We start from the raw sequence: 288,358 nt of genomic DNA on the forward strand, positions 1-288,358 counted from the left end.
GACCACACTGAAAATTAAAACTCACCTCCTCTCCACGCTTCCTGGGTTGCCGTGGCGCTAATTTCCACACCTCATATCCCCCCTCCGCATTTGGAAAGGCTGTCTGTTTATTTTAATGTTTACAAATGGTGGTTTAGGAGATCAATGGGTGGGAAAAACGCTAGAAGTCTGAGCGGTGCGCTTATTGGTTTGGGTCAGAAATGCAATTGAGAAGAGAAAAAAAAAATCACAAAACGAAAGGAAGGAAAAAAAACACCTCGACGAAACTGATTATCATAAATCCCCCCTTGTGTTTAGTAGCTGCAGTGGCGGAGATTGTCGAGATAAGCAATTTGAATTTACAAGGCATTGACGATCCAGGAAAACAGAAGGTGCACTTTGGAACTAAAAATGAACCGAGGATGAGGTCATGCTTCTGAAAAAAAAAAAAATTACAGGCTGACATCACTGGCAGCCAATCACGGCGTGCGCCTCAGGGGCAGGGTGACGTCATACGCAGATTAAAGGGAAAAGGCCGCTTCTCGGAGCGACGGCGAGCTTCTTAAAGAGAAACACCTGCTTGGTTTCGCGCCGGGCCCACGCTTGACTGCGCGCACGCGTTCGCCGGGCACGGCTCGTCTCGTTTAGAAAAAGCAAAAAAAACAGGCCTTTTAGGCGGCGAGATGTTAATTGGAAACAGGAGATGCGATAAAAGCGGCGGAGAACGTCACAAGCCGATCATGGAAACATTGACAACCCACCTTGGAACTTGTAGGTGTACAGTTTGCGGTAGTACTAAATAGGGGTGGGAAAGGTGGGAGAGCATTAACACTGAAATAGAGCGACTTGTGGTTTTACTCCATACAAACACGCACACTTTTCATGAACATCAAATAAAGTTCTGTCTATCAATCACAGTGCACCGCTGGTTTGACTTTGTGTCAAATGATCAGTTGCCCACGGAGTCCCAAAGGAGACACATTATCTGCACTGTGATGGACCGTCAGCTACGGCACTATGGCCATGTGTGATTCCCTGAGGGTGGTCCAGCTCGCTGGATCCTCAATATTGAAGACCCGAGTGGTTGGACCAGGCCAAGGGAATGCCCATGTAACACCTGGTTGTGGCAGATAGAGGGTTATTTCTGGGGGGTTGCCAACCAAGATCCCGAGCTGTTTCGTTGTGTGGTGGGTGCAGCAATGTGTTGTACCAGTGTATGCTGCCCAACCTGTCTTGACCTGACGTATCAATTATATAGCGCAGCGTTTCTCAACCTTTAAGTATTTGCGATCCGAGTTTTCATAACAGATTTAATTGCGCCCCCTAACATTTTTTTGAAATGTAGATTCATATTTTGTTATACCTACTTAACTTTTATCAACATTTATCTAACTCTATATTTATTGTTCTAGTATCAGAATGTAGTTTAATTTAATTTGTTTTGGTTTCAACAGATTATTTTTCATATTTTTGATTCTTGTTTTCTTTTTTACACATCTTCGCGCCCCCCTTTTTGTTACTTCGCGACCCCCAAGCGGGGGCTGACCCACAGGTTGAGAACCACTGATATAGCACCTATATCAATGAGAGGTGTTCAGGGGTCATCACAGGGCCATCTTAACGTATGGGCACACTGGGCACTGGCAAGGGGCCCACAATGCTTCTGATGTCTATGTATGTTTCTGTTTTGCTGTCCAAACAGGGGCCCCAATGCACTACTTTGCTTGAGGGTCTATGATGCTGTTAAGATGGCCCAGTGAATGGATAAGAGGGCACATTGATATTTGTACTGAGTAGTATTTGATGTACGGACCTCATTCAGAAAAGCTCTCTCTATCTCTCTCTTTTTCTCTGTCTCTTTCCTTTTGATCTGATCCAAAAAATGATTGGTCTTGTATTTCAGTATGTTGTAATATAGCGGCCGAATGTTGTACATTGGGTGTTACCATCATCAGGCTCATTTTCATCTTTTTGATTTCAAAAAGCTAAATATCACATAGCAACTGCAGTGGGCTGGCGCCCTGCCTGAGGTTTGTTTCCTGCCTTGCGCCCTGTGTTGGCTGGGATTGGCTCCAGCAGACCCCCGTGACCCTGTAGTTAGGATATAGCGGGTTGGATAATGGATAGATGGATGGATTACATAGTAACATACTCTCTGATGCCTAGCTGGCGGCTTGAGGAGGCAGTTGGCCACACACCCGGTACGCTGCTGTGGGTGCTGCAGAATTTTGGACTCTCTTCATGATGATTTTCCAGGCTTTATGGCCCAGGGCGATGGTCCTGGCCTGGTTCAGGTCGAGTTGTCGGGTCTTCAGATTTTCCTCCACATGTTTGGTCCATGTTTTTGTTGGGCGCATTCATTGTGCAGTGAATGGAGAGAGTATGTGTGTGTGGTAATAATAATAATAAAAACTAGCTGTCCCTTGCAGCTCCACCTGTGTAGTAGTGAAACAGGACAAACTTTAAAAATCAATAAAAAAAATTTAATTTTTATTGAGAAGAATTTATATTGACTGCGGTGGGTTGGCACCCTGCCCAGGATTGGTTCCTGCCTTGTGCCCTGTGTTGGCTGGGATTGGCTCCAGCAGACCCCCGTGACCCTGTGTTCGGATTCGGCGGGTTAGAAAATGGATGGATGGATGGAATTTATATTGACAGCTTTTGTATCCAAGTGCCTCTTGATATACAATATTTTGGTTTTGGAGAATGTATCTGTGATCTCTTTGCCAAAAATGTAAAACGCTGGTAAGGTATCTCTGGCCAAGCAGAAGGCAGGTAGATAGATAGATAGATAGATTAAAGGCACTATATAATAGATAGATAGATAGATAGACAGATAGATTAAAGGCACTATATAATAGATAGATAGATAGATACTTTATTAATCCCAAGGTACGCTCCAACGTCAAACATTGCCACTGTATCTGATTGTGTTCACCTCTGACGGTCCCCCACATGGGAGGAAGAGCACATGGCCGTAATATCTGCCAATGAGCAGGTACCCTCTAAAACACATGTAGCTCTGATCTCTCTCTTAATAATGTCAAACGTTACTCTTTAACAATCTCTAGATGATAATGTGTGCTGAACAAACAGGTATCGCTAGCTAAGTAGAGATGAGGTGTGCTCCAACATGTGGCGTGAGGTAGAGTGACTCGAACGGTGGCTGGCACATGAGTGACGAGGATGGCCTCGCCCAGGTCCCTACTCCTGAGGTCCTGCTTCCCTCTCCCCTTGGCCTGCACTATCTCTCTCGGATTCACGCAAATAAATCGGTGCCACAACCAAACTATACTATGCGCAAAATCAACCAGAATGTTCAAGCAAATTATAGAAAAAAAATGGCCTAAATCCTTTAAGTAGTTCTCTCGTGGAAAGCAGACAGACATGTTGGATTTTATATATATAGAGAGAGATAATAATAATAACCACATGCGCAGAAGGTTGTGAAACCCTTTCATATCAACAATCTATATTACAACATGAAAAGAAATGATTAAACATGGCAGTTACTTCAGTAGGTCAATCAGATGACATATTGAATTCGACTCTAAAGAGAACGATTATAACAGTACCAAGAAATGGTACTATGGCAGTGTAAGAATAGGAACGGAAAACAGTGCATTGCCTTCAAGAACTGTTTGTGTCAAGAAATAACCCACTGATAGGAGCAGGCAGTTGCCGGATCCCGAAATAGAGATGACGTTGTACAAAACCCCCTTCGACAGAGAAGATACTGTTGTTCATTTTATAACAAAGGCTTAGGAAACAACCGTCGCAGTATAACGAAAATAGCAAGGTGTAAGGGAGGCCGCAGGCAGCGTGGGGAAGGGTTTAGAAGAGGACGAATAGGAATCGAGAAATGCCGTGTCGGCTGCATGTGGGCGGGACCGGTTTTGAAGAGGAAGGAACACGGCAGTCCGAAGGAGGAATAGGAATCGAGAAAAGCGGCGTGGGGGTGTATGGGAGGCCGCATGCAGCATGGGGAAGGGTTTGGAAGAGGACGAATAGGAATCGAGAAATGCCGTGTCAGCTGCGTGTGGGCGGGACCAGTTTTGAAGTGGAAGCAGGACGAACCAGATGAGAAATATATATATAAGAGATGTTGGAATATAGCAGCTGAATGTTGTGCATTGGGTGTTACCTTCGTTAGGCTCACTTTCATGTTTTTGATTTCAAAAAGCTAAATATCATATAGCAACATACTCTCTGATCCCTAGCTGGCGGCTGGAGGAGGCGGTTAGCCACACACCCGGTATGCTGCTGTGGGTGCTGCAGGATTTCAGACTCTCTTCATGATGCTTTTCCATGCTTTATGGCCCAGGGCGACAGTCCTGGCCTGGTTCAGGTTGAGTTGTTAGGTCTTCAGATCTTCCTCCACTTGTTCGCTCCACCACAGTCCCTTGTATCCGCCACTGGGTGGATCACTGTCTCCAGAGGAGTCTGTGTGGTGGCCTGTTTGTGCCCATTCTGCACATGTGGCCGAACCACCTCAGACTTCACTGCTGGGTTTGCCTGTAAGGGATGTTCAGTAAATTATCTCAGGGTGGACTTGAAATCACAAAATAACACTACTTTCAAGTATCTAAGATCTCAACTGGACATAGGAGAAGGTCTCGTGGAAGATTCTAAGAGCTGAATTTACACTGTGTGGATGACATGGTCCAATCCAATGTGTTGTCTAGCTTGGAGTGCTGCAAGTGACAAAGCGATAGATAGATGGATGGATGGATACCTATTTTATTAATCCCATCACAGAAATCCAGTAGCTCAAACACATCAGTAAAAATTGTTAAAAAGTATTATAAAAACAAGGAGAACAAACATGAATAAACAGTAAAAAGTACAAATGGGTCAGTTGTTATGGAGTGGTAATATAGACAGGTGACCAGATCATGAATTACTCGTTATGAAATCTCACAGTAGTAGGAACAAATGATTTTGTAAAGTGTTCTGTTCTACGGTGCAGTGAGAGAAGACGACTGCTACGTTTATTTCCCCGACCTGCTAAAATGTCGTGGAGAGGGTGACTACTATGGTCAAGGATGGTTCTGTACCTTATTCCCCATCCACCTTTACACCACAATTTCCAACAAGTCCACAGTCCTGCCCGGCACCAAGCCAGCCTTCTTCACCAGCTTGTCCAACCTGTCAAGGTTCTTATCTGCCATACTGTCTCCCCAACGAATGGCAGCGAAAAAAAGGACCCTGGCAATGGCTGTCCGATAGATAAATGGCAGCAACTCGCTACATACGGGAGACATTCAAAAAGTTTCTGTACTTTTATATTTTCCTTAGAGTTGGTGAAGGTGGGAGGAGTCATAATTGATTGTGTCTGAGAGAGTCATGTGACTAGTTCTGTCTGGAAGGTGACTTTTGTAGATTATGCAGAAAAGTGATGTCATTTGTTTTTGAAATTCTTAATAATTATAGTTAAAGTGTTGAAACGTCCCTCGTATGTGGAAAGATCTGAGACTTATAAGGAAAAAGAGCCTGCACTGCCCCTACCAGTAGAGGACATCTGTGTTCACAGACCAGTCCAGTCACTCATCAAGGTGGACATCTACAGATCTTTATCAATCTGCACAACCTCAATGTCTTCCCCTCAGATGTTAACAGCCTAAATGGTGAACTCAGACCTTCCGAAATTTACAATTATCTCTTTGGAGCAAACACTTTTTATGATGGAAATTACAATAGATATTGCGGTGGACGGCTGGCTGCTCAACCTGACCGGGACGCCCAAAACTGGAGGTTTAGGAAGGCAGCTACTGTGGGACACTGCCTCCCCCAAGACGCCAGATGGCGAGTTTCCTGCAGCATAGCGGTAACCCGGATTGCCACAGTGCATATTGGAATCTGTAGTTCGGCATCACAGCCCTGCTGGGTACTGTGGGTGCCGCCAGGAGACACTGCAGGAAGATCTGGGTATTTGTATTTCCCATTTAGCCCAGAAGTACTCCCAAGTCATGGGGTTGGAAGCCCCAAAGTACTTCCGGGCTGAAGAAAACCTCAAGTCCTCCATCTGACCCGGAAGTGCTGGCTAGTCACGGGGACGGAAGAAAGAAGCACTTCTGGATCAAAGACTATATAAAGGACTACTGAAGACCCAGCATGCGAGCCGGAGTTGGGAGGTAGAAGGACAGAGCTTGCTGGAAGGAGAGGAGGAGAGATTTGTGCTGATTATTGTTGTTTTGCCTGTGTATGGTGGCGGAGGTGCTTTTGGGCACTATTTCAAGAAGAAAGAGAATTAAAGACCTTCTTGGTGATTTTACCCTGTGTTCAGTGTGTCTGTCTGTTGGGTTGAAAGGGGCAACAGCGACCCCTAGTGTCTTACAATAGACATTCAGTAAAAACTCGGTTTTCTGTCACTCGATTAACCGTCAGTCTCTGTTAAACGTCAGCGCAAAAAAAAAAAAAATTTAAAGAGCTTTATGTTTACTTGTGACATTTACCCCTACGTATTTGAACTGATCTGTGATGATTATAGGGAAGGTGTCCAATCTAATATTGTGTGCTGGAGAGTTCACTGGAAAGAGCAGGGCTGGATTAAGGTGGGTGCTATGGATGCTGCAGCATTAGGCCCATTCCTGAAATAGGCCCAGATGAAAACAGACGAGAATTTTCCAGAAGCTGAACAGTTTTCCTTTGCTATATTAACCTCAAAATAATTCTTAGAATGAAATTTGGAGTCCGACTATCGGGTGCCTATACACAACGTTACTTAATATACAATTACTATTGTTCTTTGCACTGTGACGTAACTATAGCGTTGTTGTGTTTATTGATAACCGAAGATTTCAAGTTAATGCTATCAATTTATGTTAAACAGTTTACTTAGTAATTTAGCTGCGTTTTTTGCAATATCTTGGGGATTCTTGTCACTTTATTATTGTTCGGTAAGTGCCACGTAGTAAATTTTTCACCTAGAAAGTTAGTTGTACAGTAAAAATCGATGGCTATTTAAATGGTTACCTATAAAGGTAAAACTAAAAGCCAGCCCGCGGGGCCTGGCATGGATGTTTAGAATTTTTAAAATTCTCGACAGGATTCTGGTCTATTATGAAATTTAAATCGTGGACAAATTTTTACCCTCAAGAGCCTGAACTGAGTCACTTTGTACCCAATGTCTCTGCAAATTCAATTTTTCTTACTCTGTTTCGTAAGAGAATTGCAAAATTTTGTGTATTTCATTGTTAGGTTTTCTGCATTAAGTGCACTTTTCAGACAATTTCTATTGAATGTTGATGTTACATAGTTTGATGTTAATCTCAAGTTGTTACGATACTACGTCGTTATTACTATTCATGTTCAATAAAGGCTGGCTGGTTGCGTCGCAAGCAATTAAAGCTCCTTGGTCGCTCTGAGTGCGCATGTACAGTAAGTGTCGAATGCACATGCACCAATGCGAGAAAAAATAAGCCTTTTTTGCGCTGCAGCATCAGTCCCAATTTCGTCTTAATCCGCCCCTGGGAAAGAGCACATTTTTACTCAAATTAATTTTGAGACCGGAAATCTTGTGAAATTCTGTTAGTAGTGTTAGAACTGCAGGCACAGTATTTTGTGGGTCTGATATATACAGTACCATATCATCTGCATTTAGAGAAACTTTCTGTTCCAGTCCTTCTCTGATAATCCCCGTTATCTCACAAGCATTTCGACAGTGAACTGCCAGTGGCTCAATGGCGATTGCAAAAAGCTGTGGTGACAAGGGGCATCCTTGTCTAGTACCACGATCTAGTTTGAGGTACTCTGAAATAATGTTGTTAATACAAACTGTGCTTCTGGATTGTTATACAGCACTTTAATCCATGCACGTACATTTGGGCCAAACCCAAATTTTTTCCAAAATGGTAAAAAGGTCAAAATTTTTTTTATATATATATATATAAAACTGTTAGTGCCCTACTACTACCGTGCGGTACGCTGTGAGCTCTGCACATCGGAATGACTGTCCCTTCTGCTAGCGCATAATGTTCTTCCCCAGCTCTACGTGTCAGGCCTCATTTTGAAAATCAGTGTTAGTTACGTACATTAAAATTTAATAGTGTTTCACAGCTTTTCTCTTTTGTTATGGTTAATCTACTATACACTGTTAAGACCAATAATCGTAATGTGCGGTGTTGGAATTTTCACAAAAAATGAAATTATTAAACATTTCAGAAACGACAGAAGTGCTTCAAGTATTGCTTCAATTGACAGAGTAGGCAGAATGACAATGAACGATGAAAAGCGTGATGCCGACAGAATTGAAAAACATGTTGAAAATGGAAACCACTGACGGTAATGTTATTCTGTATTAATATTAATGTTCTTCTGCGCTGTAATTTTCTTTTAAAATTCTGTTACATTATGTTTTGGTAAGAAATGATGGGCTGCGCGGGAGCACAATGGGTTTCCGTTCTGTAAAGGATGGACACGCCTCTCAGGAGATGAGTGACAGAAGACAGGAAGGTGCGGTGGAAAAAGGTTTTGAGTAGGGAGTCAGGAGACAATCGACAGGAGTGTTTACGGGATAGAGAGGGACAAAACATGAGTGGCACGAGGTAAAGTGATTGGCAGGGAAAGCATTATTTTATTGTTTTGGAGATGGGCTTCATAACCCAGATAACGGAGCAGAAGACAGGGCACCGTTTGTTACGGAATGAAGACTCCAAGTAAAATGTAGAGAACTCCAGTAGATAGATAGATAGATAGATAGATAGATAGATAGATATGAAAGGCACTATATAATAGATAGATAGATAGATAGATAGATAGATAGATAGATAGATAGATAGATAGATAGATAGATAGATAGATAGATAGATAGATAGATAGATAGATAGATAGATAGATACTTTATTAATCCCAAGGGGAAATTCACATAATCCAGCAGCAGTATACTGATACAAAGAAAAGAAAGTGGTAGAAGTGATCAGTGAAATAGAGAAGAATAAAGATAAAAAGGTAAAAAGATAAAGTCATATACGGAGCTGCCAGTACCTCTATGTTGTATTTTCTTATCACAATGGTTGTTACAATATCACTTGAATGAACACATTTTGTTAATACTATATTATATTTTGTTAATATGGTTTGTTTTGTAAATAATTATGACTGTGCGGCAAACTAATCTGTTGTATATCATTTTTAAAGTTGCTGTTCTGTTATCTGTCTTTTCTCTTATCCTTCACGGCCTCGGTCCTGACCCCTGATGGATAACCAAGGTTTTACTGCATTATGGGAATCACATACAAGGACCCCAAACAATGTAATACAGGACAAACTAGCAGTGATGCCAATCAGCTTCAATGGCACAGGCACATATTGAAAATCCGGCTCAGTGGTGTCCATAGCATTAGCAACCTCAATGGAAAAAGACCAAGATGGAGGCTGAAGACACAGTAGTGCAACAAGTTGGAAATGAAGGAAGTCCACCTAAAAGAGTGGTAAATGGAAGGCACTAAGTCAAAAAGTGAACGCTTTAGCCTGAGGGGGTCGCAGTGGCTTCAATCACTTTCTTAATGGGTAACCAGTTACTGCTGCTCATTTAGCATAATGAATATACTGTAATTATGATTGACTTGCTTTATTGTTTTTGGTTTTTTTTTCCTTAGTCAAACAGGGGTCTGCTCCAGAATGAGAGATTAGTTAATCCTAAATCTCAGAACGAATCCCAGCTCAGTTTAGTGTGATTTTGCACCAGTGGATTAGCTGGTTCCAGATTTTAATCAGCTCAGGCAATCCCCGATACACTGATCCAGATTAATGTGCATTCCCAGCAAAATTCACAAGCCCTTATGAGTGGAGCACTGAATGGTTGATTCCACAATGGGACTGCAAGTGTGAGATATCAAAGGGACAATCTTCATGCCAGCAAAACAAGATGCGTCGGTGGCAGTGCATGAAGATTATCTGTACGTCCGGGAAAAGAGGAGTAACAGCAGCCACATCGGCCAAGGAAAGTTACAGGGTATGGAGGAATATCACTGAAGGAGTGAATGCATTAAACAGTTAATCGGTGAAGCCCGTGCAAAGTCTGGGTGGTAAAGTTTTGCATTGTGCAAAATGTCCCTTTACTGTACTAGAAACATTATATGCCCTGGGTGGCACGGTGGCGCAGTGGGTAGCGCTGATACTTCACAGTTAGGAGACCTGGGTTCACTTCCTGGATCCTCCCTGCGTGGAGTTTGCATTTTCTCCCCGTGTCTGCGTGGGTTTCCCCAGGTATTCTGGTTTCCTCCCACAGTCGAAAGACATGCAGGTTAGGTGCATTGGCGATCCTAAATTGTCCCTAGTGTGTGCTTGGTGTGTGGGTGTGTGTGTGTGCCCTGCGGTGGGCTGGCGCCCTGCCCGGGGTTTGTTTCCTGCCGTGCGCCCTGTGTTGGCTGGGATTGGCTCCAGTGGACCCCCGTGACCCTGTAGTTAGGATATAGTGGGCTGGATAATGGATGGATGGATTATATGAACTCAAGTAAGCATCACATTCCAGCCATTTTTGCAATGTTGATGATATAAAAAAAGTCTATGACCCATGGCGGTAAGTGTTCAGCATACAAGATGTTGTTCTAGTCGTCATACTTTGAGGGATGTGGGATGTTCTCCTGCCTGCACTAAAGACTGTACTGACCGGTGATGGCATCCAAAAGGAAGGAAAGGTTCATTTAACTTCATGTACAAATGTGCAAAGAGAAGACTCACAGTGCCCACTCTTTGAATGGTAGTTCAAACGTGAGACCCCAGATATTTGGCGTGTGATCCTCCAGGAGGCCTACCACTCCCCCAATCCCCGACACTGACAGGCTGAGACACAAGTTCAAAAGAGCACACCTTTATTCTTCAGTGGGGAAGCGTCTGTTTCTTGCTCCAAAATTCACAACACAGTACCCAGCACCAGATATAAATAAACACAGTCTTTTCTTCTTCTGTCTCCCTCTCCCTACTTTGCCTCATCTCCTCTCTTTTCCTCCTCACAAGCATTGTCCTCTACCACCCGACTCTGGCTCCCAGATTGGTGGTGGGACGGTTCCCTTTATAACGCACCCGGAAGTGCTCCAGGTGCTTCTCGACCTTCTTTTGGCTGCACTTCTGGGTGTGGCGGAAAAGGTTCCTCCAAGGACCCAGCAGCACCTGCAGCACCCCCTGGTGGTGTCCATAGAGCCCAACAGGGCTGCTCCAAGCTACCAGTCCCAACATGCCCTGTGGGGATCCGTGGGGCTGCCCTCTAGTGTCTTGAGGGAGGTAAAGACCTGAATACAGTCTCTCTCTCTGTCCTTCCACCCAGGCAGCACCCCGGCCAGGTAATCCTCCTGGCCATCCGTCACAGGCCTCGGCATTTGTAATTATGTGCGTGTCGTTTCATATTATCTTAAGATTGGAGATGAGGGCACATTGATATTTGTACCGAGTATTTGATATTCAGACATCATTCAGAAAAAGTCATCAGCCAAATAAACTACAATACAATGCAGAAGTCACATTGTTGCCTTATTCCATTACAAAAATCGAATCTGCATTAATAAGAATGTCAGGTATACAGTAGGCACCCGCTGAGGAGGCGTGTCTTTTAAGGGTGAGGGACGCCGCAGAGGGGATGAAGGTGGGCAGCTTGTTCCACCAGCACATCTATCATCAGTTATTATTGCTCAGAAGTGCCACAGGTGTTTAAATCCGATTGCCCTAACTGTGACTCTGTGGAATTCCTCTTTGACTGTGGTTATTTATCTCTGTTTCGGGAACACAGTCCCTGTGTGTTGTAGGCGTAAACATGCATGCAGGTGCCACTTCTAAGTTAGGTACACTATTCCAATCGTTTTGCTGATATGTGTGATATTTCCAATCTAATATATAAAGCAAAGTCGATGTGTGTGTGTGTGTTTGTTTGTCCACCATACAAATCTGCACCGGGTGTCCGATCGCCAACAAACTGGGCATGGGGCTCCTTTGTGACCAGGAGGAGGTCATGGGGTATGTTTGGTTGGGAAAATGTTCATGGTGAAGGGCAGGGCAACTTTTCACCTTCGGCACACGTCATCATACTTATCATCGACAAGATGGCCGCACGCTGCAACAAACCTTCACGGTGGCGCCATCTAGCGGCATGTTTGATCCCTGTGCATCGCTCTTTACCCATGTTTCTATAAATTGGCAAGACATGCCAAAAGTGTCTAAGTATGAGAAGGCCGACTGCTTTGATCAGGTGAAGGGGGACTGCCGTATATATATAAAAAGTGAACGACCCAGAAAACGTGACCGGCTGACACACCCGCATTTCCGCACATCACACTCCCACACGCACTGATAGTGCTATAGTTCATTTGCCAACGTCCATTATATGGCAGCACGTTTGAACAGAGACTCACCTTTAAAAGACACCATTCTTCCCCTGCCATTTTCTCCACACGCAGCACCAGTTGTATGTCACTTCTCTCTGTAGTTACCATCACCAACATCCATTAGATGGCATCACGGTTCAACACAAACGCTCCTTAGAAACACAGCACCCCTCCTCGCCATTTTTTCCAGTACGGTTTCAGTGCTACTCTTTCTCACTGGCTTTCCGTATTTGTGGTGCTATTTCACTTTCTGACTCAGAGTACGATTTCAGTGTTGCTCTTTCTGACTGACTGGTGCTATTTGTTTGCTTTCCGACATATTGTAAATAATGTAAATTCATCTCACTGAAGTGCGTATTCCGTACGTAATACCATGTAACACAATATAATTGTCCTGCTTTTCATGAAAATACCCATACTACTGAAAAAAAGACGTAGAATTGGAAGGTCCACTTCAGATGCCAGAAAAAAAGTCTATTTCAAGGGCGTCTCAAACACCACAGCAGACACAATCCAAAGTGGAGGAACTTACAATAAAATGTCAATCAGAAAACTGTTTCTTCTATTTCTATATTCTGTTTCTTTCATTTGGGAAATTCACGGGTTATAGATTCCTGGGCAACGCCGGGTACTCCTGCTAGTATTGAATAAAAACACTGCCCTAAGGATGAGGAGGAGGAGGAGGCTGGGAGCTCGCGCTGATGGCACATTGTCACACCCACCACACAACGAACCACCTGGGGGGTGACACTTCAGTACCACACTGAACAGTGTGAGGTTTTTTTTACGGTGGCTGAGTGCCAATCCTGTTGCCAATCCCCTGTAAGTTGGAGGACCTTCTTGCAGGGCTGGATGCAAATTTACGTCATACGCAGGACGGAGCAATTGCAGGCTAGGGTCCTTGCACAGGGGCCCAATGGAGTAGAGCTACTTCTGACGTTTATGGGATTCATACTGGCAACCGTCTGCAGATCAACCAAAAAACAAAACAAAAAAAATTGAAAATGTCCATGATATGCATCAATGTGAACTCCAAGCCACAATGTTCTAACTCTGAACATGTCACGTTTTTAGAAGGTCGCTCAGACATATTAAAGCTTCAGATGTGCACTACCGGTCAAATGTTTTAGAACATCTCGGTTTTTCCAGTTTTTATTCCAATTTATTCAGTTGAAATGCAATGAATGACCTAAAATGGTGAAAAGGTGAGCAGTAAATTGTCATAGGTTTACATTTAAAGTTTAGGTTTGCAAAAACTGTCATTATCCAACCCGCTACATCCTAACACAGTGTCATGGGGGCCTGCTGGAACCAATCCCAACCAGCACAGGGTGCAAGGCAGGAACAAACCCCAGGAAGGGCGCCAGCCCACCACAGGGCACATACACACCCACAAACCAAGCACACACTAGGGACAATTTAGGATCACCAATCCACCTAACCTACATGTCTTTGGACTGTGGGAGGAAACCCACGCAGACACGGGGAGAACATGCAGGATCCACGCAGGGAGGAGTCGGGAAGCAATCCCAGGTCTCCTTACTGCGAGGCACTGAAAAAGGGAAGTTTTTGAATATTACAAATGGGCCTTCTTGAGCGAACAACTAATAGGTTGCAACCTACAGAAGTTCTGCAGCAATTAAAGTAAATGAAGCATTGCAAGTTGAAGCAAACAATTTGCGCAGGTGTCCCAACTTCTGTTGATTACTTAAAAACCCCTCTGTGTGTCTTAAAGGAGAGCTGGAACAGACTGTGTTACTACAACTCTCTGAAGTATGACTTGGACAATATTCCAGTGATAATGGCAAGACAAAGGCAATTAACAAATGAATTGAGGCCGAGTGTTACTACCATTAGAAGTGACAGATGGTTTGGGGTTGTAAGCACAGTCACTGTACTGATCCGTAATGGTGAAGAACCAGTCAGAAGGCAGTGGTCTCGATTTACCAGGCAATCTATGTCCCCACTCTCACCTATGGTCATGAGTTTTGAGTAATGACTGAAAGAATGAGATCACAGGTACAAGTGGCTGGAATGAGCTTTCTCTGCAGGATGGCTGGGCTCTCCCTTAGAGGCTGGGTGGCAAGTTCAGACGTTCAGGAGTGGCTCAGAGTCAAGCTGCTGACCCTCCGCATCGAGAGGAGCCAATTGAGGTGGTTTGGGCATTTGATACAGGTGGAGGTTTTATGGGCACCAGCCAGGAAAAACCCAGGGCTCACTGGGAAGATTATATCTCTCAGAGGGACTGGGAATGCTTTGGGATCCCACAGCATGAGATGGCAAGTGTTGCTGGGGATAAGGAACGTTTAGGCCTCACTACTAAGAATGTTACCCCTGAAACCTGGCTGAATAAGCGGTGAAAAGTTTAATGAACAAATGAATGTCACAGTCATTTCCAAAACTGTTTGTTTTTTTCTGAGATTACCATTACCACTCACTCGACCCTCTGCAGTTCGCATACCAGTAGAAGGTGGGAGCGGAGGATGCCATCATCTATATGCTACACCGATCCCTCTCCCACTTGGACAGAGGCAGTGGTGCTGTAAGAATTATGTTTCTGGACTTCTCTAGCACCTTCAACACTATCCAACCTCTGCTCCTTAGAGACAAGCTGACTGAGATGGGAGTAGACTCACACCTGGTGACATTGATCGTGGACTATCTTACAGACAGACCTCAGTATGTGCGTCTTGGGAACTGCAGGTCTGACATTGTGGTCAGCAGCACAGGAGCGCCGCAGGGGACTGGACTTTCTCCGGTTCTGTTCAGCCAACATACATCAGACTTCCAATACGACTCGGAGTCCTGCCACGTGCAAAAGTTCGCTGAAGACACTGTTATGGTGGGCTGCATCAGGAGTGGGCAGGAGGAGTATAGGAACCTAATCAAGGACTTTGTTAAATGGTGCGACTCAAACCACCTACACCTAAACACCAGAAAAACCAAGGAGCTGGTGGTAGATTTTAGGAGGACCAGGCCCCTCATTGACCCCGTGATCATCAGAGGTGACTGTGGGCAGAGGGTACAGACCTATAAATACCTGGGAGTGCAGCTGGATGATAAATTGGACTGGACTGCCAATACTGATGATCTGTGCAAGAGAGGACAGAGCCGACTATACTTCATTAGAAGGCCGCCATCCTTCAACATCTGCAATGAGATGCTGCAGATGTTCTATCAGACGGTTGTGGCGAGTGCCCTCTTCTACGTGGTGGTGTGCTGGGGAGGCAGCATAAAGAAGAGGGACACCTCACACCTGGACAAACTGGTGAGGAAGGCAGGCTCTGTTGTAGGCACAGAGCTGGACAGTTTGACACCCGTGGCAGAGCGACGGGCGCTAAGCAGACTCCTGTCAATCATGGAGAATCCACTGCATCCACTGAACAGGATCATCTCCAGACAGAGGAGCAGCTTCAGAGACAGACTGCTGTCACCATCCTGCTCCACTGACAGACTGAGGAGACCCCACACTATGTGACTCTTCAATTCCACCCGGGGGGTAAACGTTAACATTATACAAAGTTATTGTCTGTTTTACCTTCATTGTTATCACTCTTTAATTTAATATTGTTTGTTAAGTATGTTGCTGCTGGAGTATTTGAATTTCCTCTTGGGATTAATAAAATATCTATCTATCTATCTATCTATCTATCTATCTATCTATCTATCTATCTATCTATCTATCTATCTATCTATCTATCTATCTATCTATCTATCTATCTATCTATCTATCTATCTATCTAAATATTTTGAGAAATATAGCCAGTCACTATTTTTCAGGCCTTCATTTTATTTTTATTTTCAAATATTTTATTGAGAGAGATATTGTATGAAACAAACAGCTGCAAAATGGGATCTAAGTTAGCCTGTCCATCTTTTTGGTTTGCTTGGCATCTCATTTTTGTTTGCCTGCTTGTAAAAAAAGACATAAAACAATTAAAATGGAAATCAAGTAAAATCAAAGCAGCATAGTGTGTTCCATTATCATAAGTGATGGGTTAATAATGGGGAATGTGGTTGGAATGAAAACCTGCAGGAACTGAGTTTGACAAACCTGCCCTAAGCCAACCACAGGTATGGCAGGCCACCGTCAACACCTTTTCTTCCCCATAAAAGCACATAAATCATCCTGCCAGGCCAAAAGTCTTGTATTCTTGTGGGTTTCTCTTTCCTTTTTCTCACCCTTTGAGGACCTGTGCCCATCCAGTTTCACCCTGTTACCATTCTTTACATCTTGGTGATCTCTTTTTTTTTATAAACGCTGCCCAAAGACAAGTTAAAATGACATAATATTCTCAAATTTCTAAATCGGAACCATGATGGCTTGGTGTGTGGAGTATGGGCCCATTTGCCAACATCAGAACAAATTTCCAATTGCCAATCAACCTGACAGGCATACATTTGGGGATGTGGGAGAAAAACTGGAATACCTGAAAGAGAATCTGCTTAGATATGAAGAGAACGTGCCAACTCAACGCCAACAATGGCCAGTGTGATGGATGGTGATCTCAGCCGAGATGGGGCATGGTTTCCTAACTCTAGGAAGGGCCAGCCCCACAATGGCACAAGAAACAGCATGAAGATCATCCTGTCTCAGCCAGAAGATACCAGTGTGACAGTGTGTACACTGGAATCCTGGCAGAGTTGAGATTCCCAACTGGGAGGCCAGTATAGTGGGAGACAACCTGGCAGAATTGCATGCTCACCCAGCAAACTAGGTGTCAACCATCCTGGACGATACTGGTGCGGGCACCCGTGAGGCACGCTGGGAACTGTAGTCCCATAGGACAGCCTTGTCATATTTTGGGGTGCCACCAGGAAGAGCTGCAGGGATTCATAATCCCTACGTTTTGGGACTTTCGAATGACCCAGAAGTACTTCCGTTGGGTTATGCCCTGGCCCTGGCATTGGAAGACCTCCCAGGTCCAAGATAAATGGAGCCACTGAATCTCATCCTGGTGAGTTGGAGTCGAGTGTGGAGGACGGACAAAGCTCACCTGGGAGGAGTGGAGGAAAAGCAAGAGAGGGAAAAGAATTTGGATTTGCATTGGTGTTTATTTAAGAAGACTTTTGTAAGGTAATCTTATATATAAGCGTCTATGTGTGGAAGTGTGTGTTTGTCCGCCCGGAAGTGAGAGGTGGAGTCGGGTTAAGGGCTCCTCCTGCAAGAATACACAAGTAAAGCCAGTACGTCGGCAAAGCGAAAACTCTGAAGAAAGAGTCAACTCACTTAGCCGCTAATACAGAAGCGAGGCGAGCACGTTGGCAAAACGAAACCTCCGAAGAATAAGTCACTCGCTTAGCGGCTAATACACAAGTGAGGCGAGCACTTTGGCAAAACAGTATCGCTTTTATTTTTCCTCCCACCTCTAATGCACAAGCAAAGCGAGCACATCGGCAAAATTAATCCTCCTAGGAGAGAGATGCCCAGAGAAATTTCTTTCAATTACCTGGCATCTCTAAATTTTAATTTTTTCTGATGATTTCTATAGCTTCTTGGACCCCGGCTTTTACAGCACAGGCTTACACAGCTAGTTTATAATAACAAACCTTACATTTGCCCGTGTGGTTTTTTCTGGGGTGTGGGATACTGCAACGCCTCCTGGTGGTTACACTAGTTAAAGATTGTAAACCTAAGATAGTGGATGAAGATACCTACCGTCTTCTTAAAATATTTTTATATTTGGGATATTTAGAAGTGAAGTTTTCAGGATCACAACAGCCAGTTTCAGCGTTTGTGCCCAAAAGTTTTGAGAATGACACAAATACTAATTTTAACAGAGTTTGCTGCCTCAGTTTTTATGATGGCAATTTGCATCGACTCCACAATGTTCTGAAGAGTGATCAGATGAACTGTGGTTAATTACAAAGTCCCTCTTTACCATGAAAATGAACTTCATCCCAACCAATCCATTTCCATTGCATGTCAGCCCTGCCAAAAGGGCCATCGTTGCTTTGCACAAAAGGGCTTCACAGGCGAGGCTATTGCTGCTAGTAAGACTGCACCCAAATCAACCATTTATTAGATCATCAAGAACTTCAAGGAGAGAGGTTCACTTGTTGTGAGGAAAGCTTCAGGGTGCCCAAGAAATTCCAGCAAGCACCAGGAGCGTTGATTCAGCTGTGGGCACCACCAGGGCAGAGCTTACTCAGGAATGGCAGCTGGCAGATGGGAGTAAGGTGAAGACTTTTGGACGATGGCCTGGTGGGTGTCAAAAATGGAAGCAAAGAAGCCAAGGAAAAATCAGGGACAGACTGATATTCAGGGATTGGACCGCTGAGGACTGTTGGGGTCAAGTCATTTTCTCTTTTGAATCCCATTTCTGATTGTTTGGGGCATTCAGAAAAAGAAAAGGTGAGCAGTGCCACCATCAGTCCTGTGTCAGGTCAACAGTAAAGCATCCTGAGACCATTCATGTCACGTGGGGTTGCTTCTCAGCCAAGGCAGTGCAGAGCTCACTCACAATTTGGCCTAAGAACACAGCCCTGAATAAAGAATTGGACCAAAACATCCTCTGAGAGCAACTTCTCACAGCCATCCAAGAACAGTTTGGTGACCAGCAATGCATGATGGAGCACTGGGCCATAAGATAAAAGTGAGAACTGAGTGGCTCGGGGAACAAAACATCGACATTTGGGGTCCATGGCGGAAACTCCCCAGACCTTAATCTCATTGAAAACGTGTGGTCAATCTTCAAGAGGCGGGTGGGCAAACAAAAACCACCAATTCTGACAAACTCCAAGCATTGATTAATGGAGAATGGGCTGCCATCAGTCAGGATTGGGTCCAGAAGTTGCCTGACAGCCTGCCAGGGTGACTTGCAGAGGCCTTGAAAAGAAAAAGGGCCAACACTGCAAATAAAAAGGGGCACAGTGGTGGCTCTGAGGCTCGGGATCTGCACTGGCAATCGGAAGGGATAAAAGGGTCTCTGCTCTGTTGGGCCCTTGAGTAAGACCCTTAACCTGCAATTGCTGTGCGCTTTGAGTAGTGAGAAAAGTGCTGTATAAATGCAAAGAATTATTATTATCAAATATTGACTAAACTTGCATAAACTTAATGTCATTGTCAATAAAAGCCTTTGAAACATAAAATGCTTGTAATTCTACTTCAGTATGCCATAGAAACATCTGACTCAAAGATCTCAAAACACTGAAGCAGCAAACTTTGTGAAAACCAACACTTGTGTCATTCTCAAAACCTTTGGCCATAACTGCATGTCATGTCAGTCAAGGAGAGAAGCTGAAGTGTTTGGATGTTTGGGAATGCAGCTGTCAACTTCTGGACATTTTAGAGATCCATTATCCAACCCGCTATTTCCTAACCAACCCGCTATTTCCTAACTACAGGGTCACGGGGGTCTGCTGGAGCCAATCCCAGCCAACACAGGGCGCAAGGCAGGAAACAAACCCCAAGCAGGGCGCCAGCCCACCACAGGACACACACACACTCACACACCAAGCACACACTAGGGACAATTTAGGATCGCCAATCCACCTAACCTGCATGTTTTTGGACTGTGGGAGGAAACTGACGCAGACACGGGGAGAACAAGCAAACTCCACGTAGAGAAGCGAACCCAGGTCTCCTAACTGCGAGGCAGCAGCGCTACCCACTGTGCCACCGTGCTGCCCATTTTAGAGATCTGATTCAAAAATATAATAATAATAATAATCATGGTGTAACCTTTGGCAGCTTTGAGTTGTCTCGGAGGACCCCCAAATAGAAAGTGACAAATGTCAAAAACCCTCCTAGGCAAATGACCTTCAGATTTCAAAAGCTCTGCGTCCTAATCAAATATTCACTGACCGAACTGTGAGGCTTGTGTGTCATCCAGAGGTGTGACGGCTCGACACCTCCAGGAACATCCAGGATTAAATCAAGCAAAACGTCAATAACATGGACGCCTGTCTTCTTTGCTGATTCATTCAGAATATTGTGATTCAAGGGCAAACACTCTTAAAGCAACACAATTCATTTTATTTATTTATTTTTTGATTTTCTTTTGCAGCTGCTTGTTGCAGAGACATTTGAATCCAAAGTTTGTAAAGAAAATGATAATAAACCTGATGTATTTCTTTCTGCAAGCAACATACCAATGTTGTTGTTATAATTAAACCAATTATATGTTTAATATAATAAAAATAAGGGCAGAATTCTTCCCAATAGAACCGAATTGTGTATTTTGCATGTTTAAACAGTGCCCCCTTATGGCAGTCTATAGAAAAAAACAAATAGTTGGCTTTTGAAGGAACATTTATGTGAACAACTCTTAAAACTCAAGGTGTCAGAGGGGTCCTCCAGAGCGATGCCATAGGGGACCCATTTTTGGTTCCCAAAAGGACGCATCCACACGCAGGTTCCAGAAAGAAGTTTTTATTTAATTAGATCTATAACTGAGCCCTTTCTTATCTGCAATGGTGATGGACAGGTTGAGAGACGAGATTAGACAGGAGTCCCCGTGGGCTGTGATGTTTGCTGATGACATTGTGATCTGTAGCGAGAGTAGGGAGCAGATTGAGGAGACCCTGGAGAGGTGGAGATATGAGAGGAGAGGAATGAAGGAGAGTAGGACCACCAAGACAGAATACGTGTGTGTAAATGAGAGGAAGGTCAGTGGAATGGTGAGGATGAGGGAGTAGAGTTGGCGAAGGTGGATGAGTTGGGATCAACAGTACAGAGTAACGGGGATTGTGGATGAAAGGCGAAGAAGAGAATGCAGGAAGGGTGAAATGGGTGGAGAAGAGTGACAGGAGTGATTTGTGACAGACGGGTATCAGCAAGAGTGAAAGGGAAGGTCTACAGGACGGTAGGGAGACCAGCTATGTTATATGGGGCTGGAGACAGTGGCACTGACCAGGAAGCAGGAGACAGAGCTGGAGGTGGCAGAGTTAAAGATGTTAAGATTTGCATTGGGTGTGATGAGGATGGACAGGATTAGAAATGAGGACATTAGAGGGTCAGCTCAAGTTGGACGGTTGGGAGACAAAGTCAGAGAGGCGAGATTGCGTTGGTTTGGACATGTGCAGAGGAGAGATGCTGGGTATATTGGGACAAGGATGTTAAGGATGGAGCTGCCAGGTAAGAGGAGAAGAGGAAGATCTAAGAGAGGTTTATGGATGTGGTGAGAGAAGACATGCAGGTGATGGGTGATGACGAGGACAGGAAGATATGGAAACAGATGATCCACTGTGGCAACCCCTAACGGGAGCAGCTGAAAGAAGAAGAAGATCCATAACTAGCTCCATGGAATCAATAAAAGTTAGGAGATAGAAACTTGTGAGACTTTTAATCACAAAATTAATGATATTAGAAATAATATAGTACATCTCCCAATACTGATCCTCTTAAACCCCGGTGCTCCATTTTAAACAAATTGAATTCTTTCATCAGGACAGATTTGCCCGATTTATATAAAATATTTTTTCAACTTCACCCAATACCAACAATTTTTTTCAAAGAAGTATCGGGCATGCTAATTGATAGTATTCTTGACATAGTAAACTCGTCATTAGATACGGGGGTCTTCCCAGACTGTCTTAAGACAACTGTAATTAAACCTCTGCTCAAGTAAAATAATCTCGACTTCTCTGCTTTTGAAAATGTTTGGCCTATTTCTAACCTGCCTTTCTCAAGTAAAATCCTAGACTAGGCAGTCATTACACAGCTAAATGATCGCTTGAATAAATATTCTGTTTTTGACAAGTTTCAGTCAGGCTTTAGAACAAATCAGAGTACAGAAACTTCACTTGTTAAAATAGTAAATGACTTGCAGGTCAATGCAGACAGAGGCCGTTTATCTGTTCTCATCCTCTTAGATCTGAGTGCTGCATTTGATACCATTGATCACAACATTCTTAGAAATCGCCTTAGTCAATGGGTGGGCCTCTCTGGCAGGGTCTTAAATTGGTTTGAGTCTTACCTGACAGGCAGAAAATTCTTTGTTAGTTGTGGTGATTATACTTCAAAGACCCCTGATATTCTATATGGTGTACCACAAGGCTCTTTTCTGGGCCTGCTGCTGTTCTTGATCTCCATGCTTCCATCAGGTCAGATTATTTTGGGGCATAACGTGAGATACCACCGCTATGCTGACGACACACAACTGTATTTAACAATAGCGCCTGATGACCCCGACTCTCTTGCTTCACTGACCCCCCAATGTCTTACTTGTGTTTCTGAATGGACGAGTAGTCATTTTCTCAAACTAAATAAGGAGAAAACAGAAACCTTAGTGATTGTCAAAAATGGATATAATAAGGGTATTAGAAATAAACTTGATCCATCAGGTTTAAAAGTCAAGATGGTGGTAAAGAATTCAGGGGTAACTATTGACTCTGACCTGAATTTTAAATCACATATTAATCAGATCACTAGGACAGCATTTTTTCGATTAAGGAATATCACAAAGACCTCTTATAACACTGAAAGATGCTGAGAAATGAGTTCACGCTTTGTTTTCAGTCGTCTAGATTACTGTAACGCACTCCTCTCAGGACCACCTAAGAAAAGACATTAATCGATTACAATGCAGCTGCTAGAATATTTACTAGGAAAAGAAAATCTGAGCACATCTCCCCAGTTTTAATGTCACTACATTGACTTTAAAATACTGCTTATGGGGCGGCACGGTGGTGCAGTGGTAGCGCTTCAGTAAGGAGAACTGGGTTTGCTTCCCGGGTCCTCCCTGCGTGGAGTTTGCATCTTCTCCCCGTGTCTGCGTGGGTTTCCTCCTACAGTCCAAAGACATGCAGGTTACATGCATTGGCAATCCGAAATTGTCCCTAGTGTGTGCTTGGTGTACGTGTGTGTGTGCCCTGTGGTGAGCTGGCGCCCTGCCCAGGGTTTCTTTCCTGCGTTGCGCCCGGTGTTGGCTGGGATTGGCTCCAGCAGACCCCCGTGACCCTGTGTTAGGATATAGCGGGTTGGATAATGGATGGATGGATGGATACTGCTTATGGTTTACAAAGCTTTAAATAATCTACTCCATCTTATATTTCAGAATGCCTTTCACCTTACACTCCAAATCTTAACCTTAAATCTTCTAATGAGGGTCTGCTTAGAATTCCAAGAGCTAAACTTAAAAGAAGTGGTGATGCGGCCTTCTGCTGCTATGCACCTAAAACCTGGAATAGCTGACTGATTTGCCAGGCTAATGCGATGGAGCACTTGAAACAACTGCTAAAATCCCGTTATTGTAACATGGCTTTCTCTAGCTCATTCTAGTGTAACCCTGCTATTCTGGATATGCATTGAATTCTTATTTTTTTGTGGCTTTGAAACCCCTACTTTCTCTGCTGTTCTTTTTCTGGTTCTCTGTGGTGGTGATCTGCGCCACCACCACCTGATCAGGGCACCATGCAGTCCCTAAATTGATGGATTCAAGGCCAGAGGTCCACATGACCATCTTCATCTAATTCCTCCACATGAAACCTGAATACCATGAGGACTGATTGAGATCATTGATGTTAGGTGGGTACTGGGTGGTCTCGTGGCCTCGGAACCCCTGCAGATTTTGTTTTTTGTTTTTTCTCCATCCCTCTGGAGTTTTTTGTTTGTTTTTTCTGTCCTCCCGGCCATTAGACCTTACTTTATCCTTTGTTACTTAGCATTACCTGATTTTATTTTTATACTTTTTCTTTTTTTCTTTCTTCATCTTGTAGAGCACTTTGAGTTACATCATTTGTATGATTTGCTCTAGACATAAATGTTGTTGCTGTAATAGATTCACAGAGAGAATCAGAGACACTTGGAATAGGCAACCAAGTAGTGTGGTAGACAGTAAGACTTTAGGGATTTTCAAAACTCAACTTGATGTTATTTTAGAAGAATGAAGTGGGCTTTGTTGGGCTGAATGGCCTGTTCTCGTCTCGATTGTTCTAATGTTCTAATTTGGAAAATCACAATGGATTCCTGGTTGTAAAAGAGCTCTTGCTGCCAGGGCCGTCGTAACAGCATTATAGGCCCCTGGGCAAAGCAGTGCGCTGGCTGGAGGGAGAGATCAAAAAAACTGACACTCGGTAGAGGGCTGAGCAGTCCCGAGTGAGGACTACTTGTCGCAGAAGGTATTGGGAGTCGTGGAGGCTTAGGAGGCTGTTCCCTAGTGTGAACACCCTGGCCGTTGGGTAACCCAAGTCTCTGTCCGGCGAGAGGTATAAATAGCCAGGGGATGGAAAGCTACCAGACCAGTTTGGAAGGTCAGCTGCACCTGCGATGACAGAGCGACTCCCCTGCTGCAAGGCCCTTATGGGATGAGTAGGGGAGCCGCCAGTTAGAAGGTGAAGGCATCAGATTTTTTTTAAAGGATAGCTTCCTGACTTTGTTTAAACCTTGTTTTAAAGGGTATTGTTTTTTATTTTTAACCTTCACTTTGCCCCTGATTTTATGTATTATTTATTTATTGACTGTTTGTTAGAACACTGCACTATTGTTTTGAACACTTTTTGGTTTTGACTGTTTTTTAAAAAAGCACTTTTGCACTTTGCACCTTCCCCTTGCTTCGTTTGGTGTCGTCTTAGTCCAGCTCATCCGGTTACATTACCGACGGTGTCTGGTTGAAGAGGCTCCCTGAAGAGAGATAGATAGATAGATAGATAGATAGATAGATAGATAGATAGATAGATAGATAGATAGATAGATAGATAGATAGATAGATAGATAGATAGATAGATAGGAAAGGCACTATATAACAGATAGATAGATAGATAGATAGATAGATAGATAGATAGATAGATAGATAGATAGATAGATAGATAGATAGATAGATAGGAAAGGCACTATATAACAGATAGATAGATAGATACATAGATAGATAGATAGATAGATAGATAGATAGATAGATACTTTATTAAAGTATCTATTAAAGTATTAAAGTATTAAAGCGTCAAAGTCTAAGTAGGACACACTGGGATAAGCTTTTAAATGTGGAGACAGTTGATGAGCAGTGGAACAGGTTTAAAAATGTTTTACATGTAATGCAGGACAGATACATACCTAAATTTGGAATTAATAGGAAACTAAAACAAAACTCCATGGTGGATTAATAAAGATTTAAAAAAGAAGTTGCAAAGGAAAAATCTGCTGTATAAGGCATATAAGACTAATGACTGCAAAGAGAATTGTAGCGCATATGAGAACATGAGGGCAACCATTAAGAAGGATATCAGGGAGGCTAAAAGACAGTTGGAGAGGAATATAGCAGATAAGGAAGAAGAAGACCTTAAGAGATTCTTTCAGTATTTTAGTAGTAAAAGAACAATTAAGGAGGAGGTCAAGTTCATCAGGAATAGTAAAGGGGAATTAAAAGATACAGACAATGAAATATCAGATGCCCTAAACTTACATTTTTCTGAGGTGTTTACAAGTGAGCAAGTGGATAACCTCAGAGTGGTAACAGGGACTACTAAGGAGGTACTGAGGGATTTGGAAATTGCAGAGGGAGAAGTGCTGCTGAGATTAAATAAGATGAAATCAAACAAATCACCAGGACCAGATAATATTTATCCTCGTGTTCTTAAGGAGGCTAGTGAGTACAGATAGAAACCCTTGACACATATTTTTAGGAAGTCACTGTGCACTGGAGAGATTCCAAAGGACTGGAAAATGGCAAATATAATCCCATTATATAAAAAGGGTGACAGGGCAGATCCAAGCAACTGTAGGCCAGTAAGCTTAACATGCATCACAGGAAAATGAATGGAAGGAATTATTAAGGATAAGATTGAACAACACATGGCAAGGACAGGAGTTATTCTGAATAGTCAGCATGGGCTCAGAAGAGGGAGGTCGTGTTTTACTAACATGCTTATGATATTATTTATCTGGACTTTCAGAAAGCATTTGATGAGGTGCCACATGAGAGGTTGGGCATCAAGTTAAAAGAAGTGGGAGTTCAGGGTGATGTTTTTAGATGGGTGCAGAATTGGCTCAAACACAGGAAGCAGAGGGTGATGGTGTGAGGAACCTCATCAGAACTGGCCGATGTTAAGAGTGGTGACCAGCAGGGGGCAGTGTTAGGGCCGCTGCTATTTTTAATATATATAAATGATTTAGATAGGAATATAAGTAACAAGCTGGTTAAGTTTGCAGATGATACCAAGATAGGTGGATTAGCAGATAATTTGGAATCCGTTATATCATTACAGAAGGACTTGGATAGCAGACAGGCTTGGGCAGATTTGTGGCAGATGAAATTTAATGTCAGTAAATGTAAAGAATTACACATAAGAAGTAAAAATGTTAGGTTTGAATACACAATGGGCGGTCGGAAAAAATCAAGAGTACATCTTATGAGAAGGATTTAGGAGTCATAGTGGACTCTAAGCTATCGACTTCCGGACAGTGTTCAGAAGCCATTAAGAAGGCTAACAGAATGTCAGGTTATATAGCGCCTTGATGTGTGGAGTACAAGTCACAGGAGGTTCTGCTCAACCTTTATAACACACTGGTGAGGCCTCATCTGGAGTACTGTGTGCAGTTTTGGGCTCCAGGCTACAAAAAGGACAGAGCAGCACAAGAAAAGGTCCATAGAAGAGCGACTAGGCTGATTCCAGGTCTACAGGGGATGAGTTAGGAGGAAAGATTAAAAGAGCTGGGCCTTTACAGTTTAAGCAAAAGAAGATTAAGAGGTGACATGATTGAAGTGTTTAAAATTATGAAGGGAATTAGTCCAGTGGATCAAGACTTGTATTTTAAAATGAGTTCATCAAGAACATGGGGACACAGTTGGAAACTTGTTAAGGGTAAATTTCACACAAACATTAGGAAGTTTATCTTTACACAAAGAACGATAGACACTTGGAATAAGTTACCAAGTAGTGTGGTAGACAGTAAGATGTTAGGGACTTTCAAAACTCGACTTGATGTTTTCTTGGAGGAAACAAGTGGATAGGACTGGCGAGCTTTGTTGGGCTGAATGGCCTGTTCTCATCTAGAGTGTTCGAATGTTCTAATCCCAAGGGGAAATTCCCATACTCCAGCAGCAGTACACTGATAAAAAAAAATACTAAATTAAAGAGTGATAACAATGCAGGTATAACAGACAATAACTTTGTATAATGTTAACATTTACCCCCCCCAAGGTGGAATTGAAGAGTCGCATAGTGTGGGGGAGGAACGATCTCCTCAGTCTGTCAGTGGAGCAGGATGGTGACAGCAGTCTGTCGCTGAAGCTGCTCCTCTGTCTGGAGATGATCCTGTTCAGATGATGCAATGGATTCTCCATGATTGACAGGAGTCTGCTCAGCGCCCATCGCTCTGCCACAGAGGTCAAACTGTCCAGCTCTGTGCCTACAATGGAGGCTGCCTTCCTCACTAGTTTGTCTGGGCATGAGGCGTCCCTCTTCTTTATACTGCCTCCCCAGCACACCATCGCGTAGAAGAGGGCGCTCGCCACAACCGTCTGATTGAACATCTGCAGCATCTTATTGCAGATGTTGAAGGACGCCAGCCTTCTAAGGAAGTATAGTCGGCTCTGTCCTCTCTTGCTCAGAACATCAGTATTGGCAGTCCAGTCCAATTTATCATCCTGCTGCACTCCCAGGTATTTATAGGTCTGCACCCTCTGCACAGTCACCTCTGATGATCACGGGGTCCATGAGGTGCCTGAGCCTCCTAAGATCCACCACCAGCTCCATGGTTTTGCTGGTGTTCAGTTGTAGGTGGTTTGAGTCGCATCATTTAACAAAGTCCTTGATTAGGTTCCTATACTCCTCCTCCTGCCCACTCCTGATGCAGCCCACCATAGCAGTGTCATCAGTGAACTTTTCCACGTGGCAGGACTCTGTGTTCCTCTAAACATTAACAGTTACCACCTGGCATTGTAGCAGTTCTGAGGGTCTCATGTACCCTTTAACGTCAAAGGTTAAGCCCTGACATATTGGCAGGTCTGAGGGTCTCATATGCCTCTAAACATTAACAGTTACCACCTAACATTGCAGCAGTTCTGAGGGTCTCACTCACCCCTTAACGTCAAAGGTTAAACTCTGACATAGTGGCAGCTCTGAGGGTCTCATGTACCCCTGCACCTAAACAGTTTCCACCTGACACAGTGGCAGCACAGAAGGTCTTATATACAGTACCTCTAAACATTAATGGTTACCACCTGACATTGTTGCAGTTCTGAGGGTCTCACGCACCCCTTAACGTCAAAGGTTAAACTCTGACATAGTGGCAGCTCCGAGGGTCTCATATACCTCTAAATGTCAGCAGTTACAACCTGAGATTGTGGCCGCTCTGAGTGTCTTTTGCAACCCTAAATGTAAGCTGGCTACCACCTGACGTGGTGTCAGCTCTGAGGGTCCCATGCACATGACATCTGCTCCTCTCTTTTCTTATCTTATTCCCAGTTACTGAGAAGTTGTATGTTCTTATATTTCTCTTCTGCACAGTTTTTACTTGACTGCCAGCTCGTTGCTGGTCACAGTTCACATCTGCTGTTGTCGGCCCCTTCCTCCAGTTCCAGTGTTTGCCGTAGGAGCCCCCCCAGTACTCTGACTGGTTGAAGAGTGTACAGTTGACTCACTTTCTGAATTCTACCTTGTTAGTGAAGACTTGCTGCCTCCTAGTGGCTCCTGAAGGACAGCCTGCCTTTTGGTAGTGTGGCCTTTAATGACACACCAAGAGCAGCTGCATAACCAAAAAACATTTTAGTTATGTTAATACGGAAGAAGGAACTGAAGTAGTTTTCAGTGGATTATGATGGTGCAAAGGCCGTTTATGTGTCCCTGAGGGCTAGGAAAGTGTTTGCTAACTATGCTGGACTGATTATTGTGGCTAAACATGTGACGTCAGGTGTGGGGCAACAGTGCCAGCCAACAGGTCTCCGTGCCTCAAGCTATAAAAGATAGAAAAGGACAAACAAGGCTGAAGAAGATGGCCACAAATTAGCAACCTTCTTCTTCTTTCAGCTGCTCCTGTTTAGGGCTCACACAATGGATCACCCGTTTCCATTTATCCCTATCTTTTACATCACTTTCTGCAACACCGACTGCCTTTATGTCCTCCCACACCACATCCATAATCCTCCTCGTTGGCCTTCTTATTTTCCTCTTGCCTGGCGGTTCCATCCTCAACAGTCTTTTCCCGATGTACCCCTCATGTCTCCTCTGGATATGCCCAAAGATTCTCAATTTAGTCTCTGATGCTTGATCACCAAGCTGTCGTACCTGTGTTGTCCCTCTAATATACTCATTCCTAATGCTGTCTACCTTCATTATTCAGAGTGAAAATTAAAATCTTGATCAATCTGTTATGGATGTTATATTTCTTCTCTGCATCTTTGATTTGGAACCGGTTTATGCCAGAGGCCCTTCCTGACGCAACCCTACCCAACTTACCTAGGACTAAGACACGACTGACTTGAGTGGCTCTGGTTGCTGGGTAGGTCACAAACTCGCAATAAGTAGATAAAATATATCATTGTGAGGATGCAAGGAGTAGAGTTGGCGAAGGTGGATGAGTTTAAATACTTGGGATAAACAGTACAGAGTAATGGGGATTGTGGAAGAGAAGTGAAACTCGAGGTGTCAGAGGGGTCCTCCAGAGTGATGCCATAGGGGACTTATTTTTGGTTCCCAAAAGGACTCATCCACACGAAGGTTCCAGAAAGAAGTTTTTATTTATTTAGATCTATAACTGAGCCCTTTCTTATCTGCAATGGTGATGGACAGGTTGGCAGAGGAGATTAAACAGGAGTCCCCATGGACTGTAAAAAAAACAAGGAGCTGGTGGTGGATTTTAGGAGGCCCAGGCCCCTCATGGACCCTGTGATCATCAGAGGAGACTGTGCAGAGGGTGCAGACCTATAAATACCTGGGAGTGCAGCTGGATGAAAAACTGGACTGGACTGCCAATACTGATGCTCTATGTAAGAAAGGTCAGAGCAGACTATACTTTCTGAGAAGGTTGGCATCCTTCAACATTTGCAGTAAGATGCTGCAGATGTTCTACCAGACGGTTGTGGCGAGTGCCCTCTTCTACGCGGTGGTGTGCTGGGGTGGCAGCATAAAGATGAAAGACGCCTCACGCCTGGACAAACTTGTTAAGAAGGCAGGCTCTATTGTAGGAGTAAAGTTGGACAGTTTAACATCTGTGGCAGAGCGACGGGCATTAAGCAAACTCCTGTCAATCATGAAGAATCCACTGCATCCACTGAACAGGATCATCTCCAGACAGAGGAGTAGCTTCAGTGACAGACTGTGGTCACCGTCCTGCTTCGCTGACAGACTGAGGAGATCGTTCCTCCGCCACACTATGCGACTCTTCAATTCCACCCGGGGGAGTAAATGCTAATATTACTCAAAGTTATTGTCTGCTTTTTTTATTTTTATTTTTTTTTAATTTTTCATTTTTATTACAATTTAATTTAATATATATATATATATATATATATATATATATATATATATATTTTTTTTTTTTGTATCAGTATACTGCTGCTGGATTATGTGAATCTCCCTTGGGATTAATAATGTATCTATCTATCTATCTATCTATCTATTATATAGTGCCTTTTATATCTATCTATCTATCTATCTATCTATCTATCTATCTATCTATCTATCTATCTATCTATCTATCTATCTATTATATAGTGCCTTTTATATCTATCTATCTATCTATCTATTATATAGTGCCTTACACATCTATCTATCTATCTATCTATCTATCTATCTATCTATCTATCTATCTATCTAATGTTTGCTGATGACATTGTGATCTGTAGAGAGAGTAGGGAGCAGGTTGAGGAGACCCTGGAGAGAAGGAGATATGAGAGAAGAGGAATGAAGGTCAGTAGGACCACCAAGACAGAATACATGTGTGTAAATGAGAGGAAGGTCAGTGGAATGGTGAGGATGAGGGAGTAGAGTTGAGTTGAAATACTTGAGACAGTACAGAGTAACGGGGATTGTAAAAGAGGGGTGAAGAAGAGAGTGCAGGCAGGGTGGAATGGGTGGAGAAGAGAGTCAGGAGTGATTTGTGACAGACGGGTATCAGCAAGAGTGAAAGGGAAGGTCTACAGGACGGTAGTGAGACCAGCTGTGTTATATGGGCTGGAGACGGTGGCACTGACCAGGAAGCAGGAGACAGAGCTGGAGGTGGCAGAGTTAAAGATGTTAAGATTTGCACTGGGTGTGACGAGGATGGAAAGGATTAGGAATGAGGACATTAGAGGGTCAGCTCAAATTGGACGGTTTGGAGAAAAAGTCAGTGAGGCGAGATTGCGATGGCATGGGCATGTACAGAGGAGAGATGCTGGGTATATTGGGAGAAGGATGCTAAGGATAGAGCTGGCAGGGAAGAGGAAAAGAGGAAGGACTAAGAGGAGGTTTATGGATGCTCTGAGAGAGGACATGCAGGTGATGGGTGTAACAGAACAAGATGACGAGGACAGAAAGATATGGAAGAAGATGATCTGCTGTGGCAACCCCTAACGGGAGGAGCCAAAACAAGAAGAAGATGATGAAGAAGAAGAATAAGAAGATTGTACATCCCAAGTTTCATACTCCGGGGCAGTGATTGGCCATGTCACAGCACATTTTTGCTTTGCTGCCTACTCCACCATAACCTGTCATCTATGAGGGAGGAGTGAAAGTTTTAGAGTCGTCAAAAATTTTCGATCTCCAGTTTTCGATGGATCTCGATGTTTTAGGGTCCCCTGATATTGAAAACACTGTTTTCTCAATGATGGGCATGTGTCTGTCTGTTTGTGTGTCACAGTTTCTTGAGGACGGTCTAGTGCAGGGGTGTCGAACTCCAATCCTGGTGGGCCGCAGTGGCTGCAGGTTTTCATTCTAACCATCTTCTTCATTAGTGACCAGTTTTTTGCTGCTAATTAACTTCTTTTGCCTTAGTTTTAATTAACTTGACTCCGCCCCCTTAGTTGTCTCTTTTTCTTTAATTGGCGGCCAAACAATAATGAGACACAAAACAAGCTGCCACATGACCAGCTCACCTGTGCCCCTCACACAATATCTGAAAATAAAGAAAGGTGACGGTGCCAGTAAGGTTGATCTCTCAGGTCACCAAAACATTTTGACTTTGTTCTTAGAAGAAACAGAATAATCAACACTTTTGGAAATGTCTGCTGTGGCAGAATGAGAGCAGCAACAAGCCATGGAATTAAATAACGGGTTTAATTAACAGCAAGAATTGGCTTCTCATTAAGAGATTGGTTGGAGTTTGAAATCCCAGTTTAGCTGGTCATCTGTTGGCTTGTTTCACGGCTCATTTCTGTTTGGCTGTTAGAATGAAAACCTTCAGCTACTGAGTCCCTCCAGGACCAGAGTTCGACATCCCTGGTCTAGAGCTAAAATGGCTGGACAGAAAACTACCAAACTTGAAACTTTAGCCTGTTAGGAGATGACCATGTGCTGATTAATTTTTGAGCCAAACTGTGCAAGAGAAAGAGGCGCTCTAGAGAAACCGTCAAATACCGCAATTCTGCAATGAATTCTGAATTCATCTCATCAATTGTTATCGTAATGACATATTGTATGATCTGAAAGATCAACGTCAGAGCGGTAAATAATTATTGAAATATTCTAGAATAGTTCGTGTAACTTGGTTCCTAGGGCCCAAAGCCTACTGACACTCATGTCCAAATATTTTCGAAGTAGAGCTTTTAGCTGGCATATACCCGTGGCGTCCATACCTATCCGATCTATCTGAGCAGATGCCTTTCAGTTTTAACTTCCTTGCACATAGTAATGCACCATCCATCCATCCATTATCCAACCCGCTATATCTTAAGTACAGGGTCATGGGGGTCTGCTGGAGCCAATCCCAGCCAACACAGGGCACAAGGCAGGAAAAACACCCTGGGCAGGGCGCCAGCCCACCGCAGGGCACACACACCCACACACATCAAGCACAAACTAGGGACAATTTAGAATCGCCAATGCACCTAACCTGCATGTCTATGCCTATCTATCATATAGTGCCTTTCACTATCTATTATATAGTGTTCTATCTATCTATCTATCTATCTATCTATCTATCTATCTATCTATCTATCTATCTATCTATCTATCTATCTATCTATCTATCATATAGTGCCTTTCACATCTATCTATCTATCTATCTATCTATCTATCTATCTATCTATCTATCTATCATATAGTGCCTTTCACATCTATCTATCTATCTATCTATCTATCTATCTATCTATCTATCTATCTATCTATCTATCTATGTATGTAAATAAAAGTGAAAATAAAAAAATAATAACATCAATCCTGGCTAATTTTGTCTAGGGTTGAGTCCTTGTGCCCAGTGCTCATGACATCTTCTCCCCTCCACTTATTACTTATAATTAAACATGTTCAAGAAGTGAATAGGCTATAATAATAATAATAATAATAATAATAATAATAATAATAATTGTAATGCTGAGGGGCTGAGAACATTGCACAAGTGCTGATGTCTTTCTCCTTGGTCTGACAGTTCCATCCTGCACAGCACTTTGTTTCAGGAAGTGTTTGGGCACCAACAGAACTGACCAGAAAGCCATGATTAGCATGTACCTAAATACTATAATGTACAACGTCTTCCATAGCAGGCGTGTTAGCAGCTGGTTTTGTGAAGGTTCCCAATTAACTTGTTTGCTTTAATTAAGAACAGACATTAACTCAGCTCCAAGCTGGATGTTCCTTCTGCCCAGCCGCTGTTTTATGGGTGCACGCCCATTTTGCAGTGTGGTTTGGCGGCTTGAAATGACACCACAGAGTCACGGGATAGCCAGACAGTGTACTGCGTAAAGTGGAAGAATACGCTCTTTCGGGTGGACCGTTTCTTATTAAAGGCACTATATACAAACTAATAACTTATTTTGCTTCTGTTCAAAAATGACCTACATTTTATTTTTCGCAATCAATTCAGAGTTCTTTTTAGCTCTTATTTGTCTTTTTTTCCCCCTTTTGTACATTTACAGCTATTACATGAAGTCTTTGCACTGTGAATCATCCTCGAGCAGTGATACTTATAGCAAGAAACTTTGAGTAAGCATCGAGAGAGCATCTGGAGGGTCCTCCATCACTTTGGCATCCCTATGAAGATGAGTTATGTTCTACAGAGACATCACCTGCGTGGTGGGTAACTCCACAGAGCTGCTCCATCTGGTCTGGAATTCAATAATGTGATAATAATGTTATGTTGGCTTTTCTTTTCACCCTTACCTTTGACTGGGTGATCAGCAGCACACGGGATGACCTAACCTCGCAGACAACCTTGCAGAGATCATCTAGATTGGTTTACCAAGTCCATTGGTCTCTCTCTCTATATATACATTGTGATATATGGCCGGCCAATACCCCCAAGCCGCCAGATGGAGTCCTCCCTGCAACATGAAGGTGCCCTGAATTCCAGCAGGGCATCATGGACCTTGGAGTTTTACTTCACAGAGAATGCTGCAAAGAAGAAAAGGGAGTTATATTTTCCATATAGCCCGAAAGTACTCCCTAGTCACAGGGACAGAAGAAACAAAGTACTTCCAGGCTGAAGAAAAGAAGGAGTTTTCATCTGACCTGGAAGTGCTGGGAAATCACATGGATTGAGGGATAGAAGCACGTCCGGGTCAAGAAATATAAAAGAACTCTGGGAAACCCCAGCAGACTGAGCTGATTGGATTGGAGGATTGTTTATTGTTTACTACTGTGATTATTGATTTGTTATTGAGTATAGTGGAGGTGGAGGTGCTTTGTGCACATTATTATAATAATAAATACATCATTGGGACTTTTTACCTGGTGTCTGACGTGTGGCCTGAGGGTTCAGGGGACAATAGTGCCCCCTATCTGTCACAACATATATCTATATATTGTGACGTCTGCAGTAGGGGGGTGTGGTCACTCTTCAGAAACCCCCTCTTAAACAGTTTTTCAATGGGAAACAAACCCACTCTTTCAGCTCCACTTTGCGGGATCAGCTGCAGGCTTGCTGGCTCCTCACGCGGGGCACCAAACATTTAAAAGACCAAGCCGCAGCTATCCTGAGGTCTCTCACTCTTCTGTTACTCTTTCCCCAGACTCCTTCTGCTCCAGCCACTGCTTCCGAGCCGCTGTACCCTCTTGATGAAGAAGACGTTGTGTTCCATTGAGCAGGAGTTGGGCCGATGCGTCAAGTTTGACAGTTGTTCCTTGTGAGGCCGGATCACCTCTGAAAGAGACTTGTGTTTATATCTGCCTGAACAGCAATAGAGTTTTGACTCCTTGGAAAACCTTTGGTACTCTTCTGTGTGACTTTGTGATCCAAACTTGACACGATATATATATATATGGAGGGTGGAGGCAGTAAGTAAGGACCAGCAGAACCAAAGAAAATTTAGTGCAATCATCCAAAAATGAGCATGCAGTGACATAACTGAGAACAGGTGTAATATCTGCCTCTTTAGCCTCAATGGTTTTTCTAAATACCGTATATACTCCCTGAGACGCAGCAAACCTTCTGGCAATGGCAGGTATTGATGTGCCATCATGGAGAAGTTGGACTACCTATGCAACCAAACTCTGTAGGGTCTCAGGTACTGTCTCATGTTACCAGTAGTGACACTGACCATAGCCAAATACAAAACTAGTGGAAAAATGTCAGTGGCCTTCACCTGTTAAACCATTCCTGTTTTGGGGGTCGTCTCATTGTTGCCCCTCTGGTGCACCTGTTGTTAACTTCATGAACACCAAAGCAGCTGAAACTGATTAACAACTCCCTCTGCTACTTAACTGACCAGATCAATAGCCCAGACGTGTCATTGACTTCATGCTGTACTCTCAGTACAAAGGGTTCCTTTAATTTTTTCAGTAGTATATTAGAACACTGAAAGAAACTTGCAGAGCTTAATGAAATTGGTGTAATGCACATTTCTTGCACAAGAGGGAGCTAGTTTTCAAACATTATACAGTGTGTTAACATTTTAAAACAAGTACAACAGGTTATACAACTTAATGTGTAATCAGCTAATTACAACAAAAAACATCTTTCCCACAAACAGAGCATTTTCCCCACCACAAAACTACCTAAAAGTTCATTGCTTTATATCTTATTTAATAAAAAAAAATAGGAGAGTTAGAAAGATTAGAGGTACCTTGGAGACAAACCCCTTATATTTGGTGGTGAAAAGAAAAAAAGGCAAAATGTACTGCAGGTCTTTTCAGACAGTTGTCTCCTGACCAACTTGACTCTCACTCCAGGGCAAGATGGGACGCTGTCGCTAACGGCATCCTCTTCTTTCTCCACCACCATCGGTAGACGGCCAGTGATGATATACACAACTGGATGTGACATCACTAACAAAGTCCCGCCCCTTCCCAGTGATGATTCAGAAAGGTGGCCGCTTCTTTGAGACCAGGAGCAGAAAGAGTAAGTCAGAGTAGAAAAAAACATGGGAGGATGAAGTTATTTTACAGTTGTTTGTGTTTGTTGGACTTTACTTTCAATTAAATGAGATTATTTCAATGGTACCCCAACTTTTTCACAGCTCCCAACTGCCCCTTTCTGCCAGTCACTATATATATATATACATTCACCTAAAGGATTATTAGGAACACCTGTTCAATTTCTCATTAATGCAATTATCTAATCAACCAATCACATGGCAGTTGCTTCAATGCATTTAGGGGTGTGGTCCTGGTCAAGACAATCTCCTGAACTCCAAACTGAATGTCAGAATGGGAAAGAAAGGGGATTTAAGCAATTTTGAGCGTGGCATGGTTGTTGGTGCCAGACGCGCCGGTCTGAGTATTTCACAATCTGCTCAGTTACTGGGATTTTCACGCACAACCATTTCTAGGGTTTACAAAGAATGGTGTGAAAAGGGAAAAACATCCAGTATGCGGCAGTCCTGAGGGCGAAAATGCCTTGTTGATGCTAGAGGTCAGAGGAGAATGGGCCGACTGATTCAAGCTGATAGAAGAGCAACTTTGACTGAAATAACCACTCGTTACAACCGAGGTATGCAGCAAAGCATTTGTGAAGCCACAACACGCACAACCTTGAGGCGGATGGGCTACAACAGCAGAAGACCCCACCGGGTACCACTCATCTCCACTACAAATAGGAAAAAGAGGCTACAATTTGCACGAGCTCACCAAAATTGGACAGTTGAAGACTGGAAAAATGTTGCCTGGTCTGATGAGTCTCGATTTCTGTTGAGACATTCAAATGGTAGAGTCAGAATTTGGCGTAAACAGAATGAGAACATGGATCCATCATGCCTTGTTACCACTGTGCAGGCTGGTGGTGGTGGTGTAATGGTGTTGGGGATGTTTTCTTGGCACACTTTAGGCCCCTTAGTGCCAATTGGGCATCGTTTAAATGCCACGGGCTACCTGAGCATTGTTTCTGACCATGTCCATCCCTTCATGACCACCATGTGCCCATCCTCTGATGGCTACTTCCAGCAGGATAATGCACCATGTCACAAAGCTCGAATCATTTCAAATTGGTTTCTTGAACATGACAATGAGTTCACTGTACTAAAATGGCCCCCACAGTCACCAGATCTCAACCCAATACAGCATCTTTGGGATGTGGTGGAACGGGAGCTTCGTGCCCTGGATGTGCATCCCACAAATCTCCATCAACTTCAAGATGCTATCCTATCAATATGGGCCAGCATTTCTAAAGAATGCTTTCAGCACCTTGTTGAATCAATGCCACGTAGAATTAAGGCAGTTCTGAAGGCGAAAGGGGGTCAAACACCGTATTAGTATGGCGTTCCTAATAATCCTTTAGGTGAGTGTATAGTCACAATAACAACCATCAAGCATTGAGAAGATGAGAAGGTTTGGGGCAACCACCTGTATAATTGTTCCCGGCTGCAAAACTGATTCAAAAAGCAAGACATGTTCATACAACTGAGTCCAAAACAGAACTGATTTTCTGGAGACAAGATGGCAGCTTTAAAGGCCAGTAAAGGAAGTGATGTCATCAATACCTGAACCGGAAGTGACGTCATTGGCTGCCCCAGAGCCGGGCAGGATTTCCCTAGAATGGTCTGCAAAAGATCGAGAGGGAAAATTAGTGCACTTCGCCACGCCCTGGTCTGGCATGGAATCACATGTATTCAAGCCCTTTAGTTTTCTCCTAAACACACGTGTGTGACAATATATATATATACATATATATATAGTGTGGAGTAAGCCCCGGACACAGACAGGTAGACATGTTCTTAATCACCACCACACGTTTATTTACAACTATTTACAATTAATAAAGTGCCACAGAACCCCCCAAGACTCCCCAAAGTCCAGGCCTCACACTGCCTCTTTGCTTCAGGCCGCCTCCTTGTCTCCTCCAGAGACCTACCTTGTCCTTCTTTCTCTCCCGACTCCTTTTATAGCCACCCAGATGTGCTCCAGGTGTCCTCCGGTAACCTTCCGCCGACACGCCCCTGTGTGGCAGAAGCACCGGCTGTGCACCCAGAAGCACTCCGGGTGTCCCCGATCCTCTTCCCCCCAGCATTTCCGGGTGTGGCGGAAGTACTGAGGTCCAGGGCTCCCTAGGCGTTGGGGTGCTCCCTAGCGGTGACCACAGGCCCGTACAGGGTTGAGCTTCCAAGCTCTCTCTATACATGGTCCCCAAAGCAACCAGGGAGGCCGCCCCCTCGTGGTCTGGAGGAGGCGCAAGCCTTCCACCGGTCCTCCTGGGCGTCCCGGCTGGGTAGCAGCCCCAGCCACTCGAAATTTTGTTTGCCGAAATTTTGCATCTGTTCATGACCACATGCTCTGGTGGTGAACAAAAACACTGGCAGCCAGTCTCCCTACGCGCGTTCGTAAGCGCCAATGATCTCCCATTCTCCGTTTCAAATTTTCTTTTGTTTGCGTATACAGGGCCTAACAAAGCAGCTGATGTTGCAAAAGGAGTTACAATGTTAACCAGGCAGAGGCCTCAAGTGCTGGAAGAGGTGGAAAAACAATTGCTAATGTGGTTGAGCGAGAAGCAACTGGCAGGGGATAGCATAAGCGAGTCGATCATATGCGAGAAAGCCAGGAAGATTCATGGTGATTTGCTGAAAAAAGAACGTGAGGAATTTAAAGCCAATAGAGGATGGTTTGAAAAGTTTCGCAAAAGAAGTGGCATTGAATTTTTTTTCCCTGTGCTTAAAACTCATAGAAAGTGTTTACAGCGAGCGGTTCATGACAGTCTAGCGCTAACTCTTACAATGTTAGTTTTCTCTGTTGTTCAAGGTTTTCTCGGTGTTATTCAATGTTTTTACATTTAGTTTACTATTACACTGTGCATTCTATGGTATAATTAACTATTTTTGTGCTTAAAAAATATATATTTACATACAGTTTGTACGGTCTGGAACGGATTAATTGTATTTACATACAGTCTTATGGGGAAATTACGTTTGGGTCGCGTCCAAATTGGGTCGTGTCCAGAGTTTTGGACCAAATTACGGTCGTGACCAGAGGTACCACTGTACATACTGTATCTGCACACCTTTGTCTTCTCTCTCTTTGTCTCTGTATCTGTGTCTCTGCTTGTCTTCTGCCTCCATCAAGCTTCATCCCTCTTCCTCCCGACTCTGGATCCTGGAGCAGTGGCAGCTGGCCTCTTTTATGTAATTCTCGGGAGTACTACCAGTGTCCCGTAGGCTTGGTTCAGTAGCACTTTTGGGAGAAGTGGAAGCCAGATGAAACAGGGCTCTGAAGTCCCTGCAGCACCACCTGATGACACCTCTGGAACTCAACAGAGTTAAGCCACCAAACTGTGGCGATCTGGGGTGCTGTAGCAATTGCCAATTAGCAATCCTGGGGCAGGGGAGTTAATGTCCTGAGCACGCCTTTTCCCCTGGTCTTTCCATTACGAAGGCATCCTGGCTGGGCAAGGGTGCCAGCTGTCCAACACAACTTCCGAACCTGAAGGACATCAGTGGAAATTAAGGAAGAAATGCATTTAAAACTGAAGGGAGGAAACTCTTCTTTACATAAAGAGTTCTGGGACACTGGGACAAACTACTGAGACATGGGGTTGAAGCAGAGACCTGAACAACCTTTAAGATGAATCTGGATGAAGACATTGAGACAGTGTAGCTATTAGCTAAACAGATGGGTTTGATGGACTGAATGGTCTCCTCTCGTTTGTCAGATTTCTCATGTACTTTGTTCTTCTACTCTACACATCATGGCGCTATATAACCTGACATTCTGTTAGCCTTCCTCAGAAGGGCGCTTTATAATCTTAGATGCTATGAGCCTTCTCAATGTCTTCTGAACTCCATTATGTTCAGACACTGTCACTGTCACTTCAGTCGTATCACCTCTTAATCTCTGTTTTCTTAAACTGGAAATGTCCAGCTGCCTCTGTGTTCCCTCAGACCTTTCAGACCTCTCAGTGTCGTTGCTCTTCTCTGGACTCTTCCTAGCACTGCTTTGTCTTTTTTGTAATAAGGAGGCCAAAACTGCACACCGTATTCCTGATGTCTTCTTATGGCGTCACCTGACCCCCACATCAGGTGCCATGTATCCTGACATTCTGTTAGCCCCCTCCTGTCCACTCCGGTGTCTTGTGGATAGCAGGTTTCAGGAGATGCCAGCCCTGCCATTTGCTTTTTAAAGGCTGGCACACCATGCTTCAGTTCACTCACTAGGCTTTTCTTACAGTTCCAGGACCGATCCTTGCCTCGTACCCAGTGCCTCCATCCTGCACCTATGGCGTTATTTCAGTGCCACTATTCTGAGCGCACGTAAAAAAATATTGCAAGTGCAAGTGTTGCATTTTGAGGAGAAATTTATTTTGAGCGAACAAAATTCATTGCTGCGTGCAAAAAATGTATTTCAGTGTTTGCACTTATCCATATACACACACACAATAGCACCCCTCTCGCTCAGTTTTTCATTTGCGCTTGCTGCAATGTGTTGCTAGCTCACAACATTCTCTGCTGCAAGCGCTCAACTCTCTGTACACCGTTATAAGTGTGCCACAAAACCAACCAATCACAGACTTGGTTTCAAAAATTCTGATTGGCTCTTACGGTCTCCAATCAGCTCGCTAGCTGCTGCATTCCGGAAACAGTCCGAAATGTAGCTAAATCCAGCTAAACTCAATTAAACCCCAATTTGCGGATAATATCTTTAATTATTTTATTTTAAAATATATTATTTGTTAAGACTATCGTTGGTGTAGTATAATGTAGTTGCATTATACAACCATGCCAACTGACTCTCCAAATTATATTTGAGTAGCTCTCTTTTATGTCGTCGAATACTGAACAGCAGCTGATTGAAAACCGTAAGAGCCAATCAGAATTTTTGAAACCAAGTCTGTGATTGGTTGGTTTTGTGGCACACTTATAACGGTGTACAGAGAGTTGAGCGCTCGCAGCAGAGAATGTTGTGAGCTTAGCAACACATTGCGAGCAAGCGCAAATGAAAAAACTGAGCGAGAGGAGGTGTTATTGTGTGTGTGTATATGGATAAGCGCAAACACTGAAATACATTTTTTGCACGCAGCTTTGAATTTTGTTCACTCAAATTCAGCTTTTGTACGCTCAAAATAAATTTCTCTTCAAAATGCAACACTTGCACTTGCAATCTTTTTTTACGTGCGCTCAATATTTTTTTACGTGTGCTCAGAATAGTGGCACTGAAATAACGCCATATGCACCCCTGAATTGGGGGTCTGAAAATGTTAGTCTACTATGAAACACTTGCCTTCTTAATGCTTCTTCTGCCCCAAAGCCCTGAGAGACTGGAACACTCAGCTATGGCTTCCTGTTGTCTTGTAGTTTATCAGTCCACAGGAAATGCCTGAAATTCCCAAAGAATAAAAACGTGTTGATAAGCACGTTTAGCTGATTTCTTTTTTTCTCCACATTTTTTGCATTTATTATTTTTTTTATAATCTTACTTTGCAACAATGCTCACTCTGAAAAATCCATCTCTCTTCCAAACTGATTTATCCAGTTCAAGGTTCTGCAGTTTTGGTGGTTATCCAGGCAGAAACCAGAAGTGGGTGCTAGTCCTCCATGTGGCTCACTTAAATGGCCTGCATGTCTTTGAGATGTGCGAAGAACACCAGACATGCTCAACATGTTCCTTCACCTCCCAACCATGAGGCTGGCAAGTCCTTTTATAGCGTCCTACCCAGAAGTATTTCTGTTCCTCCGCCCACGTGGTCTGTAAGCAATACCTGGTTAGGCGAAAACCCCATGCCACATGAGCTCCTCTCTTTTTATAGCACCCTCTGGCGGCACTCATGGTACTCAACAGGGCTGAGATAAAGAACTCCAAGTCCCACAGTGCCCTGTGGGAATTCGGGGTACCACTGCGATCCAGGGGGGCTGCCATCTAGTGTTCTGGGGGAAGCAGTGCTCGAAAGAGGTGGTCTTCCTCCATCCTTCCACTTCTTGGGTGGGAGGAACACCAAACATGAAAACTCCATGCCAATGGTGTCTGGGCAGGAAGTTTTGGGCAGCGGAATTAACCTCTATGGCACCTCACAGTGAAAGCTAGCATTATTATTATTATTATTATTATTATTTGGCTGGCACCTTTATCCAAGTTGTCTTACAATACCTGAGATACAACAGGTTACATTTCTTTTGTTTTTTTTCCCAATTGGAATAAGGGCAGGTGAAGTGACTCGCTCAGGGTCACACAGTGTCAGTAGGGGGATTTAAAGCCAAAATCTCAGGGCCTGAAGCCACAATTTGGCTTATTACAGTGCCCTTCATAATTTTTGGGGGCCAAGACCCATTTTCTCTTGATTTGCCCCTCTGCTCCAGAGTTTACCATTACACATCACACACTTCAGAAGTGATTAAAGTGCACTTCACTGACTTTGATTTAAGGGGATTTGCAGACATTTCGGTCCGCCCATGTCAGGGGGCCATAATGTTTGGCGTCACAGGTGTTTGTGATTCCTCAGGTAGGTTTCATGGCTTGATAAGATACCTCGGCTTGTTTCTACCCTTTGGAGTCTGTAGTTGCCATTGTTCACCATGAGGACAAGAGCTGTGCTAATGAAAGTCAAAGAAGCCATCATGAGGCCGAAAAACAAGAATCAAACCATTGGAGACGTTAGTAAGACCTTAGGATGACCAAAATCAACTGTCTGGAATGACATGAAGAAGAAAGAACACACTGGTGACCTCAGGAATCACACAGCGGTTGCTAGGCCAAGGAAGACCACCATTGCTGATGACAGAAGAATCCTGACTCTGGTACAGAAAAAGCCCCCAATGCCTGTCTGACAGATCAGAAACAGACTTCAGGGGGCCGATGTGTGTGTCAGAGATGACTATCAACAGAAGACTTCATGAACAGAAACACAGAGGACACACTGCAATATGAAAACCTCAAAAACAGGATGGCCAGGTTACAGTTTGTGACCGAAAAGCGCCAGCAGAATTCTGGGTCAAGGTCCTGTGGACAAACGAGACAAAGATGAACCTGATCAGAGTGACAGCGAGGGCAAAGTGTGGAGACCAAAAGAAACTGCCTGAGATCCAAAGCAGATCAGCTCATCTGTTAAACATGGTGGTGCTGGGGATGTTATGGCTTGAGCATGTATGGCCGCCACAGGTCCTGACCTGGCACACTTGTCTTCATTGATGATGTAACTGCTGACGGCAGTGGCACAATGAATTCTGTGGTGTACAAAAACATCTGATCTGCTCAAATTTCCAGTAAATGTCATTGGTCAGAGCTTCATCCTACAATAAGATGATGGTCTCAAACAGACTGCTGAGGCAACATGGGAATTTATCAAAGCTAAAAAATGGAAAAATCTTGAATGGCCAAGCCAGTCACCCAATTTCAATTCAATTGAGCAGGCTTTCTATATGCTGAAGCAAAAACTGAAGTGGACAACCCCACCATAAAGAAGCAGGATCTGATGATGGCCGCATGAGAGGCTTGACAGAGCAGCACAAGAGAAGACCCTCAGCACCTGCTGATGTCTATGAATCGCAGACTTCAAGCAGTCAGTGCATGCGAGTGGTACGTGACGAAGAACTGAATATGACGACCTGCCATTGCTGTGATGCCCTCACAGAATGGTGCCCTGAAATAGGGGGGCCATGTAGAAGAAGTGCTGTGTGACCAAAATATCTGCAAATCCCCTTAAATCAAAGTCTGCAGTGTGCACTTGGATGTCTGAAATGTTTGATTTGTAATTTTAAACTGTGGAGCAGAGGATTAAATCAAGTGTCTGTCCTCAAACATCATGGTGGGCACTGTAGATGCATATGCCACGCGGAATTTTGCTCTAAAGTTAAGCATTTTCTATACATTTTAAAAAAGTGTTTTGCCCGCACAGGTGCTTTACAATGGAGGCTAATGGGGCATGGGGCACCACCGGAAAATAAAATTTTAAAAACTCACTGAATATTTTCAAGGTAGTTGTCGAGTACTGATCTGCACCTTGCGGTTGCATGCACAATGTGAAATTGTTTATACCTGTCACTTTTGAACAAAAAGAATGAACACCAATTTCATAAGATGTAGCCATTTTAAAAAGAAGCCCAGCATTTGTCTTCCTCCACAATGACCTTTCACCTTTCAGGGGGTGTGGTTTCCTCTCGATAGACCAAATCGCAGTAAAAATTTCATACCAAACAATTGGTTTTGTTTTGATTTATTTCCGTATTTTTGTGAAAACTCACACAAGCGAATAGAAAATGAATCCAGGAATCTTCTTATATAATACGCTAGCGTGGCTGTTCGTTTGTCTGTCCAGGATTTTAAATCGCCTGTCGCTCGCAAACCGTTTGACGTATTGACCTGAAATTTGATACACGTATACTACATGACGTCTACTGTCTGCTTTTGGGTGATGATTTACCTCCAAGGTTATTCCTCTTTTTATTTTTATTTTATTTTATTGTAGAAACAACTCTCGGCAGCGATCAGCATGGTGGCCGTGCTCATGCGCATATGTACGGACGCCGTTCTCATCCCTACCACTTTTGCCATCACTTCCTCTACTTCTTCATATCTTAAATCATTCTTGAGGCAGATTGAAGACTTAAGTGCCAGCTTAAGTGAAAAATTAAGGAAAAAGTACTAAGTAATTGCAATACAAACACTGACTTAATCAGTTTTAAAGCGAAAAGATGACGACGAAAGAAGAGAAGAAGCGGGCGGAAAAAACAATCTGCTCAGGAAGCAGCAAGCGCATCAACCTCTGAGCAAATGAATGTTAAATGTACAGAGAAAGAGGATGAAAACTAGGAATACTCGAGTCAAGTGTATTCACTGCATGTTATCGTGCAGTACGTTGTTATTGGTATCCCATAAAATGTTTATTTCCAGATCCCTTTTGTAGTCACAACTATGCGTCCAAAACACAGAAGACATGTTTTCTTATATTGAAACTTCTGGTAACTTTTAAGGTTTCTATTTTTCAGTGGGGCTCTGTAGTTTTGAATTTCGTGGTTTTTAAAATTTTCGCCTTGTATTTTGTTTGTCTCTTTGTATTTTGATTTTTTTTTAAATATTTAGGATTAAAGTATTGTAAAATCAGATTCTTTAAGATATTTAATGAAATAAATTAGCCATTTGAAGTTTTGTTTGTGGCTTATTTTGCCTTTCCGCTCTCAGGTGAATCGTGACGGCACCTTGTTGTTAGAGTCAGTACAGACAGTTATGGCAAGCTTGCTTCTGGGTGGGCAGAGTAGATTAACATTAAACTCAGAATTTCTCGATGTCGACCTTCACTATTTTTTTTTTTTTTATAGCAGAATAGCACTGATATTAAACAGCTAAGCGCAGCACTCGTCTTGGATTCCTCCCCCATGCCACCCGGGTAAACATGCAGCCTGAGGTTGTGCAAAAAGCAGCAAACTATTGATCTGCGTGACTCACCAACAGGACCTCTGACCACCGTGAGCTCTCTCGTACAGCGAGGGCGCAAGGTGCAAGGCGCTAGAGATTTCAACCTACGCCTACGCACACAAGTCAAACCTGCTCCGGTTATGCTTGAATTATAATAACCAAGAAATCAAAAAACTTTATAAAGTACGCGCCACTTTGCTATACTCTCTGTACTTCTAGAAAAATCAGTGGAGCTTCCATAAAACACCTCCACTACAATGGGAAAGAGTTGAGGTCATTTTAGAGCTCCATGAACCATCAGGACCCGAGGAAAGCAGGATAAACACCCTGACGCTCTCATCATCGTGGAGGGACTTTGTTTCTACTACGCATGGTGTCTATGCTCTCTGCTCCATGTCCATCTCCTCCCTTCACTCCATCATTGCTTCTTCCTTGAGGACGGACGTAGGAACTCAATTTTTCTCTGTTTGTCTCCTTCTCGTTGTTATACTACGTTTTTCTTGATGTCACTATATCTGGACAATACTGTTATGAGTTTTATTCACATGTGCATGTTAAATTTGGCACACAGGGGCGCAGCAGTTAGAATTGCTAGCCAAGCATTGGATTAGATAGCCAAAGACAACTGGAGGCTTGCATAGTCAGCTTAAACACAGAATTGGGTATTTCTGTCCTCTGTCAGCACAAAATCTTCTTTCCTTATTGGGAGAATGAGAACCGGGCATATAAGCACTATGATATTTCTGTATTTTGTGGAGGAGGAATCCAGCCCTTGTTTGGAGACAGAGAAGATCAGCAAGTTGAAGAAGAACAGTATAAAGGCTTGGACAGCAGCCAGACCCTTCGAGGCTGTGTCGACAAAGTTTGAAAAACCTCCCAGCGTGGGGACGAAAAATGGCAGGCTGTGTTGATCCAGATTCCCACCTGGATAAAAAGTCTGTACATTTGCCTCCCGTCTGTAACCGCGTTAACCGTCAGTAAATGTAAGCTAAAAGATATTTTTTCTCGTGTGATTCTTGTACCGCCATAATCACGATGGGAGGGATATCGCCTTTTCTGGTATATTACGATATTGTTTAGTTATTTAATATGCCACAATTTCAAAAGAACACATTTCCAAGAGAGCTAATGCCTCTTCAGGAAACACTCGTCTTGTAGTGTTAGTGACCTTTATTACCTCATTATTCTCATTGAAAGTGTCCCCTCTAACAGTTACACTATCCCCCAGAATTTCCTCCTTCCCCACGGAAGGACCACTTCTTGGTGCAAAGCACAATATCTGTGATGAACCTCGTTCATAAATTGTACGGACCTCTTCATATTTCTGGCATGCCGGCTGGAAAGCAAAATAGATCTCTCACTCTTAACTCTTTATTTTTTTTTGTTGCGTCAAATTCCTTTTTGTTACCGAGATTGTGAAAAACATAAATTTATCAAAATGTTTTTTCAGCAGCACTCTTATTGTCACTTTCCTCCGACAGGGTAGAATCCAAGTCATCAACGATACCCGGCACATCCCTGTCAGAGGATTTCTTTTGACAGTGGATGCCGGCATTTGACGCCATGCTGTAATGAAAATGAATGGTGTTTCATCTTTATCTCACGGTCCTTGCTGCCATCTAGTGGATAAAGCTATATAATACATTTTAGATGATTTTTCTTGGCGGTTAGCCTTCAATTCTTTACTGAAAGTGTTAATTTAGCGTCTCTGGGGTGGGCATCTTTTTAATTTTTAATTGGTAACACTTTACATTAAGTATCCATAATTACACTGTAACTACTATGTAATTACCTGTTGTCACAGATGTCTGGGGTTCTTGCCTGCCTGGGATGCCAGGAGGGACCGGACAGAGACATTAAAAGCTTCCGGGTCAGGAGGACACAACCGCCCTGGAGCAGGAGAGGACCACGGGAGAGGAGGAGAGATATTCCAACTCGTTGGGACCCGTGGCCACCGCCAGGTGGCGCCTTAAGCCTCCTAGAGCCCGGGAGAACTTTACTTCCGCCACACTTGGCAAGATGGCGGAGGAACCTGCCAGGGACGCCTGGAGTGCTTCCGGGGCAAAGGGCAGCACTTCCGCCACACAAGGAAGTGCTGCCGGAAGTTCGTCACCAGCCACCTGGAGCACATCCGGGTGGGAATAAAAGGTGCCGCCTCCTTGTACTCGGGGAGCTAGAGTCAGGAGAGGGGGCAGGACAAAGCTCCCAGGAGGAGATTGGCGGCCAAGGACAGAGATTTAAAGTCAAATTGTGGTGATTATTGATGTGTGCATTGTGTGGTGTTTTGGGACTGTGTTTATTTATGGAAAATAAACGTGGGATTTTTATAAAGATGTGGTCTCCGACTGGTGGTGTCCGGGCAAGTCTTACACAGTATAAGTGCAGTGTAACTATGAGTTGTTACTCCGTACTTACTGTGTAATACAAAGTAACATTATAGTTAATTACTCAGTTGTCATTGTTATTCCACAGTTTATATAATTACAATGTAACAATTTATCACTGGTCCAAAAACAAGTGTACTTACATAGTTACATTGTATCTGTACTTTCAAAATGCCATAAAAGCAGGATATGTAACTACAACTATGTAACAGATGTTCCATAGTCTGGGCAATTGTAATGGAGAATTGCACTGATAACTAACTGCATAGGTTTTCAATGATATTTCTAAATGCTGAAAATGCCTTTGCAAAATGTTTAACGCTTTTTCCCAAAATCTAGAGGGGCACCTCCTTGACATGTTTTGCTTAAACAAATATTTGTCAGCATTCTTGTAGTTTTGTTACACTATTTATTGTTGAATTTTTTGGGCTATTATTATACCCATCCCTAACATAATACTGCCAAACTTGCATCACTCAATCAAGGTACACAGGGCTGCAGAGCCATTCCAAGCATCACCGGGCACAAGGCAGGAAATGGCCCAGGATGCGGAGCCATCCCATTACATGGCCCACTGGCAAACATACCAGCACTCATGCTCTCACACATGTGGCCACATAACCCAACCTACATGTCCCTGGGATGTGGCAGTAAAACCCATGAAGAAGACATAAGGACACATGGGTAGAACGTACAGATTTTACACACATATCCATCCATCCATTATTCAAGCCGCTATATCCTAACACAGGGTCACGGGGGTCTGCTGGAGCCTCCAGACAGAATTCTATCTCAGGGTAATGGATCTGTGAGGCAAAAGCTTTAACTTGTAGCGGGGCTACACAGCAATAGCATTTTCAATGTTTGTACTGAGTGCGTTTTGTTTCCATCGTCCCGTTTGCTGTCTATCATGTGTGTATCAGTGAATGTCATCCCTATAAGTACAGAGGGGACGAATGATAGAGGGAGACCGTAGCCCCTAGATGAAAAGCACCTGTTCACAATTAATCAAGTACAGCCAGCTCACTACTATATAACCAGTCAGGAGGTAACAGAGTGGGGATAAGGGGAAAGATGGAGATCACAATTCATTACCACGAACCACCAGTACCTTTCTATATCACGCTTTGGGATCCTGTTTGTTTTTCATTCTGCTGGACTTAAATCGATTCAATCATCGCCAGAGACCCTGGGGTTGAACTTCATTGTCCACCATCCGCCGAGGATTCACGGTGAGGTTGTTTCATATTTTTTGGGGAAATTCAAACAAATCACTTATCTGTCGAACAGTCATCGATATTGAGGACAGTTTTATACTCGGACTCAAATTCACGATCATTGGCATTTCCGTATCCATTTATCTTTATTCGTGTTTGTTATATGTTACTGGGACAAGGGAGGGTTTTGTTATTGTATATATGGTGTTGTCATGTTGTTAATTTGGTGGAGAGATATACATGTTTATATATACAGTATATATATATTGTCACACACTTGTGCATTGGAGGCAGTTGAAGGGCTTAGAGATGACTGATAATACATCTGCCCCTGTACACTGACGCTCTTTCTAAGTTCCCTGCAGGTCTTTCCCGGGAAATCCCACCAGGAGCCACCACCTCGACATGGGACACATCACTTCCGGTCCCGGCCCCGAGGACGACATCACTTCTGGTCCCGGGCCCGAGGATGACATCACTTCCGGCCCCGGCCCCGAGAACGACGTCACTTCTCCCAACGTCCTATAAAGCCTCACACCTTTTCCCTGGGAGCCAGTTCTGTTTTGGACTCTGTCGTGTAAACTTGACTTTATCATAAATCGTTTGCTTTTGCAGCCAGGATACCGAATTAAACGGGTGGCTGCCCCAACCCTTGCCATGTCTCTTGTCTCTTCTTCTCACAGTGGCGTAGCCGGCAGGATGATGTCCCTGAAGAACCCGGGACAGGATCCTAAAACAAACCAGGTAGGAAAGTACTGGGGCCGAGTTTCTGAGCGGGGAGTGCGTTGGGGAGTCGGGATGGACCCGGTGCAGGCTCCGCTCCACGAGGGCAACCCTGGGCTGAAGCCCTATCTGGTGGAGAGGATGGAAGGGACCCACAGGCGTGGGCTGGTTTCTGGGGAGGACACAAAAGGGGCTAATTATGCTCTCCTGGGCAGGAGCGCCGAGCCGCCCATCGGGACCAAGGTCCCTGATAACGATGGTCTTTCCCCAGGCCAGCAGGTGAAGGAATTGCAATCCTGGGAGTTTAACCCAAATAAAGGGCTCTCAGAACAGGCTATGGCTCTCTGGCAGCAGGTGGGTCTGTGGCTACGGCCATTTGAATCGACCCCTCTACAAATTATGCAGCAGGTTGCCTGTTTTTTGCTGTTGCAGCACCTACCCCAGGACTTTGCCCAGCCGGCCTGGGATGACTTCCATTCCATGCAGGAGCTCTTACAACTCCTAAAGACCCCAAGACTGGCTTTGAAACATGGGAGGGCAGAACAGCCCCTTAGTAGAATACACAGGAGCTATGTCCCAGTGAGGAAGTTCCTACTACGCACTCCTGTTCCGAAGTCGCCGCACCGCCTGGCCTGTGACCTGTCGGGGAACAAGGCAGACTGTAGGGGGATGCGGCAGTGTAGTTTGTGTGCCCTTAGCAACCCCCTGGCGGATAACCATACGGTGGAGCTTCTCATTAACGGACATAAGGTGACAGTCCTGTTTGACTCTGGCAGTAATGTGTCTGTCATTGCTTGCCGTTTTGTTCTGCCGCAACAGTGGATTAAAAGAATGTATACACGGAGACGTCCGCATGTATAAATCCGCCCAGTGTTACGTATGTCTCGAAGGGACCCTTAAAAGACTCACCATGGCGGTTCACCCGGATCTTCTGTTTCCAGTAATCCTAGGGCGGGACTGGTCTGAAAGTAACAGCGGTAGACTAGTGAGCATTCCCGGAAAAGCTTTGGGCCTAGTTATAGGTGAGAAAGACTCGTCTCAAGCTGCCTCCACGCCGTGTAATCAGCCAACAGGGAGTGGGGCGGAGGGCCAAGAGAGTGACGCAGACACTCCCGCACCGTTGAGGGCTGCTACGTCATCTACCAGCGCCCTGGCAGCGCGGGAGGAGTCTCCGCCCCTTGAGGTCAGACCGGACCCACTCTCTGAGTTGCACTTTCAGTTTAGAGCGACGCCGGCTTCTTTCAAGAGAGAACAGTGGAATGACGACTCTCTGAAACACGCAAAGAATGCAGTAGTTCTCGTCAACGGCCAACGCACCCATCAGCCCATACCACAGGGACCTCGCTTCGTCATTGAAAATGACTTGTTATATAGGGTCGCCGAGCATGAGGGGAAGGACCGGAAGTTGCTGCTAGTCCCACAAACCTACCGGCGGCAAGTCTGCGAGTTAGCACACTCCCACCTTCTTGGGGGCCATCTCGGCTCCGACAAAACACTAGAGCGAATCAAGCTCCGTTTTTTTTGGCCGGGGATTCATGTGGAGGTTCGCCACTTTTGCATTTCCTGTCTGGAGTGTCAACTACGGCAAATTCCCAGAAGGGACCGTGCTCTTCTTGTCCCCCTCCCCCTGATTGATGTCCCTTTTGACCAGATTGGGGTCGACATAGTAGGACCCTTAGAACCCTCAGCCCGAGGACATAAATATATACTCGTTCTCGTGGATTATGCGACCCGATACCCTGAGGCCATTCCATTGCGCTCGGCTACTTCTAAAATAATGGCACGGGAACTAGTAGGAGTCTTTGCGCGAGTAGGCGTCCCTAGAGAAGTTCTAACGGACCAAGGGATGCCTTTTACCTCGGAAACGTTCAAGGAGACTGCCAAGTTACTGAAGATAAAACATTTAAAAACCGCTGTGTATCATCCTCAAACCGATGGGTTAGTAGAGAGATTCAATCAAACCAAATCAAGCAGATGCTACGTAAGGTGGTCAGCGAGGATGGGAGGAATTGGGATCAACGCCTCCCCCTCGTCCTCTTTGCCAATCAGGAAGTTCCCCAAGCCTCTACGGGCTTCTCTCCGTTTGGGTTGTTATATCGACGATAGCCCCGGGGTATATTAGGTATTTTAAAAAAGGGCTGGGAAGGAGAGGCACTTCCCTCAACAAATATTCTGGAATATATCGCCCAGTTGCAATCAGACCCATTCTAAATACAATACAATGCAATACAGTTTATTTTTGTATATCCCAAAATCACACAGGAAGTGCCGCAATGGGCTTTAACAGGCCCTGCCTCTTGACAGCCCCCCAGCCTTGACTCTCTGAGAAGACAAGGAAAAACTCCCAAAAACCTTGTAGGGAAAATGGAAGAAACCTCGGGAAAGGCAGTTCAAAGAGAGACCCCTTTCCAGGTAGGTTGGGCATGCAGTGGGTGTCAAAAGAAGGGGGTCAATACAATACAATACACAGAACAGAACAAATCCTTAATACAGCATAATAATAAAAAATTTTAGAAGCATGGAGCAGAATTTAACAGTTGATGATATCACATAATAAGATTTGGATATTTTTAGAGTCCTGGAGACCTCATCCATCAAGCTGCCTCCCCATTTGGCCATTCCACGGCTGAAACGTTGCTCGGCCAGCCAATCCAATGAAAGGACCCCTTTTTCCCATGATTCCTGTGATCCTCCATCAGAGATGACTTTACCACAGGCAGGCAAACAACTTGTCAGGTAGGCCGTGGCACCAATTGCCACATTTGAGTACCGAGAACAGAAACAGAATAGGTGAGGGATAGTAACAAATTATAACAATCATGTTACTTATGTTTTACTGCTAATGACTGACAACAGAGATGCAGTCTGTACAGTTAATCAGCAGCTCTAGTCAGGGTGTGCTAAACTGAAGTAGTGAGTCTTCAGCCGAGATTCCAATTTGCATGGACAAAAATAGGTCATGTGACCTCAATGTCATGTTATGAGCAAAGGAAACAGTATTAGAACATTAGAACAATCTGGATGAGAACAGGCCATTCAGCCCAACAAAGCTCGCCAGCCCTATCTGCTTAATTCTCCTAAAATAACATCAAGTCAAGTTTTGAGGGTCTCTAAAGTCCTCCTGTCCACCACACTGCTTGGTCACTTATTCCAGGTGTCTGTGGTTCTCTGTGTGAAGAAAAACTTCCTAATGTTTGTGTTAAATTTACCCTTAGAACATGCGTCCCCCATGCAGTGGCATAGCTAGAGTTCATGCCGTTTGTGGCGGGGCTTCAATTTGCCGCCCTCCAGCATATTTGAATATGTTAACCTATTTAATTAGAAAATTAAAATGTCGTATAGAGAAAAATTAAGATACATTTTGAATAGATTTATTCATATATATATAGAGAAACAGCAATAAGTTTTCACATATAATTATTTATAAGCATCAACTAGGCAAGAATATAGTATAGAGCACTAATAAGCCGTGTGCAGATTATTAGTTTAATATAATTACGTGGCGAAAACCGGAACCAGTGTAGATAGGTGATAGGTGATAGGTGGGGATGTTTTCTATGCAGAGCAGGAATGCATTCGGATTGATAACGAAATTAAATTATAAATTGTAAATTAGTTGTTTATCCTCCTAGAAATTATTATAGGTGTAACGTTTATGTTTATTTTTGTTATTGTCTCATAAATTTCAACTGCTGTATCTGATGCCGTCACAGAAGGACAGTCTGAAAATTATTTTTGAAGCATTTGTGGGTAAAAATCTGAGAGTTTTTGTTTTTTTTATTCATGATTGATATTTTTTCCTAATGCTGCTGCTTACACACAAATTGTACTGAGCCTTTTGGCCAATAATGGCGCCCCCAAAATGTGCCGCCCGGAGCGGACCGCCACCTCCGCCCGCCCCTAGCTATGCCACTGCCCTCATGTTCTTGATGAACTGATTTTAAAGTCACAGTCTCGATCCACTGGACTAATTACTCCCCACCACAGAAAACCGGATAAAGAACATCATTATTGCTGGATCCTCTTCTATGACCTCAAAATAAAGGCAAAGGGTGGACCTAGCAACAGTGATGTAATGGTGGTCCTGCCTCCTTTGGGTCCAACCACGAAACACAAGAAATGGCATCAACTTTAAACATACAGCACACAAATAATAAATGATAAGCAGATACAACAGAAATGACGCAAAACACTAAAAATAATAATGCTTGAATAACAAAAACTATAATAAACCAGAAATACAACCCATGGAAAACCCCCTGGCTGAAACACCCATTGTGATTTTACAAATTAGAACATTAGAACAATCTGGACGACAACAGGCCATTCAGCTCAACAAAATTCACCAGTCCTGTCCACTTAATTCTTCAAAAATAACATCAAGGCAAGTTTTGAAGGTCCCTAAAGTCCTCCTGTCTACCACACTACTTGTTCACTTACAGTGCATCTGGAAAGTATTCACAGCACATCACTTTTTCCACATTTTGTTATGTCACAGCCTTATTCCAAAATGGATTAAATAAATTTTTTTCCTCAGAATTCTACACACAACACCCCATAATGACAACATGAAAAAAGTTTACTTGAGGTTTTTTCAAATTTATTAAAAATAAAAAAACTGAGAAATCCCATGTACATAAGTATTCACAGCCTTTGCTCAATACTTTGTTGATGCACCTTTGGCAGCAATTACAGCCTCAAGTCTTTGTGAATATTATGCCACAAGCTTGGCACACCTATCCTTGGCCAGTTTCGCCCATTCCTCTTTGCAGCATCTCTCAAGCTCCATCAGGTTGGATGGGAAGCGTCGGTGCACAGCCATTTTAAGATCTCTCCAGAGATGTTCAATCGGATTCAAGTCTGGGCCCTGGCTGGGCCACTCAAGGACATTCACAGAGTTGTCGTGAAGCCACTCCTTTTATATCTTGGCTGTGTGCTTAGGGTTGTTGTCCTGCTGAAAGATGAACCGCCCCAGTCTGAGGTCAAGAGCGCTCTGGAGCAGGTTTTCATCCAGGATATCTCTGTACATTGCTGCAGTCATCTTTCCCTTTATCCTGACTAGTCTCCCAGTTCCTGCCGCTGAAAAACATCCCCACAGCATGATGCTGCCACCACCATGCTTCACTGTAGGGATGGTATTGGCCTGGTGATGAATTCAATCTTTGTCTCATCAGACCAGAGAATTTTGTTTCTCATGGTCTGAGAGTCCTTCAGGTGCCTTTTGGCAAACTCCAGGCGGGCTGCCATGTGACTTTTACTAAGGAGTGGCTTCTGTCTGGCCACTCTACCATACAGGCCTGATTGGTGGATTGCTGCAGAGATGTTTGTACTTCTGGAAGGTTCTCCTCTCTCCACACAGGACCTCTGGAGCTCTGACCATCGGGTTCTTGGTCACCTCCCTGACTAAGGCCCTTCTCCCCCGACTGCTCAGTTTAGATGGCCGGCCAGCTCTAGGAAGAGTTCTGGTGGTTTCGAACTTCTTCCACTTATGGATGATGGAGGCCACTGTGCTCATTGGGACCTTCAAAGCAGCAGAAATGTTTCTGTAACTTTCCCCAGATTTGTGCCTCGAGACAATCCTCTCTCGGAGGTCTACAGACAATTCCTTTGACTTCATGCTTGGTTTGTGCTCTGACATGAACTGTTAACTGTGGGACCTTCTATAGACAGGTGTGTGCCTTTCCAAATCATGTCACATCAACTGAATTGACCACAGGTGGACTCCAATGAAGCTGAAGAAACATCTCAAGGATGATCAGGGGAAACAGGAGGCACCTGAGCTCAGTTTTGAGCTTCATGGCAAAGGCTGTGAATACTTCTGTACATGTGAGTTCTCAATTTTTTTATTTTTAATAAATTTGCAAAAACCTCAAATAAACTTTTTTCACGTTGTCATTATGGGGTGTTGTGTGTAGAATTCTGAGGAAAAAAATGAATTTAATCCATTTTGGAATAAGGCTGCAACATAACAAAATGTGGAAAAAGTGATGCGCTGTGAATACTTTCCGGATGCACTCTATCTGTCATTTACATAGTGCCTTTCATATCTATCTATCAAATAATTATATAGTGCCTTTCATATCTATCTATCTATCTATCTATCTATCTATCTATCTATCTATCTATCTATCTATCTGTCTGTCTGTCTGTCTGTCTGTCTGTCTGTTATATAGTGCCTTTCATATCTGTCTATCTATCTATTTACATGGTAGGTGTGGTTGTTACACCTACCCATGAAGATCAATGGCACCAAGTTCTTCTGACCGCACCGACTGTATAGCGTGCTCAGGATGAAGGGTCAGAGTTGTGATCTACAGAGTCTGAATTGAGATATTTTAGAGTTTAGGTGTGATGTGCCTAATGGCTGCCACTGTCTGTGGCCATGCCAGCCAGCTTGTGGCAGCTATAAATGTATGCTCACACACACACACACACACAAAATACATAATACTGTATTGTTATCTACAGAAATACATACTGTACACATGTGCATATACTATATAAACACACTGTGATTGGTGTATCGATGTTACACACATGCACATGCACACGCAATACATGAGTCAGTGTGTTTAGAGGTACATAAACAGGTCCAGTAACTAATAACAAACAAATTTGACTTCCGCTGCTGGACACAATTCCAGTTCTTCACTTTGTATCCAATCTACCACTCCCGTGGCCTATGGTCTATCCCAGCATATACTTGGGTAACCCCCTCAAATGCCATCGTTGATGTATGACATAACCATTGACATTAAGAATGGCATACACAGAGGTAAGACAGTGGGTTCCTTTTCATTCCCTTATTTTCTCATATCTGCAGTCAGAACTAAGGGACGGATTGTAGAGTCAGCTTCCAACTCTCGCTTAGCCCACTTCCGTGATGATCCCGGATAGATGTCCTTGGAATACATTCAGAGAGTAGTGAAGGGACCATCCATCCATTGCATGAACCAGACTAGAAGTCCTATTAACTCAGCAATTAATTTCAGGGAATTTCCAAATTTCTTGGAGTTTTGTGGAATATGAGTTTTGGGATCTGGATTTCACTCATGAATCCATCTTAATTTTGCCTCACCTTCAGTGAAATGAAATAGCACGCCTTGCTGTGGCTCCTACAGTTTCTGGCATCTATGTTTTTTGGTTCATTTTACTGAATATCTCAGTTGATGGCACCAGCCAGCTTTACCTCATGGAAGAGTTTGATGAATCCAATCTTACTGTCTGAATGAAGGAATCAGAAACTCAAAATCTGATTCCATTATGTTGAGAAGGTTTAAATGGCAGGGAATTGTCTCCTCAAATATGGTCATGTCTGGCACTCTTTAGTTAAGGTGATCTACAAGGTTAGATAGATAGATAGATAGATAGATATGAAAGGCACTATAATAGATAGATAGATAGATAGATAGATAGATAGATAGATAGATAGATAGATACTTTATTAATTCCAAGGGGAAATTCACAGGTTGGACTCCATATGTCGTTGATGTTCACAAAGCCGAGAAATAAATTCAGTCAATGGGTTGAACAAAACTGATGTTCTTGTCACCAGTGACCTGCAGTCCCAGAAGCAGCACTCTGTCGAAGTGAGATCCAAGGTTGGATTTCTTGTGGTATTTTAACTAGTGACTGAGTAGATGTGCGCACAAATCAAAAAATGGCTCAGACAAACAAGATGCTGCTGATATCACCTTGAAGTTTACTATTTTCAGATCTAGCGCTCTTTTGGATCGTGGATTCACAAAGTTGTATCTTCTTGCTGTCTGAGAAGCAAGGAGGTATCTGACCAATGCCGGATTTCAGTTTAAGTGCGAATCAAGTAATAAAGGGCATAAGTGGAAATGAAAGGGAAGGGACTGAAGCCAGGAAGCACTTCTTTACACAAAGAGATGCGGGACTCTGGAACAAACTACTGAGACATGGAGTTGAAGCAGAGACCTGGACAACTGTTAAGAAGGATCTGGGTGACATAATGGTATGGCTTAGCTATTAGCTTAACAAATGAGCTTGATGAACTGAATGGCCTCCTCTTGTTTGTCAAATCTCTTATGTTTCTTCAATGCCCAAAATTTGGGACTGGGACTGACAACAGTGATTGTGCTGGCATAGCCGGATGTTTACATTTGAAGAATCTGTAAGATTTTCAGATCGTGACTCACACAATTGGGTTCCACGTGTGCTTATCTGCTTACTTGAGTGTTAAAAAAAATCCAGGATGTAATGTATTGACACAAAAAAATGGAACTGATTTGGGTGAAACTGGTGGTATCAATACAGGCAGTAGAGTCGGCAGTACAGTATTCTCAATTGGTGGTCAATAAGGTTGGTTTCCATGTTTTTTTGTGCAGTTGGCATAGAAGCGAGTGTCTGAAAACCTGAAATTCAATTCAGAAATTCAGTTGAGGGAATACAGGTGTAGGTTTGGAGTTAGTGAAAGGTTGGGCTTCACTGATTATTTTCCTGGTTACACAGCACGGAAAAATAGTCCAGCCTGTTGAAAAAATTTCATTTGGCAGGACAAAGCTGGCTATGTCAGTATACTTTGAAGCTTGATCAGTGCTGGTTATGCCCAAAAATTATAATTGGGTAAAATAAAACAGATGGTGTTAATGTAGATGGTAGCTTGCATTCTCAAAATCAGTAATGGACTGGAAAGGCGATCCTTAAAGTTGCAGTTCATTGTCAGTTCTCACGCATGAAATATAATAATAATAATTCTTTGCATTTATATAGCGTTTTTCTCACTACTCAAAGCACTCAGCAATTGCAGGTTAAGGGCTTTGCTGAAGGGCCCAACAGAGCAGAGTTTCTATTGGCATTTACGGGATTCGAACCGGCAACCTTCCAACTGCCAGTGCAGATCCCTAGCCTCAGAGCCACCACTCCTCCATAGAGCAAAAGTTAGACCTCTTATAACATTGCAAGATGGTGAGAAATGAGTTCACGCAATTGTTTTTAGTTGGCTAGATTACTATAACACACTCCTCTCAGGACCACCCAAAAAAGACATCAATCAATTGCAACGAGTGCAGAATGCGGCTGCTAGAATCCTAACTAGGAAAAGAAAATCCAAGCACATCACCCCAGTCTTAGCGTCACTACACTGGTTACCCGTGTCATTTAGAATTGACCTTAAAATACTGCTTATGGTTTACAAAGCCTTAAATAATCTGCTCCATCTTATATATCAGAATGTCTGACACGTTACACTCCAAATCGTAACCTTAGATTTTCAAATCAGTGTATTCTTATTATTATTTATTACTTAAAAGAAATGGTGAGGTGGCGTTCTGCTATTACAGTATGCACCTAAAATCTGGAATAGCTGACTGATAGAAAACTCATTATTTTAACATGGCTTTCTCAGAGCTTCATTTTAGTGTAACCCTAATACTTCGTATATGCATTTAATTATCATTACCATTCCTGGTGGCTCTGTAATCCATACTCACCCCTACTTTCTCTGTTGTTCTTTTTCCAGTTTTCTGAGGTGCTGATCTGCGCCTCCACCACCTGATCAATGCACCGTGATGTCCCTACATTGATGGATTAAAGGCCAGAGGTCCACATGACCACCATCATCAAGTTCTTCCATGTGAATCTTGACCACAATGAGGACTGACTGAGGTTATTTATATGAGGTAGAATGCCTAGAGGGGGCTGGGTGGTCTTGTGGCCTCAGAACCCCTGCAGATTTTATTTTTTTTTGTCCAGCCGTCTGGAGTTGTTTTGTTTTTTCTGTCCTCCCTGGCCAGCGGACCTTACTTACTTTTAGTCTGTGTTCCCTAATTTTATTTTCTTATTTATTTTGCCTTTTTTCTCTTTCTTCATTATGTAAAGCACTTTTAGCTGCATCATTTGAATGAAAATGTGCTCTAGTAATAAATGTTGTTGTTGCATCTGATGGTAATTTCCTGCCAGAACACAGGATGGCGCTGTTTACTAACACTTTATCTGTTCCTCCCCTTACAGACCAGATGATTGACAGCCCGCTGATGTCACTTCCGGCAGGCACGTTGCCAGGAGGGTGACAAACGGGACTCTGGTCCGGGGCACTAACAGAAGGGGGCCCCTTCACGCTTGATTTTTTTATGCTGATGTTGTGCGGGTAGATATATGTTCGGACAATTATTCAAGTTACATGTAATAGAAAAGTTAAATCATTTAGCTTACAACAATACAAGTGAGTGTTTTAATAGCCGCACGCTCCACGCAAGTAGATATCGTGCTGGTGTCGTGTGAAGCGCGCTTGTCAAAGGGGGCCGGCAGCGGCACGCTTCTCAAAGACAAAGGAGAGCGACACGCCCTTGAGCTTGACGTTGAGTAGTATGTTTGTTGTACAGGGTACGAGGATAATGGATTGACTTCGCCGCTGTAATTGAATACTTCCGTTTCACACACACAGGCGCTGTTCTGTCTCAGACAACAGTGATATTGTGGTGCACTATCGTGGGTGTTGACGTGTATGGTGTAGCAAAAGTCCGTCTCCGTAGTTTGATAATTCATTCGCGTGGGTGTTTATTGATGCTTTTAAAACAGTGACGAGTGTGCGTTGGTTTTGTGTGTATCACTAAAGATTCTGGATCACCCGGAAGTTTGATACAGCAAGTTACCATACTGATTGTACACCATGTAGATAACCCTAACCGTTAGTGTATATTAAAATGTTCAGATGTTACTCCTATTCGTTGCATTGGTATCATTGTACCGTTACACGTTAGATAATACATAGGCCTATCTCATTAATGTATTGTTTCAATTCCGCTACGAGCTTCCATTAGCACTGGCTTTCCTTCTCGCAGTCAAACTTTGATGTGCGAGAAGACTTAACTCATCAAGTATGGCTGTCGGATAAACTACATTTTGATCATTTTGTATACGTATTTGAAGGTTTTGGCATGTGGGGACCCGGGGGAAGGCAGAGGGGCCCACACGTACCCAGTTGTCTGGGGCCCAAATATTTCTGGCAGCGGGCCTGCTTCCGGTGTCTCTCCTCCTGGACACCTGCCTTTTCCTGCCTGGCCTGTACTTAACCGGAAGTGTCGCCATCATGGATCAGTCACTCTGAGACTTGTGCCTGTGAAGACGACTTTGTGATACAGTGAGTCCGCAGCTCTGAATGAATGACCAGTTTTTGTTAAATAATCCATTGGCTCCGTGGGTGCACTCGTGCAGCTGCAGGTGGATAGGTGAGGTAATCGGGGGGAGTCGCACCTGCACGTGAGGGTGGGATCTTTCGCAATTGCTTCATCGGCTTCCTGTGGAGCGTGATGGAGGCGCTGCGCCCACGGAGCCGTATCAGTACAAGCTGGCACAGGAGATGGAAGGGATGAAAGCGAGAGAGAGAAAGGCTTGCAAAATGAGAGAGTAGCACTGGGACAGAGAAGGAGGATGAGCCAGCTGGCTAGAGAAAGAGAGAAGGCAGCGCGGTTAGGGTTCCCGCGATGGAATGAGGGATCGGTGCTCTAGGGATGGATCATACCCAATGACTGTACCGAGGAGTGGGTGCGATCAAGTGTGCGTCCTCTCCAGTGATCCAAGGGACGACTCCGTGGGTGTGAAGGATGATGAGAGGACAACTCACCCCGAGCAGTCTGGTAGACGCAGAGGGAGGCAGCCAAGATGCGGGTCGGAATTGAGAGGACCACGGCTGCTGAAATCTCTCCAGCTGAACAAGCAATTGGTGAGCCTAAGGACCTGGAAGGAGTCGGGCACGACTGGTATGACCCAATGACTGTTGCTGGTTTTTAGTCTCGTTTTAGTCTGATTTTAGACATTTGGATTTTTCATTGTTTTTATGGATTATTTATTGGATGGGAGACGCATAACATTGGATTCCATGCGTTTGTGCAACTGACATATACATGGAAAACATCCGGAAATGTCAGAAAATGTGATTTATTTTAGTTAGCTGGTTGTATCCTCAGTGGTGGGCTGGCACCCTGCCCGCGGTTTGTTTCCTGCCTTGCGCCCTGTGTTGGCCTTGATTGGCTCCAGCAGACCCCCATGACCCTGTAGTTAGGATATGGCGGGTTGGATAATGGATGGATGGATGGATGGATGGACAACTGCCATGTCCTGCTAGCAACTAGGTGTAAGCAATCATATTAAAAGTTTTCTGATTATGTAATGAAATTCCTTTTTTCCCTTTCCTCCCTGTGTGGAGTTTGCATGTTCTCCTCCGGGTGCTCCGGTTTCCTCCCACAGTCCAAAGACATACAGGTTAGGTGCATTGGTGATTCTAAATTGGGCTTGGTGTGTGTGTGCCCTGCCCGGGATTTGTTCCTGCCTTGCGCCCTGTGTTGACTGGGATTGGCTCCAACAGACCCCCGTGACCCTGTAGTTAGGATATAGCGGGTTACAGAATGACTGACTGACTGCTTACCCTGAGGTTATAGGGTTACTCAGCAGACACTCATGTTGACAAGTGCAGTAAAAGAGGAAACCTGGGGGTTTCTTCCATTTGTCATGCGATGTTGTATTCACTCTCGATGCTCTGTCATTGTCTGAACCATTTTATTGCCCGTCTTTTTATTGAGCTACTGTATCTAGTCTATGAGAGAGACATGCGAGTATGGTCTTTGGCTGCATTTAAAAGCTTCACTGTAGAATACCACTTGGGGTTAAGGCTCAATACATTTTAATCACTTCTCATGTATTTTTACAGTTGTGCAAAATGCAAGTTAAGTGACACGTGTTTAGTGCATACAGGACCATAGATTGAGTAAGAGATGGGGGTCTGGGTCCTTAGCCACTACACCACACTGCCTGAACTACTGGCTGGTTGACAGGAATTACCAGGCTGTAAAGTGAGTGGGGTTTGGTTCTGCAGCAGAATCTGCCTGGGTTTTTTTTTCATGCTTTTCCTATACTCATCCCTTCCTTCTGTGTGTTGGCATATAAACACCTCTTTTGATATATGGCACCCTTCACATTTGTTTAGGTCTCAGATAATCCCTTTGGCACCATTTCTTTTGATTGTGATGCAGTTATATGTCACATTATGCCTCGCAGTTAGGAGACCTGGGTTCGCTTCCAGGATCCTCCCTGCGTGGAGTTTGCATGTTCTCCCCGTGTCTGCCTGGGTTTCCTCCCACAGACATGCAGGTCAGGTGCATTGGCGATCCTCAATTGTGCTTGGTGTGTGTGGGCTGGCACCCTGCCAGGGTTTGTTTCCTGCCTTGCGCCCTGTGTTGGCTGGGATTGGCTCCCCATGACTCTGTAGTTAGGATATAGCAGGTTGGGGGATGGATGGATTCCTTTTTTTGAGAAGTGACCTCATCAATGAATCTATACTAATAAAAGGCAAAGCCCTCACTGACTGACTCACTCATCACTAATTCTCTAACTTTCCGTGTAGGTAGAAGGCTGAAATTAGGGTTAGGGTTAGGGTTGAAATTTGAGAGGCTCATTCCTTACAGCTTACTTACAAAAATTAAGCAGGTTTCATTTCGAAATTCTACGCGTAATGGTCATACTGGTCGACAACGTCCGCCATGTTGAACTTTCTTATTCATGGCTCCATCTTCACGAAATTTGGTAGGCGGCTTCCCTGCGCTAACCGAAACCGATGTACATACTTATTTCGGTTGTATGATGCCAATGTCGGTCGCCATATTGAACTTTCCAACAGTCTTTGTTACTTATGGGCCCATCTTTAAGAAATTTGGTACGCGGGTTCCCAACGCTAACGGAATCCTACTTACGTACATTTATACGCCCATAGCCTGCAGCTCGGTCACCGTGTGAGGCGGCGTTGGGTCCCCCATCCCAACGCCTCGCACGTTGTTGGCTGCCTGCCTATATATGGTCGTCCGCCGCTACGGTCTCTTCATTCCCTTCCTTGCTTCGCCACGGATTCACGCCTCCCTGCTGATAACTACAGCCTTTTTATTTAATCCACGGCTTGTCCGCTGTTTTATTGTTCATTTATTACGATTATAGTTATTGTGTAGGTATTTTAGACTTACTTTAGTACCCATTTCCTTTATTGTTCCAACCGTACCCCCCATTAACATGTCTATCGAGGTGATCACCACCGATCTGTCACTTACCGAGTGGTTTCCATACGCCTGCCTTTTCCATTCTCTGTGCTACATATTAGCGCAGAGGACACTTTTATTCTTTGTAACATGTGGCTAACATGTAATGCACTTGTTACCTCTTTGGAGGTTTAGAAAAAGAATAACGATTGACGCTTTCTCCTGCCTGTGTTTTATTGCTTAAATCGGGGCATTCCAGTGTTGTTGTCTGTATTCAGAATTTTCTGCCACACCCGGCACCTGATGCTTGCTGGGAGAGGCTACAGCTGCCTTGCGAGTCTACTCAGGATAAGCAGGTTTGAAAATGGATGGAGAGATGGATTGAACAGAAGTCTACCAGGTTGGATTCAATGTTATAATTTTTTTTTGCCATTTACACAGTAAAGAGAAACATTTGGATACGTTAAAGAGAAACGAGAAAATGAGTCACATGAACCCGGCGGCATTGACATTGTCAGAATTGCTATTCTTCCGGAACCAGGGTTCCCATAGTTGTATTCCATGTACTTTTTTATTTTTTTGATGTGTACACAGCTGGAAAGTCCCATCAGTGCTGGGTGTGTCCAAAAAATAATAAGTCAGGTGACGCAGGTTTGTGTTGTCGCAACCAATCAGCCCGCATTCTCCGAATCATCGTCGCTCTGGAATGGAAGTCTCCAAGGTTGTGTGTGTTCCACGTGTGTGGTTTAGACACACAAATTGGACCCCCGATCTGGTGAGACTGGCTTTGTCCATGCAGTCTGCACCTTTGCACCTTTTAGAATTAGTTCTGTTTTGGAATGAAGATCCAGAAAGTTGTATTCCTTGTGTTGTCTGATGTTTACATCCAAGTCTGAATCCGAAAATCAGAACTGGTGTCAGTACGATCGGAGAATCTTCACAAAGTTGAGTTCCTTGTGTTTTTTTCTTTTTTTGTTGCATCCCCAAAAAAGACGGAATCTGATTGGGTGAAACTAGTTATGTCAATAAAGTCTGCAGTCCAATCAGTGGCCACAAATTGCAACAGGATTGGTTGGGGTTGGGGCTGGCATTGGGGGACCCCTGAGTGAGCCAGGTAGCCCACTGATAATACGTTTGGGATGGCATTCACAATGAAAGGCGCTACATAAAACAACATTTGTTGCTTTTTCTACATATTTTTTTTTTTTACTTTCTTGGATGTTACAAATTGGCAGCATGGCCTGCCCGGAGCTGCAAAGCCTCTGGAGTGTGCAGCATGAGGGAAGCAGACAGACAAACACAGAGTAAGGCCATTGTGTGCAAGTCGACCGAGTTCAGGCGGAAATGCAGATGACGCAGCTTTAAAGAAATTCTCAAAATGACAGCAAGTGTCCTCCTCGACCCGACCGTCACCTTCCTGTCACGGACCGCCTTTGCTCGCATAATCACATCCATGCAGTGCGGTCTTCTTGGAGTCCGGAGGGCAGGAGGGTCTCGAATGAAATCCTCCACCAACAAAAAAAAAAAGGATCTTTTATTTATTTATTTATTTATGAATCTGTTGTTCTTCTTAAAGTTTGGTTGTTTTTTTGCCTTGACTGGGGGGGCATCATTTGTGCACCTCCAAAGCAGGTCTTTATCTCTGTCACTGTTCCTTGTCTACACCTCATTTTGATAAAGCGGATTTATTTTTTTTCAATTAAATCAGAAGGGAGTGTGAAACAAAAAGAAAAAGAAATAGAAAAAGACAGCATCGATTCTCATCTGTGTCATCTAGCGTGATGGAGGACTCTCGTCTCTTAGAGAAAGCCATCTGGTGACCCTCTTGCTGTCCACCTCACTTGTCATGAGAGTGTAAAACGAAGACGATGAGAAGCTTTGGGACCCACACCCCCGGTCAAGTCTCTGTCGATGACTCCCGTTCACCAAGAAGCCAGCTGCGTTTGAGTCCTTTTCCCAGAAATCCCTTTGGCTGTAGAAGAAGGCGGCTGCCCTGCTGCTTCTTATTCCTCTACTTGGCAAGACAGCTGCTTTTCATACAGGCTGAGGACGTGGTGGACAAACTGGTATTGTTCGCAGGTCTGGATCATCCCTCCTCTGGAAAAGACAAAGAGAAGGCTTCACTTTAACAGGGATGATTAGCTGCCTGCGCTCTTAGTCAGGACAGAATCCATGATGGCCGTCTGTGTGCACCTCAGCAGTGCCCAATTGACTATTCGGTACCTAACCCATGCGGCTGAGATCCTCCCCCGGCTTTATGATCTGTGCCCTAGTCAACCGCCTAATTTGCCTTAATTGGGGTGCTGGCCTTGCGCCTCAGGAACGTTCCCTGACCTCCACCCAGCTCCACTACTACCTTCTGGCTCCTTGTGCTCCTCATTTACATTGCATTGGCACGCTGCACCTGTCAGCTGATTTACCAGAATGATGACAACTTTATTCAAAGACCTCCCGACTGTCACTGCCTGTCGTTTATTCTCTGATACAACAAAAAGCACCAAGGCAGGAAGGCGCAGTCTTACCGGTCCAAGCGCAGCTGGCAGGTTGTCTTTAGGATATCCACGACACCTTCGTTCTTGAGCTGCTTACAGCAAATTGAGGTGGCAATGAAGCAGCCAGTCCGTCCAATTCCTGCACTGTAAAGATAAAGACAAGTTGATAGTTCAGGAGAACTCACAACAGAGCTGCCTGGAACCAATAGCTTTTGTGGACGACCCTGAGCCTTTGAACCCTGTAAATATTCATCTGTTTGTCTTTTATTTCAATTTTTTATTATCTAGTATCTTTTCCACCTTAATGAAAGAATAAGTGTCTGTGTGTCTGTCTGGTTCCTAGTCTCTGCCATTCCAACAAATTGGTTATCACTAACCTTTGTAGCAATAAAATGCACTGCATTTGTCATTTCAGCAGATGGAACATCACAAACATTAACACTGCTTTTAAGAATCCCATACCAAATAGCACATAACAGTGACATAAGTACTGCATTTGTCATTTCAACAGATGGAGCATCACAAACATACATAGTAATGTATTTTATTACTGCAAACATTAACACTGCTTTTAGGAATCCCATACAAAACAGGATATAACCTAGACATATGCATTGCATCTATCTATCTATCTATCTATCTATCTATCTATCTATCTATCTATCTATCTATCTATCTATCTATCTATCTATCATAGAGTGCCTTTCATCTATCTATCTATCTATCTACCATATAGTGCCTTTCACATCTATCTATCTATCTATCTATCTATCTATCTATCTATCTATCTATCTATCTATCTATCTATCTATAGTGCCTTTCATCTATCTATCTATCTACCATATAGTGCCTTTCACATCTATCTATCTATCTATCTATCTATCTATCTATCTATCTATCTATCTATCTATCTATCTATCTATCTATCTATCTATCTATCTATCTATCTATCTATCTATTGTGAAGCCCTGGGTGTGTACAACCACCCTAAGCCGACACAGACGAGCAGGACACAAGTTTCTCCACACAGTACACCTTTATTTACAGGTTTTTTCGCTCCCCACACGAGCACAATGTCCACAACACCAAGCACAGTCTTTTTCGCTTCCAGTCCTTTTTGCCTCCACTCCTCCTCATAGGCTTTGTTCTTCTTCCTCCCGACTCCAGATGCCCAACAATCTTCTTCCGGCAGAACTTCCTGATGTGCTGCCAAACAGGACCCTGTAAACGCCCAGGCACCCCCCGGGTGGTGGCCACAGGCCCCAGCAGGGTTGAGCTTCCATGCTCCAAACCCCTGGCCCCACTGTAAGCCAAAGGGGCTGACCTTTATCGGTCCGGGGAAGACAATATCTACACTTAAACCCTCCTCCCGGTCCTTCTGTGCCGAAGGCATCCCGACCTGGTAAGTGCCCTGGCAGTCGGCCACACTGGTATTAAGCTTTGTAGGTCTTTATTTAAACTATCAGCCTTATTTTGTTACAGTTTTACCAAGGTAGTTCCATAAATAAATACATTTCATTTATGTTACAGAAATAAATTGAGTAATCTGACGACAGAAATCAATGAGATTGAAGGAAAAATATCCTTAAATATTTACCGATGATTCCTAATTACCACATCTTCTCTAAGATATGCAAATTATGCAGTCAATCGATGCACAACCTCATTGAGTTTTTCCAGCGAGAGACGGCTTATGGAGGACATGTGTAATGTGCCAAGATTGAATGTCATAGATGGTGGTGAATAACGGAGAGCGATATTTGTGGCGCAGTGGGTAGCGCTGCTACCTCCCAGTAAGGAGACCTGGGTTTGCTTCCCGGGTCCTCCCTGCGTGGAGTTTGCATCTTCTCCCCGTGTCTGCGTGGGTTTCCTCTCACAGTCCAAAGACATGCAGGTTAGCTGCATTGGCGATCCTAAACTGTGCTTGGTGTGTGGGTGTGTGTGCCCTGCGGTGGGCTGGTGTCCTGCTCGGGGTTTGTTTCCTGCCTTGCGCACTGTGCTGGCTGGGATTGGCTCCAGCATACCCCTGTGACCCTTTGTTAGGATATAGCGGATTGGAAGATGGCTGACTGACTGATATTTGCACAGCATCAACGTAAGTTTCAGTGGTTAGAATTTGGATTAAAACAGCCTTGATTGGATGCAGTCTTGCTGCCTTTTTTCATTTTATTTTGCTGCATCTTTGTGTCCTATGTTATGCCAGTTTGAGGATTATTATTATTATCTGTTTTTTTGCCCCCAAGTAAAGTTTGGAAGACCACCCGTAATAGTGGTGGCTTGTGTAGGTCATTGGACGTTAATACTAAACAACATGATTAGAGTAATGGGAATCAGACAGTCGTCCTGAGTCTGAATGTCACCATATGTCATATGTCACAGTTTTACTGCCCCAATTCACCCAGTGCTGGCCCCGAGTAGGAGTTCAGTCAAAAGAAGAATCTTGTTGGTAAGAAAAGCCACAACCAGACGTGGCCCACGGGACTGAACCCTGAGAGGCACTGGTCCAGCTCATAAGGGGTCTCGGACTAACACCACTGACCCCGGGGGGGCTTACTTGAGGATCACAGGGGGTTGCTTTTGGGCATTCCTAGTGTTCTCCTTTGTATTAAAAAAAAGAATAATAAGCTTTTCAGGAATTATTCATGTTGTAAATGTCCATTTTCTCTCTTCTGCCCTGGTGCCCACCCGGACTCAAAGATATTGAACCTGAACGTTTACAGCCAAAGGGGACCCTGGGGTGAGCTGTTGAGGAGCAGCGAGCACGAGACGAGAGATGAGTCACCCTGCTCCTCAAGTGCTTTCTCTTCTCCTCTGTAATGTTCTCCTCATTAGACACTTGAGTTCTTTTTCCAGAGGCAAGGTTGGCACAACCCAGGTGGCTGAGGAACAGCTCTGTTCTCTGCCAGGATCTTTGTGACGCCAAAGGCGAAAATCATAATGAACACAGAGAATGGAAATGTGAAATGCGGCTACATAATATTAACATCTCCCAAAGGCTGACCAAAATAGAACAAGCAGGTAAAATCGGGGCCATCAACCGCAGAAGCAGAAGCAGCAGCATGTGCGCCAATTCAGGGGGGCCGCAGGAATACAGGAGCATCTGGACTGTGGAGTTTTCGTGTTTCCACAATGGAATCCAATGACCAGCTGTCACCTCCTCGAGTGTCGATGTTACGTCTGGTGATGGAATGGCAACCAACACCGAACAGGGCAAGGATGCTGCTGCCCCTTCAATTATCATGCAGCGAAAACGTATAAAATACGTAGAGTGGCATACAAAAGTATTCAGTCATCCTAATTTTCTCCATACTAAAAGATTTGCCCGCATATTTATCCATTCCGAATTTCTAATGTGAACTCTTATGCAGTAACAAAACATTTCCAAAATCCAAAGAAATCATTTTCTGTAGATATTTAACTGAAGAAGAAACAACAGTTTGTCACGAGCGAAACTCTCGTGGTGTTTAAATCCAGGAAGGAGTACGATACACTCAGCGACCACTTTATTAGGTACGCCTGGATAGTTCTGGGTTGGACCCCCCTTTTGCCCCTAGAACTGATGTACAGTAATTCTTCATGGCATGGATTCGCCAAGGTGCTGGAAACATTCCTCAGGGATTGTGGTCCATATTGACGTGATAGCATCACAGTTGCTGCAGATCTGTTGTCTACACATCCACAATGTGAATCTCCCGTTCCACCACATCCCAAAGGTGCTTTACTGGATTGAGATCTGGTGACTGTGGGGGCCATTCGAGTCCAGTGAACTCATCATCATGTTCAAGAAACCAGTTTGAGATGATCTGAGCTTTGTGACATGGCGCGTTACACTGCTGAAAGTAGCCGTCAGAAGATGGGGACACTGCGGTCACAAAGGGATGGACGAGATCAGCAACAACACTCAGGTAGGCTGTGACATTTAAATGATGCTCAGTTGGCACTAAGGGGCCCAAAATGTGCCAGGAAAATACCCCCCACACTATTACACCACCACCAGTAGCCTGAATCGGTGATACAAGGCAGGATGGATCCCTGCTATTATGTTGTTGATGCCAAATTCTGATCCTACTATCCGAATGTCACAGCAGAGAAATCGAGACTCATCAGACCAGGCAACGTTTTTCCAATCTTCTGTTGTCCAATTTTGGTGAGCTTGTGAGAATTGAAGTGCCATTTTCCTGTCCGGTGTGGTCTGCTGCTGTAGCCCACCTGCTTCAAGGTTTGACGTGTTGTGTGTTCATAGATGCTCTACTGCACACTTCGGTTGTAACGAGTGCTTATTTGAGTTCCTGTTGCCTTTCTATCAGTTCAGATCAGTATGGTCATTCTCCACTGACCTGTGGCATCAACAAGGCTTTTTCACCCAGGCAACTGATGCTCACTGGATATTTTTCCTTTTCTGGGCCATTCTCTGTAAACCCTAGAGATGGTTGTGCATAAAAATCAGCAATTCCTGAAATACTCAGACCAGCCCGTCTGGCACTAACATCCATGCCACGTTCAAAGTCACTTCAGTCACCTTTCTTCCCCATTCTGATGCTCGGTTTGAACTTCAGCAGGTCATCTTGTCAATGTCTACACGCTGAAATGCATTGAGTTGCTGCCATTTGATTGGCCGATTAGATAATTGTGTTGTGTCTAATAAAGTGGCCAGTGAGTGCAGGCCTCTATTAATATCTTTGCTCATAATATTTTCCAACTGGGATCTTATAAATAACATATGCGATAATGCAACAGTTGATACAATGAAAGAAATAATAATGCATTATGATATTGCAATAAACTCGATAACATTTTACTATAATGTATTCACTTTCCCAGTACTATGTACAGCGAACCCTCGTTTATCGCGGTAATCCGTTCCAGACTCTACCGTGATAAATGAATTTTCACGAAGTAGGATTCTTTACTTATAAATTGAATATTTTCGCAGTTAGAGTATAGAAAACCTGTTTATGACCTTCTAAATACGTTATTTTAACATTATTAGTGCCCTCTAGACATGAAATAACACCCTTTAGTCACCATTACACTCGTATTACCCAATATATTAGACAAAATAAGAGAAAATAAGACATATTAGACGTCACAAATATCATATTACTAGGCGCCTTTTAAGGCGACCGACTTTTATCTTCAATTTTTGTGTGTTCCATGTGTACATCAGGCATGCAAGTGTAGAGAATGAGAACATCAAAGTGTCCATTCATAACATCTCCCCTCAAGTGCCTGTCCAAAGTCGTACAATGTCAGCCCGAATCTGTACCGCTAAAGACGGAGTTTCATGCACTAAACAAGCTATAGATGAGAATAAGCAAGCACCATCTCCCCTGATATTTACTACGCGGTGAGGCATTTGTACTCCATCAACATTAATTATTTCCAGAGACATAATTTTGTCTATTTTTCCAGCGCATCACGCACAAAAGCAAGGGAACGATGTGAACCCAGGTCTCCTAACTGTGAAGTAGCAGCGCTACCCACTGCGCCACCGTGCAGCCCATACACTTTCTTTTTTTCTTAAATCTTCTCACTTCCTCCAATCTCTCATCAGTTTCTCAGACACCGAATTTTGTTGCAGCAACGCAGTCACCAATTTCTTTTGCCACTTCAACGACGTTTAATTTAAAACCAGCTTCATATTTTCTTCTGATCGAACGCTCCATCGTAGATAAGGGATGCTCTTACGATAAAGGTGTATAAGGATGTGAGATCCTGCCGTGTGCTCCGTGGTTACTCTCTCATGTGGGCGTTAGCATATCGTTATCTCTTGGACCAATAGCGTGAGGTTTCCGCATTCGACTTATACAACCGACATTATAAAATACCGGAAATGATACTGTAAAATCAAGCCCCGACTTATCCGTGGGAGAACTTAAACACGAGTATATACGGTAATTGAATTCATTGATGTACAGAACAAAAATTATGAAAACATTGTAACTGTGCAAATACTTTTGGACTTGACTGCATATATATATATATATATATATATATATATATATATATATATATATATATATATATATATATATATATATATAGTCAGGGATGCCAGGGGCAACGACCCGGGTGGGACGCCGTGCGGGACCGGATTTGGGTCTGCGCCCACCCTGGATCATGTGGGGGCCGCCTTCCTGATTGCTTTGGGGGCCACGGGTTAAAGGCATGGAAGCCCCACCCTGCAGGGGCCCGTGGTCAACGTCAGGAGGCGCCCCAATGCCTTGGGGACCCTGGACCTCAGCACTTCCGCCACACCAGGAAGTGCTGGGGGGAAGATTAGGAAGGACACCCGGAGAGCTGCAGGGAAAACAGCCGGCACTTCCGCCACGTTGGGGCGTGGCCAACGAGGGAATGCCGGGAGCCACCTGGAGCTCATCCGTGACAGCATAAAAGGGGCCGTCTCCCTTCATTCGAGGCTAGAGTCGGGTGGAAGAAGGACAAGGCACGAGAGAGGTGTGGAGGCGGCCCAAGAAGAAGGCATTTGTGAGGCCAGGACTGACTGTTGGGGTTTGTGCACATTGAATTGGGTCTGAGTGACCAATATATTATTGTAAATATTGTAAATAAACACGTGTGGTGGTTGAAGAACAACATGTCTGCCTGTCTGTGTCCAGGTCAAGTCCACAATATATATATATATATATATATATATATATATATATGCTAAGTCTCGTCTCACGGGACGTGAGTTCGTGATATTTTTGAGTTCATAATTTAAAAACAGAATAAGAATCTGGAAATTTAATAACATCACATTAAAGTTCACCTGGATGCGGCAAACAGAGGGTCATTTCCGGAGGGTGTCTGCTTTTTGTCAAACAGGATCCCAAGCTGCTTTGTTGTGTGGTGGGTGTGGTAACTCACTGTACCAGTGCATGCTCCCCAACCTGATCTGACCTGACTTTGGATAGAAGTGTCAGTCAGAATAATACTTACCTGCAGTGAACAATGACAGGACCGTGGCCCTCTGTCCGTTGGCACGCCTCTTCGACTTCCTGTACCAGCTCCAGGAGGGGCGGAGCTTTGTCTGGGGTCTTCTGATCTGGCCAAGAAATGTACCAGTAGTGCCGCAGACTCCTCTTCTCTCCATTGCACTGTAAGGCAGAGAGGGGCAGCACAAGGGTTGGACACGTGATCAGTACAACGTTAGAGGACAACTGTCAAGCATGTGTAATAGTGGGAGGAATCAGGACATTGCACCTGATTTGCATATACATATTCTGCCTTTAAATAGCAGAGGCAATTTTTATGAGAATGGTTAGAATATTCAAGAGGGGACCTGAAAATTCTTGGAATTGTTAGAACAAAAACTTTATTATGCAACTTACATGTCTGTAGTACTAGGGTGTTGTACCGTGTTAGCCATTATGAATGTAGAGAAAAGCCAAGCAAAATGACACCTTTTATTGGCTAACTAAAAAGATTACAATATGCAAGCTTTCGGGGCCTGAGTTGCCTCGAAAGTTTGCATATTGTAATCTTTTTAGTTAGTCAATAAAAGGTGTCATTTTGCTTGGCTTTTCTTTACATGCAATGTACCGTAATTCCATCATCGTCAACATCAGAGTACTCCCCTTGAGATGCAGTACAGTTGTCCCAGTGCTTCTTCCGTTTCCTGTTCTCATCTCTGATTACCGTGTTTAGAGCCTCCTCAAATTTTTTTTCCTGTATTTCTAAGATGGCAGGAAATCTTCTTTCCCTTGGTCTCAATTTTAATTTTGGAAACAAAATAGAGCCCCAGGGAGCGACAACATCTGATCATTTCAGGGAGGTGCAAAGCAACATCTACAATTTTTGGTCAAAAACTCTCTGATTGATAACACAGCGTGTGCCGTTGAGCTGTCCCAGTGCAAAATGCCACTCTGTGTGAGGCACTGCTTGGGATGTTTTGTTACAACAACAGCAGAAGCGTTTATTTCTATAGCAAATTCTCATACAGGTAATGTAGCTCAAAGTGCTTTACAAGACAACAAAAAAGAAAGTTATATGAAACAAAAAACAAATAACAGTAATATTAAAGAATAAGCAATAAAGGCAAAACGTAAGTTCAGATGGCCGGGAGGACAGAAAAAACAGCAGTCACTTTGAGAGTTGCGTCTATAAAGACGTCTTTTTTCCCTTTTTCAATGCGTTTATTTTCAGACTAGCAAAATACCCGCGCTTCGCAGCGGAGAAGTAGTGTGTTAAAGAAGTTATAAAAAAGAAACCGAAACATTTTAAAAATAACGTAACATGATTGTCAATGTAATTGTTTTGTCACTGTTATGAGTGTTGCTGCCATATACACATATATATATATATATATATATATATATATATATATATAAAGACACACACACATATAAACATATATACATATTAATATATACATATAAACATATCTACATATACACATATCTACACATACACATATCTATATATATATATATACATATACACATCTACATATATATACATATATATACACACATACATACATACATACATACGAGGTGTGGCAGAAAAGTAATGAGACTGATTTTTTATTTACCAAAGTTTTTTTTTTTTTCAAACATCAATGTTATCCCCTTCAAAGTAGTTCCCTTGGGCAGCTACACACCGATGGAGACGTTGTTCTCACTGTTGGTAGCATCGCTGGAAGTCTTCAACCGGTATGGTCTTCAGCATGTCCGTTACACTCTTTTGGATGTTTTCTAAAGTCGCAAAATGACGTCCTTTGAGGACATTTTTCAGTTTACTGAGGTCAGGTGAATAAGGGGACTGGGGAACCACAGGAATGCCTTTTGAGGTCAAAAATTCTGTTATGGAGAGGGCAGTTTTTCGGCATCATTTTGGCACAGACCTTTCGCATGTGCAAATGTTCAGTCAAAATTTGATGAACGGTAAAGCTGTTCAAATTTAATTGTTCACTCAACATTCTTAATGTTAAACGACGGTCTGATCTCACAAGAGTGTTCACACGTTCGATGTTTTCATTGGTTTTCGAAGTTGAAGGCCTCCCTGAACGGTGTTCATCTTCAACGTGTTTTCTGCCTTCCAAAAATGATTTGTGCCAGCGAAAAACTTGAGCTCGGGATAAAGAATGTTCCCCATAGGCCTGTTTTAACTTTTCAAACGTCACACTTGCTGTTTAATGGCACAACGTTGCTCCAAATTCCGCTGTTCCATTTTGCGTGACGCACAGCCAAAAACACAACTTCGCTAATAGCAGTCACAAAAATCACGTAGTTAACGGAAGGAGTTGAAACTCGCACTGAGCTATGGGAGGGTACTGATACACGGGCTCTATCAAGGACAACAGCGCAGCGTTGCCAGATCGCTTGCAGTGTTGCCAGTCTCTTTACTTTTCTGCCACACCTCGTACACACACACACACATATATATATATATATATATACACAGACACATATATACATATATATACAGATCTACATATATATATAAACATACATACATACAATCATATAAATCTACATATATATATACTGTATATAGCAAAATCCCCACGATTCGCAGAGACGAAGAACTGCTTTTAAATTTTTATTAAGAAGAAAAGAAACCTTTTTAAACTGACAGAAAATATACCAACAACTATCTGTTAAGGATCTCTTTGTATACCACGTTGTCAGTTCAGCAGTCCGGTTGTAATATGACCAAGCTGTTCACTGAGATTACTTTTGAGAATGCAACGTCTAGTTTTGTCCAGGAGGAAAGCAATGTTGCTTCAAATCAATGGCAACCTTTTATAGGGTGTGTCCTTGAGACTTAGTAATTGTCATCGTGAAGCAGAGCCTTACTAGAAATTTGAGGCATTTCCATTCAAATGGGAGATCAGAGGGTATAACGGTGATGCGAGGAATAAATTCAGAGTGTGGCGCTCTGCTGTTTTTTTGTGTAGCTGCCTTCACACAGCTTCTCCGCTGCTTTATAAATGGATGCCATATAAGGCCATCGTTTCTCCTTGCTTCGCGGTTCTGTACTGTTTTATTGTTCGTTTATTATGATTCTTATAGTTATTGTGTAGCTCTTCGAGACTTACTTTACTGTTCAGGTACCTATTTCCTTTATTTAATCTGTGGCTTGTACGTTATTTTTTGTTTGTTTATTACGATTATAGATATTTATTGATTCCCTTCTTTAGCTGACTGCCTGCTCATATAAGACGCTCAGCTTTTTTTTGTGAAACAGCCTTTACACAGCTTCTTCGCTGTTTTATAAACGAACGACATATAAAGCCATCACCTTGTCAATTGTGTAATGCTTTTTTTGAACAGGTTTGATGCGTGGAAGTGATCACTCGTACTGCGTTCAGTAAGTTCACGTGAGCTGCTCTCTTGTGTGATGTTGCAATGTCCACGGCTTTATTTAATGTTAGCTAAGACCCGGCACTTAAAAGTTTCTCGCTACAGCAATTTTAACTCCGTTACAAAGTGATCCAAAGTCTCGTTTATACCTCGTGTCTTCTCATTAAACTTGTATCTCGCGAATAAAGTATTCAGCGTTTTTCTTCAGTGCTCTTTGGGAGCTCGTCCTTCTTTTCTATGTACTGCGGTCACAGTCGGTTCACGTGATTACGTGGGAGGCGTGATGATGTCACACGCAGCTCCGCTCCCCACGGCCATCGAGCTAACGTCCATTACAGTATATGGAGAAAAATAGGTTCCAGTTATGACCATTACGTGTAGAATTTCGAAATGAAACCTGCCCAACTTTTGTAAGTAAGCTGTAAGGAATGAGTATGCCAAATTTCAGCCTTCTACCTACACGGGAAGTTGGAGAATTAGTGATGAGTGAGTGAGTGAGTGAGTGAGTGAGTGAGTGAGTGAGTGAGTGAGTGAGGGATTTGCCTTTTATTAGTATAGATTAAACTGGGTTTGCCTACAGGTGCTTTAAACCTTTATGCTCGTCTGTTCAGTACACGGCATAGTCGATAACTACACCCTACTTCGGTGCAATTGACCGCTCCTGGGAATTTGTAGGATGCGGTCAAAATATAACATAAAACCTAAAACGCCAACCAAAGCTGAGATGTGAGGCAAAAATCAAGCTCCAAAAATCGATCCCAGGAATTTAAAAAGATTTTTTTTTTCAACAGCAAGAATGCATGCAAAGATGGGGTTTATCTACTGCCACACAGGTGCGATCAAGAGACAATTGAAAGACCTTAAGAATAGTACTACCACGCCAAACCAGTGGGTGACGAGCTGCACTAACTCTCTTTCTCAATCTTCTGCAGACCATCCTCGATGAAATCTCGTTAGGTTCAGGGGCTAGTGATGACCTTCATGATGAACTTCTGGTCCCAGCATCAGTGATGACGGCACTTCTGGTTCCGGTGCCAAGGATGACACCACTTCCAGTTCTGGCGGCATGGATGACGTCACTTCCGGTACTGAAGGCATCACTTCCAGTTCAGGCGCCAATGCTGACGTCACTTGCGGTTCCGTCCCAGAAATGTCACTTCCGTTCCAGATGATGTCACTTCCTTTCTCGCCATCTTTTCCTGTTACATGCAGTTCAGTTTTGGACTCAAATGGTTACCCTATAACAAAACGTGAGTTGCGCAGGGGTCACAAATTACGTTTGTGTTTTTTTAATCAGTGTCACGTAACGTGAAAGTAGGGAGTATTCTCAGGGCTTGTTCACAGAGAGTAATTCCACTCCTGGGCAAGAGATGGCACTGTCATTCACATCTCTGTGAAATCAGGCTTCACACATTACACACTTAATGTCTACATTTTGTCAATTATTACTATAACATGAAAAACGTTTCTGTTTTAATGATGTGTTTACTGTACATAGATCGTTGTAGACACGGAGCACACATGAAATGCATGTGTTCCAAATAACCATATACTATTTGTAAAAGGTGTGATTTTGCTTGACTTCTCACTCTATACAACTCCAAGCAACTGACACGCAGGTAGACAGACTTGAGCTGAGAAAACTGTGCGTGGTGGGAATGTGATAGCAGGTTGCTTGCTGCTTATCAACACATTTAAAGGACAAAAGACACTTGCGGATAGGTGCGAAGAGATTTAAGGTGGGACGGATCTACGAGTTTTTTCGTAGGCTCCAGTAATTCTAATGTTAAAGGAACTGTGTTTTTGTTTGGATCAGCACGGTGGCATAGTGTTAGCTCTGTTGCGTCGTAGTAAGGAGACCACCGTTCACCTCCCAGGTCCTCCCTGCATGTAGTTTGCATGTTATCTCCATGTCTGACTGCCTTTGGACTGCTATTAGGCTTAAATCGTCAACAAGACTTTTAACGTACCAAGGAGACTCTGAGCCCTCCAGTCACCATTCAGGGGGAACATGTGGAAGTGGTGCAGCGCTACAAGTACCTGGGGATGTCTACATAAACACCAAACTGGACTGGTCTGACAACACAGTGGTGCAGGACAAGAAGGACAAGAGCAGACAGGACTTGCTAAGGGGACTCTCAGGTCTGTTGATGTGGAAATGTTCTTCCAGCCCATAGTAGCCCATGTGGTGCTCTGTGCTGCAGTCTCCTTGGCACAAAAGTATAACAGTGCCTGAGGAAACTTGTCAGGAATGCCTGCTCCATCACAGGGCAGACCTTGGACACACTGGACGCTTGTGTGGGAAAGAGGATGGAGGCAAAATTGTATATTTTAAAGAAGTGCCTCTGGGGGTCTTTTCTGCACACTGCTATGAGGCAAAACTGAATGCTTCCCCCCAATGTACTCAGTAAGTTAATTAATTTATTTATTTTGCTGTATACATTTGACTTTCTCCTTGGGATTAATACACATTTATCTGATGTAATCTAAAGGAATTTTTGGGCTTTCCAGATGTAAGAAAATGAGTGAAAGATCCCTCATCAGAACAGCCTGATCGACCTTCTCCACACAGCTCGGACCTGCACCTCCTCCCTAGTCAGCTCCTTTTTCCTTCAAATCCCCTTTTACTTTATTCATCCAGCACTGCGTTGGTATCCCTCCACTTTCACTTCTAATTTTGTGAAATGCTTAGGGGTCCGACCCTTACACCAGGTTGTAAGTTGTGTGTTTTGGCTTTGGATATTAGTGATTCCAGAATGGCAGCCCAGCTTTGTGACACCTCACAATGTCCTGATTTTCTTCAGACGGGACCAGTGAGGTACTGAGGACATTTAGTGGCATTTAGAAGCCACCCTGTGAAGTGTGCGCCTGCCCCAGCCAGTGAGCTTTGACTTGCCACCACTTACCTGTCTTTGCCAGTGCAGTTTGATACACTCCATCTTTACTTTTTAGGCTACTCTCCATGATGTGTGAAATCATTTTGCAGTTTTTAGGACCGGTGCACCTTCATTTTGTGGCCTGACTATATGGCCTCTTCAGGACTCTGGGAGTTTGATCACTGCCATGTTAAAAGTGTCAGACCTGTCTGATGGCCTTCATAACTGGCATTTAGGTACCTGAAAGTTCACAGACTCTTCATGTCGAGTTTCCCTTATTCCATACAGAAGTATAATGAATTTTTAAGTATAATGAATTGAAGGCTTTCTATTTAAATGGTGGCCTACCTTCAGGGTGATCAGCCTGAGGCTGTAGTCGTCAGCTTCGATGACCTGCTGGATGGTTATCTCAATCCCCTCGTAGGTCACACTGTCTTCTGGCCAGTACTCTGTGCATTTCTGAGGAGGCACACAATAATGAAGAGAGTTTATTTTCTGTGGACGGACCATCCATCCACCTACCCATCCATCCATCCATCCATCCATTTTTCCAGCATATCCCACCAAGCATTTGGTGCAAAGCAGAAACAACACCTGGACAGTTGGGCAGTCCATCACAGGGTGAACACACACACACACACACCCACACACACACATGCACTGGATGGACACTTCCCATCCCATCTAATGGAGTTTGAGAGGATCTATCAGAAAGAATAGGGATGAGCTGCTCAAATCCAGTGTGACAGGTGGCCCCGGGCAGTACCCGGCCGGGATGCCAGCTGGATGGAAGGACTGTGGGAGAGGGCATCTGCAAGGCAATATCTCCACTGGGGTGCTAGAGGGCAGCCCTCCTGGGATGCTGTGGCAACATGGATTCCTGCTGGGCATGCTGGGAGTTGGAGCTTGGCTCAGCCCTGTTGGGTTCCGTGGGGGCTTTTACCACACCTGGGAGCGATTAATGAGCACTCCCAGGGCCAACCTTATAAAGGAGGTGCCTCACTCCATTCAGAAAGCCAGAGTCGGGAGAAAGAGGGATGAAGTGTGCCAAAAGGAGGAGTGGAGGTGGACGACAAAAAGAGAAGAAGAAGGAAGAAGAAGGATTGTGCATTAGGTGCTTATGTACCGTGCTGTTGTGGGGTGCGAGGGAGACACGCTCCATGTGTAAAAATAAATGCGTGCTGTGCTGAACTCATGTCTCTGTCTGTCTATGTCGGGGTTGGGGCAGCTGGAGTTGCCCGGGTTTCCACACCAGGGGCCTCATGTATAAACAGTGCGTACGCACAAAAATGTTGTGTATGCCCGTTTCCATGCTCACATCACGATGTATAAAAACTAAACTTGGCATAAAGCCATGCACATTTTCACGCCAGCTCAATCCCTGGCATATGCAGGTTCTCCGTGCGGTTTGGCAAACTGGTGGCACCCAGCGTCAAAGCAGTGTTTTTGTTCCAATGTAGTTTCCCTTTCTTTTTTAGATCCCCTGACGCGGCTTTATAAACACACTGAAGTTAACCGCATGTTGTTGATTAGTTTAAGACATCTGATTGTAATGAAGACATCACAATATAATGGTCCACAGAATGGTCAAACTATTCTAAATACCATAGCTGCATTAGCGTTGTTACTCTCACTGCACCTTCTTCTTATTCATTTAGCTTTCTGTAAACTTGCGATACAGTTATAATATTGCACAACCTGAGCCACTTTATAAAGTGTGTATTTACATATGATGACGATATTATTTTTAAGATGAAATGCAGCAAAATATGTTTATTACATCATACAGGTGAAATGTTAACATCATTTAAATAATCTATATTGTCAATAATTAAACACGGTGCCGCAGCGCTAGCGAATTCACGGATTATTCCTGCCTCCCGCTGTATGCTTGCTGGTGATGACGTGACACTGGAAGGATAGATGGATAGAATAATTAAACACGTACTACAAAGATATTTCAATGTTCCTTAAAAGTTTTAAAGAATCACCGTTCTCAGCTTACAGGTGGGTTAACATCTATTACAGAGCTGATTGTGTGGTGATTGGTTACTTGGAGAAAGAAAAGGAAGGACAGGAATTGGAGGTTAGTACATTTGAAAAAGACGGTACTGCTCCAGTAAATTATTTCATCGAAAAGTAGCACACGGCGTAGCAAGCATCTTGCGTGAGGCAGAAACAATCTCTGAACAGAGCGCCAGCTTGACACTTTCACTGTGCCACCGTGTTCCCATGTTTAATAACGTGCTTTAACTCCTATCATCTTGAAAATGACATCAAGTATATATCTCAGTATTTTAATTATTCAGAGAGCTGTAATATCATGAATCTAATGGATTCTGTGTCAAGTCGGAGGAAGAGAAAGCCCGTTTAAGAAGCACGTAGTGATTCACACACATAGAGCACATAGAAGAACAAATACAATACAAAGCATTTAGCATGCTACTTTAGTTACGATGGGATTTGAGAAACTAATAAATTAAACGATTTTAAGATGAAGTTTATAATGTTCTACTTTAATGACAAAATAAACTATGTTATTAAAGTGTAAAGTTCAAGATTAAAGTTGACATTTCGAGCTTTTTTCTCACTGTGTCCCTATTTTTTTTCTCTGTACCCTAATAAGCTTTCATATGACACTCGGATGGTGGGCTACGACTCGCCTTTTCACGGCGACTTTGATATGTGACAACTTCTTTTCTATTTCAGGCACTGTGCGACTTTGTGAACTTGAGCTTTCGAGTTTCTTAGACACTCGCTGTCACTCGATCAACTTCCTTTTATTGTTTATCCCACTGTTTAAGCCAACAAATAGTACGTTTTTCTTTACCTTCACTCGGTATTCGCTGTAATTCTTCTATTTCCCCCGTGCTTTTGCCATTGCCTTTTCACAGAAGGCTGAGCTTAAGGGCTATTTATATGGATTTGCCTATTCAAAGAGGATTTCCGCTTTTGTCCGTATGCCATGTTTTAGCGTGAATTCTACACACAACGTTATGCATGAGGCCCCAGGTGTGCAAAGCTTGTAGAGACTTACCGAAGTAAACTCAAAGCTGTAATTTCTGCCAATGGGGCTTTTAGAACATGTTAAATTAAGGGTTTGAATGAAAATACAGTATGAATAAGACTTTTCACTTTTTGATTTTTTATGCATTTGCAAACCTTTCTGTAAACATGTCTTCGCTTTGTCATTATGGGTTATTGTGTGTCGATTGATGGGCAAATATGGCCAATGTACCCAATTTAAATTAAATACAAATACTCATACAAGGCCATTCGTTCCCTTGGCATCCTCACAGACTGCAGGCTTCTTTGACTCCGACCGTTGGTGGTCCTACCTCATTTTTTTCCTCAATGTTCGTGATCATGACGATAATCGGTGACTGCTCCTGCCACACCATCCTCCAGAAGTCGCTGACAGTGTTGACCGTTGGTCCCTGAGTAGCTATGTACACCTTTTCCTCTCCACCGTAGCCCTGCAAAGATACAGCACAGATGAGTTGTGCTCTCTGAACTTTTGGATGAAACTCTAGCGACCCGCCATGAGTAAAGGTGAGAGGGTGATTGGGTTGAGATGGGGTGGTTTGCTGCCCTGACAGTTTCTGGAATTTGTGTCATGTTCACAAATCTTAGAGAAACAGAAAGAAAGAAAGAAAGAAAGTACAAAGAGAACTAAATTCAATTGTGTTGGGTGGGCTGTAGTGAACTGCAGAACTCTCACAAAATTTAGGGCTCGAAATCGCCACGTATTGCATATGGGAAATGAAGCTGAAAAAGCGTGTCTTTGGTGTTCCCTGTATGTAGTCAAATTACATCCAAAGTTAATCAAATTTCTTTCATGAAGGGTGACCAATCAGGGAATGAGATGGTGTAATGAGCAGGACCCAATCAGGGAAGGGCCACATAGTGAGCACAAGCCAATCAAAGTACAATGTGAGTTTGAGTCTTCATTTTCAACCATTCACGCTGCTGGCATTTTTCAGAAGTATATGGCTCTGGGGAGCGTCTCCATTTTCAGGGGTTAAAAGGCCAGGGTAGTGTGGACGGAAGGCAAAAATGGAGACAAATGAGTGAGACCTCAACTCAAAATGTTGATCTTGTGTGAACATGCTTCACTATGATGCAGGAAAGAGTCTCTCTGAACCCAATGTAAGATCACAGGAGACCAGAGTCGATGTTGACAGCAGTAGGGACACGAGAAGAATCAACCCTGGATGAGGTGCCAGTCCATCGTAGGACTCAGCCTTTCACATACCCACACTCACACAGTTTAATGTCTCCTGCAAATCTTTGAGAAACATGGAAGGAAAACTAAAACATGGAGTGCAAAAGCCGCAGGAGGACACCCAGACTCTACAGGGACAACCATCAAGTGCAGGATTACCTACTGCAACATATACTGTTTTATGTAATATTATAGTGTCACCCTGTATTAGACAAACAGGTCAGAAAGTGGTTTTATGGATGGATTGATATTATATTATATTATATTACATTAGATGTGCTACCTATCTAAGACACTAACTAATCAATGCAGACCTCATTGTTAAAGTGCACCATCTATTGGAATGTATTTTGTAATGCATGTAATAAAATGCATTACTATAAATGTTTGTGATGCACCATCTGTTGGAATGACAAGTGCAATGCATTGTATTACTGCAAATGTTTGTGATGGAATGACAGAGACATAGCAACAGGACAGACACAGATAAGCAGACATAAACACATTTATCCTTTCATTAAGGTGGATTATATTATATTATATTATATTATATTATATTATATTATATTATATTATATTATACTAGCCGAAGCCCACCGTAGAATACGACGGTGTAAGAATAGGAACAAAAAACGGTGAGAAAGGAATTCAGTATAACAAAGGCTTAGGAAACCACCATCACAGTTTAACAAAAACATAAAGGAGCGAAACCAATGCCAATGGTCAAGAGAGTACCTTCCTGTAGCAGGCTACGGAAAACATAGACATATGTCTTGCGTGCCCTTAGTGAATTATATATATAGATATAGATAGACGCAGCATTGACTGTGTTGCCCGGTCGACATGATACGTCATCGCATCCGCACTACTGCAAGTGGTAAAAGTGCCATTTAAACTATTACAGGTAGATGTGGAAACCGGGTTTTCTGATGAAAAAACAATAATGTTTTAAACAGTATCGTTTACATACAACAGATTTTGGCGAATCGTGTACATGCAATTATTTATATCCATTTATACACTAATAATGGCAATTATTAAATAATAATTATTATTATTATTATTAAATAATTCCTCCCGTATAAGTAACATTTCTCGGACTGCTTTCTTCCATCTCTGAAACATTTCTAGACTTCGTCCTGTTCTTACGCAACACAGTACTGAAGTATCAGTTAATGCCCGAGTCACCTCACGCATAGATTACTGTAATGTTATTCTATCTGTCATCCCACAAAAACGTATCCATCACTTACAATTTATTCAAAATTCTGCTGCCAGGATAATAACCTGCTGTTCTAAATCTAAAAGGGTTAGAGTTGGCGGGTGGGGCTCAGTCGAGCGTATCCCATGGTCTTAGAGTTGGTGGGCGGGGCTCTGTCGAGCGTATCCCATGGTCTTAGAGTTGGTGGGCGGGGCTCTGTCGAGCGTATCCCATGGTCTTAGAGTTGGTGGGCGGGGCTCTGTCGAGCGTATCCCATGGTCTTAGAGTTGGCAGGCGGGGCTCTGTGAATTGGTGGGAGTGGCCCTCAGTCTTGCTTGTGCTCACTGTCTTGCATGCCCTTAGTGAATTATATATATATAGATTATATTATATTATATTATATTAGCTGTGCTACCTGTCTAAGACATTAACTAATCAATGCAGACCTCGGTGTTAATATTTGCAGTGCACCATCTATTGTAATGTATGTTGTAATGTTAAAGTTTGTGATGTCCTTTCTGGTGGAATGACAAGTGTAATGCGTTTTATTACTGCAAATGTTTGTGATGCACCATGTGTTGAAATGACAGAAACACAGCAACAGGACAGACACACAAATATACAGACACGCACACATTTATCTTTTCATTAAGGTGGATTATATTATCCATCCATATATTATATTATATTATATTATATTATATTATATTATATTATATTATATTATACGCTCGTATTATACTGTGGTGGGCTGGCGCCGGGGTTTGTTTCCTGCCTTGCGCCCTGTGATGGCTTGGATTGGCTCCAGCAGACCCCAGTGACCCTGTAGTTAGGATATAGCGGGTTGGATAATGGATGGATGGATATTATATTATATTATATTATGCCATGATGACCTGGTAACGTCCTAACGTCCTAAAGACCTTGAAGTGAATTCATATTCATGTTCTGTTCTATTAAGCAGGTTCAGAATGTTTGAGAATGAATAAACCATTCACTTTCACACACACTGCAAATCCTTTGCAGTCATCATCACCATCATCACTGATGAAGAGGCTCATTTCAGACTCACCCGTATGTAGTTGGCGTTGATGTATGTGCTGAGGAAATCATCTTCTTCTGTGGATTTAAGGCACACTCTGCTGTGGGTATCTGCAACACAAGGGCTTCCACATTACTTACCAGGTTTGGATTGCAGAAGGTTTGATTATTAATGAGGTAATGAATTCATAATAAGAGGAAAGGCATCAGGGTGTCCTGTCTTTACACATAGTTATTCGAGTTTGGATGGCATTTCTAGAGCTGTGCTAAATCGCATGGTAATAAAGCAGATTTAATTATGAATACCATTAAAGAATTTGCTTTGATGCACTGTTTTTTCACAACAGATAAAGTTACTGAAGCCTGCAGATGTATCTGTAGTGTTAAAGCCCCTTGCACAGCAACTGTTTCTTTTTTACCTCCATTACACAAACTGATTTGGACATGATAAAACCTAATGCCTGACCACATCCCCCCAAAAGACCTGCAGGTTGTTTGTGATTCCAAACTGATGGTGAAGGATGGATCTCGTATTCTGGGCCGTCTCTTGCCTTGCATCCAGTGCTGTAGGGATAGGCCCCCCATTTCTCCCCCATCAACTTTGTATTAACTAAGAGCTTTGGCCCTGCTATGTTAGGTCATGTCAAAGGTGTGTGTCAATGTTGCTTTCTTAAATGAAGCCCATTTCATGTGAAGCAGACTTGACTATGAGCTGATCAGGCTGTAAAACAGCACATGTGCTCATCCACCATTACATGAAAAGGTGGCCGGTGCTTTCTTCACTTTATGACTTATGGGTAGTGGCCTGAGTTCATTAAAAAAGCTACTTCATTTGTTATTATTTATTTTTCTTTTTCCCTTTCATGCAGGCATTCATACGGATTAATTTGGTTGTGCTCAAGTTGCTCTACTTCCAAACTGGATACCTTTATAAATAATTATTCCAGTTTGGGGTGGCACAGTGGTAGTGCTGCTGCCTTGCAGTAAGGAGACCAGGGTTCACATCCTGGGACCTCCACTGTGTGGGTTTCCTCTCACAGTCCAAAGACATGCAGGTTAGGTGGATAGGCGATGCTAAATTGTCCTGTGTGTATACAGTGCATCCGGAAAGTATTCACAGCGCATCACTTTTTCCACATTTTGTTATGTTGCAGCCTTATTCCAAAATGGATTAAATTCATTTTTTTCCTCAGAATTCTACACACAACACCCCATAATGACAACGTGAAAAAAGTTTACTTGAGGTTTTTGCAAATGTATTAAAAATAAAAAAATTGAGAAAGCACATGTACAGAAGTATTCACAGCCTTTGCCATGAAGCTCCAAACTGAGCTCAGGTCCATCCTGTTTCGCCTGATCATCCTTGAGATGTTTCTGCAGCTTCATTGGAGTCCACCTGTGGTCAATTCAATTGATTGGACGTGATTTGGAAAGGCACACACCTGTCTATAGAAGGTCCCACAGTTGACAGTTCATGTCAGAGCACAAACCAAGCATGAAGTCAAAGGAATTGTCTGTAGACCTCCGAGACAGGATTGTCTCGAGGCACAAATCTGGGGAAGGTTACAGAAAAATGTCTGCTGCTTTGAAGGTCCCAATGAGCACAGTGGCCTCCATCATCCGTAAGTGGAACAAGTTCGAAACCACCAGGTCTCTTCCTAGAGCTGGCCGGCCATCTAAACTGAGCGATTGGGGGAGAAGGGCCTTAGTCAGGGAGGTGACCAAGAACCTGATGGTCACTCTGTCAGAGCTCCAGAGGTCCTCTGTGGAGAGAGGAGAACCTTCCAGAAGGATAACCATCTCTGCAGCAATCCACTAATCAGGCCTGTATGGTAGAGTGGCCAGACGGAAGCCACTCCTTAGTAAAAGGCACATGGCAGCCCACCTGGAGTTTGCCAAAAGGCACCTGAAGGACTCTCAGACCATGAGAAACAAAATTCTCTGGTCTGATGAGACAAAGATTGAATTCTTTGGTGTGAATGTCAGGCGTCACATTTGGAGGAAACCAGGCACCGCTCATCACCAGGCCAATACCATCCCTACAGTGAAGCATGGTGGTGGCAGCATCAGGCTGTGGGGATGTTTTTCAGTGGCAGGAACTGGGAGACTAGTCAGGATAAAGGGAAAGATGACTGCAGCAATGTACAGAGACATCCTGGATGAAAACCTGCTCCAGAGCGCTCTTGACCTCAGACTGGGGTGACGGTTCATCTTTCAGCAGGACAACGACCCTAAGCACACAGCCAAGATATCAAAGGAGTGGCTTCAGGACAACTCTGTGAATGTCCTTGAGTGGCCCAGACAGAGCCCAGACTTGAATCTGATTGAACATCTCTGGAGAGATCTTAAAATGGCTGTGCACCGACGCTTCCCATCCAACCTGATGGAGCTTGAGAGGTGCTGCAAAGAGGAATGGGCGAAACTGGCCAAGGATAGGTGTGCCAAGCTTGTGGCATCGTATTCAAAAAGACTTGAGGCTGGAATTGCTGCCAAAGTATTGAGCAAAGGCTGTGAATACTTATGTACATGGGATTTCTCTGTTTTTTATTTTTAATTAATTTGCCAAAGTCTCAAGTAAACTTTTTTCACATTGTCATTATGGGGTGTTGTGTGTAGAATTCTGAGGAAAAAAATGAATTTAATCCATTTTGGAATAAGGCTGTGACATAACAAAATGTGGAAAAAGTGATGCGCTGTGAATACTTTCCAGATGCACTGTATATGTATATGTGTGTGTGTGTGTGTGTACGCGCATATTTGTGTTTGTGTGTGCAGGTATGTGTCAGTTCACCCTGTAATAGACTGGCGCCATCTCCTGGGGATTATTCCTGCTTCATGTCCTGTGCTTGCTCGGATCCAGCCCCCTGAACCTGGCTCTGTGACCCTGGCTCAGGATGTAGTGGGTCTTAGACAATGGTGTGGCATTCAAGTTTGTCAAATTTCAAAACTCAGGGATTGGAAGCAAACTGAAATTCAGCATGGCTTACAATCACATCACACTGGCCTGCACCCTGGAGTCATCCATTCTTTGTTCTGCTCATGGTCTGATGTCACAACAAGGTTCAAGGTGTGTGTGTGAGTGTGTGAGAGTGTGTGTGCCTTGCTATGGATCAATGACACAACTTCTTTGGAGACAAATGCATAGCAGCACTAAGCACAGCAGGATGGAATGAAGAAAACCTGGCGTTTCAGTACAAAGAACCGTATTTTCAAATACACACACACACACATTATATTATAATATATTATATTACACACACACATACATTATATTGTAATATATTACACACACACTATATTATATTACACACACATTATATTATAATGTATTATATTACACACACATTATATTATAATATATTACACACAGCGGAGAAGTAGTGTGTTAAAGAAGTTATGAAAAAGAAAAGGAAACATTTTAAAAATAACCTGATTTTCAATGTAATTGTTCTGTGACTGTTATGAGTGTTGCTGTTATCAAGGATTTGATTATCATTATTTCTTTCAATCAGGTTCGTATTTGGAGGACGTGTTGTGTTCAAGTTATATTCCGTGTTTGTCAACCGTTGTAAAGATAACAGGTTTCTGTGATCTTGCGATGTCCACGGCTTTATTTAATGTTAGCTCAGACCCGGCACTTAAAAGTTTCTCTCGCACTTTTGCTGAGTTTGTACCAAACACTAGACTATCCCTCACCATCTCATCTTCGTTTGCATAAGCACAGTCCTTCACCAGCAATTTTAACTCTGTTACAAAGTGATGAAAACTCTCTTTTATACCCTGCATCCTCTCATTAAACTTGTATCTCGCAAATATCGTATTTGTCTTAGGCATGACAAACGTCAGCGGCAGCGTGTCTATGAACCTAATTTAAAGTTAAGCTTTACACCTTTTCTTTCCTATTCGTTTGCATAAGCACAGTCCTTCACCAGCAATTTTAACTCCGTTACAAAATGATCAAAAGTCTCGTTTATACCTCGTGTATTCTCATTAAATTTGTATCTTGCGAATATCGTATTCGTCGTAGGCATGACAAACGCCAGCAGGAGCCTGTCTATGAACTTAATTTAAACTTAAGGTTTACACCGTGCTTTGTGTCCGCAGTAGCTGCACTTATGAATATGCTTGTATGCATCACTCGCTTCATATTCTTTTGCTACCTTCTCAATTGTGTAATGCGTTTTTTGTTCAGCGCTCTTTGTAGCTCTTCATTGTTCTCTGCGTACTGCGTTCACAGTCAGTTCACGTGAGTTGATCGGAGTACATGCATCGTAGGTTCGCAGCTGTGCTTGTGCTATCTCGTGCGATCTTGCGATGTCTACGGCTTTATTTAATGTTAGCTAAGACCCAGCACTTAAAAGTTTCTCTTGCAGTTTCGCTGAGTTTGTGCCAAACACCACCCTGATCATCTCATCTTCGTCTACATAAGCACAGTCCTTCACACGTGAATATTTAGCGGCAGCTTGTCTATTGGATTGCAGCTGACGGACGGCCTTATATGGGCAGGCACTCAATTACGTGGGAGGCGTGACGATGAGGGACGCAACTCCGCCTCACACAGTGACCGAGCTGCAGGCTATGGACGTATATATGTACATAAATAGGATCCAGTTATGACCGTTACTTGTAGAATTTCGAAATGAAACCTGCCTAACTTTTGTAAGTAAGCTGTAAGGAATGAGTCTGCCAAATTTCAGCCTTCTACCTACACGGGAAGTTGGAGAATTAGTGATGAGTCAGTGAGGGCTTTACCTTTTATTAGTATAGATATTACACACACACATACATTATATTGTAATATGTTACGCACCACACATTACATTATAATATATTATATTACACACTCTCACATACACATTACATTATAATATACTATAATAATATTTTATATTACACACATATTATATATTATATTATATTACACACACACATTATATTATATTACACTCACACCCTATATTATAATATATTATATTACACATACACATTATATTATAATATATTATATTACACACACACATATTATATATATTATATTACACACACACATTATATTATATTACACTCACACCCTATATTATAATATATTATATACACATACACATTATACTATAATATATTATATTACACACACGCGTGCACACAGATGGGTTCAGCTTGGCGGCTGACGTACTTGGGAGGATAGTTTTATAGCGGTTCTTCCTCACCACTCCAGGGATGTTGTATTCCTTTGGGTCCACAAAGTTCATTGGAGTTTCCTGTTAAAAAGAGACAAGAATGAAACAGCAGGTACCCGAGTCCCCTACAGGCCCTTTGAGTCTGTCACAAAGACACCAAGAATTGCACAGAGAGTACAAAAACCAGAGAAACACAACAATGAGAAATTCTCAAAAAGGTCTGAAGGTTTTAGGAATACTCTGTGTAGTCGTATGGGGGAAGTATAACCCTGGATGAACTTTTATCATGTCACGTTGTGATTGGCAGGTCATGACCTCTAAGTAATGCCCACTCTGGGACGGTACTAGCAACAGGAACCGACAATAGCCCCATGAAAACAGCACCGATATAATGGCCCAAAATTTCAAATCAAAAGTAAAACTTTAATTATATTTAAAAAATAAACCAACCCAATGAATTCTCTAGGGTTTAGCCCATCCCAACTGACACAAATGATATACAAAATAAGAGCCCCTGACCCTTAGGAACTCTCTAGTTCACACTTCTAGGGGTCAGTATTATACAAAACTGTCTGCAGTGGCCTGCTAGCCTGTAACTGTGGCAGACAGCAGGCAGTGGAGTCTTTGTGGGTTACTGGTAGGGTCTGTCCTTGCAAATGGAAACACTAGATGGCAGTAATGGCCTGATTGAGACAGCTCATCTAATGTATGTCTTCCTGCGTATCCATTCTGTGATTAGTAATTTATAAAGCTGTAATTGTATTTAACTTCTACAGCACACTACAAATATATAAGATAACAGGGGAGAATGCACACCAAAAAAGGTTAAGGACAACGGCCGTGACCCCATATAATGTGTACCAAAGAAAAAGACGTGCTTCCAAGCCATAACTTTGGTTTTGTAGGCAGCTCCTCTTCAGGAAGTGAGCCAGAGACAGTGTGGAGGAGGACAAAATTTCAGCGAGGAGCGGAGAAGATGAAGACAAAGTGTTTCTGAGAGCTGAATTGCAGTTGTGGTTGTGCTATGGGAAACACATGTTGTTGAAGGGTTTCACACCAAATAAAGCCCTTTGAAAAGAACAAACTTATGTCCAAGCCTGGGTGTGTTGGGAGTTCCACCTAGTGGCCACAAGGTATACTAAAGTGATTTCTGAAGCAACTAATGGATAAGTCCAAACCCCCTCCTACCCCCCATCTAATTCTAGGCTTCCGAATTGCTTGCCTCCCTGGGGCATTGCACCCCACTATTCACCCCTTCCCTCTTGATAGCCGTGAAGTCCTGATTGGGTCCAGAGTGAAGTTCTGATTGTGTCAAAGTTCATAGTTTCATTCCTTGAAGTCTACAAAATGGACATTTTTTTCCACAACTTCAATAGAGAGAGGCTTGCCAGACAACACGCCTTTAGTTAACTGGGGAAGCGCTTTTCTGTTGCTGCTTTCTACACAACACAGTACAAAGTACCAAATGTACAAACTAGCACAGTCCTTCCTTCTTCCTCTCTCTTTCTCTCTGTCTCTGTCTCTACTCCTCCTCCTGACTCTGGCTCTTTGATTACTGGTCAGGCAACGCCTTTTATAGGGCACCCGGAAGTGCAACAGGTGTTTCTTGACCTTTTTCCAGCAGCACTTCCAGGTGTGGAGGAAGTGGTGCCACAAAGGGCTCAGCTGTACCTCCAGCACCTCCTGGCGGTGCCCCCACAGAACCCAACAAGGCTGCTCCAAACTACAACTCCTGGCATGCCCTGCAGGGATTAATGGTGCTGTAGAAACCCGGGGGGTGGGATATGCCCTCTAGTGTCTCAGGGGAGGTAATGTCCCAAACATGTTCTCTCCCAGGTGGCTCCCAGGTAATGGCCCTGGCCATCCGTCACAACATAAATGATCATTTAGGCCAGTGGTCTCAAACTCCGATCCTAGAGAGCTGCAGGTTTTCATTTTAACCCTTTTCTTAATTAGTGACCTATTTATGCTACTAATGAACTACTTTTGAATTGAATTTATTTGACTTGCTCTTAAAAACTCGGACCCCTTAATTGTTTCTTTTTTAGGTGCCAAACAATAATGAGATACAAAATGAACCAAAATATGACCAGCAAACTGTGACCATCATACCATACCTGAAAATATGAGGGTTTCTGGAATGTTGATCAGCTCAGGACCCCAAAACATTTTAACACTGCTCTTAGAAAAGACAATTTCAGAAATGTCTGCATTTGCACAATGATAGCAGCAACAAGCCATGGAATTAAAGAACGAGATTAATTAACGACAAGACTTGGCGCCTGATTAAGCAACTGGTTGGAGTGAAATTGGTTGGAGTTTGAGGCCCTGACTTAGTTGGTCTTCTGTTGGCTCACTCACTTCACATTTCATTTCCATTTGGATACTGTTTAAGGAAAGAAATAAAGCAATTCAGAGGAACAATGAAGAAATTCAGGGGAACAAATCAATTAAAATGAATGGAAAAGAAGTTAATTAGCAGCAAAAACTGGTCACCAATTTAAAAAAAGGGTTAGAATGAAAACCTGCAGCCACTGTGGTCCTCCAGGCCACTGATTTAGGCAATGATGGGGATACCTGAAGGGTTGTGGGGAACGACCATTCTGTCTGAACACAAGCCATAAATCTTTACTGGATTGCTGTGGATTGGTCTTGTTCGAACACAAGGTTGCTCATATGTTTGTGTGGTACCAGCGTACCTTGGGACGGAGGTCAGTGATTTATTCTGTATTTGTGTCATCTCATCAGAGGCTGTGTGTCCTTTGTGTAACGATTAACCCACTTTGACGTGAATTGGCTGAAATGGAGAGACTGGATACGTAGGCAGGGTTATGCTGGGAAGAGAATGAGGCTAAATCTCACAGAAAGGACTCTGCAGGTCAGGTTGTGTGTCTAGCAGTTCGCTCTCTGGTGATCATTTCGAGTGTCAACTGGATGATAACATGCATAGAAGACCACAAGATCTACCCAGAAAGGGGTTTGGTTAGGGTTGATTTCACCCTACAGGATTTTTAGTCAACCAATGAGAAGCATGTATACCAAGTTTCATGAAAGTTGCTCCAGCCATTTGTAAGCAATGCTTGAACATACATATATATATACACACACACACATTGACTTTTATATATATAGATATTTGCACAGTGCACAGTGACATATTAAACGTATGCTTATTACAGGTTGAAGAAAGAGATTGTGCATGATTGTAAGCAGCTAACCTGTGACATTCAAATTCTGAGAATGACACCAGGACAAGTCACATCTGGACCAAGTGACTCACCCAGGCCTATCAACAAGTGAGAAATAAAAAGGAAGACAGGAAAGAGACCCTCCCATCGGAACTCACAAAAAACTCAGCCTGCAGAGTGAATGAGTCCATGGCTCTCTCGTGTAGCTCCATGGCGGTGAGGACATTAGAAGCCTTCTGCAGGTACTCTCTGGCTGACTGCTCTCGAGGGGACAGCACCGACCCATAGGGCTCCGTTGAGCCTGGCGTACACATGTCCAGGGTGAGGGAGACGTTGGAGCCTCTCCTTTGAAAAGACAGAGAGACAGATGGAAAGTGAGTTATGTTTACTTTGTGGTATGATTTTTTATTGAAAATCCATAAAGGGAAAACAGAGGAATATATAGTAAGAAAGGCGCTATATTGTGCCCAACCTGGCACAGACTTGACACAGGAGGCACGTACAAAACAAAAAGACTTCTATTTTTCTTCATCTGGACGGCACATCTTCCCCGTAATCCCTGCAGCCACAACACAGACCCAAGCTCTTATCACTGAGTCACCACACTCCTCTCTTTCACCACCACTCCTCCACAGCTTTGTCCTCCTTCCACCCAACTCTGGCTAACGACTGGTGGTTTCTGGCTCCTTTTTATCAGGCACCCAGAAGTGCTCCAGGTGGTTGATTACTGGCCTCCAGCTGCACTCCCAGGTGTGGCGAAACCAGTGCTCAAAAGGAGCCAGTCGTTCCTGTCGCAGCACCCCCTGGCAGCGCCTGCGGAACACCACAGAGCTACACAGAACTCCAATCCCCATGAAGCCCTGGGGGAGTCCAAGGCACTGCTGCAACCCAGGGATGCTGCCATCTAGCGTCCAGGGGGAGATACTGGGCATCCCACCCTTGTCCGCCTAGCAGATGTGGTGAAGTGGCATCCCAGCCAGGCATGGGCCCTGGCCATCTGCCACAATATATATATATATATATATATATATATATATATATATATATATATAAATATATTGTGTAGGATTGCCGGCTTTCCATGCCGGTTCGCACCCCCAGGCCGCCAGGAGGAGCTCTCCCGACAGCAGGATCATGCCCCGAGGTCCAGCAGGGCATTATGGACCTTGTAGTATTTTTACACAACCCTGCTGGATACCTTGGGGGCCACCAGGAGTCGCTGTGGGGGCTTATGGGCTCTTTATGCCCTATGACCCGGAGTACGCCATGGTCACGTGACAGGAACGAACAACGTGCTCCGGGTTAAAGAAAAGGACTGATTGCCCTGACCCGGAAGGAGTAAGGAACTATGGACTGTCGGGACAGGAATACCTCCGGTCAGGGGCTATAAAGGACGGTGCCTCAGTCCAGACACCGAGCTGAGCTGGGAGGAAGGGTGGCTAAGTGTCTGGGCGAGGAGGAGAGTTTATTGATAGAGTGTTTGTTGGTTTATTGTATGAGTAGTGTGGAGGGTGCTTGGTGCACGGAAGAACAAAATAAAAAGGTTCTGGACTTTTACCTGGTGTCTGGAGTTGTACCTGAGGGTTCAAGGGTGCACTACTGCCCCCTACTGTCACTATATATATATATATATATATATATATATACACACACATACAGTATATACTGTAAATATATAAAAAAAATTGCTCAGTTTTTTCTTATCATGCATGCACAGACCACATAAAAGAAAGCACATGATGCACTGTTTGGTATGGCCTGCATTTTCCTATTTGGCTGACACTTTGTCCAGCATTTTTATGATACAATTGGTTGCATATCTTTTTGGTTTTCTAATTAAAGCACAGCCAGTTTTGTAAAAATACACCTTCATTTTATAAAAAAAAAGTGTTCTCTGCCCTTTGGGTTTCTTGTTGGGATTTTTGACATTGTTTTCTCCTCCACTAGTGGGCAACTATTTGAAAGTGCTTTGTACCTGTGCTTTCAGGACTCCCCAGATCATGACACATAGCAACCGTCAGCAAATAACTCTCAGAATGGCAGCACCCATAAAATAAATTCTTGTTGGAGAACATTACTTCTTTTCAAGGGCAGAAACAAATGATACCACAAGATCTCTAAATCCCTTCAAATTCAAAGTCTCAAATATTTTAGATGTCAAGGAGAAATTAGGAAAACATCAAAAATGAAAGCCTGATCTCGCCGCTTGGCCTATTTTCAGGTATGCGTGTGAGTATCTTGGTACTTTTTCCCATTTGGAATGAGAGTAAGGACCGTAGATGTATTTAAAATGGTGTGTTTGTTGTAAAAGACACACAAAAGAATCGGCAAATGCACACATAAATAGACAATCTTAAAAAAGAAGTCCCACGTAGCTGTCACAGGCTTGAACTCCTGTCGATCAGAAGTGCACCTCCAAGATATCGATGGACTGAATGGTCTCGTCTCGTTTGTCTTCATATGCACTCATTTGTCACCCTCTGTCCCACTCTCAACCCCAGCCTCTCCTGCTCCTGCCAGTATCTCCACCCATCTCTAGATTCATCACGGTCTCAATCAAGACCCCGCTTACAGCACTTTCTGGGGTCACTCTGTAATGGGGGTCAGATTTATTTGCTGACAGCGTCTGTTTGCACCTTTCATTGTTTTTATAATAATACAGAAATTCACTCTCAAGGGGTTTTCAACCTATGGGCTGCTTTGGAGGGACCACCAGACTCGGACGACCAATAAGACAGAGCAGCAGCAGAGAGGAAAAAAAAACAGAAAGTGCCGGCCTTCTAGAAAATACACAGCCTGCAAGAAGCCATTAGATGAACCTGGGTTCGTCAATACAGAAGGAAAGAAGTTAAGGAATGGAGGGAGGAATGAGGATGAACTTGGGAGAGGGCCTGGTAGACCTGTGAAAAGGGACTGTTATTTCGGCTGGTCTAAAAGTATGGCTCAGCCAAACCCTCACTAGCACGAATGTCAAGGGATGAACATTTAAACTTTATGTACATTATAAGGACTTTTTACATGGTATGCTATCACTTTTTATATAACTGTTAATTGTGTATTAGTGGTTTATTTGTCGAGGGAAGAGTGGGGTACTGCAGTGTGGGGTTGAGTAAGCGTCACATTATTTTGTGTGCATATATTGAGGCCTGCAGGGGGCACACCAGCTCCCCAAACCCGACATAGACAGATGCAGACACAAGTTCATCACAACATACAGGCTTTATTACATTGGAAACGCTTCCCAAACACTTCCAAAATTGTTTCCCATCATCAGCAATGTACAGTACAGTACAGCACAGTACAGCACCAAGCAGTACACAGTGCTTAATTACGTGGGAAAGGTTTCCCAAACATTTCAGAAACACTTCCCGGGTCCTCACTGCATGGAGTTTGCATGTTCTCTCCGTGTCTGCGTGGGTTTCCTCCGGGCGCTCCGGTTTCCTCCCACAATCCAAAGACATGCAGGTTAGGTGGATTGGCGATTCTAAATTGGCCCTAGTGTGTGCTTGGTGTGTGGGTGTGTTTGTGTGTGTCCTGCGGTGGGTTGGCACCCTGCCCAGGATTGGTTCCTGCCTTGTGCCCTGTGTTGGCTGGGATTGGCTCCAGCAGACCCCCGTGACCCTGTATTCGGATTCAGCGGGTTAGAAAATGGATGGATGGATGGATGGTTTCCCAAACTCTCCCCAAATCATTTCCCACCAGCACCAAGCAGTACACAGTGCTTTATTACGTGGGAAAGGCTTCTCAAACGCTTCCCAAATCATTTCCCACAGCACCAATGCGCAGTACAGTACAGCACCAAGCAGTATACAGTAACAGCAAACACTTTGTCTTCTTGCTCTTCCTCTGCCTTTGTTTCTGCCTCCACTCCTCCTGGCAAGTGTCATCCTATCTCTCCCGACTCTGGCTCCTGCAGCAATGGCAGCTGGCTCCTTTCATCCTGCACTTCCAGAATACTCCCAGGTGGCCCATTAGCATGGACCGGAAGCACTTCTGCGTGAGGCAGAAGCCTGACAAAGTAGGGCTCCCCCTCTGGTGGCACCCACACAAACCAACAGAGCTTTGTCGAACTCAAACTCCCATGAAACCCTATAGGATATGGGAATCAGAGGCACTGCTGCAACCCAGGGGGGCTGCCATCTATCAATCTGGGCGAGATAACACTCTATGCCTGCTGTCTCCCTCGGTCCTTCCAGTCCACAAGCGCCCCGGCCGGGTAAGGGCCACATTGCGTATAACTCTTTTTTTTCTACAATAGCAGCAATATTTCCACGCTTACATTTGTCTCTGTTGCTGTGCGTGGTGTGGCTGGTAGGAGAGCAGGGTTGGTCACTCGCACTCTGGTTCATTTATTGTTCTATGTTTTGGCTGCCACTCCAGAGATCATCAACGGGTATTATAAATGTGCCGTCTTGGGCAGTAGAAGGGTCTCAAGGAGTGTTACAACTTCTGGGTCACATCATAGCCAGACGGGCAGAAGACAAGAGGTCCCCTAAGTGACCTCTCCTGTCCCTACATTCTACATCCCTGTCCAAACCTGAAAGGGTAGCTGTATGCTTGTGGACATGCCAAGTGCCTGAGGATTATTGAAAGTGCAAGGACACTGGGAGATGGTTAAGGAGGAAAATGGCATGGTCAGGTAAGAAGACCTCAAGATCAAAATGAAAACCGAGTAACATGAAGAAAGAAAGAAAGATCTAACCACCACAATCACTGCCATATTTTTTCCATTATTTACTGTGACCTAAAAAAAAATGTGCCAACTGCTGTCATATAACCAAACACAAAGACATTGTGTAATAAAGAAAATAAAATGGATACCAAAAGCGAACCTTGCAAATTTACCTCAAAACATAACATACAACATGGAATTAGAATCCATTTATGCAAAAAACCCTAAAAAGGCAAAAACAAAAACAGCAATATTTGTTAACACCACAACAGAATGTGAAATTAACCCAATTTATGAACTCCCTAATGGCTCGATCAGAATCCTCACCTTTCCTGTAGCCCCACTGGCTTGACTGTTAGAGTCGCTGGATCAGACTCGGGCTTTATGTCCATGAAGCAGTCGAACACGGGGGTTTCCGGCACAGGATCCAAGTCGAAGAAGTCCTCCTGTTTGGCATCGGTCCATTCAGAGTAAGTGAATGACGGCTGGCGGCTCATCGACTGGCGTCTGTCATCGGGGAAAGTGAAAGGTGGGCTGGGGGCAAAGACTTTGAGGCAATGCAGGATCTGAAAAGAAAGAAAGAAAAGGAAACATGAGGATTCTATCAGTTAGGGTAGAGAAAGGGAAATGGGATTGACATGTGTGATGGACGGCCACGGCCATTACCTGGCTGGGACGCCAACGTAATGAAAGGAGAGAGCATCGAGGAGGCAATACTTCCCCTGGGACACTAGAGTGCAGCCCTCCTGTGGCACCTCAGATTACCGCAGGGCATGCTGGGAGATGGAGTTTAGTGCAGCCCTGTTAGGTTCCGTGGGGGCCACCAGGGCGAGCCCTATAGAGAACTTCCACCACTCCTGGGAGTGATTCCAGGTAATACTTATGAGCCACCTGGAACACTCCCAGGACTTGAATAAAAGGAGCCGCCTCACTCCAGTCGAGGAGCCAGAGTCGGGAGGAGGTGGGCTGAGAGGGAGTGGAGGCGGAAGGACTATGGAAAGGAAGGAAGGAAGGATTGTCCTGTGCTTTATGTACTGTACTGATCAAACACTCCTCAACTGTACATAAACATGTGTGCTGTGTGGAAACTCATATTCTGCCTGTCTGTGTAGGGGTCAGGGCAGCTGTACGCGCCCCCGGGCATCACACGTTTGGTTTGAACTTTAACTGAAAGAAAACCAGAAACAATGACCCATTTAATCATGGGGGTAAAGAAGATGATGATAATACAACACTTAACTAAAAATGAAAAAACTGGAAAGCTCAAATGTGAGTGGGTGCTCCCTTGGTAGGGTGCCAAGGCCGAAGGCTAAAAATCGGTCTGGCCTTCCATCGAGCAAACTTTCTTAGGTTCGAATGACTTAAAATGGTAAAAAGGGAAGCAGAGGTTTAAATTTAATATTTAGGTTGGCAAAAATTGAAAAAAGGACATATCAGAATATTACAGATGGGCCTTCTTCAGGGAACAAGTAATAGATTACAACATACAGATGTTGTGCAGCAACGAATGAAGCCTTACAAGTTGAAGGAAACAATTTGCACAGGTGTCCCAACTTCTGTTGATTACTTAAAAACCCTGTGTCCTGCCTTAAACCACAGTTGGAGCAGACTGGGTTACTACACCCTCTGAAGTGCAACTAGCACAATATTCCAGTGATAATGGCAAGAAAATGGCAATTAACAAATGAAAGGAGACTGAGTGTTATTACCCTAAGACATGTAGGCCTTTCATTTAGAGTAATGTAAAAAAATAAAATTCCAAGTGGCAGTGAGTCGGTCAGTGGTGTCCTCCATAATCTAAACTGAGGAAAGTGGAAGAAACTCTGATAGGAGGAGATCTGGCAGAGCCAAAGTCACCAGCCAATCAGAAGATGAGTTTCTTCAGCTTGCGTGATCACAGGCGCCTCACAGCACAACAGTGCAGGTCGACAAAAGCCAAGTGTCAGTTTGTAGTGTGAAGAGGAGACTTTGTGCTGCAGGTTTGACAGGATGAGTGGCAGTCAGAAAGACATTCATCGAAGGTCAGAATTGAACCTTGAAACAGCGGCCATGGACTACTGCAGACTAGAAAGGACTCAAAATTTGAAATCTTTGGTGTTTGTATACCGTTGAGTTGGAGACAGGATGGTCCCTCAGTGTGAGACACCCACTGTCAAACATGGACAAGGAAGTGTGATGATCTCGGGTTTTTCTGCTGGAGGCACAGTTGGTGATTTGCACTGAATGGCTGGCATTCTGAACCACAAGGATTACCACAGTTTGGCTGTTATATCATCAAGAGGTGGCTGCTTCAATGAATAGAATTTTTGTGCACTTAATGACTGACTTATATTTCTTATTGGCTATTGTTTTTTTTGTTTAATGTCTTGATTTCGTGACACATTGAGACATTAAACTACATGCATTTCCATAAAAACTGAAAACCCGAGGTGTTCTAAAACATTTGAGCAGTAGTGCACCGAGTGCCAACTCCCATGCCATGTTTAAAGTCACTTGTTTCGCCCATTCCAGCACTCAGTTGAACATGAACTGATGTTGGAAACGCTGGTCAGGGTGATTTTTATCACTTGACACATGATGTGTTACATGGAGGTGTGTGTGTTTGTGTGGAGAGTTATCTCATAAACTGGCAACTCCACACACAGCGTCTTTGACTCATCTTTACAAAGTGGGGTGCCGTGAATCCCAATGAGACATACCAGGGGCCTCATGTATAAACGGTGCGTACGCACAGAAATGTTGCGTAAGAACTTTTCCACGTTCAAATCGCGATGTATAAAACCTACACTTGTCGTAAAGCCACGCACTTTTCCATGGTACCTCATGCCTTGTCGTACGCAAGTTCGCTTGGTTTTGCAAACTGGCGGCACCCAGCGTCAAAGCAGTGCTACTGTTCTTGTGTGGTTACTCATTATTTTCATGACGCGGCTTTATAAATACACCGAAACTAACAGCATATTGTTTATTAGTGTAATGCATCTGATTGTAATATAATGGTAGAGGGAACAGTCATAGTATTCCAAATACCATAACTGCTTTAGCGTTGTTACTCTCACTGCACCTTCCTCTTCTTATTTTTCTTCTTCTTCTTTCAGCTCCTCCCGTTAGGAGTTGCCACAGCGGATCATCTTTTTCCATATTACTCTCACTGCACGACTCGGAGTATTTATATCACTGTATCTGAGTGTGAATCACAGCAACAGCTGATTGGAAAGAGAATTATCGGTATACAGCTTCAAGGACACGCTGTCTCGGCCACTGCAAAACGTTTAAAGCCTTTCCTGTACGGACCTCGCGGTTCAGAAACAGTTTCATCCCAAGAACTTTAAATGCATTCAATCAATTGCTCCTTGTAGAACTGTTAGGACTTATAAGTACAATCACCCCACTGTAAACTTGCACTACAGTTATAATATCGCACAACCTGAGCCACTTTATAAAGCGTATTTACATATGATGACGATATCATTTTTAAGGTGAAATGCAGCAAAATATGTTTATTAAATTATACAGATAAAACTTTAACTTCATTTAAATAATGTATATTCTTCACTGGTACTCGTTAAGGATAGAATAATTAAACATGTACTATGAAGATATTTCAATGTTCCTCAAAACGTTTTGAAGAATCGGCGCTAAGCTTACAGATGGCTTAACTTCTATTACAGAGCTGATTGTATGGCGATCGGTTACTTGGGGAAAGAAAAGCAAGGACTGCAGTGACGGCTATGCCAATATATATTGAATATAAAACAGAAAGAGAAAATAACAACACAGCTAAAAATGCAGCGACAAATTTCGGCAAAAGTTAAATGCTTGTGTCATGAGCACGAGGCGGCTAAGCAGTGTCTGCAACGGACATGGCCATCCACCGTGCATAAGCTACCTTACTGACGGGCGAAGGAGCCACCGATTCTTCCTCTGCCCAGTGCCACCACAAGCCTAGAGCCGCCCCTGATTGTACTGCTGCAATAAATTATTTCATCGAAGTGAACCACATGTTTAATAACGTGCTTTAGCTTCTATCATCATGAAAATGACATCACGTATACATCTCAGTATTTTAGTTATTCAGAGAGCTGTAATATCACGAATGTAATGGATTCTGTGTCCAGTTGGAGGAAGAGAGCCGGTTTAAGAAGCAAGTAGTGATTCACACACATAGAGCACATAGAAGATCAAATACAAAACAAAGCATTTAACGTGCTACTTTAGTTACGATGGGATTTGAGAAACTGGTTAATTAAAGATTTTAAGATGAAGTTTATGATGTTCTACTAAATGACAAAATAAACTACGTGATTAAAGTGGAAATGTCGAGATTGAAGTTGACATTTCGTGCTTTATCCCCACCGTGTGCCTTTTTTCTCTGTACCCTAATAAGCTTTCATATGACACTCAGACAGTGGGCTTACAACTCGGCTTTCCACGACGACTTTGATATGTGACTTCTTTTTATTTCCGGCACTGTGCGATTTTGTGGATGTGAGCTTTCAAGTTTCTCCAACACGCTATGCCACTCGATCAACTTCCTTTTGTTGATTATACCACGGTTTATTTGAACAAATAGTATGTTTTTCCTTTGCCTCCACTTGGTATTCGCTGAAATTCTTATATTTTCCCCGTGCTTTTCCCATTGTCTTTTCACAGAAGGCTGCGCTTAAGGGCGATTTATATTGATTTGCATATTCAAATAGGCGTAATTCTGGGAGAATTTGGGGCATTACATAATGCGCGTGCACGAGCGTTAGTTTTCACGCTGATCGGGATTTATGTAGCGGAAGAACGTGGAAGTTGGAGTACACACAGATTCCTGCATCTGGATTTTTCTGTGCGTAAACACATTTCGGCTTTTTTGCTTACGCCATGTTATAGTGCGATTTCTACGCACGGCGTTATACATGAGGCCCCAGGTGAGCAGTGCCCTCTGACACAACAAAACAGGACCTTCAGGTATCAGGAGCCCCCCAATCTGCAGTAGCCACCTGTTAATCAACCCAAAGGAGAGTGCGGGGCAAACCTACCCCAATTCCCAAAATGACAATTCCCAGAAATACTGTCGCCATCAAAGGACACAAGCTCTCCAGCTTCCAAAGTTCCTTCTGCAACGTGGGAGACCTCTGTTGAAAAAGCAAAAAAGAAAGTTAATAGGGAACGATGGGGTGCCATTCACCATTAAAGGCACTACAAAATGTAAAAGTCGTGTTATGCCTGGGTGATATTGGGTAGGGGGGGCTTTGTCAAATAAGGAATGTGACAGACGAGCGGAGACCATTTAGTCCATTAAACCTGTTTGTTTAGCTGACAACTGAGCTTTCCCAACATCTCATCCTGGTTCTCCTTAAAGGTCGTCAAGGTCTCTGCTTCGACTGGCACCTTACCGTCTTTATTTTATACACAGTAATACCTCGCTTAATGAATCTTCTCTCTAACAAGTTTCCATACAACGAATCTACAAACAATTACAATGTTATTTTAAGTAATAATTAATTATGTTTTTTTTTTTTTTAATTTAGCATCTCAGAATCACGAAAGAGAAAAGCAATTTCACTCCAAATGAAGCTAAAGATTATTAAGGCCAGAGGGAAAAAAGGGCAGTGTTGGCAGCACTTGTGGGACTGGCACAATCAAATCAATCTAGTGAGTCAGTCAGTCTTCATCCAACCCGCTATATCCTAACACAGGGTCACGGGGGTCTGCTGGAGCAATTCCCAGCCAACACAGGGCACAAGGCAGGAACAAATCCTAGGCAGGGCGCCACCCCACCGCAGGGCACACACACCCACACATTAGGGTCAATTTTGGATCGCCAATGCACCTAACCTGCATGTCTTTGGACTTTGGGAGGAAATCGGAGCACCCGGAGGAAACCCACACAGACACAGGGAGCAGATGCAAACTCCATGCAAGGAGGACCCGGGAAGCGAACTTCTTACTGCGAGGCACAAATCAATCTAATCAAACAAATGAAAAAGTTCATATAAAATTGCACTGATATCACCACATCAAAATTCTGCAGTACCATAACAGAAGAAAGAAGCAGTTATTAAATGAAAGACAAACAAATCCAAACAATCAACACTAGATCAATATTTTTAAAATTTATGTTGTTTGCGCCATTTGGTATAAATTTTACTTACTTACTTAATTTTATATTCATGTATTATTTTCCTAGAGACACATCTCTGTTCTGTCTATTTTAGTTTTACCTCCGAAAGCGAAGTTCCTCATAACAGAGTAGATTCTTGCAACATGTCTGCTTCACTAAGCGAGGTATTCCTGTAGTCCAGGGTCTCCAACTCCGGTCCTTGAGCTCTGCTGTGGCTGCAGGTTTTCATGTCAGCTGAACTTCAGAACAGGCCATCCACCTGATGCTAAGCAGTACTTGGACGGGAGACCAACCAAAGAAAGCTTGAGTCGGTGTTAGTGGGGCCAGCAGGAGGAATTTACCCTGTGGTCTGAATGTGGATCCCAATGCCACCAGTGCAGTGACGGGAACACTGTGATATGAAAATGATGCCGTCCTTCGGATGACATGTAAAACTGAGGTCCTGACTCTCTGTGGTCATTAAAGATCTCTGGGCATCCCTCGTAAATAGTAGGGGGTATCCTGATGTCCTGGCTAAATTGCCCTCCATGGCCTGGTCATTCTAGCCCCCTAATCATTCCCTGTCTCTGATTGGCTATCTCTGTCATCACTTCACCACCTAATGGCTCATGTGTGGTGAGCGTACTGGCATAAAAATGGCTGCCATCACATCATGTATGTGGGTACTACACATTGGTGGTAGGTGAAGCGGCTCCCCACTCACTATGTAGAGTGCTTTGAGGTGTGAGAAAACCGCTATATAAATGAAAAGAATTATTATAATTATTATTAACCCTTTTCTTAATTAATGATCAGTTTTTGCTGCCAATTAACTCCTTTTGCCTTATTTTAATTAACATGCTATTTATTTAATATGTACAAAATATTTTGTCCTGCATAAAATTAGGGTGACTTTTGAGGGGATTGAATACTTTTGTACGGCACTGTAAAATAAGGGGAACAGAAGTTAATTAGCAGAAAAAATGGGTTACTGATTAAGGAAAGGGTTAGAATGAAAACCTGCAGCCACCATAGAGCTCCATAACCAGGAGTTGGAGACCCCCGCTGTAGACCATTTTCATAGTTAACCGTTATTACAAATAAAGAAATATAAAGCAATAAATGTCTTACAGTGCAAGCATTGACAGGTTTAGTGATTCTTTAGGATAAGGGTTTGGTTGGGTGTCACACAGTTGATTTAAAGGCTGAGGCCGAACAAGCCCCCTTTGTAAATTGCAGTCCAGCCCCTTCACCTCTAACCTCAGCTCCTATTAAAGGCCGCAGTTCAGCACAGCAGCAGCAGCTCCAGCAGCCGCGCGATTTGCACGCACCTCATCTTGCGCAGAATTGTGTTCCTCTATTGGTGATAAGAGGTACTGCAAGAGATCCAGAACTTTATGTGCCGCTGAAAACGCTCCGTAACCGTTGCATATGTACAGTGCCCAGACGCCCTGTGTGAATAAACAAAATATGTCAGGTTAAGACACAGTTGGTAAAGAAAGGTTCTTCAGCTTCTCCAGATGTGTATTCACAAAACACACAACGGTCACTTCGTTTAGTACCGTTCTGTAGCAGACGCCAATTCACAGCTCGACCTGCTCAGGCAGATTAAACTTCTGTTGACCACACAATCTGTCAAATGTCAGAAGTCAAACACTAAGGTTGTGGGTTCAAATCCCACTACTTACACCTGTGTGACTCTGAGCAAGTCACGTCATCTGCCTGCACTCCAACTGAAAAACCAAAAAGACACGGAACCAATTGTATCATAAATGTTGTAAGTCACCTTGAATAAAGGTGCCAGCCAAATAAATAAATGTAAATGTAAGGTCACAGGTTGGCATCCCCATGTTTTAAAGCCCAGTACAAAAGGCACACTTGTAGTCAAAGATTTGAAGTGTGCCACTGTAATCTGTGAGGTTTATTCCATACACATTATTCTATTAAAATGGGTAGTTGAGGCCATAAATAAATACTGGTGAAACCACACAAACCATCTGACAGAAACAAAAAGAAGATGACGCAGGGAGGCTATTTAAAAGTGCAGATGTGCTCGCAGTTTGGTGATGATCAATATATGGCCAGGGTCCACTGTCAGGTGTTCAGGGTGTTCCGGGGAATGAATCGCATGTTGGCCAAAAAAACGTGAAAAAAATGTAAAACTTGGGCAACTGCACTGAACAGTTGGAAGACATCGCTTCTGCCCGGACCTAAGAAACATGCCACCCGCACTCATGAAGAGGCCAGAGCCGACTACAGAAACCCTGACTGTATCACACTTTCACCAGTAGCTCTTCTTCAAATATTGTATCATTGGGAGTGTATTAAAAAGAAGCTAAGTATTTTCTTTCTTTAGCTTGGAATCACCGCTGTACCACTAGGGAAAGATATATAATATTTTATTTTTTAATATATGTATTTTAACTTTGAGAAAGTTGAGTGTAATTTTGGAAAACCATTTAAATCAGCTAACATGAAATGTGAACGTGAAAAACCATTTAGATCAGCTAACTTCATATTATAATGTGGCCTTGAGAGATGCTCTGGATGCAGTGGCTCCCCTTAAAACAAAAGTGATCAAAACACATAGAAACTCCTTCTGGTTTAATGAAAACACTTGAGCTCTTAAATTAGAGTGTTGAAAACTGGAGCGCAGATGGAGAGCAACAAAGCTGCAGGTCTTTTAAATTACATGGACAGGGAGTGTTGAAAAATATAAAAAAGCTCTCTTTAAAGCTCGCTCAGACTACTATTCTAAAATAACAGATAGCAATAATAAAAATCTTTGGGAACTATTTAGAACAGTGGCTAATTTAACAAAAGGGAATTCAGATCTACAAACAGACATTAGCAGTAAAGACTTTATGAACTTCTTTAATGAGAAAATTAAAAATATAAGATCCCAGATCTCAGCATCACAGTAAAAACACATGCTAGTTTGGCATACCCTGTCTTACATTGCATTCAATACTTTAGAAATTTTAATCCTGTAACAGAGCAGAAAGTCTTAACTTTAATTTCTAAAATGAATCTTACCACTTGTTCCCTAGATCCAGTGCCAACAAAAGTAGTAAAAAACGCTATGGATATTCTTATAGCTCCAATTCTTAACATTATTAATAGTTCATTATTGCATAGCACAGTACCTGATGCACTTAATGTGTCAGTCATTAAACCATTACTTAAAAAGTCAGACCTAGACCCACACACACTTAATAATTATAGACCTATTTCAAATTGACCCTTTCTCTCTAACATACTAGAAAAAGTAGTCGCCAGTCAGGTTCAGTCACACCTTACACATCACAATTTATTTGAGAAATTCCAGTCTGGTTTCCACACTGGTCATAGTACAGAAACGGTACTAACGTGGGTTGTAAACGACATTCTGATATCCTCTGATGAAGGAAACTCTGCCGTAATTATGTTGTTAGACTTAAGTGCAGCATTTGACACCATTGACCATTCTATTTTACTGCACAGGCTGGAAAGTGATGTTGGGCTTACAGGCACCGTGCTCACCTGGATTAGTTCTTATTTATCAAATCGATTCCAATATGTACAGAAATGTGCTGACAGTACTCCACTCCATCATTATACACAGAAGTTCAATATGGTGTCCCGCAGGGCTCAGTACTGGGACCTTTACTGTTTTCACTTTACTTGCTTCCACTGGGATCTCTCATTAGGAAACATAATGTTAATTTTCTCTCGTACGCAGATGACAGCCAGTTATGCCTTTCATTTAGATCAAATGAAGTTTCTCTAATGTTGTCTTTAATTAGTTGTGTTAGTGAGTTAAAGGAGTGGATGGATGAGATCTACTTGTCTTTAAACACAGATAAAACAGAGATGTTAATTACTGGAGGGAATGGCGCTGATCACAACAATAATTTGTCATCATTTAACTGGAATCATCATTAATTTTACCGAATCAGCCAGCAATCTATTAGTTATCTTTTTTCTAGCATGTCATTTAGAGCGTACATTACAAAGTTGTCTAAATGTGGGGAAATTTTCTAAATAAACAGGATTCTGAGAAATTAATTTATGCATTTATTTCTAGTAAGACTGACTACTGCAATGCGTTGTTCACTGGATGTTCAAACTGTTCTTTATATAAAGTAGCTTCCAGTTAATCCAAAATGCTGCTGCAAGAATGATTACAAGAACAAGAAAATACAAACACATAACTCCAGTTCTTAAATCCTTACACTGGCTCCCGGTTAAGTTTAGGGCAGATTTCAAAGTCCTCCTTTTAACATATAAAGCCTTAAATGGCCAAGGTCTGGCTTACTTATCTGAACTTATAATGACTTATAAAACTGAGTACACATTAAGATCTCAAGATGCCGGTCTGCTTAGGATTCCAAGGATTTATAAAATAACAGTGAGAGGTCGAGCTTTTAGTTACTGGGCCCCTAAACTGTGGACTGGTCTGCCTGCTACTATAAGAGATGCACCTTCGGCCTCAGCTTTCAAATGCCAGCTGAAGACTCCATGACTTAAGTGTAGCATACCCCGACTAGAACTGCTCATTAACTGTACAGACTGCATCTCTGTTGTTTGTCATTAGCACTAAAACATAAGTAACATGATAGTTAGAATTTTCTACTAACCCTCATCTATTCTGTTTCTCTTCTTGGTACTCAAATGTGGCACTTGGTGCCACTGCTCACCTACCAAGTTGTTTTGCCTGCCTAAGGTAAAGTCATCCCTGATGGAGGATCGCAGGAATCTTGGGGTAGAGGGGTCCTTTCATTTGATTGGCTGGCTCAGCTGTGGAATGGCCAATAGGGGGAGGCAGCTTGATGGCCGAGGTCTCCAGGACTCTGAACAAATCCAAATCCTATTAGGTGATATCATCTGCTGTTGAATTCTGCTCTGTGTTTGTAATATTTCTATTGCACTAATATATTGTATTGAGGATTACTTGTGTCATGTCACTGTATTTAGCCCCCTTTCTTGACACCCACTGTACAATGAAAGCAGGGATGAGTCCTTAGATGGGATGCCAATTCAAGCACAGTTGTCACTCATTCTTGTTGCAGCCCAATTCGAACTTAGGATTTGGGCAGCATTGCTAACCACTGAACCGCCAGAATCCCGCAATCTGCTGTGTTCGCAGATGGTGGTGCTGCTTAGCCATGCCTTGGATTTAGGATTATATTTTTAAATGTTACCAGACAGGTAAGTCTTCCCTAAGTATGCCCTTTGTGATCACTCTAAAAAATTTAATATTAAAATGATTCAAAGCAAAGATGAGTTTAAAGGGGGCTCCCTCTGTTTAGGTTAAGCTAAGAGGATTTCAAATGACGCCTCATTAAAGCAGTCAACCAAAACGCTCCCCATGATACCCGTGATGTGCCCACACTGGCCGTCTTACCAGAATTTGAGAAATAAGGCAAAAGCAGATGCTGCAGCCCACCGTCAACACGATCTGCCTCAGTTTGTCCCAAAGATGGGTCTGCGAGGTGGGGGGTGATGGTGGCGGTGGCGGCGGCGGCCTCGTGTCCTGCTCCTCCTTTGTTGTCGTCTGGGTGGGCAGCTCTGTCATGGTGCACACCTGTGTCACTGCAGCACGCATAGAAGGCTCTGGTAAATGGAAGAAAGCAGCCAGCGTTAGCCAGAAATATAAAATGTAATTAATACAGAGAGTAGCATCAACAGTCGTGAAATTTGTGGGCACGGGAGGTCAAGAGAAGGAGGGGGTACAGGTGTGGGGGGCATCCAGGCACCTCAACAAACTTGATGATTTTAAAAAAGGCAGTTCTTCTAGAGGGTTCTGTGGAGTCTGGATGAGGTATTAGCAAATAATGAAGGGGATGGCAAAAAAAATTTTCAAAAAGTTTAAATCACCCAATGGCGTCACTAGGGGGTGCAGGTGTTACAGATCACCCCAGGAGGTGGTGACACCCAAATGACTGTGCAGTGTCTCAGACTGAAGTCACCAAGGGGGTAACTACCATAAAGATCCCTGATACAATTGCAGGCTGCAGCTATTATGGTTCTGTCAGGCTTATGTTTATTTCTAATACGATGTCCTCCATAACAGTTTGGGACAAAGACACATTTTTCTGTGATTTCCCCATCTGATCCACAGTTTAAAATGACAAATAAAACAAGTCTGATATCGTGATTATAGTGCACATTGCAGACATTTTGGTCCCAGCATGTAGAAATGACAAACACGCCTGCGCCGTCACAACCTGCTAACTGCCACTCCGATGGTGCCAGCTAAGCTGCTACGCTTCACAAAACAGAATTAGTTACAAATTTCAAAACCTGTAGCTTTCTTTTTCTTTAACATTTTATTGAATTTATTAAAAGCAAACAACATTCCATACAAGCAAGTCAAATTTTACAAAACTAAGTTCAAATCAAATCAACCCCCACCCACGAGAAAGGGAGCTGGGCCAACAGAACAAAACATTTAATAGTAGGAAAAACAAATAAACACATACATACATACATAAGGGTTAGGGTTAGGGTTAGGGTTAGTCATTTTGCTTGGCTTTTCTCTACATACGTAAGGGAAAAGAATCCACTTCCCCAATTTAAATGCTTATTGCAAAATGTTATTGATTAGATCCTGCCAGGTTTTAAAAAAGTTTTCCACAGATCTGCAGTTTTCTAACTTACAGACAGCAGCCAAATGCAAACCTTACTTGAACAATTTCAGAAGTCGTCTTACACAACACAACTTGACTAAGCTTCTAGGGGTTCAAACCGCAGGCTGAAACAGCAACAAGAACGGCGGATCAATGAATAAACTTACGATGACGGCCAGTTGGGCACATTGACTCTCAGCTATTGGTACTTTTCCTTCACTACAAATGTTTGGGATCTGCGGTGGGCTGGCGCTCTGCCCGGGGTTTGTTTCCTGCCTTGCGCCCTGTGTTGGCTGGGATTGGCTCCAGCAGATCCTCGTGACCCTGTAGTTAGGATATAGCAGGTTGGATAATGGATGGAGGGATGGACATGTTTGGGATGCTCCATCAGTTGGAATGAAAAATACAGTGCATTGTATTACTACAAACATTACAAAGTAGGACGAGTCCCAGTCACCAAACCCTGGCAAACCCGGGTGCACTCCAGACTCCAGTGAGTGACTGAGTTCAGGCGCCTTCCTCCTGTCATCACCACCGCCCACTTGGCATGTCCCTCAGGTCGGGAGGTGCTAAGGTGAAAGAGTGAGCTCTGAGGAGAGGAGGTCTTGGAGGCAGGAGCCCTGGCACACCAGCTGGGATACTGTGGCTACTGCACCATCAGGGATTTTTAACCAGCACGTAAACTCCAGGGGGACATTAATTAGGGACACAGAAGACCGTCTCCGTGGCCTTGCGATGTTGAGCCTTAACAGAGCCGTGTCTAGGCTGTTACAAATGATTTTGCTGCAAGAAAGTCAAGGCATGTCTGAGTTTAAAAAGACTTTTATTTGCAATGTTAAGTCCCTCCATTTACTTAGTGACGTGTTTCTGATATTATTTATTTGTTGTACTTCCGTTTCCGTATATAAAGTTTGTAGAGTCTGTTAAATAAGTTATTTACGTGCAAAGTGGTCATATTTTGTTATTTGATTGTTCTATATAAGTTTTGTATGTTTTGGAACATGCACAATTTACATCCAAAATAATTCTATTATTATTATTATTATTATTCTATTGACATTTATTTATTTTTATGGTCAATAATTTTATCTCTGTCTGTGTTGTTAACTGCTGTTATTGCATTACTGCTTGTGGATTTGTTGGACTAAGACAGGGGTGTCGAACTCCAGGCCTGGAGGGCCGCAGTGGCTACAGGTTTTCATTCTAACCCTTTTCCTAATCAGTGACCAGTTTTCACTGCTAATTCACTTTTTCCCCACCATTTTAATATCCCTGGTAGAAGAGTTCAGCCCTCTGAATTGGTTCCTTTCTTCATTAAATGACAGCCAAGCAGAAATGAGATGTGAAATGAGCCGACAGATGGCCAGCTAAACTGGAGCTTCAAACTCCAACCAATTTCACTCCAATCACTTCAATTCTTGCTGTTAATTAAACCCGTTGTTTAATTCCATGGCTTGTTGCTGCTCTCATTCTGCCACCGCACACATTTCGAAAACTGTTGTTCTTCTGTTCTTTCAATGAGCACCTGAGAGATCAACCTTACCAAGACCACCATCTCTCTTTATTTTCAGATATTTTGTGATGGGCACAGGGGAGCTGGTCATGTGGTGGCTTGTTTTGTGTCTTGTTATTGTTTGGCTGCTAATTAAAGAAAAAGAAACAACTATTGGGGCCTGAGTCAAGTGAATTATAAGAAGTAATCAGCAGCAAAAACTGGTCACTAATTAAGAAGATGGTTAGAATGAAAACCTGCAGCCACTGCAGCACTCGTGGCCACCCCTGGGCTAAGATCTTACTGGCATTTCTTCCATGTTCATAATAATGATGTCGTAATTTAAAGTTGAGCTGTTCCGTTTCTTTAGTAGTCAAGAGGTTAAACCAGGGGTTCCAGTCCTCGAGGGCCGCAGTGGCTGCAGGTTTTCATTCTAACCATCTTCTTAATTAGTGACCAGTTTTTGCTGCTGATTACTTCTTTAAATTCACTTGACTCAGGCCCCATAGTTGTTTCTTTTTCCTTAATTAACAGCAAAACAATAATGAGCCGCCACATAATTAATGGGAGAAAAGGGCCAGTGGTTAGGGGCCTGAGCCTCGTTCCCTGACTTTAACTATAATGGTCTCTGTTTCTGTCAGTCAGTTAATACCTTTGAGCCCTTAGCACAGGCAGACCCAACAACGCATAAAATGTGATGTTCACAAATCTGTGGCAGGTGGAAAATCTGTTCAGTCCATTATGGCAAATAACTGAACAGTGGACAGTAAATACTTCTACTAATTCTAACCCCAATAAAAGCTCGATCATATTTGAATCACCAACTTAGAGATTTTGACAGGAATTACAAATATCCATAATGGAAGCTTATTAAGACGAATCGACTTTTCCCCTTAAATTAAACGGTGCTTTATCGCTAAATGCTTGATACATTTGCTATAACGTAGCAGGCTGACAATTTGTAATGGAGGTGGCAGAGAGTTATTACGCCAAGTTAAGAGTGCTGTGTTCTCACTTCTGCCTGACTAATTGCAAGCCGCTGGCTCAGTCCGTTGCCTTCACTGTCAGCATCAAGCTTGATGTCTTGTGGCTGCAAAAGCTTCTCCTAAGTGTTGGTTCTCTTGAAGCTCATTGGCTGAGCTGGGAGAGTTAGTCTGTACAGCCTGCCACAAATCGTCATTTGCATGCTGGGATTGATGCTGGTAGGACGTCCTCAGAAGCAGGGCTCAGACACGCCGTTGGCATGCAAGACCAAAAGCCTGTGGACGCCCCTCCAGATGACTGCGTGCAGCTGTTTTATTGCTAACTAAACAAGACATAGCCATGCAACCTCCATTGGCTAACATTGGCTCTTACTGAAGAGCTTAGTGACTTGAGCTCTTTGAGGGCTGAATGTGTTTACTAAAACATGTAGTTTTCTGAAAAGCACCCAAAGCAAGGGACTCACACATAAATCAATTTAAAATATCAGTTGCTGGGTGCTGTCGCTGCCAGTTCACAGTCTCTTGTGGCTCGAGACGCTCACGGGGGGCATGACAGCTGCCAGGAATGCGTGGCAGGAGCAAGAGTTCCCAAAGTGGTCGATATCGACCCCCTGGGGTCGATTTGAACTTTCTAGGGGTCCATAGTTTCAATAAAGAAATTTGGGGGTCAACGACAGCAAAACTAGACCCCCTTACTACTGCTATATGTTTGTTACTTCAAAATATCTATGATTTCAATAGGTACCTAATTAAGAAGTAAAATAAAAACACATTACATACTAAACTTGTGAACGAAAAGGTAAAATGTGTCATTAAAAGAGTCACACGTAAGAATGCATGAAAATACCCGTAGCACAAACATGTCTGTGCATTGTCGTATCGAACGTATCAAAGCAAGCGCGGACATGAAAAACCGTTGCATGTCTGCACTTGCTCGTGGTGGGACGAGACGATGGATATGCGATATTAGTAGAATCTATCAGTCTTGTACAGTCATGCGTTCATAAAACACTATAAATTGGTTTGTTTGATGTGACATGAACTTATTTGTGATTTGAACTTTGAATATAAATATTTATTGAGGAGCAGTACTAAGAAAAAGAAAATCAGAGGAAACAGTTTATTTATTTGAGTTTGAACAAAAATCTTCTGTTTCAAGTAAGTACAGGTAGTCCGGAGGTTATGGACACCCAACCTACGACATACAAATGAGGCTGCAGCTGCGACGCATGCGCCTCAGTAACCGCCGCTCCGTCATCTTCGGCCTGGGGACACTGCAAGCGGTGGCGGGACGGAGGCTGGATGGGGGCGATTTTGCTGCTAGCGCAGTGTAGTGTCCCTCGGGCGGCTCCCTAAAGCAAGCAGTTTCACTGCCCACCCACCACACACGGCTGCCCGTTCATTCTCGGTGGGCAGCTGGTAATCCTGCAAGCGGTGACCCGGTTGTGGCTGAATGGAGGCCATTGAGGGTGAATGGGGCGACAGGGGTAGCATTGTAGTGTACCTCAGATGGCTGCCTGTTGAATGGGGTGGTGTGGTGGACACTGCAGGCAGCATACTGTAGTGGAGGTGACTGTGAGGTGGGCAGGTGGTGAATCGCCTCTCGCTGCCCTCATTCATTCTCAATAGCAAGCCTGCTTGTACTGTTACGCACATTGCAGGAAGTTGTCTCTTGTCAGTACAGGGTGGTCCAGATATAATTATGCAGATCCTGATCGTCTGGATGACTTTGATTTATGTGGGGACGATTCCAGTTCGGCACGAAGACGATTCTTCATGTCGTCAGTTCGTACACTTCTCAATGGTCTGGGATTTTTTTGGTGATTTTCTATGTAAATAAACTGAATAAGTTATAGCGTAATGAAAATTGCATAATTGGATCTGGACCACCCTATACATCAGACATGCTGGCGACGGGTGCCTTCCTGCTGTGATAACGTACACAGTGCTGTGCAGAAGAGCTCATCTTAACCTTTTGTCTTCACCCTTCAAGAATGTCTCAAACACAAATCTGATACAAGTGCTGGTGATACAGTAAAGAAGAGAAAAACCATCACCATTGAAAATAAAGTAGAAATAATAAAAAGGTGAAACTCCATCATTCATTGGCAGAGCACTTTGTTACAGTCGGTCAACAACAGCATTTATTAAAATAATGGACCTGTTCCGACTTACATACAAATTCAACTTAAGCACAAATCTACAGTCCGTATCTCGTACGTAACCTGGGGACTGCCTGTATATACTTTATTGTTTTTGTTTTTTTTATCACAGGGGCTGTCGAAATTGTTTGTTATTAAAAGTTTTTATTTCTTCAGATAATAATATGACTGAACCAAAAAAGAAATGCAGACAGTACAGCTTTGACTATTTGTACTTATTTTGAATTTACATATTTATTTCATAAATGACAAAAATGTAAAAAAACCCCTGCTCGTATTTTTTTGCTTTAATTTTCGTTGGTTCGTTTCATTGCAGGTTTCAATATTAAATGTTGCACAAGATAATGCTATATTCCGTTGTCCTTTTACCTTTTTCAATCATTATTTACAAGTGATTAAAATGAAAAGTTTGATACCTAGTGAAATATTTAATATCGAGTACTGTACAAATTTATTAATTTGAGTAAGTAAAGTAAATGAATAGGGGGTCGACGGCTTTAAAAGTTTTTGGTAAAGGGGCCTGCGGGCCAAAAAAAGTTTGGGAACTCTTGATCTACACCACGATTAGCTGGAGGCTGATCAGCTGACGATGGTACCTCACTTTCGTTTTCAATCTCAATCTCCAGATCACTTGCATTAGAATCGGAGTCCGACAGGTCAGAGTCCAATTCAGCAATAATATACAAAACGTCGTCCATGTAGTAGTTTGCTTTGTGCATTTGCTTCGATCTCGCATCAGATGTCGATGCCATTTTTGTCGCTGTTTGCTCTTCACTACACGGTCAAACCAACGAAGCTAACCTTCTAGCAAATAGAGTCAAACTAAAATGTAATGGCGGGTTTTTGTCACCGTTTGCAGTTGTTTACTGCTCTCAACCCCTCCTGCTGACAAAAATCGACATCCGCCCTGAAAGACTTTAACGTGGTGGCTCTGTCATGTGATGCCACCTTTGCCACAAGTCAGTATGTGAAATTTCTGCTCTGTATTATCCACCCTGGTCCACTGTAAGCACTGTTATTGTGAAGATGAATTGTCAAAGATAATCAACAGGTCATAGACTGGGGTCCACCGAGTGCTGGAATGTGTAACAAATGACCTATCATCTGTGGCATCATTCACAAAAGAAGTCCAAACTGCCTCTGGAGGCACCATCAGCACAAGAATTGTGTGTCAGGAGTTTCACAAACTGGGTCTGCAAGGCCGAGCTGCTGCACACAAGCCTAAGATCGCTATGTGCAAAGCCAAGAGTGGCGTAAAGCAAGTCGCCATTGGGCTCTGGAGAAGTGAAAATGAGGAGAGATGGCTCACACTTAACTAGCTGGCACTTCTGATGGACCAGTCAGGGTTTGGTGGATGCCGGGAAATGCTACACCTTCTGGACTGCATTGTGCCTACTGTTTAGTTTGGAGGAGGACGAGGAGGAGGGATAATAGCAGGGTTTGAGTTTGGCCCTTTGGTTCCAGTGAAGGGTCCTGTTTATGCGACAACAGACAAACATACGTTCGACAATTGTAAGCTTCCAAACTTCTCCACAGTTTGTGAAGATCCATATTCTAGCATGATTGTACCCCTAGGTACAAAACCAGGTCCATAATGACCTGGAGGAACTTGAGTAGCCTTTATGGAGCCCCAACCTCAAACCATTGGGAGGAATTGGATTGTCGATTGTGAACCAATTCTTCTCATCCAACATCAGTTCCTGTCCTGGAGTGACAGATCTTCAATTTATAAATAATAGGTGCTTATATTTTTATTATATTTTGCTCAGAGAAACAGGACAAACTGAATGTATAGAACACTTACAGGGCAATTAACATTAAAGTATCTTCTCTTCCTGACTTGCACCAGTAATCTATCACCTCAAAACATCCGTTTACAACATAATTGATGTGGAAACAAAACAGAACTTTTTTTATATATATATTAGGAACAGGAAAGAGCTATAATGCCTCAGGCCGTACTGATTATTTTATAAGTTGGGAACGCAGATACGTAAGGGAGATACGTACCCGTCATACGGAAAACCAGCCAGTCAAACGTTTGTGATATCACATGTCCTGAAGCTCTGCGTGGAATTTTAACATAAATATGGCTTCTCTACGGGACCGAAAAAGAGAGGGGGGCAAAGGCGACGTCAGAGACCGAGACATGTGACTGTCAACGAAAGCATGTTATGAATAACACGATCACTAAATCATAAGCCGCCCAGGACAACATCGACTCCTTGGTATTGTTGATTTTACGTAAACTTTTTCTATACACTATATCCAGACTCTTACTAGTACAGTAGTTTTATTTTCTCTATCATATCTTGTTCGATTTAGTATTATTATTAGTTAATAAATACAATTTTGTTTTTACAGTTTCTATACTTTTGTTCTTGTATCTAGAGTGATTGAAATAATAAATTGAAAATGAAGACGCCTGTGTGAGGAGTTTTCCATGTTATTTGCTCACAGGGTTATCAAGGCTAGTGGTTGCTCCTCAAAGGAGAGATAACTGCGGTAAAAGCTGGGCGCATTGTTTGCTTGGTAAGTGGCATATAACCAAAGGAGATGCGCTTTTAATTGTGTCACATTGACAGCCGCATGTTTGTCAGTGCTGGTGATGGTAAGTTGTTAAGCAGAGACTCCTACAGAATATTGTGTGATACTTTTAGGCTTTACCATTAGGATATCTATGTATGAATGTGAAGGGGTTCAAATGGAATATTGCAGGGTGCAGGGCTGTGGAGTCGGTAGATAAATCCTTCAACTCCGACTCCTTAGTTTCCGGTACTTCTGACTCCGACTCCTCTGTATTTAATATGCTGATGTATTTTCCATGTTTATTGAAGGAAGGCAACATACACGTCATTTAACCACAGAACTACTGGCTGGGAAGCTGACTCTCTCTACCGTATTGGCCAGTTTGAACAAAAGACAAGAACCCCTGAACACCCATCAGGCCATAGCACACACGTCCACCTACATCATTACACTTGTTTATTACACTCAAATGAACTTGTTAAACACATTAGATCTGAAACAAAATGAAAACTCTTTTAGTAATGTACCATAATTCAGATTACAATACGTGAATGTCAGGTTGTATAATAGCTCAGCTGACTTCACACTAGCAGTAACACGACTCTGCACTCGGCTTTATTCTTACATCAGAGAAGTATTTCATTAGGACTATTGTTTGTGAAATGGGACATTTGAATTTGCTGTATTTTTTTTCATTACAATTTAAATTTATTAGAAGTCGGAGTCGGTACATTTTTGCCGACCCGAACCCCGACTCCAGGCACCCAAAATTGTCTCTGACTCCTCGACTGACAATTAGGGTTTCACCTGAGACTTTGTCTATATGATCTCTAAGTGTGTATGTGTGTGTGTGTGTGTATCTGCATATTTGTTAATATTAACTCATTCATGGCTAATTATTTTTTTCCATTTTGGCCCAAGACTGAACATTTTTTCCAAAAACCTCAGTTTTCTGAAAAGCACACAAAGAAATAGATTAACACATAAAGCAACATAAAACATTTATCTATGACAAATGTCCCTGTGTTTTATGTTCCATGAGCCTCTACACTATGTGAATTCACGTATCTATCATACGGCATAGTCCTGCAAGGTATGGCAATATTAGAAGCAGCCAAAGGTATACATTGCCACTTTACACTCCTTGCAGTATGTGTTACAGTGGTGCCACTGTTACAGGCATCTATGGCTGCCTACTGTGACTGTTGTGGCAGCTGGTGGCAGTCAGATGAAGTCAGCCAGACGGTGGCCATCTTTGATCAGCTGTCTTTGTGCAGCCAGTGTCGGACATCTTTGACCGGCCATCTTCATGCAGCCGATGGCGACTGTCTTCAATCAGCTGTCTTTGTGCAGCCGGCAGCAGCCTTCTTCAGGTGACATTCTACAATTGGCTGTCTTAGAGCAGCCATCTTTGTGCAGCCGGTGGTGGCCGTCTTCGGGCGATTGTCTTTGATTGGCTGTCTTTGAGCAGCTATCTGTATGCAGCCAATGACAGCCGTCTTTGATGAGCTGTCTTTGTTCAGGCAGCATCGGCCATCTTCGGGAGACTGTTTTCGATTGGCCGACTTCAAACAGCCATCTTTGTGCAGCAGGTGGTAGCCATCTTCAATCAGCTGTCTTTGTTCAGCCAGAATTGGCCATCTTCGGGTGGCGGTCTTCAATTGGCCGATTTCGAACAGCCATCTTTGTGCAGACGGCGGCTGCCTTCTTCAATCAGCTGTCTTTGTTCAGCCAGCGTCGGCCATCTTTGATTGGCCGACTTCGAACAGCCATCTTTGTGCAGCTGGTCCATGTGACCTACTTCTGTATCAGACTGAGAATTCAAGTTTTTAATCAGCCCAGAAAGCACTTGGGGGTTTCCACCATTATGATATGTTAGTACTTCCAAGCTAGGTGAGAACTTTCTACCGCAGTCTCCTGGTGGCACCCACAGTACCCAGCAGGGCTCTGTTGCCAAACTGTCCAGCTACGGGAATCCGGGGCACCACTGAAGTCCAGGAAAGCTGCCTGCCATGTAGCATCTTGGGGGAGGCGGAGTCCTAGAAAAGCTGCCTTCCCCCATCCTTCCATCTCGGGGGGGTCCCGGCTGGGTTGAGCTGCTGGCCGTCTCTTACGTAGCTTATCACTTATACTATTATTTACAGCCAAAGAGTTCACATTCTCATCCTTTTCCAGCACGCCTGCATGTCTAACCTTTGGCTTAATGAACTATTGGTGGTTTCTAGCTTATACAGAATAATAAAAATATGTAGGCATAAGTCTTTTTAACCTTACACGATAATGCTTTGTTAAATATAGTATTTACTTTTCTCGTGCTTATAATACTTTTCCAATACGTAGACAGAGAGGAGGTTAGGAGCATGCGCTGATACCCACCACGTGTCAAATCAACTCAGGATCCCTCAGCACCACATAAGAACCAATGTGAGTTTCTTTGCAGCGGCTGGAGTACCAATTCTGCCACCAACCCCCAGGTTTTCTTTGTAAATTAAAGGACCTGCTTGCAGAGCTGGATCAAGATTAATGTCATGCCCAGGATGGAGCAATTGCAGGTTAAGGGCCTCGCTCAAGGTCCCAACGAAGTGGAGTCACTTTTGACGTTTATGGGATTTGACCCAGCAACCTTCCCATTTCCAGTGCAGATCCCTAGCCTTAGAGCCACCACTCTGCCCCATATGTAGAGACTACCAAATTCAAGAATGCATTTTTCTTTAACCCTAATCAAGCTTCTCTGGAGAGACCTGAAAATAGCTGTCTACCGAGGGTCTACCAACAGTTTTGGAGAATCTGCAGAGAAGAAAATCCCCAAATCCAGGTGTGTGAAGCTTGACTCTGAGCCAAAGGGGGGAACAAAGAAATACTGAACAAAGGGTCTGAATGCTTGTGTCAATGAGATATTTCCATTTTTCATTTTTATTAAATTTGTAAATATTTCTAAAATCGTTTTCACCTTTTCATTGTTTGACATAAGTGTATGTCTCAGCTTAAAAATAAAAAAAATATAGGTGTCAGCTTTCAAATCCTTGCTGAAGACTTACTACTTCAGTTTAGCACACCCTGCCAAGAGCTGCTGATTAACTGTACAAACTGCATCTCTGGTGTTAGTCATTAGCACTAAAACATAAGTAACATGATAATGATAAGTTGTTACTAACCCTCACCTATTCTGTTTCTCTTCTCGGTACTCAAATGTGGCACTTGGTGCCACAGCCCACCTGCCAAGCTGTTTTGCCTGTCTAAGGTAAAGTCATCTCTGATGAAGGATCGCAGGAATCATCAGGTAAAGGGGTCCTTTCATCAGATTGGCTGGCCCAGCCCTATCTCAGCTGTGGAATGGCCAACTGGGGGAGGCAGCTTGATGGCCAAGGTCCCCAGGACTCCGAACAAATCCAGATCGTATTATGGGATATCATCTACTGTTGAATTCTGCTCCGTACTTCTAAATAAGTTTTTTTATACTGTATTGAGGATTTGTTCTGTTCTGTTCTGTGTATTGTATTGTATCTGTTATGTGTATTGTATTGACCTCCTTCTTTTTGACACCCGCTGCACGCCCAACCTACCTGGAAAGGGGTCTCTCTTTGAACTGCCTTTCAAAAGGTTTCTTACATTTTTTCCCTGCAAGGGTTTTTTTTTGGGAGTTTTTTCTTGTCTTCTTACAGAGTCAAGGCTGGGGGGCTGTCAAGAGGCAGGGCCTGTTAAAGCCTATTGCGGCACTTCTTGTGTGATTTTGGGCTATACAAAAATAAATTGTATTGTATCCATCCATCCCGTTATATCTTAACTACAGGGTCACAGGTGTCTGCTTGAGCCAATCTCAGCCAACACAGGGCGCAAGGCAGGAAACAAACCCTGGGCAGGGCGCCAGCCCACCACAGGGCACACCAAGCACAATTATTTTTAGGATTGCCACTGCACCTAACCTTCATGTCTTTGGACTGTTGGAGGAAGCCCACGCAAACATGGGGAGAACATGCAAACTCCATGCAGGGAGGACCTGGGAAGCGAACCCAGGTCTCCTAACTGCGAGGCAGCAACGCTACCACTGCGCCACCGTGCCGCCCGTTGGAATGTATATGCAGAGTAAAATAACTGCAATAATAATACCAATATAAGACGGATAATAATCAATTCTTCTTGCTTGCTTACGCTATCTGGTGGCTTTCTGTCTTAGTATGTTGATTGGCTTGATGTGGTCCAGCATGACCTTTCGATGGAATGGCAGAGACATAGCATTGCCCCTCTATGGAGGTGACAGCAGAAACAAAAGCACGCCCCTGTTATCATCAGTATATCCAGTGCTGGTGGTCCTTGATACGACTCTTGCACCAGTGGGGGTGTATTGCATCAGTTCCCTCTCAGGCACAACTCAGCCTCCGTTACATTCCTGTCCCTTCATCTTGGCCATCTGTATTCCCCCAGTCTAGAATATTGTGTGCCGCTTAAACTGTAACCCATTGACTTACCCTTATATATGTTGGTCTGCTCTGCCTCTTCCTTTATTTCTGAAAAAAATGAAAAAAGAAAAAAAAAAGTTTCAGGGAAGTCATAAATTAAATGGAGTCTTTTCAAAGAGATGAACCCAACTGACAGGGCAGCCTTAGCATTGGTGACGCCCGGGTGTAAGGACATTTGACTAGTTGGCATGCCATCTCCTTCCTATCTCAACTGTCGAACTGAAGAAAAGATACACGTCAAGTAAAGCTGACAAGTGTCTGTTATTAGATTATTTAAATGACTGCCTCTTTTTATTGGTATTGATTTCTCTGTTAAAATTCTGAGAAGACATGGAATTAAGAATTTCATCTAAATCTGACAATAAACCTGAACTTGAACTAAGTGCATTACAGTTCGTGGTCGACTTACGGCCTATACGTCTTACAACCATTCGATTTACAACTGCTACTGCGTCTCACGGGCAGAGAGCAGTTGTTGCCACACCAGATCCGTATGCCATCACTCATTCATCTCGATATCAGTATAAAAAGGAGCCGGTCACCAGAAGTCGACAGTCAGAGTCGGGAGGAAGAGGACAAAGCCTGAGGAGGACTGAAGGGAATGTGTTGTGCTCTGGTCTTGTGTGCTGTGGAAACCAACACTATGTAAATAAAACGTGTGCTGTGTGGTAAAGTTGTGTCTGCCTGTCTGTGTTGGGATGGGGCAGCTGTACGTGCCCTGAGCATCACAATATGTACATATATAGACAAAACCTTTTATTCTGCTGGAATCCAGGAACTTCCAGGCAAGAAAGCACAGGTGAGAAGGGTGGAGACTACATTGAGAAATGACAGCATCCGTTTTGTGAAGGTTCGTTCCATTTTGTAATAAATCCCATTTTCTAACTTTAGCTTGACTCCCTATATATATATATATATATATATATATATATATATATATATATAGTGTCCCAGATGACTGGGGACCCTGCCCAGCCGGGGCGCCTGAACAGTCGCCGAGATGGACGATACCTCCCCGGGCCATGAGAGAGCAGCCGCCCAGGTCTGCATCGGAACTGGGATGCTCACCCCCACAGGAGAATGTGGCCACCGCCAGGGGTTGCGCGGACAGTTAGGGAATCCTGGATGGCAGCACTTCCGCCACACCAGGAGGTGCTGCCAGAAGCAATCCCAAGGACACCCGGAGTGCTTCCAGGCGTTCTCCTGACACTTCCACCACACCAGGAAGTGACGTCAGGTGGAGCACCTGGGGCTCTTCCGGGTCATGATAAAAGGGGCCGCCTCCCTTCAGTAGACGAGCCGGAGTTGGGAGGAAGAAGACGGAGCTTGTGAGGAGAGAAGTGGAGGTCGAAAGAGAAAGAGAAAGAAGAGAGTTATTGGAAGGCATTGTGGTGCAAAAGTAAAATAGAGAACTGTGTTTTGGACATTCTGCTGTCTGTGTCCAGGGGTACGCTTCCACTATATATATATATATATATATATATATATATATATATATATATATAAAATCCACGATTTTGTGCAACGATCTTATGTGACTTTTTATGTGACTTTTTTTCACGTTTTAAATCGGGCTTTTTTTAAAACCTACATATATATGTTTGGTATCATTCTTTTCAGAATTTATCGAACATTAATGTAATGTTGTTAGATTTTCAGATTCTTGTTCCATTTTTAAATTATAAACTAAAAAATATCAAGAACTCACGTCTCGCGAGATGAGACTATGTGCCAACAGATTTAACCACTCCCGGGGCAGGAAATAAAAGACAAAGAGTAGATGACAAAGGCAGCTGCTGTTCAGGCTTTTAAATGTTTGAAGCGCCGTGCGAGATGCAGATCACGCAGCACACCAGCAGCAGCAAGCCAGCAGCTGATCGAGCAAAGAGGAGGTAAAAAAAAAAAACCCAAAAAACTGTATTTGTTTCCCATTGTATCACCGTCTAAGAGGCGGTTTCAGAGGAGCGACTGCGTCTCTGCCATTGTGAAGAGGGGGGCTGAACACACCCCAAGGAGACCCCCTAAATGTCCCCTGTCTCTAATTGGCTATCTGTCTCTCTGACCCCTTCACCACCTAACAGCTCATGTGTGGTGAGTGTACTGGAGCAAAAATGGCTGCCGCTACATCACCCAGGTGGTTGATGCACATTAGTTGTTGTTGAAGTGGCTCCCCATTCACTATGTAAACTGCTTGCAGTAGTGAGAAAAGTGCTATATAATTCTAAAGATTTATTATTATTATTACAAAAACAAGCATATCAGCAACCAGGGTTCACAGGCATACGCAGTACATTATGGAAAATACATTATACAAAGTAGAGACCAATGCGAACGGACTGGCATCCTGACTGGGATGGAGAGTGAGCCAGTACCCAGCCAGGAGTTCACGGAAGGAGCGGTAACCTGGCCCGGGATGGTTAGCAGTCCTTATCCTAGTCAGGGTAAAATACTAATGGATGAACTGAGCAAGCATGGATGCCAGAAGCAGTTCACTCTTCCACACACTAGGTGGCAGTGTTCTTCCAGGCTGGTCCCAGTTAGGATTCCCAGCAGGGCTGCAAGGGAATTTAGACTTTATAGACCTTGGGTGCTACAAGAGGGTGCTGCCAGAGGGAAGACTGCCCTGCTTTCCATATGACCATTGCAGCAACACCAGAAGTGTTCCCGGGTCGAATTGTATTGTATTGTATTGACCCCCTTCTTTTTGACACCCACTGCACACCCAACCTACCTGGAAAGGGGTCTCTCTTTGAACTGCCCTTCCCAAGGTTTCTTCCATTTTTTCCCTATAAGGGTTTTTTTTTTGGGAGTTTTTTCTTGTCTTCTTAGAGAGTCAAGGCTGGGGGGCTGTCAAGAGGCAGGGCCTGTTAAAGCGCATTGTGGCACTTCCTGTGTGATTTTGGGCTATACAAAAATAAATGGTATTGAATTGTAACTGCAATTGAAAACAAGCCCACCGCATCTCCATAGGGAGTCAGAGTTGGGAGGCAGTGGGCAACACTCACCTGGAGGAAAGAAGGAGAGAGAAACAAATCTTGCGTTTTGTAATTATATATTTGGACTGTGTTCACTAGTAAACATGTTGATGACAAATAAAATCCTTTATCTGAACCCGGGACTGTGTTGGATGATAGTGTATCAGTGGTGTAAGGCTTAGTGGCGCCTCCTGGTTGTTACAACACATACATTTTGTTTATCTTTTTGGACCCAAAATTCTACAGGGTTCACTTGCTCACACAAACACCCACAAGTCACTTATGCTAGCAAACAACTGGACATTTAAGATGTTTAGGACGGAGGTTTGAGAGGAATACCCCACAGAATTTTACAGAGGGGTCAGACAGAATCAAGATTAGGAAGTAAGCAGGAGCTCAGGACATAGCAAAACTAAACAAAATCTGTGCACTAAATTCTGCACCGCCACGCAGCGGGACAGTAACATTTTTAATGCATGGACCAGGGGCCTCATGTATAAACGGTGCATACGCACAGAAATGTTGCGTAAGAACTTTTCCACATTCAAATCGCGATGTATAAAACCTACACTTGGCGTAAATCCACGCACTTTTCCACGGTACCTCATGCCTTGTCGTACGCAAGTTCTCCGCTCGGTTTTGCAAACTGGCGGCACCCAGCGTCAAAGCAATGCTACTGTTCTTGTGTGATTACTCATTATTTTCATGACGCGGCTTTATAAATACACAGAAACTAACCGCATATTGTTTATTAGTGTAATGCATCTGATTGTAATTAACTTGTAACAATATAATGGTCCAGGGAACAGCCATAGTATTCCAAATGCCATAACTGCTTTAGCGTTGTTACTCTCACTTCTATTTCTTCTTCTTCTTTAAGCTCCTTCCGTTAGGAGTTGCCACAGCGGCTCATCTTTTTCCATATTTCTCTCACTGCATGACTCGGAGTATTTATATCACTGTATCGGAGTGTGAATCACAGCAGCAGCTGATCGGAAAGAGAATTATTGGTATACAGCATCAAGCACACGCTGTCTCAGCCACTGCAAAATGTTTTAAAGCCTTTCCTGTACGGACCTCGCGGTTCAAAACAGTTTCATCCCAAGAGCTTTAAACGCACTCAATTAGTTGCTCCTGGTAGAACGGTTAGGACTTATAAGTACAATCACCCCACTGTAAACTTGCTCAACAGTTATAATATCGCACAACCTGAGCCCCTTTATAAAGCGCGTATTTACATATGATGACGATATCATTTTTAAGGTTAAATGAAGCAAAATATGTTTATTATATTATACAGATAAAACTTTAACTTCATTTAAATAATCTGTATTCTTCACTGGGAGTGTCGTGAAGGATAGAATAATTAAACATGTACTACGAAGATATTTCAATGTTCCTTAGACGTTTTGAAGAATTGGTGCTCTAAGCTTACAGATGGCTTAATGTCTATTACAGAGCTGATTGTGTGGCAATCAGTTACTTGGAGAAAGAAAAGCAAGGACTGCAGGGGCGGCCACGCCAATATATATTGAATATAAAACAGAAAGAGAAAATAATGACAAAGCTAAAAATGCAGCGGCAAATTTTGACAAAAGTTAAACGCTTGTGTCATGAGCACGAGGCGGCTATGCAGTGTCCGCAATGGACGTGGCCATCTACCGTGCATAAGATACCATATTGACATTGGCGGGCGGAGGAGCCACCGATTCTTTCTCTGCCCAGGGCCGCCACAAGCCTAGAGCCGCCCATGCAATAAATGATTTCATCGAAGGTCGCGCACAATCACTGCGCCGTGAAACCCATGTTTAATAACGTGCTTTAACTCCTATCATCATGAAAATGATATCACGTATACATCTCAGTATTTTAGTTATTCAGAGAGCTGTAATATCACGAATGTAATGGATTCTGTGTCAAGTTGGAGGAAGAGAGCCAGTTTAAGAAGCAAGTAGTGATTCACACACATAGATCACATACGAGTAGAAGATCAAATACAAAACAAAGCATTTAACGTGCTACTTTAATTACGATGTGATTCGAGAAACTAGTTAATTAAATGATTTTAAGATGACGTTTATGATGTTCTACTTTAATGACAAAATAAACTACATGATTAAAGTGGAAATTTCGAGATTGAAGTTGACATTTCGTGCTTTTTCTCGACTGTGTGCCTTTTTTTTCTCTGTACGCTAATAAGCTTTCATATGACACTCAGACTGTGGGCTACGACTCGACTTTTCACGGCAACTTTGATATCTGAGCTTTCAAGTTTCTCCAACACGCTACATCACTTGATCAACTTCCTTTTGTTGATTATACCACGGTTTATTAAACAAATAGTATGTTTTTCTTTGCCTCCTCTTGGTATTTGCTGAAATTCTTATATTTTCCCCCGTGCTTTTCACATTGTCTTTTCACAGAAGCCTGAGCTTAAGGGCGATTTATATTGATTTGCATATTCAAAGAGGCGTAATTCTGGGAGAAGTTGGGGTGGGACATAAGGCACGTGTACAAGCGTTACTTTTCACGCTGACTGGGATTTATGTAGAGGAAGAACGTGGAAGCTGGAGTACGCAGAGATTCCTGCATCTGGATTTTTCTGTGTGTAAGCACATTTCGGCTTTTGTGCTTACATCATGTTATAGTGCGAATTCTACGCACGCCGTTATGCATGAGGCCCCAGGAGAGCCACAAAGTCATAAAGGAGGCCTGAAGAAGTGAGAAATGAAAGTCAATCCAAACTTTCACAACTGGCACTAAATCAAAAAAATTTGAATTCAAAAGCCGAACAAAATCGCAATCAAAGTTCAAAAAGTCAAAAAGGGAAGAATTTGGTAACCAGGAAAAATCGAAAAAGGTCCATTTTCAGACAGTGACTTATCATCCAGTGAAAACTTGGATAAAACATGGCCGCCATGGTCACGATCTATGAGAACCCCTAAACACCAGCAACCAGAAGAGGCATCAAGGTAACGGGATCCATAAAATGACAGCACCCGAGAGAAAAGACAAAATGGTGTCAGGGTAAAATGTAAATAAACTCTGTTAAGGTGTGAAAGACACAAAAACAAACCTCAGATTTGGAGTCTGAGTGTCAAAACCTTTTATTAATGTAGCGCTTTCTTTACCCTTTAGCCATAGGATAGCGCCCTAAGTTCGTAAAGTCTATTTCCCTGAGCTGATTTATGAAAACCCCTTCAATTTTAAATATGTGTTTTTAGATGATAAATTAGAACCCCTTAACTAATACCTACTCCCTAGTAATAAGCTGCCAGCTGTTTCACAATCAGTAAGTTGTAACACAATTTGCAATACAAATATGTTCCCAAGATATAACAAAATGCATTGACTAAATTGGAAAAAAATCTGAAAAAAATAAAATAAAACGATTTATAGTTAAGTCTAATCAAAATTACCACAAATTATAGATTAAAGAAATTAGAAAACTCACACAAATTGCAGCATATTTACCCTTCACAACAAATATCTTGTCACACACGTGCGTATGGGTTGCAGCTAAAGGGCTTGAGTAACGGCAGTTCCGAAGCATGCTGGGATGTGACAGAGTGCACCGACTCTTTTTCTAAATTTCCTGTAGACCATTCACGGGAGATCCCACCTGGCTCTTTTGACGTCACTTCCGGGACCGAGCCTATGAAAGAAGACCTTGCCGGCCCCGGCCCCTGTGATGTCACGTCCGGACTTGAACCAATGGCTGAAGACCATGAGCCCGATCCATATGATCTCACTTCCTGTCTTGCCGTTTAAAAACCTGCACCTTTTCCCCTAGTCCCTCAGTTCTGTGTTGTGCACATCAGTGCTGTATTTACTAAAGCATTACTTTTGCAGCCAGGATTATACGCGTGGCTGCCCCAAACCTTTATATGACTCTGTCTCATATTTAGGGCGGCACGGTGGCGCAGTGGTAGCGCTGCTGCCTCGCAGTTAGGAGACCCGGGTTCACTTCCCAGGTCCTCCCTGCGTGGAGTTTGCATGTTCTCCCTGTGTCTGCGTGGGTTTCCTCCGGGCGCTCCGGTTTCCTCCCACAATCCAAAAACATGCAGGTTAGGTGGATTGGTGATTCTAAATTGGCCCTAGTGTGTGCTTGGTGTGTGGGTGTGTTTGTGTGTGTCCTGCGGTGGGTTGGCACCCTGCCCAGGATTGGTTCCTGCCTTGTGCCCTGTGTTGGCTGGGATTGGCTCCAGCAGACCCCTGTGACCCTGTATTCAGATTCAGCGGGTTAGAAAATGGATGGATGGATGTCTCATATTTATGACAACCTACAGGTTCATGCAATGTACTTTTCACTCTTTGCTTTTTCCAGCACTTAAAACATTTAAACTGTTAAAGAAAACACAATAACCAAATCTATAATATGAGCAAACTTAATGACTAAAGCCTCACTTTAACTTAACAGCTTTAGGGCCCCCCAACCACCCTAACACACACACGTGCCTGCGGTGTCTAAAATAAAAATAATATTAACACAAAACCCCTTTGTTGCAGGCCTGGTCGACGCTCGGGAATGTGGTGGCTAAAAACGTTAAGGCCCGTTCATTCTAACGAGCCAACAAAAAAGGTCACACACAGTACTCACAAATAAGCGGAGTGAATATCACTGTCCATTGTCCAAGCACAGCACTTCCACGCTGGAGAAAAAAGATTGAGTCGTACTGCGGGCAGGCTCATGGCAAAACGCTGCAAGCAAAAAGGAGCTGATCCGTCCAGATGGGGTGAAACTTGCTGTTTTTCCTCGTTGCCAGAGGAGCTGCCAGGCTTTCCCTTGGCCACCTGAAGTGATATCCAAAATATCCCGTGCCTCTTCGCAGGCTAACTCAGCTAGTTTGCCTGTGATACTAATCTCAACTACACTGCTTCTGCGATGACGGCTTCTTCCTGTCCTCTCGCCCAACAGGTTCTCAGGTGTACTCCACCCAGAGCCTCAAAAAACCTCCGCAACAACGTAAAACTCAAACTCTTTTTTTTTTTTTTTCACAGTCTCCGTGTAGTCATTCTCTTCTCTTATCCTAGTACGAGCCATTACCTGTCCTCTCGCCCACTCAATCACATTACAGAAACACTGACATAGCTAAGTAAAAATAATTATTCTTAAAAAAGTAAACACTATTAAAGGGGATATTATATGAGCCTAGGGCTACATTAGTATGTAATTAGCCGGAAACGCTGCTAGAATTTGCACAATACATTTTTGAAAATCAGAGATCATAATAGAAACCTTTCTTATGTATGCAAGTCCTCAAACAAGGCCTGTTGGGAAAAAATGAGCCTGGAAATGTGACGACAAGACCGGAGTGTGAATATCAGAAAAATGGAACCAAGAATGATACTTTGAAAATCAAAGATCATAGCAAACACTTCTTGAAAGTGCAATTTAGTCTCCTCTTTCTCCAACAAGAGTTGAAAAGCAAGAACTTGATCTAATACCAAGATGTCCAGCATGGGTTTATGAGAGGAAGATCTTGTCAAATCTTGTGAAATCAGTCTGTTATGAATGGTCGACTCAAGGAGTAGGGAAAAGCAAAGCATCCAACACAATGTACTTAGGCTTAAACCTGTGTAAAGTGTAAAGATGTTAGTTTTGGTAAATTTAAGTCCTTTGAGTATCTCGCCGTTGTTATTCATGGAGATTCTCAAGTTCTCGTATTATCCGTGTACAGACCTCCTAAATTTAACGCGTCTTTCTTTGAGGAAGTCTCTGACTTAATGTCAATTTTAATTACGAACTATGACACACTCTTAATAGTTGGCGACTTGAACTTTCATGTCGACAATCAGTGTGACCTAAAAGTAAAGGAATTTATGAACCTCCTGGACTCTTTCGATTTGAGACAGCTCGTAAATCAGCCAACACATAAAGCAGGTCATATGTTAGACTTAGTGATTACTAAAGGACTGAAAGTTGATGTGAAGCAGATCATTGATATTGGTGTATCAGACCACTTTCTTCTACTATTTGATATAGAAATAATGATAGAAAACATTCACGAGAAGCATATTGTTAAAAAACGCTTCTTTGACTCATCAGCAGCTTTAAAACTTGCAAACATTCTAAGCAATCAGTCAACTATAATAGCGAAGATAATGTAAATAGTAAGGTGGAAAGATTTAATTCTAAAGTAAGAGCTGCTGTTGACAGAGTTGCACCTGAAAAGACAGTTAAAAAATCTTCTAGCATTGTTATACCATGGATGACCCAAAGAGTGTCTGATTTAAAAAGAACATGCCGCAGAGCTGAGCGTAAATGGAGGAAAACTAAACTAACTATCCATTATGAGATATTGAAGGGTAAAATAACAGAATACAATAACACTGTCCGCCTTGAGAGGCGCTGCTATTTCTCTAATATTATAAATAACAATGCTAGTAATCCCAGAGTCTTATTTTCTACAATTGATCGTCTGTTAAACCAGGTAACTCAAAGGAATGCCCCCAGAATACTTCCAGTGAAACCGGTGAGAACATTGCCGTATTTTTCAATCAAAAAATTAATGACATTAGAGATAACATAGTATATCTCCCCAACACTGCGGAACCTCCTAAGCCCCGGTACTCCGTTATAAACAAATTAAATTCTTTCACCAGGATAGATTTACCTGATTTATATAAAATAATCTCTCAACTGAAACCCTCCACCTGCGTCCTTGACCCAATACCAACAAGGTTTTTCAAGGAAGTATCAGGCGTATTAATTGATAATATTCTTGACATTCGTCATTAAATACGGGGGTCTTCCCAGACTGTCTTAAGACTGCTGTAGTTAAACCCTTGCTCAAGAAAAATAATCTTGACCCCTCTGCTTTTGAAAATTTTGGACCCATCTCTAACCTGCCCTTTTTAAGTAAAATTCTAGAGAAGGCAGTCATTATGCAGTTAAACGACCACCTCAATAAACCTGCTATTCTTGATAAATTTCAGTCAGGCTTCAGAACAAATCACAGTACAGAAACTGCACTTGTTAAAGTAGTAAATGACTTGCAGGTAAATGCAGACAGAGGCCATTTATCTGTTCTCATCCTCTTAGATCTGAGTGCCGCATTTGACACCATTGATCATAATATTCTTAGAAATCGCCTTAGTCAATGGGTGGGCCTCTCTGGCAGGGTCTTAAATTGGTTTGAATCCTACCTCACAGGGAGAAAAATCTTTGTGAGTTGTGGTAATCACATCTCAAAGACACATGATATCCGATATGGCGTTCCACAAGGCTCTATCCTGGGTCCGCTGCTCTTCTCAATCTACATGCTTCCGTTAGGTCAGATTATCTCAGGTTACAACGTGAGTTACCACAGCTATACTGATGACACACAGCTGTACTTATCAATAGCACCTGATGACCCCGACACTCTTGATTCACTAACACAATGTCTTACTGGTATGTCTGAATGGATGAATAGTAATTTTCTCAAACTAAATAAAGAGAAAACTGAAATTTTAGTGATTGGCAATAATGGATTCAATGAGGTTATCAGAAATAAACTTGATGCACTAGGATTAAAAGTTAAGACGGAAGTAAAAAACTTATTCTGCTTATGGTTTATAAAGCCTTAAATAATCTCGCTCCATCTTATATATCGGAATGTCTGACACGTTATATTCCAAATTGTAACCTTAGATCTTCAAATGAGTCTCTCCTTAGAATTCCAAAAGCTAAACTTAAAAGAAGTGGTGAGGCGGCCTTCTGCTGTTATGCACCTAAAATCTGGAATAGCCTGCCAATAGGAATTCGCCAGGCTAATACAGTAGAGCACTTTAAAAAACTGCTGAAAACACATTACTTTAACATGGCCTTTTTATAACTTCACTTTAACTTAATCCTGATACTCTGTATGTTCAATTCATCATAATAACTATTCATGGTGGCTCTAAAATCCGTACTGACCCCTACTCTCTCCTCTGTTTCATTTTCCGGTTTCTTTGTGGTGGTGGCCTGCACCACCATCACCTACTCAAAGCATCATGATGCTCCAACATTGATGGACTAAAAGCCAGAAGTCTACGTGACCATCATCATCAAGTCCTTCCGTGAGAACCCTAAATCCAAAGAGGACTGTTTCATTTATGTTAGGTAGAATGCCCAGAGGGAACTGGGCGGTCTTGTGGTCTGGAATCCCTACAGATTTTATTTTTTTCTCCAGCCGCCTGGAGTTTTTTTTGTTTTTTTCTGTCCACCCTGGCCATCGGACCTTACTTATTCTATGTTAATTAATGTTGACTTATTTTATTTTCTTACTGTGTTTTTTATTTTTCTATTCTTCATTTTGTAAAACACTTAGAGCTACTTTTTTGTATGAAAATGTGCTATATAAATAAATGTCGTTGTTGTTGTTGTAAACCTTGTGACACAGTCCTACACTAAATGCAGCTCCACACTTTGCTCTCGCCATCACTCTGATCAGGTTCATCTTTGTCTTGTCTGTCTACAAAACAAACTCAATATGGTGCCACAATGACAAAATAATTCAGAATAATAATATGAATTATTAAGTTTAGATAAAAAAGAATCAGGAGAAATCATGTCTTCGTTGTACTTCAAGGATTTTGCTTGTGGATGCTGCTCTGGTTTATAATGGATTGCCTTTTGGTCTTTTTACAATTTTTTTATAGTCTTCTATTTTGTTGGTAAATATTCTTCATTTATTGTTTTTCTGTCTACAAATCAGGGGTTTGTGGTTATCCCCTCCCTTGTAGAGCATTTTGATATATTTTGGGACAATTTCTTATATTTTGAACTGTTAAGTCTATTTTCCCCCTCTTGTGCTTAACCAGGGTGAAGGCTAATCAGACCAGGCCAGCATGTTCTGCCATGCTTATAGTTACTTTTGGAGGCCTCAACCCCTTTTCAGCATGTTTCTGATTCTAGAATATAATAGAAATAGTCCATAAATTATCAAATAATATGCAAACCTACCAGAAATTACATAAAACCACGAGAAACAATAATTCAAAAACAACAATAAAACAGAAGATTCATCTAAAGGTTTGGTGCAGAACCTGTCTGTGTTTCAGAGATCAGCACACAATGCCACTTTTGAGTTTAGATTTCTAGTAGCCACTGCTACCAGTTTTTTCACTGATCTTAAGTACAACATTGTGCCACCATTGCTACAGGTAAGGCAGGGACCAAATTAACAGCAATAATAACATTAATTTATGTAGCACGGGACCAAATTGAAGGTTACATCAGTTTCTTTCCAGACTGGAAGTCCTGGACCCATAGTAGGAGCAGAAGGTGTCTCCACCCACTCACTCCTTAGCTCCACCGTCTCACGCTGGGACCCCAAGTCCACAGAGCTGAGACCACTCTGGAAGGCTGGAACTGGTTTGAGTCCAGAGGCCTTTTCTTCATCAGTCATTTTTCAGTAAATGTGTTGTTCACGCCTGAGGCTTCAGACCTCCTCCATATCTCATTTCTTCTTTTTTCCAGCCCTCAGCTATTTCATTGAATACTAAGTCAAGGTAATGTTCACTGCTGTTTTGTTGAGGGTGGGATTTTTGAGTCAAATCCACACAAGCTAAAAAGGTGTCGAGATGCCACCTCCTACCTGAACCAGAAGGCGGCGTAGGTAATTACACAAAGCCTCTCCGGGGATTTGGCAGTGACGCAGCCCGGTGGTCGAGAGCCAGCCGGATGCTATGGATGGACTGGTACAGGAGCATGGCTACTCTGATTATCTCATTTTCTCATTGCTCATCTCACCAGTTCTCCGTTTCTCCCGCCTTCGCGTTCTGACTCACTCGCCGCGCTCTGCCGGTGACTCACTGCTTTGCATTCTCATTCAGCTGGGAAACTCCAACCTTTCACCCTCATGTGTAGTCAGCAATCAATAAATGGCTGCCCGAGGAATAGGACAAAAATGAAGCTCCTTAGCAACCAAATCAAAGAGTCAGCACACTTGCATTCCCACTACTGCTTTCTCTTTCTCTTCGAGTGTGTGTGTCATTCTGGCTAAAGCTGACATGAATCACAGATAATAACAGGGTGGCAAAATGCTGCAGTCATGCTATTCAGCGAATCGATGGACATCCGCGCAGGGGTGCAGAACGGTGCTGGCATAATAAGGACTGTCAAGAGAACGGCCCCTTATGTTAGATGTCCTAATTTATATGCGGTTAACATTTAGGAAGCAGCCAATGAGATAAATGAGAGACGTGACGTCTATTGACAGCAGGGTCCTCCACACCAGTGAGCTTCATATCGTAGCATGCATAATACACGGTGACCACTCTGGGTCAGCACATCTGGAAGACTGGATGTTGGCTTGAATCTGGAAGGTGTTTGACATTTTAATGAATATATTAAGATCAAAATCTGTGTGTTTGTGTGTGTGTGTATGTATATATATATATATATATATATATATATATATATATATATTGTTACACACGTGTGCAAAGGAGGCAGCTAAAGGGCCTGAATAATGGTAGTTCCACACCAGACCAGGCAGTGGTGAGGGGCACTGAATTTCTCTCTCAATCCTCTGCAGAATATTCATGGGAAATCCCCCTGGGTTCCGGTGCCAACAAAAACATCACTTCCAGTTCCGGGCCCAATGATGACGCCACTTCCGGTCTTGGCTTTCAAAACCGCCGTCTTTACACATCTAAATCAGTTTTGTTTTGGACTTTGGACTGAGCACAGCTCCACAAAAGGTACCTATTTGCGGCCAGGGCATATTATATGGGTGGCTGCCCCAAACCTTTGATGTCTCCTGTGTATTTGTGTCATAATATTTATATATATACTAGGGGGCTTACCCCCTGCTCGCTTCGCTCGCCAACCCCCCTGGCCTGTGCTACGTGCCAGCCTCTCCGCGTTGTGAAGAGGGGGCCTGAACTCACCCCAAGGAGACGCAGTCGCTCCTCTGAAACCCCCTCTTAAACAGTGACACAATGGGAAACAAATGCAGTATTTATTTTACCTCCTCTTTGCTTGATCAGCTGCTGGCATGCCGCATGATCTGCATCTCGTGCTGCTCTTCGAACATTTAAAAGCCTGTACAGTAGCTGTCTTTGTCATCTACTCTTTGTCTTTTATTTATGGCCCCGGACATACTTAAATCTGTTGGCACAAAGTCTCGTCTCGCAGGACATGTGTGCTTGATATTTTTCAGTTTATAATTTAAAAACAGAATAAGAATCTGAAAATCTAACATCACATTAAAGTTCGATAAATTCTGAAAAGAATGATCCCAAACATATATATGTAGGTTTAAAAATAAGCCCAATTTAAATCGTGACAAACGTGACATAAAAACATCACATAAAATTGTTGCACTTTTAGGCTTAGGATTTTATTTATATAGAGTAAATATCTCTTTATTATAAAAGAAAATCTTGAGATGAGACTATTGTCAAGAAATTTTTTCAAGTCCTGCCCTCCTCTCAAACAGTTTTCAACCACAGCCATGGTCCTCTTACTTCTCATTCATGTGAATGCTTTTGTCAGACACACTTCCTGCGCTCTCAGATCTTATACATTTTTACATTTTCCTCACGTTAAGTTCCCAATAAAAGAAGACGTATTATGTCCAAATCTTATTGAAGAATTTCATCTCGATGGATTATCAACAGAAGAAATGAGTACATGGGCAATCCTATCACCGAGAAACGATGAAGTCAAACAAATTAACATGAAAATTGTTGATCGCATACACGCCAAATTGGCTAAATGCGTATCAATAGACTATGCTGTCGAACAATTCTGACATGTAAAATTTTAACAGGCGACAAGAGAGGTGATGAAGTACATCTTCAGGGGATAACATTAAACAACAAAGGAGATCTTGATATGGCATTCATATTAAAACGTTTACAGTTTCCCGTTAGAATAGCTTTCGCTATGACCATTAATAAATCACAAGGACAAACATTCAAAAAAGTTGGTTTATTATTGGAGAAAAAAAATGATATTCACTCACGTGCAGTTATATGTTGCGTTGTCACGATGTAAGTCCAAACACAGAATCAAAATTCAATGCGATATTGATGAAAAGTTAATTCAAAAAATTGTTTTTCCTGAAGTTTTACAGTAAAAATGTAAGTTTAAAAAGTATTTAGTGTTAATTTCAAAGCCAAACAGAACAAAAACGTATAATGCAACGAGTACCTCTCTAACGCAACATAAAAATTTTCTTACAATTTATTACGTTTTACTATTTTTTACTGTGGTTAATTACTACCTGTAATATAAAATAGTTCTATTATGCATATGTAAAAATTCCCATAAAATAACAATGTGTTTAAATTGTACATCTGCTTCCACATATGCGAGTAGCATATCCATGATGTGGCTAGTGCGTAGCACCCATCTGGTGCTTGGGGAGTGAAGCAAGCTGGGGGCAGAGCCTCCTAGTATATATATATATATATATATATATTGTGGTGCCCGGCCGGGACACCCAGGAGGACCAGAGGAGGGCTTGTGCCTCCTCCAGACCGCGAGGGGGCGTCCGTCCTGGTTATGTTGGGGGCCTCGGGTAAAGGGCTTGGAAGCCCAGCCCTGTAGGGACCTGTGGCCACCGCCAGGTGGCGCCCCAGTGCCTGATTATCCCAGGAAGACGACAGGGGACACCCGGACGGCTTCCGGGTGCACAGCCGGCACTTCCGCCACACAAGGGCGTGTCTGCGGAGGAGTGCCGGGGAGCAGCTGGGGCCCATCCGGGTTCCCATAAAAGGGGCCGCCTCCCAGCAGTCGGTGGATGTCAGGTGGAAGTGGACAGAGCTGAAGAGAGGATGGGAGGCGGTCAAAGAAAAGGCACAGAGACTGTAAGGTCTGGACTGTGGGGAATCGGTGCAAGAGGCACTGGGGTTTTGTGCACGTGACTTTTGTTTGTATATATTGTAAATAAACGGTGTGTTGGGTGAAACAAAGATGTCCGTCTGTCTGTGTCCGGGCCAGCGTTCACAATATATATATATATATATATATATATATATATATATATATATATATAAATTGTGAGAGATGGCTGGCAGTTTTTCCTGGCCAACACCCCCACATGGAGGTGCCCTGAATTCCTGCAGGGCATCATGAACATTGGAGTCTGACTAAACAGCCCTGCTGGATACCATGGGGGCCGCCAGGTGCCTGAAGGAAAAGGAGAACTTTTCATCTGACCTGATCTGAAGTGCTATGGCATCACATGGATTGAAGGACAGAAGCACTTCCGGGTTGCGGACTATAAAAGGACGATGGAAAAACCCAGCAGACTGAGCCGGAGTTGGGAAGGAGTGTGACGGAGCTGCTGGGAGGAGTGGATGATTTATTATTGATTATTGTTGTATTATTGATTATTATAGTGTACAATAATCCCTCCTCGGTCGCGGGGGTTGCGTTCCAGACCCCTCCGCGATAGGTGAAAATCTGTGAAGTAGAAACCATATGTTTGTATGGTTATTTTTATATATTTTAAGCCCTTATAAACTCTCCCACCCTGTTAACATTATTAGAGCCCTCTAGACATGAAATAACACCCTTTAGTCAAACGTTTAAACTGTGCTCCATTACAAGACAGAGATGACAGTTCTTTCTCACAATTAAAAGAATGCAAACATATCTTATCTTCAAAGGAGCGCCGTCAGGAGCAGAGAATGTCAGAGAGAGCGCTCACTAAGAAAAGCAAACAATCAAAAAATCAATACATGCTTTTGAGTATACAGAAGCACCGCGAAAAAGCGGCATTTTGTAGAGGAGCGTCCGTGTCCTCTGTGCAAACAGTCCCTCTGCTCACACCACCTCCGTCAGGCAGAGAGAGTGAGAAAGATAGAGAGAAGCAAACAATCAAGCACTGCGCGGGGAACATATCTTATATCATTGAGGAGCTTTAGTTAATATGTAATACATGCTCTGATTGGGTAGCTTCTAAGCCATCCGCCAATCGCGTCCCTTGTATGAAATCAACTGGGCAAACAAACTGAAGAAGCATGTAACCTAAATTAAAAGACCCATTGTCCGCAGAAAGCGGCGAACCAGCGAAAAATCTGTGATATATATTTAGATGTGCTTACATTTAAAATCCGCGATGGAGTGAAGCCGCGAAAGTCGAAGCGCGATATAGCAAGGGATTACTGTATTGTGGAGATGGAGGTGCTTGGTGCACATTATTGGAAAATTAAAATCATTTCTGGTTATTTTACCTGGTATCTAAACGTGTTGTCTGCGGGTTTACAGGGTCAACAGCAACCCCTACTGTCACAATATATATATATATATATATATATATATATATATATATATATATATATATATATATATGTATATATATATATATTCATAGCATCCGTGTTCTGAGTCCTGATCTGATTGTATGGGTGGTTACTTACCAGGTAACGCATGTGGTTGGTCTACCAGTCGGCAAACATCCGCCACGGGGCCCTCATCAGTTGCGAGAAGCAGATCATAGAATGTTACATAGTTTACTGTCAAATAATGCAAAGAGTACGTGACACGTGTTTCTCCCTTTTTTGGGCTCATCAGGCGTACACACTCCACTGCTCCCCTTTTGGGGGTCAAGTAAGCGCAAAACACGTGTCACATACTCATTATTTGACAGTAAACTATCTAATATATATATATGGTGGCATTCATAAAGTTTGGGACAAATTATAAATCAACCAATTCAGACGTGATGCCCATTGTAGACTTTCAATGAAGGGGTTTTGCACAACACTTTTTCTACATGACCCCACATTGTCATAATGTTTGGTCACAGCAATGGCAGGTCTATTAAAGCAGTCATCATATTCAGTTCTTTGTTGCGTATCCCTCACATGCAATGACTGCTTGAAGTCTGAGAATCAAAGACATCAGCAGGTGCTGAATGTCTCCTCTGGTGATGCTTTGCCTGGCCTCTCATGCAGCCATCTTCAGCTTCAGCTAATCGTGGGGGCTTGTCCTCTTGATTTTCTCTTCAGCATATGGAAGGCCTGCTCAATTTCATTGAGAGCTGGTGACTGGCTTGGTCATTCAAGAATTTTCCATTTTTTAGCTTTGAAAAACTCCTGTGTTGCCTTAGCTGTTTGGACCATCGTCTTTTTGGAGGATGAAACACCATCCACTGAGTTTGGAGGCCTTTACTGGAATCTGAGCAGATGAGATGTTTCGCTACACCTCAGAATTCATTGTGCAACTGCCATAAGCAGTCACATCATCAATGAAGAGAAGTGCGCCAGTCAGGACCTGTGGCAGCCATACAAGCTCAAGCCATAACACCTCCAGCACCACCATGTTTAACAGATGAGGTGGTCTGCTTTGGATCTTGGGTAGTTCTTTCTTGTCTCCACACTTTACTGTTGCCATCACTCTGATCAGGCTCATCTTTGTCTCTTTGTCTGTCCACAAGACCTTTTCCCAGAATTCTGCAGGCTCTTTGAAGTCCTTTTTCACAAACTGTAATCTGGCCATCCTATTTTATGGTCTTCATCCTGCAGCGTGTCCTTTGTGTTTCTGCTCTTGAAGTCTTCTGCTGATAGTCGTCTCTGACACACGCACATTCGGCCCCTGAAGACCCCCTATTTCTGGTCTGTCAGACAGGCGTTTGGAGCTTTTTCTTGACCATAGTAAGGATTCTTCTGTCATCAGCAGTGGAGGTCTTCTTTGTTCCACCAGCCCATGTGTGATTACTGAGCCCACCAGTGTGTTCTTTCTTCTTCATGATATTCCAGACAGTTGATTTCGGTCATACCAAGGCAGGGGTGTCCAAACTTTTTTCACTGGGGGCCACATACAGAGAAATGTATGAAGGGCTGGGCCACCCACTAGAGGTGAGGTATACTGCCTCACCTCCTTTGTATTAAGATAGCAAAATCAATCAAATATCGGTAAATTATGCTTCATAATTGAATATGCTTAAAGAAAAAACAACATCACAGCTCTCCATTAATGGGTTTTCATTTATTGTATTATAAAGTGCTCTCATCACACGCAATTGAGTAAAAATCAAATCACAAGTTTGATGTTTTAAGTTAGCTAGCTGACAGATCTTCAATTTGCCACACAATTGCGTTTCTGGACAAGCGAACGCTGTTGAATTCCTGCATTTTCTCTGGACACATTATTCCTGCGACTTTAGTGAGGCGCTGTCTTATGAAGTCACCATCTGAGAAAGGTTTCCCATGACGGGCAGTGAGTTGCGCTACCTCGTAACTGGCTAATGTGGCATTTTCTTGTGTTTTGTTAGCACAGAAAAACTCCTGTTGAGCTGGCAGACTAGCTGCCATTTGCTTAACTTTGTGTTCTCGCTCAGCACCCGTGTAGGACGTGTAGATCAGATGTTTGGTTTAGTAGCGTCGACACACATTATACTCTTTCATCACTGCAATAGTTTCATTGCAAATCAAATAGACACACTTGCCCTTGACTTCTAGGAAGAAATATTCATTTTACCGCCGTGTCTGAAATTTTCTGCACTCACTTGCTATTGTGCGTTTCTTTCATTCTGCCATTTTTGGTCACCCGTAGCAAAATTCTAGCAATAGCAAATTCTTTGGTTGCGCTTGTTTGTGAAGACGCTGCCTTGATGAAGACAATAGCTACGCCTTGTGTTAAACCTAACAAGTACAATACAGTTAAGAATAAGCTTCATGTGTGGACCATATTTCATTATATTTTTAGAATTTGCTGTGGGCCAATTAAAAATAGACCACGGGCCACAGTTGGCCCGCAGGCCGTAGTTTGGACACCACTGTACTAAGTTCTTACTGATCTCTCCAATGGTTTGATTCTTGTTTTTCAGCCTCATAATGGCTTCTTTGACATTCATTGGCACAGCTCTTGTCCTCATGTTGAACAATGGCAGCTACAGACTCCAAAGGGTAGAAGCAAGCCGAGGTATCTTATGATGTCATGAAACCCACCTGAAGAATCACAAACACTTGTAACGTCAAATATCACAAACAACATGGTGCCTTTAAATGGTGGGCTGTATAGAAAAGGTTTTGTCACATCTTCATTATGGGACTGACATGTGTGGAAATTTTGGGCTCCCAAGCAGTCATTCTTGTCTGTGTGGTCCCATAGAGCAACTACACAAATTTTAGTCCAAATTCTCAAACAGGTGCAAGATTGTAATACTTAATCTGAGCCAGCAGGTGGCAGTGGTGGGCAAACTGTGGCATATAGGAAAAAAAAAACCACTGGGGGCCCCCATGGTAAAAATGTTAGAGTGCAAAGTAGTCTATCTTATCTGTTTAGTCCTAGAGGGCACCTATGCAAAATTTAGTCAAAGGGTATAGGATTGGGTGGCACAGTGGTAGCACTGCTAACACACAATAAGGAGACCTGGCTTCCCGGGTCCTCCCTGCGTGGAGTTTGCATGTTCTCCTCGTGTCTGCGTGGGTTTCCTCCCACAGTCCAAAGACATGCAGGTTAGCTGGATTGGCGATCCTAAATTGTCCTTGGTGTGTGGGTGTGTGTGCCCTGCGGTGGGCTGGCACCCTGCCCGGGGTTTGTTTCCTGTCTTGCGCCCTGTGTTGACTGGGATTGGCTCCAGCAAACCCCCGTGACCCTGTAGTTAGGATCTAGCGGGTTTAATAATGGATGGATAGATGGGCATAGGATTGCATAAGAAACATATAGACAGGCCGTTATTTTATTTTATATATGGAGAGAGATGTCCATTATGTAAATTCACCACATTGGACGAATCTCTGCCATAATTTTCACACCTCCATCATGTGATGAGGAGAAGACCGTTGACCATATCCTAGGGTTGCCAGATTAGAAAATTAGAAATATGGGACACTCTTAAAATCTCTCTCTGTATTACTATATATATAAATTTATACATGCCCCCTACACACCCAGACCAATATATTATATGAAAGTAGAGACATAAGTTAAAAACATAAAGCAAGGATTTTAATGGGTTATGAGGAAAACAAAAGTAAAATCATTTGAAAATTATTTAATTCAAGCTAAAAAAAAAATCTGTAAAAGTGAAATCATTTGAAAATATTTATTTAATACAGACAACAGAGAAATTTTATTATTATTTAATACAGGCAGGCAAGTAGTAACAACACCCTTTGTCGACCCTGTATGTTGCAATGCTGATACAGAACTGCACAGCAGTGTGGCTGGAGAGCAAACCGGTAAGAGTGTTGCTGTCCTCGGCCAACCAGAGCAACTGAACAAGCTGCAAACAGGCAGCAGACACTCATTTCCTCATTAAATTTGGGTTATTTTCATCAAGAGAATCTGAGAAAAGAAAGTATAATTACTTATAAAGTTACAACTAAGTACCATAAGGAGCTATTAAAAATATATTTTTATTACCAAATTTGAAATTGAACTAAATACGGGACATTTGGGTGTCCCTGAAAGGTCAGTATGGAACAGGGGACAAAATGATCAAATATGGGACATGTCCCGTATATAAGGGACGTCTGACAACCCTACCATATCCTGACTCACAATTTTAACCTGCTATATCAATATTTTGGGGTACAAAATGTAGTTAAATGTAGTTAATTATTGACTGCACTGTGCTGGGAGGAGAGTTTATGCAAATGAAGGGCACCACAGATATGATTAATGGTCCACGTGAACAGCACCACGCTATGACTATGAATGGACAAGCAAAGAAGGGGTGGTGTCCTGGGGCCTCATGTATAAATGATGCGTATGCACAAAAATGTTGTGTATGTCAGTTTCCACACTCACATCGCAATGTATAAAAACCAAACTTGCCGTAAAGTCACACACATTTTCACGGCACGTACGTACATTCTCTGCTCGGTTTTGCAAACTGGGGGCACCCAGTGTCAAAGCAGTGCTACTGTTCCTGTGTGGTTTCCCTTTCTTTTTTAGATCCACATTCCTGATGTGGCTTTATAAATACACTGAAGTTAACCGCATATTGTTTATTAGTTTAATGCATCTGATTGTAATGAACCCGTAACAATATAATGGTCCACAGAATGGTCAAACTATTCCAAATACCATACTGTAGCTGCTTTAGCGTTCTTCCTCTCAATGCATCACTCAGACTATTTATCCCACTGTATCTGAGCGTGCAATCTGATCGGAAAAAGATAATTATCGGTAAACAGCATCAAGCACACGCTGCCTCAGTCATTTGCTATTTGAACTGCTCTCAAACGGCAAACACTTCAGAGCCTTTCCTGTAGGGTCCTCGCGGTTCAGAAACAAGAACTCTAAACACACGCAATCAGTCCAACAAGTGCTCCTTGTAGAACTGTTAGTACTTATTAGTACAATCACTTCACTTTAAACTTGCGATACAGTTATAATATTGCATAACCTGCGCCACTTTATAAAGTGCGTATTAACATATGATGACAATTTCATTTTTAGGATGAAATGCAGCAAAATATGTTTATTATATTATACAGAGAAAATTTTAACATCATTTAAATAATCTATATTGTTAATAATTAAACATGTGAGGACACGGTGTCGAAGTGCTAGCGATGATCTGCCACTCCATTCACGTATTGTTCCTGCCTCGCGCTGTATTCTTGCTCGGGCTGGCGCGACACTGGAAAAATAGATGGATAGAATAATTAAACACATACTATGAAGATATTTCAATGCTCCCTTAAACACTTTGAAGAATCGGCGTTCTAAGCTTACAGATGGCTTAACGTCTATTACAGAGCTGATTGTGTGGCGATTGGTTACCTCAACAAAGAAAAGTAAGGACAGGAATTGGAGGTTAGTACATTTGGACGAGACAGGACTGCTGCAGTAAATTATTTCATTGTAGGTCACGCATGGCGTAGCAAGCATCATTGCGTGAGGCAGTCTATGGAGAGAGCGCCAGCTCGACACTATCACTACGCCATCCCACGTTTAATAACATGGTTTAACTCCTATCATCATGAAAATGATATCAAGTATACATCTCAGTATTTTAATTATTCAGAGAGCTGTAATATCATGAATGTAATGGATTCTGTGTCCTGTTGGAGGAAGAGAAAGCCCGTTTAAGAAGCTCGTAGTGATTCACACACATAGAGCACGCAGAAGATCAAATACAATACAAAGCATTTAACGTGCTACTTTAGTTACGATGGGATTTGAGAAACTAGTAAATTAAACGATTTAAAGATGAAGTTTATGATGTTCGACTTTAATGACAAAATAAAATACGTGATTAAAGGTGAAATTTCGAGATTAAAGTTGACATTTTGAGCTTTTTTCTCACTGTGTCCCTATTTTTTTTTCTTTTTTCTGCACCCTAATAAGCTTCCATATGACACTCAGTCAGTGGACTACAACTCGCCTTTTCACAGTGACTTTCATATCTGACAACTTTTTTATTTCAGGCACTGTGCGACTGTGAGAGCGATGGGTACTAAGCAAACTCCTGTCAATCATGAAGAATCCACTGCATCCACTGAACAGGATCATCTCCAGACAGAGGAGCAGCTTCAGCGACAGACTGCTGTCACCATCCTGCTCCACTGACAGACTGAGGAGATCGTTCCTCCGCCACACTATGCGACTCTTCAATCCCACCCAGAGGAGTAAATGCTAACATTACTCAAAGTTATTGTCTGCTTTTACATGCATTTTTATTACTCTTTAATATTGTTTTTTTTTGTTTTTTGTATCAGTATGATGCTGCTGTATTATATGAATTTCCCCTTGGGATTAATAAAGTATCTATCTATCTATCTATCTATCTATCTATCTATCTATCTATCTATCTATTATATAGTGCCTTTCATATCTATCTATCTATCTATCTATCTATCTATCTATCTATCTTTGTGAATTTGAGCTTTCAAGTTTCTCCGACACTCTGTGTCACTCGATCAGCTTCCTTTTGTTTTTTATCCCACTGTTTAAACCAACAATTAGTACGTTTTTCTTTGCCTCCACTTGGTATTCGCTGAACTTCTTCAATTACCCCCCATGCTTTTGCCATTGCCTATTCACAGAACGCTGAGCTTAAGGGCTATTTACATCGATTTGCATATCATATATAAAGAGTGTGTGCACGTGCATTACTTTTTACGCTGACCGGGATTTATGGAGCAGAAGAACGTGGAAGTTGGCGAACGCACAGATTTATGCATCTGGATTTTTTTGTGTGTACGAACATTTCCACTTTTGTCCTTACGCCATGTTTTAGTGTGAATTCTACGCACGGCGTTATTGCATGAGGCCCCAGGACAGAAAAAAAAGAGACAACATCATGTTTGTTGTGGCAAGTGGGGTGTCAAATAGCTGAAGAAAGACCATTAAAGCTCATGGTAAGTAAGAGCGTCTTAAAGCTTGAGTGCGGGTGCAGGAAGCTGTGGCGATGAGGTTTGGAGTTCCTTTGCTGGAAGTGAAGTGGAAGATAAGGAAAAGCAAAAAGAAAAAGTGGCGTTCTCGGATCCAACACAAGGAAGGAGAAACGGCATCCATTCAAACGTGACTGGTCTATCAAGCGCTGCTGCACTGAAAGATACATTTGCAGCTATGCAGTTGGAAAGAGGCCCCCACCACCATTGTGGTCAGTCTTCAATTTTCCTTTTCCCCCCAAAACACCCCTTGAGCTCAGTCATTTTATACGGACATTCTTAACCCTTAAACTGCCACATACTTGAGGGGTTAATGCACCCCTGGGTGCCAAATACTTTTTTGCTGCACTTTTTAAGGAAACGTCACAATTCACTAAGAAAAAGTGAAATGTTAATGGATCACATTTTTTTTTTTAATACAATGAGCATCACAATTACTGAAATGCTGATCATTTTACACACTGCTAATGAACTGTAAAAACTATTAAAAAAACTACTGCAACAATCTCTTATTATATGTACAAGGTGCAACTGACGCTATTGATGAAATTCTGTAAATCAACTGTGCTTGAACCGGCAGCACGCGAGCACACAGAGGCCAACACTGATGCTGGCAGGCCAGTCTAGTGTAGTGGCTGAATCCCAGGAACAGTGAGGCTGCAGTCCTGTGGGGGGCGCCAGTGGTCATGAGCTCAATGAAAGTACGGCATTGGACTGATCAGCTCCGGCGTGCTGGCAAATTACACTGGGGACCGACTATAGCCGGTTACGGCAGTTTAAGGGTTAAAGCAACATATATATGAAAAGTCTTCTAGGCTACAAAAGAAAGGACAGAGCAGCGCTGGACAAAGTCCAGAAAAGAGCGACCAGGCTGACTTTGGGGCTACATGGGATGAGTTATGAGAAACGAATTATTAGCAAAAATTAAAAAAAAAAAAGAATAGCAACATAAAGCAATTGAAAAGGTGTGGCCATAAGAGGCACACAAAACCAATCCAAAAAATAAAAATTAAAAATCAGAGCCAAAGTTTAAAAATAATAATAATTATAATAACAAAACAGAGAGAAGATCAAAAAACATGAGAGAGTGTATAAAAGTGGGAATGCAAGAATGGGAGCCAAACAACAACAACTGCAGTGTTCCTAAACAGTAAAGTCCCAAAATTACTGCAAAATGGGGAGAAAATCATTGTGGAATATCAGGGGTCGTGCAGCCCCCTAACCTGAACACAGACAGACGGAGCACACAAGTCCAAAAGCAGCACACCTTTACTTTACTGTTGCCTCTTCAGCACAAAAACAACCACAAATGATACTATTCAGTCCTTTCTCTTTCTCGTTCTTCCTACCCTTGCCACCTAAACTCCTCTCCGGCAAGCTCTGTCCTCCATCTCCCGACTCGGGCTCCTCGAATGGAGTGAGGCGGCCTCCTTTATACTGCACCCCAAATCGCTCCAGGTGCTCCCTCCAGCAGCACTACCTGGTGTGATGGAAGTGCTGTATGGGCATTCGGATCCTCTCCTGGCTGCACACTCCTGGGCTCCGACACTGTCCAGACCCCCCTGGTGGCAGCCATGGGCACTAACAGGGTTGAGCTTCCAAGCCCTTGGCCCCAAATCAATCCAGGGGGTGCCACACTCTCGTGCCCCGGGGGAGGCATTGTCTCTCTCTCTCTCTCTCCCGGTCCTTCATTATTAAAGGCGTCCCAGCTGGGCAAGGACCCCAGCCATACACCACACCATGTAAACCCGGGCTGGTCAAAATGGGCAATGAAGAATCTTTACAAAATGAAAAGATTTATTTTTACAGAAAGAAAATGCTCTGTAACAAAAATGAAGCTTCAAGGAGCACAAGAGGCAAAAGGAGTTGCCTGCAAAGGTAAAGGCAATCCAGAGGCAAACAAGCCCCAATAGACCAATCAAAGAATGGTTGAAAAAACGGAGCAAAAATCCAAAAATTGGGGTCAAAAATCCGGTAATCACAAAAGCACAAGAATAATCACAAGTCCATCAACACTCACCAACACGAGGGCATTTGATGAACCGCAAGAAACTGTGGGCTGAAGGCAGGTGGACTTGCCTCTTGGGTGACTACCCACAAAACAGCACAGTCGCCTTGGTGATTTACTGAATTTCATCAATGGCATCAGTTGCACCTTGTACATATAATTAGAGATTGTTGCAGAAGATATATCAACATTTAAAAACTAAATAATCCATTCTTTTACCATAACCATTGAACAAAATACATAAGTGTGGCATTTGAGCCCCAGTTGGAGGTGTCGAGGGGACGCTGGCTGCAACATAACAGCCGGCCGAGAGCTAATAAGTACTGAAGCCTCTCTATATAAAAGCTGATGCCAGCCCTTCAGCTGCAGCATGAGGGGGCACTGCCTACTGAGCCCATGCACAGTCACAAAGCCACATATTGAGTGAATAACAAACATGAAGGACTCGGGTACCGATTGAGATCTTACTGTCAGCCAGCAGCACAACGAGACAGCAACGTTAGAGGTGTGAGTCCAAGAGGGCACGGAAAAGATCTGAAATACACACACAGTTTCAAAGAATAAAGTCGGAATGAATTCAGATATCTTCACCACTTCTAGCCACATATTTACCCCACCTAGTCTATGCAAACAATAAAACCAAAGTCCAGTAGGCCCAAACTGCTGTCTTCTGGATACTGGCAACTGAGCACTACACTTCCACAATTACACCTGCTACACTCCATGTTACCATTTTTTAAAGAAGGAGTTACAACTTGATTTCCAGTTCCAGCTTATTAATAATGCAGAGCACACCTTTCACTCCTCATACATCCTCATAAACATCAGTTGTGTGCATCAGATTACAATAAACAAACTCGAGTTTTAACAATGACGTGAACATTTATACTAAACAGTAAAATGACATCCACAGGCTCTTTAGGACACTGCCTATTACTGTGACTTTTTAAGACTGATTCATGAATAGATAGATAGATAATGAATGGCCCAATATATAGGTAGAAAGATAGATAGATAGATAGATAGATAATGAATGGCACAATAGATAGATAGATAGATAGATAGATAGATAGATAGATAGATAGATAGATAGATAGATAGATAGATAGATAATGAATGGCACAATAGATAAATAGATAGTTAGATAGACAAATAGATAGATAATGAATGGCACAATATTTAGATAGATAGATAGATAATGAATGGCACAATAGATAGATAGATAGATAAATAGATATAAAGGCACTATATGATAGATAGATAGATAGATAGATAGATAGATAGATAGATAGATAGATAGATAGATAGATAGATAGAAATGGCAGGGTTACAGTAGCAGACATGAAGAATACTCCTAATCTTAAGTATACTACCAAGGTACACATATACATATAATAAGAATGATCTCTAAGTATATTAAGATCTGTTGGACTGAATTGCCAGGGGTCCTCAGGTCTTGGATGCTACAATATGGATGCTGCACCCAGGTGACTGGAGAGGTGAGGCCCTCGTCACAAACCGCTGCGCCAGCCCTTTTGACAGATTTAACTGCAGGATTTATTGGCCAGTAATCCCACCGGACCCCACAGTGGCTTTGTAGTCCTCTTTAATCTGCCGGGTGTCAGAGGATGTTTGTCGAGGGAGCCGATGACCCGTCATTTTCACTTCATTTACAGAAGCAGCAGGGTGGAGGCAGAAAGCAGATGTGGAAACCGTGAAGAGCAAAAGGAGAGACTGAACAGGAGATGAAAATTTCGAGGGTCACCTCAGGCTGCTTTTGTTGTCAGTTTTTCCTTTTGTTATCTCAAGCTCTCAACTCCTCACAGAACCACTGGGCCGCCATTCAAGTGCGATGCACCTGGATCCTCTTGAAGACGGCTGCCGCTACACCCAATAAAGTTTAAATTTATTTTTTTAAATTATGACTGTCGACAGCCCGTCACGGTACCGGGTTAAAAGAGATTAGCCATAATGACGCCCACACATAATTAGCTCTCTCTGTTTTTAAAATGAGGCCCATTCAACCCATCTGCTTTGTCCTTGTGGACGGCCTTTCCCTTTTTGCTTTCTAATTACGGCCAGATAAACAGGCTGAGCCCATCGTGAGCTGTGAAATTCCATTCAAAACTGACGTAATGCAGACATAAAGATGAAAAAGGGCCACTTGAGAGATCACATGATTCTTGTCGATAAAAGCTGAGGGAGCAGGAAAAGGTCTCACAGAGCTACTTGGTCCTTTTTTAACACAGTCATGTGAAAAAGTAAGTGCACCCCAAGACATGTTTTCTATCTTTTTTAATATTTGTGGACATATTGTGATTTGCTCTTCATTTAAAGAGTATCTATAGATAAAGATGGTGTAATATAACAGATGTGGAATTGTGCATCCCTCCAAATACCTCAAATTTGATTTAGATGCAAATGATTAGAACATCATGTCAGGCGTCCTTGTCTGGATCTGTCTTATCTAAATCTGAAACATTTCATTTTTTGGTGAGGTGTGTCTTATCACCATGCCAAGTTCGAAGGAGCTCTCTGAGGCCTTCAGAAAAGACATTATAGTTGCTTATGAGGCTGGGGGTGGAGTTAGAAAGATCTCCAAACAACTGGAAATCAAGCATTCTGGAAGATCAACTACAAGTGGAGACGATTTCAAAGCACTGCCAAGTTATCGAGGTCATGCCAACCTGACGAGTCCAGCCTGAGAGCAGAACGTAAGGGGCTTAAAGAAGTCTCACTACAGGACCTACAGGTAGCTCTTGCCTCTGCTCAAGTCAACTTGTATGTGTCTACCATTAGAAGGAGGCCACACAGATTAAATTGAAGAGGGAGGTGTGCCAGGAGGAATCCAGAAAGAAAATTAGGACAAGACTAAAGTTTTCCCATGAACATTGTCACACACATGTGCATGGGAGGCAGCTAAAAGGCTCAAAAGACGGTTAGTTCTCACCAAACCAGGGGATGGCAGAGTGCATTAATCCTTGCTCTTTTCCATTAGTAGAACAATCACAGGAAATTCCTTTTGGGTACGATGATGTCACTTCCAGCTCCGGTATTAAGATGCAACTTCCGGTTCCTGCCTGATGACATAATTTCCCATCGATTTACCCATGTATTTGTTCTTCTATGTGCTCTATGTGTGTGAATCACTACGTGCTTCTTAAACAGGCTTTTTCTTCCTCCGACTGGATGCAGAATCCATTACATTCATGATTTTACAGCTCTGTGAATAATTCAAATACTGAGATGTATACTTGATATCATTTTCATGATGATGGGAATTAAAGCATGGAAACACGATGGCATAGTGATAGTGACGAGCTGGTGCATCGTCCACAGATTGTTCATGCCTCACGCAAGATGCTTGCTACACCATGCGCGACTTTTAATGAAATAATTTATTGTAGCAGTGCTGTCTCTTTCAAATGTAATAACCTCCAATTCCTGTCCTTCCTTTTCTTTCTACAAGTAACCAATCACCACACATCAGCTCTGTAATAGACGTTAAGCCATCTGTAAGCTTAGAACGCCGATTCTTAAAAACTTTTAAGGAACATTGAAATATCTTCATAGTATGTGTTTAATTATTCTATCCATCTGTCTTTCCAGTGTCGCGCCAGCCCAGCAAGAATACAGCGGGAGGCAGAAACAATCAGGGCACCAGCTCGTCGCTACAGCTGCGACACCGTGTCCTCACATGTTTAACATATTTTGCTGCATTTCATCTTAAAAATGATATCGTCATCATATGTAAATAGGTACTTTATAAAGTGGTTGTGCAATATTATAACGGTATCGCACGTTTACAGTGAGGTGATTGTACTAATAAGTACAGACAGTTCTACAAGGAGCACTTGACAGACTGATTGAGTGCGTTTAGAGTTTTTGGGATGAAACTGTTTCTGATCCACAATGTCAGTAACAGGAAAGGCTCTGAAGCATTTGCCGTATGGGAGCAGTTCAAATAAACAGCATGGTTGAGGCAGCGTGTGTTTAATGCTGTATCCTGATAATTCTCTTTCCGATCAGCTGCTTTACACCTTTGATTCCCCATTCAGATACATTGAAATAAATACTCTGAGTGGTGCAGTGAGAGTAATATGGAAAAAGATGATCCGCTGTGGCAACCCCTAACGGGAGCAGCTGAAAGAAGAAGAAGAAGATCAACAATATAGAGTGACAGGGAAGGCCCCAGTGCCTACAGGTTTTCATTGAAGCCCTTTGCAGGTTTTCATTCTAACTCTTTTCTTAATTAGTGACCTGTTTTGGCTCCTAATTAACTTCTTTTGAATTCATTTTATTTGACTTGCTCTTGAAGAATCAGACCCCTTAATTATTTTTTTCCTTAGATAGCAACCAAACAATAATGAGATACAAAATGAGCCAAAACATGACCAACATTGTTAATCATACAATATCTCAAAATAAAGAAAGATGGTCTCAGGAATGTTGATCTGCTCAGGTCCACAAAACATTTTAACAGTGGTCTAAGAAAAGAGAAAATCAACAATTTCAGAAATGTTTGCCATTGCACAATGAGAGCAGCAAGAAGCCATGGAATTAAAGAACGGGTTTAATTAACAAGACTCGGCACCTAATTAAGCAATTGGTTGGAGTGAAACTGGTTGAAGTTTGAGGCCCTGACTTAACTGATCTTCTGTTGGCTCACTTCACATTTCATTTCTGTTTGGGTGCCATTTAAGGAAAGAAATGAAGCAATTCAGAGAAACGATGAAGGGGAACCAATCTTAAAAAACAAGTCAATTCAAATGAATGTTAAAGGAGTTAATTAGCAGCAAAAACATGTCACTAATTAAGAAAAGGGTAAGAAGAAAATCTGCAGCCACTGGGGCCCTCCAGGACCGGAGTTGGGGACCCCTGTCCTAACCGCTCTCTCTCTCTCTCTCTCTCTGAATGCCAGCAGCCATACCACCTGCAGTTCAGAAAAGGTCATCCACCTGAAGCTAAGCCTGTCCAGGCCTGGCCAGTACTTGGATGGGCGACCATCTAGAAAAAGCTTCGGTTGTTACTGAAAGAGGTGTTACTGATGCCAGCAGGGGGCACTCACCCTGTGGTATGAATGTGGATACCAATGCCACTAGTGTAGTGACAGGGACACCGGGCTATAAAAATAGTGCCGTCCTTCAGATGAGACGTAATACGGAGGTCCTGACTCCTTATGACATCCTTCATAAAGAGCAGGGTGTACCTCTATGTCCAGGCTAAAGTATCCACTATGTCCTCCTAATGATCCCCTGTCTCTTATTGGATATCTCTCTCACCACTTCACCACCTAACAGCTCATGTGTGGTGAACATACTGGCAAAAAATGGCTGCCATCACCTCCTCCAGGTGGATGCTGCAGATTAGTGGTGGTTGAAGTGGCTCTCCAATCACTGTGTAAAGGACTTCGAGTAGTGAGAAAAGTGCTATATAAATGAAATGAATTAGAATATCAACTGCAAGACAGTGTTCAGAAGCCATTAAGAAGGCCAACAGAATATCAGGTTATATAGCGCCTTGATGTGTGGAGTACAAGTCACAGGAGGTTCTGCTCAACCTTTATAATGCACTGGTGAAGCTTCCTCTGGAGTACTGTGTGCAGTTTGGGTCTCCGGGCTACAAAAAGGACATAGCAGTGCTAGAAAAGGTCCAGAGAAGAGCGACTAGGCTGAGACCAGGGCTACAGGGGTTGAGTTAGGAGGAACAATTAGAAGAGCTGAGCCTTTTTAGGAGGTGAAGAGGAGACCTGACTGAAGTGTTTAAAATTCTTCTTCTTCTTTTGGTTGCTCCCGTTAGCGGCTGTCAAAGCGGATCATCTTTTTCCATATCTTTCTGTCCTCTAAATCTTGCTCTGTCACACACAAAACCTCTTTATCCTTAACATCCTTCTCCCAATATACCCAGTATCTCTCCTCTGCACATGTCCAAACCAACGCAATCTCACCTCTCTGACTTTGTCTCCAACTTGAGCTGACCCTCTAATGTCCTCATTTCTAATCCGGTCCATCCTCGTCATACCAAGGGAATTAGTCCAGTGGATCGAGACAGTAACTTTAAAATGAGATCGCTCCTCCGAAACCCCCTCTTAAATGGTGATATAATGGGAAACAAATACCTCCTCTTTGCTCGATTAGATGTTGGCTTGCTGCTGCTGCCATGCCGTGTGATCTGCATCTCACGCACCACTTCGAACATTTAAAAGCCTGTACAGCAGCTGCTCTACTCTTTCTCTTTTATTTCCGGCCCTGGGTGTTGTTAAATCTCTTGCCACAAAGTATCGTCTCTTAGTTTATAATTTATAAATCGAATGAGAATCTGAAAATCTAACAACATCACATTAAAGTTCGATAAATTCTGAAAAGAATGTAGGTTTTAAAATAAGCACGATTTAAGTGTGACAAAAAACGTGACAGAAAAACGTGACATAAAATCACTTAGGATTTTATGTACATAGAGTAGATAATGCTAAGACGATTAATGGATCAGTTGGTCACATAAAAGCAAATTGTTAAGAGACAATCAATCAATCAGTTCATCAAAAGAATGAAAGAATGCAAATGAGTGAATGAACAAATGAATACATTAATTCATACGCTGCCTTTCATAGTAAGTATTACAACAAGAAAGTTGTTCTCGAAGTCCTCTGGGGAGGTTTATTAATGTGTCACCACTGTATTAGAATGAAGTGAAAGTTCAGTTTGGTGGAGCTCCACTGCCATCATTGGATGTGCTCGAATTTGCCTGCATTGGATGATCATTTACGCCCCTGCTGGTTTAACGAGAGTGCGATGACTTGATGGTTTTGATTGATCCTAAATGACTCCATCTTATCTGCATTGTGTGCATAACCCCTTCTGGAGAACGTATTGCTCCCGCATTCTTCAGTCTTTTCCTTACCTCCAGACATCTGTGCTGTGGATTCCTGTCACAAGTGTTATGCAGCCCCGTTACGTAAAGCAGAAAAGAATCAACACCATCAAGAGGGGCCCAAAAACCCTAAACCGTTTTTATCCTTTTCCATCCCACACCTTTTCTGCAGAAACAAAAGGAGCTGCGACTTTTCAGCGGGCTGCAGACAACAGTGACGTGCTTGAGGTGGTAACCGTGGCAACGGCGTACAAGAGGGTTTGATGTCAGAGCTGCAATGCATGACAATAACATGAATGAAGAGCAGGGACTGCATGGAGTAAGAGCAGTAAGGCCCGTGGGGAAGAGGCCCGGTCAGCACGCTGGGGTCTCATTGACCGCCGCTCAGAGGGAATTCCCTTTACGATGGCACAAGTGATTTGGTTCATGGAAGTGGACGGGGACACATTAGTCACTCTACAGTGCATGGAATTACTGGTATTGAAGGGCAAGTTGTCTTTCTCCTTCATATATATATATATACTCCATATATATATCTTCTTATAAAAATGTGCATAAATACAATATATAATAAGCTTAAAGGAGGACAGACAGACAGGCATTCCAACCAAGATGGAGACAGAGTTGGACCAGATGCCATAATGGAAGGACTGCAGGACTGGAGACACAGCCTGGCCTGAATGCCATATAATCTTCATCCCAGCTGGGACTGGTCTATAAAGAATGAGGTGGGAGAACTTGGATTCCAGGAATAGCTCATACCCCCCACACAGAAGGCTGTTGTGCTCCTGAAAGATGATCCCAATCAGGATACCTGCAGGGTTGCCTGGGAATTGCACTGTGGAAGTGTAGCCCTGCTGGGAGGAGGACAATAGTAGTGTCCAAGTATCCCGAAAATGCTCCCAACATGCAGTGTGGTGACACCGGAAGCAGGTGCCAGGTTTTGCTTGAAAAGAAGCATGCCACCTCACATTGAGAAATCAGAGTTGGGAGGCAGTGGGCGATGCTCATGAAGTAAGGAAGGAGGGAAAAATCAACAGAATTTGGCATTAGTTATTGATCTTTATGCAGGTGATTTTTGAAAAGGTCTGTCATTTTCTAACCCACTTAGTCCTGAATATGGTTGGGTGGGTCTGCTGGAGCCTATCCCAGCAAGCATAGGGCAGGGTGCCAGTCCATCGCAGGGCAAGTACACCCACCAACACACACAAACGACCAATTTAGGATCAATAATTCACCTAACCTGCACATCTTTGGACTGTGGGGGGAAACTGGAGCACCCCAAGGAAACCCGTGCAAACATGGGGAGAACATGCAACCTCTACACAGGAAGGACCCGAGATGCAAATCCTGGTCTCCTTACTGCAAGGCATTGAAAAGGTTTGGCAGTTAAATAAATATCTTTTCTTTAAACCCACAATTATGTTGGGCAGTACTGTGTCTACAGTTTGGGGCTCAGGAGCACACCCTGCTGGTTACAATATATACATATATATATATATATAGAGAGAGAGAGTGTACATACATATAAATGACATATATCTCTTTTTGTGTTTTTTATATGCTGCTTGGAGTTTCACTAAGTCATCAAGTTTGGAACCACTTGAAATCCATTCTCCCCTTCATTTATTTTGTAATCCATTTAATCAAATTTTGATTTCTTTGAGCCAAAAGATATCCCACAAGCATTAAGTGCAAGGTGGCTTAAAATGCCATAATATAATATAATATAATATAATATAATATAATATAATATAATATAATATAATATAATATAATATAATATAGGGCGGCATGGTGGCACAGTGGGTAGAGCTGCAGCCTCGCAGTTAGGAGACCCGGGTTTGCTTCCCTGGTCCTCCCTGCGTGGAGTTTGCATCTTCTCCCCGTGTCTGCGTGGTTTTCCTCCCACAGCCCAAAGACATGCATGTTAGGTGCATTGCCAATTCTAAATTGTCCCTAGTGTGTGCTTGGGGTGTGTGTGTGTGCGCACCCTTCAGTGGGCTGGTGCCCTGCCTGGGGTTTGTTTCCTGCCTTGCGCCCTGTGTTGGCTCCAGCAGACCCACGTGACCCTGTAGTTAGGATATAGTGGGTTGGCTAATGGATGGATGGATAATACAATATAATATCTCTCTATATATAAAATCCAACGTCTCTGTATGTCTGTCTGCTTTTCATGTTAGAACTACTTAACAAATTTAGATTGTGTTTTTTTCTATAATTTCCTTGAACACTCCAGCTGATTTTGCGACTATTCTCATCATGCTAAGTATCATAGTTAGGTGCTGATTTATTTGCGTGAATCTGAGAGAATCAGTGGGCCGAGGGAAGGGGGACGGGGCCATCCTCACTCACATGCCAGCCTCGGGGCATGTACCTTACATCCGCTTAACTAGAGAGTGAGAGAACTACTTAACGGATTTAGATTTTTTTTTTTCTAGAATTTGCTTGAAGATTCCGGTTGATTTTGTGACTTGTCTTATCACGCTAAGAATCAAAGTTCGCTTGCAGGAGTGATATATTTGTGCTATATCTGAGACAGGCCGCGGGGACGGTGAAGAGTGATGTCAGGAGTGGAGAGTCTGTCTAACTCTGTGTTTTGGAGCATATCTTGCCTCCGCTTAGCTAGCGATACCTGTTTGTTTATTGATTTTTAAACTTTGTCCTGTTTCACCACTACGCGGGTGGAGCTGCGGGGTACATCTAGTAATATAATATAATATAGGAAAGCATGTTGTAGAAGTGGTTTGCACTGCTGGATTCCATGTCCTTGGTTTGGATTCCATACCCGGCTGTTGTCTGTGTGGAGTCTGCATGTTCTCTCCATGCTCGTTTGGGATTCTCACTGGATGTTCTGTATATTTTTTTGTCTCACATCCCTAAAGATGTGCATATTAAACTAATTAGCAATTGCAAACAAGTCCCATGTGAAGGTGAGTCTGGACCCTGCGATGGACTGGTGCTAATCTGAGGCTGTTGCTCTGCTTTGCCAGGGTGGGCTCCTGGCCCCTTGTGATTCAGTACTGAACTAAGCAGCTGTAAGAATGAATGGTTATTTGTGCATTCTTCAACATTTGAGATACAATTGGTTTCATTTCTTTTGTATTCCCCACTGGAGCACAGGCTGGTGAAGTGACTTGCTCAGGGTCTGTGATGAGAGGGGTTAACTAAATAAATAAATCGAGAGTCCCGGAACATACAGGCTCTGAGCAGGTGCAGGTGCCTGTGTGGCTGATTATGCATTCACATGTAAATGCGAGCAGGTCACTCAGGTGCCTCATTTCCACCTTGGAGTAGATGGAGGACGGCATTTGCATCCAATCAGGGCTACATGGGGAGCCTGCACAGCAGGGAAAGGGAGATCAGATCAGAGAGAAAAAGTCGAGATGAAGAAAGAAACAAAGAAGAGAGAGAATGGAGTTTAAGGAAGGAGAAGGAGGCAGGAGGGTGAGGAGCCCATAGCAGGAGGCAGGAGGTTGGGAATACGGACCCCAAAGAATTGAGCGGCAGGCTTACACTCAGTGGGGGAGCCAGGGAAAGGGCTCTCCTATCGAGCAACTCGGAGGAGTAGGAGCGGCTCTGTTGTGCAGCGTCTCTCCTTTAGACACAGATGGACTGGCTGAGGAAAACGTTAGGGGGGTTCGGATGGGGGAAGGCTTATGGGTATTGACAGACTGGCAGTAGGACCCTGAACCTGGGATTTAGTGGATGACTGCACCTGTCGGCGGGCAACTCCTCATGCTGCAAGGTCCTGAAGGGATAAGCCGAGGAGATGACAGATTTTAGAAAGAGGCATTGGAGCTTGTGTCTGTTTTGATGGGATGATTTATTGTTTGATAATTTATCCTCCACATTCCACTTTGATTTTATGGATTATTTATTTATTAAAGATATTGGTCTTGCACTGTGCTTTTTGGTTTTAATAAAATCCCTCAAACTCTTTGAACCAACCAACCCCTTGCTGACTGTGTGTGTCCTCATTTGCCTGACTCATCCTTGGGTAGGTTATCGGTGGTCCCAGGGGCTCCCGAAAGCAACCAGGAAGCATGGAGCTGACCCAGACCATCACAAGGGTCACAAAGTGTCAATAGCAGGATTTGAAACTTTCAAAAGCCTTAACCATTACACCACACTGTCTGCTGGATACAATATCTTACATCATAAAATTGTAATACAGTAAAATCTCGATCCATCACTCGATTTACCGTCAGTCTCCGTTAACCGCCAGGGCCAAAAAAAAAAAACACTGCCAATGCCCACTTATTACACTACTGTACTACGGCTATGCGGTACGCTGTGCACTCTCTGTTGTGCTAGCATGTTTTTCCCCAGCACCTCACAGTATCAGTTACATACCTTCAGTTTTAATAACATTTTGTAAACCCAACAGACAGACACGCAGGACCCAAAGTAAAAGCACTAAGAAGATATCTCTCTATTATAAAAGAAAATCCTGAGACGAGACGAGACTATTACCAAGAGATTTTTTCAAGTTCTGCCCTCCTCTCAACCATTTATTGTTTACGGCCCACACCCGCAGTCCTCTCACCTCTCATTCGTGTGAATGCTTTTGTCAGACGCAGTTCCTGCGCTCACAGCTCTTATACATGTTTACATTTTCCTCACGTTAAGTTCCCAATAAAAGAAGACTTATTATGTCCAAATCTTATTGATGGGTTATCAACAGAAGAAACGAGTACACAGGCAATCCTAGGATCGAGAAACGATGAAGTCAAAAGAATTAACATGAAAGTTGCAAACTGGTTAAATGCGTATCAATAGACTCTGCTGAAACAGTTGGTGGCGATAGTGCAGAAGATGAAAACATCAACTTACAATATCACGAAGAATATCTACAACCTTTAACACCGCACGATCTTCCACCGGCCGAATTACTGTTATTGCATGATTTATGTCTGAGTGATGGGCTATGCAATAGAACAAGATTAGTTGTATTCAAAAATTGGTCGAACACTTCTGACATGTAAAATTTTAACAGCCAACAAGAAAGGTAATGTTGTACATCTTCAGGGGATAACATTAGATAGGAGATCACGATATGCCATTCGTATTAAAACATTTACAGTTTTCTGTTAGAATAGCTTTTGCTATGATAATTAACAAATCACAGGGACAAACATGCGAAAAAGTCGGTTTATTTATTAGAGAGAAAGAAACGAAATTCATTCACGGGCAGTTATACATTGTGTTGTCACAATTTAACTCCAAACACGGAATTAAAATTCAATGTGATATTGACAAAAAGTTAATATAAAAAATAGTTTTTACTGAAGTTTTACAATAAAAGTGTAAGTTTAAAAAGTATTTGCGTGTTAATTTCGAAGCCAGACAGAATGAAAACACATAACGCAAGAAATACTTCTAACGCAACATGAAACATTTTCTATCAAATTATTACATTTTACTAATTTTTACAATGATTCATCACTCGCTGTAATGTAAAATAGTTAGGTCTATTATGCATATGTAACAATTCCCATTAAATAACAATCTGTTTAAATTACACATCCACTTCTGCATACACGAGCGGCAAAGCTGAGAAGTGGTTAGCATGTAGCACTTGCCCGAGGGCTGGGAAGCAAAGCAAGAAGGGGGCTGATCCCCCTAGTTTATTAAGATTTCTTCTTTCACAGTGCCCTTCAAACACCACAGCTACATTAAACACAATTAAATACATTAATAATAAACACACAATTCTCTCCTCCACACCTCCCAGCACGCTCTGTCCTACACCTCCCTACTCAGGCTCGTTTGCTGGGTTCACAGAAGTCCTTTATATAGTCCTTGACCCGGAAGTGCTTCCGTTTTTCCTCCCATGTGACTTGCCAGCACTTACGGGTCAGATGGAGGACTCGACTTTTCTTCAGCCCAGAAGTACTTTGGAGCTTCCGTCCTCGTGACTTGGGAGTACTTTCGGGCTATGGATGAAACACAACTCCTCCGGTCCTCTTGAAGCATCCCCTGGTGGCACCCACGGTACCCAGCAAGGCTATGGTATTACACTACATGTCTCATAGTACCCTGCGGGAATCCAGGGCACCACTGCATGCCATCTAGTATCTTGGGGGAGGCAGTGTCCTACAAAAGCTGCCTTACTCCATCCTTCCACCTCAGGAGCATCCCGGCTGGACTCAGCTATTGTCCGTCTTTTATATACTAGCAAAATACCCACGCTTCACAGCGGAGAAGTAGTGTGTTAAAGAAGTTATGAAAAAGAAAAGGAAACATTTTAAAAATAACATAATATCCCTGACCATCTTATCTTCGTGTTCAACCATTGTAAAGATAACAGGTTTCATTCATCGAAGTGATCACAACTCCAAATTGGTACTTGTGAATCTAAGGGCTCATTTATACTTCACGCTCAGAACGCGTACGCGCCCGCATCATGGCTGCCACGCGTCTCCAGCGTTCAATTCACGCGTCCTCTGAGCAGGTCCTCAGAAATTAACGCGATGCGTGCGCGAGTTGCAGTACCAGCAAAACGTCAGGGGGCGCAGTGTCCTAAAAGTCGGAACGTGACGTCAGAGTCTCTGTTTACTATCTACATGTGACAGCAAGCCTCTATGGAGATCCTTCGGGGATCGATGTGCGCACTTTGCTGTTTGATGAATGGCTCAGATTTGGGGATTTGGTGCCGCTAAAATGACGCTAGTGTATGTGTGTGCTTGTATTCACCTTGCGATGAGCTGAGGCCTCGTCAAGGGACTGTTTCTCACTCGTGCCCAATGCTTCCTGGAATGGACACATACATCCCTGGATTTATGGATTTAATCAATAAACATCCTTTTCAGAGATATTGCGGTAAGGTGTTATCGGAATTTAATAGGTGTTTTAGGCAATTCACAACACAGAGAAGCCGAACATGTTCTCACCGCGATAATACCTCGCACTGTCACCTGGTGGATTCCTCCAGATTTACGTAAAGTACGCGCGCGAGTATAAACACTACAACGCTTGCGTAGCAGGAACGTCCGCTGCAGCATGCGTCGCGTCGCGTGAAGTATAACACCGGCCTTAGATGTTTAACAGGCATTCCTGGTATTAAGTTGTGGATTTGCCTGCAAATATTTAGCGGCAGCGTGTCTATGAACGTAATTTAAACTTAAGCTTTACACCTTGCTTTCCTATTGATATGTCTACAAAGGCTTGTTCAGCTTCAGAGGGTTGTTTCTTTCTTACTGCATCAATAAACAGCTCGCCTTCCTCTTTATCTGAGACATCACACACTGCATGCACGGGTTTACCTTTCCCAGTTCTACAAACTATAGCGAATTGGTGTAAATGATGTAAATCGTGATGCCGACAAAATTGAAAAACGCGTCGAAAATGTAAAACACCGATGGTAATGTTATTCTGTATTAATGTTAATGTTCTTTATTGTAATTTTCCTTTTAAATTGTGTTATACAGTGGAACCTCGGGGCACAACCGTAATTCGTTCCAAAACTGTGGTCGCAACCCGATTTGGTCGTGATCAGAAGTAATTTTCCCCCATAGGATTGTATGTAAATACAATTAATCCATTCCGGACCATACGAACTGTATGTAAATATATTTTTTTTAAAGATTTTTAAGCACAAAATAGTTAATTATACCATAGAATGCACAGTGTAATAGTAAACTAAATGTAAAAACATTGAATAACACTGAGAAAACCTTGAACAGAGAAAACTAACATTGCAAAAGCTCACCTTATGAACCGCTCACTGATAACACTTTTTTTTAATGAGTTTTAAGCACAGGGAAAAAATTAACATTTGAAAAATCCGTAATTTATACAAAAACTAACCATAAACAGTCAAGAAAACTAACCTTGCTTGAGTCGAGTTCTGGCATTAAAGAAGTGAGGAGGAAGGTGGGTGGAGAGGAGATTACAGTTTGGAGGTGAAGTCCCTCTGTGCGATGCACGTCTGACCGAGAACAATGTACTGTACAGGGAGAGACTGAACACGTGCGTAAATCACCGGCGCATACGAACTGGAAGTGAAACTGGCTTGTTTGTCACCCGAGTGTGTGGTCGTGAATAGATACAAACGTTTGGCGAACTTTTTGGTCATAACCCGATTTGTACGTGTTCCTAGACGTTCATGACCCGAGTTTCCACTGTATTTCGTTTTGTTAACGTGATTCGGTCTATGGGAGCAGAAAGGGCAGAATGCCGTGTAAGTGATGGGACTGGGTGAGGGGCTTCTGCTCTGGCAGGAGATGAGTGACTGGAGAAATGAAGAAAAAGGAAGGTGTGGTGGAAGGAAGTTTTAAGTAGGGAGTCAGGAGACAGTATGCAGAAATGTTTGCGGGACAGAGAAAAAGGGAACGTGATTGATAGGAAATAAAGTGATTGGTAGGGAAAACTTTCTTTTATTGTTTTGGAGATGTACTCTGTAACCCAGTGTCACACACGTTGTATGGACCAAGTAAAGGTAATTCTACGCCAGGCCAAGGGGTGGCAGGGTGCACTAAACCTTCTCCTGTCATCTCTGCAGACCAGCCGCGGGAAAACCTGTCTGATTCAGAGCGGATGACGTCACTTCCAGTTCCGGTGCCTAGAAGAACATCACTTCCGGCACACAAACTGACATCAGAAGAACATAACTTCCGGTTCCCTTACATCACTTCCGGTCTGATCCCTTAAAGCCACCATCTTTGCAAACCCTCGACAGTTCTGTTTTGGACTCCGTACTGAGAACATCTCTGTGCTATTTAAAAGGCTTTTGCAGCCAGGATTAATATACGGGTGACTGCCCCAAACCTTTTCAAGTGTGTCGAGTATATTCATTTCACACCAGATAATGCAGTATAAGACAGGGAAGACTGTTAGTTACAGAATAATTCATTAATTTTGTTAATACTATATTATATTTTGTTGATATAGTTTTGTTTTGTAACTAAGTATGAGTATTCGCTAAACTAATCTGCTGCATATCATTTTTAAAGTAGGTGTTCTGTCATCCATCTCTTCTCTTATCCATCACAGCCTTGGTCCCGACTCCTGACGGATAATCGATGTTTTACTGTATTAGCATGATGGCACAGTAGACAACACCAAAACCTTTCAGGTGAAGTGCCCACTCTCTGTCAAGATGAAAAACTCCTTTGATGGCATTCAAGTCCTTTTCTCAGCAAAATGTCACAGGACACAAACAAAAGACACAAAGTCAAATCAGCAGCAGACAAAGACAGGTGAGTCTATGACAGAACATGCATACACTTGTACACACATGCTGGACCCATTTTGGATCCATCAAGTTACCCAATGGGGCGTCTTTGGCCTCAGATCAGGTAGAAACGCACACAAAATGAACCTGCAAGCTCCGCTCAGAAGACACCCACCACCAAAATATCAAACTGAGGACCACAGCAGTGAGGAGTCCGCGCTGTGATGTGATACCAAGGCGGGGCACGTCCACAGTTATGTGGCTGGTTTTACAATTATTGCTTTAAAGTACCGAAGACCACATCGTTCTCGATGAAACTGCAAACTGCTCTTTGATGGGACCCCAGAGAAAGCAGAGAAGATTACGCAAAATGGAATTTGATGAAGGCATGCTGTCCAACTGACACAATCACATAGAAAAAAATAAAAAATAAAGTTTGAAAGAAAGCAACCAGCACACAGTGAGCTCAATTGGAAAGCCGAGAATTTGGGTTTGTTATCCGCCTGTGCATTTTGCACGCGGCGTTGCGCTCATGGATGGCAAATAATAAGTTCAAATAAAAGCCAAAATGAAGATGGTGTCTGTTACTACAGTAGATCCGCTTTCAAACGAATCCATATGCTGCATGTGTGAAAAGATTTGTCTGCCAGCTTAATATCCGAGTTTGTCTATGCGTGTGTTGTCTAACAATAGCTGCTAAGCAGCAGTCATTACATATTGACAAAGTGACACCATGCTGATAGGCTCAGCTACTTGGAAGCCTGTAGTTTAAAAATGGATGGAAGGATGGAGTGAGGAATGAAGAATATGTGTGTACAGTTAGGCTGTGCTTGGATGCCTCATTTTTACTTTTTTTTTATTTCAATTTGCCCTTCTTCCTTTGGTTAATTATATTAAAACACATGGATTTATTACTTGTCCACTGTAACTGAATTTATTATAACTAACACAACAATCAACTGTCAGTATATCAGGACAATTAAAGGTCGAGCTCACTTCACCTGCCTATGGGTTGTCGACTCTGGGGGACTCTACAGAGGAGATCCGCAGCCCAGAACAACCAAACGGGGCTCAGATGTACATGTGTAGATGTGCATTGGAGGACCTCCTCACGGGCTCAGTCAAGGTATGTAATAACCCGTCACAACGAGGGATGCCAGACGTCCCTTATATACGGGACATGTCCCATATTTGATCATTTTGTCCCCTGTCCCGTACTGACCTTTCAGAGACACCCAAATGTCCCGTATTTAGTTGATTTTCAAATTTCAAAATAAAAATATATTTTTACTACCTCCTTACGGTACTTAGTAATTATACTTTCTTTTTTCAGATTCTCTTGATGAAAATAACCCAAATGTAACGAGGAAACGAGTGTCTGCTGCCTGTTTGCAGCTTGCTTAATTGCTCTGGTTGGCGGAGGACAGCGGTGCTCGTACACTGTAAAAAATGTCAGTAAATTTAACGGTACAAATACTGTAAATGGTGAAGGTAAAAGACCTTTTCTGAAAAAAAGGAAAGTTACCTTATGTTCTACTGAAAATTACCTGTATATCTTAAACAATAAATTTCATTATTTTTTACAGCCAAGTTCTGTAAAATCAATATTTTTCTACCTTCAAAATATGCTAAATACCGTTTATTGATGCATTACATTATACTGGAAAAAAATCTGTTAATTTTACAGTGTAAAACCGTTAAATAACGAAGGTAAACAACAGTAAAATGTAAAACGGTAAATCACTGTTTCAGTAAAACTGGTTACGATATTTGCATAAGGACACGCCCCTTTTTACAATATTGTTCGTGGTGAACCGCATACCTTTGAATAGTAGGGAAAAAAACTTCACCTAAGTTAGCAGACTTATTTTTCCCCACATGCTGAAGGTTTTTTGAGGTTATGGAAGCTGATTTATGGTGGGTTGTATTCAACAAGTAGGACACCATACACCACAAAAGAGAAAACTTTACTTCCCCACCAGGCAACGCGCCATAACTTCCTTAAATATTGAATTGTTTTCAATGTGTATAATTCAATGGTCCATACTTGCTATTGGATGTTGTTAATTAACTGATGCAAACTGTGTACTGGGGTTTGACCCTGCTAATACATATTGTTTATTGATTGTCATATTTATTACGCAACATTAATTTCTGTTTATGGTTAAACATTCCCTTCTGTTGGAGTTTGTTGTTAAGACCAAATAGTTTTTACTATGAAATGATACTGTAGACCTAAAAATATTGTCACCTTATTTATTACAGTAAAATTTTGGCAACCCAGCTGCCAGTATTTTACCATAAATTTAACATTATTTTTTAAATTGTCATGTAGACCAAAAAATATTGCTACCTTCTTTTTTACGGTAAAATCCTGGCGACCAGCAGCTGCCAGTTTTTTACCGTAAATTTAACATTATTTTTTTTTACAGTGTACCGTTTTGCTCTCCAGCTGCGCTGCTCTGCAGTTCCCTATCAGCGTTGTGACATACAGTGACGATAAACAAAGTGTGCTGTTACTACTTTTTTCTATCTGCCTGTATTAAATAATAATAATATTTCTCTGTTGTCTGTATTAAATAAATATTTTGAAATGATTTAATTTTCACAGAATTTTTTTTAGCGTGTATTATTTTCAAATGATTTTACTTTTGTTTTCCTCATAACCCATTAAAATCCTTGCTTTATGTTTTTAACTTATATCTCTACTTTTATATATTATATTGGTCTGGGTGTGCAGGGGGCATGTATAAATTTATATATATAGTAATATAGAGAGAGATTTTAAGAGTGTCCCGTATTTGTAATTTTCTAATCTGGGAACCCTAGCCACGGCAAGAGGGACCGCCGCCGCTAACATCATGTCTTTCATTTCCCACAGTGCCGAGAAGTCGCCTGATGAAAGCATTTAGTCTTATACCTTCCAATCCAGCTACAATAAGATCCCGGGCATCCCTGAAGGAGGTTTCATTACTGGCCAGAGTAATCCGATGGATGGTGCCCAGATAAAGCGACTCCATTCATTGTTTTACTTTAGAGAAAAGCCAAACAAAATGACCCCTTTTATTGGCTAACCCTAACCCTAACCCTAACCCTAACTAAAAAGATTACAATATGCAAGCTTTCGAGGCAACTCAGGCCCCTTCTTCAGGCAAGATGTAATAGAGAAACTGGAGTTCCCTGTGAGGGTGGCATGGTGGTAGCGCTGCTGCCTCGCAGTTAGGAGACCCGGGTTCGCTTCCTGGGTCCTCCCTGCGTGGAGTTTGCATGTTCTCCCCGTGTCTGTGTGGGTTTCCTCCAGGCGCTCCGGTTTCCTCCCACAATCCAAAGACATGCAGGTTAGGTGCATTGGCGATTCTAAATTGTCCCTGGTGTGTGTGTGCGCCCCGCCCAGGGTTTGTTTCCTGCCTTGCACCCTGTGTTGGCTGGGATTGGCTCCCTGTGACCCTGTGTTCGGATTCAGCGGGTTGGAAAATGGATGGATGGATGGAGTTCCCTGTGTTTATATACACATGAGGACAAGAAACAACATTGGGAAATCTTTAAATGAAAAATCTTAAATGTAAAAAAATAATATATTCCTTCAGGCTAAGATTAATTTAACAAGATAGAGAAGAACAATGTATGATCAAGATCTTTGGATAAGATAACTATCCAACAAAGTCCTTTGAAGTTTCTGATGAGTTTTTCAATACAATGTGGGTCTGTAGTCAGGTTGTCTGTGTCAGTCCGAGAGATGCAAACAATCCTCATATCTGACCATAAAACTCTTGTCTCTATTCAAGCCAAAAGATGTAAAACGTGTGCCCACATCTACAATACAGACCGTACAGTTATACCACACTGCCGACTTGAACATCACATAAAGGGATCATTTTCCTGCAGATCATCTAATGTGGTCTACCTAATTCTCTGCATGAAATGTCCTGACACTGCACTCAATGTGGGAGAAACTGGACAAACACTCCGCCAGAGAATGAATTTACACAGGTGCCATATCAAGCCAGATGTCCACTTCAACAGCCATGGACACTGTGAGAGGGACTTTAAAGTCACAGGGCTTATGGGCAACTTCAGAAGACAGCAAGACAGAAGAGAATGGGAAGTTAAGCTCATGTTAAAATGTAATACATTACAGCATGGCTTGAATAGAGACAAGAGTTTTATAGCCTGGTATGAGGATTGTTTGCATCTCTCAGACTGACACAGACAACCTGACTACAGACCCACATTGTATGGAAAAACTCATCAGAAACTTCAAAGGACTTTGTTGGATAGTTATCTTATCCAAAAATCTCTTGATCATACAATGTTCTTCTCTGTCTTGTTAAATTAATCTTAGCCTGAGTGAACCTATTAATTTTTTACATTTAAGATTGTTCCTTTAAAGATTTACCATTGTTGTTTCTTGTCCTAGTGTGTGGATATAAAGACAGGAAACTTCAGTTTCTCTATTCCATCTCGCCTGAAGAAGGGGCCTGAGTTGCCTCGAAAGCTTGCATATTGTAATCTTTTTAGTTAGCCAATAAAAGGTGTCATTTTGCTTGGCTCTTCTCTACATCCATAATGGCTAACACGGTACAACACCCTAGTACTTCAAGCCATGTTGTAATGTATAAAAATTTTAACATGAGTTTAGCTTCCCATTCTTTTCTCTCTTGCTGTGTTTTGAAGTTGCCCATCAGCCCTGTGACTTTAAGGTCCCTCTCACAGGGTCCATGGCTGTTGAAGTGGGCCGCTACAGGAACATCTTTGTTGCCACATTTAATGTGGAATCTGTGTAGATAGATAGATAGATAGATAGATAGATACATAGATAGATAGATAGATAGATAGATAGATACTTTATTAATCCCAAGGGGAAATTCACATAATCCAGCAGCAGTATACTGATACAAAAAAAAAACCCAATAATATTAAATTAAATAGTAATAAAAATGAAAACAATTAAAATAAAAAAGCAGACAATAACTTTGTATAATGTTAACGTTTACTCCCCGGGTGGAATTGAAGAGTCACATAGTGTGGCGGATGAATGATCTCCTCAGTCTGTCAGTGCAGCAGGATGGTGACAGCAGTCTGTCGCTGAAGCTGCTCCTCTGTCTGGAGATGATCCTGTTCAGTGGATTCAGTGGATTCTCCATGATTGACAGGAGTCTGCTCAGCGCCCGTCGCTCCGCCTCGGATGTCAGTCTGTCCAGCTGCGTGCCTTCCTCACCAGTTTCGTACAGGTGTGAGGCGTCTTTCATCTTTATGCTGCCTCCCCAGCACACCACTGCATAGAAGAGGGCGCTCGCCACAACCGTCTGGTAAAACATCAGCAGCATCTTATTGCAGATGTTGAAGGATGCCAACCTTCTCAGAAAGTATAGTCGGCTCTGACCTTTCTTACATAGAGCATCAGTATTGGCAGTCCAGTCCAATTTGTCATCCAGCTGCACTCCCAGATATTTAAAGGTCTGCACCCTCTGCACAGTCACCTCTGATGATCACGGGGTCCATGAGGGGTCTGGGCCTCCTAAAATCCACCACCAGCTCCTTGGTTTTTCTGGTGTTTATTTTTAAAATTTATTTTACTTTGAAATTCCCACAGAAGGGGCAAAAGCCAAGGAGTGTTATTTTTGTTTTTCTTTGTTTAACTTTGCTGTCCCCAGACAATAAAAGGGATGACCCCAAAATTTTCCTCACTGCATTCAGGACATTCTCGAAGCACGACCACAATATATATAGGATCAACAGTTCAGGGCAGAAAGATATGGAAGAAGATGATCCGCTGTGGCAACCCCTAACGGGAGAAGCTGAAAGAAGAAGAAGAAGATCAACAATGCAGAGTGACAGGGAATGTGGAAAAGAGGTGAAAAAGAGTGCAGGCAGGGTGGAATGGGTGAGAAGAGTGTCAGGAGTGATTTGGGACAGACGGGTATCAGCAAGAGTGAAGGGGAAGGTCTACAGGACGGTAGTGAGACCAGCTATGTTACATGGGTTGGAGATGATGGCACTGACCAGAAAGCAGGAGACAGAACTGGAGGTGGCAGAGTTAAAGATGTTAAGATTGGCATTGGACGTGACGAGGATGGACAAGATTAGAAATGAGGACATTAGAGGGTCAGCTCAAGTTGGACGGTTGGGAGACAAAGTCAGAGAGGCGAGATTGTGCAGAGGAGAGATGCTGGGTATACTGGGAAAAGGATGCTAAGGATAGAGCTGTAAGGTAAGAGGACAAGAGGAAGGTCTAACAGAAGGTTTATGGATATGGTGAGAGAGGCCATGCAGGTGATGGGTGTGACAGAGTAAGATGTACAGGACAGGAAGATATGGAAGAAGATGATCCACTGCGGCAACCCCTAACTGGAGCAGACATAAAAAGAAGATATATACATAATATATGTCCCTTTATGTGTCTTTTTGCTGCTTGGAGTTTCTCTAAGCCATTAACTTTGGAACCACTTAAGATACATTCTCCCATTCATTCATTTTTTAGTCCATTTAATCCACAGCCCTACTCACTCAGAAGTGCTACCGGACGATGGTCTACTGGAAGTACTCCCAGGTGCAGGATAAAAGAAACCTGCTGCCTTCATTTCGAGTCAGAAGGAAAGTGGACAAAGCTTGCTGGAGGATGAGTGAAGGTGGAAGGAGAGAGAAGAAGAACGAAAAGACACAAAGACAAGGGAAGAAAAAGCAAAGAGAAAGTAGTGGGCTTTAATGGTGCTTTAACTGAGCTTTATTGGGGGAAATGAATGAGAAGAGTTCCCCACAGGCAAATAAAAGCCTGTGTTTTATTTGAAACTTGCATCTGTGTCTGTCTGTGTCCGGTTTGGAGAGCTGGTGTCCACAAGGATTAGGTAGGTGGTACATGTCAAAGTAACATCCATATGAATTCCAGGACCCCAGGTTTCCCAGCAGAACTTTGCCCAGAACATCACACTGCCTCTGCCGACTTGCCCTCTTCCCATAGTGCATCCTGCTTCAGTCTCTCCCCCAGGTAAATGACACACAGACACCTAGCCATCCACGTAATCTAAAAGAAAACGTGATTAGTCAGACCATGCCACCTATTTCTATTGCTTCCTGGTCCATTTCTAACGCTCACATGCCCACTGGGCAATGGAGGAGTCATCATGAGCACTCTGACCAGTCTGCGGCTTCCCAGCAAGATGTGATGCACTGTGTGTTCAGACGCCTTTCTCTCATGGCCAGCATTATGTTTTTCAGCAATTTGTACCACAGTAGCTCTTCTGTGGTATCAAACCAGATGGGCTAACCTTCACTCCTCAGGCACACGAATGAGCCTTGGGTGCCCATGACTCTGTTACCAGTTCATTGGTTTGTGGTATAGCGGGTGCACAGCTCACGTAAAGGGGCCATTTTTAAAATAAATAATCACCGCAATCACGGCTTAGCAAGGGGGCGTGGTGATGTGTGGATGAAGTGGTTCCTGGGGTGATTTGCGGTGCGGGCGAGTCTCACTTAAGTGCACAGGTGAGGAGTCATCCGCATCCGTAATTTTTCCTGGGAAACGCTGATTGCCACAGGTGAATCACGCCCTCGTCATAAATAGAAGCGCGAGGCGGCTATGGGGAGAAGAAAGAGAAGAAAAAGGAAAAAGAAAAAGAAAGACGGAGGTTGCAGAGAAGAAGGCAGGAAGCAGGAGGGAGAAAGCTGGTAGAGAGAAAGAAAAGAGAGCGAGCAAGCGCAGGCTCACTCTGTATACGAGCAGCTGGGAGAGGTGAGCGCGAGTGAGGTGTCTGGCCAGCACCTGAGGGCCGACGGTAGTGGTCACTCCTGCTGAGCGATTGTTTGGAGCAGGAGTGACCGGGAGAAGGTTGGCTCGCCGCAATGAAGGCAGGCAGCGGGAGTCGGAGATTGGGAAGAGAAGCCCCAGTGTGAGCATCCTGGTCTCTGGGGAGCCCGAGTCTCAGTCTAGGTGAGCTAAACCGGAGCCAGGGATCAGAAGGCCACCAGATCAGTTGTTTAGGAGAAGAAGGTCAGCCGCAGGTATGGCGGCTCTCCTGTTGTGGGGCCCAGATGGGAGAAGCAGGGGAGCTGCCAGGTAAATGAAGACACTAGGCTTTGTGTTTTAACTCTTTTAGGGCAAATTTATTTTTTTTTGTTTCTTATCTCCCAGGGCTGAATATTTTTCCAAAAACTAACATTTTTGAAAAAGAACACAAAGCAATTGTTTAACATATCAAATCAACAAAAAATATTTACTTTTGACAATTGTTCCTGTCTTGCATGTTGTATGAGCCTGCATACTCTATGATTTCACATACATATCACATACATTTTACACAGCAAAGTCTGATCTCGCTCAAAGCAGCCAATTTCAGTCATTGCCACATTGCACTGCTTACAATACGTGTTGCTTTGGTGCCAACTTTTCAATTGTCTGTTGCTGCACTTTCTCACATATATTGTTAGTGTGTACTGTAGAGAGACAAGTCACCCTTTTGCCATCGTGCCATTCCACTGCCACCAAGTTTTCTGCCCGCATGAAAACCGTATTGTCACCTCTTTTCATCTTCTGAAACTTTATGAACTTTATGCATGGCATTATAGCCTGGCTCACCCCATGGGATTTGCTTCTGTTTATTACAGAAGTGAATAAAACTTTGCAGCAGCATGTACCTGTCACCATGCTGCATAACCTGTCCAAAGCCACCAGGGGACAAAGCACGTTTGGACCAATGCTCCCTGAAGTTATACCACCAGTTCTGTCCCATCTCTATTTGTAATACCACAGCACGCTTCATCTCGTCTTTTGTTGTGGGTTTACACTTTGAAAAACGAGAATGTGATGCAAACACAGCCCGCGATTCAAAAAATTTCTCTCCCTACCCGTTTATCTCGTCTGACGGTAGCTGAAAAGCAGCATCAGGAGAGAGCAGCCTGAAGTACAGCAGCTGGTGATCTGTCGTGTCCAACAGCAAGCCATGCCGTCTTGTGAAGTCCAGCAGCCAGATCGGCTCTCAACGGATCAATGTCTGTGTATTTATCCCACGCGCACCTTGCCGTAGATGCATCGGCTGCGCGAAGGCGCTGAACTGGCAGCAGATCCGCTGGCGCGGCATCGGCTGGTGTTTGATCAGCTGATGCCGGCTTCTCACTCTCTTGCTCGATCTCCTGATCACTGTCAATAAAATCTGATTCTGAAAAATCAGATTCCGACTCCGCGATAATGCGCAAAACATTGTCTGCCGAGTGTTTTCTTTATTGCACTCGCTTCGCTCCCTTGTCACATGTCGATGCCATCTTGCCATTGTTTACATTTCGCAACTCACGCACACGCTAGGATTAGTTGCCAAGTCAACGAGTCTAGCATTCCTCCAAGCACAGAGGGAATGCCTGTGACGTGACAGTGAGATTTGTCGCCATTAACAGCTGATTATCGCCCTCTATCCCTGGATGTCGACTTTAGTCGACATGCGCCCTCAACCCCTCCTGTCGACAAAAGTCGACATCCGCCCTAAAAGAGTTAAGGGACTGCTTCCATCATTGTTTTAACTTTCGTCGTTTTAAAGGATTTTTCTATGTTTTTTTTTTTTACCTCTACCTTTCACCCATTTTATTGGATTATTTATTTGAGGATTTTTAAATCACTGCACTATTTATTTGAACACTGATTGTGATTGTTTTATTAAAAGCACTTGGCATTTTTGCACCATCCCCTTTCTCCATTGTAGTGCCTCACTGCCGAGCTCATCGGTAACATTACCGGCGGTGATGGGTTCAAGGGCTACCGGATGGATGATGGGAGCATGCAGTGAACCCGCATTGTCACATGGTTGTCCTTTGTTGGACCACTTTTTGTTGGTACTAACCATTGCATACTGGGAACGCCCCACAAGACCTGCTGTTTTGGAGCTGCTCTGACCCTGCCGTCGAGCCATCACAATTTGCTCCATGGTCCAGTTCTGATGCTCTTTGTGGACATTGAAGGAGCTCTCGTGGTAGGCAGGGGTCAGCATAGGCACCCTGACCAGTCTGCAGCTACACAGAAAGCCGTGATGCACTGTATGTTTAGACCCCTTTCTCTCATGGCCAGCATTACAGCTTTTCAGCAATTTATGGGATCAGACCAGATGGGCTAGACTTCATTCTCCACGTGCATCAATGAGCCTTGTAAAGGTTCACTGGTTGTCCTGAAAGACCTGCCATTTTGGAGACACTTGGAGACACTCTGGCCCAAAATCTGGCCCTTCTCAAAGTTGCTCAGATCTTTACACTTGCCCATTTGACCTTTTTCCAACACATCACCTTCACGAACTCACTGTTCACTTGCTGCCTAGTAAATCCCACCCCATGACAGGTGCCATTGTAACAAGATAATCGATGTCATTCACTTCACCTGGCAGTGGTTTCAGTGTTGTAGCCAGTTGGGGTACATTTACTTTTAAGCCCCAGCTTCCCCAAGGCCCTACTCTGGATAAGCAAGATTAGAAAATGGCTGGATGGATGGATTACAAAGTGCTGCTGATTATCAACTATCACTTCTTTCCTTACATCTCCCGTATGAGTGAATTCTTAATCCTGTATAGTGCAGTGTACACTCACTCTCATCGTGACTCAGCCAATATGTCTCACTTGGCTGTTTAATTCATTTTTCCTTTTTTGCAATCTATCAACAAGTGTTATTTAATTGTAACATACTGATGCTTTCTTCAAGAAAAGACCCTCTTGGTGTCGGCCATTTTCCTTCACAGAAGAGACGAACATTTTAATAAAAAAACTACTGAAACCTTTCTGTGTGAACATGTTAGAAGCCACTTGATGAACCAGGATCAATAAAATGTCATGTTTTATATTCATAATCTTTCTATATAATACACTACAGGATTTTAAATCGCCTGTAGCTCACAAACCGTTTGACATATTGACCTGAAATTTGGTAACCAATGTGGCAGGCGGCTGTCGTCCATGCCCAGCCGGGACACCCCTGCACACTATATTCAGGGGGAACAGTCCTGGACAGTACAATACCTCCCCCTGGACGCTAGATGGCTCCCCCCCTGGGGTGGAGCAGTGCCTCGGTTTTCCACAGGGCTCCCTGGGAATTGGAGTTGGGTGCAGCCCTATTGGGTCCCGCAGGCACCGCCAGGGGGTGCTGTGTTTGGGACTCTTGAGCCCATGTGGGCAGCATATTCATCACACCTGGAAGTGCAGCCAGAACCCAGTGATCAGGCACCTGGAGCACTTCTGGGTGAACTATAAAAGGAGACAACAACCACCACTCGGGGGTCAGAGTTGGGTGAGGAGGAGGACAAGGTTGCCTGGGAGGATTGGTGGTGCCAAAAAGAGAAGAAAAGTGCTGTACTTAAGTGCTTGGGATTGTTTTGTGGCTGGAGGGATTATGGGGAATACGTGCCCTCCAGCTGAAGAAAAATAAAAGTTTGTTGAGTTTTACATATGCCTCATTGTCAAGTCTGTGTCGGGTCGGGCGCTATATAGCGTCCTTATCACACCATATGCTACGTGACGTCTACTGTCTGCTTTCGAGATGATGATTGACCTCCAAGGTTATTCCTCTTTTTATTTTTATTTTATTTTATTGTAGAATCAAGTCTCGGCAGTGGCCACCAGGGTCGGCGTGTGGCGCATGCGTACGGGCGCCGTTCTCATTCCCTTCCACCTTCGCCGTCACTTCCCCTACCTTGTCATATCTTAAATCATTCTTGAGGTGGATTGAAGACTTAAGTGCCAGCTTAAGTGAAACATTAAGGAAAAATGTACTAAGTAAATGCAACACAAAAAACCGACTTAATAAGTTTTAACGTGAAAAGATTCCCGCCGAAAGAAGAGAAGAAGTGGGCCGCTAGAGTGGAGAAAAGAAGAGCTGCTCAGGAAGCAGCAAGCGTATCAACCTCTGAGCAAACGAAAGATAAACGTACAGAGAAAGAGGATGAGCACTGAAACTATGAATGCTCAAGTCAACTGTATTCACTGCACGTTATCATGCAGTGCGCCATTACTGGTATAATATGTTAAATATAAGAGCAGTGCTGGGTTTGAATCACAAGCTCATTCATTGAGTTTGCAGGCTGGTGGAGCTCACGATCTTGAGATGTGGTTCAGATCATTTCTTGAGAGGACGGCAAAGACCCAATGGTGACATGTACTAGAACACTCTCCACCGGGGATCTACTGTAAAATAAAAAAAGTATACTATTACTCCAATACATTTCCCTTCAGCATCTTTGCTACAAAAAAAAAAAAAATATGATTGGAACAAGTGGCGAATCCAAGATCCTGGCTTGCAAGCACGTTAGTTAATCACGTTATTGTGCAGGTGCAAATGAGTGCATTGAGGTAAGTTAATTTAATTTAGTTATTATACAAATCGGGAGCGGTCTCACCTCAACTTTCTTGTATACTCAGATATGGGGATGGATATTTGTGGAGTAAACCGCAAGACAATGTTTATATTTTTATATAATATTCCTTAAAGAACCATCAACAACAAATCAAATCAAACTGATAGTATATTGAACAAATATTATAAAAGTAAAGTTGAATAAATTGGACTCTGCAGCTATACAAATAAAAGGTAAAGTACCACTTCCGGTTAGTGGAAATACATCAAAAGTTGATAGAGAGCTACATTTTGTACCTAAAATTTGGTTGACCTAAGTGAAAGAGTGCTCAAGTTATCGCATTGTGGACACGATACTCCGGACACAGGTTTTAAAAGCACATTTTTAATCCTTTTCTTCACTATAGTGCCTCCAAAACACCACATCTACCAAACACATAATGAATAAACACAATAATTCTCTCCTCCTCTCCTCCCAGCAAGCTCTGCCACACTCCCTCCCAACTCCGACTCACTTGCTGGATCTCTATCAGTCCTTTATAGAGTCCTTGACCCGGAAGTGCTTCTGTTCTTCCATCCATGTGACTCATCAGCACTTCACGGTCAGATGGAGAGTAGTATTTTTCTTTAGCCCAGAAGTACTTCTGTCCTTCCGTCCCCATGACTTGGGAGTACTTCCGGGCTATATGGGAAGCAGAAATCCCCGTGTGTGCCGCCAGGTGACGCTGTTACCCAGCAGGGCCGTGAAGTCGAGTTCCATATCCCATAGTGCCTGCCCTGCGGGAATCCAGGGCCCTGCTATGATGCAGGGAAGTCGCCATCTAGCATCCTGGGTGTGTTGGCCGGGTTAAGCTGCCGGCCGTCCATCACAGTGTTTACATACACACATAATTCCAAATATGGTATTTTCAGTTTCAGGGAGGTCTAAAACATTGAGATTCGTCAAAATCTCGACATGCAATTTTGCACGATTCCAATACTTTCCCTACACTTCGTATACGAGAAAGGCAGGGTGGTCTAAAACGTTGAGATTCATCAAAAGTTCAACATCGAATCTTTGGACGATTACAATACTTTCCCAATATGAGAAATTAATTAACATTATGCCAGTGGAGATATCTAGCTAATGTTGCTGATAACATCTGAATCTATACCAATAAAAGGCAAAGCCTTCACTGACTGACTGACTGACTCACTCACTCACTCATCACTAATTCTCCAACTTCCCGTGTAGGTGGAAGGCTGAAATTTGGCAGGCTTATTCCTTACAGCTTACTTACAAAAGTTAGGCAGGTTTCATTTTGAAATTCTACGCATAACGGTCATAACTGGAACCTACTTTCGACCATATATATACGGCCATAGCCTGCAGCTCGGTCGCCGTGTGAGGTGGAGTTGCGTCCCTCATCGTCACGCCTCCCATGTAATTGAGTGCCTGCCCATATAAGGTAAATATTCGCAAGATCACACAAGAGGGCGGCTCACGTGAACTGACTGTGAACGCAGTACGTAGAGAACAAGCAAGAGCTCTAAAGGGCGCTGAACAAAAAACGCATTACATAATTGAGAAGGCAGCAAACAAATATGAAGCGCGTGACGCATACAAGCATATTCATAAGTGCAACTACTCCGGAAACAAAGCACGGTGTAAACCATAAGTTTAAATTAGTTTTATTAGTTAGTTTATAGACACGCTGCCGCTGGTGTTTGTCATGCCTACGACAAATACGATATTCGCGAGATGCAAGTTTAATGAGAAGACACGAGGTATAAACGAGACTTTGGATCACTTTGTAACGGAGTTAAATTGCTGTAGTGAGAAACCTTTAAGTGCCGGGTCTTAGCTAACATTAAATAAAGCCGTGGACATCGCAAGATCACACAAGAGAGCGGCTCACGTGAACTGACTGTGAGCGCAGTACGAATGTAACCTGTTCAAAAAACGCATTACACAATTGAGAAGGCAGCAAAAGAATATGAAGTGCGTGACGCATACAAGCATATTCATAAGTGCAGCTACTGCGGAAACAAAGCACGGTGTAAAGCTTAAGTTTAAATGAAGTTTATAGACACGCTGCCGCTGGCATTTTTAAAATTGCTGGTGAAGGACTGTGCTTATGCAAACGAAAATGAGATGGTCAGAGATAGACTAGTGTTTGGCAGAAAGTCAGCAAAAGAGCGACAGAAACTTTAAAGTGCCGGGTCTGAGCTAACATTAAATAATTGCTGGTGAAGGACTGTGCTTATGCAAACGAATAGAAAGCAAATGTTACGTTATTTTTAAAATGTTTCCTTTTCTTTTTCATAACTTCTTTAACACACTTCTTCTCCGCTGCGATGCGCGGGTATTTTGCTAGTCATAAATATAACGTCTTCTGCTGAATTCTGCCGAATTAATTCAATGCAAAACTCTGGACAAAACTGTCCATTATCGCAAAACACTCTTATTACCCGCCGTTCGGATCTTTCCCCAAGTAATTATTATTAACACCAGGGGAGGGAATACTCGTGGTTGTGGCAAGTTACAGAAGAGTATTCAAAATTCAGTTAATAAATTTTAAAAAAATTAAATGATTATTGCAGTCAGAGGCACAAATTAGAGCTGGCTGATGCACTTTATTGACTCATTACAGTTGCAGATGGAGTAAAAGTAATATGTAACTGTGTGTTACTGAGTAACTTTTAAATCCTGTAAGGTTAAGGGAGGGAGGGAAGAAGGGAGGGCTGGATTAATGAATGGAAGGAAGGAACTTGTGAAGACTCAGTTTTCCCGCAAGTGTAAAATGGACTCCATTTTAAGGTGGTGTACATGCTTAAAAGAATAAACATAATTCATTAAAATTTGCTTGCCTTTTTATTAACAACATTTACTTTTTACTTCCAATACTTAAGTACATTTAATATCAGAAAAATGCTTTTGATACTTAAGTACAGAAAATATGAGATACTTTAAGACTTTTTAAAATTTTAAAATCACATATTAATCAGATCACCAGGATAGCTTTTTTTCACTTAAAAAATATAGCAAAAATTAGAAAACATAACTTTGTAAGATGCTGAAAAATTAGTTCTCGCTCTTGCCCAGAGGGGACTGGGCAGTCTAATGGTCTGGAATCCCTACAGATTTTATTTTTCTGGAGTTTTTTTTTTTTTTTTCTCTCCACCCTGGCCATCGGACCTTACTCTTATTCTATGTTAATTAATGTTGACTTATTTTATTTTCTCATTGTGTCTTTTATTTTTCTATTCTTCATTATGTAAAGCACTTTGAGCTACTTTTTGTATGAAAATGTGCTATAGAAATAAATGTTATTGTTGTTTTGCTTTCAGTTCACTAGATCTCACTGTTTGTGATTTTCTGTGGGGACATCTTAAAGTGTAATCTGCAACTATTGCTCAACTAAAAAAGAGGATTGAAGAGGAAATCGCTGGCATTCCTCTTGACATGTTACATCAAGAAATGTAGATTTTACACAACAGGCTGTCATAAATCACATACTGTATTAATCAGATTACTAGGGCACCATTTTTTCACTTAAGAAATATAGCAAAAGTTAGACCTCTTATAAGACTGCAAGATGCTGAAAAATGAGTTCACGCTTTTGTTTTTAGTCGACTAGATTACTGTAACGCACTCCTCTCAGGACCACACAAAAATGACATCAGTCGATTACAATGAGTGCAGAATGGAGCTGGAAGAATCTTAACCAAGAAAAGAAAATCAGACAAGTTTTGATGTCACTACATTGGTTACCTGTGTCATTTAGAATTGACTTTAAAATACTGCTTATGGTTTACAAAGCCTTAAATAATCTGCTCCATCGTATATTTCAGAATGTCTTTCACCTTACACTCCAAATCGTAACCTTAGATCTTCAAATGCGGGTCTGCTTATTGTAGAATTCCAAGAGCTAAACTTAAAGAAGACGGTGTTATGCACATAAAATATGCTGACTGGGAGAAATTCACCAGGCTGATATGGTGGAGCACTTTAAACAACTGCTAAAAACACATTATTTTAACATGGCTTTCTCATAGCTTCATTTTTCAATAAGATGCTGCAGATGTTCTGTCAGACGGTTGTGGCGAGCGCCCTCTTCTACGCAGTGGTGTGCTGGGGAGGCAGCATAAAGAAGAAGGACGCCTCACGCCTGGACAAACTGGAGAGGAAGGCAGGCTCTATTGTAGGAATGAAGCTGGACAGTTTGACATCCGTGGCAGAGCGACGGGCGCTGAGCAGACTCCTGTCAATCATGGAGAATCAACTGCATCCACTGAACAAGATCATCTCCAGACAGAGGAGCAGCTTCAGCGACAGACTGCTGTCACCGTCCTGCTCCACTGACAGACTGAGGAGACCCCACACTATGTGACTCTTCAATTCCACCCGGGGGGGTAAACGTTAACATTATACAAAGTTATTGTCTGTTATACCTGCATTGTTATCACTCTTTAATTTAATATATTTTTTTTATCACTGTACTGCTGCTGGAGTATGGGAATTTCCCCTTGGGATTAATAAAGTATCTATCTATCTATCTATCTATCTATCTATCTATCTATCTATCTATCTATTATATAGTGCCTTTCATATCTATCTATCTATCTATTCTATTTTAGTGTAACCCTGATATTCTGTATATGCATTGAATTATTGTTTTTATCATGGCTCCACAATCCGTACTGACCCCTACTCAGAGAGGGCCGGGTGGTCTCGTGGCCTCGGACCCCTGCAGATTTAAATATTTTTTTTTGTTTTTTCTGTCCTCCGTGGCTATCAGACCTTACTTTTATTCTATGTTAATTAATGTTCCCTAATTTTAATTCTTATTTATTTTGTCTTTTCTCTCTTTCTTCATCTTGTAAAGTGCTTTGAGCTCCATCATTTGTATGAAAATGTGCTATAGAAATAATATTGAAATATTACTATATATACTATATTACTATTACTAATATTCTATTAATATAGAAATAAATTGTTGTTGTTGTCTAAAGAGCATTATAGGCCCCCGGGCAAAGCAGTGCAATGGGGCCCCTGCCTACACAACTACTCACAGGAATAAAAATGTAAATGGTCAATAAAATGAATCATATATTTATTCCAACAAAATCAGTGTTTAAACATTAAAAACATGCTATACAGCAAAGATTAATCAACACAAACGTATGAACAATATAACATGAGCCTTGAAAAACACAAAAATTTCAACATATAAATGATACTCAATTGGTAAACCATACAGACAGAGATGGCACAGTATTACTATGAATTATTTCTTATTAATCAAGTGTTCAACATAAACATTTGTGAAATTTCTTTGCAGAGAATTGAGTTGAAGTAACGTTAACTTATACACTTTAATGTTACATAATGCGTGAGATCCATACACAGACAGGCACGTGAGGTGGCAGAGGTGACCGTGACACTAAATCACAGGTGAATGCCAATGTCCACTTGTAACACAATAACAAATATTTATAGTTTAGTATAGTATAGGATTTATTTATTTATTTATTGACAGCAAGTCACAACAAACATAGATTAACATGAGGCCCCTATGCTCGTGGGGCCACCAGGCAACTGCCCAGCGTGCCCATGCATTCAGACAGCCCTGCCCCTACTTTCACCACCACCTGATCAGGGCACCATGCAGTCCCTACCCTGATGGATAGAAGGCCAGATGTTCACATGACCCTCATCATCAAATTCTTCCATGTGAAGCCTGAATACCATGAGGACTGATTGAGATCATTTATGTTCGGCGGAATGCCCAGTGGTGGCTGGGTGGTCTCGTGGCCTCAGAACCCCTGCAGATTTTGTTTTTTTTTTCCAGCCCTCTGGAGTTTTTTGTTTGCTTTTGCTGTCCTCCTGGCCATCGGACCTCACTTTATTCTTTGTTACTTAATATTGCCTAGTCTTCTTTTTATATTTTTCTTTTTTTCTTTCTTCATCTTGTAAAGCACTTTGAGCTCCAGCAATTGCATGAAAACGTGCTATAGACATAAATGTTGTTGTTGTTGTTGTTTTACTCAAGCAATATACTAATAGGAAACTTTAACTTTAACCAAAAGTCATTTTCTGGTAAGATACTTGTAATTTTACTCAAGTGTGGATTTCAGGTACTTTACATACCACTGATTTTTACACAGTTTTACTGCCGTTATGCTCCCATTGTTTGTTTTTAACAATATTACACCATTGATTTGTGTTGTTTTCATATCTGTGGTTCTCTCCTTTCATCCAAAATACCTGAATTAGAGGACTAATTCATTTATGTTAGGTACAATGCCCAGAGGGGACTGGGCGGTCTCATGGCCTGGAACCACTGCAGATTTTATTTTTTATTTTTTCTCCAGCCGTCTGCAGTTTTTTTTTGTTTTTCTGTCCACCCTGGCCATCGGACCTTACTCCTTTTCTATGTTAACTAATGTTGTCTTATTTTAATTTAGTTTTTTTATTTTTCTTTTCTTCATTATGTAAAGCACTTTGAGCTACTTTTTGTATGAAAATGTGCTATAGAATAAATGTTGTTGTTGAACTCTCACACCAAATCTCTTATTTCTTATTTTCGATCATAAGTGAGGGGGGACCCCAGCCGCATGTGTCAGCTACTGAACAGTCAGTTGGCACACTTATAAGCCTGCCCTAGGGCACAAAATAACGTAGCACCAGCACTGCCAAAATGCATACAGTGAAAAAAATATCTGATTTAAAAAGCCTGCCGTATGGGTATTTCTATTCAATATACCTTCATAAATCAAAATCATATTGCAAATATGAGTACTGTATGTGAATGTGCCTCAAGCCCTGTCCTCAGGCATTGCTATATGGACAATGCTGGTCAACCTCACGATACTGCAGAACTTCATTGGCTGGTAGAGCCGCCTCCATCCTGACTCATCGAGACCCCACCACCTTCATTTGAGGACTCCTATGCTCCAATAAGCTACTTTACTATAGCGCCTCTCATCTGCGTTCCACGGTTGGGGAATGTTATAAGATGCCAGCACCTGAGTGGGTAGCCACTATCACTGGGTACCTGTAATGACAGGATTGCTGTTACAATGAATTTTACAGGCCATATGAAAAACTGAGGGTTCAGCCAGTAATATTACAGACAAGCGAGCTACCATGTTCAGCGCCAACGGGCATACCAGAGATATTTTGCATCAAAATAAACAAATCACAAGTTAACCCAGGACACCGAGCTGTGACGTTTATCAGTCTCGTGTTGGCATCACAGATGTTGTGCGTTAACGGAATGTAACAGCTTACGGTTAACAAAATCAGCTTCATTCTTGCTGGTTGCAATATGAGTGCAGTCAAGTTCTCCCCTTATGTTAGGAGAAGTGGAAAAAGCAGCAGATTTCATTTTTATGTTGGCAAAAACATGTCACGTGCAAAAGTTCGCTGATGACACTGCTATCGTAGGCTGCATCAGGAGTGGGCAGGAGGAGGAGTATAGGAACCTAATCAAGAACTTTGTTAAATGGTGCAACTCAAACCACCTACACCTGAACACCAGCAAAATCAAGGAGCTGGTGGTGGATTTTAGGAGGCCTAGGCCCCTCATGGACCCCGTGATCATCAGAGGTGACTGTGCAGAGGGTACAGACCTATAAATACCTGGGAGTGCAGCTCGATGATAAACTGGACTGGACTGCCAATACTGATACTCTGTGCAAGAGAGGACAGAGCTGACTATACTTCCTTAGAAGGCTGGCGTCCTTTAACATCTGCAATAAGATGCTGCAGATGTTCTACCAGACGGTTTTGGCAAGCGTCCTTTTCTATGCGGTGGTGAAGAGGGACACCTCACGCCTGGACAAACTGGTGAGGAAGGCAGGCTCTATTGTAGGCACAGAGCTGGACAGTTTGACATCCATGGCAGAGCGACGGGTGCTGAGCAGACTCCTGTCAATCATGGAGAATCCACTGCATCCACTGAACAGGATCATCTCCAGACAGAAGAGCAGCTTCAGAGACAGACTGCTGTCACCATCCTGCTCCATTGACAGACTGAGGAGATCGTTCCTCCACCACACTATGTGACTCTTTAATTCCACCAGGGGGGTAAACGTTAACATTATACAAAGTTATTGTCTGTTATACCTTCATTGTTATCACTATTTAATTTAATATTGTTTCTTTGTATCAGTATACTGCTGCTGGACTATGTGAATTTCCCCTTAGGATTAATAAAGTATCTATCTATCTATCACATTGTGCCTTTTATATCTATCTATCTATCTATCTATCTATCTATGTTTAATGTATGTGCACTCACACCATACAAAAAAATAGATATAGTGCCTCACTGGTCAGTTAATGGCTTCCAGGACACCAGAAAAGCTTGGCTGAGATATTCCTGACCCAAAGGCAATTCCCTGAGAAGTGACAACCACTAGCCGATATAAACTGACAAAAAACCAAGAAAGTCCTTACACAGCATTGAACCTCTTAAAATGAAAGTAAAATAAAGTCCTAACATCATAATTATCTCTTTAAAGTTTAATATGTTTGTCACATTGGTCTAATAATGGCTTGGTGATATGAATAATTACATGTGCGAGTGGTCATTTAGCTGGTTTGGCTGCATTTCCTTACTTGACCAAGGGTGTCGCCATTTCCCAGTTTCTTCACAATTTTAAATATGGATGGGTTTGAAGTTGCCGTAAATACGCACAATTTCTTCCTTCGAGTTTTCTTTCATAAATCCTGACATTTGCTTGGAAATTTGTGTACGCACAATTCGGCTCTCTTTTTGTGCATAAATCCAACCCCTTATTATCAAGAATTTAATAAAAGATAAACAACTAAACAAATAAACCCAGAATGTAAGACAAAAAAATCATAGTGAAAGATGGGAGCAAGTAAATCAAAAGCCTGAATAAGCCTCTATTGATGGCAAGCTAGCGTAGCGCTACATTTGTTTGTTTTTTTTTGTCAGGGCCAGAAATGGGACAAAAATAAAAGAATTTACAGCAATGCCGAAGCCAAAGTGAGAAGCAAAAATTAAAGGAAAAAATGTGCGCAGACAAGAGTCGAAACCTAAAAGGAAACTAAGCAGTGAGAATAACTGATCACAAAATCAGACGTTAAAATGTTTTTTTGGAATCCGCAAACTCGAATAGGGAAATGACCTAATGAGTGACCTTTAATACCTGCCGCATCGTTAATACAGGTCATGACCTCTGAGGACATGCCCCTAACCACACAAAACCAGGAAGACAAAAACATCATGAATACCAAAGATGGTAGCTAAAAAGGTACATAACAACATATGTTAATTTAAATTTAAAGAGCAAATGGAAGATTCAGAATCTAGGACAGGGGACCGCAGTGGCTGCAGGTTTTCATTCTAACCCTTTTCGTAATCAGTTTTCACTGCTAATTAACTCTTTTTCCCTTCATTTTAATAGCCTTGTTTTTAAGGATTCAGTCCTCTGAATTTATTCTTTTCTTAATTAAATGACAGCCACACAGAAATGAGACGTGAAATAGCCGACAGATGACCAGCTAAACTGGGGCTTCAAACTCCAAGCAATTTCACTCCAACCAATCTCTAAATGAGGAGATAATTCCTGCTGTTAATTAAACTCGTTATTTAATTTCATGGCTTGTTGCTGCTCTCATTCTGCCACAGCAGACATTTCCAAAACTGTTCATTTTTCTGTTTTTTCTAAGAACAAAGTCAAAATGTTTTGGTGACCTGAAAGATCAACCTTACTGAGACCTTCACCTTTCTTTATTTTCAGATGGGCACAGGTGAGCTGGTCATGTGGCAGCTCGTATTATGTCTCAGTTTTGTTTAGCTGTTAATTAATGAAAAAGAGACAACTAAGGAGCCTGAGTCAAGTTAATTACAATTAAGGGAAAAGAATCTAATTAGCAGCAAAAACAGGTCACTGATGGAGAAGATGCTTAGAATGAAAACCTGCAGCCACTGCGGCCCTCCAGGCCCGGAGTTTGACATCCATGATCTAGGGCTCAAGAAACCCCAAAAAGAGCACTTAACCACATAAGTTACAAGATATCACACACGTGGGCATGGAAGGCGGTCTAAGGGTTTAACTGGGAGTGAGACACAGAGCACCAATGTCTTCTCTCCCTCTTCTGCAGACCATCAGAAGGAAAACCCGCCTAAGGCTCCACCTACTCCACTACTACGCCACGCCCTCCTGCAAGGCCTCATTTCCATCTGTGATCCTCCCACCTCTTCCTGTCTCCTTCCTGTATAACCACAATGTTAATCCTCTTGTTTAGTCAATGGTGACTTAGTCGTTTATGACTACTACACTTGCACATTATTGATGGTGCTCCATTATATGGGGTGGACTCCCCAAACCTTTATAATTGTTCTCCTCTATTTTGTTCACAAAGGTTAAATGAACTCTTTCAGGGCTAATGTTGACTTTTGTCAAAATTCAGGGGTAGAGGGTGGTAATCGGCTGTAAACTGAGACAAAACTCACCCTTATCTTTAAGTCTTCTCTATTTGCCCATCTCTTTGCTTGAAGGAAAGTTACGTAGCTTTGTTGAATTGACCTCGATTCCCTGCGCATACAGTAGTAGTGAAGCCTCAAAAATGGCATCAGCATCTGGTGAGACTAAAGCAAATTTGCAAAGCAAAATTCTCCATATTATCATTGAATCAGACTCTGACTTTTCAGACTCTGAGTTTGATGCAAGTGATCTGGAGATGGATATCAAAAAACAAAATTGAGGTACCAGCATCAGCCTATTGGTCCCCAGTTGATCGTGGTGCTGAACACATTCGTGTAGCTGATACGCCTACAGCAGCGTTCGCCTATATTGCATCACACTGTGGCTCACACCTTCACCCACCTGCTGTGCGAAGGCAGAGAGGTAGCTGGCCTGATTCGGTGGCAACAACTCGGCGAAAAGTCAACTCGGCAAAAGACAACTCGGCGAAAAGACAACTCGGCGAAAAGACAACTCGGCAAAAGACAACTCGGCGAAAAGACAACTCGGCAAAAGACAACTCGGCGAAAAGACAACTCGGCAAAAGACAACTCGGCAAAAGACAACTCGGCAAAAGACAATTTGGCGAGGAAGCAACTTAGTGAAATACAACTCGGCAATATCCTTTACCACGTAGGTAATAGTTACGTTCAAAGAGATTTTTTAATTATATTTAAATGACGAGATTTAAAATGTTGAAAATAAATTTATATAATTGATGAACAAATTTTATTCTGCAGATGGAACAAACTCTATTTTACATTATTTTCTGCAACCAAAATTGCTAATCCTTTATATAAATTGTACTGATTGTAATCATATGATAATCTTATTTAGAATATAATATCTTTACTCTCAATGGTGGAGTGGTGGCTCTGAGGCTAGGGATCTGCACTAGCAATCAGAAGGTTGCCGGTTCAAATCCTGTAAATGTCAAAAGGGACTCTGCTCTGTTGGGCCCTTGAACAATTGCTAAGCGCTTTGAGTAGTGAGAAAAGCGCTATATAAATGCAAAGACTTTATTATTAACGTATTGGGATTCTCATAAAGCAGGCGATTCTGTGGATTTTCCGCTGCCCTATGTTGTCATTTAAATATCATTAAAAAATCTCTTTGAACCTAACTATTACCTAACTGGTAAAGGATGTCTTTTCGCTGATTTGTCTTTTTGCCAATTTGTCTGTTGCCCAGTTGCCCATGAATGAGCTGGCCTGCCCTGCATTCCTGTGGGCCATCAAGCCGTCCCTGTGCAGCCACTGCTGCCAGAGATGCCAAACAGGCGCCAACAGCGGTTTTATGTTGATTTATGTGTGAAACTAGTGCATTGTGTGCTTTTCAGAAAATTGAGTTTTTTGGAAAAAATATTCAGCTGAGCATTGTGAAGAGCGGGAGTGACCGGAAGAAGGACGGCTCGTTGTGCAAGGCAGAGAAGGCAGCGGGAGTCGGGACTTGGGATGTGTATTCCCCAGCGTGAGTGCCCTGGTCGCTGGGGAACCCAAGTCTCAGTCTGGGGAGAGCAGAACCAAAGTCAGGGATCGGGAAGCCTTCAGAACATAAGGCAGAAGGAAGGGCAGCTGCAGGTAGGGTGCATAGCCTGAATGGGAGAAGCAGGGGAGTCACCAGTTAAAGAATGCACTGGGCTTTGTTTTAAAAAGACTGCCATTGTTTTAACCTTGCTGTTTTTTTTTTTAGTCTATTGAATTTTAACCTCCACCCTTTCAAACGTTTTAATGGATTATTTATTTAATGTAAACTTTTAGTGATGCACTGCACTTATTTACTTTGTTTTTGTTTGCTTTGTTTTTAAATAAAAGCACTTGGCACTTTTTGCACCATCCCCTTGCTTCACTGTTTGTGTCTCACTACCTAGCTCATCGGTGACATTACCGACGGTGGCGGGTTCAAGGGCTCGCTGAAGCAAGTTGGGAGCATGGAGCGAACCCGCATCGTCACATGCTCCTACTGACTCTCATTCCCCTTCTCTCCAGTGTGTACCACCACCTCACCAAGTTGTCTACTCTCACTACAGATCACAATCAGAAAGCATTTGATAAGGTGCCACATGAGAGGTTGGGCATCAAACTAATAGAAGTGGGAGTTCAGGGTGATGTTTTTAGATGGGTGCAGAATTGACTCAGACACAGGAAGCAGAGGGTGATGGTGTGAGGAACCTCATCAGAACTGGCTGATGTTAAGAGTGGTGACCAGCAGGGGGCAGTGTTAGGGCTGCTGCTATTTTTAATATCGATAAATGATTTAGATAGAAATAGAAATAACAAGCTGGTTGGGTTTGCAGATGATACCAAGATAGGTGGATTATCAGATAATCTGGAATCCGTTATATCATTACAGAAGGACCTGGATAGCAGACAGGCTTGGGCAGATTATGGCAGATGAAATTTAATGTCAGTAAATGTAAAGAATTACACATAAGAAGTAAAAATGTCAGGTTTGAATACACAATGGGCGGTTGGAAAATCAAGAGTTCACCTTATGAGAAGGATTTAGGAGTCGTAGTGAACTCAAAGCTACTTCCAAACAGTGTTCAGAAGCCATTAAGAAGGCTAACAGAATGTCAGGTTATATAGCGCCTTGATGTGTGGAGTACAAGTCACAGGAGGTTCTGCTCAAGCTTTATAACGCACTGGTGAGGCCAAATCTGGAGTACTGGGTGTAGTTTGGGTCTCCAGGCTTTAAAAAGGACACAGCAGCACTGGAAAAGGTCCAGAGAAGAGCAACAGGGCTGATTACAGAAGATGAGTGATGAGGAAAGATTAAAAGAGCTGAGCCTTTACAGTTCAACAAAAGAAGATTAAGAGGTGACATGATTGAAGTGTTTACAATTATGAAGGGCATTAGTCCAGTGGATCGAGACTTGTATTTTAAAATTAGTTCATCAAGAACACGGGGACTCAGTTGGAAACTTGTGAAAGGGAAATTTCACACAAACATTAGGAAGTTTTTCTTTATACAAAGAACGATAGACACTTGGAATAAGCTACCAAGTAGTGTGGCAGACAGTAAGATGTTAGGGACTTTTAAAACTCGACTTGATGTTATTTTGGAAAAAAAACAAGTGGACAGGACTGGCGAGCTTTGTTGGGCTGAATGGCCTGTTCTCGTCTCGATTGATCTAATGTCACCTGTGAACACCATAGTCCTTGGAGACTCCTGTCTGTCCTCATCTCTCAACCTGCCCGTCACCAGTGCAAACAGGAAAGGCCTCAGAGCCGAACCTTGACATAATCCCACTCTCACCTTGAACTGGGGTGGCACGGTGGCGCAGTGGTAACGCTGCTGCCTCACAGTAAGGAGACCTGGGTTTGCTTCCTGTGTAGAGTTTGCTTGTTCCCCCTGTGCAGGTTAGGTGCATTGGCGATCCTAAATTGTCCCTAGTGTGCGTTCGGTGTGTGTGTGTGTGTGCCCTGTGGTGGGTGGTGCCCTGCCCTGCCTTGCGCCCTGTGCTGTGCTCCAGCAGACCCCCATGACCCAGTGTTAGGATGTAGTGGATTGGGAAATGCCTGACTGACTGACTGATCTTGAACCAGGCTGTCACATCACTGCACTCACACCGTCCTTATACATATCCTGCACCACCCTCACATACTTTCCTGCTACATACAGTACCAGAACTCCTCTCTTGGCGCCTTATGATACGCATTCTCTGTCCACAAACATGCATTGCAATTCCTTCTGACCTTCTCTGTATTTCTTCATCAACACGCTTAGAGCAAACATCGCGTCTCTCCTGGCAGGATACCATATTGCTGCTCACAGATCGCCCTTCTCCTCTCAGCCAAGTGTCAGTACTCTTTCCCATATCTTCATGGTGTGGCTGATCAACTTTATACCTCTGTAATTCCTTATTCTTAAAAACATTCCACAGAATAAACAAAATGGACTTGTGAGAGAAGGCAAAAAAAACACTTAGCATAAGAGAAGACACATTGTAACAAGAAATGAGACTGTTAGATTTCTGGGTCTCTAAACCTCGCACAACAATGTATAAATTATTTTGAGAGCTCCAGGGACCATCAAGAAAAGTTTAAAATGAGGCTCAGATCATGACAGTTGCACTACAGACATCATGCTTCATGACATCTGACCCGATTACCATAGCAACACCGTAACAACACACCCCCCCAACATGGCGGTATCCACAGAGAAACACAGTAAGTCAGATAAAGATGCGAGTAAATTGAAAAAGCGAAACAGAAAACTAACGTCACAATTAGATTCAGCATCCCAAAAAAGTCCAAATTCTTAAGTAAGTAAAAACAATACAAGCGGTTTGATCCACTAGGGGGCACCACAAAGCCTCAAACCCCAGGCACAGCTTCACAGACACAATTCCTTTTCAAATAAACACTGATTTATTTATACCAATACCTTCCCCACAGGTTCAAATGCATAATCGCCACAATTCTCTTCAAAATTTCCTCTCGTTCTCTCTCTTCTACTCCTCATTACCACCCAGGCGAGCTTTGTCAACTCCCACCCGACTCTGACTTGCGTAGATGAGGTTGGCAAGTCCTTCTATACTGGCTAACCTTGAAGTGCTTCTGTTCCTCCACCCATGTGGTTTACAAGCACTTCCAGGTTATGCAGAAACCCCATGCCGTATGCCTCCTCCATTTTTTCAGCACCCCCTGGTAGCACCCAACAGGGCTGAGACAAAGAACTTCAAGTCCCATACTGCCTTGTGGGGCACCACTTCAATCCGGGGAAGCTGTCATCTAATGTTCTGGAAGAGGCAATGTACTGAATCCACAGGTTTCTCCAGGCCTTCCATTATATGGGCCTCCCGACTGGGTATTGTTCCTGGATCTAACACTGCTGGGACGCCTGTGTATTCCTCCTGGCACCAACCATGCCTCTATTTTGGGCAAGAAAGTGGTTTCCTTGACCCATTTCTTGGAGTGGTATAGGGCTGTCCTATTAAGGAACCACCATCCTTCCCATCTGGGACGCCCAACCCTGCATATCATCCATCACAATGGAAACTTCATCACTCAGGTGTTTATGGAGGTGTGGCTACATGGAAGCTGGAATTGCCAAATGGCATTAAAAGGACTCTGAGAATACAAGGACAGACATTCTTTGGTCCGATGAGACAAAAATTGAACTTTTTGGGCAGAAATCCAAGCATTATGTCTGGTGAAGGTCAGGCCCTGCTGATCCCCTGCCTAGAGGTGGTGGAGGTGGCGGCATCATACTATGGGGGTGCAGTGACAGGAAAACTGGTCAGCACTGAGGGAAGGATGAATGCAGTCAAATACAGGAATGTTCTTGAAGAAATCCTGCTGAAGAGTGCATGTAACCTCAGAGTGGGGTGACGGGTTGAGCTTTCAGCATGACAATAACCCAAGGCACACAGCCAAGACAACTCTGGAGTGGCTTTGGGACAAGTCTGTGAGTGTCCTCGAGTGGCGCAGCCAAAGCCCAGACTTAAACCCTATAAAGCATCTGTGCAGAGACCTGAAGATGGCCGTTTTCTGGCACTTCCTATTCAATCTAACGGAACTTGAGAAGAAGTGTCCGAATCCAGTTGTGCAAAGCTCGAAGAGGCTTAACAAGAAAACTCGAAGCTGGAATTGTTGCCAAAGGGGCTTCTACAAAGTACTGAATCAAGAGCTCTGCATACTTTTAGAATTGAGAGGATTCTGTTTTTGATTTTTAAGAAATCTGCAAACCTTTCTGAAGATGTTGTGATCCGCCGGGCAGACAGTGGCAGACTCACTGCCTCAACAACGAGTCCGCAGTCCTTCTACACAACGCCATAGACCGATTGCCGATCCGCGGGGTACTTTAACTCAGCCAATGACCCGGCCAACTTACTCTTTGTCCCCTTCCCTCCAGGTTGATCCGATGCCAATTGTGGATCCACAGCCGCAAGACCAACCTGATGAGGAGGATTATCTGTGCCTGAACTGAAGGAGGGAGCCGAGGCAGAATGGCTTGTTTACTGTGCCCATGTGTCATGGAGTGGTAGCTCCCATTTCAATAAATTCTGAAGCCTGAGACCTTTAATGACTCGCGCATTACAACATGTGTTCACTTTGTCATTATGGGTGATTGAGTGTAGAATGATGGGTAAAAATGGCAAATGTATTTATACAAAATTACAATACAGTACAAGTAAGTGTGGGGTGACAAGGTGGCACAGTGGCAGCACTTCTGTCTCACAAGTTTGCATCTTCTCCCCGTTTCCGTGTAGGTTTCCTGGACTCAGAGGGTGTTTGGTGTGTGGGTGTGCGGACTCGCCCTGCAATGGACTGGCGCCCTGTCCAGGGTTTCTACCTGCCTCCCGCGTGCTCAAGTACACCCTCATGGACCCTCGTCTGGATTAAGCAGGTTAGAAAATGACATGACAATAAAGTGTACAGAAAGTGAAGGGGTCTTAATCCACTGTTCATTCCCAAACCCCTTAATCCAATTCTGGGCCATGGGTGGCCAGAGAATACCCTGGGAGCAACTGGACACAAGGCCCGAAACAACAAAGGTGGAGCACCCCCCCCAGTCACTCAATTGCCACTTTAGAGACACCAATTAACCTAAAAAATGTTTGCTTTTTGGGAGACAAATCTGTGCAAGATATTAACAAGCAAGAACATCTAACTGTCAGCAAGGTCTTCATAGTCTGAGCCGCAGTGAATGTGAGAGCTGCGCTATAAGGGAGACTCAGAGGATCGATACTTTGGAATTGTGGTGGGGGACAAAACAATTGAGAATTTCCTGGTTTGCAAGAAGATCTCACCAGTCATGGGAATAAAATCTGACTGTTCACTGGATGGCCTGGCAGATACTTTAGTAACAGGACAGGATTCAAGCGAGAAGACTCAGACGCAGGGCAAAAGGAGGAACTTGGTAATGATTACAGATAGGATTACCAAAGTAATGAATGCGACCTTGAGAAGCACAGCGGAGCAGAGTGACAGACAGGCCTGACATCTTAAGAGTCCCGGGAGGTCATGAAGAATCGGATTTGTCAGAACAACTGAATAATTAAGTAGACCCGGAAGATCTCCAGGGGTTTGGGAGGAAAACTGGATTACCTGGAGGAAACCTCACTCAGAAACACACAGCAGTTTGATTTTACTTTAGGAGTGGCGAAGAAAGCCACCCAGATGAAAGGAATTTTCTAAAGAATTGCCAGGCAAGCAGGGGTAAAGTAAGTGACTGGTGACAGAACTGTCACAATATCAAAGTCAAAACAAGGTTGAGGGTCTGGGCTTGTGAGGGTCCTGGATAAAAAGGGAGAGTATCCAGGCCTTTAATGACCTCTTGGGCACGGCCATCAGCAGTGTGTCTGTCTCTGGAGAGAGTGTCCACCTCCTCGAGAGGTTTATTGACCTCGGCAGTGACATTCATGTATCTGGTGACTGTTCCTATGAAATCAGTAGATGGATTGGGAGGGCATGGGGGGTCATGAGGTCGCTGGAAAGGAGTGTATGGAGTTCTTGATATCTGAAAAAGGACAAAGGTCCAAGTCTTTAGAGTCCCGCTGCTTCCGGTTTGTGAGACATGGACGCTATCCAGTGACCTGAGATGAAGACTGGACTCCTTTGGTACTGTATCTCTCTGGAAAATCCTTAGGTATTGTTGGTTTGACTTTGTGGTGCTTACGGAGTGCCAAATGAGGCACATGACCTGCATTGTGAGCGAGCGTCAGTTACGGCACTATACGGCCATGTGGCACGATTACCCAAGGGTGATCCAGCCTCGTTGTTGAGGACCCGAGTGGCTGGACCAGGCCAAGGGGACATCTGGCTACAGCAGATAGATGGTCATTTCCCTTTGGACTGGACTCTGTGTCTGCCTGGAGGATTGCCAAACAGGATCCCAAGCCGTTTCATCGTGTGGTGGATGCAGAAATGCGCTGTACCATTTGACCTGACATGACTTGTAAGTTTTTAAACTGAAAAAGCCTTTCTTTTATTTCCAACTAGCCGACGGCCACCATAGCATATGGCAGTGTAAGAATAGGAACGGAAAACGGTGAGAAAGGAATTCAGAAATCAAGAAGAAAGAAATACTTCCTGAAAGACGCAGCTGTGAATAGGTGTTTTGCTGGAGACGACAGATAATGAGTCGAAAGATCTAACCCTAGAAAAAGCCACGGACAACTGACTGTGGCTGAAGACTGGTTGTTGTAGATTAACGCAAATCTTTGCAAACATTTGTCCTTGGGATTTGTTGATAGTCATGGAGAAGGCGAGTCTGAGTGGGAATTGTGTGCGTTTAAATTTAAAAGGGAGATTGGTGTTGGAAGGAAGGAGGGAGATACTGGGAATGAAGATTGTTTCAGAATTTGGATAGCGATCAGTTTGCACTCAATAATATTTGTATGTATCCGGGTGACGATGAGTCTTGTTCCGTTGCAAAGACCTTTTGATGGCATAATATTTCAGAGGAGCATAACTACGGCTCCCACCTTGAGATGAAGGATATGGGGAGGCATGCCAGTTAGTGTGAGGGTGTGTAAAAACTCCTGTGGGTACGTTAGTTGATCATTAGGATCGTCACTGACCACTGTATCTACACTCTTGAAGGTCACTTTTTCACCCTGCATAAGATCAAGAACATTGTTGTTAAGATGTAGGGAATCGTCATTTGTGATGCAAAGAGCCTGAATTTCAGCTTCGCCACCATAAAATGTAGATGTTGCCATGTATTGATAGTACTCCTGACTTGTTGTGATAACTCGACTTGCATTGGAAAGAACAAAAGGAAGAACATCTCCAAATCTGTCCTAATGTGATACAATGAAATCTACTATCCTGTGTCGTAGTGAGCCTCCCACTGATAGGAACAGGCAGTTGCTGGATCCCAGAATAGAGATGACGTTGTACAAAAACCCATCAACAGAGAAGATACTGTTGTTCATTTTATAACAAAGGCTTAGGAAACAACTGTCGCGGTACAATGAAAATAGCAAGGAGTGAAACCAATGCCAATGGTTGAGAGAGTACCTTCCTGTAGCAGGCTACGGAAAAGACTCCCAGGCGCACACATGGCTGAAGTGAAAGATCACGCGGTCAGGCTAGATATAGGGTGGTGACGTGACACCAATGGGGTCATCAGAGAGGAGTGGGGAACGCAGTGGTCCAAAGAAGGAATAGGAATCGAATGTGTGTGGGGGGACCGGTTTTGAAGAGGAAGCAGGACGAACCAGAAGAGAAATATATATAAGAGATGATTTCATATTTATGTCAAATGTAAGCCGAGATGGACATTCCCTTACCTAGCTGGGAGTCCAGCATAATGAACTGTACAGAAGGGAAGAACAACAGAACTGGCATCTCAGCAGCAATGTTCTGCAACCACATACATAGCTGAGATGCCAAAATGGACAAAATGGATGGAGCATCCTGGCCAGGATAAGTAATGGGCTCTTTCCCCGTCTGGAGACCACACAGATGGGACAATGGGAGACTGCTTCTCACATGGAGGTTGTTCAGCCAAACACTGGGTGACAGCATCCCTTACAGTGAACCCCGATATGGATGGCCATAGGGAAGCATGGGAGTTGTAGTCCCATAAAACTGCCCTATTGGGTTCTGGGGGGAGTGGCCGGGAAGTGAAGGCTCAGGTTGCACCTTTCCATAGACATGCAGTTGGGACTGAAAGTAATTCTGGGTTGGGATGTAAAAGGAAGTCCTCCACTTCACCCAGGAAGTCGGAGTCGGGAGAGGAGACGGACAATACTCTGTGGTGAGGAGAGGAAGAGAGAAGGAGAAAAAAGGATTGTGCAGCATGAAAACAAGCCTTCAATAAAAACTTGTTTTGAACCCAGGGTCTTGTATCTGTGGACTTGTGCCTGAGGTTTGAGGTTTGTTGGCACCTTCTAGTGGTCACATACATTTTTATTTAAAAACTGTGTGTTTAAACAAACACCACCTCTATCCACACTAACATTTTCACATCATTTACCAAATCATCTCCGTCCACACTAAAACAACCAAAAACAAAAATGACATACAAACACGGGTCAAACGGTTTAGAACACCTCGGTTTTTCTTCACATTTAATCAGCTGAAATGCAATGGATGACCTAAAATGGTGAAAAGGCAAGCAGTAAACTACCAGAGGTTCAAATTTAAAGTTTAGGTTCACAAAAACTGAAAAAAGGAAAATATCAGAATATTAAAAATGGGCCTTCTTCATTGAACATACAGATGTGCTGCAGCAATTAAAGTAAATGAAGCCTTGCAAGTTAAAGCAAACAATTTGTACAGGTGTCCCAACTTCTTTTGATAAACCCCTCTGTGTGTCTTAAAGCAGAGTTGGAGCAGACTGTGTCACTACACCTCTCTGAAGTCCTACTTGGACAACATTACACTGTAGATAATGACAAAAAAATGGCAAGTAACAAATGAAACGAGACAGAGCAATATTACATTAGACGTTATTGTGATGTGAGATTTTGCATATAACTTGATAAATATTTTGTATGTCTTTATTTGTAACTTAGGCAAAGCAATGTGATATTAGTGTTACATTATTGATAATAACAGCAATGGTTCGATGGTTTAAGAACCCATTCCCCCTTTTACAATTGAGTCTCTTTGTAATTTTACGATATAGAAGTGCCTAAAACCAGTTTGACAAGTGTTTCTCTGCTAAAGTCTTTCAACCTCCATAGGAAAGCCAGGCTACCTAACTGCCAAGCTTTACGTTAACATATGGTCTTGGGGGCTGGCAGGTGTGAAGGTGTTCTATTCCCCCATTGGTCTGAATTATGGCTGTTTGGGACTGGCTTGTATCAGAAGCATTTAAGTACCATGACGTCCTATTGGCTCTAGGGGTTGGACAGAAAATCTCTAAATTTGCATGCTTTACTCTCTCTCTCTTACCAAACTGATGAACTGAAAGGACAACTTAATGAACTGCACAGCTCGGCAGCCATATTGAGACAGGCACGCGGCCTGTTCTGAAGAAAGCTGACCACCAATGATGTCTTAACTAGAGACATTTTTAAGTAACTAACAAGTTTGTGTGCCAACTGAAACTACACATCACCATTTATCAGGTTGTATGGTTGCCAATATTCAAATCTACTTTGCATATTGTTATTATTTATGAATATTACCAATAATACATTGTTTAAACTGTAAATTAACACCTGCTTGTCTTTTACTACACCTAATTGCCTGAGGTTATAGATGTAGGAGGGAAGGTGGGGAGACGTTATATGCTATAATACCTTATAAACAGTGGTAAGTCTGTAAGATTTGAGGTGTTCTGACAAAGGCTACAAATTAAGAATACAAAAGTGGAAAGTACAGCAAAACATATTACTCTACCAAGACAAAACAGACGTGTAGGCCTTTCATTTAGAGAAATGTCAAAAAAATCCACGTGTCAGTGAGTCAGTCAGTGGTGTCCAAAGGCAATTGGAAACTGGAAGAAACTCTGATTGGAGGAGATCTGGCAGAGTCAAAGTCACCAGCCAATCAGAAAACAAGTATCTGAGGGTCATCAGCTTGTGTGATCACAGGCGCCTCTCAGCACAACAGCTTAACAGTGCAGATCGACAAAAGCAAGTGTCACTGTGTGCTATGAAGAGGGGACTTTGTGCTGCAGGTTTGATAGTGAGAGCGGCAGCCAGAAAGCCATTCATTGAAGGACAAAAGAAGGACTTGAAATACCAGCTGTGGAATACTGCAGGCTGGAAGAAAGTCTTATGGACATGGGAATCTAAATTTGAAATCTTCACTTCATTGATCAAGGTGTTTGTACGCCGTCGACTTGGTGGCAGGAATGTCCCTCAGTGTGTGACACCGACTGTCAAACATGAAGGAGGAATAATAATAATAATAATAATAAGTTTGGGCAGCACGGTGGCGCAGTGGTAGCGCTGCCACCTTGCAGTTAGGAGACCTGGGTTCACTTCCCGTGGCCTCCCTGCGTGGAGTTTGCATGTTCTCCCCGTGTCTGCGTGGGTTTCCTCCCAAAGACATGTAGGTAAGGTGCATTGGTGATCCTAAATTGTCCCTTGTGTGTGCCCTGCATTGGGCTGGCACCCTGTCCAGGGATTTGTTCCTGCCTTGCGCCCTGTGCTGGATGGGATTGGCTCCAGCACACCCCCGTGACCCTGTAGTTACAATATAGTGGGTTGGATGGATGGATGAATAATAATTTTTTATTTATGTAGTGCCTTTCATACACTCAAGGACACTTTACAATTCAATTAACAGATTAACAAGACAATAGAAATTACATTGAAGAAAATGAATAATACTCATTGAAAAGATGTGTTTTTAACAGGAGTTTGAAATGAATAAAAGTTTTTCCTCGCGAAGGCTGAGAGGAAGCGCATTTCAAATTTTAGGGACCTTCACACTGAAAGCTCTGCCACCCATAGTTAATAGCCTGTATTTAGGTACAGTGAGTAACAGCGTCCGATGATCTCAATGCACGGGCAGGAGTGTAAGGAAGCAGCAGCTCAGACAGATAATGAGAGGCTAAACCATGAAGGGCTTTAAAGGTGAGAAGAAGAATTTGATATTTGATTCTTGAAGAAACTGGTAACCAATGCAAATCATGGAAGACAGATGAGCAGATGTGATGTGTGATGTGAGCAGATTTTTTAGTGTGTGTAAGTAAACGAGCAACAGAATTCTGAACATACTGTAATCTATTGATATATTTAGTCTGGGGGCCATAAAACAAAGCATTGAAATAGTCCAGACGGGTAGTGATGATGAAAGCGTGAGTGAGTGTCTCAGTATCCTTCACACTGAGGGAAGACTGCAGATGAGCGATGTTATGAAGATAAAAAAAACCTGTCTGTACTATTGAGCAGATGTGTGGTTGAAAAGTAAGAAGCTGATCATAGATGACACCCAAATTACGGACTGATGCTAAGGGTTCAACCAGGATCCCATCGACGTCAATGTTTAGCCCACGAAGGGTCGAGAGGACAGATTTGAAGTGATTAGACAGGAAGTGTGATGGTCTCGGGTTCTTCTGCTGGAGGCAGAGTGACTGGCATTCTGAATCACAAGGGTGTAATAGCTAGCCCGGCCACAGACAGACACGACACCACAATGTCCACCACACACGTTTATTTACACACTATTTACAAATACTACTGTATTTACAGTTCACTCAGTCCTTGGTCCTTCGGCCGCCTCCACTCGTCTCTCGCAAGCTCTGTCCACTTCCACCCAACTCTGGCTCCCTGAATGGAGTGAGGCGGCCCCTTTTATAATGCCCCAGATGTGCTCCAGGTGCCTGATGACGAACTTCCAGCAGCACTTCCCAGTGTGGCGGAAGTGCTGCCCTTGCACCCGGAAGCACTCCGGGCATACACCATCCCTGGTCTGTCAGCACTTCCTGGTGTACCGGAAGCGCTGTCCCCCAGGGATCAAGGACCGGCCGGGTACCCAGGGAAAAGAAGTGCCGCTCTCCCGGTCCCTCCCTCCTTCCTCCAGGGTTCCTGGCTGTCTATCACAAGGGTTATCAGAGTTTATCTGTTATATCACCAAGAGGTGGCTACTTTGATGAATCAAACATTTGAATAACATTTTATTCACTCAATGATTCCTTGACTTATTTTTTATCTGCCATTGTTTATTTGTTCTATGCTTTGATTTCATGAAACATTAAAGACATTAAAGACATTAAAGACATTAAGACATTTCCATAAAAACTGAAAAAACCGAGGTGCCCTAAATCTTTTGACCAGTAATGCAGATGTTTGCCTACACTGGACATAAGTGGAAAAATCCCTGAAGAAATGCTAACAACGACAACCGCTGGATTTACTGTGTCACACACAGACGACTTCAGGGCTCGTCTAGCGGCAGTTCTACCCGAGTTGTATGCTTCAGATTTTAGTTTTGTTTATTTCCTCATGTTATTGATCATGTGATTGCATGGGCTATCATGTGATCACTGGTTTCAGCAGCACCTTGAAGCTCTGTGCTTTCCGATTGGTCAGGTTTCGTGGCTTTATCGGCCAATCCCAGAGGTCAGTCCAACCAACTCCGGGCTAGAAATCGCCACACTACGGAAGTCCGGTACCCCTCAGTGGATAACTTCAAGTAAAAAAATTCTCTCTCTTTATGTTATAGTTAATGGCGTAAATCGGGCAAAAACAGTTAGGGTTACATTTTTCGATTTTTTGCATTTTCACATTAACGTTTCTTGATTTAGGCATGCTCAGTAATCTTTGGGACCTTGTCCTTATCAACCGCAAGTCGAGGCTTGGCCCTGTCACCTAATGCCTCCCCTTTCATTCTGCCTCCAGACCCAAAGAGCGATGACGAGAAGATCACTGATGTCACTTCCGGTTCTGGCAATTTCTACCCACAACCGCAAGATGGCAGCCAGTCTCAGAGCACACTTATGTCTGGAAGGAAGTGTCAATAGTACAGATGTTGCTGTAATTTTCTACAAAAAACACTTTTTTTCAGTTATCCAGGGCTTCACCATTGGTGCCCCAACTCGTCATCATTGTTTGTACTTTCCTTTGTTACAACTGCAATGATCTGTAAGTGATTGACCTTTTATGCATGTATGCAGCTTTCAAACCGTACAAAACACAATTTAGATGCAAACAGGTTAGCAACGCAGCATGGAAAGCAACTCCACTATGTTCAATATTTTTTTTTTTTATAGAGGGTGGCATGGAAATGGGAAATTTTGGAATTGGTTTTTGGTGACCCTTGGGCGTGAGCAGTTGTTTGGGACCAATATGTCCTCATTTAGAACCCCTTGCTGTTAGTTCTAATGGAGCAGTGGAGTGGTTTGCTGTGAAAGCCTTTTATAAGAATAGTGATAGTGTGACTGCGGCGCAAGGGGAATTTTACTGTCATTACCAGTTAGGACATCATGATCGTGTCCCATCTGCTCATGCGATTACAACACGGGTGCGTAATTTCGAAGAAACGGATTCAGCCTTAAAAAAGAAGTCCCCAGGTAGAGCCACTTCACACACTGCCTGCTCGACAATCGATGGCAGCTGTTTGACGGCCATTTGGAAGGCGCGTCATTTCACACAATGGTGACATTCCATGGCTTCTGAGATCCCCATCTCACTGTTTGTGATTTTCTGTGGGGACATCTTAAAAGCCAAGTGTAACCTGCAACCATTGCTCAACTAAAAAGGAGGATTGAAGAGGAAATACATCGAAAAATGTAGAATTTACACAACAGGCGGTCATAAATCACATACTAATTAGATTACTAGGACAGCATTTTTTCACTTAAGAAATATAACAAAAGTTAGACCTCTTATAAGATTGCAAGATGCTGAAAAATGAGTTCACACTTTTGTTTTTAGTCGACTAGATTACTGTAACGCACTCCTCTCAGGACCACTCAAAAAAGACTTCAATCAGTGCAGAATGGAGCTGCTAGAATCTTAACTAGGAAAAGAAAATCCGAGCACATCACCCCAGCCTTAGCGTCACTACACTGGTTACCCGTGCCATTTAGAATTGACTTTAAAATACTGCTTATGGTGTACAAAGTTTCAATAATCTGCTCGATCTTATCTTTCAGAAGGCCTCTCATCTTAGACTCCAAATCGTAACCGTAGATCATCAAATGAGGGTCTGCTTAGAATTCCAAGAGCTAAACTTAAAGAAGTGGTGAGGCGGCCTTCTGCTGTTATGCACCTAAAATCTGACATAGCTGACCGATAGAAATTCACCAGGCTAATATGGTGGAGCACTTTAAAAAACTGCTAAAAACACATTACTTTAACATGGTTTTCTCATAGCTTCATTTAAGTTTAATCCTGATGCTCTGTATATTCAATTAATTATCATTATTATGCATGGTGGCTCCACAATCTGTAGTAACATCTACTTTCTCTTCTGTTCTTTTTCTGGTTTTCTGTGTTGTTGTAATCTGTGCCACCAACACCTGATCAAAGCGCCGTGATGTCCCTACATTGATGGATTAAAGGCCAGATGTCCCCATGACTGTCATCATCAAGTTCTTCCATGTGAACCCTGAATATCACGAGGACTGATTGAGGTCATTTATGTTAGGCAGAATGCCTAGCGGGGGCTGGGTGGTCTCGTAGCCTGGAACCCCTGCAGATTTTTTTTTTCTCCAGCCGTCTGGAGCTTATTTTTGTTTTTTCTGGCCTTCCTGGCCTGCGGTGGGCTGGCGCCCTGCCTGGGGTTTGTTTCCAGCCTTGCGCCCTGCGTTGGCTCCAGCAGACCCCCGTGACCCTGTAGTTTGGATATAGCAGGTTGGATAATGGATGGATGGATGGATGTCCTTCCTGGCCATCGGACCTTACTTTTATTCTATGTTAATTAGTGTTCCCTAATTTGAATTATTTATTTTGTCTCTTTTCTGTTTCTTCATCATGTAAAGCACTTCGAGCTCCATTGCTTGTATGAAAATGTGCTCTAGAAATAAATGTTGTTGTTGTTGTTGTCAGAATGTGTACAGAGAAATGGACAATGGCTTCATGATGTTTTCTTCAAGACATAAAATGAATATTGAATGATAATGATTACCATCATTAATTGCATATCCTGTACAATACATTTCATCATTAAAAGTATTTTTGAATGTGTTTATTTGTGAATTGAACGACAATTGAAAATTTCCAGTTTCTCTGCTCCACCCTGTATTTATACATTGCGGCAGACGGCCAGTGCAGCATACTGTATGTTCCTGGGGAACAAGCATGGGAGACCCAATACCTCCCCCTGGGCGCTAGATGGCAGCCTCCCTGGGTTGTAGTGGTGCCTCGGACTCCTGAAGGGCTTCATGGGAGTTGGAGTTTAGTGTAGCCCTGTTGGGTTCTGCAGGCACTGCCAGGGGGTGCTGCAGCAGGAGCTGCTGGCCCCTCTGGGCAGTATTTTCACCACATCCGGTAGTGCAGCCGGGTGTTGGCCATCAAGCACCTGGAGCACTTCCGGGTGCCTAATAAAAGGGGCCAGTGGCCACCACTCAGGAGCCAGAGTTGGGAGGAGGAGGTTGAGGTTGTCTGGGAGGAGTGGTGGAGGAAGAAGAGTGTGGTGTACTTTATTTTGATTTATTGTGTTGGTGTTTTGGGGCTGTGTTAGCGCTGAGGGACACGGAGAAGACGTGGACCTCAGCTGAAGAAAATAAAATCTTTTGCTGATTTTACACGTACGTCCATGTCAGTCTGTGTCGGGTCAGGCGCATATATAACACCCGTTTCACAAAATATTTTGTTAGAACCCAAAGATGAAATTGTCTTTTCATGTGTTCATTGTGAGGGAGCGTCAGTTACAGCACTACGATCATGTGGTGCGATTTCCCGTGGGTCATCCCTCTTGCAGGATCCTTATTGTTGAGGACCAAGTAGCTGGACCAGGCCAAGGGGACGCCCATGTAACACCTGGCTGCAGCAGATAGAGGCTCATTTCCGGAGGGTAGGACTGGACCGCGTGTCTGCCTTGGGAGGTTGCCAACCAGGATCGTGTGCTATGGCTCCTTATTAGTAATAAGATGTAAATGACAAAGGAGCCAATAGGTCTCCATCTGACTCGCTTCCATTGACACCTGAGTGGTTTCATCAGGCACCATTTGGCTCAATTAAACAATTAAGAGAAAATGACAGACTGAAAATCATTCGTTTTAGGCTTCAAATCATTTGGATGACATCCTTGGAAAGGAAAAAAAATCTACAATATAAGAATCTAACGTTGCAGACTAAAAAGCCATAGAATTAAATAAGGTTTGAGACTGGCAAGGATTGGTTTCTAATTAAGCAAATTGGGTTGGAATGAAAACCTGCAGCCACTGCGGCCCTCCAGGATCGACATTGCCTACCCCTGTACTGGAGGAGAATATTACCATCAAACCCTGGCTAGTAGTAAAGAGAAACACAGGATCATTATAAGTAAAAATATTTACTGCTCTTGAACAAAAGTAAGCTCCATGGAGTAGAAAAGGCAAAAAGGAGTTGCCCAATGTGAAATTCAAAAAAACAGAGTGCAGGTTCAGAAACATCCAATAAATGACAAGAACATCAAGAGAGCAGAAAATCACAATTAAAACACTCACCAACTCCCAAGCGCATTCAAATGAACTGCAAAGGGACTGTGGATTGTCCCCGCCTCTTTAGGGCTGAGGGCAGTCTAATGAAATGATGGACAGGTGGCCCCGCCTCTTGGGGAAACACCCACAAAACATCTGATACATAACACAAGATACATAAAAAGATATATAATATATATAATAAACCATTAAGGTATTGCATGTGTGCAGTCTGACTGGTCGGTTTGACTTTGCATTGAGACACAAGAAGAGGAGAAAAAGCGCAGGAGTCACGCTGAGAGAGTGGCCTTCAAAGATAAAAAGTATAAAACCAGACAGGCGGCGCCATGAAAATAACATCAGACTATGAACAGCAGGCTTTATGGGAACACGCGGTAAGGAGAGGCTCAAGCACACAAGGATATCGAGGAAAGGCACAGAAGGTACGTATAGAGCAAAGGATAGCACATTTTTTTAACTTATTAGTCAGTCAGTCATTATCTAACCCTCTATATCCTAACACAGGGTCATGGGGGTCTGCTGGAGTCAATCCCAGCCAACACAGGGTGCAAGCGAGGAATAAACCCCAGGCAGGGTGCCAGCCCACCGCAGGGCACACACTAGGGACAATTTAGGATCGCCAATGCACCTAACCTACATGTCATTGGACTGTGGGAGGAAACCCACACAAACACGGGGAGAACATGCAAACACCACACAAGGAGGACCCGGGAAGTGAACCCATGTCTCCTTACTGCGAGGCTGAAGCGTTACCACTGTGCCACCGTGCCACCCTTTAACTTATTAACATAAACAAAAACTCAAACATGAGCAAAAAATACACTAAACAGAAACTTGAACCCCAGCTAGAGCAACACCTACATTACACAGTTGCAGAAGAAAATTCACAGGTAAACAAGGCAATGTGAATAAGGCTTTAGGGAGCAGTGGTCCTTGATTTCTACCCTCAAAAAATGTTCCAAAACCCCAAGAAACTCTTTCTAGTCAGGTTCACGTTTCACGATAGCAAAATTAGTCAAGTGTAACCTTTGTGACCTTTCCTGTTTTGGTCGTGTTGTGTTGTGTAAAAGTAGCGACAATAGGCACTTTAATCTCTATGGTCCCTTTTACATCATTGGACAAATTAATACTGGAAACGCCTAAACTATTAGCCTTGATCTACATGTAGACCCCCACAATACTTATCTATGTGACATACACGCGTCACTCATTTTCATCGCAGATCACGCAAGGGCCGAGGCTGGCTGCATCAAGAACAGGGCTGTCTTAACAGCATTATAGGCCCCCCAGGCAAAGCAGAGCACTGAGGCCCCTAACCTACACAACCACTCAAAAAGTCACAACATACATAGATTAGTATGGGACCCCCCAGGCAACTGCCCAGAGTGCCCATGCGCTAAGAAGGCCCTGCTCAGGATTAGTACTAGGACTCCGAAAGCACAGAAATACCAGTAAGTCCCAAAAGCATGCAGTCCCAAACACTTCCCAAAATGACCACTAGAGGGGGATATCACTCTCAAAACCCATCCATCCATTTTCTAACCCGCTGAATCCGAATACAGGGTCACAGGGGTCTGCTGGAGCCAATCCCAGCCAACACAGGGCACAAAGCAGGAACCAATCCTGGGCAGGGTGCCAACCCACTGAGGACACACACAAACACACCCGGGTCAATTTAGAATCGCCAATCCACCTAACCTGCATGTCTTTGGACTGTGGGAGGAAACCAGAGCGCCCGGAGGAAACCCATGCAGACACGGGAAGAACATGCAAACTCCACGCAGGGAGGACCCGGGAAGCGAACCCGGGTCTCCTAACTGAGAGGCAGCAGCGCTACCACTGCGCCACCCTCTCTCAAAATCCAGTTAGTAATAAGGGCAACCATTGGATCTTTATAAAACAAAAGATTTACTCTTCATCAAAAGTATTCCATTCACTGTGAAGCTCTGTGGAGCACAAAGGTGAAATGGAATTGCCTGTAACAAAAGGCGATCCGAGCAAACAAAATCCCAATGCAGAATTCCAAAGAAGTAATCGAAAGGAACAGAGCAGAAGGTCACATAGTCTGTAAATAAATAAACCCGCCACACCCAGGGACATTCGAAATGAACCGCCAGGAACTGTGGGTATTATAGGGTGGAGTGGCAGTTTTAGTTTGCCCCGCCTCTAGAGGGACCACCCACAAAACACATGGATTTAAAAAAAAAAATGCTCCATATAAATAACACAAATTAAAATATCATAAATTAGCAAAACAGGTATAAAACATACCTGGGTTTGCTTCCCGGGTCGTCCCTGCATGGTGTTTGCATGTTCTCCCCGTGTCTGCGTGGGTTTCCTCCTACAGTCCAAAGACATGCAGGTTAGGTGTATTGGCAATCCTAAACTGTCCCTGGCTGGTGTGTGCTTGGTGTGTGTGTGTGCCCTGTGGTGGGCTGGCGCCCTGCTTGGGGTTTGTTTCCTGCCTTGCACCCTGGGTTGGCTGGGATTGGCTCCAGCAGACCCCATGACCCTGTGTTAGGATATAGTGGGTTGGGTAATGGATGGATGGATGGTTAACATTATACAAAATGAACTACCTGCATTTTTAACATATAATTTAATAATTATAAAATATATAGAATTAAATAAAAACATTATTAATTTGCACTTTATTTAAGTGAGATTCTCCCTGAAAGATTTTTGATTCACTTAATTGGGGAGTTTAAAAGAATTGAACCAGTGTTGTGAATTGAAACGCCCATCACTATTGCCCACAACTCACTGTGACGTTTTTTAAGGTCAGTAGGGGGCTCTGTCCCCTGCTCACTTCGTTCACCAACCCCCACTTCGCTCGCGTATTTGTAAGCGAATGTACAATTTACACAGATTGTTATTTTCATGGGAATTGTTACATGTGCATAATAGAACTAACTATTTCACATTACAGCGAGTAATTAACCATATTAAAAAATAGTAAAACTTAATAAATTGAAAGAAAATTATGTTGCATGTTGCGTTAGAGGTATTCGTTGCATTATATGTTTTCGTTCTATTTGGCTTTGAAATTAACACGCAAATACTTTTTAAACTTACACTTTTACTGTAAATCTTCAGTAAAAACAAATTTTTTTTATTCACTTTTTGAATTTTAATTCTGTGTTTGGAGTTAAATTGTGACAATGCAACGTATAACTGCCCCTGAGTGAATATCGTTTCTTTCTCTCTAATAAATAAACCGACTTTTTCGAATGTTTGTCCCTGTGATTTGTTAATTGTCATAGCAAGAGCTATTCTAACAGGAAACTGCAAATGTTTTAATACGAATGGCATATCAAGATCTCCTTTGGTGTCTAATGTTATCCGCGGATGATGTACTACATTACCTTTCTTGTCGCCTGTTAAAATTTTACATGTTAGAATTGTTCGACCAATTTTGAATGCAACTAATCTTGTCCAATTGCATAGCCCATCACTCAGACATAAATTACGCAATTACATTACGATACATCCTTCTTTCAACAGTAATTCAGCTGGTGGAAGACCCGACGGTGTGAACGGTTGTAGATATTCTACGGGATATTGTAAGCTGATGTTTTCATGTTCCGCACCATCACCACCAACTGTTTCAGCATAGATTATTAATACGCATTTAACCAATTTGCCGTGTAACTGATCGATAATTTTCACGTTAATTTGTTTGACTTCATCGTTTCCCTGTGCTAGGGTTGCCATGTACTCATTTTTTACTGTTGATATCCCTTTGGGATGATATACCTCAATAAGATTTGGACATAATAAGTCTTCTTTAATTGAGAACCTAAATTGAGGAAAACATAAAAATTTATAAGAGTTGAGAGCGCAGGAAGTGTGTCTGACAAAAGCATTCACACGAATGAGTGGTGTGAGGACTGTGGACGTGTGCCGTTAACCATAATTGTTTGAGAGGAAGGCGGGACCCCCTCTACCAACTTGGAAAAATCTCTTGGCAATAGTCACGCCTCGTCTCAAGATTTTCTTTTATAATAGAGAGATATGAATGAAATCTTTGACGAAAAAAATTGCTAGATATGCCATGTAGTGTGAAGTCAGCCTGTACAGTGGATCTCCACCAAGGGGGACGCTTCATCCCTTTTCAGTAAATCCCCTGACTTATTGGAGAAGGAAAAAAAAAACAAAAGGTCTCTTTTGTGTTGTTCACACAACCTTCTTTGGGATGTCCACAGAGAAAGCCGCCACACCAACTAATTAAAAACAGCAGTGACTCTTAGGAGCACCGGCGTGCTGTGCTGTCCGCACAGTCAGAATACAACCAAAGCTGACACACAGCCATCGTACGACGCTGAAAGACGCAGCACACGTCCAGGAGGAAAGACGCAGGCACATGGGACAAAACAGAGATGGTGCATCCTGACACTCATAGGATTGTGTTTCAGATCAATAAACAAATCTAGCAAAGCATTTGGGTGGTCTTCTTACAAGAGGGCCTCTTAGTGACTGAATTAATGGTTAAAACTACACGTGCATCATCTGAAATGTTGTACTTAATGAAAGTGACATACGAGAAGAGGCCATCATAATTATAACATTTATTGCAGCAGTTACTGGATATGAGGTTCTCAATAACTTGTCCCCCTACTCTTTGACCACTGCAGATGCTAATGGCTATGCCAGCCTCTCCTACGGTTTCCAGATCAAGCTGCATGAATTCCAAAGACTTGTCTCATATATCAGTAACTATCAAGATTCACCGACATCAGACTGATTCAGCACAGGGTGTTTGTTTTAAAGGAGTTGAAGCTGCCATGACGCTAACATTTCAGGTACAGTACTGCGGCAACAGTGATGTGCCTTTGCACGAAACCACACATGCGATGATAAAAACACTCACACGTGTTCTGCACATACACACGGCACACACACAATTACACCTTTCCAGACAGACAGACTGTACACACACAAAAGAAGAATGAGGGTAAGACAGCACCCTGAGCTGACACTACCTTGGTTTGCCTTGAATGGAGGAAGGCATCACAGGTGAACCACGACGTCACTTCCGCTACGTTGACTGAAGCGCCACCGCTCCCAGCCCGTCTGCTTTATAAGATGAAGAGCAACCAGAAGTCATTGTTCATTCTGAAACCTGACCTCTTCAAGAGACACCTGACACACTGACAGTCCTTCCATTTTTTGTTTTTCTGGAATTGTATTCCTTCAAAGTGGTTACTGCCCTGGTGTGCCAACACCTGAACAGTCTCTCTGGTTACCTCCCTACTATACACTGTAATACTAATATACTATATACAGTGGGACCTCGGGTCACGAACGTCTCTGAACACATACAAATCGGATAACAACCAAAAAGTTTGCCAAACTTTTGCATCTGTTCACGACCACACACTCGGGTGACGAACAAGCCAGTTTCCCTTCCGGTTTGTACGTGCCATTGATTTCCACACATGTCCAGTCTCTCCCTGTGCATTCCCTGTACATTGAGTGACAGAGAGAAAGAGTGCGAGTGAGCGAGTGAGAGAGAGGGATGGCTGGCCGTGTAAGGCCGAGAAGGAAGTTAAAGAATGCACCGGGCTTGTTTTTAAAAAGACTGCTTCCAGCATTGTTTTAACCTTGTTGTATTTATTGAAGACTTTTTTCTATTGGATTTTAACCTCCACTTCACTTCTGTTTACACCGATCGGTTTGTAACGTGCATTGCTGCAATGTTACTTTTCTTTCTTGTTTATTAAATTACAGATTTTTCAAATGTTCATGTTATCCCTGTGCTTAAAACTCATTAAAAAACTGTTTACAGCGAGTGGTTTGTAATACTATAGCACAAACTCTTGCAGTGTTACTTTCTCTGTTCAAAGTTTACTCTGTGTTATTCAATGTTTAGTTTACTATTACACTGTGCATTCTATGGTACAGTATAATTAACTATCTTTGTGCTTAAAACATCTTTAAAAAAATATATTTACATACAGTTTGTTACAGTCTGGGATTAATTGTATTTACATACAATCCTATGGGAAAAAAATTACTTCGGGTCACGACCAAATTGGGTTATGATCAGAGTTTTAGAATGAACTACGGTTGTGACCCGAGGTTCCACTATGTATATATATATATATATATATATATATATATATATATATATATATATATATATATATATATATATATATATATATATATATATATATATAGTGAACTTGGACCCGGACACAGGCAGACGGACAACATAGTTCCACCACACACTGTTTATTTACAAGAATTATTACAATTTGTGCTCCCCCAGTGCCTCCAGCACCGTTCACCCAACTGTCCAGGCCTCACAGTCTCTATGCCTTTCTTTTGGCCGCCTCCCGTCCTCTCTCCCGCTCTGTCCTCTTCCACCCGACATCCACTGCTGACTAGAGGGAGACGGCCCCTTATATGAGAACCCGGATGGGTTCCAGCTGCTTCCCGGCAATCAGTCATAGCCACACCCCAGTGTGGCGGAAATGCCGGCTGTGCACCCGGAAGCCATCCGGGTGTCCCCTTTCGTCTTCCCCCCAGCACTTCCTGGTGTGACGGAAGTGCTGGACTCCAGGGATATGCAGGCATTGGCCACGGGTCCCTACAGGGCTGGGCTTCCAAGCCCTTTACCTGAGGCCCCCTACATAACCAGGACAGACGCCCTGTCGTGGTCTGGAGGAGGCACAAGCCCTCCTCCGGTCCTCCTGGGCATCCCGGCCAGGCTCCAGCCCCGTCCGGGGACCACAATATATATTTATATATTATCATCATGTCATATATGTCATCTATTCATATCTGTGGATCAAACTCTGGGCTCATCCAAGGTACTATATATGACTCTAGGTCATAAGGTGGGACTGGTGCTAACTTTGTCCTCTCCTATTCCTTCTGCAGTACCGAGAAGATGCCCAGTGAATGCAACTGACTCCGCCCCTTCCATATACACTGTGGTTGCCTAAAGAAAATTTCAGGTGCCAGTTGGGTTGCCCCGTTTAATATTCAGCCATATATACATTGGTATGCTTCACATTTATGTCCATCCGTCCATTATCCCACCTGCTATATCCTAACTAGAGAGTCACGGGGGTCTGCAGGAGCCAATCCCAGCCAACACAAGGTGCAAGGCAGGAAACAAACCCTGGGCAGGGTGCGAGCACACCACAGGGCACACACACACACACAGACACACAGAGCACACACTAGGGACAATTTAGGATCACCAATGCACCCAACTTACATGTCTTTGGATTGTGGGAGGAAACCCACGCAGACACGGGGAGAACATGCAAACTCCACGCAGGGAGGACCCAGGAAGCGAACCCATGCTGCTCACATTTAATTAAAACATATATATACAGTATATATAAATGTATCTACTCAATACATATAAAATCCTATGCCTAAAAGTGCAATGGAGACAAAATTATGTCACGTTTTTTGTCACTCCTTAAATTTAGCTTAGTTTAAAACCTACATATATATTGTTGATATCATTCTTTTCAGTATTTATCAAACTTTAATGTGATATTAGATTTTCAGATTCTTTTTCCCTTTTAAATATAAAAATATAAAGAACTCACATTCCGTGACACAAGACTTTGTGCCAAGAGATTTAACGACGCCCGGGGCTGGAAATAAAAGACAAAGAGTAGGTTAGCTGCTGTTCAGGCTTTTAAATGCTCGAAGTGGCGTGCGAGATGCAGATCACATGGCACAGCAGCAGCAACAAGACAGCAGCTGATCGAGCAAAGAGGAGGTAAAAAAAAAAAACTGCATTTGTTTCCCATTGCATCACCATTTAAGAGGGGGTTTCGGAGGAGTGACTGCGTCTCCTTGGGGTGCGTTCAGCCCCCCTCTTCACAACACGAGCGGCAGAGACGTGAAGTGGCTGGCGTGTAGTGCAGGCCGGGGGGAACCCCCTGAATGTAATATACCCCCTGTATGTATATATATATATATGTAAATGTGAAGCATGCCAATGTATAATAATTGCTACTGTACAATAGTAGGCTGAATGTGTTATGTGTGGCAGATTGGATAAGACTTTAGATGATGGACTTCAAACACTGAGGAACTGAGTTTCATCAAGTCACTTCACCTGCCTGTGCTCCACTTAGACAAACAAAAGAAATGGAACCAGCTGTATCTCAGACATTGCAGGTCGCCTTGGATAAATTGACTAAAGATGTTTGCCAAATAAGACACAGTGTTATGTGTTTGTTATTTGAATACCAGTGTCATAAGTTGTACCCAAAGTAAGGATCCTTGTAACTGAGTGTATGTGTTTGACTGTATTCGATGTTTGTTTTATTTCTTTTATGTGTGTATGTGTGTGTATCTTTGTTGTCATTGAGCCTTGTGAGCACTGCTTAGGGGAAAAGAACCACATTTTGTTGTATTGTTATACTGTGTGGATTAACATTAAAGGTGCTATATAGATAGATAGATAGATAGATAGATAGATAGATAGATAGATAGATAGATAGATAGATAGATAGATAGATAGATATGAAAGGCACAATGTGATAGATAGATAGATAGATAGATAGATAGATATGAAAGGCACAATGTGATAGATAGATAGATAGATAGATATGAAAGGCACTATATGATAGATAGATAGATAGATAGATAGATAGATAGATAGATAGATAGATAGATAGATAGATAGATAGATAGATAGATATGGGACTTTTTTTACAGAGGCTCAATAAATCAATCAATCATTTAATTTTATATTATGAATAACAAATTCCTTGTCAAACACACAACAGAATGACTAAAATGACTAAAAACCTCTGCACTGGCTTTATACTAAACCTCTCCATTCACACAGAAGGACACACACACAGATATCCCCTCACACACACACACACACACACACACACACACACACACACACACACACTCACACACTCATATTCTACACAGATGTACAGTACATACATACCTAATTTTTCTACACTTTCACACACGCTGTATATTTCACTAATCGAGCTGTTCCGCATTTCTGTGTGTTTAGCCTCATTTATTTGTTCACACGGTACATATGTGATATTTAGTTTAACTATTCATGTTATTTATCACAGCTGTAAACTTGAAGATGCGCGCTGAGTCTGAACTCAGTGAACGGCGCTATAAAACGATACAGTGGACTGAGTCAGTAGCACACTAACAGATATTCACACGTAGGCACTGACAAACATCCATGACTGTGTTTCACTCCCACGTTATACGCATACATTTTACACATTCAGACGTTAAGTGGTCTGTCAGTATTATGGCATTATAAGAAGCCCCTGACTCCCAACCAAATCCCCCACAATATAACGCTCTGTAATTTCCACAAACATTTACGCTGCACGTTTGACTTGACCTGCAGGTAGCATTCTGAAAAATTACACTTTGACTGCCATCTGTAAACCCCTTAACTTAAACCCCGTATTGTACGGTGGGCTATAATGGCTTAGGCGGGGTATCCCATCCAAAGCTGCTCTCCTGCCATTAGCGCCACCAAATCCGCTACATTGGTAAAGACATGCGCAGAAAACAAATTCGTGGGCGGACTATTTGAACCATTCATTCACCCATTCAGCTATCATCAACTGCTTATCATAGCAGCACATTGATTTATTTGGTCTGAATTATTAAGTATAAAACTAACAAGTGCAAGTAAAAGCAACACTCTGAGTCACCATCAATCCATTCTGCTGTTGTAGAGGGCCGGGGGTCATTCTGGCTGCAATTTATTTAAGGCAGGAACCAAAGGTGGACGCGGAAGCTACTCACGCTCGCAGGGACTTCATCTTTTGGGGAAGTGGTGTGAAACTGGAGTACGAGAAAGAAAAGCCACTGTGACGAGGAGAACGTGTGACAACTAAACACGCGTGAAGTAGCATCGCTAAGCACTCCGCTGCCGTGCCCACCCCAATAATATTTACTGAGCGGCCGAAATGCCTTTATCGAGTAAGTTAATATTATTTGTTATTCGCCTGACAGCTCACAATATGTGAGATTAGATTGGTTCCAATTTCCTTGGAGCACATACAGGTGATTTGACTTGCTCAGGGTCACACCGTGTCAGTAGCAGTTTTTTGAAGTCCAAAGCCACCACCGAGCTACTGGCCATGGTTGTTCCTGAAGGTTTCGCTTGTCCCACCATTCGTAGCGTAAAGCTGCAGCTCCTTTGCGAAGGAGTTCTCGAACTCAACAACACCATTGCACAAAGCGATAACTTAATAACACAACACGAAGAGAACAGGAAACGCGAGCACGAGGAATAACAGTTCTTCATAATTAGGAGAAGCCTCAACAGTGTAGCTTGATTTTATTCTCAAACAAGCATGTGAGCACAGATATACCGTAACGTCTGATCTAAATAAATAAATAAATAAATAAAGCCAGCGGCTCCGTGACAGTCGTCATTTTTTTTTTCTCCGTTCGTGTCACTTGCAGTGCGATGCGCTGTCTTCTTGTAGGAGTGAAGCCGTTAAAGCACAGCAGGTAGGTGGCTCCATCGCACCGGCTCATCTCTCAATCTGCATAAAATGCGAAGTCTAATGGAACTGCAGAAAATGGACAATTCTTTCAGAACTCGCTGTTTTCTTGATTCATAAAAATACCCACTCGACGATGCACACACACACACACACACACACGCACACACACGCAAACCCCCAAACCCGCACAGAAGAACGATTAATATTCATTGCACGTAATCATTTTTGTACCAAAACGGAGTGTGATCTGCCAATTAATCTCCCAAATCAATACGAAAATAAAGTAAGCTGTACAATATCAAACCATTGCAGCATCCGAGCACGCCTGATTAATATGCGCAGCACACAGAACAAGCAACCTGTTTATTACCTGTGCGCTGCCATCATGACGGGTCACCCTGTAGCCCAAGCACCAGTCCCCTTTTGTCATTCTCAGGTCGGCTAACTGTTTGGTGTAATAAACGCTGCAAATATAGCATGAATGAAAAAGTCAGGGGGTGGGGTAGCGTGTATTAACGGTGTGTGCGTGTGTGTGGAAGAGTAGGAGGATGCGCAGAGTCCCGGTGACAGCAGCCACAGCAGTAGCAGCAGCAGCAGCCCCTCTCCGAATCTCCCTTCTGAAGCAAACAGGCAGTAAACCCCAAAGCTCCGGCGGCTCTACTCACGCAGCATGTGGATCCCACTTCTTCAAGTCAATTAGCGGCTTGAGACGCGCGCAAGTCGCGCGTGTGCCTGTTCTGCGTGTGTGTGTGCGCGCGTGCGCGTGCGAACGGGTCTCATTCTAGCGCCGATTTCGCTGCTGCACTTTGTCCTTTTCACGAATCGGATGATGCATCGAGCCACCCTTAAAGTTGGAAGCAGCAAGGAAGAAGAAAGGTGACAAGCCTTACCTTGTCGAGCGCAGCGCAGATGACAGTGGCCAAAAAGAGGCGACCTGCAACGCGATTAAAATTCAAGTCACAAGTGAGTGAAGCGCTGATGCACCCAACGAGTCGGGCTTACTCTTCGGGGAGCTCGTCTCTCTGTCTCTCGCTCTCTCTGTCTTCCCCCACCGTCTCTCTCTCTCTCTCTCTCTCTCTCTCTCTCTCCCGGCCACTAGTCCCTTCGGCCAGTCAGATGGTGGAGAGTGCGTAGCCGTGGCAACTGGCGAAAGGGGGGAATGAAGAAGATGATGATGAAGAAGAAGAAAAAGAAAAGAAGAAGAAGAGGCAGCTCTCCAGAAATCACAGCTCATCTGAGCCCCTCCACACAGCAGCAATCTTTACCGCCCACCTCCCTGATTAAATTGTGTGGGCAGCATCCTCCCCCCACTACTACCACCACCACCACCACCAGCACCTTCCAACCCCCCTCCCCTTTTTTATTTCTTTTTCAGCTCAGTGATTTGATTGACAGAAAGCCTTTCAAAGCCCACCCACCCACACACACGCGCGCGCACGCACACACATGCACACACAGTGTACACTCAGTCTTTCCATTGCTACCTCGCAGACGCACACATGGATGCTCTCTCTCTCTCTCTCTCTCTTTCTCTCTCTCTCTCTCTCTCTCCCTCTCCCTCTCTCTATCTATCTTCCTATCTCACCCCCTCCCCCGCCCCCTTCCCTATGGGTAAAAAATATGAATGAAAAATACATGAACAGACGCCAGGCGTCCTCCTCATATCAGCTCGAACGAGGCTGCAGGACATTTTGCAGGGTGCGCTTTCTTTTTTCCCGCTTTAATTTTATTTTTTTTGTTCATTCTTCTCGTCTACAGTTGCACTGCAAGTTCGCCCCGATCCTTTCAGGTGTTTTCAAGAATGTCACTCCGTTGCATTTTTTTTTTTTACGTGTGGGCTCCGCTGAATTCTAATTAGCCCCGAGTGTCAGTCCATGTGAAGGTCCACACGTTTTGCAGGACTTCCTCCTTACTGTACATGTTTAATCGGGTTGTGTGTTTGAAGAAGAATGAGACAAAAAACAAAAAGAAAGCTAAATACTGAAAAAAAAAAAAAAAAGATTGGCAATTGTGCCCTGTCAAGGATGGGTATCCCACCTGGGTTGACCCTGGCTTCCTGTGACCCCTGAATACACACAATCTATGAATGGATGCACTCACTGAGCAAATGTTTTAGGCACACCTGGATGCCCATGCAAATATCCAACCAGCCAATCACGTGGCAGCAGCAGCACAATACATTGCGTCATGCAGAGACAGACCGGGAGCTTCAGTTCATGTTCATATCAAACACCAGATGGGGAAAAATTTTGATCTCAGTGACTTTAAATGTGGCATGAATGTTGGTGCCAGATTGGCTGGTCTGAATATTTCTGTAACTGCTGATTTCTTCGGATTTTCACGCACAACAATCTTTAGAGTTAACATGAGAAAGGTCAGAGGAGAATGGCCAGACAGGTTCATATTGACAGAAAGGCCACAATAACTCAGATAACCACACTCTACAACTGTGGTGAGGAGAAAAGCATCTGAGAATGCACAATCCATCAAACCTTGAGTTGGGTGGGCTACAAAAGCAGAAGGACATGTCGGCTTCATCCAAGAACAGCAAACTGTCAAGCTCCAAGTCTGGGGAAGGCCAAGCACTGCTCATCACCTGCCTGGTACCATCGCTACAGTGTAACATGGTGGTGATGGCATCACGTTACGGGGGTGCTTCTCAGAGGCAGGGACAAGGAGACTGGTCAGATTTGAGGGGAATTTTGAATGCAGCCAAATACATCAAGGTTTTTGAAGAAGTCCTGCTCCAGAGTGCATACCACCTCAGACTGGAGTGACCATTCATTGACTCACAGCATACAGCCAAGACTACGCGGAGGTCCATGAGTGGCCTGGCCAAAACCCAGACTTAAATACCGTAGAACATGTGTGGAGAGACCTGAAGATGGCAGTTTACAGATGTGCCCCATCCAGTGTAGTGAAGTTTCAGAGCATCTGCCAGAAATAAAGGGATCAACTGTCCAAGTCCAGGTGTGCAAAGCTTGTAGAGATGTACCTCAGAAAACTCAAAGCTGAAATTGCTTCCAAAGGGGCTTCTACGCAGTACAAAATGATAGGGTTTAAATACTTATTCAAATGAGAGATTTCAGTTTTTGATTTTTTAAAAGTCTGCAAACCTTTCTGAGACCACCTTGTCATGATGGGTTATTGAGTGTAGACTGAATGGGCACAAATGGGACATTTATCAGTTTAAAATTAAACCCAGAACCCAATAAAGTTTGCAGAGAGTGCAGTTGTCTGAAGACTTTCTGACTTCACCATCTACTTACTAGTACAAGAGTGACTGCCGTGGCATACAATTACCAAAAACATCATCAGTCTAGAGAAGCATGGTGGCTCAGTGGTTAGTGATGCTTTTCGCAGATGAAGAGACTTCAGTTCAACTCACTGCCTGTAAGATATTTTAGAATAACTGGTGTCTTTAAGACAATGGCAGTGAACGTCACCATGGACTGGCATCTGATCCAGGTACCGTGGCTGATGCCACTGGGCTCTAACTGCCCATGCCAACTGAAATTAGGCTAATAAGGATCATAAAATTTACAGGTCATTTTTACTTTAAATTAATACTCCACCCAAAAATGATATTTTACATACTGTATGTTATTCACCTGAGGATGACCTGATGTGGCAAAGTTCCTTCCTTTATAACTATCAGTCAGTCAGTCAGTCAGTCATTCTCCAACCCGCTATATCCTAACACAGAGTCATGGGGGTCTGCTGGAGCCAATCCCATCCAACACAGAGCACAAGGCAGGAACAAATCCCAGGCATGGTGCCAGCCCACCGCAGGGCATACACACACACACCAAGCACACACTAGGGGCAATTTAGGATCACCAATGCACCTAACCTTCATGTCTTTGGACTGTAGGAGGAAACCCACGCAGACACGGGGAAAACATGCAAACTCCACGCAGGGAGGACCCGGGAAGCGAACCCAGATCTTCTTACTGTGAGGCAGCAGTGCTAACACTGCGTCACCATGCTGCCCCCCCATAACTGCCTGTATGGAATTTTTCTGCTGTCTGCATGAATGTTTTTTCAAAAGGTTAGGCCATTCCTCTCTTTGGGTTTATGGTGTGCTTTGAGCTTGTGTAAGGCGCTATATATAAGTAAAATGTGTCATCATCACAGTAGATTGGCGCTCTCTCTCTCTCTAATACCCAATGCTGCTAGAATTCCTAAAGTTAGACCAACTGACTTTAGCAGAGACGCAGTCAGATTTATATTTATTTATTGACCTGATGCTTGGATCCAAAGTAACTTATTGTTATTAACAAAGCCACTTGGTTCAAAAGTACAGTAATACTTAAACAATGGAGTAGAGGTATTCAGGTCAAAGCATCAAGAGGAATTCCATACCACCACAGGGATAATCAATGAAATTAAATACAAATCTCAAGAGTGCCCACACAGAGGAGCAGATACTGAGGGGTGGCTCAGTGGTTAGTGTTGCTTCTCTCAGCTGCAGAGTCTTGGGTTCAACTCACTGTCTGTAAGATATTTTAGACTGACTGGTGTCTTTAAGACAATGGCAGTGAACGTCACCATAGACTGGCATCCTGTCCAGGTACTGTTGCTGATGCCACTGGGCTTTAACTTCCCATGCCAACTGAAATTAGGCTAATAAGGATCATGAAATGCTAGGATTTACAATGAACTTTTTTTATGTAGAGTTGTCACTTTTATCCAGAGATGCTTACAGGTCATTTTCACTGTAAATTAATACTCAATCCAGAAATTATATTTTTTATGTTATTCACCTGAGGATGACATGATGTGGCAAAGCTTGATTAACAACCTTGTGAGCCGAGCTGCACCACTGGGTTTGGTTGTGAGTGGTGACAAATCCAAGTTAATGAGAAATGGAACCAGCACAAGCACCCATGAAGGTGCCGTGAAACAAAAAAGGAAGTCGACAAATTCACCCAGATGGGCAGTTCCATGGCACGATATGGGACTGTCAAAGATGATGTCCATGCGCGACTTGGTAAAGCAGTGGGCATCTGAAAATCACCCACACTAACACTAAACTTGAAGATTAAGTTGTACCAGTCAATCGTTTTACCCGCCGCCATTTAAGCCAGTGAGACACGGTCCGTGAAAGTGAAAACAGCTCACAAGCTAGACGTATTCCACCAAAGATGAATTATTATTATTCAAATATTGTTATACCAACCATTTCTGGAAAATGCCCTGGTGATTGAAAACAAATGCAACCAAGTATTTAAAATTGTAGCCCTGCCATCTGTTACTACATTCATATTCATACCCACCACCTCCAGACCATCAGAGTGTCCTGCAACATCCATACACTGCCGTTTAAGGTTAGGGTAGGGTGGTGGGGTGGTCATCTTAGACTGGAGTAATGATGGGCATGTCTTGTAATGGGCGTTCCATGTACTGCTGTGGGCCATCGTCAGTCCCTTCTCAGAGATTTAGCTGTGTAAATCATGTGATGTAATCGTGCTATTGGATTGGCTGTTCAGCAGTGCTTCAGAATGACAAAGCTCAGGAGGCCTACTGCCAGACTCCTCTCAAAAGCCTAGCGTCAAAACAATCATTTTAAACCTTTGGCATCAAAGAATTATTCAAGAGGGATAGAAACAATGTAAAACTCTTCTTCTTCTTCTGTTTCCTCTTCATCTGTTCAGCTTATTTGTTAGGTCAGTGCGCTCAGCGGCGTAGCTCGAGTTAGTTGACGCTCGGGGCGGGCGGGCTTCAATTTGCCGCCCTCCAACATATCTGAATATGTTAAACTATTTAAATAGAAAATTAAAATGACGTATAGAGAAAAATTAAGATACATTTTGCATAGATTTATTCATATATAAAGAAACAGCAATAATTTTTTATATACATTTATAAGCATCAACTAGACAAGGATATAGTATAGACGCACTGATAAGCCGTGTTCTAAATATTAGTTTAATATAATTACGCTACGAAAACCAGAACCAAAGTAATAGGTGGGGATGTTTTCTGCGCAGAGCAAGAACGCATTCAGATTAATAACGAAACGAAATTCTAAATTGTAAATTAGTTGTTTATCTTCCTAGAAATTATTATCGGTGTAACGTTTATGTTTATTTTTGTCATTGCCTCATACATTTCAACTGCTGTGTCTGATGCAGAAGGGCAGTCTGAACATTATTTTTCAAGCATTTGTGGTTAAAAATCAGAGAATTTGACTTTTTTCATGCATGAGTGATATTTTTCCGAACCCTGCTGCTTACACACGAATTGTACAGAGCCTTGTGGCCAATAATGCCGCCCCCAAAAATGTGCCCCCTAGCTACGCCACTGAGTGCGCTTGATCAGCCTTCTCCATACAGCTCGGTCCTGCACCTCCTTGCCAGTCAAGCAGTTTTCCTTCCGATCTTCTTTTACCTTCTCTTTGGCCTCCTGTGCGTTCTCTTCCCTGGGACTTCCATTCCCATCAGTCTTAAACTCTGGATCTGTGAAAATATAGTGATGAGTTCTGCAGCGAGAGCACTTTTACAACCAGATTTTACAAATTAGAACATTAGAACAATCTAGACGAGAACAGGACATTCAGCCCAACACAGCTTGACAGTCCTGTCCACTTCCATCCATCTATCCATTATCCAACCCACTATATCCTAACTACAGGGTCACGGGGAGCACCAATACCACCAGAACTGGAAGTGCCATCTTTCGGGACCGGGAGTGACATTATCAAAGGCGCCAGGACCCAAAAGTGACGTCATCAATGGTGCCGGGACTGAGTGGGATTTCCAGTGGGTGGTCTGCAGAGGATTGAGAGAGAAAGTTAGTGCAGCTTGCCACCCCCTGTTCTGGCGTGATAATACTATTAGTACCAGAGCTCACATTAAGACCTCAAGATGCTGGTCTGCTTATGATTCCAAGGATTAATAAAATAACAGTGGGAGGTCGAGCTTTTAGTTACAGAGCCCCTAAACTGTGGAGTGGTCTGCCTGCTACTATAAGAAATGCCCCTTTGGTCTCAGCTTTTAAACCCTTGCTGAAGACTCACAGCTTCAGTTTAGCACACCCTGACTAGAGCTGCTGATTAACTGTACAGACTGCATCTCTGTTGTTAGTCATTAGCACTAAAACATAAGTGATATGATACTTAGAATTTGTTACTCACCCTCACCTATTCTGTTTCTCTTCTCGGTACTCAAATGTGGCACTTGGTGCCACGGCCCACCTGCCAAGTTGTTTTGCCTGCCTAAGGTAAAGTCATCTCTGATGGAGGATCGCAGGAATCATCAGGTAGAGGAGTCCTTCCATTGGATTGGCTGGCCCAGCGCTGACTCAGCTGTGGAATGGCCTATAGGGAGAGGTAGCTTGATGGCCGAGGTCTCCAGGACTCTACACAAATCCAAATCGTACTATGGGATATCATCTACTGATAAATTCTGCTCTGTACTTGTCATATTTTTATTTTACTATTATATTGTACTGAGGATTACTTGTGTTCTGTTCTGTGTATTGTATTGTGTTGACCCCCTTCTCTTTGACACCCACTACACGCCCAACCTACTTGGAAAGGGGTCTCTCTTTGAACTGCCTTTCCCAGGGTTTCTTCCATTTTTTTGGGGGGAGTTTTTTCTTGTCTTCTTAGAGAGTAAGGCTGGGGGGCTGTCCAGAGGCAGGGCCTGTTAAAGCCCATTGCGGCACTTCTTGTGTGATTTTGGGCTCTACAAAAATAAATTGTATTGTATTATTCAGGCCCTTTAGCTGCTTCCATATCACAGGTGTGTGACAACACTCGGGGCAGGGTGCCAATCCTTCTCAGATTTCATTTTTAATATTACTGCAGCTTGTAGGGCTGGACCTTTCACCTCAGTGTGGTCTGATTTGAGTTTTCAATTTCTCTCCAATTTCCTAGGGTTACTCCACCCTAATACTAGTGCCCCATCCTGGAGCTGGTGTTACCTGGATGGTCCCCCGGCTCCCTGTATTAATTTGAGAATGTTACTGTTTGTGATGCAGCTTGGCATGGTGAGCCACAAAGTGTCATTCTGGCCCATTTTCAACCAGCTGCATGTGACCAGAGGACCAACACAAAGTGAAGATTTAATCTTAGAGGCACCTGCACGCGGTGGAAAACGCAAAACCTCCGGGCGAGCGGCTCGGCCTCCGTCTGCCTGGACAATTCTCATCTCTTGAGCTGGGAGCTGATGTGACAGCGAGAGCCACAGGACTGCGCCCCCTCAATTGCACGCAGACTCACCTCACGCTGCCTCCGCTCTGCCGCTGTGAGTCAGCATCTGTCATGCAGGGCATGGAAATGAATCCTTCACCACGCCAGGGACTTTCACACTTCTGTTAGTGCTTGAAAAACGAGGGGAGGGAGGAGAAGAACACAACTTGAGAATCTTTGGTGGGTTAGAAAAGCCTGCGCTGTCCGGGGTTGGAGCTGGCCAAACGGAATTATTTTATTGTGGAGTTGCAAAGCAATCATTCTGTCTTTTATACAGCGCCTTATGTGAGGGAGCCAGTTACAAATAACAATGCAAAAATAATGAGACCTATCCATCCATCCATTATTTGACCCGCTATATCCTAACTACAGGGTCACTGGGATCTGCCAAAGCCAATCCCAGCCAACACAGGGCGCAAGGCAGGAACAAACCCCGGGCAAGGCGCCAGCCCACCACAAGGCACACATATACACACACGCACACACCAAGCACACACTAGGGACAATTTAGGATCGCAACGCACCTAACCTGCATGTCTTTGGACTGTGGGAGGAAACCGGAGTACACGGAGGAAACCCACGCAGACACGGGGAGAACATGCAAATGCAGGGAGGACCCAAGAAGCGAACCCAGGTATCCGTACTGCGAGTAAGCAGCGTTACCACTGTGCCACCATGCCACCCTATAATGAGACCCATTAAGCTCTATTACAACTTAATCAATCAATCAATCGATCAATGAGTCCTTCGCATGTCACGTGTTGTCACACACATGCGAATGGGAGGCAGCTAATGGGCCTGAATAGTGATAATTCCTGGTGCCTTGACTTTCACTCTCAGTTCTTTGCAGACCATTCACAGGAAAATCCCACCGGGTCCCGGCACTCATGATGACATCACTTCTGGTTCCGGCGTCCATGATGACGTCATTTCCAGCCCCGGTGCCCATGACAATGTCACTTTCCAGTTCAGGTGCCCATGAAGATGCCACTTCCGGTTCTGACGCCCATGACGACGTCACTTCCAGTTCAGGTGCCCATGACAATGTAACTTCCAGTTCTGGCACCGTGATGATGTCACTTTCGGTCCCAGTGCCCATGACGACGTCACTTCCTGTTCTGGCACCTGTGACAACGCCACTTCCAGTTCAGGCGCCTGCGATGACGTCACTTCTGGTTCCGGTGCCCGTGATGACCTCACTTCCAATCTCGGCCTTTAAAGCCGCCATCTTTGCATCTCTGAATCAGTTCTGTCTTGGACTTTGTACCGAGCACAACTCTTCAAAAATGTACCCATTTGCAGGCAGGGCATATTATACAGGTGGCTGTCCCAAACCTTTTGATGTCTCCTGTGTATTCTTGTCACAGTGTCAATTAAGAACCCATCAGAGGGCCCTTCATAAAAATGTTCTCAACTAAACAAGGAAAGAATGACTGAGGCATTCTTTCTATAGGAGCCCATCACAGAGCACTTGTTACAACTCAGGAGATCCATGAGTGCACGCCATGATGGACTGGCACCTCCTCCAGGCTGAGTGGGTCACTCATCAACCTCCACCACATCAGCCGTCAGCCTTGCGTTGTTTTTGCTTTCAGTCTTATTTCTTTGTGAGTTGTGCTAATTGTACTTTGGAGTCCCATGGTATGTGTATATGGTGTACCACTAGGATCTCTTCTGGGTTTTCAATCTACACAGCTTATGCAGATGACGTGCGGCTTTATTTATCCATAGCACCTGATGACCCTGACACTCTTGACAAGGGTCACCAGATACCTGCGAACCCAAAGAAGGACACCGAGGACAAAGGAGAACGCGTCCCGTTCTATTCACAAAACACAGTATGAACTGTGTGTTACAATGAAAACTTCAAAAATGATTAATATGACAGGTCACAAAACGAGTGGCTCATATTTATGTATATGATTGTCAAGAAACTACCAATGTTATTATCAAGGAACATAATTGAAAGTGTTTTCATCTCTTGTGTGTTAACCGACTGAATCCGCCTTTCTCTGCGTCGTGTAAATGATCGTCATGTCGGCACGAAGGGTTAAAACACAACCTTTTATTTTCCTCTTCAAGAAACTCTTTTCAAAACAGAAGGAAAAAAATGGACAGGGCATCACATAAACGTCTTCTCCCCTATACCCCACAGCATCTACCGCGCTTCTGGCCTTTTTATTTATACAAACACATTGCATATAAAACTATTTCCAAAAAAATTACTCAGATTTTCCAAAGAGAACTATTTACAATACACATAGCTTTATACAAAAACAAAATCCTAATTTTATAATTACATATTCATTAACAAAAAAAATAAAAAGAAAAGAAAAATCTATATTGCATACCTGTTAGGAGACCTGAGTTTGCTTCCCTGGTCCTCCCTGCGTGGAGTTTGCATGTTCACCCCGTGTCTGCGTGGGTTTCCTCCCACAGTCCAAAGACATGCAGGTTAGGTGGATTGGTGATTCTAAACTGTCACTAGTGTGTGCTTGGTGTGTGGGTGTGTTCCCTGCGGTGGGCTGGCACCCTGCCCAGGGTTTGTTTCCTGCCTTGTGCCCTGTGTGCCCTCCAGCAGACCCCCCCTGTAGTTAGGATATAGCGGGTTGGTTAATTAATGGATATATATCATACCTTTTCAAAACAAAATGGACAGGGCATCACATAAATGTCTTCTCCCCTATGCCTATTATAAATAATAAATTCAATCAATTATAAATTATTAATCAAAATAAATGTAATAAAAATCGGGAAAACTGAAACTACAACCTACCCCCACACACAGCATCCGCCACTCTTCTGGCGTTAGAGCCAAAAAACGTGGTGCATGGAGGTTGTGAGGCGTGACGCTAATTAACGACCGTACTACAACAAATTATATTGGTAGTATGCTATTAACTGTTTACAGGGATCAACATTTTTTGGAGAAGTTCATAACTAAAAAAAAAACAAAATTATAAATAGCATTTTGCACTTCACTACATGTGCACCAATGCGCCATCCAGATCGATAAACGCCTGAAGACGAAGAGCAACGTTGCCACGGGTGGTTTGCAGTGTTGTGCAAGTTCACACCACAAGGACTCGCTCAAAGTTCAGTTCACACAGATTCAAATGAAGAAATTCACGTTCGTAGTTCGCCATTTCAGTTTTGAACTCGTTCATGTTCGGTTCATTTTGTATGTTTTAAGGAGTGAGAATAAATGACCCATGAATTTACTTTTTTCAGTTTTGCATGCCTTATATTAGGCTATTACAGTGTCCATCCATCCATTTTCCAGCCCGCTGAATCCGAACACAGGGTCACGGGGGTCTGCTGGAGCCAAGTGTTCTTGAAAAAAATACAATAATTATGAAGGCTTTTTTTATTTAAATACACTTCATTGAGTTATACCCAGCAACAAACATGTATAACCACTGTGGATGTTAGGGGTCGCTGTTGCCCCTTAAACCCAACAGGCAGACACTCTGGACACAAGTTAAAAGCACTAAGAAGTATTCTTTTAATTATTTCTTCTTTCCCATGCTCCAAAGCACCTCCACCATAACAAACACAATTAATAAACACAATAATTCAATACTCTTCTGCTTCTCCACACCTCCCAGGAAGCTCCCTCAACTCCCTCCCAACTCCGGCTCGCTTGCTGGGTCTCCACCAGTCCTTTATACAGTCCTTGACCTGGAAGTGTTTCTGTCCTTCTGTCCACGCGACTCGTCAGCACTTCCGGGTCAGATGGAGAACGGTATTTGTCTTCTGCCTGGAAGTACTTCTGTGCTTCCGTCATAGGTGGCTCCAGGCTCGTGGCTGGCCCTGGGCAGAGAAAGAATCGGTGGCCTCTTCGCCCGCCAATATCAATATGGTATCTTATGCACAGCGGATGGCCATGTCCGTTGCGGAAAACTGCATAGTCGCCTCGTGCTCATGACACAAGCGTTTAACTTATGATAAAGTTCAGGATTGCTCCCTGTGACGCCTTTTTCATTTCAAATAACCAGATTCGTGTACTCAAAATCTCTTCATTTTGCCTAGAATGGGTATGCGAATGTCTTGTGTCCCCTGTTCGACCAGATATTCACTATGACTATTGCGCTAACACTAATACTTTTTTAAAACTAAGTGAAACATTAACCTGTAAGACGACTCGCCCACTTGCACTAGCTTCGCTTCAGCTGTCAGCTGTGTCGTTATTTTCTCTTTCTGTTTTATATTCAACTAGCAGACCTGGCGCTTTGCTGCACGCTTAACCGGCTAGTTCCGGCAGAGGATCGTGGTTTTTCCAATCTAGACGTCTTGTCTTTTTCAGATTCTTTTAACCGCCTGGTTTCAGCAGCCAATCGTCCTTTTCCCAATCTAGAAATCCTGTCTTCTTTAGATTCGTTTAACCGCCTGATTTTGGCAGCGAATCGTTTTTTTTCTAACGTAGAAGTCGTTTCTTGTTGAGATTCGTTTCATCACCTGGTTTTGGCAGCCAAGCGCTTTTTTTCCAACCTAAAAGACCTCTCTTGAGATCCGTTAATTGATTGCATTTCTTCCAAGGTAGTTTCAATACCCATTTCTTGCATGGAGTCTTCTCCCCTTTTACGAGTGACTGTGTAAGTACCGCATGTACTAAACAGTAAATTAGTAAAGGAGAAAGGACTAAACACTAAGGAAAAAGAACGTCAAGGCCGCGTCAGCTGTGGAGCTCAGCTCAGAGCGAAATGAAGTGAATGAAATGACGTGAATGGGAGGGGAGATGATGACGTGACTCCCCCACCTGCCTTAACTCTCAATCCCTCCACAAACACACAAACACAGTCTCTCAGATCCCAACTCTCCTTTATATGTATAGATATATATTGGCGTGGCGGCCCTGTGCAGGTGCACAGTTTGCACATGCCTAAGGCTGCCCCGCTTCCGTCCCCGTGACTTTGGAGTACTTCCGGGCTATGTACACAGTAGGGACTCCCCAGTCTCACTGCAGCGTCTCCTGGCGACACCCGTGGTACCCAGCAGGGCTGTGTTGCTGAACTCCAAGTCTCATTGTGCCCTGCAGGCATCTGGGGCAGCACTGCAATCCAGGGAAGCTGCAATCTATCGCCCTGGTGGAGACAGTGTCCCTGATAAGCTGCCCTTGCCCATCCTTCCCTTACACCATATAAGCTTTTATCCTCCCTGCCAAAAAAGAAATTAAATAGATGCAAGTATCCATCTAAATTACCGCTCTATTTTCAAATAGAGTGACACAAATGGTGACTGTGGAACCAGCGTGTAGGTGAACTAACCTTGTAGTGGGGCTACATAATAATCGTATGTTTTATGTTTGTGCTGAGTGTGTTTTGTTCTCATTATCCTGTTTACTGTGTCAGAGATGGCTGGGGTGGGACCCAGCCGGGACTCCCAGGAGGACCGGAGGAGGGATTATGCCTCCTCCAGACCACATGGGGGTGACCACCCTGGTTCCTTGGGTGGCCACGGGAACAGGGCTTGAAAGTTCAACCCTGTAGGGGCCCGTGGTCACCGCCAGGGGGCGCCCCAATGCCTTGGGGACCCTGGACCTCAGCACTTCCGCCACACCCGGAGTGCTTCCGGGGGTACAGCCGGCACTTCCGCCACAATGGGGCGTGTCAGTGGGAGATTGCCAGGAGATACCTGGAGCACATCCGGTTGTGGATAAAAGGGGCCGCCTCCCTTCATTCAGGGCTGGAGTCGGGTGAGGAGAGGACGAAGCAGGAGAAGAGAGAGTGGAGGCGGCCCGAAGAGAAAGACAATGTGTGTGAGGCCAGGACTTTGGGGAAGTCTCGGGGTTTGTGTGCACTTGAACTTTGTAAATAGTTGTAAATAAACGTGTGGTGGTGATGAAGAACGTGTCTACCTGTCTGTGTCTGGGGCTCGTTCTACAACTCTTAGTGCGTCAGTAAATGTTGTCCCTTTAGAGGGGAAGGAAGATGGAGAGAGACTGCAGCCACGAGATTCGGAAATCACCTGTTGGATCCACCTGTTACATCTGGGACATTCTGTATTTAAAAAAGAGGAGCGAAGGCGAGAGGAGAGGCGAGGAGAGAGAGAGAAGACAAATCGAGAGGAAAAGTATAATATTTAAATTAATAAATAACATCAATAAAATAAATAATAATGCAACTTCCAGTAATAATGCTATTACTTCCAAATTTCAAGGCCAGGTACATTACACAGTATTCACCAAAATAAAATAAAATAAAACAAGTGCAGCTTGGTGATGACATCTTTACCAACTGAACCTTCATTAAGGCAAATTGAATTAATATGGACCTTGCTTCAAGCTAAGCTATATACATAAATAATAAAAATGCAACTTGCATTTATAATGCTCTTTGTGGTAAAGTGGGTCCGTGGCTTAAAAAAAAAGATCTGTTTTTAAATCCAGTTCGCTGTGTCCGTCTCTGTGGGTGCGATTGCACAACCGGGGGAGTTGATGAGGTGATTGAGGCAAGTCGCACCCGATCGTTCTCAACTGTATTGTCGGCTTACTGCAGCGTGTGAATAAGGCGCTGTGCCCTGGAGACTACAGTGGTGCTTGAAAGTTTGTGAACCTTTTAGAATTTTCTATATTTCTGCATAAATATGAACTAAAACATCATCAGATTTTCACTCAAGTCCTAAAAGTAGATAAAGAGAAACCAGTTAAACAAATGAGACAAAAATATTATACTTGGTCATTTATTTATTGAGGAAAATGATTGAATATTACATATTTGTGAGTGGCAAAAGTATGTGAACCTCACGGATGATCAGTTAGTTTGAAGGTGAAATTCGAGTCCGGTGTTTTCAATCAATGGGATGACAATCAGGTGTGAGTGGGCACCCTGTGTTATTTAAAGAACAGAATCTATCAAAGTCTGCTCTTCACAACACGTGTTTGTGGAAGTGTATCATGGCACGAACAAAGGAGATTTCTGAGGACGTCACAAAAAGAGTTGTTGATGCTAATCAGGCTGGAAAAGGTTACAAAACCATCTCTAAAGAGTTTGGACTCCACCAATCCACAGTCAGACAGATTGTGTACAAATGGAGGAAATTCAAGACCAGGAGTGGTCGACCAACAAAGATCACTCCAAGAGCAAAGCGTGTAATAGTCGGCGAGGTCACAAAGGACCCCAGGGGAACTTCTAAGCAACTGAAGGACTCTCTCACATTGGCTAATGTTCACGTTCATGAGTCCACCATCAGGAGAACAATTAACAACAATGGTCTGCATGGCAGGGTTGCAAGGAGAAAGCCACTGCTCTCCAAAAAAAACCATTGCTGCTCATCTGCAGTTTGCTAAAGATCACGAGGACAAACCAGAAGGCTATTGGAAGAATGTTTTGTGGACGGATTAGACCAAAATAGAACTTTTTGGTTTAAATGAAAAGCGTTATGTTTGGAGAAAGGACAACACTGCATTCCAGCACAAGAACCTCATCCCATCTGTGAAACAAGATGGTGGTAGTATCATGGTTTGGGCCTGTTTGGCTGCATCTGGGCCAGGACGGCTTGTCTTCATAGATGGAACAATGAATTCTGAATTATATCAGAGAATTCTAAAGGAAAATGTCAGGACATCTGTCCATGAACTGAATCTCAAGAGAAGGTGGGTCATGCAGCAAGACAACGACCCTAAGCGCACAAGTTGTTGTACCAAAGAATGGTTAAAAAAAATAAAGTGAATGTTCTGGAATGGTCAAGTCAAAGTCCTGACCTTAATCCAATCGAAATGTTGTGGAAGGACCTGAAGCGAGCAGTTCATGTGAGGAAACCCACCAACATCCCAGAGTTGAAGCTGTTCTGTACGGAGGAATAGGCTCAAATTCCTCCAAGCCGGTGTGCAGGAATGTGCAAAAGTTACCGGAAATATTTTGTAAACGTTATTGTTGCAAAGGGGGGTTACACCAGATACTGAAAGCAAAGGTTCACATACTTTTGCCACTCACAAATATGTAATATTCGATCATTTTCCTCAATAAATAAATGACCAAGTATAATATTTTTGTCTCATTTGTTTAACTGGTTTCTCTTTGTCTACTTTCAGGACTTGAGTGAAAATCTGATGATGTTTTAGGTCATATTTATGCAGAAATAGAGAAAATTCTAAAGGGTTCACAAACTTTCAAGCACCACTGTATATTTATGGGCCAGCAGGATAGGGGGAAAGAAAAAAGAAAAGAGAGAACACAAGGAGGTTAAAGAAGGGAAAGGCAGGTGAAGGCAGCACGAGCTGGGGCTCCGTGAGGGAGCGCAGGCTGATGTGATCTAGGGGCTGGTTCATCGCACTGACTAAGCGTGTAGAGTGGGGCAAGCGAAATGTAAGACCTCCCAGTGGATCTGAGGAGCGACTGAGTGGACGAGTTGGAAGATGTGGTGTAGCGACCTTGGTGAGTCAGGCTGCGCAGTGTGGCAGGGGTCGGCAGAAAGGAGTTTGTGCTGCAGAGTCTCCGCCGGCAACACGAGTGATGGGTGAGGCGGGGAGACAGAAGGTGGTGGGCTGAGATCGCGTGAGGAGAGAGACTGCATTTTAACCTCTATTTTAACAGATTTATTTATTATGGATTTTATCCCCATGTTTCACTGGTTTTATGGATTTGCTATTTATTTGGGGATTGTATTTTTCTTAACAATGTAATCTTAACAACACTTTTGGTTTTACTTTTGACTGTTTTTAACAAAAGCACTTGAGCACTTTCCACCATCCCCTGGATTCAATGAGATTTCCCAGCTCATCTCAGTCATAACTATCGACGGTGTTGGTTCAACAGACTCCCATGTGGGAAGATGGAGTCTGTAGGGGACCGGCATCGTCACACTATTACACAGTAACCAGGTACATTATACAGTATTGAAAAAAAATAATAAAACAAGTACAACTTGGCTTAAAGTATTATCCAGTAGTATAGAAACAGTATTCACACATTTTAACATAATGGTCCACATCCGACCTTTTAAAACCAAGGTATCTCCAGACAACAGACATGGCACCTTTTTTCGTCAAAAGTTCTTCTGCGTCATCATGTTCAACTTTATCGTCTGCTGCAGCTTCCATTTAGGAATGTTCTCTGTCCATTTTCACTGCTCAATACCTCCACTAACGCATGCACTCTGTTGTATTTGATTAGCGGTGTAGCAGTGAAAAGGTCTCCCCTTAAACAGGGGGCGCCACGTTCCGAATGTTGTTTAGGCAATTTAAACCGGTGTTCTGGTATAAGAAAAATCCATATCATAACAAAAATAGAAAACGGTTTTTGGTATGAACCGGTATACCGCCCAGCACTAGGTTTTTTTTTTTTTTTTTTCTTTATTTCATCCTTACACAATTTCTTGTATTAGGAATTTGTTCGTTTTCACACACCCCTTGAGGTCAGAGTGCAGGGTCAGCCATTGTGGAGCAATTGAAGGTTAATGGCCTTGCTCATGGGCCCAGCAGTGTAGGATCTCTTTTGGCAGAGACGGGGATTCAAACCAGCAACTTTCGGGATACTAGCCTCAGCCTCAGAGCCACCACTCTGCCCCTACAGAAAATCTGGTATGACTTTTACTTCCTCTGTTCAAGTTCAATCCAATTCTAGGGCTCTGCTAGCGACCTCACTAAACCATCCAGTTATTAGTAGTGAAGGGTGAAATGTGCAAACGGCATGAAATTGATCAGAGCGTGTTATGAACTAAGACAGGGGTGTCAAACTCCAGTCCTGGAGGGCCGTAGTGGCTGCAGGTTTTCATTCTAACCATCTTCTTAATTAGTGACCAGTTTTTGCTCCTAATTACTTCTTTTAATTAACTTGACTCCGGCCCTTTAGTTGTTTCTTTTTCCTTAATTAGCAGCCAAACAATTATGAGACACAAAACAGGCCGCCACATCACACAATATCTGAAAATAAAGAAAGGTGAAGGTCTCAGTAAGATTGATCTCTCAACTCATCAAAACACTTCTTTTGAAAAACAGAAAATCAACAGTTTTGGAGTTGTCAACTGTGGCAGAACGAGAGCACCAACAAGCCGTGGAATTAAATAATGAGTTATATTAATAGCAAGAATTGGCTTCTCATTAAGAAACTGGATGGAGTTTGAAGCCCCAGTTTAGCTGGTCATCTGTTGGCTCGTTTCACGTCTCATTTGTGTTTGGCTGCATTTTTATGAGGAAACAAATCAATTCAGAGGACTGAATTCTTCTAACAGGGCTATTAAAATGTGAATTAGCAGTGAAAACAGGTCACTGATTAGGAAAAAAAGTTAGAATGAAAACCTCCAGGCCTGGAGTTCGACACCCGTGAACTAAGAGTTCCAAAACACAAGAAAATGCTGAAAATGATGACAAGTCTCCACTAGAGGGGGATATAGTGGCAAACCCTGGCTAGATATAAGTGCAAACACATGATCTTTAGAAAATAATAATAATAAAAAAAAATCTTCCAAAATGCTCTTCAACAACAATAAAAAAATCTTGAAGCACAAAAGGCAATAGGACTTGACAAAAAAACAAAACAAGAAGGCAATCTAATGCAAACAAAGCCCAAATCGAGCAACTGAGAGAATGGCCAAGAAACAGAGCAGAAGGTCAAAAAAGTCCAGTGATATCACAAAAGCACAAGCACATAAAAATAAATAAATAAACAAATAAACAAATAAAGAACTCTCCAGCGCATTGGAATGAACTTGTCGTGAACTAGTAGTAGATGGGGAAATTCCGCCAAAAACCCTGGCTAGATACAAAACGAGTCTCATAGAATCTTTATAAAATAAAAGATTTATTCTTCACAAAAAAGGCTCTTCAATTACAATGAAGCTCTTGGGAGTTCAAAGGCAACAGGATGAGCCCAAAACAATAAGGCAGTCCAATACAACTGAAAGTCCTAATACCTTTCGGGTATCACTTAAGATTAGGTGGCCCTAATTATCCTGTACTTACTATGTAATTACCTGTACAATTACACAGTGTGTTATAACTAGGTGTTATTACAATGTAATGCTGGGGTTAAACACTCAATAGTAATTGCTATTCCACTTCTGCTGCCTTAGTAGTTTGCATATTTGCAATCTGTTCAGTTAGCTAATAAAAAAGTGTTATTTTGCTTGATGTCTCATTAAGTTAGTATTGTAATATATGTATAAAAATCTGCTATAAAGTTGCAACTAAAATACATTATAAAAACAGGGATTTCCAAAAGACTGCCCCCACTATTGACAGCCCATAAAATTGCAAAAAACAAAAAAAAAAGACTGAAATACATTTAAAATCAACCTCAAATATAACAATTAATAAAATAAAATAGAGATTAGCATCCGATTTTATTTTAAAAATGATATTTCCATTGAGATACTTTTAAGAAAAATAGAGTAAGGAGCGTGAGTGTTAGGGTTAGTGTTGGAGCTCACGGAGAGTGTTTAGCCTTAGGAGCCCCAGTCCAATTTTTAAGTTTAGGGTTGTGGTCAAAGACTTTAAGGTTAGGATTAGAGTTACTTAGAAAAGAAACTAACTATACTTAGAAGGTAAAAGAAGCTCCTTCACAGGTTTCATTTTGTTGTATCCACCAAGGAATAATGAGGGAAGCAAATGCTGCAGTTTAAGATGAAATTTCCTGTGACTGAATTGATCACCTGGACCTTCCATGGGACATTGCATAATGAAAATAAGTTATGAATAAACTAAAACCAGGGCATCACGGTGATGCAGTGGGTAGCGCTGCTGCCTCGCAGGAAGGAGACCCAGGTTTGCTTCCCGGGGCCTCACTGCATGGAGTTTCCTCTGGGTCTTCCGGTTTCCTCCCACAGTCCAAAGACATGCAGGTTAGGTGCATTGGTGATTCTAAATTGTCCCTAGTGTGTGCTTGGTGTGTGGGTTTGTGAGTGCATGCCCTGCGGTGGGCTGGCGCCCTGCCCGGGGTTTGTTTCCTGCCTTGCACCCTGTGTTGGCTGGGATTGGCTCCAGCAGACCCCCGTGACCCTGTGTTAGCATATAGTGGGTTGGATAATGGAAGGATGGATGGATAAACTAAATCCTACACAAATCAAGTCAAACTTGACATAAAAAACACAATTATAATACATATAAATAATAACAATATTACTGCAATTGGAAGGCAACAGAGGTCCGATGTTGTGGTAATTCAGTGCGTCTCTGGTTTAGCAGTTTTGAGGGTCACAGGTTCCAGGGTGAGGTAACACTCTTTTAAACATTACAATAAGATTATTTTGGTACAAAATATACGAATCTGTGTCTAACTGGGAGAGTCACCTCTTTTTTTTTGGAAAGTGATGGAAAACAAAGAACTTTTCCAGCATTTGTCACAACAGACATCAATAAATGCTTTCCCACAGAGTGATACAGTGTAATAATAAAAAGCAAAAGCAAGAAAATAGAGTATATAACATGAAAAGTGAAAGCAAGCAATGTAATAAGTAGAAATAAAATAGGATATACACAGGCGGGTTAAGTTCCTTTCCTGTGGATGCGTGTAAACGAATATGTAAGTCGAAACTTGCCTTGAAAAAATTTCTGTCAAAGTAAAATCGATAAATAGAGTTGGAAGATGCATATAAAAATCCATCACTAACTGATGACAGTATGCTGTCACTCCCATCAGATCACTCAGAGTGTCACCACTGTCCCATTAGCAATACTCCCTGATACTATGAAGTTAGGACACTAGGAATTACAAGCAGAAGGTCCTGACACTCACCAAAATGGTGACTCAGCCTATTGCTGTTATGTCAGCAAGGTGACAAGTAATTGACAGAAAAAGGTATCAAAGGACACAACCATCAAACCAAAACGTAAGACAAACCTCATAGTCAAAAAATGTTAGCGACAAAGGTCAGAACCACAAAACACCTAACTGGAAAGTTTCAAACAAAGGACGGAGTAAAGGGGTTTGAATCTACAACTTAGAGAAAGAAGTGACTTTTAGCCTACCTTTTAACGTGTCATCTTGATTACCCGCAGGCAACGAGCTCGGAGGACACACTCTTGGAAATGTGTGGCGCCGTCCTAATGAAGGGTGTCCGAAATAGAAGTGATTGTTAGAATACAAGATTGTGGCCAAAACACACCAAGGAAACAATAGAATGAGAAAATAATGTTGAAAGTGAAATCTGTGACATCAAAAAAAATCCTCAAACAAGTGTAAGATCACAAAATTTGGTTGAAATCAACACATGTAAAATATAAATATAAACCCAGTCCTAGTAATTGTTTACACAAAATGACTGAAAATGGAAACTAGCAACACACTTTACTGTAATGTGTCTTTGCTACGTATTCATCCATGCCACCTTGATCACTTGTTACACTTGGGAGTGCCAAAGCACATAAGTCCCAAAATCACTTCTAAAATTGTCCACTAGAGAAAGAAATCCCATCAAAACCCAAAGACTCAAAATAAGTATTTGATCCCTAGCCATTGGAAGAACCCTGGCTGAAATATAACAGCTTTGTTTGCAAGAAAAAAATGTGACTGATATTTATTTTCAGTTGAACAGAAACAGTTTTGCATTTTTATGGGTACCAACATATTGTTCGTTTTTAGTCCTGTGGTTTTCAACCTGTGATGTTGACGCACTTTCCCCTATAAAAGATGGTGGCACACTTAGTAATGTCTTGAACTTTGGAGAAAACATAAGGAAAGTCAACTCTATAAACATTGAGACTGCCAGTGCCCTCCACAGGCCACCTCGAGGTACACGGTTGTATGTCTTTTCCAGTTCCACGAAACACACTTAGACAACTTGGGCCTGCTCCCACGAACCCTTCAACCTTTTTACAAGGGTAAAAAGCTGGTATAGTTTTCTGTGACTGGGACCAAATCTGCATTGTTCTTTCTGAATCCAAGGTTCTACCACCAGAAGGACCCTCCTATCTAGCACCCTGGCATAGACCTCCCCAACAAGGCTCAGTAGTACAGTTGGAGCACACCCTCCACTCTCCGACCTAAAAATGTAGGTCACCACCCCAGTATTCCCAATCCTGAGGCAATGCCCCCAACCTCCACGTAATTTTGAAGAGGACAGTGCACCAAATTTCAGAAACTTCAGAAATCCTACATGAATATCATCCAGTCCTGGGGCCTTAATGCATAATGCCGTGCATAGAATTCACACTAAAACCTGGCATACAGACAAAAGCATAACTGTGCGTACGCACAAAAAAATCCAGATGCATAAATCTGTGCGTACGTCAACTTCCACATTCTTATGCTACATAAATCCCCATCAGCGTGAAAAATAACGCACGTGCCTGCCGCCACTCCCCAAACTCCACCCAGAATTACGCCTCTTTGAATATGCAAATCAAATATAAATAGCCCTTAAGCTCAGAGTTCTGTGAAAAGGCAATGGCAAAAGCACGGGGAAAATAGAAGAATTTCAGCAAATACATCTTGCCTGAAGAAGGGGTCTGAATTGCCTCAAAAGCTTGCATATTGTAATCTTTTTAGTTAGCCAATAAAAGGTGACATTTTAATTGACTTTTCATTATATTCATAATGGCTAACAGGGTACAACACCCTAGTACTCAAAACTTTTATGAAACATTTCAATATCTTTGTAGTACATGTTTAATTATTCTATCCATCCAGGGTCATGCCTATCCCAGAAAGCATACAGCGCGAGGCAGTAACAATCCCTGAATGGGGCGCCAGCTTGTCACTGGTGCTGCACCACTACGTCCTCACATATTTAATTATTAACAATATACATTATTTTAATGAAGTTGCAAACTTATCTGTATAATATAATAAACATGCTTTACTGCATTTCATCTTAAAAATGATATCAAGAGCTCCAAGAACATAGTGCTTGGAAATCTAAATCAACTTAGAAGCCAGTCGTCTTCATATGTAAATAAGCACTTTATAAAGTGACTCAGGTTGTGCAATATTATAACTGTATCACAAGTTTACAGTGAGGTGATTGTACTTATAAGTACAAACAGTTCTACCAGGAACAATTGATGGACTGATTGAGTGTGTTTATAGCTCTTGGGATGAAACTGTTTCTGACCCTCGAGGTCCGTACAGGAAAGGCTCTGAAGCATTTGCCGTATGGAAACAGTTCAAATAGACTGTACACATGGCTAAGGCAGTATGTGCAAGATTCTGTATACTGATAATCCGATCAGCTGCTGTACAGCTGTGATTCCACACTCAGATACAGTGGATTAAATACTCAGTGGTGCACTGGGAATAACAGCACTAAAGGAGTGATGGTATTTAGAATAGTTTGGCCATTCAGTGCACCATTACATGGTTACAGGTTGATTACAATGAGATACCTTAAACGAATAAATGATATGTAGTTAAATTCAGTGCAATTGATAAAGCCGCATCAGGGATGTGAATCTAAAAAGTAATGGGAAACCACACAGGAACAATAGCACTGCTTTGACACTGGGTGCCACCCGTTTGCACAACCGAGCAGAGAACTTGCATATGCAAGGGATTGAGCTGGCGTGAAAATGTGCGTGGCTTTACGGCAAGTTTACTTTTAATACATCGCGATGTGAGCATGGAAACGGGCATACGCAAGATTTTTGTGCGTACACACCGTTTATACATGAGGCCCCTGGAGATTTGCCATTGCTTCTCAGAGTCCCCTAACTCTGCTTCATCTATGGAAGGCACGTCAGTGAGATTCAGGGGGTCCTTGAAGTGCTCCTTCCACCGCCCGACTAAATCCCCAGGAGAGGTCATCAGCACTCAATCCCTGTTGTGCATAGGATGGATGAAGCACTGCTTTCACATCATGAGGCACCTGATTTTGCCATTTAGTAAAATTTTGTTCATTTCCAGAAGCTTCTTAAGGTGTCAGTCACAACATCTTTAAAAAATCTCTTAAATTTGCAATTTAAAAGGGCAGATGTCTTGCAGGATAATTTGAAACATCTGGATGAGCAATATGACTGAATTCCATTTCATGTTCAAATTTTACATTATAAAAGTGTATTGTTTAATGTCTAGTTTGTGCTTTACTGCTAGAAAGCTAATATAAATAGCTATTAAATTTTTTTTTTTTTGCCCGATAATCAGAAAATGCAGATTATCACACATGTGCATCTTCCTGGCTCTCTTGAGATGCCACTTTGGGACGAGATGGGGCACTATCGCTGTTTCCTCTCTTTCACCAACAGTTTTGAGAAGAGAGCACCTAGCCCCACCCCAACATCCAGATTAGGCCCCGCCTTTCCAGTCAGAATCCATAAAAATGTGGCTGTTCAGTTTGAACCCAATCTGGACGGAGGCCTTGCAGCCCACCGATTGTTTCCTGATCTTAAGAATCGTTGTTTATCAGGATGATGCCACCATCTCTTTATTCAGGGCATTGTGTTTTATTTAGTGAGTAAAAAAAATGAAACCAAAACAATTAAACACTGTGGTGGGCTTGCACCCTGTCTAAGGGTTTGTTCCTGCCTTGCGCCCTGTGCTGGCTGGGATTGGCTCCAGCAGACCCCCATGACCCCTGTGTTAGGATATAGCAGGTTGGATAATGACGGCCTGACTGACTGATTGACAATTAAACATAAACTGCCCATTCCTAACCAGACACAAGAATCAAAGCTTTTAATAACAGGTGTGGACGCTAGAGGTGCTGTTGCCCCTTGAAACTCACCAGACAGACATCCAAGACACACTTGTAAAAAGCACCAAGTATAATATTTAATATTTTCTTAAATATAGTGCACAAAGCACCACACACACGTCATAATTAACAATAAATCAATAATCACTATTCAACAATCTTCCACTCCCAGCAGCTTCGTCACCCAACCTCCCAACTCCAGCTCAGCTTGCTGGGTCTCCAACAGTCCTTTATATATTCCATGACCCGGAAATGTTTCTCCTCTTCTTCCGGGTCAAACACCACATCATCCTCCTCAAGCATCCCAGAAGTACTGTGGGCTTCCATCCTCATGACTGTGAAGTACTTCCGGGTTGTAAGAACAGTAGGAGTCTCCAGGTCCTTTATTAGCTCCTCCTGGAGGCACCCAACAGGGCTGAGAAAATGGACTACACGTCCCATGATGGCCTGCGGGAATCTGGGGTACATTTACCGCCCAGGGGGGCTGCCACCTAGTCTCCTGGGGGAGGCAGTGCCTTGGAAAGGCTACCCTTCTCCCTCCTTCCCATCCTGGAAAGTCCCGAACGGATTGAGCTGCTGGCCGTCTATGACACAGGCAAAGAAGTTGAATCAAATTAAATTTGTGAGAAGCACAATGACAAAAGACTTCTCTATAGAATTTTGTTTTTAATTTGGTAGGGTTGTATACTCAGATCGGATAAGGAGAGGAGCCCCCAGCTGAACCTTTCTCCCATCATGCCGATTACCCATGGGTCACGACCCCAGAAGCCACACCCCTAAGAGCACTGGAAACGGAGTCAACAACAGCTCACAAAATAGCAACAGAAGGACCTTAAAAAGCAGTGTTCAAGCCATAGAAAACTCCAAATGAATTGACGAGAAACCTAATCATGACATCGGCCCAACATTCAAAGCCATCTATCCTATTTATTCAACGGGGTCAAATGGTTGGTGCCTGTCCAGCTGAGAGATGGACAGGTGATTTATTTACTGAGCTAAACCGGGAGAACAGCATTAAAAAATGGAACCAAAAAAATAAAATAAATAAACCTAGCTTCCACTTCCTAAAGTGACATAAGAAAGAAGACAATAAAAAAAAAACAGGCAAAGAAGTCAAACAAAATGAAATTTGTTATAATACAAATAAATTATTTCTTTAGGAGGGTTGTATGCGCAGATCAGATAACGGAACAAACCCACAGCCGACCATTTATCTTGTCATGTGATTTCCTACAGGTCACGACCCCTAGCAACAGGGGAAGAGGCACCAATGACGGCTCTCAAAATGGCGGAGATAAAAAGGTAGCATTCAAGACATAAGTTTCATGTGAAACCTAATCATGAGTGCGCCCCAACATTCAAAATCATCTCTCCTATTCTGTCAAACCCGGTCACAACGTAAAGTTTGTAAATTAAGAGTATCACCTCATGCCTAGTAAGGATATACAGTCAGGTCCGAGTGATAGTGAGGACGAGACCAATCCTTTTATTCTGCAGGCACTTCTAGGGCAGGTGGCGCAAGTGCAATGAGAAGGCTGGAGACTCCATTGAGAAACGACATCATCAGTTCTGTGAAGGTTCATTCCATTTTCTGATTAATCCCGTTTTCTAACTTTAGCTTGACTCCCCCTCGTAATTATTGGTGCTCTGACTAGGAGTGCTGGTGAAGGTTTTGGTTTATTAGCACCGCTTGACCAGTTGTTTTATGTGACAATCCTTTCAAATGATTCCATTCAACCTGCTTAGATTCTCAACTCTGAGTTCAATCCATCAAGTTCATTACAAGCATAATAAGGAGGAGTCGAGACAAACTCCAGGATGAGAAAATCATGGCGGATACCATGGACGTGGAGCCATCATAAACACTGTTGGCCATAAAAAGTCCAAGGTCATCAAACGCTGATTCTCTGTGTTGTATGGAGCACATGTTCAAGGAGGTGACAAATGCATAGTGTCAACCACCTTCATGGGAGCTGATTTAGTAGGGACACCAGAGAAGGACTTTGTCGCAACACCAGGACCTAACAAGTTGTCCTCTTCCTATACAAAATGGTGTACCTTGAGGGGGAAGACTTCCTCTAATCCCATTTTGTTCTCCATTGCATTAATCCTAGAAGATCCAAAAAGTTTGCGTTTACTTGGAACAGAGAGTAACGGAGGCCCACTGATGTGACCGAACCGTGACACACCAATCCTTATTAACCTTTTTCGCCAATCTAGCATCATCAGAATTGATGGAGGATATGCTCCTTGTGGAACTCCACAGCTTTTCCTGACATTTCTATTGTGTTTCATTTCCTGAGGCCTTGTCGGACCGCTTCACTGTCTGCTTCTGTGCTCGCGGGGTTTGACACATCCAGCCAATCCATCCTCATGAGAGGAGTTTGCAGTTTCCCTCAAATCAATTCTTGGCTATCATTTCAGCCTGCAGTTGACCACCGCTGCTGCTGCTGCTGCTACTCTTGCTATTGTCGTCCCTCTGGCTACCATGATGATGGCTTCACCTCTGAGGTGAATGGAGCCGTTGTCTCTGCCCAAGCATGTACTCTAATGAAATCACCAAGCTCCTGTCCTGCAGTCATGCTATCCAGAGTTCTTTTCAGCAAGGTCTGATCCTGTGCATGCTGGACCATGAATGGCTGCTTGGTGTCACATTGATTTGGACCCTGACTCATTTATTTTGGACTAGTCCATGGATGACTGAAACTCAGGAAATCAGCCTACCAGATACAATTCTTCTTAAGCATTTCTCAGATTTTCCACATTACAGCATGCAAGTGCATCAAAATTGCTAAAACTGTGTTTGGTGAGACTGGCACAAACAACAGCTCGGGTGATTCTGACAGACGCTGGAGTGCAGGTGTCACAATCAGAGCTCCACAGCCCTGGGCACCATTAATGCAAGCACCTGCTGTCATCGAACAGCCCTGAGTGTCAATGTTCACCTGTCCTCACCTGAGCGCAGCCGACTCGTGAACAGGTCACCCCGCATCAGAAATTAGCGCCTGTTTGTAAACTGGAGCAGCCTAATTACAGGGCGCCTAGGTAATTAGACGAGGAGTCCTCACTAACTTAGCACTTACTGCCATTTCTGCTTTATTAATTACACACCACTACAAAGTACTAACATTTGGGTTTATTTCCTCTAATTATCTTCTACAGTGGTGTGAAGACACGAAAGACAAAAGATGGTGTTGTGAAAAAAAAAAAAACGCAGGCTTTCAGGGAATCCACTTGGGGACTTGAGAGTGAAGACACAAAACTCATGTAAATGTAAATGACAAGGAACACATGTGGCAGGCAAAACGTCACACAGGTGGGCTACTATTCATTAGGTGATAATAATGATCTTATATAGTGCCTTAAACTACCTATCTATCTATTATAAAGTGCCTTTCAAATCTATCTATCTATCTATCTATCTATCTATCTATCTATCTATCTATCTATCTATCTATCTATTATATAGCACCTTTCATATCTATCTATCTATCTATCTATCTATTATATCGTGCCTTTTATATCGATCTATCTATTATATAGTGCATTTCACTATCTATCTATCTATCTATCTATCTATCTATCTATTATATAGAGCCTTTCTCTATCTATCTATCTATCTATCTATCTATCTATCTATCTATCTATCTATCTATCTATCTATCTATCTATCTATCTATCTATTATATAGTGCCTTTCATATCGATCTATCTATTATATAGTGCATTTCACTATCTATCTATCTATCTATCTATCTATCTATCTATCTATCTATCTATCTATTATATAGTGCCTTTCTCTATCTATCTATCTATCTATCTATCTATCTATCTATCTATTCTATCTTTATCTATCTATCTATCTATCTATCAGTATGTATGCAGTGCCTTTGCTATCTATCCTGCATAGTGACTCATCTCTCTTATGTAGTGCCTGTCAGATTTTTTCATCCATCAGAGTGAAGTTTTTTTTACACTCTTGCGTCATATAGTGCCATTCCCGTGTATCACAGTGTCTTAAGTACAAAGAGGAGGTTCATATTGAACTGCCCGGACTGCCCACCTTTGATGACACGTGTGCTGTGCCTTCTGTCTCAGACCCCAGGATGACATCTTTCTTCTGGTCAGTCTTGGTCAGGGCTCTCTGGCTCTGTCACTGTTCTTACTGCAAGCTGTAATATGCTTTGACCTCCAGCACTAATCTGATGAAGATGTTTAAGAGGTTTTATTAAAATGGCCATCTGTGGACTGTTGTCGAATGATTTTCCTGTTGCTCTTACGCTGTCCATTTCTGTTGATGTTTATTTAGAGGAGTTTTGTGAAATTAAATTCTGTGCTGCTGGCATTTTTACAGCAAAGATGCGTAAAGCAAAGCACACAAAAGAAAAGTAAAGCAGAGGCGACTGAATTAATACAAGCATGCCACATTCCCAAACACATCTTCCCCAATTTGGCGTTAACCGGGGCTATAGGAGGTCTTGTGTCTACTACTGCCAGTGTGCGCTTTGGAAAACAACAAAGGCAAGTGGGCCTAAAAGCCAAGGGCTGGGCAGAGACTTGAACTTGAAGACTCTGAAGCTGCGAGTCAATAAGCCTAACTGCTCTGCCACCTCAGCACCGTATTGAACTTATTTCGAGTGCCTTTCTTTAGTTTTAGATCTCTTCACACCCCCATACTTACCTCCCTCGTCATCTTCCATGAATTACACTTTAATAGCCAGTCGGGGAATAAATAATAAATGTGATGAGGCAAAGATAAGCAGAGCTGCTAAAATTAAAGTCAGAGGATCCACAAAGAGCGGATACACGGAGGCAAATCTTATTAGGAGAATCTCTGCCAGCTCCGCTGATCAATAGTTCTATTTTTAGCGGGATGTTTACTTTGAGTCTTTATCTGATAAGCCTAAAATCTAATTTTGGGAAGGCTAAAAGCAACCACAAACCTGATGAGGGCAATGGACATGTGTGGTGGCCAAAGGAGGGTCAATGGAGTCGTCTGACATCAGCTGCTAATTCACATGTTTATGTCAGTGACGGGGATTAGCAAAATGAACCTGATTGGTCAATTGAGTTCCTGATTGAGAAGTTTTGATATACTTTATTAATCCCGAGGGGAAACTGTCTTTTCGCATGACCCGTGGGGTGCAAGGGTTAGCCAGAGTAATTTAAAGGTTAAGGGCCTGGCTCAAGGGGCACAGCAGAGTAGGATCCCTTCTTGAACCCTCAGCATTCCAGATACCAGTTGTCACACACGCACGATTAGGGGACAGTCAGCGGGCTCTATCGTGCGTGAAACTACAAGAAATTGGGATCCAGATCATGGTATTAATGCTCTTCTCTCCTTCATCACATTCGTTTATTTTGATTTGTCCCTCTATAAAAAGCCTGCTGACCCCAGTGTTTTTTGCCAAATGTACTGAACTTTTTAGTTGTGATTTTGACCTTGTTGCTGATTACTGGAACCTACAACCAGTTTTCGGGGAGGCTCCCCATCCCTTAATCTGTTTCATTTGCTTTATTTACCAAGCAGATCTTTAGCTTGGGAGGCAACACTCCAGGTTGACAACAGTCTAATAATATCAGATCAACGAGTCAATCAATTTTTTTTTTATCTAGCGCCATTAACGGCCTCACAAGATGCTTTACGGGACAAATGAGATGACAATTCACTATCAGACCTAACAACCCAACAAGGAGACACCCCAGTCAGAGCTGCTGCCTCATAAGAAGTTTCCTAAACAATCCGTCCTGTCCATGAGGCTCATTTGGTCACTTCTCTTATCCAGGTTGCTGCTTCCACTCCTTGTCTTGATAGTCAGTTCCAGATTCCCACAATGCTTTGCACAAAGGAGTACTTCCTGCCTTCACAAGATGCATTACTGGATCAATGAGTTAGAGCTGCTGCCTCATAAACAAGTGGAGAACATTCCCTCCATCAAGCTCATTTGTTCACTTGTCCCAGACACTTCTTGAAGGTTGTCCAGGTTTCTGCTTCCACCACTCGTCTCAGTAGTTTGTTCCAGATTCCCACAATATTTTGCATGAAGGAGTGCTTTCTGGCTTTCAGTCAAAAATTTGCTTCCCTTTAACCTATCGTGGCAGATTACTCCCATGATGCACCTGGTTTCTGTCCTCTGCATGGCTTCATGTGCTACTTTGTCCTTTATCTATCCTGGTGACCAGTGGCCTCATGTATAACGCCGTGCGTAGAATTCGCACTATAACATGACGTAAGCACAAAAGACGAAATGTGGTTACGCACAGAAAATTCCAGATGCAGTAATCTGTGCGTACTCCAACTTCCGCGTTCTTCCGCTCCATAAATCCCAATCAACATGAAAACTAACGCTCGTGCACTCGCCTTCTGTCCCGCCCCGTCTCCTCCCAGAAATACACCTCTTTGAATATGCAAATCAATATAAATAGACCTTAAGCTCAGCGTTCTGTGAAAAGGCAATGGCAAAAGCATGGGGGAAAATAGAAGAATTTCAGCAAATACCAAGTGGAGGCAAAGAAAAACGTACTATTTGTTGGTTTAAACAGTGGTATAAACAATGAAAGGAAGTTGATCGAGTGACATAGCGTGTTGGAGAAACAAGCTCAAGTTCTCAAAGTCGCACAGTGCCCGACATAAAAAAGAAGTTGTCAGATATCAAAGTCGCCGTGAAAAGGCGAGTCGTAGACCACAGTCTGAGTGTCATATGAAAGCTTATTAGGGTGCAGAGAAAAAAAAAAGGTACAGAGTAGGAAAAAAGCACGAAATGTTAACTTCAATCTCGAAATATCCACTTTAATCACGTAGTTTATTTTGTCATTAAAGTAGAACATCATAAACTTCATCTTAAAATCATTTAATGTACTAGTTTCTCAAATCCCATCGTAATTAAAGTAGCCTGTTAAATGCTTTGTTTTGTATTTGATCTTCAATGTGCTCTGTATGTGAATCACTACGTGCTTCCGGGCTTTCTCTTCCTCCGACAGGACACAGAGTCCATTACATTTGTGATATTACAGCTCTCTGAATAATTAAAATACTGAGATGTATACGTGATATCATTTTCATGATGATTGGAATGAAAGCATGTTTTTAAGAACACGATGGTGCAGTGATTGTCTCATACAAGATGCTGTTGCGCCATGCGTGACCTTCGATGAAATAATTTATTGTAGCAGTGCTGTCTCTTTCAAACGTACTAACCTTCAATTCTTGTCCTTACTTTTCTTTCCCCAAATACCCAATCGCCACACAATCAGCTCTGCAATAGACGTTAAGCTGTAAGCTTACAATGACGATTCTTCACAACTGTTAAGGAAAATTGAAATATCTTCATAGTACGTTTTTAATTATTCTATCCGACTATCCTTAAAGTGTCGCGCCAGTCTCAGCAAATATACAGCGCGAGGCAGGAACAATACATGAACATGCAAGCGCTGGCACGTGTCCTCACATGTTTAATTATTAACAATACAGATTATTTAAATGAAGTTAAAGTTTTATCTGTATAATATAATCAACATATTTTGCTGCATTTCATCTTAAAAATGATACGTCATCATATGTAAATACGCAGTTTATAAAGTGGCTCAGGTTGTGCAATATTATAACTGTAGTGCAAGTTTATAGTGGGGTGATTTTACTTATAAGTACAAACAGTTCTACAAGGTGCAATGATTGAGTGCGTTTATAGTTCTTGGGATGAAACTGTTTCTGAATCACGAGGTCCGTACAGGAAAGGCTTTGAAACGTTTTGCCATGGCTGAGGTAGCATGGGCTTGATGCTGTATACCGATAATTTGATCAGCTGCTGCTCTGATTCCCCACTCAGATACAGTGATATAAATACTCGGAGTGGTGCAGTGAGAGTAATATTGAAAAAGATGATCCGCTGTGGCAACTCCTAACAAGAGGAGCTGAAAGAAGAAGAAGAAGAAGAAGAAGTGAGAGTAACAACGCTAAAGCAGTTATGGTATTTGGAATACTACGGCTATTCCCTGGACCATTATATTGTTACAAGTTAATTACAATTAGATGCATTACACTAATAAACAATATGCGGTTAGTTTCTGTGTATTTATAAAGCTGCGTCAGGAAAATAAAGAGTAACCACACAGGAACAGTAGCACTGCTTTGACGCTGGGTGCCGCCAGTTTGCAAAACCGGCGGAGAACTTGCGTCGACAAGGTATGAGGTACCATGGAAAAGTGCGTGGTTTTATGCCAAGTGTAGGTTTTTTACATCGCGATTTGAACGTGGAAAAGTTCTTACGCAACATTTCTGTGCTTACGCACCGTTCATACATGAGGCCCCAGAACTGCACAAAGGACTCCAGCAACATTCTTTTGGCATAAGGGTGAATTACATACAGCGCTGGAGGACTCCCACCGGGAAGCCGATGGTGCCCAAGCTGGCGGGGACGGTGGAAGCGAGAGCAGCGCAGACCAGAGGTGCGTTGGCGTCAGAGGGGTGCGAATAAGATGTCCCAGGGCCGTGTTGGACCCTGGGGACATAGTAGGACCCTCTCTGGGGACGTGCTGCCCTTCGGAAGTGCCGCTCAGACCAACATGTCTTCGCTAGCGGTGGGGCACTGTGCTGTGCCAGGATGCCCAGGAGGACCGGAGGAGGACTTGTACCTCCTCCAGACCCGAGGCGACCGCCCTGGTTATGTTGGGGCCACGGGTAAGGGCTTGGAAGCCCAGCTCTGTAGGGACCCGTGGCCGGTGCTTGTAGAAGTCTGGAGCCCAGCACTTCCGCCACACCAGGAAGTGCTGGAGGGAAGAAGACAGGGGACACCCGGAGGCTTCTGGAGTGCGCAGCCGGCATTTCCGCCACACTGGGGCGTGTCTTTGGAGAAATGCCGGGAAGCAGCTGGAGCCCATCCAGGTTCCTATTTAAGGGGCGGCCTCCCTTCAGTCGAGAGTGTAAGTCGGGTGGAAGAGGACGGAGCTAGAGAGAGGACTGGAGGCGGCCAAGAGAGAGACATAAGGACTGTGAGGCCTGGACATTGGGGGAACGGTGCTGGAGGCACTGGGAAGTGCACTGACATTATTATTGTAAATAATTGTAAAATAAATGTGTGTTGGGTGAACATAAGATGTCCGTCTGTGTGCGTCCGGGTTCAAGTCCACACTATCTATCTAAGAGCCAAGGACCACTAGTGTAGAGCCTCAGAAAGACCTGGAATTAGCAGGTCCAGTTGTTTCAAAGAAAACAATAATAATGCATTCCACCGCCATGGCCTCTGTGCTTGATCACAGTGCAAGACTCCACTGCTGAAGAAGAAGAAGCACGTTGAAGCTTGTTGAAAGTTTGCTGCACAACATTTGGACAAGCCAATGAAATACTGGGAGAATAGACTCTGGTCAGATAAGAGCAAAATGGAACTCTTTGGATGTCATTGCACACACCATGTTTGGAGAAGAAATGGCACTGCACATCACCCCAAAAACACCACGCCAGCAGTGAAGGTGGGGACATCATGGTGGGGGGCACTGGCCGACTTCATCTAATTGAAGAAAGGATGAATGGAGAAATGTAGCTGGACGTTCTTGACAAGAATCTGCTGCCATCTACCAGGATGCTGAAGATGAAACGAGGGGGGACATTTCAGCAAAATAAGAATCCCAAACACACAGTCAAGGAAACTCTCAATTGGTTTCAGAGACAGAAAATAAAGCTGCTAGAATGGCCCAGTCAATCACCCATGAATCCAATTGAAAATCTATGGAAAGAACTGAAGATCAGAGTTCATACAAGAATCCCTCAGAACTTTCAAGATTTGAAGATAGTTGATGTGGAAGATCGGGCCAAAATCACACCTGAGCAATGCATGCAACATACGGGAGGCATCTTGAAGCTTTAATTACCAACAAAGGCTTTTCTACTAAATATTGAGTAAATCCAACACTTATTCCCTGTGTCATTCCACTTTAGTATACATAACGTAATTTATGGACTTATTTGTTTTGATTTCTTTGTATGTGTGGATTACTTGGGTTGTTACCGACATCTGGTGAAAATTTCATGTCAATGGCCTGTCAAACACGTGTGCATGGGAGGCAGCTAAAGGACTCGAAAGAAGGTAATTCTCAATCAGACCAGGAGGTGGCAGGGTTACTCCTTTCTCTTATCTACCTGCAGGCCAAATGCGAGAAATTCTGCCTGGCTCAGCCTCAGAAGATGTCACTTCCAGCTCTGCCTTCCAAGAAGTCGCAGCCCGATGACCTCATTTCCAGTTCCAGTCCCAAAATCCCACTATATGTCCGACATGTTTTCTAACCTGGGCAGTTCCGTTCTAGACTCATGTCTTTAAAGATAATTTTCTCAACCTTTTCTCAAATTTTGCCCCGCCATTTCTCAAGTATACGGGAGGCTGCCCCAAACCTCTTTGTATGTCAAGGCTTGATTACCGTATATACTCGTAAAAAGTTCTACAGCGGATAAGTCGTATAAGTATAATTTCTGGTATTTTACAATGTCGGTTGTATAAGTCGAGTGCGGAAGACTCACGCTATTGGTCCAAGGGATTATGATATGCTAACGCCCACTTGAGAGAGTAACCACAGAGCACACGGCCTTTCTTTTCTATGTATTGTGCCTACATGCCCACACGGTAATACCTGAACTATTCCGAAGCGACGTTTGCACTGTTTTGTGTTTTTTTGTATCTCACCCCCTTTATCGTAAGGGCATCCCTTATATACGATAGAGTGTTCGATCAGAAGAAAATATGAAGCTGGTTTTAAATTAAACGTCGTTGAAGTGGTGAAAGAAATTGGTAACTGCGCTGCTGCAATAAAATTCGATGCGTCTGAGAAAGTGATACAAGATTGGAGGAGGCAATCGGGGTCCGATTTTATGATCAATATATACGGTATTTACCACCAGCTCCATTAGAAATATATTTACTGAAATTACGCGTTCAATACTTATATTCCCTGCAGTACTTGAAGACAACAGTAGAAATTAAGGGGAAGTGCATTTAAAACTGAAGCCAGGACGCTCTTCTTTATGTAAAGAGTGGTGGGATTCTGGAACAAACTGGAAAGAGACTGGATGAGATACTGGGAGAGCTTAGCTATTAGCTAAATAAACGAGTGATAAATGGACTGAATGGTCTCCTCTCATCTGTCAGCTTTCTTATGTTCTTATGTGGTCTCACTAATGCATTTTATAAGCTGAGCAAAATGTCCCCCGATTTATATGCAACACTCCTTGTGATATGACCTCACTTTTTATTTGCTTCTTTTAACTTTCTGTAAACTTGGTGATGGTGCGAGGAACCTCATCAGAACTGGCCGATGTTAAGAGTGGTGTTCCACAGGGGTCAGTGCTAGGGCCGCTGTTATTTTTAATATATATACTGTAAATGATTTAGATAGGAATATAAGTAACAAGCTGGTTAAGTTTGCAGATGATACCAAGATAGGTGGATTAGCAGATAATTTGGAATCCGTTATATCATTACTGAAAGACTTGGATAGCAGACAGGTTGGGTAGATTTGTGGCAGATGAAATTTAATGTCAGTAAATGTAAATAATTACACATAAGAAGTAAAAATGTGAGATCTGAATACACAATATACGGTTGGAAAATCGAGAGTACACCTGAGGAGAAGGATTTAGGAGTCGTAGTGGACTTGTCAATGTCAACTGCCAGACAGTTCAGAAGCCATTGAGAAGGCTAACAGAATGTCAGGTTATATAGCGCCTTGATGTGCGGAGTACAAGTCACAGGAGGCTACCCTCAAGCTTTATAACACACTGGTGAGGCCTCATCTGGAGTCCTGGGTGCAGTTTTGGTCTCCAGGCTACAAAAAGGACACAGCAGCACTAGAAAAGGTCCAGAGAAGAGCGACTAGGCTGAGTCCAGGGCTACAGGGGTTGAGTTAGGAGGAAAGATTCAAAGAGCTGAGCCTTTAGAGTTTAAGGAAAAGAAGATTAAGAGGAGACGTGACTGAAATGTTAAAAATTATGAAGGGAATTAGTCCAGTGGATCGAGACGGTGACTTTAAAATGAGTTCATCAAGAACACAGGGACACAGTTGGAAACTTGTTAAGGGGAAATTTTGCATAAACATTAGGAAGTTTTTCTTTACACAAAGAACGATAGACACTTGGAATAAGCGACCAAGTAGTGTGGTAGACAGTAAGACGTTAGGGACTTTCAAAACTTGACTTGATGTTTTCTTGGAAGAAATAAGTGAAGAGGACTGGCGAGCTTTGTTGGGCTGAATGGCCTGTTCTTGTCCAGGGTGTCCTAATGTTCTTAAGAGAAAACATATAAAGTGCCAAATGGAAAAACTTTGCTTAGATGATGGAAATGTCATGTCATGTCACTGTAAACCCCTACAGTCGATTCAGAAACAATTCAGACCCCTCCACTTTCTGCACACGTTATTGTATCACAGATTTAATTTCAAACGGATACATCTGCCATCAGTCAACACTCAACAGCACTCATAATGACAAAGTGAAAACATGTTTATTGAAAGGTTTAAAATTTGGATCCTCCCTGCATGGATGCGTGTCCTTGAGTGGACAGTTTGGACATGAGTGGTCCCAATGAATGTACCTGATGGGCCGAACCAAAGCCCAATCTTTAACTCCACAGAACACGTGTGGAGAAACCTGAAGATGGAGGTTCACAGACGTTTCCCATCCAATTTAATGGAGCTTGAGAGGATCTGCCAGAAATAATGGAATCGTCTGCAAAGCCTGAAGAGACTTAAAAAAAGAAGACTCCAAACTAGAAATGCTACTAAAAGGGGCTTCTACAAAGTACTGAATTAAGGGTCAGCTTTAACCCCACGGTGACGTCACTTCTGGTGTCTGTCCAGCTGGACCTCCCTCTTCCTGCTGGAAGTTCTTGAAAATGGAAGATCCACCATCTTGTGCAGTCGAGATTTAGAGTCGCGTCTGAAAAGACGTTTTATTTTCGACACCTGGTACCCCAAAGCTTTATCACACTCTGTTTTCTATCTTGTTTAGTGTGACATAAAGGCCTTGAGGGAGTTAATATCTCCATTTAAAACTAGCTGAGTGAATGATTACAAGACTGAAGACACCTTGAAATGACACCAGACCGGCACATTAAACGTCTCCAAAAATGAGTGCTTAATAAATAAGAAAGGATAAGGAAGAGATCTTTATATTGTGAAATTTTGGAAGCTGTTATAGGCTCCGCACCTACAATAACGCACTCTGCCCCGCCATTTTATATACCACAACATGTATTAAATTATTAAGACACGTCTGGAAGAAACCTCTGAGGAAGACAGGAATTGTTCAATCAATCAGCTTTTATTCAGTCATAGATGAGTATGTGGAGTCATGCGTTGCAAGGCAGAAGAGCGCAGATTCCCGTTTTCGGTCAGCTTTATATTTTTTTTCCTCCTTTCCCCTTCCCCTTATTTATCAATAAGTATAATATCGTTTATCTAAGAATTTTGTCTTATATTACACAAATCAGTTTTGTGTACGTGTCAGATGAGGCTCTAGTCTAACAGACGCACTCCTAAATCATTATTATTATTATTCCTATCATTATTATTCATCGGTGGCGCAGTGGTAGTGCTTCTTCCACACAGTTAGGAGACCTGGGTTCTCTTACTGGGTCCTCCCTGCATGGAGTTTGCATGTCCTCCCCGTGTCTGCTTGGGTTTCCTCCCACAGTCCAAAAACAAGCAGGTTAGGTGCATTGCCGGTCCTAAAATTGTCCCTAGTGTGTGCTTGGTGTGTGTGTGTGTGCCCTGTGGTGGGCTGGCGCCCTGCCTGGGGTTTGTTTCCTGCCTTACGCCCTTTTGCAATTGGCTCCAGCAGACCCCCGTGACCCTGCAATTAGGATATTACGGGTTGGATAATGGATGGATGGATGGATCCAAAATCTGTACTAACCCCTGCTTTCTCTTCTGTTCTTTTTCTGTTTTTCTGTGGTGCACCGCCACCACCTAATCAAAGCACCATGCTGTCCCTACATTGATGGATTGAAGGCCAGACGTCCGCATGACCGTCATCATCAAATTCTTCCATGTGAAACCTAAATACTTTGAGGACTGATTGAAGTCGTTGATGTTAGGTAGAATGCCTAGAGGGGGCTGGGTGGTCTCGTGGCCTCAGAACCCCTGCAGATTTTGTTTTTTTTCTCCAGCCATCTGGAGTTTTTTGGTTTGGTTTTTCTGTCCTCCCTGGCCATCGGACCTTACTTTTATCCATCCATCCATTATCCAACCCGCTATATCCTAACTACAGAGTCACAGGGGTCTACTGGAGCCAATCCCAGCCAACACAGGACAAAAGGTAGGAACAAATCCACCGCAGGGCGCACACACACACACACACACACACACACCAAGCACACACTAGGGACAATTTTAGGACCGGCAATGCACCTAACCTGCATGTCTTTGGACTGTGGGAGGAAACCCACGCAGACACGGGGAGAACATGCAAACTCCTTACTGCGAGGCAGCAGCGCTACACTGCGCCACCGTGCCCCACCCTTACTTTTATTCTATGTTAATTAGTATCCCCTGATTTTAATTATTTATTTTGTCTTTTTTCTCTTTCTTCATCATGTAAAGCACTTTGAGCTCCATTGTTTGTATGAAAATGTGCTCTAGAAATAAATGTTGTTGTTGTAAAGAGGAAGTTGTCCTCGGTCAGCTTCCTGCACCCTGTGTCACGACAGACGCCTGTATGAATAACTAACCTGCCATTAGAGCAAAACAGCTTTGTCAGCTTTTAACCCTTAGTAGCTTCCAAGCAGTTCATTTTTCTTTCACAAACGAGAATATACAAAATTACAAACATTCAGCACACAAATAACACAAGACACGTTGCCGTTTTTCAAAAGACAGATTTTGCAATACAGTAATCGCTCGCTATATCGCGCTTCGACTTTCGCGGCTTCACTCTATCGCGGATTTTAAATGTAAGCATATCTAAATATATATCATGGATTTTTCGCTGGTTACGCTTTCCGGACAATGGGTCTTTAATTTAGGTTACATGCTTCCTCAGTTTGATTGCCCAGTTGATTTCATACAAGGGACGCTATTGGCGGATGGCTTAGAAGCTAACCAATCAGAGCATGTATTACATATTAACTAAAACTCCTCAATGCTAAAAGATATGCTTCAGCGTGGCGCTTGTTTTGTTTGCTTCTCTCCGTCTCTCTCTGCCTGATGGAGGGAGTGTGAGCAGAGGGGGCTGTTTGCCTAGAAGATAGGACGCTGCTCTACAAAATGCCGCTTTATCGCGGTGCTTCTGTATACTTAAAAGTACGTAATGATTTTTTGATTGTTTGCTTTTCTTAGCGAGCGCTGCTCCTTTGAAGATAAGATATGTTTGCATTCTTTTAATTGTGAGAAAGAACTGCCATCTCTGTCTTGTAATGAAGCACAGTTTAAACGTTTGACTAAAGGGTGTTATTTCATGTCTAGAGGGCTCTAATAATGTTAACAGTGTGGGAGAGTTTATAAGGGCTTAAAATATATAAAAATAACCATACAAACATATGGTTTCTACTTCGCGGAAATGCATTTATCGCGGCAGAGTCTGGAACGGATTAACCGCGATAAACGAGGGTTGACTGTAAACTAAATAAATAAAGTAAACCCGGCATTGCTGAATTCTCACCACAGAGGATTACCATGGGGCCTCAGTCACAGAGAAAAAGGATCTTCCGGACGCTCCTCAATTCGCCTTCTGTGATCCTTTACCTCGGCTCCTGTGCGCTAAGTCCTCACTAATGCTTCGCTCCAAACACACAGACTACCAATGTACATTTTAATTAAACAAACTTCAGTGCCTCCGGTTTACTGTAAATATTACTTCCAGTAGAGCCTTCCTACGGCGGCCTCAGGAGTCAAAGTTTGCTGGTCTGCCGCCACATTCATTCTTCTTTTGCTTGAAGGATCTCTTTATCAGGCAAGGTGTAACCTGGCTTGCTTTTCTTGTAAACTGATATTGTATACCTGGTTCTGCTCTCGGTCCAGGACCTTGGATGATGAAGGGGCCTTGGCTGCCTTGAAAGCTTGCATTTGTAATCTATTTAGTTAGCCAAGAAAGGTGTCATTTCACAAAACTTTCTCCGGGTATCAATCTATGGCTAACACGGTACAACACTCTACTGCTATGAAGGATCTCTGCAAGACAATCACATCCTAGGACTTCTAAGCAGTTCCAATTATTCCATCGCCGGCCACTACGCAGTGTTTTGGTAAAATAAGCAAGAATTGAGTTTTTTTCCAGACTTTTGTATTTTGTTCCTCTGTAAACAAAAGAAATTCGCTTATGGATTGCAAAACTGTCCAAGGAGAAGGGCGCATTATTTGAATAAATTGCAAGGGTACCAATAATTTTCTGCTTATGTCTGTAAATTCCTTCCACCTCTGGAAGTTCTGTTTATAAGCAGAGCATTTTTTATAAATTCATAAAAATTAATAACTGTCTCTGTCTTTGCAGTTTAAAATGCGATTTACTAAATTCCAATCGAAAGGTACAATAAACAGTAAATATACAGCAGAATATTCACATGCACTTTCTCAAGTTATTTTACAGTATATATTTAACTTTATTATATATTACAGTATATAGTGTCTTCCCATAGTGAATAACTGTTGAATAGATAAGATACTTTATTAATCCCAAGGGGAAATTCACAATGTAAAGTGAACACTGAATCTACTGCTAAATATTCATTAGAATTTTAATTCAAAATGAGTTTCGATGCTATAAAGCCCAGCAAATAAACAAAGGGTTAAACAGAAAGCCGGCGCACTGTGGGCGGAGCTACTGAAACAGCCTGTCACAGTTTAAAACAATTTGTTGCACAATGAAGACATCTGGTGGCCAAAAGAGGTAGTACAGCAGAATGGACTTTCCTGCTTTAAAATATTACAAGTTTGTCAGTAAAGGATCATTATTGACATGTGGAGTATGAAATTATTACTTCCATGTACTAATCATGGAGGATATTGATTTTATGATTAATAAAGGTGCTTTAAAACCCAGACCTGAAGTCAAAAGGTGACATCTTAGTTGAAGAGGATTTATGAGGGCCAATGTGACCAGTGCTGCACATCCTCTCTCTGACCCCTGAGCACTGAGGACTTCTAGCCAACAAATCACTGAGCAGAAGTGTGTCAAGAAAATCGACTGGAGCTTCTCCAAGCATAAGACAACACACCCTTATAGTGTCTCACTTGGAATGTGCATACTATATTTAGTCATAAGTCATAAATGATGAGTCATTTTAGTTTCTTTTTAGTAACTTGTTTGTATTTATCTGCTTTAAAATGTATGTATGTATTTATTTATTGAGTTTCTATAAAGAGAGATTTCCCTATAGCACAAATAAATATCTATCTATCTATCTATCTATCATATAGTGCCTTTCACTATCCATTACATAGTGTTCTATCTATCTATAATATAGTGCCTTTCATATCTATCTATCCATCTATCTATCTTATAGTGCCTTTCACTATCTATCTATCTATCTATCTATCTATAATATAGTGCCTTTCATATCTATCTATCTATCTATCTATCTATCTATCTATCTGATTTATAAGTAACAATCTATCTATCTGATTTATAAGTTACATTTTCTGACATCTATATCAGATGGTCTCACATCTCGTGATCTCTCACCTTGCCTCTTCTGTTGCCATATTTATGTTAAAATGTGCACATGGGGTTTTGGGACATGTGACATTGCACACATTTGATTGGCCATCCTGTCCTGGTGACAAATGACTCTGATTGAGGTGTTTGATCTTTTCCTTACCTCTGCACTCTTTCATTCCTCAAGCTGTAAACTAATTTTGTAATTCTTAGTCCTATGGTGTCCATCCTTTCAAAGGTTATGAATTAATTAAAACAGGTTCTGAGGCATCTGTACTTATTTCCCATTCCCAGTTCATAAATTACTTGAAAAATAAACCGACTGGACCAGATGTATAAATTACTGGTCCAATTCAAGAAGAATGTGCAAGAAAGGTTTGCCACACCTTTAATTAAAGTCCTGTGAATTCAGTTCATCCTGGTTGATTTGACCAAAATAATTAAAACTGCATAAACTGTCTGGGCTAAAGCTCAAAACCTGTGGGGCTTGTTGAGAATTTAGTCATGTAGCCATCATGATTTTTGAGATCTGTAAACGTCACCATCATCTCTCACATCTCACTATCTTTCTATTTATCTATTATAAATATGAACAAGAAAATCTTTTTTTTTATTAATTTTATTACAATCCATATAAAGCAATCAAGATTTTACAAAAAGAAAAATTGAGTTAAGAACAGATCGATCCCCACCCCTGAGAGAGAGAGCAAGCCAAACGGCGTTAAATTTAAGGCTTGTAAACATACCTAAATTAATAAATTCTCTGTGCTTTATAAACTTATTTTAAAATATTACTGATTAAATCCTGCCATGTTTTGATAAAAGTCTGTACGGACCCTCTAACTGAGTATTTGACTTTTTCCAATTTCAAATAATATAACACATCAGTTTCCCACTGACTTAAAAGAGGAGAGTTTGGGTTCTTCCAGTTTATCAGAATAAGTCTGCGTGCCAACAATGTAGTGGATGCAATCACAATTTGTTTGTCTTTCTCCACTTTAAGCCCCTCTGGAAGAACCCCAAACACAGCTGTTAATGCATTAGGAGGGATTGTGAGTCCAAGACTGTCTGAGAGGTAATTAAAAATTTTGGTCCAGAATAATGTTAATTTGGTGCAGGCCTAGAACATGTGACCTAGCGAGGCTGGGACTTGGTTGCAGCGTTCGCAGGTTGGATCTTGCCCTGGAAACATTTTGGAGAGTTTTAGTCGAGACAGATGTGCTCGATATATAATTTTAAGTTGTATAATTGTATGCTTTGCGCATATGGAGCTCGAGTGAATTCTCTGCAAGAGAACAAGAAAGTCAAGCGAAGAGTTGAAGCTCCGACTGAAGATCCCCATTTAACGTATCACTTCCCAAAAGGTTAAATAAAATTAAATAAAAAACAACAAAAGTACCTGTAGGTGCCGTGTTTCTGCAAATGAGGCTTTGGTGCCCTCTTGTGGGCTAACAGAGACATGCTGAGAGAAGATCCCCGCTCAGGCTCTGCTGCTTATCGCTTATTGTCACTTTTGTGCTGGCCAGGAAGAAGAGCTGGAGCTTGAAGTCAAAGTGGCGTCACTTGTCTGCTGGCTGCTGTTCTTCCATTCTATGGAGGGAAACAGAGACTGCGTCAATAAGTGTTTCACCCCCTTATCACAACCTCCAGTTTACCCTGAAATAACTCAATGTGACCGATTTACCAAGCCTGCACGTGTGACACTGTCTAATAATAATTAGAAGGCTTGACCCCAAGCCTTGAAGTAGATTTTATTGTTTTGAAAAAGATACATGGAAAATAATGATAACAGCAAAATACTTTATTTTGGGTACTGCAAAAATGAATTTATTACTCATTTACTCTTATGTAACAAGATTTTTTGGGATAATTTACACTTCTAAAGTTTTAGTACATAAGTTATTCATCTGTGTGTAATGTGTTATTTGATATGCTGGTAAAATGATTTAAGAGTATGAAGGATTCACAGGCCACACAGTGATGTATGTAATATCGAGAGATACAGTATATGCCTCACTTAACAACAACGACATTTATTTCTATTGCACATTTTCATACAAATAATGTAGCTCAAAGTGCTTTACATGATGAAGAAAAATAGAGATAAAAGACAAAGTAAGAATTAGAATAAGACAACACTAATTAACATAGAATAAGAGTAAGGTCCGATGGCCAGGGTGGACAGAAAAAAAAAAACTCCAGACGGCTGGAGAGAAAAAATAAAATCTGCAGGGGTTCAGAGGCCACGAGACCACCCGGCCCCCCTGGGCATTCTACCTAACATCAATGAAACAGTCCTCTTTGTATTTAGGGTTCTAATGGAAGGACTTGATGATGATGGTCACGCAGACTTCTGGCTTTTAATCCATCAATGTAGGAACATCACAGTGCTTTGATTGGGTGGTGATGGCGCAGATCACAACAACACAGAAAACTGAGAAAAGGAACAGAAGTGAGAGTAGGGGTCAGTACAGATTTTAGAGCCACCATGAATAGTTATTATAATAAATTGAATGCACAGAGTATCAGGATTAGATGAAGGTGAAGCTATCACAAAGCCATTTTAAAATAATGTGTTTTTAGCAGTTGTTTAAAGTGCTCCACCATATCAGCCTGGTGAATTCCTATTGGCCGGCTATTCCAGATTTGAGGTGCATAACAGCAGAAGGCCGCCTGCCTCACCACTTCTTTTAAGTTTAGCTTTTGGAATTATAAGGAGACACTCATTTGAGGATCTAAGGTTATGATTTGCAATATAAGATGTCAAACACTCCGATATATAAGATGGAGCAGATTATTTAACGCACTGCTTAAGACACAGATATATATACAGAGTGAGTCATAATTATGTTCACAGTAATGGTACTGCTATGTATTTACTTATATACAATTTTTGTGGACAATTTATGTGCCACATATGGTACATGTGTTGAACATGATGGCGAACAGGCTGAGACATTCCTGTAAATCATCTTGTGCACATGAAGTATGTTTTGTGAATAAATTGTTTCCGCCATTCAAATGTTAACATAATTTTGACTCACCCTATCTATACTAATAAAAGGCAAAGCCCTCACTCACTCACTCACTCATCACTAATTCTCCAACTTCCCGTGTAGGTAGAAGGCTGAAATTTGGCAGGCTCATTCCTTACAGCTTACTTACAAAAGTTGGGCAGGTTTCATTTCGAAATTCTACGCCCAATGGTCATAACTGGAAGGTATTTTTCTCCATTAACTGTAATGGAGTTGAGCTGGGAAGACGTGGGGGGCGGAGTTTTGTGTGACATCATCAGGCCTCCCACGTAATCACGTGAACTGACTGTCAACGCAGTGCATAGAAAACCAGGAAGACCTCCAAAAAGCGCTGAAGAAAACACGCATTATATAATTGAGAAGGCAGCGAAACAATAAGAAGCGAGCGAGTGACATATACTACCATATATTCATGAGTGTTGCCAGCTCGGAAAGAAAGCACGGTGTAAACCTAAACTTTAAATTAAGTTCATAGACAGGCTGCCGCTGGCGTTTCTCATGCCCACAGGTAATGCGGGATACAAGTTTAATGAGAGGACGCAAGATATAAACGAGAGTTTTGATCACTTTGTAACTAAGTTAAAATTGCAGGTGAAGGGGTGTGCTTATGCAAATTCCGAGAGACTGTGTTTGTGGGGGATTGATAGTTAAGGCGGGTGGGGGAGTCACGTCATCATCTCCCCGCCCATTCATCCCATTTCACTCTGAGCTGAGCTCTGCAGCTAACGCCGTCTTCCGAAGCAACTTGGTCAGACTGCCACCAAATACTCACAGAAAAATCCACAAGTTAATACACACGCTGTCTCTCGAGTTTCTCCACACTGAATCCTCCAGGCACTACTTACAAAAGGTCACATTGACAATCGTGTTACGTTATTTTTAAAATCTTTCCTTTTCTTAGCACAAGCACAGCTGAGAAGCTTCGATGCATGTGCTCCATAACGTTAAAAATAATGCATTTAATCACACTTTGCATTACAAGCAAAGGGGAGCTTTTGTCAATGCATGATTTCCTGGTACACGGATTACATTGATCAGCGCATCACGATTCATTTTACCCTCGCACCACCTTAGTTTGAGAAGAAGTCTGAAAAAATATGAGGTTAACACAGAAAAACATCACCAATTCAAGCTTTATGAATAATCGATTCGCCATCAATAATTGTTTTGGTAAAGCCATCCTCCTTCCATTTTATAATTTTTCCGCCACTAGCCATGATTAAATGAACGGTAAAAAAAGCGAGGGTGACTTATTTAGGCAGGCATATATATGACAGCAACACTCATTACAATGTCAATCATGTTACGTTATTATTAAAATGTTTCCTTTTCTTTTTCATGACTTCTTTAACACACTACTTCTCCGCTGCGAGGCGCAGGTATTTTGCTATATATATATATATGAATGACTTTCAAAGAGCGCTGAGACTTTTGATATCATGAACATGTCTGCAAAAACTGGGGTCTCCTGCCCAGCAAAAGTCGAGCAGCCAGCGCGGCATAGCTGTGCCGGCCTTTGAGACGCTGACTGCGCTTCTGCCTTAAGTCAAAGTGAGCACTTTTGATTTTTTTCTTCCTCCCCCTGCGCTATAGCCCAGACAAGTGCAAACACGGGACCCCTTTTCTACACCACGGAAAAATAATATTAAGGCGATTCACACTTTCTTTTGCACGTATACGATTATGAGGTCCTCAGCTCGGATTATGAAGACACGCACACGAGTGGAGGACTGACCGTGCCATCACAGCCGATTAATGGCGGGACGCCTCGCCAGTCTACACAAGACCCACCGCGACTGTGCCCAAAAGGCGATCATAACGTCAGCGAACACATCTCTCTATACCATATAAAAGAAAAAGGCAACTTTCCTTTCTTTACACCTTTTTTCCTTTTATCCCAAACCAAAGCCTTTCTCTCTTAACACTGCAGAGGACACAAAACAATTTTTCTTTAATTGCTGGTAATACCGATAAGGCACATTACCAGAGACAGAAATCTGAACGTTCACATAGAAAATGTAATTTCTATACCACAGCCGTCGTGTAGCGCCTTTCAAAAGGGATCAACTACCGAGAGATGATCCATATACATGTAGTTTACCCGCAACCACTCCAGTAGTGCTCAATGTACCTCTACTTCTTAAAACGTTAATGCTTTTATATTTTATTATTTTTCCCTTGCACTCAGTGACCAAAGCTATACACACACATATAGACACATACATATATATACACATATATATACCTGTGTGCATCTTTGTATGTATGTGTGTGTATATATATATATATATATATATATATATATATATATATATATATATATATATATATATATATATACATACATATATATACAGTATATATGTGTATATGTATATATGTACTGTATATAGATATGTATATGCTATGAAGATATGTATGTGTGTGTATATATATATATATATATATATATATATATACCTGTATATGTAGACTCAAAACCATTATGACAGCAGCAATCCAAGCTGTGAGAAAACAGTAAAAAGGAGGCGTGTCAGACGTTGTGGTACATTTTCTGAAGCAGCTACCGAAAACAACTTCGTGACGCTGCCGCCAAATACACAAAACAATTACTTTGACAATCATGTTACATTATTTTTAAAATGTTTCCTTTTCTTTTCATAACTTCTTTAACACACGACATCATCGCATAAGCGCTGGTATTTTGCTATATATATATAGATATATATATATAGATATATATAGATATAGATATATATATAGATATAGATATAGATACAAGAACAACACTCATATCAATGACAAAACAATTACATTAACAATCATGTTACGTTATTATTAAAATGTTTCCTTTTCTTTTCATAACTTCTTTAACACACTACTTCTCCGCTGCCAAGCGCGGGTATTCTGCTAGTACAAAGTATATATATATATATATATATATATATATATATATATATATATATATATATATATATATATATATATATATATATATATATATAATATACACATATATAAATATACATACCTATACAGTGGAACCTCAGGTCACGAACGTCTCTGAACACGTACAAATCAGGTTACGACCAAAAAGTTTGCCAAACTTTTGCATCTGTTCATGACCACACACTCGGGTGACGAACAAGCCAGTTTCCCTTGCGGTTCGTACACGCCGATGATTTCCGCAAGTGTTCAGTCTCTCCCTGTTCATTCGCTGTGCATCGAGTGAGAGAGAGCAAGCGAGCAAAAGAAAAAGAGAGAGAGAGAGCGTGAGAGAGAGAGAGAGTGAGCATGAGAGAGAGAGAGAGTGAGAGAGAGAGAGAGAGCGTGAGAAGGCAGTTGAAGAATGCACCAGGCTTGTTTTTAAAGAGACTGCAAGGTTAGTTTTCTCTGTTCAAGGTTTTCTCAGCGTTATTCAATGTTTTTACATTTAGTTTACTGTTACACTGTGCATTCAATGGTATAATTAACTATTTTTGTGCTTAAAAAATATATTTACATACATCTCGTAAAGTCTGGAACAGATTAATTGTATTTACATACAGTCCTATGGGGAAAATTACTTCGGGTCACGATCAAATCGGATTGCGACCAGAGTTTTGGAACAAATTATGGTCGTGACCCGAGGTTCCACTGTATATATATATATTCCAGACATATTAGATGCCAGCTCACCACACTCTGACACATTGGCCTAATTCAGATTTGTCAGACCTGCAGGTTTATTGAATGTGACAGACCCTGAGGAACATGCACAGAGACATGGGGAAGGCATGTTAAAATAACGCAGGCTGTGAAAAGGCTGGGATTTGAACCCAGGCCCCTTGAATGGTGAAGCAGCACCTCCAAAACATTTATTGCAAAGATTCATCTTTTATTTTCCAGGTCTGCTTTTTTTTTTTCGCATAATGGCACTTAGAGCCTATTGTTGAAGTATTAAGTGCATAGCATGAAGCAGGCCTGGGTGAGATGCCATTCTAATGTAAGGCATGTTTATTCTTATAAAACTGGCTTAGATTTGTCAATCTACATAACCGTCTTGTATTCAGCAGATTGATTATCAAGAGATGGGACGAACGTGCACACTCCATAGTGAACTGAACCCCGGTTCCTGTAGAGAGAGGCTAAGCCCTGCATTGCTGTACCAATTAGCTTGCCGTGTATTTCCATTTAAAACATAGGTGAAAAAGAGAGTGCATCCATGGTGGAATGGGTGGAGAAGATTGTCAGAAGTGATTTGTGACAGACGGGTATCAGCAAGAGTGAAAGCGAAGGTTCACAGGACGGTAGTGAGACCAGCTATGTTATATGGGCTGGAGACGGTGGCACTGACCAGAAAGCAGGTGACAGAGCTGGAGGTGGCAGAGTTAAAGATGTTAATATTGGCATTGGGTGTGACGAGGATGGACAGGATTAGAAATGAGGACATTAGAGGGTCAGCTCAGGTGGGATGGTTGGGAGACAAAGTCAGAGAGGGGAGATTGTGTTGGTTTGGACATGTGCAGAGGAGAGATGAGGGGTATATTGGGAGAAGGATGTTAAGTACTGTATAGAGCTGCCAGGGAAGATGAGAAGAGGAAGGCCTAAGAGAAGGTTTATGGATGTGGTGAGAGAGGACATGCAGGTGATGGGTGTGACAGAACAAGATGACGAGGACAAGAAGATATGGAAGAAGATGACCCGCTGTGGTGACCCCTAATGGGAGCAGCCAAAAGAAAAAGAAAGCATAACCAGTTAATTTAAAACAGTTTGTTGAGATCAGAGAAGGGCATCAGAGCTCAAAGTTCTCATTTAATGAAAGCAAACTGAAGAGAAGAGCTAAGCAAGCAGTGAATATGAGAGTGTGATCTGCTCATAGTGTCCTTCTCACATGCAAAGAAATGGAACCCAGCATCTAGGAGGTGCAAGGCAGCCCACAAACCGCTGTGCCCCCCCTTTATTACCACACTGAAACAGGGTCTCAGTATGGTTTCCTTGCAGACGGGTTTTCTTTATTAATGTCCGCACCTGCAGAAAACAAAATCAAAGCCAAGTGAAAAGTATTTAAATCACAACTTTAAATGTAATTTCCCTTATTGTACAAATTATTGACTTATCCAAAAATGTGTATTTAAGATTATTTAGCTCATTTTACGAAATCATCTCAAATAAAATTTGCTTACCTCTTTGGCAGACTTTTTTGCTAAATACAAGCAAAACATCTCCCATTTTAAGTTTTTTTTTTTTTGGTTAATTTTTGCAGTGCACATTTATAGGCACATAACATCCAGTTATGAATACAAGCTGAAGAAAAACAAATAAAATAACTGAGCAGAAGGCAAAAGTGATGCTGGTGCACCACCTAGTGGTGAGCAGTGTAAGCAACAGTCGCCAAAGTGGAAATGAAGGAAAAATTAACAGAGAGGACCTGACTCTGCAGAATCAGAGCAGGGTTACATCTGCATAATAATAATAATAGTTATTAATTATATTATTATTATTATTTATATTATTAATTATATTTATATTAATTATATTATTATTATTATTAATTATATTATATTAATTATATTTATATAGCACTTTTCTCGTTATTTGTGCATTTCAACCACCACCTGAATGATGCGATAGCAGCCCTTACTGTGCCAGTACGCTCACCACATATGGAGAGAAGGGGTGAGAGAGATAGACAATTAGACACAGGGGATGATTAAGGGACCAGAATGGATGGGGGCTTTGATGAGCAATTTAGCCTGGACATCGGGATACACCCTACTCTTTTCGAAAAAGAAGCCCAGGGATTCGTAATGATCACTGAGAGACAGGACCTCCATTTTACAGCCCAATGTCCCCAGGGGTATTGGGATCCACATTCAGACCACAGAGTAAGCGCCCCCTGCTGGCCTCCCCAGCACCTCTTCTACCAGCAACCCAAGTTTTTCCTAAATGGTCTCCCACCGAAGTAGTGGCTGGGTACAGATATGCTTAGCTGCAGGTGGATGACATGTTCTCAAGCGCAGGTGGTATGGCTGCTGAAAAATAAGTACAGTAATCCCTCACTATATCGCGCTTCGACTTTCGCGGCTTCACTCTATCGCGGATTTTATATATAAGCATATTTAAATATATATCCCAGATTTTTCGCTGGTTCATGGTTTCTGCGGATAATGGGTCTTTTTATCTGTGGTACATGCTTCCTCAGTTGGTTTGCCCAGTTGATTTCTTACAAGGGATGCTATTGGCGGATGGCCGAGAAACTACCCAATTAGAGCACGTGGTTAACTTCCTGGGTGCCGATTGGCTCAGCGACAGAGTGCAGAATTCAAATCTGATTTGCGTTAACTAGGAAGTCTCATATCGCTCATTCAGCATCACCATGTTTTGCTTTGTAAAGAGTTAACTTTTGTGCTCTTTTGTGTTTATCTTTGTGCGTAGTCAAGCCCTTCATTATGGCTCCAAAACGATCTGCTACTGCTTCAGGGGCCGTGCCCAAGCACCAATGGAAGATGCTAACGATTGCCGAAAAGGTAAAAGTTTTGGATATATTGAAGGAAGGGAACAGCTACACCACTGTAGGACACCATCAATGAGTTCACGTTTCTTTTTATTTAAAAAGGAGGAAAAGAATATAAGATCTACGGCCGCAGTGAACTTTAACCAGGGCGCAAAATAAGTTGTAAGTGGACGTAATAAGGCAGTAGTCATGATGGAATCTGCTTTAGGGATTTGGATTGAAGACTGCCGGAAGAAGAACATCCCCGTGGAGCTGTAACACTCTCCTTTGTTAAAATTAAACTCATCGTTATCGGACAAATCGTCGTGTCATTGTTGGTGAGTACCCATAACTAATTTTCTACGTACTTAGTCCATGTATGTATGTTTAGTGTCACTGTACACACATTTACTGTATACAATTTTTCTTACATTGTACATATTTATTGCTGGTGGCCTGTCTATTGTAATGGCTGTAACATATGTGATATCGGAGACGCTCGATATCTTTAAAATAATATTTAGGTTTTACTGTATATAAACAGTGTGTTTACATGAATAATTTCAACAATTCTTACCTAATATCTAAGAGAGTACAAAGGGATTATGCTGTATAACTGTGCAGGAAATGTTTATAAGAGTGTGGGAGAGTTTATAAGGGTTTTTACTTCTCTGATTTTCACCTTCCTGAACCCCCCGCGATCGAAGAGGGATCACTGTAGTGCCTTTCGTGAACATTTTGCTCACCATTTTGCAAAACAAACCTAACTTGACATTTGCTATACCACATATGTAAAGCTTAAGAATAACTGCATGGTTCAGAAATGACCATGTGGCACCAACAGGGCAATGCTCAATGATGATATGTCACATAAGCAGATTATTTTCCTCTTTTCTAGGTTGCCATGTGTAGGGGCACCCCAAGATGGGCACAGGGTATAATTCTAGCCTGAGAACTCTGTGAAGATGGCCGTGCTGACCAAGGAAGAGGACTGACATGTCATTGTGGAATGACAGGGATCACTAGAGGGGTGTCTACTGGATAACCCTGCTGAGCATCAGGAGGGGACGTCACCCCAGAAGAAAGAGTGGAAATGTGGAATTTTCCTCAGAATGCTAGAGGACAGGAACCCTAGCAAGTGACCAAGTCCAGGGGGTGTGAGATAGTGGCAGTAGAAGTGATTGCTCTTTAAAGAGTGAGTGAGACCAGGACGGTTGTCAGGAGGTCAGAGGAGAGGCAAGAACATGGCCCAAGAAATGAGTAGTGAGAGCGCAACAGTCTTTAGAAGATGGACTCTGGCTGAAGACCCGTTTAGAAACTGGGAGACTGGGAGGATTGAGGCAGAGCCGCTTTAGAGACCCCATCCTTTTAAGGGCAACTGAAGGCCACCTTTAAACCCTTGTAGCAAATATAGGGTGACCTCAAAGGGACATTTATAGTGGCCTCAATACACACAATGGTGAGAGTAAGAGACCTCCGTCAGAAAACAGAAACAGCACTCGGTGCTTCTTTAAAAGTGGACAAGTGAATGAGCCACCCCACCCGGGGCCTCATGTAATATGCTGTGTGTAGAATTTCCACTAAAACATGGCATACAGACAAAAGTGGAAATTTGCGTACAAATAAAAAAATTCAGATGCACAAAACTGTGTGTAAGCCAATTTCAATACACTTCCACTCCATAAATCCTGGTCAGCGTAAAAAGTAACGCATGTGCACTTGCCTGCCATTTCACCCCAACTCCTCCCATAATTTTGCATATTCTAACATGTAAATAAATATAACTATCACCTTCTGTTCAGTATGTGGTTCAAAGAAAATGACAAAACATATGAATAAAGAAGATTTTCAGAAAATGCGAAGAGGAGGTAAGGAAAAATATACACTTTCACAAAAGGTTCAAGGGTAAACACAACAGCTTCTGTGGCATAGCGGTAAGATTTGCTGCCTTGTAATCAAGAGTTCCTGTTTCGATCCTGACTCACTCCTATATTTGCCATTTTCAGTAGTGAGCTGCTCTTATTGTTAATATTATACAGTACACACATACACTTGGTTTGCATCTGTAACACACAGTGTACATTTATAGGACTTGTAAAAGTTAACATTTTTTTCACTTCTCTTAGTATTCTCTTAGTCACGATCACGATACATGTTACCGACCCACCCACCCAGGGATCTGACGCTTTTAGTTTTTATTTGAAACTGGGAATAACTAGAGATGTGAGTGGTGTTTTGAGACAATAGAACTGGACACTCTCATCTGGAGGGATAAAAGCTGACACACAGATGCTGACAAATCTGCCTTCTTCGTATCTCACCATCACTTGATTTTTTTATTCAGTTTTATTGAGTGTTCCTGCTCACGCTGAATTAGTATGCACCTTATAAGTACATTTCAGAAAACATTGTGGCACGGATGCAACATTATTCATATTATTCATACTCATTCGCATAACATCTTGTAGTTTGTAATCAGTGACCGTGTGTTTTTTTTCCCTGATCTTGCCAGTCCCCACATGTTGCTGTATGGTGTTGTTTATTTTGTACTCCATGACATGCAGAGGACAGAATAGTACAGAGAGGTCAGTTCAGCGCTATATCCCATCATCAAATTCAAATGTAAACAGTTCACACACACGCAAGGATCGTCCTTCCAACATTTACAATGTGTGTACCTGTTACAATGTACACACTTCTCTCTATGATGTGGTTTCTATTACACACCTAAAAGAAAAAGACAAAATATTTGAAAACATCATCGCACTAATGCAATATTATTTGAAAACGAACAGCGTCAGATCGAGTGTGAATTTACACTGTTACAGACGCAAGCCAAGTGTATGTGTGTACTGTATAATATTAACAATAAGAGCAGCTCACTACTGAAAACGGCAAATACAGGAGTAAGTTGGGATCGAACCAGGGACTCTTACTTACAAGGCAGTAAATCTTACCGCTACGCCACGAAAGCTGTTGCATTGTCCTTGAACCTTTTGTGAAAGTGTTTATTTGATATTTGGACTTCATGCTTCATACATTATACAGTTTATGCCTACATTTTGTCATTTACTACTAAAATATGAAAAACGTTTCTGTTTTAAAAATGTGTTTACACAGATTATTGTAGAAACGGAACACACGTGAAATTCATGTGTTCCAAAAAACGATCTATTATTTCCACTCTAAAACTCCACTTTAAGATTAGAAACATTGATTCATTCTCACTTTTTTAAATCTAAACTTAAAACTCATTAACTGATTTTAAATTTTGTATTTTTAGTTTTGTTTATAACTAGGGGGCTTTGCCCCCTGCTTGCTTTGCTTGCCAAACCCTGGCCTGCACTATTCCCCGTTGTGAACACTCGAAGGAGACGTGGTCGCTCCTCTGAAACCCCCTCTTAAACGGTGATACAATGGGCAACAAATTCAGTTTTTTTTTTACCTCCTCTTTGCTCGATCAGCTGCTGGATTGCTGCCGTGCCGTGTCATCTGCATCTCGTGCGGCACTTCAAACATTTAAAAGCCTGTACAGCAGCTGTCTTTTTGTCTCACTGCCTTGCCTCTCTTCTCCCCCAGATGTCCTCTGCTCCTGTTGGGGGTCCCGCTCCCCAGGAGCGCCCGTATGAAGAGAAAGATGTTCTATTCTTTTAACTGAGAGACAAAACTATCCCCTCCGACTAAACGCAGAGCTCGATTCACTCCTGAAACAGACATATGTTTGTTTGAAGTGTCTGAATAACGTTTCTGTTTCTAAAATCTCCCATGTATCTGTGCAGCTCTGTGACCCAAGCATGTCAGCGTATGTGGATTTCACTCTCACCAAACAACAAATCTTTTTAATTCTCACGGATACGTGAAACACTACTTTTCCCTGATGGCAACACAAATTAAACAATCTACAAGTCTCCGACTTAAAGTTTAAATCCGAACAATATATTCTATCTCTTTTTCCTGTTCCGTTATTTCACCAAGTAATAATTTCCGTTTGTTTGCGCTAATGTGAACTTTACTATCATTTTTTTTTTGAGACTTTCGAATTTTCGTACTTCCATTATGTCTAATCTGCTCTGCATGTGTACCATGGCAACATTTTTGAATTCTTTACAACATTTTACTTTTTCATCTACTCTTTGCCTGGTTAAATCTCTTGGCACAAAGTCTTATCTTGCGGGACGTGAAAGTGTCTCTCTGAAAAAGTCACCTCTTGTGTCTCTAAACAGGTCTTGTCTCATCCCAAGATTTTTTTTATATAATAGAGAGATATGTGTTTTATCTATTGTTCGGTATCCTTGAGTGTTTAGAAAGGCGCCTACGAACAAATAAAATGTATTATCATTATTATTATCTGCTCTACTTTGATCGGATCCTTTAGTTGCTTCCTCATACAATTCCAGTATGTTGATAACACATGATTTCCCGCATCTGAACTCATGTTGTCTGTCCAGTAAAACTCCTGATCTTGCCACGTGTTGCTCAATCTCACCCTTAAGAATTCCTTTTATTTATTTAAACAGGTAGACTGACAAATATTAAGGAGCATTGAGAAGAGAGGGACTTGCAATTTTGTTTTTGGGTCAATTAATGCTAATCTGACACTAAAGCCACAACAAAACAGAAGGTCCCATCTTGGGCCCAACAAGGTGTCCACCACAGACGTTCAAGCTTTACATTTTCAGGTCTGTACATGAACTCCACCTGCACTGCCTGACGTCATTTCATTATTGGCTTTGTTTCATTTCTCTGCTGTTGAAGTACGAGAACCTGCTCACATTTCTTGGAAATCATTTATGTTTCTCATATTTGCCTTTGCTTTAAATAGACACAGAGGTCATTATTTCACAATGGCATATTCATTAGGTTGGCATGTTGCAATGTTGTTATATAAACATGGAGTCCTTCAAGTTTCTTGTATTTCCTTCCTTGTCACTCAGGGCCTTTTCTTTCATCTGTTTACTGTACCAGCTCTACTCCTTCCAGATCTGCTATCTTCTGGTCTGCCCCGGGGTCTCGCTGTATCTGTCAGTTCTACAACCCCAATTCCGCTGTGTAAATAAAAACAGAATGCAATTATTTGCAAATCTCATATTTTACTCACAACAGAACACAGCAAACATATCAAATGTTGAAACTGAGACGTTTTACTATTTCATGAAAAATATCAGCTTATTTTGAATTTGATGGCAGCGACACCTCACAAAAATGTTGGGACAGGGGCAAAAAAAGCTGGGAAAGTAAGGGGTGCTAAAAGGAAACAGCTGGAGGAACATTTTGCAACTAATTAGGCTAATTGGCAACAAGTTGATCGGGTATAAAAAGAGCATCTTGGAGAGTGTGGTAAATAATCAAAAAGTTTGGGGAAGTCTCCCGTATACTTGAGAATTGGCTCCTGTGGTAAAATAAAGAGAACTGCAGACTGAAAAAGAGTTGGAGGAATTGCCGAGTATAACATCCAGTGGACTTTGTCAAAAACAATGACGAAATATTGATCAAAATCAGAGATATTTGACGACACATAGCAGTAAGTTGGTGGTTTTTATAGATAAAACAGTGACCAGAAAGAAGTAAGAGTGGAAATGACGTCAGAGCGGAAAGACCGGATGTAACGTCATCAATCTGAGACCGGAAGTTGCATCATCATGTGGGGACCAGAAGTGATGTTGTCATGCTGAGCTGGAAGTGTCAACATCACGTAGGGACCGGAAAAGTGATGTCATCAGAATGAGCCGGAAGTGACGTTATCACATGGGGACTGAAACAGTGGCATCATCATATGTGGACAGGAAGTGACATCATCGGAATGAGCTGGAAGTGATGTCTTATCTAGAATGCCATTTTGTGGATCCGAAATTGCAGGTGGTAAGTTAGATATTCCATTATTTTTCTTCAGTAGTTCTGGTGAGAGAAGAAGAGAACCATTAATGCTCGATAATAACCCTTTATCTTGCAAGAATTCACTCACCTTAGGGCTGGTTGGCTGGCTCCTAAGCGCTCGCGTGTGACAATGCAAATGCAAAAAGGTTGAGTAAAATAGTCTTTACAGACAAGAGTCCAAAACAAAACTGTACAGGTTCGTAAACATGGCTGATATATAATGGAATGGCAGGAAAAGGGATCTTGGGACCAGAACCGAAAATTAGGTCATCAAGCTGCTACTTCTTGGTACTGTAGGTTGATCCAGAAGTGACATCTTCTGGGATGGATCTGGAAGTGAGGTCTTTTAGGGTGGAACCAGAAGTGACATCTTCGGCGATGGAACCGGAAGTGACGCCTTCTGGGATGGAACTGTAAGTGAGGTCTTCTGGAGCAGAACCACATTTGGTCTGTGGGGAGATAAGAGAAAGGATTAATGCACTCTGCCACCACCTGATCTGACCAGGAATTACCTTCTTTTGAGCCCTTCCACTGCCTCCCATGCACATGTGTGTGACAAGAGGCAGAGCCCCTCAGAAGTGAAGATGTGCAAAGGTTCACCAATCTGCAAAAAAACTGTGTCTAGAAATTGTGGAACAATTTCAGAATAATGTTCCTCAAAGTAAAATTGTGAAAACTTTGAATATCTCATTATTTACAGTACATGTCATCAAAAGACTGAGAGAATCTGGAGAAATCTGTGCAAAAGACAAGGTTGTAAATCAGTATTGTATGCCCGTGATTTTCAGGCCCTTGAGTGTCACTGCATTACAAACAGGCCTGATTGTGTCATGGAAATCATTGCATGGGCTCAGGAAGACTTCAGAAATCATCATCTGTGAACACAGCTCACCATGCAGGTTAAAGCTCTGTCATGCAAAGAAGAAGCCATATGTGAACATGATCTGAAAACACCTCCATCTTCTCTGGGCCAAAACTCAATTAAAATGGACTGATGCAAAGTAGAAAACTGTTGTGTGGTAAAAAGAATCAAAATTTGAAATTATTTTTTGGAAAACATGGACACCACATCCTCTGGACTAAAGAGGAGAGGGACCATCCAGCTCATTATCAGCACTCAGTTCAAAAGCCTGAATCTCTAATGGTATCGGGGTGCATTAGTGCCTATGGAATTGGCAGCTAGAACATCTGGAAAGGCACCAACAATGCTGAAAGGTACTGTATATACAGTACAGGTTGTAGGGCAACATATGTGCCCATTCAGATGACGTGGTTTTCAGAGAAGGCCTTGTATATTTGAGCAAGACAATGTTAAACTGCATACTACATTTATTACAACAGCATGGCTTTATAGTAGAAGAGTCCGGGTGCTGTACTGGCCTGCCTGCAGTCCTGACCTTTCATCAAATGAAAATATTCGGCACATCATGAAATGAAAAATACGACAAAGATGACCCAGGACTGTTGAGCAGCTAGAATTCTATAACAGGCAAGAATGTTACAACATTCTTCTCCAAAAGTCCAGCAAGTGGTCTCCTCAGTTCCCAGATGTGTATGGACTATTGTTAAAAGAAGAGGGGATGCTACACAGTGATAAACGTGACCTTTTGTGAGACATGTTGAAGCCATCACATTCAAAATGACCTTATTCTCTTCTTAAAATGGTGAATTTTCTCAGTTTAAACATTTGTTAGGTTTTGTATGTTCTATTGTGAATAAAATATGGGTTAATGATATTTGCAAGTCATTACATTCTTTTTTTATTTACATTTTACACAACATCCCAGCTTTTTTGGAATTGGGGTTGTATGTAAACTCCCAACAGTCCTGTTCATTTTCATTTTCCTCATGCCATCTGTAAGTCGCCATACCTTTGAGGACACCACACAAGTTTAATATACACTCAGCGGCCACTTTATTAGGTACACCTACTGGGTTGGACCCTCTTTTGCCTACAGAACTGCTGTAATTCTTCATGGCGTAGATTCAACAAAGTGCTGGAAACATTCCTCAGAGATTTTGGTCCATCTTGACATGAGAGCATCACACAGTTGCTGCAGATTTGTCAGCTGGTATTCTTCTGATCTGAAAATGGGAGCTAAAGCAGGACGAGTGTCCATGTCGTGGCTCCTAACAGCTCCTATTTTGAATGAAGTCTTGAGACTGTACCTGTCTTCTCTGTACAGTAATAAAGTACCTGTATTTTCCTTGAAAACCCGGACTCATCTTCCTGTCTCTAATGCAACTCTGTGACCCAAGCTTGACAATAACTGTATAAACAAAACACAGTTGGCACTTAGGCATGTGCCTAGGCACGGTTTAAAACCTTATGCCTTCCATACCTTACACATGGCAAGGCTGGTCACTAATTGGAGAACATCTTTCACTAAAAGCTGTTAGAAATGGCAAGAATATATGAGTACCAATACAATTCTACTTATGGGGGTTATAGTAACCTCCCATAGATTATGCATTGTCATCTAGTAAAATATTCATGAATCTTATAGAACTAGGAAAATGAGTCTTACAGTGCTTCTTAAACTGCAAAAAAAAAAAAAATTGAAAATTAAAGTTAGATGTAACTTTTTAAAAATAGAAATACAGGTATAATTGCAGAATGAAAGCGAAACATTAGATGTATTTCTTTAAATAGAAATAAGGTATGAACACAGAATGAAAATGAGAAATTAGATGCAATTTTTTTTTAAAAACAGAAATACATGAATGAATACAGAATAAAAATGAGTCACTAGATGAAGATGAAGGTGCGATTCCAAAATTCTTTTGCCACGTCATTTTTCTTCATTTCGAAATCAACTTTTTCCAGGATTGTTCGTTTTTCTTTCAGCGTAAATTGATAGCATTTCTCACTTTTGTTTTCATCTCAAAGAAAACTCTAAGAAGCACTATGAAACTCGAAGAGTATGGTATCCGGACACAACACAACTACCCATGTGGGCGCTCAGTGGAGCACTGACTCAGAAGTTGGCTCTGCCTATGTGATGTCACGTCATCACACTCAGTGAGACTACCTGAGACCAGAGATTTCGCAAACAGACTCTCTCTCTCTCTCTCTCTCTCTCTTTCTTTGAGACAACCTGTTTCAGGGTGTTATACTACATGTCTCTTTATGTCACTATATCTGGACAATACTGTTATGAGTTTTATTCACATGTGCATGTTAACTGTGGCACACAGGGGCTCAGCAGTTAGAATTGCTGACCAAGCATTGGATTAGATAGCCAAAGACAACTGGAGGCTTGTATAGTCAGCTTAAACACAGGTTAGGGTATTTCTGTTCTCTATCAGCACAAATCTTCTTTCCTTACTGGGAGAATGAGAATCGGCATGGAAGCACTATGATATTTCTGTATTTTGTGGGAGAGGAATTCAGCCCTTGTTTGGAGACAGAGAAGACCAGCAAATGAAGCAAGACATTATAAAAGGTCTGGACAGTGGCCAGACCCTTGGAGGCTGTGCCGACACAAAGGTGTCGGAAAACCTCCCAGCGTAGGGACGGAGAAAATGGCTGACTGTGTTGATCCAGATTCCCACCTGGATAAAAGTCTGTCCATATGCCTCCCGTCTGTAACGCGTAAAACGTCAGTAAATGTAAAGCTAAAAGATATTTTGTCTCATGTGATTCTTGTCCCACCGTAATCACTATGGGAGGGATATCGCCTTTTCTGGTATATTATGATATTGTTTAATTATTTAATAAGCCACAATATTAAAAGAACACATTTCCAAGAGAGCTAATGCCTCTGCAGGAAACATAATGGCGTAGTCGGCAGGATTGTGGCTACATTAATAATTATATATTAATTATAATATTTTATATATATATTAAAAATATGCTTATACTGATGAATGGGAGGCTCGGCAATAATATTTGGGATGTATTTCGGGAGGTCGCGCGCACTGTCATGGACTCCCAGCCGAGAATTAAAAATTGCCTTAACATGCCTGGCCCGAATTGGAATTGGGATATTAATTTATCCCATCAAAAGACAAGAGGCGGACTTGTCAAACTCGGCACAGTGCATGAGGCTGGAAAGAAAGCCCGACATCTGTCGGCGAATCGTGGTAGCGTCTGCTACCTACGGTATGCGAGTGAACTTTTAAGGTTGGACTTTTAAGTTTAACGCATAAGTGGGACTAAAATTGGACAAAATAAATGGAATACAACAAGATTGAAACTGATGGCACGAGACTGGCTGTCCAGTAAAATGAAACGGCACTCACAGGGGCAGCACAGATTAATTAATGGCCGTACGAAGCCCAAAATCTACCTAGAAAAGTAAATGCCGTGTTGGGAAACACGTATTTAAAATAAATGACATCGCTAGCCTTTAGAAAACAATCTTGAAAAGCTATAAAGAACGGCGTGGTATTGTATATTAGTTGCGGCAGGCAGACAAGACATGCAGGCAATGCACTCACCTTGCCGTTTGCGTGGTAATCCAGCGGAGCTGAAAAAACTTAAAGATGAAATCAAAGCAACAGCGATAGAATCCATAACGTCTCAATCACGATCGCTAAAATAATTTGTAGAAATCTTTAATGGCATCCAAGCAGCCCGATGCAAAAATACAAGCTTCGTCCACGTGTTACAAGCAGTCTAAAAGACGCCAGCTGTTTCTATCAGTCTACCTACGAGGTTAAAGGTTTTGGCGAACCCCATCTATTTTGGTACTTGTAAGAAATTGCTGTGTGTTTAAACACACAGAAATAATTAAATTGCCTTTTAAATATAGCTTAAATAACGAACCTACGTTATAAGCTAATGTTTAAAAAGAATTTGTAAAACGGTGTACACATATAGCTAAAATGCAAAAGAGCTCTAACAACAAAGTGGAAAAGAATAAATACATTTGGGGATGAAACTTACAATAAGAAACATGCCTTTGTACCTTCTGGTAAGTACTGGCCAAACTTTGTTTTAAGAAGGGATTATTTAGATAAGTATGAAGTTAAAAACATGAGGCAGTTTCTCATAAGAACAATTGGTTTAAAGCAAATCAAAAAAGAATGTCTCCACTTTTGTTTAAAACTTATAAACGTGCAAAACATTTTTTCTTTTAAACTCTGATCAAGTTTAAAGGAAAAATACTCTTTTAATAATACTAAATAATAAGGAGACAAGTTCTCACGGATATGTAGCATGTGCCCGATTGTGCATGAATGGAGGTTATGTATTTTGGGAACTCTTAAGGGAATGTATGGTGGCGCAGTGGTTAGCACACTTGCCCGGTGATATGAGATAAAGGTTCAAGCATGTATGTTTTCCTTGTTAAGTCAGAATATTCTTTGTGACCGCATAACTTTTTCTGGGAATACTTTCTTGTTGTGGAATTGTGCTGCGTGATTTCCTCGCGCATGGATTTTTCTTGTTGTCGCCGAATTTACGGATCGCCACGGGCAATACGTTGCCTTTGTTGCCGCTGGACCGTGATGTTCGCCACGAAAATTCCATGATCTGGAAAATAGCGCGTATGAAACTGAGGTAAGAAGCATTCCTAATATTTTCAGTAATATCAGCTTGCGGCCTGAGATGTTGTTTGATTAATAATAAGCATGAAGGAAAAGACGTGCTTAAGTATGTTGCATGGTGAAACCCTATAGATAAACAAAAAAGCACAACCTCGAGTGAGTTTATAGCACGTGTGCTAGAAATCGAGAACTTTATTCTGTGAATGAAGTATTGTTGTAAAGGAGAACGTGAATATATGTGAAAGAATGAAGCAATTGCCAAATACTGTGTGTAGAAATGACTGAAACGAGTGAAGGTTGATTGTCTGTTCTCTAGTGAACGAATTTCTGCTTTAGCCAAGTAATTCTGCTTGGACATGAAGCAGAGTTTAGAATCTAGAAAAGAAAATAAAAGACGAATAAATTATTTTTATTCAGAGTCTGGGGTGGCAGATGCGTGTTTATGTCATTTGTACGTCTGTCTTTCTATGTTCGTCAGCTGACTCAGAATGTTAAATAAACTGTAGAAATGGGAGACGTCCCATATAATAATATTCAAAGTTAAATGTAATACATGTGAATATCAATAGTGATCATGACTGGTGATTGATAACACAATCTGTGCCTGGTCTGTGTGAAGCCTGCAAACAGATGCAGAGTTTAAATAACGCCATGACTTATTGACCTCGACGAATCTCAGAATAGCTTGTAACATGGTCAGTTAAAGAGAAGAATTTTCAAATCTGAATTTCATGAAAAGTATTATAAGCATAAAAGTTTAATTTAAATCTATAGATGTTCTTTTCTCCAGATTCAGCAAATCCAGGACCAACGGATGAAAACACAAACTATGTTTCTATACAAGTTGCAAAAAAAATAGCTTAATAGCAAGTTTGGGCAGAGCAATTAGAAATAATCTAATCGAAGGATAGTGAATATTTATCAATCATAAATTAATGAACAGCAGCTATTAGAATAATTTTCTTGCATGCTGATTTAGTGCAAGTGTTAAAATGTTTTAATGAAAAAATGCAAACAAATGAACACTAGACTGATTTCGTTCTTTGAAAAAACAGTATAGAGGGTTTACATATTTTGATGTATGACAAATGATTATTATTATCACTTCAGTAATTACAAAATGTATTAGAAATGACATACATGTATTGATTTGTTTCTGTAAGTGATTAATTTTAAGAAGAGTTGTTATTGCATCAATGTATTAAGTTAATGCTCAGTGATAATGCACACAGCTAAATGGATTATGCAGTTATACATTAGAAGCATTGGTCTATATGACCTGTTATAAAATCTTACAGACATTATAAAGATTTTGTCTTATGATATGGATGTTATAAGATATTTTTGTTTAACACTTAAATTCAAATATGTAACATCCTGTTATAATTTAGGCAATGTGTGAATTTTGTGTAATGTATGATGATCCTACTGAAGAAACATTGTCACTAGCATAGTTTAAATGTATTACTCTATTTCTTTTTATGAGACTGAACTGCGGGTCTAGAATTGTCATTTATAATGCTGCATTTGTATGATACATATGATTGGGAAATAATTGCTTTATGTTATGTATTTGCTCTACCTTGCACCCTTCTCTAGTTAGCATAGCAAGTAGCTTAATTAAATTTAGCCACTAAATTTAGTGGTTAAAGCCTCTCCATTCAGTGGTAAAGTTTCATGAATGAAGTAACAAGTGGTGTACACACAAACGAAGATTTACAGAGACTGTACTGCACTAATGACTTTTAATCTGTTGCACATACCTGAGAATAGCTGGTGAAGAAACACTTGCTTTCCAGAGGGAACAGAGTAAAGAACTAAAGAAAGATTGCAAGTCCAGCTACTCAGATTTGATGCCATGAACTAAGACAAGTTTTATGGACTGTGGCAGAGACAGGCTGTAGCCACTGAGGTGATGTGACAGCTGTTGAAGGCTCCCATGAATGACCACTGAATACAGTGCAAGCTTAGAGGAAGTGAACCTCTGCTAAAAGGGACAGTCACCATGTGTTCATCTTATGAGCTCCCTAATGATAAAAGGACTGTTTACTTTCTGTTCCAGTAACAACAAACTTTAGTGCCTTGAAGCAGTCACACTTTGTTCAGACGGATCTGCAAAGCCACCAAGAAAGAGACTTTGTTAACAAACCACTGAGTTGGACAAGGCATATATACGTATATAGCAAGTCTAGGAATATACTTGAAACTATTATAAGAAGGGCTCAAAGGTATGAGGATATGCATGATTTATCAATGATGTGAACTTGTAAATTGTTAACTTGGAATAGAACATCTGATAGTGAAGTTGGGGAGGATAACAGATAGTGAATGAACAATTATGCAATAATACTAGTTAAGAACAATTAATAATCATAGCAATGAAGCTAGAATAGCATCTGAGTTATGTTACAACTATTGTAACTCATAAAGGGATCAGACACCAAAGGGTGGGGTACATCTAGAAATGATAGGAATGCCAAAAATAGTAATCCATCAAGATGCTATATAGGATTCTAATAGAATCTGATGCTATGACACCCACTTAATGAATTCAGTAATATGTAGACACAACACAGACTATGTAAGAAATAACGGCAAAAATCTCCACTAACACCATTGATGAGATGATCACTACTTGATAACAGCATGTTAAATGTAACTGTTTGTCCATGTTTACGCTGGTTTTAGATGAATGGTACAGAAGCTATAGTGCTATTACATCTTACATGTCCATAAATGACTTGAAATATTGACACTGTGATGGGGATCAAGTACCTTTTGTTTTGTGGATATGACTTTCAAATATTGTTTTTTGTCACAGATCCAGTGACAAAGGGTGGCTTGTAATACTACATGTTTCTTTATGTCACTGTATCTGGACAAGTACTGTTATGAGTTTTATTCACATGTGCATGTTAACTGTGGCACACAGGGCTCAGCAGTTAGAATTGCTGACCAAGCATTGGATTAGATAGCCAAAGACAACTGGAGGCTTGTATAGTCAGCTTAAACACAGGTTAGGGTATTTCTGTCCTCTATCAGCACAAACCTTCTTTCCTTCTTGGGAGAATGAGAATCGACATGTAAGCACTATGATATTTCTGTATTTTGTGGGAGAGGAATTCAGCCCTTGTTTGGAGACAGAGAAGACCAGCAAATGAAGCAAGAACATATAAAAGGTCTGGACAGTGGCCAGACCCTTGGAGGCTGTGCCGACACAAAGGTGTCGGAAAACCTCCCAGCGTAGGGACGGAGAAAATGGCTGACTGTGTTGATCCAGATTCCCACCTGGATAAAAGTCTGTCCATATGCCTCCCCGTCTGTAACCGCGTAAAACGTCAGTAAATGTAAGCTAAAAGATATTTTGTCTCATGTGATTCTTGTACCGCCATAATCACTATGGGAGGGATATCGCCTTTTCTGGTATATTATGATATTGTTTAATTATTTAATAAGCCACAATATTAAAAGAACACATTTCCAAGAGAGCTAATGCCTCTGCAGGAAACACAGGGTTCTGGAGATTCGGCCCAGAAAGTGTAGGAGCGACATTAAGTATTTTTTGCATCGCATTATTATCATTGGTGCCCATGTTTGGTTGAGAAAACGTTGTACCTTGATTTACATTTCATTAAAACGAGATTCGTTTAACATAACGTTCTATCAACGTTTGTCCAAGCCTACAGAAAGTATTTGTTATTCTGAAAATTTTGTTACTTCGGCATTCACTATACAGTGGAACCTCGGGTGACGACCGTAATTCGTTCCAAAACTCTGGTCGCAAACCGATTTGATCGTGACCTGAAGTAATTTCCCCCATAGGATTTTATGTAAATATAATTAATCCGTTCCGGACCGTACGAACTGTATGTAAATATATATATTTTTAAGCACAAAAATAGTTAATTATACCATAGAATGCACGGTGTAATAGTAAACTAAATGTAAAAACATTGAATAACACCGAGAAAACCTTAAACAGAGAAAACTAAAATTGCAAGAGTTCACGCTACAGCCTTACGAACCACTCGCTGTAAACACCGTTTTTTAATGAGTTTTAAGCACAGGGAAAAAAATAAAAATTTGAAAAATCTTTATACAAAAACTAAACATAAACAACCAAGAAAAATAACATTGCAAGTACTCACCCTATAGCTTTACGAACCGCTCCCTGTTAACACTTTTTTTTATGAGTTTTAAGCACAGGGGAAAAAAATGAACATTTGAAAAATCTTTAATTTATATAAAAACTAACCATAAACAACCAAGAAAACTAACCTTGCATGAGTCGAGTTCTGGCCTGAAGGAAGTGAGCAGGAAGCTGGGTGGAGAGGAGATTACAGTTTTGAGGTAAACTCCCTCTGCGCGATGCACGTCTGACCGAGAACAATGTACTGTACAGGGAGAGACTGAACCCGTGCGGAAATCCCTGGCGCGTACGAACCGGAAGGGAAACTGGCTTGTTCGTCACTCGAGTGTGTGGTCGTGAACAGATGCAAAAGTTTGGCAAACTTTTTGGGCGTAACCCGATCTGTACATGTTCCTAGACGTTCGTGACCCGAGGTTCCAGTGTATTGGGATTTCACGTGTAATATGTGGAAAAAACTAAAATCTTTAATATGTGGTAGTCTACCTAGCAGGACTCTCACAGATTATGAACAAATGAACTGTGTTATTGCATGCAGCAAGTGTCCATTTAAAATCAGGAGCCATTTCAGAAATATGTTACCGTCTCTTCATGGTTTTTTATTCTATGGACCAAGTTACAAAACTAAATAAATAAAGGGTCTTTCTGGATCTTTCTTCTGGATTGGTCTTTTGGGAACCAAAAATTGTTCCCCTATGGCATTGCTCCTTTTATTTTTAATATAGTATGTGAAATATCTAGTCAAGTCATTAAAGGGAGTGGCTGATGGCGAAGTGCAAATAAGTAGGTGTGGAACCTGAACAGCAAGCCCAACAGGATTGTTACAGTTAAGGTGAGGCTGGGCACACGAAGAGTTGGCACCAGGCCATAGGCTGGCACTACAGAGAAACCTCTGGAATCAGTAGCAGAAATTGAGGCCTGAGGCAGGGACCTTCAAGTTCAGCCATCTTCAAGTTGTTCCCACCCAGTTTGTTTTTTTTTTTTTATTTTTATTTGAAGCCAGTTATTACTGTTGACGCAAATTATTAGTAAGCAACATTTTTGCACTTGTTTTTCATTAAGATCCTGAATCTAAACAACTACATTTGCTGTCTTTCATTTAACACTTTACATTTGCATATTTATGCGCTTTATTTGCAAAGCGACTTACAAAACAGGTCAGCATAATCGAGTAAACATCAGTCCGGGGGACCGTTTTATCAAAAATTTTACATCTCCAAGTGAAGTGCCCAGAAACGAATGCAAGCAAGTTACCCTTCCTTGAGTTTACATTGAAATTTGATGCCACTCAGCATTTTATCGGGTTGTACGGTTGTAGCAAGAAGATTATTTGTGCCAATGTCATTTGTAGTGAGAAGTCAAACAAAATTGCACCTTTAATTGGCTAACTAAAAAGATTACAATATGCAAACTTTCAAGGCAACTCAGGCCCCTTCTTCAGGCAAGATGTAATCAGGTGTCATTTTGCTTGACTTCTCATTGCATTCATAATGGCTAACATGGTACAACACCCTAGTGCTAATGTAATTTGTGAAATTTATTTAAATAAATAAATTAAATAAATAAATTGGGGCGGCACGGTGGTGCAGTGGTAGCACTTCTGCCTCACAGTAAGGAGACTTGGGTTCGCTTCCCGGGTCCTCCCTGCGTGGAGTTTGCATGTTCTCCCTGTGTCTGCGTGGGTTTCGTCCCACAGTCCAAAGACATGCAGGTTAGGTGGATTGGTGATCCTAAATTGTGCTTTGTGTGTGTGTGCCCTGCGGTGGACTGGCACCCTGCCCAGGGTTTGTTTCCTGCCTTGTGCCCTGTGTTGGCTGGGATTGGCTCCAGCAGACCCCTGTGACCCTGTACTTAGGATATAGCGGGCTGGATAATGGATGGATTAAATAAATAAATAAATTATGAAATTTATTTCACAAATCCATGCAATTCAGCTGAGAGAGAGAGAGAGAGACTGCCAGGGAGATGGACAAATGACAGCTGTAAGTCAGGTTAGGGAGACACAAAGAAAACCTGTGAAGGACACAAGCAGTTTGTTTTGGGACGTCCTGATGTGAGCTTCACCAATATGAATACAAAATTTAGAGTTTGTTAAGGTATAAATATCCAGCCAGTTCTGAAATGAATTCTACATAAATGTAATTACAGTATGTGAGTGTTTATAATGACGAGGATCCAGCACGCGTCACTATGCCACCTGACCTAATGGATGGCACATCTAATTTGTCAGCATTCTACCACTTGGCTGTGATGTCTGTATGCTGCTCTCTGGCCTGAATATGTATGTATGCATTTGTCGGAGATGACTGGGGTGGCGACCCGGCCAGGACGCCCAGGAGGACCAGAGGAGCGCTTACACCTTCCCCAGACCATGTGGGGGTGACCGCCCTGTTTCCTTTGGGGTCCACGGGTACAAAGCTTTGAAGGGGCCCGTGGTCACTGCCAGGGGGAGCCCCTGTGCCTTTGGAGCCCTGGACCTCAGCACTTCCGCCACACACCCGGAAGTGCTGGGGGCAAGAGGACTGGGGACACCCAGAGTGCTTCCGGATTCGCAGCCGGCACTTCCACCACACTGGTGCTGATAAAAGGGGCCGCCTCCCTTCAGACAATGGCTGGAGTCGGGAGTGCAGAGGACGAGGTCTCTGGAGGAGGCAAGGAGGCGGCCTGAAGAATGAAGGCATTGTGTTGTGTGGTCAGGACTTTGGGGTTTGTAAGCACTTGAACAGTAAATAGTAGTATGTATAATAAACGTGTGTGGGGTGATTGCAACATGTCTGCCTGTCTGTGTCTGGGTCATGTTCCACAGCATTATATTCTAGGAATGAATATTATCTTTTAAAGCAAGTTAAATACAAATATCTCTTTTTGTTCAATATTTCTCTCTCGTAATTATTTTCCACCATGGGTACTAAAGGTATAGTGTTTGGTTCTAGTCAATTCTGCATCAAGAAACACATTCCAGGGGAGAAAGAGTGCTCTCTGCTGGACAGAGTGGTTGCCAATATTTACTTGTACTTTGCTTTTTATTATTATTTAATGAATATTATTAATAATAATACATTATTTAAACTTGTAACTCCTGCTTTACTCTATGTAATTACCTGAGGTTATAGAAGTAGAAGGGAAGCTGGGGAGAAGTTATGAAGTACAATACATTATAAACAGCAGAAATCCTATGGGATTTGAGACATCCTGACAGGGCTACAAAATAAAGAATACAAAAGGGTACTATAGAACTCTACCAAGACAAAACACACATGCCCGGCTCCTGCCAGTGGGGAGCTGGTCGTAATAAGACCAAAGCCTGGGCCGGGAGTTGTGCTACATACTCTGTCAGATACGGTCTGATCTTGTGGGTGTTGTATAAAGTGAATCTGCAAGACCAAGAGACCATAGGTACATGGTCACTGATGGACAGCTGGTCAACGATCACTACACCAAGATTGTGTACTGACTCGGAGT

General features: G+C 42.5%; 2 protein-coding genes across 6 annotated transcripts in view; both read right to left on the reverse strand.

The window, feature by feature from the left end:
- The window catches only part of dusp8a (dual specificity phosphatase 8a), a 386,719-nt gene extending 386,312 nt beyond the window's left edge, over positions 1 to 407 (reverse strand). Inside the window, exon 1 of the mRNA XM_039736580.1 lies at positions 26 to 407. The gene's annotated coding sequence lies outside the window, so the exon portion shown is untranslated. The remainder of the gene's footprint in view (positions 1 to 25) is intronic.
- A 64,391-nt stretch (positions 408 to 64,798) lies between these two features.
- ptpn5 (protein tyrosine phosphatase non-receptor type 5) lies at positions 64,799 to 218,787 on the reverse strand. 5 transcript variants are annotated; one of them, XM_039736614.1, is made up of 14 exons: positions 218,375 to 218,786; positions 123,890 to 123,928; positions 111,033 to 111,241; positions 106,978 to 107,097; positions 104,583 to 104,678; positions 99,886 to 100,124; positions 95,045 to 95,231; positions 91,695 to 91,779; positions 86,553 to 86,632; positions 83,393 to 83,530; positions 80,403 to 80,513; positions 73,811 to 73,968; positions 66,902 to 67,015; positions 64,799 to 66,476 (listed from the first exon to the last, which is right to left on the reverse strand). In XM_039736614.1, exons 3-14 carry the CDS (start codon positions 111,231 to 111,233, stop codon positions 66,383 to 66,385), a joined length of 1,623 nt encoding a protein of 540 aa, XP_039592548.1. In that variant the 5' UTR covers positions 111,234 to 111,241; positions 123,890 to 123,928; positions 218,375 to 218,786; the 3' UTR covers positions 64,799 to 66,382. The 5 variants fall into 5 exon arrangements, with proteins under 5 accessions (XP_039592548.1, XP_039592532.1, XP_039592557.1 ...); XM_039736598.1 differs by lacking the exon at positions 218,375 to 218,786 and adding an exon at positions 218,150 to 218,172; XM_039736623.1 differs by lacking the exon at positions 218,375 to 218,786 and adding an exon at positions 217,855 to 218,107.
- Positions 218,788 to 288,358: the final 69,571 nt, after the last annotated feature.

Source organism: Polypterus senegalus, chromosome 1 (genome assembly GCF_016835505.1).
Source record: "Polypterus senegalus isolate Bchr_013 chromosome 1, ASM1683550v1, whole genome shotgun sequence".
Classification (NCBI taxonomy): domain Eukaryota; kingdom Metazoa; phylum Chordata; class Cladistia; order Polypteriformes; family Polypteridae; genus Polypterus; species Polypterus senegalus.

Excerpts from the sequence above, each read along its gene's own strand:
- ptpn5 (XM_039736598.1), bottom strand. Across the intron at positions 83,531-86,552 it reads TCAACGCCAACTACATACGG|GGCTACGGTGGAGAGGAAAA; the intron begins GTGAGTCTGAAA and ends GTATCTTTGCAG. Across the intron at positions 67,016-73,810 it reads CCTGTCATTGTTCACTGCAG|TGCAGGAATTGGACGGACTG; the intron begins GTAAGTATTATT and ends TTATCTTTACAG.